At 42.3% G+C, this 288,358-nt stretch overlaps 2 protein-coding genes and 2 pseudogenes across 6 annotated transcripts; 2 read left to right on the top strand and 2 right to left on the bottom strand.

The window, feature by feature from the left end:
* The first annotated feature begins 69,989 nt into the window (after nucleotides 1-69,989).
* On the top strand, nucleotides 69,990-256,406 carry ABI3BP (ABI family member 3 binding protein). The gene is made up of 47 exons (XM_066621268.1): nucleotides 69,990-70,037; nucleotides 77,976-78,069; nucleotides 125,075-125,254; nucleotides 131,705-131,773; nucleotides 134,434-134,566; nucleotides 138,255-138,436; nucleotides 143,263-143,324; nucleotides 154,191-154,242; nucleotides 156,156-156,227; nucleotides 157,192-157,278; nucleotides 159,652-159,735; nucleotides 160,334-160,408; nucleotides 160,981-161,055; nucleotides 166,524-166,601; nucleotides 166,907-166,978; nucleotides 176,889-176,966; nucleotides 177,434-177,508; nucleotides 179,130-179,204; nucleotides 180,346-180,420; nucleotides 181,222-181,290; nucleotides 182,435-182,503; nucleotides 187,759-187,839; nucleotides 189,766-189,834; nucleotides 191,097-191,168; nucleotides 192,327-192,374; nucleotides 193,357-193,422; nucleotides 196,050-196,094; nucleotides 198,780-198,854; nucleotides 202,688-202,762; nucleotides 210,938-211,012; nucleotides 212,582-212,653; nucleotides 213,067-213,138; nucleotides 216,194-216,265; nucleotides 218,085-218,141; nucleotides 220,297-220,344; nucleotides 221,613-221,684; nucleotides 222,235-222,330; nucleotides 226,384-226,498; nucleotides 227,530-227,657; nucleotides 233,503-233,571; nucleotides 234,767-234,979; nucleotides 237,137-237,245; nucleotides 243,732-243,811; nucleotides 244,350-244,379; nucleotides 246,765-246,926; nucleotides 254,633-254,755; nucleotides 256,220-256,406. The coding sequence occupies exons 1-47, from the start codon at nucleotides 69,990-69,992 to the stop codon at nucleotides 256,333-256,335; spliced, it is 4,044 nt and encodes a 1,347-aa protein (XP_066477365.1). The 3' UTR covers nucleotides 256,336-256,406.
* Nucleotides 148,253-148,372, top strand: LOC136646975 (5S ribosomal RNA; annotated as a pseudogene).
* Nucleotides 191,832-191,948, bottom strand: LOC136646552 (5S ribosomal RNA; annotated as a pseudogene).
* Nucleotides 256,407-260,900: 4,494 nt separating the features above from the next.
* TFG (trafficking from ER to golgi regulator) lies at nucleotides 260,901-279,631 on the bottom strand. Of its 5 annotated transcripts, none has more exons than XM_066621809.1 (9): nucleotides 279,477-279,631; nucleotides 276,948-277,065; nucleotides 275,351-275,558; nucleotides 272,311-272,394; nucleotides 271,852-271,998; nucleotides 268,969-269,136; nucleotides 265,206-265,346; nucleotides 263,820-263,912; nucleotides 260,901-261,688 (listed from the first exon to the last, which is right to left on the bottom strand). In XM_066621809.1, the coding sequence occupies exons 3-9, from the start codon at nucleotides 275,532-275,534 to the stop codon at nucleotides 261,312-261,314; spliced, it is 1,194 nt and encodes a 397-aa protein (XP_066477906.1). In that variant the 5' UTR covers nucleotides 275,535-275,558; nucleotides 276,948-277,065; nucleotides 279,477-279,631; the 3' UTR covers nucleotides 260,901-261,311. The 5 variants fall into 5 exon arrangements, with proteins under 5 accessions (XP_066477906.1, XP_066477909.1, XP_066477910.1 ...); XM_066621812.1 differs by having other exon boundaries at nucleotides 260,901-261,685; XM_066621813.1 differs by having other exon boundaries at nucleotides 269,059-269,136.
* Nucleotides 279,632-288,358: the final 8,727 nt, after the last annotated feature.

Below are 288,358 nucleotides of genomic sequence, written 5' to 3'. Positions count from 1 at the left end.
TAAACAATGATTTAAGATGCCAGACTTCTTCATAGGGAGGTGGATTTAAGATGCCTAACCACAGGGAGGTGGAGGTTGTGTAAGCTTGTGACTTGACCTGATTGTGGCCTGTATGAGAAGTTTGGCCTGCATGATATTTTAGTCCATAGTACATAACCAGATAGAGAGAAAATCACATCTAAAAGGCAAAACGGGATTTTCACGTAACAGGCAAAGCCTTTCAACTCTGAAAAGTTTTGTTTCTCAAGCTGCAGACAGGTGCCAAGTTTCTCAAGCAGCAGACAGGCACAGCTCCTTAGAAGCAATCTGTTAACCTTTTATTCTCCTTCCTTCTGCTACAGCCTGGTTCTGCTTTGCAAATGCTTGCAAAGCAGGTCTGTTTTTTGAAACACCAGGATGGCAATCCTCCTTTCCATTTGAAGCAGGCTACAATTCAATGCACCCTTACTTAAGAATAACACCCATGGAAAGCAGTGGGTCTATTTCTCAGTAAAAAGGGTTGCAAATATATGCAGCTCCATCTCTCTGCTGTGAATTGAATTGCACTCCCAATTATGTGTTATGGGTTGTATGTTGTACGTAGAGCTTCTGGCTTAACACACCAGACACCTTAAAGGTGGATTTGATTCATGGTTCTCCTGCAGTGGTTCCCAACCTTTTTCACTTGCATAGTGAAGTGGCAGCCCTTGGCAACCCATTTCCATAAATTGTACTCTTCATATTAGCAAAATGTTTGTAATGAATAATATAAGCCCTCATCTCCTCTATATGAAAGCCCAGACCATGTATTTATCACAGTGTTTTCTCTTTTTATCTGTTTGAACAGAAGACTCTGCCTTTGCACTGTTTTGCACCAGAAGTGTGCTGAGAAATTCTGGGTGATGGATCACTTTCCATATTATGTTTCAGCTTTTTTACTGTGCTGGTTTTCAATCACTGGTTCATACATGGATTGATGACCAAAAACTAGCTATTGGTGGGGCTTTCACAGCCAACTAGCTACCTCCCTTCCTGCCTTGCTGGTCCTTGCAAGGCATTCCTGTCTTGCAAGGCATTCTGGAGCATGACCTGCCATTTTCTACCATTATTCCATTCTTTTCCAAGTATCCCTAAAGGTCATGTTGAGTGTCCCTGGGAGTACATGAATACCAGGTTGGGAACCACTGTTTTACTGGTATGTTGTTTACAGCGCACGTACTGATAGTGCTTACAAAAAGGTGATGAAGACCAGAATTTAAAAAAAATAAAAATGTATCTTATGATCTTTTACTATGTTTTTAATAAATTAGAGACTACAGTTCTCAGGTAACAATTAGTGGTGGGTTATTTTTCAGGATCTGGCCTGGGGTAAAATCAGACAAAACTATAGTCAGACACCCCTCTAAGTTTAACCCCCGACTTATCTGAGGGTCATGGAGAATTCCACGATTGTTGGCTCAAAACCTGCCCTCGACTTATCTGTGGGGTTGACTTATAGGCAAGTGTCTTCAGTATGTCTGAACTAGATGCATCATGCAAGGAAGAAGAACCGCCAACTGGTTAGGAAGCAGGACTGTTGCACACACTGAGATTTACAGTTCTTTTAGAGGAGAAAAAGAGACAGCTTTATCCCTTACAATTGCTCATGTATATATGAAAGTTAATTTAAATGAGTACAGATTTAAAACAGAAATTTCAATTATGCATTGAAAATTAATATAGCTTTGCCTCCATTCTCAAAACATCAAGTAGTTGAAAAAGATAATTATTTTAATAGTACCTGGATAGCCAAATGAAAAATATGCTTCACCCAAGTCTGCAGAGGATGCCAAATTATTTAGGCTAGCTAGTTTGATCTCAGTGAGAATTCCGTAAAGATACCTGTAGATTAGAGACATGGGCAACAGAATGACAAATTAGTTTCTGGTGGTCATATTGTTGAACTAACAAATATTTGTTCAGCTCAACCTCAGCTGCGGGTATCTAGTGGCGTCATCCACTTTGCTTAGTGGATGCTGCCCTGGCCTTCTGGTGAACACTCAAATGGCAGGGGTTTACCAGGGATGATATCAACTCATTATCATGATGGCAAAGATACCCTCACTCACTACACAAGAGGGAGAAACATTGTGAAAGGCTTGTGCCTCCTGTGTATGTGTAGTGTAGCTTGTCATGCCTTTAAAGAGGGGTGGGAAGGTTTTAATGAAGAGGCAGAAACCTGATACAATTAACCCCCTTGCCTCCAATATCAGAGAGGCTGGTACATTCAAGGGGGATAAGTTGTGGAGGCTGCCCAAGCAGGTCATAAAACTTGCACTAGGAAACAGATCATTCAAAATACACATGCTCTAAAATATGCAAATACTTAAAGGGGGCTCTCTTTTTCTGTGTGAGAAGTGGAGACACCATAAGCTGCCTGAGCAATGCATCAGGCTCTGCTTACCACAAAACAAGCTCTGAATGGTTCATTGAGAAGATATCTGGGAGGAGCATCCCTTCATGCCAAACTTGTAGTGGAGAATCCAGATTGGGTCTCTGAGGACTGCTGAAAATATAACATGAGCGGAGTCAAACACAGCTTTTGAAGAAACAAAACATACACTCATGTAAAAGATTTGAATATACTCCAGGTGAGCAGCAATGACTGAATCTTGAAGAACGTATTGCTGTCTCATGGAATGTGTTGCCTCACATTTGAATAGAAATAGCTTCTTGTCCATTATTAGCATCGCTGAGGCTTGTTGTATGGCTCCTCTACAGGTTTTTTACCATTTGACAAAGGTTTTGCTGTTCATCCTCGCTGGGTTTGATTGTAGTAGTCCTAAAAAAAGTAATTATTGTAATTTACCTATTTATTTGAAGAACATTGTATGAATTTATTGCCGAAAATAAAAAAGTTGGATAAAAAGCAAGGAGCATATTCTTATTAAAAGTTCATTCAAATTTTGAAGCAAGAACAGCTGAGGCCTATTTTCAGTGGGATTTAGAGGGTTGTAGGCATAATAATAGAGAAAAATGGATCAGAAAACATCACATTAAAGGACTCACAGAGAAATTGGACAGTTCAGTAAATCTTCTATTGCCCATTCTGGACACTATTGCCGGTACTGCATATCTTTATAATATTTCTGTCCAACACTTAGCAGTCTGATTAAGTAGAAAAAGACAAAGTGTGTTGCCTTTTGGTAAGTCCATACCAGCTGTAATGCTCGTTTATAGACTTGGCTCATAGCTGGTGACATTTACTGTAAGACAGTTTTCCAAATACCAGTATGGTGGCCAACTTTTCCCCCCTTTCTTTTGTAACTCAGTAAAGCTCAGTCTTTCATGACCCATTTTTTACATAAGCAGCTGATTGTTAAACCATCTCCTTCATATTGGTATGCTAAACAATGTCACCATACTGAAAAGATTGGAAATGAAGAGCTTTTGTTTTTTCTGATAAAACTCCAGAGGCATTTTTTAATAGGGGACTTTTTAATGCTCTGTACTGTACTTCCATCAAACTTCCACTGGCATCCTTAGTGCAGTCCAACACACACATACTCAGGACATCTAAGTGAGCATAGGTAGGAATGCAGACTAAAAGTAATGATCAAAGGATGTTTTCTTTCTACACAGACCCGTAACATAGCAAATGTTTATTTGATCTATTTGCAGAGGCTAAGTAATACTGGTCTTCCTAACTTGGGTTTAGCTGACATTAGCTGTAAGAGAATCCTACAAGATGTTATGCTCTACTCACATCTCAAAATAAATCCAGGGATTTGGCAACATCAGATAGCCCTTTTGTAAAGGCTGCTTGGTGGTTATCACTTCAGGCACTGACCATTATCTGGTAACTTGCATAAGTAAAATACAGAGAAATGGACTGAACTCCATGAATAGATTTTTCAGTTATTTCAGCTGAAAGGACAGTAACAGCTGAAACAATCCTATCCTGCACCGGAACAGGCAAGCCTAGAGGCTTGCGCTGTATCCACCACAGGATGGGGCCCAAAGTGGCTCAGCCAGAGAGAAGGGGAAACTTTTTCCCCTGACCTCCGAGTAATGGGTCGGACCTAGCCCCTATGGGTCTCCTCAGATTTGCGCCAAACCCAGCCCCACCTCCCGCTCCCCACCCACCTACCCACCCCTCGGGGCCGCCCAATGCCACTCTCCCCCGCCCCAGATGCCTCCCTCCCATCCCCTCCCTGTCTCCTCTCTACCCACCCCAGAGCCAGCTGGGCCGACGCAAGGCTCAGTTCCTCCGTCAGCAAAGAGGCTTGTGAGCCTTATGGCACTTTCACAACCCTCCTGGAACCAGAAACCTGATAGCCACCCTACTTCACTTTCATTGAGATGTTTCTGAATAAACAGCTGTGTCCATCCAATGCTACAATTTAATTCATGCTAAGTTTATTTTTAATTACGTATTAACTGAATAGAATACCTTATGTTATTCCTTGTATTGCTACTTCTGCCAAACATTTGTTGTCTTGGAATTGTGCACATTGGTATATGGTTTCTGTAACATTCTGTGATATAACATTAAGTTTTTAGTTGTTTCTTCTTTTGGTACTTGATAGGAAGCATTTTTTAAAAATCCCAGTAATTTGAATTGCAAAAAGGTATCATCAGCTGTATGATCATCAGACATTTAGCAAGTTTGTTTGTGCAACAGTTTGTGAAACTGTCCTCTGGATGCAGTTTCTCAGAGATGGGGTACTAGCAATTAATAGTTCCCCACAACCAGGAAAATACAAGGGAACCTTTATAAAGTACTGAACAAGAAGCAGAATAGGCCTAATCTTTAGAATTAGGTACTCTCAGGATCAAAGAAATATCCAAGTTTCAAAAAAAACAACTGTAATACACTGTAGTAGTCATTTTTTTAGCCACAAATAGTTTATAAGAGAGCCTGATTGGAACTGGAACTGCAGTATGAGAGAGGGGGCTTTGTCCCTGCCATGGTCCTGATTTGGGTCAAGCCCCTACTCTTGCTGTCATATGCTCCAGGATGGAAGCTTCCATTGGCACCAATAGGACATTCTTTCCCAGTTACTACCGCACAAGGTGAAGATCTGTATTGGGACAGAGGCTGGGGCAAATGCTTAAACCACTTCTGCCCAGCCCACATTTGATCCCTGTTGCAACACTGGGAAGAAATGACTGAAAGCCACTTTCCCTCCCATGATCCCACCCCGGGCTGAACACCATGCAGCAATTATTTATGAGAGTGGCATGAGAATCAGAAGCTCAGTCCATGGCAACGAGACCTAAAGTAGGTATGTACTATCCTCAGAAACGTGGAAAGCAAGATTTGGTTAACTATGCTGCCCATTATTATAAATTCATTATACATTCATTTCAATCATATCTACCTGGTAGTAGATAATGAACTCCGCAGTACTTATTTCTTAGTATACATACATAGGATTGGGCTACAAGTCATTTAATAGTTATTGAAATTCACATCAACACATCTGGATAAAGTCATTAATACTCTGAAGCCTAAAGAACGCAGGTCTGAGCTACATTACATTTGAGTTTTGAAGTTGCATTTTTGTGTTCACTGTTCTCCATATGCTACAACTTACCTATTTCAAAAGGAAGATTTGGAGTTTCTAATGGAGATTCAGAAGCTGACAAGTTGAACACTGTCTTTAGCCTGTGAGATGTTTACCAGATGAGGCATGTTCCAATTTTTTTCTTATTCTTAATAAGCCTGCTGTTGTCAGGGCTTATCCCTGGGGGCTGGGGATAAGAATAGGCCCTCAGTTTGGCTGTACTTGTCGTAAGAGGCAACTGAACAGCCACCGGGTAGATAGGACTCGTCAGCCTGGGAAGGCAGCTCATCTGAGAGAAGGAAAACTCTGATCCCAAACCTCCACTGCCTTGTGGCTACATCCAGTTATGGAAAAGGCTTCAGGAGTCAACCTGGAGGCAAAATCCGGAGCCGGAGTCCCTGAGGCAGTTCATGGCTGAACACAGTCACGTTCTGGCAACTCCTGCGACGCCGCTGGAACCAACCGTATTGGCCTCTGCCTTTCCATTGGACCATTTCAGCAACGTGGAGAGGGGGGATTTGCTGCGTGGGTAACAGCCTATCCTCCATACCTACTTTACCCAGGCTTTGCGCACTGGAGAGGACACTCTGTTCCAGAACCACCATTCAGAGGGTGACACCATAGTCTTCCGAGACTGAAGGATGCCAACAAGGTGTTGTCATCAGCACTCATGTTTATGATAATGACATCTATATCTCATAAAGAACACTGAAATAACTTACAGAGAAAAAAAGGTGATGCAAAAGTGCAAGTGAATGCACATAAAACTGCGGGAGTACATAAAATCCTACTGGAGAGGATCTGGAGCAGGGTTTCTATTATATAAGACCCCATGTGCCAAAATTTGGGGACACTGTTTAACAGACTGTTATTGCATCTTACTTTTTGTGATTTTCAACTTCAGTAAAAAGTAATCTTTGAATAAGTAATCTGGAAATTTATCTTTTCTAAAAACATAGGCTATACCTCAAACTGATTTTTTTTGATGTATTGTAAACCAAAATTTCATTGTAACTCTGCTAAAAGATTAATAACTTTGGAAAATAATAATAGGGAAGGAGAATAATAATTTGAGAAGGAGCACCTCTCAAAAATCCTAAACATTAAAAATGTCTATCTTGAAAGAGAAAATAAAAATTACTGATATTACACACACACACACACACACACACACACAGAGAGAGAGAGAGAGAGAGAGAGAGAGAGAGAGAGAGAGAGAGAGCTTTTTGAGTTACCTAAGCTTTGAAATGCCGCCTTGTGAATGGGGAAAAAATTAATTTAGTTTAGTCTGACAGGAAAAGGTATGTAACTTGCAATAATGATTAGAGATACTAAGAGAGAAGAGTCCAAATGAAGCAGCTGAAAAAAACACTGACTGGGGAAAGTTTGAAAGATGGCACTGTTATAAATGGTTTACCTATGAGACACCCTAACAGAAATCTGTTGCTAAGACAAGTTCCTTCAACCACCATATTTTCAGCAAGTTATTCAAGACTTGTTTTGCTTAAAAAAAAAATAATTTTTTTTAAGGACAACTGCCTTATGGGATTGTTGAGAAAGATTAAAAGCTCAAATACTTCAGTAATCAGTAAAAGATTTTCCCACCAAAACCCATTTACCTGAATTAAGTGAGACCTTAAAGCCTCAGCTTTTTTTTTAGCAAAATGTTTTATTTCAGTGGGTTAGGGGAAATTTTTACCTCAGAAATAGGTGTTAAATTCACAAATTCACCTCATAAGAAAAGACAGAAGGGTTAAAGCAGGAATGGAAGCTGCCAGTGGACCTGAGTGAGAACTTTCAGCCATTTGAGCAGTGGTTCCCAGCCTTTTGGAGCCTGTGGGCTACTGAGGCAAAAATTGGAATCGCCGTGGACCTGAGTAAGAAACACGTCCCACCCCCTGCACATTAAAAATACAACTAAGAGCCCAATCCTATGCATGTCTACTCAGAAGTAAGCCCCATTATAATCTGTGGAGTTTATTCCCAGGAATAGGTGGATAGGATTGCTGCCTACATTTGGTAGTCTATGGGGGAGCACACAGTGAGACACTGGAAATGCCAGCTGCAGTTAAGGGTGGTCCGTTCTCCACCCTCTCTGATGGTCTGTGCCTGAGCATATCCTGAGCAAGCACTTCCCATGAACTCCCCATGGAGAGGGCAGAGGACCACTCTCTGACAAATGCCACAGCTGACATTTCAGTGGTCCTTGGGGGAGTGCTCATTCAGCAAGGAGCTGGAAGTGATGGAAGGTGATAACCTTCTTTTCCCTGAGACCTCGTGGACCACTTCTCAGGGTCTTGAGGACCACCTGTGGGAACCACTGCATTAGAGTGTTTCTGATGCTCTTCCAGCCCACCACTCTCATCTCCTCTACATCTTTCATTTCACTTTTCTTTTTCACATCTAGAATGTGGGAGAAGGAGCAGCAGAGGCAGGTGGAGGCCAACAGGTGAGCAGATGGAGGGGGATTGTTGGTGCTTCCTCCCACCAATTCAGTGTTTAAAGTGACTGCCACGGGAGGTCTCATGACTGGGCCAGTTCTGTGTAAGAGGAACCTTGACTACTCTGCATCGACTAAAATTAGCACATACATGTTAGTAAGATTCAAACAGAGGTTTCCATATACCAGTGGTTCTCAAACGTTAAGGGAGATTTACTCCCTAAGTAAGTTGGTGCGGGAGAGGGGCCATGGCAGTGAGGTGATCCCCAGAATTTTTTAAGAATTAGTTTGAATTTTTGTTTTAAGAAATGACACAAGTTCCTCAAACTTATTATGGTATACGGCAATGGTTCTCGCTGCATCGCAAAGAGGAAGTCCTTTGAATGCGATTATGTATCAACATTCCAAACACTGGGGAGCCCTGTGGAGGGCTGCGCAGGGCTGCGCAGGGCTCTCCACGCCTCCTGGAGGCTGCAGCAGCCATACATGAGTAAAAGTAAGTAAAAAGCACTCCCTCGCCCCCCTTAGCGACGTGATCCTGGGAATTGCCTTGCTGCCCTCTCCTCTTCCCCTGCCCCTTAAAAGGATGGGGGAACCTTTAAACGAACTGGTGGGTCGCGACCCACCAGTTTGAGAACCAATGCCGTAATAAGTTTGAGGAACATGTGTCATTTCGTAAAACAAAAATTCAAACTAATTAAAAAAATACAATAAACGCAAAGAGAAAATTAAAAAAAATTCTGAAAATTAAAAAAAAAACATGCAGCTAAGGAACATGAATGCAACTCAGAGATTTTATAAGAAAGATTGAAATTTCTATGGGTGTTATCTGTTGACTTAAAGAGTTGTTCTGTCAATGACCTGGTCAATCTCTGGAATAAGAGACTGTCTACTGAAACTCTGACTACTGGGTACCTCTGCGTTTATCCTGCTGAAGGACTTTTTGTATTTAGGAGAGCTGAAGTGAGAGGGAAGACAACTAGAGTGCAGATGGTTGAAATCAAATCAAACCAACCACATTGTGTGCTGCAGAAGTACGTAATATCAGCAATCACTTCTTTTCTCTGCCACCATTGCAGCTGTTCAATAGCATCTGTATGGATGAGTTATTATTTCCTTACATTGGACTCCCGCCTGGAGTGGGAATCTATGGATCTACTGTGACATGTTTGTAAGATGCTGTGGATAAATTTGGGCTTATTCAGTTCAACTTCACTGCTGTAGCCAGAGCAGAATCTTAAGCCAGAAGCAGCTTAGAAGCAACTGCAGCCTCTTGTTGCCTTAGTTTGAATCAGTTTCAGCCAGTTTAATAGAGTGTTGATTGACAGCTTGGAAAAGTGCAAGAGAGCATACAGCAGGGGTGACCAAACTTGCTTAATGTAAGAGCCACATACAATAAATTTCTGATGTTTGAGAGCAGCAAGAGAGATGTTTGAAAGCTGCAATATGTAAGAAGCATTTAAATTTTTAAATATATTTACTCACCATGGACATTGAACATGTTTTAATCCAGTGGACTCTCATTTCAAACCTGATAAATAATAAAGCTTGAAAAAATTTTATTTGCCTTTTATATTCATTGTGAGGCAAAAAAAAAGAGCCCAGTAACCATATTTCTGAGAGCCACACATTATATGTTAAAGAGCCACATGTGGCTCATGAGCCACAGTTTGGCCACCCCTGGCATGCAGTATCTGGAACCATGTTCAATAAGGAAGGTTAAGCTTTTTAGAAAGATTCCTTGATTCCCTACATTTTGAGTGCTACTTATTATTTTGAATCCTTATAAATGATCCTTGTGTAGTAAAGCAAAGAGTTCTTTGCTGAACCCCAAATAACATATGATCTGACTTTAATTAAAACATTAGAATTTTTGAAAGAACAGAATAAACTTCAAAACAAATTAATCTTCTCCAATTGATGGATGGAATCCACTTCCCCGGGAATGGGTAATCAAGGGTTGGAGTGCGGCCTGCTTGGAACTGGGTTGTGATGTTCCGTATTCTTGCCTCATCCCAAACACCAGTGCCCAACTGGAATATCGCCTGGGACTGAGAGAATCAATAAACAGCTGCTGGAGCTGCATTCAGAAGCTTAGTTGGGTCTATAGCTGGAGTTTGTGAAGTCTCAGATTTCTCACTTCTACAGATTAAAGTTGTCATGGATCAAATTGATAAAAGGTTATTTGAACTGAGATGGCTAAAGGACTTCATTTTAAAAGCTGAAATTTATTTTTAAGTTTTCATCATTTCACATTTATTCAAAACATACCAAATTATGATTTGGAGAACCAAGAACCTTTAGTTCTGTGCTATGCCGCCCCTTGTGGTGATACATTAAGGGATTCAGGTAATAGGGTAATATCACTCTTCCAGGCAGTCCATTGCTTTCCTGTCACTCAGTACAAGTCATTCCTGATTGTGAGCCTAATCTTGTGGTCTGCAGCACGGCTCCGTGCCACGGACCACAGTCGCAAATGTTTGCGGGCCTCACTGCCAGGCTCCTGCTGGAGCTAGCCCAGCGCAAGCCAGCGCTGGGCTAGTGTGCTGCGGTTGCCCAGGTTCCGCGGCTCGGCGGTCTCTCGGACCGCCGGGCTGCAGAATGGGAGGCGGGGGCGTGGCCGGGGGCATGGGGGAGGCATTCCGGGGAGGGGGGAGGTGTGCCAGGGGGCGGACAGGAGGTGTGTCAGGGGAGGGGGAAAGGCAGATCTGCGGAGCTGAGCTCCGCAGGATCCAAGGTGCTCATGGCGTACTGCACGCCCTACACAAGTGCCTTTACTTTAGAGCTGACCTTTTGGTCAGCGCTAAAGAGAGTAGCCCCATTGCAGGGCTGCTTCCCTTACTTGGGGGAAGGGGACCCTTCCCCTGAGGTGCCTCCCATGGTAGCACAGACGGTGAAGGATCTGGCGGCAGCCCTCCACGGAGCCGCCAAGCCTGGGCGCTGCGGGCAGCTCAGGATTGGGCTGCCCTTCTGCCTGACCAACATGTGAAGTCTTGCTTTACTACACATTGGATTCCTCTCAGGCCCTGAACCCAAAGACTCATGTCTCCTGCTTCCCATCTACTGGCATAGCAGGACTGGAACGTACATGGTCCTGGGCACTACACCTTGAACAGGTGTCAACCTGCACCCTCAGTGGCAGATTCAGAGGCAGAATAAGCCACAGCAAGGAAGGAGTAGGAAGAGGCCATAGCCAGTGGCATGCCTGTGCACAGGGAGAGTTGAGATATTGTGTGGCACAGGGAGCGTTCATACTGTATGAGAAAAAGGGGGCCCAACAATAGGATAACAAAACACAGCCATCTTTTACCACTACCAAACAAGAAAGAGAGGGAGGGTTAAAGCTGAGTTTGACTACGGCCTCCTATAGCTGCCATCTACTCTCTTTAAAAAGCAACACATAAAAAATCTTAGGGCGCAATCCTAACCAACTTTCCAGCACTGGCATAGCAGTGGCCATGGTGTATGTGCTGCATCCTGAAGTTGGGGGGCAGTCACAGAGGCCTCCTCAAGGTAAGGCAATGTTTGTTCCCATACCTAGGAGCTACATTGCCCTTATGTCAGTGCTGGAAAGTTGGGTTAGGATTGCAGCCTTACAGTCTTAAGTCTTATAATTTAATGATAATTAATGTGACAAAAAATTGAGACCAAAAGAACATTCTTACAACATCACTGTTTTGTGGTGTAATTGCCTTGGCCCAGAGCACACCCATGAGCTGTATTTTTGCACACAGGCAAGTCTTTGGAATTACGCTGGCTCCCTAACTTTCAGATGTATGAGTTACTGGGCTAGCAGGAACCAGATATTTCAACTTAATATCCTACAGACCTGTACATTCGTAGATGATTAACAGCCCAATCCTAACCGGAGATGGAATAGGCAGGCCAAGTGGTCTGTGCCGTATCCAGCACAGGTTAGGAGGTGACTAGAGCACAACTCAGAGCAGAGGAATATTCATCCCCTTACCCCATGTCACGTACTGGCCACTCCTATGGAGCTATTTTGGACTGGTGGCAGCAAAATTGCTGGTGTAAATCCAAGCAGTCAGGTGTAACACTGAGCTGGCTGTGAGGGGTGATAGGATGTGGCCCAAGGTGCTGAGGCTGGTCCCAAGCCCCCTCCCAGGCCAGTTCACCCACTGGCCCACCATTCCCACCCCAAACTCCCCTGTCCTACAATCCCACCACCCTCTCCACCTCTCTGCACTGGCTTCCCTTAGCCAGTGCTTACCTACCTCCTCTGCCGCTGGATCTAGTGCTGGGAGGCTGGCACGTGTCCTCTCTGAGGGGCTGGTGTACATATTATGACTGACAAAACTCTGTCTCCTGTCTCTAGCAGCAGTCTGTCAGCGGTAATGCCCATATAATGTATACATTTTATCAGATATTCCACCAGTTCAGATTTCATCTGAGGTTCTGTTACAAATAAAGTTACCTCTGCGAATAATGTAACTACTATTTCTTTATTGAGTCATCTTGGGATATAAATGGAATCTATATACTGATATGGTTTGGACTCACTTCATATACTTCATTCCCATATGGCTAGAGAAAGGATGTTTAAGTGGTATGAGGGCCACAAATCTTTCTTAAGGTATTTAAAAATAATGCTTTGTGGTTTTGGTATAGAGTTAAATGCAAATAAACAGTAGTTCCTCTACCATTCTGGAGAGAAGCCAACTTTTTTTGGTGGCATTCCAGTTTTGCATAGCTCAATGCTATCACAAAATTTTTAAGCAAAAATATTTCCATATAGGTTCTCAGTTCTCAAAAATATTTCCCTTTGCAGGTGGGTTAGAAGAGGAGGAACGGAATTTGTTTGCTTGTTTGTATGTTGACATATGCATGCATTTTAGATTCTGGATTGCTTGTTTATGCTCTTCTTGTACCAGTAGTAGCATGTACAGTTTAATTGAAAACATGTCCATAAGGCCACATCAGGATAGCACTGCTTCCCTGGAAGGGTTCTTGAATGTAAAACTCTGTGGGTGAGTTCTGTGTCTCTATGAATGCAGGAAGTAGCATCTATGCAAGTAGATGAGAGCCATTTAAGAACACAGATGTTGGAAGAATTTACAACCATAACATTGGTTGTTTAAAGAGAAATATGTTAACATTTTTTATCTTAATTTTCAGTAATGAAGGATTATATGAACTCAGTTGTTTTCCTCCCTGTGAAGTTAATCTCTTCATGATGGCAGCTTTCATGTGCGCTACTTTGTGAGAGGACAACACTCTCTCGCTTTTTATTAACGTGTACTTAAGTTTGTGATAAAAGCCAGGGCATTCTCAAAATTTCACTCATCCATGCCCTAGTTACTGCAACACTGAATGTCCTTTACAAAAGAGAACAAACAGATCAGAGACCTTGTTGTTGCCTTGGCAAGAGAAATATACTGTTTCAGATGCAAAATTATACCATCTCCTTTGTCTTTGAGGGAATCATAAAGTTGAATCATAAAGCTAAGATTTATACCATCAACCAGCTAAAAATTCCACCATTAAAAATAATGCAGTCATTTAAAATGGAACAAGTCTGTCTGGGGGATGAACTTTCTGAAAAAGACAGATTTTCACCTGTAAATGAAAAAAAATTGACAGCATGGAATGCTGATGCATGTCACTACATATATTCTATAATGTTGGTACTGCTACAAAAGAAGTCCAGCCTCATACCATTGCAATTCTGTAAAATGTAGTATATGGATCATGATCTCCCCCAACAGGGTTTGTGGAGGAACACATGGAAGAATGACTTTTCAAGGTGCAGTGGACCTAGACCTAAAGTGTAGTCCCTGTACACCCATTGCTTCATACCAGAGAGAGACTTTCCCACTGCCTAGATTGATCATGATCTTCTCTCTTCTTTGTGCATTTATTTCTTTTATTAGAATATTTATATGCCTCCATTCCATAGGACATGCTCAAGGCAGTTTACAGTGACATGCCATGGCCTTGGGTCCACCACCTCTGCAGAGTTACAACAAGTAGCTGCTTACCATGATCCATGTGCAGTCCCATCGCAAAAATGCAGGACTTCTAGTTTGACTTAAATGGGCCACAAGAATGAAGGAGTGCCTTTGTTCACCCAGTCCCTGTCAATCAAAACAGAAGCCCTGCACATTTGTGTTTGGAGAAACAGCACAAGGAGCAAGGTAAGTTGACAGAGGATCCACTTTCTACTCACTTTTAGTGGGCAGAACGTGACCTGCCAAAAAGGCAGCGTTTGGTGTTTTTATATGTTTTTAGCAAACAAACAAATAAAACCAACCCTAGTAATGGAATAATCCAGCTTTTTCTTCTGAGTCGGTGATATTCAGGGCATCAGTTAGAAATATTATATAAAAAGGGACTACTTCTCATCTGAACTGACTACTGCTAAATAGATTGATTCAAGCAGAACCCATCCATTGGCGCTGAACAAAGAATAAAAACTAAAGACAGTAAATTTTACAGGACTTGAAAAGTTGTGGAATGTTTCAATATGAAGTATTAAAATGATTTTTAAACATACTCCAAAACCAAGTAAGGCACAAGTCTCTCAGTTTCTCCATCCGGGTTCTTCCAAAGCATTGTGGAATGTTATTCAGAAAATTCTGAGGGAGGTCATTCCATGGTCTCAGAGCAATTGTGATATAAAGGATATGCTTCTATTCAGGGAAGTTCTCTCCTGTCAAAGAGTGGAACACCGAAGCATAGCCGAATTAGACTGTTATGTCTAACAAGGGTCTGAAAGGTTGTCTCTGAGCTAGATGGGTCCCAGGTCATGAAGGATGATTGTCATTGGTGCAGATAATTTTTAATACTCCATGTTGTATTTTGGAAACATATGCAGAGGAAAATGCATTAATTTACAGTCATTTTCTATTTGCTATCCCACCAGAGGCTTCACATTTTACCTACCTTCTTTAAAACAAAAATTAAGATGCTGTAAACAGCAGGTGATTAACATGCATGTCTGGCAGGTTTGTCTATGTTTGGAACAGTCTGGTGAAAACCTTTGTTTGTATGCAATGGAATATTTTAAGAGCCTTTTTATTATTATTATGGAGCAGAATTCTTCATATCATCCCACGTGCTTCAAATTTATTGTTGATTATTCCATGCTTGGCTATGAAAGTGCTGAATATGGCAAAACCACAACTATGTAAAGAGGCACACACAAAAAGGAGATTTATTTCTAGTTCACAGATCCAGACATTTATATGATGTTTTTATTTAAATATGTGTCACAAGATGTGATCCTAAAATCCTAAGATCCTTGACTTCAAGGTGATGAAAAACCACAGGCTTCCATACAAGTTGGCTAGCCTTAATAGCAAGCTGTTGTCTGGGGTCACCTTCTCTCTCCTGGCTCTTCTGATACATGCAGAGGATTTGGGAGGAGGACCGTATCAGGCTCTCACATTAGACAAGGCTTTGGAAATAGAAACAGCAAGATTTGGGCCATTTCTAAGGATCCAACTACATGTAACATGGAAAGTCTGTGATTGTAACTGTATGGTTTTTAGTCCTTTCCTAAAAGCTGCAGGATAGGCAATATAGATCAGGGCTGCAACACAGGGGAAATGGGATAATCTTCCCCCATATAAGGTAAATTGGTAACCAAGGTAAATTGGTAACCAATTGGTAACCAACCAAGGTAAATTGGTCTGCCAGAGTGGTTAGTAGCTACAGAAGGGATGAATATAAAAATATTTATAAATCAATAGTATCTTGTTATTTTAAAAAAATGAAAAGAAAAAACCCCTGCAAACTAGTAAATACCTCCCCCCCCCCCCAAAAGCACACAAGAACAGTAACTGAAACTGGGACAATGAAGAGGCTTTTCTTCAGTAATCCCTGAGCCATGGCCTGCAAGAAGGAATAAAATGGGCAGGACCTAGAAATGAAATACTTTTAATTAACATTGAAAGGAGGGGAGTTCCTAAATGTTTCATGTACAGTTTATTAATTACAAATAAACAAATTCAGAATCTTGGATCTTGGTCATGGATAATATAGTGCTTTATCTTGCTGTGTGGAACTTTCATTTTAATTCCATTTACAGGTAATTATGGAAAAGCAATTGTCAGAAATACTAAAGGGCACTAGCATGCCTGGGTGGGCTGGAGGGTACAGCTATAATTTATTCACAGCGCAATCCTATTTGTGCCATCGCTGGCCCAGTGGCTTCTGTGCCAGCCTAGAGTGTGGCAGATGTGCTGTAAAGCACATTTGCAATTGCTTTAATAATAATAATAATAATAATAATAATAATAATAATAATAATAATAATAATAATAATAATAATAGTACAGGTATTTATATATCGCTTTTCTTGGTCTTTATTCAAGGTGGTTTACATAGGCAGGCTATTTAAATCCCCATAGGGATTTTTACAATTGAAAGAAGGTTCTATCTTTCAAGAACCACAACATTCAGATGTTTCTTTCTGATCTGGTTTCACATTCTGGCCTCCATTCTCCCACGCTCAGAGCAGATGGAATAACTCCGCTCAGCTTGTCAGCTGCTTCAAGGTCGCACAGTGCCGGTGGCCTCGAACTGGCGACCTGTGGATGTTATCTTCAGGCAAATGGAGGCTCTACCCTCTAGACCAGACCTTCTGCCTAGACCTTTACAGCAACCCATGCTGGTGGGAAGGCCTGCACCAGCCACTGGCAGAGGTAAGAAAAGCACCAAAAGGCACAGAGGGTGGAGGAGGGCAGGGGGAAGGATGAAACAGAGGTAAGGAGGGGTGTAACTGGGGGGGCAGAACGATGGGTTGGTCAGGCCTAGGAGGAGGTGGAATCAGTGGAGGAGGCCTTTATTGTATCCTAACCACTGTCCTGGGCTTGCAGGTTTTACGCAGGGCTTTCCAGATTTTCGACAGCGATTTAGCTGGCACAGATCTGAGAAAGCCCATTGGGAGGTTGGGAGTTTACCCAGCATAAGTGTAAATTTCCCCTTACCCTGAGATCTTCCCTCAGAAGCTCATAAGAGTGGTGATCCTGGCCCCTGAGCTGTCTGGGGCCAGACTGCCCCCCCCCCCGCACCGAAGAAGACACCTGGTTGTGTCTGGAGAACTTCTGAGGGCCAGAGAGGGCATGTCAACCTCTCTGGCCCTAAAATGTCAGATCTGGTTTTTTGGAAAACATTGGAAGTGACTATTTACGGGCCTCTGGAGGAGGCACTGCACAACCTCTCTGGCCCTCAGAAGGCATCCAGATAGGGAGACAGTGGGCAGAGGTGGCATCACCCAGCTGTGCCACCTGGGAGCACTTGCACCTGTGGATACTTCCTAGGTATGCCACTGAGCTCATAACCTTGATGACTTTTAGAAAGGCTTCTAAATTTGGCTTTTGGTTCTGTTGCCTAGCATTTTTGCTTTTTAGAAAGGGACGCCACATCATCTGTTATGATTTTAGGTGGTGTTTTAATTTGTGGTCCTTTGGGCTCATCAGTTTGATTCTGTCGTGCTGCTGCTACATTGACTGTATTGCCTGCCCATTCAATTCAGAACCCAGTACAAGGTGCTGGTGATTATCTTCAAATGCAGTATGGGACGAGGATATTTGAAGGGCCACCTTCTCCCACATAATCGTGCCTGAACCCTAAAATTTTCTGAGAAGGCTCTGCATAGGATACTGTCACCACCCAAGGCTAATGGGTGGTGGCGTGGTCCAGGGTCTTCTTAGATGTGGCACCACAAGGAACAAGCTTCCAGAAAATCTTTGGACAGTCCCCTATTTGTTTCTGGCTGGGTTTAAAAATACAGTAGAACCTCTTTAAGTTGACCACCCAAGAGACTGGAAAAATTGGTCAACATAGGGAGGTGGTCAACATACGGGAAAAAAGGGCATTTAAATATTATCATGTTTAGCTCCCAGGACAACAATGCAAGGCCAAGTTGTTATTTAGATGGATTTTTAAAAAGTTTTATTGCAAATATTAATGAGAATTGATCCTCTTATGATGCTTACTATTTATATCATCTATATCTATATCAAGAGACAGAGAATAAACAACCCACAATCAGTGTTTAAAAAAAAACCCTGAAAATTCGTAAGCTTAAAAAAAATTGTAAGTTAAAAAAAAGTACTTGGTTTCATAGTAGACAGGCAGACCAATGCTATCCCTTGCCAGCCCATAGCATGTAGCATGTTACATAGCCCCAACAGCTAAAAAAAACAAAACACTTTTTTACTTAGGCTACCTGGCCTCCACTGGGTCTCCTCAGATTCACTAAATGCCAGAAGGTGTTTGATATGGTCCCTCACTAAAAGCTGTTGAGAAAACTCCACAGTCAGGGAATAAGAGGACAGGTCCTCTCGTGGATTGGGAACTGGATTGGGAACTAGGAACCAGGAAACAGAGAGTGGGTGTCAATGGGCAATTGACAAAAAAAAGTGGAGAGAGGTGGAAAGTGGAGTGCCTCAAGGATCTGTCCTGGGACTGGTGCTTTTCAACATCTGCATAAATGACCTGGAAACAGGGAGGTGGACAAGTTTGTGGATGACACTAAACTTTTCTGAGTGGTGAAGACCAGAAGGGATTGTGAAGTGCTCCAGAAGGATCTCTCCAAACCAGGAGAATAGGCAGCAAAAAAGCAGTTGTGTTTCAATATAAGTGTAAAGTAATGCACTGGTGATGGGAACCAAAGTGAAAGGACAGTGGCTTCACTATGCACAAGCAACCTCATGTCCCTCACAACTTGGTACATGTCCAGATACAATCGGCAACCGGCACAGGTCTGTCGGCTACCTGCAGTGTGCCCACCTATAAAAACCCTTTCACACACGCACTAGCAGGCGTAGGGGAGGGATTGTCAAGTGGCTTCTTGCTTTTCCAGGATGGGACAAACCAGACAAAACACAGGCCCACAGTATCGCATTCAGTGGGCAACTTACAGAAGGTAAATTAATACTCTGTATAATGGTTGAAGTGGTCAAGATACAACATACGGAGGTGGTCAATTTAGAGAGGTTGGTCTCCCATAGTGTATATGCAGTGTCTGTCCATACTGTGAAAATTAGGCTCAATGGTAAGGCCACATCTGGAGTATTGCGTCCAGTTCTGGTTGCCACATCTCAAAAAGGACATAGTAGAAATGGAAAAGGTGCAAAAGAGAGCGACTAAGATGATTACTGGGCTGGGGCACCTTCCTTATGAGGAAAGGCTACAGCGTTTGGGCCTCTTCAGCCTAGAAAAGAGACGCCTGAGGGGGGACATGACTGAGACATACAAAATTATGCAGGGGAAGGATAAAGTGGATAGGGAGATGCTCTTTACACTCTCACATAACACCAAAACCAGGGGACATCCACTAAAATTGAGTGTTGGGAGGGTTAGGACAGACAAAAGAAAATATTTCTTTACTCAGCGTGTGGTCGGTCTGTGGAACTCCTTGCCGCAGGATGTGGTGACAGCATCTGGCCTGAATGCCTTTAAAAGGGGATTGAACAAGTTTCTGGAGGAAAAATCCATTATGGGTTGGTTACAAGCCATGATGTGTATGTGCAACCTCCTGGTTTTATAAATGGGCTGTGTCAGAATGCCAGATGCAAGGGAGGGCATCAGGATGCAGGTCTCTTGTTATGTGGCGTGCTCCCTGGGGCATTTGGTGGGCCTCTGTGAGATACAGGAAGCTGGACTAGATGGGCCTATGGCCTGATCCAGTGGGGCATGTTCTTATGTTCTTAGTTAGGTCAACTTAAGGAGGTGGTCAATATAGAGAGGTGGTCAACTTGGAAGTTCTACTGTACATCTACTTTTGCTTAGCCTGGAAGAATGAATGATGCCTCCGGGTCACTCTTTAAGTCACTGTGGGCCCAATCCTATCCAGCTTTTCAACACAGATGCAGACAAAATGCAGCTCCAAGATAACAGAACAAACAGTCCCTTACTTTGAGGAGTCATCTGTGACTGCACTCTCCCACTATAGGATGTGGCATGTGCCCCATTGGCATGGTTCCATCCGTGCTGGAAAGTTGGATACAATTGGTACCTGCATTTAGGGCACAATCCTAACCCCTTATGTCAGTACTTTCCAGTACTGGCATACCGGTGCCAATGGGACATGTGATGCATCCTGCAGTTGGGTGTCACTCACAGAGGTCTCCTCAAAGTGAGGGAATGTTTGTTCCCTTACCTCAGAGCTGCATTGCCCTTATGTGCCGCCGACCACAGGATTGGTCTCATAGTTATTTTAAATTATTTTTTATATTATATTATAAGCAGCTTTGGGCCATGGAAAAACAGTATAAAAAAAAATCTTTTAAATAAATAAATAAATTTCTTTTTTTGTTTCATAAACAACTGTGAGCCATGGCTGTGAGCCATGTTTTAAAGCAATATTTTCAGATAAGATTTTTCAGTCAGATATTCTGTTAGTTAGTAACATACTACTACGAAATAGACCTGTGCATGCTAATTGTAATGCTAATCAAGGCAGCCAATCTCTGTGGTTTCACCTGACATACTAGAGATGTGACCAGGGACTTAGCAAAAGAGTGAACTGTTCCTTGATGGCTCTAGCCTTTGAAGTGTAACACTCATTAGGGTTTGGGGAGAGATGGAGAGACAACTAGAAAGATGTTTTGCAGTTTGAATTTGGGCAGAGGCAGACGGAATGGGAAAGAGCTCTGATTTGGCTGAGAGTGAAGCATCTTGGATACAGCCCTGATCCTTGGGAGCCTGATGCAGGATTTGTGATTGCTCTGCCTATTATAGGAGTCTAGTATTTCTAGTATTCTCTATTATAGGAGTCTATTATTTCTAGTATTCTCTATCTGCTTGTATTTTTGTAAATACATCTCATAAAGACAGTGTCAGTTTCCAGTGCTTTCTCTCATCTTAAGAAAATCAAACCCCAAGGCACTGCCCCTAGACTCTCATTACTTGGAGAAATAAGGAGTATGTAGAAGGAATGTTGTCAGAAGTTGGTCATTGTTTTCTTGGAAAGAAATGATTCGGTGTGATAGTGCCAGAATGGAGGTAGCAGCAGCAACAGTATTAGCTGCAATTAAAGCAACTGTGAAGGAAAGTCTGAACACCAAGAGACTTCCCTCTTCAGCAGTTACTAAGTGTTAAGACTGACTTGAAAGCTCAGCTGCAGAGAACGCATCTGAAGAGCTCCTTGGGGAAGATGGGCAGCTGACTCTGTTGGACTGGAGTACTGCAGTCAATTAATAAGGATCAACAGGGTGGGTTCATCTTGAAGTTTGCCAGCAGTGATAGGAGTAAAAAGTTGGAGGAAAAAGTCCAGGAACCAGAGAGGCTGGAAGTGCCTGGGCCAGAAGTACAACAGCTGAAACCTGCATCCAAGAAAGAAAGAACAAACATTACAGACTATTTTTAACCCCATGTGCAACTACGGAAGAAGGGGTTTGGTTAGGAGGAAATATGACTGGCAGCCCACACTGGAAGTGGGTGCTTTGGATAGGGGGCAGCTGTTGGCTGGAGGCACTGGTAACAGAAAAAAATATAAATTGAGCTTTTTTTTAATACCATGTAAATCCCTAAAGGCCTCTGTGGGTAGGATCAGGTCTTACAGCTGGCACATTCAGACGCAGGTCCCTACCAAGGGAGTAATGCAGAAGTCCACATGCTACGGAGCCAAAACAAACTGAGAAGTCTGTCTTCATTTGAGATCATGTCCAGTATAAGTTATTGCAACGCTGGAAAGAAAGGAGGTTTCCTGGCTTCTGTAGGAGTGAAGGGATCAGCAGTGTTGGCCTAACAAGATATACCCTCAAATGAAGACTTATCAAAGCCTTGGATTTTGTTGTTGGCAACCTTCAGTCTCGAAAGACTATGGTATCACGCTCTGAATGGTGGTTCTGGAACAGCATCTAGTGTGGCTGAAAAGGCCGATTCGGGAGTGACAATCCCTTCCACAACGGGAGCAAGAGCAGTCTGTCCCTGGTCTGTCTCCCTGGCTATGGGCCTTCCTTCTTTGCCTCTTTGCCTCAGACTGTTGGCCAAGTGTCTCTTCAAATTGGGAAAGGCCATGCTGCACAGCCTGCCTCCAAGCGGGCTGCTCAGAGGCCAGGGTTTCCCACCTGTTGAGGTCCACTCCTAAGGCCTTCAGATCCCTCTTGCAGATGTCCTTGTATCGCAGCTGTGGTCTACCTGTAGGGTGCTTTCCTTGCACGAGTTCTCCATAGAGGAGATCCTTTGGGATTCGGCCATCATCCATTCTCACAACATGACCGAGCCAATGCAGGCGTCTCTGTTTCAGCAGTGCATACATGCTAGGGATTCCAGCTTGTTCCAGGACTGTGTTGTTTGGAACTTTGTCCTGCCAGGTGATGCCGAGAATGCATCGGAGGCAGCGCATGTTGAAAGCGTTCAGTTTCCTCTCCTGTTGTGAACGAAGAGTCCATGACTCGCTGCAGTACAGAAGTGTACTCAGGACGCAAGCTCTGTAGACCTGTTAGATAACTTCAGGAGAAATGCAGGGAACGACAGCCACTCTTTATAGCCTTCATAGATCTCATGAAGGCTTTCGACCTGGTCAGCAAAGACGGCCTCTTCAAGAAGCCTTGAATACGGGTATATAATTTGGGCCAAAGCACAAGTTGCGTTGGACAACCCTTAATGGTCCTGTAGATGTTATCATGATTCAGCTAGCCTCCACACACCTTGTTAGTAGTTTTCTAACAAGTTATAAACAGCTTCCTGGTAGGGATCTTCCAAGAGAGGAAAAGTCTAGGACAGGGCTATATGTAAAGGGGCACTATGCAGTTAATTCACTATGCCTGAATGCATCACATGTGAAGAGGTATATCAGCTGACATACTGAGATGCCTGCAAGACAAGGCAGGAGTATTTATAATCATAATAACAATTTTATTGATAATTTTTAATGATATTTTATTGTAATTTTGTTAAAATTTTTAAGCTCTTGGGTAGAGTTCAAACTAGTAAGTACCCCAAAAATCCCAATCTAATCAGGTAGTGGGCTGTTAAGATCACTGATCATCATCATTATCATCATCATCCAAAGAAAATGGTTTGGATTATAGATGTGGCAACACCTGAGGATGTACAAATTGAAGACAAAGAACATGAAAAAGTAACCTAGTACAAAGATCTTTAGATTGAGGTAGAATAACTCTGGCAAAGAAAGGTGAGAATTGTACTTATAGTATTGGGTCCTTTAGCTGCTATACCAAAAAAAATGGGAGAACACCTGCACACCATAAGTGTAAATGAAATTAGGACGTATGAGCTGCAAAAGGCAGCTCTACTTGGAACTGCATGTATTCTTAATTGCTACCAGTCAACGCAGACAATACTAACCTAGATGGACCAATGCACAGTTCAGTATAAGAGAACATCATAGATTGGAATCAGCCATTGCCTGGCTTCAATCCCCCGTCATGGACTTGCGCCAGCAATATAGCTGGCCCATGTCTTAGTAGACCCAGCAGACCAGCACAGGCTTACTCTCTGGGGCAAGGAAACAAAGGAGGTTTCATGAAACCCCAAGGAGGTTTCACAAGGCTAAAACTTCCCCATGGGATACATTGCACACCATGCTGGCACAGCTTCATCACCACACAGGGAGTTGAGCAGGATTGGGCTGTGAGAGTGGGAGAGAGCTCTGAGTTGGCTGAAGGAAGCATCTTGGAATGCAGTTGCTGTCTTTGACACCCAGATGCAGGAGCGTTTTATTTTATTACTTTATTTATTAAAAATATTTTATACTTCCTCAATGGTCAAAACAGTTTATCATATCAACAAAAGAACTATATGATCAATAACAAGTTTTATTTTGATCAAAGCAGCCTAAGATCAGGGCTAAAATGCTGCCTTGAGATGCTTCTACTGAAAGGCTGGATATAAATATTGATAATAAACAAACAAAATGAGGTGGCAGTAGTCCAGTCTACCTATGGAACACATCTCCTATTTTGGAAACCACAATCCCAGAAGTGTAAAGATGTGAAAACTAATTGTATGTACTTACGGCAAAACTAGACATTACACAAAACATGTAAAGTGGTCTCATGTAAAATGGTAAAGTGGTAAAGTGGTAAAGTGGTAAAGTGGTAAACCCAAGTAGTTTCTTTGTTTAGGACTTTGCTTCCATTTCACTCTCTGTTGCACCCCATATGGGCTATTTCAAATAGAAAAATGCTTCCTTTGGCTTTTAGTGGAAGCATTTACTCTATTTAAAATAGCACAGAGTGTGTGTGTGATCAAGCGTGGAATTGTGGCAGGGCAGAGTCCTCAAGCTTCCCAACCTCTCTGCTATTGTTCCACTCATTTTGCAGCCTCTCCCATGACATTTTAAAGCAAACAAACCCATCAGACCACAGAATGCATTTCACATAACTTGCAGTTTCACCTAGGGGTAAGGGTAAAGCATTGAGCACATGATCATTGTTATGACTTCATTTTTTCCAGTTCCAGGGCTAAGCGTTGGTCAGACCCAGCTCAAATTAAGCTATTAAAGAAACTCCAATAAACTCCTTGATTTAGCTACCATGACAGAATACGTATTCTGTCCACAGCGGATTCTGATTGACAGACATTAGGCAGCTGGTTGACTTGTCGTGGCTTTGCTTGAACATGCATTTGTCATGTTGCTTCTGCTTTGACTCCCAGTGGACTTGTGCCATTTTATAACCTGGCACCACTGCTGTGCCCAGCCCTTTTGGGTATAATATAGTACTGAGAAGCAGCCAACAGTTGCCTCCTTAGTGCTATGGAAAAATCTCTAAAATGTTGACATTGGTAGTTTATAAATGGTGTTTGCTTCTTAGGTAGTACAAGGCAGCACATGGCGGTCTTTCAGTTTCCTTAATTATCTTTCCACATGTTATCATTTTCTTAAATTCTGTTTTTAAATTTGTTCAGGACCAGGGCCAGTTATTTAGCTCTGTTTGTAGGTTAGACCTATTATTAATAGGCAAGGAGCCTTTTTAGCATCCCTTGGGTCAATTCTGACATTAGTGGAATGTCAGAAGACATTTACAAGAGAGGCATAATCCACTGGAGACCCTCCAAGGAAATCAGTATGTGACTTGTCAGAATCCTGAGCATTTCAATGTTCCCATGTTTTAGGCAGTAACCATACATAAGATCCCTGTATTTACTGAATGCGCATGTGAGTGAGTGAGTGAGTGAGTGAGTGAAAGAGAGGGAGACATGCATTTGTTTAGGCCTTATGATGTATTTCTGAAGTGGATTTCAAGACCCATGACATTATCTGATTTGTCTGTAAAGGCATAAATGGTGGAGGAGCCATAGCTAGGTGAAGAGATATCGTTCTGTTGGAGCACATATGATTTGCTTGAGGAGGGGCCCAGATTCAGTTCCCTGTGTTTCCATCGATAAGGGTAGCAGGGCTGAAAATACTTCTTTCTTAATTGTTGAAGAGTTACTGCCAGTCAGCATAGATAATACTTGTACTTGACTACATGGGCCACTTGACTGGGCAATTTCAAGTGTACAGACAGGGTCTCTGAGAGGAATGTTATCAGGGGGTGCAAAGTTTCTTTTGGGTCCCTATGCAAAGGGGGAGGAGTGAAACAGAGTGGGGAAGGGCAGTGACAGGCAAGCAGAATGGGGGCAAGGGGTGAAGCAGCAGGGGAAGAGGGTGGAGACAGCTGGAAAGGTCTTTGGAGCCCAGGTCATAAGAACATAAGAACAGCCCCACTGGATCAGGCCATAGGCCCATCTAGTCCAGCTTCCTGTATCTCACAGCGGCCCACCAAATGCCCCAGGGAGCACACCAGATAACAAGAGACCTCATCCTGGTGCCCTCCCCTGCATCTGGCATTCTGACATAACCCATTTCTAAAATCAGGAGGTTGCACATACACATCGTGGCTTGTACCCCATAATGGATTTTTCCTCCAGAAACTCGTCCAATCCCCTTTTAAAGGCGTCTAGGCTAGACACCAGCACCACATCCTGTGGCAAGGAGTTCCACAGACCGACCACACGCTGAGTAAAGAAATATTTCCTTTTGTCTGTCCTAACCTGCCCAACACTCAATTTTAGTGGATGTCCCCTGGTTCTGGTATTATGTGAGAGTGTAAAGAGCATCTCCCTATCCACTCTGTCCATTCCCTGCATAATTTTGTATGTCTCAATCATGTCCCCCCTCAAGCGTCTCTGTTCTAGGCTGAAGAGGCCCAAACGCCGTAGCCTTTCCTTATAAGGAAGGTGCCCCAGCCCCGTAATCATCTTAGTCGCTCTCTTTTGCACCTTTTCCATTTCCACTATGTCTTTTTTGAGATGCGGCGACCAGAACTGGACACAATACTCCAGGTGTGGCCTTACCATCGATTTGTACAACGGCATTATAATACTAACCGTTTTGTTCTCAATACCCTTCCTAATGATCCCAAGCATAGAATTGGCCTTCTTCACTGCCGCCACACATTGGGTCGACACTTTCATCGACCTGTCCACCACCACCCCAAGATCTCTCTCCTGATCTGTCACAGACAGCTCAGAACCCATCGGCCTATATCTAAAGTTTTGATTTTTTGCCCCAATGTGCATGACTTTACACTTACTGACATTGAAGCGCATCTGCCATTTTGCTGCCCATTCTGCCAGTCTGGAGAGATCCTTCTGGAGCTCCTCACAATCAGTTCTGGTCTTTACCACATGGAAAAGTTTGGTGTCGTCTGCAAACTTAGCCACTTCACTGCTCAACCCTGTCTCCAGGTCATTTATGAAGAGGTTGAAAAGCACCGGTCCCAGGACAGATCCTTGGGGCACACCGCTTTTCACCTCTCTCCATTGTGAAAATTGCCCATTGACACCCACTCTCGGCTTCCTGGCCTCCAACCAGTTCTCAATCCACGAGAGGACCTGTCCTCTAATTCCCTGACTGTGGAGTTTTTCAGTAGCCTTTGGTGAGGGACCGTGTCAAGCGCCTTCTGAAAGTCCAGATATATAATGTCCACGGGTTCTCCCGCATCCACATGCCTGTTGACCTTTTCAAAGAATTCTATAAGGTTCGTGAGGCAAGACTTACCCTTACAGAAGCCATGCTGACTCTCCCTCAGCAAGGCCTGTTCGTCTATGTGTTTTGAGATCCTATCTTTGATGAGGCATTCCACCATCTTACCCGGTATGGATGTTAGGCTGACCGGCCTATAGTTTCCCGGGTCCCCCCTCTTTCCCTTTTTAAAAATAGGTGTGACATTTGCTATCCTCCAATCTTCTGGCACCGTGGCCATTTTGAGGGACAAGTTGCATACCTTAGTCAAGAGATCTGCAACTTCATTCTTCAATTCCTTAATAACCCTTGGGTGGATGCCATCAGGGCCCGGTGACTTATTGATCTTTAATTTATCAATGAGGTCTGAAACATCTTCTCTTTTAACCTCTATCTGACTTAACTCCTCGGTTAGGAGGGGCCGTTTGGGCAGCGGTATCTGCCCGAGGTCTTCTGCCGTGAAGACAGATGCAAAGAACTCATTTAATTTCTCTGCCATCTCTAAGTCTCCTTTTATCTCCCCTTTCCCTCCCTCACCATCCAGAGGGCCAACCGCTTCTCTGGCGGGTTTCCTGCTTCTAACATATTTGAAGAAGCTTTTATTATTCCCCTTAATGTTGCCGGCCATGCGTTCCTCATAGTCTCTCTTGGCCTCCCATATCACCTTCTTACATTTCTTTTGCCACAGTTTATGTTCCTTTTTATTCTCCTCATTAGGGCAAGACTTCCATTTACGGAAGGAAGCTTCCTTGCCCTTCACAGCCTCTCTAACTTGGCTGGTTAGCCATGCGGGCACCCTCCTGGATTTAGTGGAACCCTTCTTTCTTTGCGGTATACACCTCTGCTGGGCCTCTATTACTGTTGTTTTAAGCAGCCTCCATGCACTCTGGAGAGATTGGACTCTTTTTACCCTCCCTTTCAACCTCCTTCTAACCAGCCTCCTCATTTGAGGGAAGTCCGCCCGTCGGAAGTCAAGGGTTTTTGTTAGAGATTTGCCTGGTATTCTTCCCCCAACGTGCACGTCAAAACGGATCGCAGCATGATCACTGTTCCCCAATGGCTCAGTAACGTTTACATCTCTAACCAGGTCCTGCGTACCGCACAATATTAAATCCAGAGTCACCTGTCCTCTGGTGGGCTCCGTGACTAGCTGATCTAAGCCACAGTTATTTAGCACGTCAAGAAATCCGGTTTCCTTAGCATGACCAGAACACAAATTGACCCAGTCAATATGAGGATAATTGAAGTCCCCCATGATTACAACCCTGTCCCTCCTTGTCACCTCCCTGATCTGTTTCCTCATTTCAAGGTCCCCATCCGATTTCTGGTCTGGAGGACGATAGCACGCCCCCAGTATTACATCGCTGCACAAGCCTGGTAATTTAACCCACAGAGATTCTACGGTGGAGTCGGACCCACCTTCAGTCTTTACTTTGCTGGATTCTATCCCTTCCTTAACATAGACGGCCACCCACCTCCAACACGCCCCTGCCTGTCCCTCCTGTAGAGTTTATAGCCTGGGATTGCGGTATCCCTCTGATTCTCCGCATTCCACCAGGTTTCCGTTATGCCCACTATGTCAATATTTTCCCTTGTCACCAGACATTCCAGTTCTCCCACCTTTGCTTGTAGACTTCGCATAAAAGCATTTATACATGGAATGCCCCAGGATGCGCTGCTTATTCGCTCCTTTGTCCCCGCATCCTCTCATTGTGCCAAACCGTCTATCACATCCCATCACGATACCTTTCCCAACCCACCCATGTGGCATTGGCAGCTAGATACAGTAATACGGAAAACCAAACACACTCCTAAGACTCTCTAAAATCATTTAAATATAGAAAATCATGCAGAAAATTAGCATCATCATATTTAGGTTCACACGAGAATGGAAAGAGTGCATCAAAAAGTCCTTCTGAAGTCCCACAGCTGTGTCCTGGAGCTCTTATACGCTCCTTCATGCTAAGCGGATCCACAAGCCAAAGTGCTTCTGTAGCAGGCCAGTTGCCTTTGATTTAACACTGTTTTTGGGAGTGTCTTGTATGCATTCCTCAGTCCATCATATATGACTTGACAGCAGCAGCGGTAGCTGCAGCTGCATCTTGTAGTAGTGTACTCAGTATCCTGTGCAGGCAACAAGTCTGAGTAGATAAGAAAATGTAAGATCCCATGAAATTTCTGGGCCCCCTCCTTTAGCTTCTGGGCCCCCTTTTTGACCCTGGGCCAGGGTACAAATTATCCCCTTTACCCCCCTCTCCTAGGCCCTGTGTTCAGATACCACGACTCATGATTTGGGACCATTAATTCTATCATAATTTCATTTATTTCCCTCTCAACTTCCTGCTATTTCAGTTTTGTAAAGTACTTAGGGCCCAACCCTATCCACTTTTCCAGCTCCAGTGTACTCGCACTGCAACCCCTAGGTAAGGGAATAAATGTTCCCATATTTTAAGGAGGCCTCTGGGACTATCTCCCCATCATAGGATGCAGTGCATGCCCCATTGGCATGGCTGCATCGGCACTGAAAAATTGGATAGGATTGGGCCCTCGGGCTACTATCCTATACACACTTAACAAGGAGTATGTCCTATTAAATCCAGTCGGGTTTATTTCTGAGTAGAAGTACATAGGATTGTGCTGGAAGACTTCTTGGTATGTCATAATGAATCCAAAGGTTTTGGGAACTTTTGCAGTATTAATAATTGAAAATTACCACAGACACTCGCCTATAAGTTGACCCCACAGATAAGTCGAGGGCAGGTCTTGAGCCAACAATCATGGAATTTTCTATGACCCTTGGATAAGTCGAGGGTTAAAGTTAGAGGGGTGTCTGACTATAGTTTTGTCTGATTTTACCCCAGGCCAGATCCTGAAAAATAACCTACCACTAATTGTTACCTAAGAACTGTAGCCTCTAATTTATTAAAAACATAGTAAAAGATCATAAGATACATTTTTATTCTTTTTAAATTCTGGTCTTCACCACCTTTTTGTAAACACTATCAGAGTAAGTGCACTGTAAACTACATACCAGTAAATCAGTGGTCCCAACCTGGTATTCATGTACTCCCAGGGACACTCAACAGGACCTTTAGGGGTACTTGAAAAAGAATGGAATAATGGTAGAAAAAGGCAGGTCATGCTCCAGAACGCCTTGCAAGGACCAGCAAGGCAGGAAGGGAGGTAGCTAGTTGGCTTTGAAAGCCCCACCAACAGCTAGTTTTTGGTCATCAATTCATGTATGAACCAGTGATTGAAAACCAGCACAGTAAAAAAGCTGAAACATAATATGGAAAGTGATCAATCACCTAGAATTTCTCAGCACACTTCTGGTGCAAAACAGTGCAAAGGCAGAGTCTTCTGTTCAAACAGATAAAAAGAGAAAACACTGTGATGAATACATGAAGTCTGGGTTTTCATAGAGAGGAGATGAGGGCTTGTATTATTACAAACATTTTGCTAATATGAAGGGTACAATTTATTATTGCCAAGGGATATGCAAGTGAAAAAGGTTGGGAACCACTGCAGGAGAACCATGAATCAAATCCACCTTTAAGGTGTCTGGTGTGTTAAGCCAGAAGCTCTACATACAACATACAACCCATAACACATAACTGAAAGTGTGCAATTCAATTCACAGCAGAGAGATGCAGCTGCATATATTTGCAATCCTTTTTACTTGGAAGTAGACCCACTTCTTTCCATGGGTGTTATTCTTAAGTAATGCTGCATTGAATTGTAGCCTGGGAATAGTTGCTTCAAATGGAAAGGGGATCCCATCCTGGTGTTGGAAAAAAAAAAGACCTCTGCCAAATGCAAAACCTTTGCAAAAGGGAATCAGGTTGCAGCAGAAAAAGGGAACGGAGGGGAATAAAAGGTTAACTTTGGCTGAAACGTCCCAGGAAAGTAACTATAGCAGCTAACCAGCTGCCTGCCTAAACTTAGCGGAGAAACTAACCTGTTCAGAGTTGAAAGGCTCTGCCCTCTGATTGACCGGGAGATAAGGCGAAGTGAGAATTGGAGCTTGATTACCTGGCAAAAATTTCACCTACTATACCTGAGTATCTACAGTATACAAGAAGCAGACACCTGCAGTTGAATGTTTTTGTGGATTTTGGTAGACCCCGCACAAGCTTCAAGAAACAGAACCCTGCATGAAATGTGTGGATCACATTCAGAATTACAGACATTGTAAATGTAGTTCATGCACACAGAGTCTGGGGTGCACACACATTATCCCAGATAATTGGAATTGTCCTTTCTGATAGCATCCATCAACTGTCTAGGGACGAGAGGTGGGAGTAGTTCCAGAATCCAGCTCTCTCCCTTTCCCATAGGTGAACAAAACAACACCAGCCATCTGATCAAGCTGGCCAGATCCTCTCACAAAGCTGTGTGTACACAAATCCCTGCAGCACCTGACAGCCCATACTTCAAAGCTAGAATCTTGATTTTAAATCTCTCTGTTCCATTGAGTTTACCAGGTCCCCTGAGACGAATTCTAGTCTTTAATTACCATTACTGCTACAGAGCTGTGTTTTATTTTGAGGCTGAATTAATCTCGGATTAACTTCCAGCTGCTGAATTCTGTTATGTCTATGTCTGCAAGCGTGAGAGAGCTGTTCCAGTCAGATGACTAGTCTATGTTAAGAGCAATGCATAATGCAGCAAGATACCTGTCAGCCTCATTTTTTATAGATTCAGTAAGCCAAATTATTTTAACTTTTCAACTGGAAGCTTTTATCTAGACCAGCCATTTTCGACCAGTGTGCCGCGGCACATTGGTGTGCCCTGAATGGTCCCCAGGTGTGCCACGGGAATTTGGGAGAGCGTCATTTATTAGTTGGGCTACTGGAGGATGTGAGCCCCCCACTGGCAGCATGGTGTGCCTTGTCAAAAAACAAATGGTGTGCCTTGACCATTTTAGTGCCTTTAGTGCCTAGAGATGAAAAAGGTTGAAAATCACTGATCTAGACTTTAGATCTCTTAGGCAGCCCTCATTTGATTTCCATTCTTTCCTTGTATTTTTTGTAGTTTAGGTACTAGAACTAAGCTTGGAATCCAAAGAGGAGTCTTATCAATGTTATATAAAAACACCCATTTCCAAACCTGATAGTCCTGATAGTCTTACACTCACAAGAACAGCACTATAGAATTAACACAGAGTCTATCATCTGCGAACACCTTAAAGATGTTTTCGCTTCCAAAAAAACACTTTTAAAGCTATACATGATTTCATGTAAATTCCACAATTTAGAAGATGATGCATTATTTTGACCATATTAATATTAGGCCTCAATTCTGTTGGGACTTTGCGCTGCTGGAACTAGCCTAGCAGCACAAGGTCCTTTACAGCAGTGTGAAAGCTGAGCTATTGTTTTATGCTTCATGGCTTGTGCTGCAAACAGGCAGTGGTGTGACACGCACAGGGGTGGCTCCAGAGGCCTTGGTGCTGGTAAGTTGGCAGGAGCATGAAGTGAGCAGGGAATGGGGTTTGGAGGAAATTGGAGGAGGGGGGCTCGGAGGGAGGGATATATCTTGGTGGCACCAGTATGTACCAGATCTTATCCCCTCTTTGGGAAACTCCTCACCATTTTTCTCTCCAATCAAAATTTCTGGTGTATGTGTATGTATATGTCTGGTGTATGGGACCCATAGGAAACCAGGCAGCATATCAGGGAAGTAAACAAAAATATTTTACATACCCCCTTCAGGCTCTCCAATCACCCTCCCTACAACATAGCATGCAACTTGTGCTCCATTAGCATGCTGCATGCTATAATGCGGTAGGGAATAGGATCGGGAAGTTGCATCCTCTCCAGTTCATATTTTTATTTACTAAACTCTGCATCTCCCAAAGACTTTATCTGCAAAAATGTGTCGAATTAAGGTGAATCATGTAAAACAACATCATCTACTTTCTATGACAGAAATAATCTTAAGACTGCAATTATATGCACACATTCTTAGGAGTGAGTCCTGAGTCCTTCTGAACTTACAGCACAATCATATATCATTACTCAGAAGTAAGTTCCATTGCATTCATTGGGGTTTGCTGTCATGCAACAGCCCAATCCTGAGCTGCCCAGGCTTGGCAGCACCAAGAATGGCTGCCACAGGATCCTGCGTGCCCTGGGCTATCGCGGGAGGCGCCTCGGGAGAAGGGGACTTTTGTTCCCTTCCCCTGGGTAAAGTAAGCAGCCCTACAATGGGGTTACTCACTGTACCACCAGCCAAAAGGTCGGCAGTAAGGTAAAGGTGCTCATGTAGGGTGCAGAGCCCTCCATGAGTGCCTTGGATCCTGCGGAGCAGAGCTCCGTGAACCCGCCTCTCTCCCCCTGGCACGCCTCTAGCCCGTCTCCCTCTCCGCGTAATGCCTCCATGTCATGCCTTCCCCCGCCCTCTCTCTGCCCCCCGCTGGCCTCCCCCCTCCCTGGAACACCTCCACCCCGCCCCCACTTACTGTGCTGCGGCTCGGCGGTCCAGGAGACCACCAAGCTACGGAGGCTGCGCGACCAGCTGGTACTGGCCTTGCATGGGTGGGAGCCTGGCTGAGAGGCTCGCAAACGTGCCTTACGACACATTTGCAACAGTGCGACACGAAGCCCATTTGCAAATGGGACACGAAGCCGTGCCTGCAAGCAAGGGATTGGGCTCGAAGTCTACATAGTAGTTTTGTTCCATGTAATCATGCATGAGATTGGGTTATTAGAGTCTGCTTTTTTATTTTATAGCTCATCTTTAAAAATATAGGTTCTGAAGGCAGCATAAATTTAAAAGTGGCAATGGATCAAAACACTATAGACAATATTAAAACGGTACAATACAAAACACAATAAAACAAACAGCACTATAGCAACAAGACTAGAAGCATAAAAAATGAATGCTTGAATGCCTTATGAAATAAGAACATTTCAAAGCCTGTGCCTCTACTAAAGAACCCTGCTTCTGGTATCTGTCAATCAGAGTTTGTAGCCAGACAGTAGAGTCCATGACACCAATTGAGTGATGTTTTGATATAGTGGAAATGCTCAAAAATTGTGAGTTTTGTGCTTTGGTTAAAGTCTAAAATAGTATTTCCTGCAATTATAACGCTCTAAAGCATTTTAGGTGAGACTGAAGTGAGAATTGTTGTTTACAAAATGGGGACAAGGGCATTTCTGGATACCTAGGTTGGTATGGCAAATCTATTGTTATCCAAATCACCAGTTATGTAGCATTTAACATATACTCTTCATAGACATTTTTCTCCAAAGCAGGCAAGGAATGTTCCAAGAAAACCATGTTATGTGAGCACGGTGTTTGTTGCACTTCGTGCCAGGAAGATTTAAGAGTTCTAAATTGGAAAACTAGAAAAACAGAGAGCTGCATGATTTCATGTTCTTTAATCACTCTGATTGACATGATGTGAGCTAGTTCCAGAGCATGGTGACATAATTTTCCTGCTCTCTAAAATGAGACATTAGATATTTCATATTTAGATTTAGTAGCCTAATATGCCCTTTGCACTTCCTCCCTGAGAGCGTCTGAGACTATATTCTATATGTACTGCTCTACACAGGTTTCATCTTGTTGCTGGTCACCTCTCTCTATTGGCCATTCTCTCCTTCCATGTTTCAAAATGTTTGCCAAGTCTCTGTGGCTTTGGGTGTATATGAGCGTGTTCAAATTCAAGTTCCTTGAATTCTCCGATTGGGGAAGTCCATGTATTATTTGTGAGTGGATGTAAATTTTTAGTAAGTTGAATGTTCTTCCAAATAAGCTTGACTTCACTCTCACTTTTAATACATAAACTTCAGTGGCTCATCATATCCTCTCAAGCATCTTATAAATTAATACCTTGTAGGTATTAATTATTAATTAATGACACGAGGGTGTCATTAACAGTTTCTCAACAATGTGAATTCCTATTGGATTCGGTTAATGTCTCTTTTTGATGTATGCATAAACTATTTTGTTGGCACACTTTCTTGAAAGCTAGCTGGAACCTTAAAACTGGCAGTGCAATATATATGTGTTGGAAAGTAGCTTGAATTACTGGCATCAAATAAACTTTGGTTAAACAAATAAACTTTGGTTAAACAAATAAACCAAATAAACCAAACTTTCTTTGGCTTATCATAATCAATATGTGTCACAAGAGGTAGTGTTGATGAATAATGGTACAATTTTGCTGCTGCTTAAAGCTTTCCCCTGAGTCTTTAAGATGATATTTGCCTGGACAGTCACTGAGAGCAAATTTTAGAGCACAGCCTTGCAGAATGAAGACGTCATGCAAAAGGCCAGTCATTCAAGTGCATTTGAGTAAACATTTGTATGGCAGCTGCTCTCTTGGCTGACATATAAAGGGATTGAAATATGGACCACCCGACTTTCAGTCTCTGTAGAAGCTTAAATAGAAAAAAAGCCACCTTTCTATCAAAAGCACTAGAGACTCTCTCAGGATCGGGTCATATAGCGCACTCATGGAAAGCCCAGTTGGGCACTACTTCTTTTCAGCATGGGCATGGTATATCATAAGCACTGGCACACACTTGACTTTGTACACCACTCAGCAGCTGCACAACGTGGAACTCCGCCTCTGGTCTGCCACCTCTACACAATTAAAAAAGTCACAACTACTTACCACACTGCTCACGCAGTTTCAGTTGTGGAAGTGTTGTAATTAATATTAATAAACTCTAATTTTATAAAATTTCAGGATTGAGACTTAGTGCTTGTCAGTTATTCTAGGACTGTTGCAATAATTTGCCTGAGCACTGGAAGGTTGGAGCAAGTTTACCTCTTAGAGAACAACTGGTAGAATGTTGTCTGGATGCTTTTCCTTATATCTTCATGACTATTGACGATAAAGACTACTAGAGACTTACATTTTCAAATGAAAGCCATACATATAGGGAAGGGCCTGTATTATCTCTGACAGCAAGGATTTCAAAGTCCTTTCCATCTCTGTGACTCCATCATGATAGATCTTTACATGCATATAGCTTGGAATTAACTAGATTGGGCACCAGCAGAGAGCCTAGCCAGCTAGGCTGGCCCCTAAACTCCCAGTACCACAGGCAGTAGTGGCACATGACATCGAAGAGACTTTCACTATCACCCTGTTGCAAATGGGAACATCACCCAGAGACCCCCCTGCATCATTGCTGCCACTGTCCATGCCAACAATCTTGGGGGTGTAAAGACTGAACACACTGTGGGGACCCCCAGTGTAGAGCTTTCCCCCAGGACCTCTAGCAAGCTGGTGTGGGCACTATATACACTGTAAGGCAAGCCCTTGGCTTTTCTCTGGAGACGAAGGCTGTGATGGCTGTTGTGGCTGTTATGGCAAATGAACTTTAGTATGCAGAAAGGATTCTTTCCCTAGCTGGGAAAATGGGGTCCCATTATACACAGATAGACCTTGCCTGCTGTTCACAGCAGCAGCTTCCACTGCCAAAGAGGCAAGCCACTGTTCTGTTTAAAAAGCAACTGGTCAATCTCTAGCGGGAGCTGCTAGGACAAAAACATCCTCATGTCAGAATTAAAATAACCTAGTTTGTTCCTTTCATTGAAATGCAATGAAGTCACATTTAAATTTAATTGGTTTTTGACTGTTTGATTTATGCACAAACTTGACTATTTCAGAAAGCAGGCAAATTTTAGATACTATGTGTGAGTATTTATTGGCACAAAGCAATGTTGCATTATGTAAATATTTGTCCTAAAAATGTCTGTGTCCTCCTCCCACAGAGGAACAGAAACAATGCCATGTGTTTACCAGATTAACCACAGATAAGCAGTTCAAGATTGTTTTCAGGAGTGCCTGATCCTCTGCTGAGTAAAACAACAGCAATGTGGTTTGTAAAACTAATTTGAATGGTGCATATTGTCAGGGATGTTGCAAACATGATGCTGGCCGCTCCCCAAGAGAAAAATAGTGAAAAAGGATATTGCATTTCATACTTTTTGCTGAGATATCATGAGCCAACTGCCCCTGAAAGCTCTGAATTTTATGAATGGAAATAATGGTATTTCTATGTTAGAAAATTCAGAGCCATTCTTGGCCCAGAGGCCTGGTGTGAGCACTGAAAACACTGGATATTCTTCCAGAACCCTGGAACTCCATTTGCCTCCCTAATCAGTATGAAATTATCAGAAGGACATACTGTGAAATTTCCAGTGTGTTCTCCTTCTCGCCTCAGCAGGAATTGAATGGGAACAGCCTTTCAAACGACATGTTAGGGATCCCAATTGTGGCTTCAGCTGAATTCCAGAAAGCAATGCTAAACAAACATACAAAACATTGTATAAGGTGGCCACACAAACAGTTCTATACTGGAGTCCCCTTAAGATGTATAGCAGTACTAGAGGATTTTGTATAACTTTGTTTAACCTTAAGTTCTAAGTTTAAATACTGAATGCCCACACTTGAATCATTATCTTCTTGCCTTTCAGGCCATTGTCAAATTCATGGTGTGTATGTTTGACATTCTAGAAAATAAATGCTCTGAATGTATTACAACTGTACAACATTGGAAACAATGACAATGATGCAGGCAAAGATCACAACACAAGGATCCTGAATCAGTGTCTGAGAAAGGACTTAGACGTGGGCTAACAAACTGAGATTTAGCTCATACAACTTTAACAGTTGATGGTGATAAAGCTGATCCAGGTTTAAGTGTTCAACCAGTTCCAGACGGAGTGGAACTTCCTACAAAGGAGCAGGTTCACAGCTTGTGAATGCTTCTGGATCCAGCTGTACTTCTGGAGACCCAGGAGGCAGGACCAGCAGTGCTTTTTATCAGCTTGTATGCTGACATGCCAAACCTCCTTCTTCTTGTGAGATCTGACCTGGCCACAGCCATGCATGCTTTGGTAACATCTAGCTATATTTCTGTAACTTGTTCTACATGAAATTGCCTCTGGAAAGTGTTTGGAAGCTGCAGCTGATTCATGTTGCTGTGGTGAGTGTTTTAATTGGAACGTGTTGCAGGGAGCATATTCATTGACTCCCTTTTTGCTTACAGGTGCAATTCAAAGTGTTAGTATTAACCTTAAAGCCCAAAATGGTTTGGGACCAAGACATCCTGAAGACTGCCTCTTCCCACACAAACCTACATACCCTCTTACAGCCCAATTCAAAAGACAGTACGTGCTGGTGCAGTCCCCCTGCGCCGGCTCCCAAGTGTTGCAAACGTACCATCAAGCTTTTAGTTATGCTTTCAGATTTTTTTTATTGTATTTGGTTGCTTTTATGCATACTTTGACATTTCTTTTCTTAGTCACTTTGGGTGTTTCTTTCAAAGAGGAAAGCAGAGTATCAGAGTTTTAAAATAAATAATATGTGTATTGCTATGTTGATTCCCTGAAAATGTAGGAAGCATACAAGACCTCTAAGAGTGGGAAGACACAGAGTAACCAGAGGCCAAGGAATGTGTGGCTTCGCTAAGTGAAGCATGCTTTTGACTTAACCACTGAAAATAACAACTGAAAACTTTTTTTCTGTTTTTCTCAAAAATTGGCACTAAGTTTTTAGGTTTTTCTTTTGTTCCTATCTGCCACTATGTAATGTGTCTACTAGCTGAACACAAAATAAAATAGGAAGAAACTAGGCTCTCTGGAAACTTCCTGGAATTTGTTTTCACACAAAAATCTGCATTGGTCCATCCAAAACAGTGAAGGCCCAATCCTATCCAACTTTCCAGGGCCAGTGCAGCCACAATGCAGTCCTCCTTACTTTGAGGAAGTGTCCATGACTGCCCCCCCCACTATAGGTTGCAGTGCACGCCCCATTGGCCCCGCTGCATTGGTGTTGGAAAGTTGGAAAGGACTGAGCTGTCAACTGTGGTGATGGTAGGAAAATTCATATTGAAGAAAACAGGAAAAATGGTGCCTGGCTGGGTTTTGTGGTAATTAATTTAAACTTCCTTGATGGGATTAGTCATATTTGACAAGATGGCCTTAATCGAGTTAACAAAGATGATGAGCTGGCCAACAAGAATAATTTTTTTTTTCCCAAATGAAAAGGTGCTTATACTTTTCAATATGTAACGTTTACGTAACAAGATCAACCCCAAACGGTATTTCTTAGAACATTCTTAATGACATTTGGCTTATCTTCTAGTCAGAAAAGAGCTGGCCTTCCTAGGAGGAGTTTTGCTGCTCCTGCTGTGAAAACAAAACAGCCAAGGCTTCAGCCTGTCAACACTAACTGAGTATGCTGTCATGTATAATCCAACGTAACAGCTGTTGGTGTGTGGAGGGGAAAATATCCACACAACCCAAACATAGGGACTACAGTCCAGAACTGCACAGGTGGTTGTATGCCTGGGATTCTTGGCTTTATTTTATTTATTTATTTTTTTTTGGTGAATCGCATTCAAACCAGGTTTGATGCTTCAAAAGTAATTGGGGGTATATAGGCCATTGGTCATACCTAAAACAGCTCTCCGGATTGTGGCCAATAGCTTCAATACTCAGAAAGCTGAACGCAGTATGTGTCAAGAAGATGAAGATCTAAATATTTCTATAATCTACTCATTTTACCTAGTTAGTTTAAAATTTTGAATTGGTTTGAAATTGGGATATCTAGCTAATCACAACAAAGCTAGCTGATGTTTCCCTTCTCATTTTGGCAGCCAAGAAAAGAAACGAGTGATATTTGAATTTTAAAATGTTTATTTTGGCAACTGAAACATAAATCATGAAAACATGAGTTTTAATACATCCCCAGCCAGAGCCAAAAATTGCTGCACGTGCCTAGTTATGCATCAGCAAAACTAGCTTGGGGCCATTATATTCAAACTTGTCGCGGTGCCTACCAGTTGATCATAAATAGTTAACCAGAATTGGTGTTAGAAATAATAGTTTGACATCATTTTTGCTGGTCTAATAATCAACAATATAGGATGTGCCACAAGGTGTTGTTAGAGATATGTCATGATCAATAAACCAAGGTGCGCTTTATTAAGTAAAACTGGTGAAGGTTTGTATTGCTCAAACATAGGTTATTCATACTTCTCCTTTCAGAGCAACCTGGATATGCTGTTCCTGTAAACTGCTCTGCATGAGTTGTAAAAGCAGAACTTGACCTTCAAAATGTTGAACAGAATGTAACAGTACATGGTCTATATTTAGAAGCACTACTTTTCAAGAAGTATAAACATTTAAGAAGGGGATAAATGTGTTTATCCTTACATACACTTTCAACTTTCCTCCTTTAATGAAAGAATGAAGTGCTTATAAGGAAACTTAACAAAAGATCATCATACAGTTCCTGTACATGTAGGCAAAGATAAAAATTAGCCTGAAATAGGATTTTCAGAAAGGTTGCCAATGACTAACTGTGGCTGTTGTCTAAATTAGGGAGGGCACCGGGATGCAGGTCTCTTTTATCTGGTGTGCTCCCTGGGGTATTTGGTGGGCTGCTGTGAGATACAGGAAGCTGGACTAGCTGGGCCTATGGCCTGATCCAGCGGGGCTGTTCGTATGTTCTTAAATTAGTGATGGCGACCTCCCCTCTGCTCAATTCAGAATCAGCACTGAATTTATGAGCGTTGCGAAAAAAGGTTTTGCGAGTTCTTTCCCAGCTATTAATATAAGTTATTAATTATAGTGAGCCCTCATCCACAGGCTTGGCATCTGTGGATTAGAATATCTGCGGATGCCGAACCAGCTGCTGGAGGAACTCAGAAGGCCTTCCAGACACAACTTGGAGGCACTGTTTACTGGCGCAAACTGGAAGTGCCTTCCAGTTGCGTCCAGGAGGCTTTTGAGGAGGCCAGGAGGAGGTTGTTCTCAGCCCCCAGGTAATTGCTGGCATGAATCCGAGTAGACCCATAGCAGCTGCAGGGGCTTGACACCAGGTAAGGGAACAAATTTTTCCGTACTCTAAGACCTCCAGGTGCCTCCCTGCATACAGGGGATATAGCAGAAGCTGTTCTGGCACTGCTATATCGCAGCACAAGCAGTCTTGTTAGGACTGGGCTATTACATTTCCATGGCTATTTGAAAAGATGGCCCTGGATCAGGCTGTCAGGTTCATATTTAATTGGGCAGAACATGAATTCTGCCATATGAGGCTATTTTCCAAAGCAGAAGTACCTTTTTATTACTGATTGATGATGAATTTTTTGCGCTAACACGTGTTGGCTGCCTGTCTGTAATGAGAAGTGTAGAGTACACTTAAAATGGATTTGATAGATTTCAGATGGTGGAAGGAAAGTTATTAGTGTTCAAAATGGACTAGCAATATCCTTTCCTGGCAAGAAGCTACATCAGGGGCTACCGCAGCTAAAATGTGGAAGGGATGACTATTAAACTTTAATTTATGGGTGGAGGCATGAAAACCTCTCAAGTACATAAGGCTTGTGTAAGATTTGAATGGAACCAGATATTTGAAATGCAGAAAATGTGACAGTTTTGAGAGTCAAAATGTTTGAATAAGAAATTTTAAAGCAAAAAAAATTCAAATTTGCATTTTAAATAAGAAATAGTAGCCTGTTAAAGTACAGATGTGTAACATTTCCCCAAATGTGGTCACATGGTGGCATCAAGTCCGATATATTAAAAAATAAAATATTGAAATGAATGGGGACCCACCTGAAAGTGGCTTGTGACTCACCTAGTGGGTCCCGAACCACAGTTTGAGAAACACTGGTCTAAATAATCTGCTTCCTTCAGGATGTCCTGTACTTGAGATGCTACCATCTCCTCACACCATGCATAATTAGTCTATAGAATTCATTGTCATAAGAAAGGTGGCTTTAAAAGGATGGGCTTTAAAAGGAGATTGGTCAAATTCATGAGGCGATGGCTATGCACTACTTCTGATTCAGGGGCAATATGTCTCTGAATACCAGTTGCAGAGGAGTAATGGCAAGAGACAAATATGCCTTTCTCTCTGGCTCTTAGGCACATAGGCACAGATAGGTGGGCCACTGTGAAAAACAGGTTGCTGGACTAGATGGGCATTTGGCCTTATCTTGTAGGGATTTTCTTCTGTTCTTAAGGCTGTGGTGTGCCTCACCACTCAAATAGGTTGAGAATTATTAGCCTTAGAGCAAATGCTTATTCTTTATTACACAATAATTAACCAAAGCATCCAAAATAAATTTGACTCTACTTAACCCATTTCTACCCGACCCACAGGTGTACACATTTGATCCCTGTTGCAACGTTGGGTAGAAATAATAATAATAATAATAACTTTATTTTTACCCCGCCTTTCTCCCCGAAGGGACTCAAGGCGGCTTACAACAGATTAAAACAATTAAAAACATAATTTAAAAACAAATAAAAGCATATTAACACATATCATAAAAACAGTAGTCAGATAAAAAGTAGTAAAAAGGTAAAAAGAGCACAGAGCAGCAAGTCATAAAAAAATCAGGCCTGTAAAAAATTAAAAGATGTTGAAAAGATGTTAAAAAGGCTGAAAACTCAGAAGTTGGCTTAATGGCTTAACTCTGTTGATCAGTGCCTAAGATCACGATGTTTTTAAGGAGGGAGGGAACCCTATAGCTCTAACCTCAGTGATGAATGTGGTTGAAATGCTTTAACACAAGGATGTGCTTGCATTCCTGCCTCTTCCTGTCCACTTTTCTTATACACTTCAAACAGGACATGAAATCTGACTTCCACCAGGTCTGGCTCTGACATGACTTCTGATTTGCTCCAATAAAAATCTACAAGTGGGTTGTAGCTGTCTAATATAATGGTACTAGCCATAATATGCTGTCAATAGTTGACAACCCATACCTACAAGAAGTTAATGAGAAAGCAGGTTTTCCTGCTTTTCTTTCAGAATCCTTTCTACAACTGTCAGAATTCTCTGGGTCTGAGCACATACTAATGTGTATGAACAGAGTGCATGCTATTTATCATTCAAAGCTCTTTATCTGTCAGAGGTAAACATCTCAAATAAGGAGAGCATTAGAACTTGCATTTAGCATTTTTACATGTATGGGGTTTGACATTTTGGAGACAGGCCAGTGGGAAAAGCAAGCCAAATGTAATTTGAAACCTCTTTCCAGTCCTCATTAAACATGTTTTCCAGATGAGGATCAACAAGTGAAAAACAAAGTGTAACACTGTTAAAATGATTAGACACATTTTTAGAGGATAAAACCACTCTGGATAGTCCAGAGTTTTTGCGTCTTCTTCCCACCCTTCTCTATTTCTCTGTTGCCTCACTACACCGCTTCTACTTGGCAAGCTATCATCAGCTGCCATGACTTCCCTTTGTGCTTTGTAAAAAGAGCATCAGAGATGGAGTTGCACATCTAGAATGTGGAATGCTTTTCCTTCAGCATGGAGAGAAGCACACCACATACTGTGGTGATGGGGAAAGTGGCAGGTGGGAATTTGATTACATTCAGCACATGAGCACATGGTAGCTGCTGTGGCTGTGGTTGCTGGAATAAAATGGTAGAGCAGGGGTGTCAAACTCGTTTCATACCGAGGACCAAATGGCATTCATGATGCCTGCTGAGGGCCAGAAGTGATGTCATTAGGCAGGTCATAACCAAAAATAAGCACTTTTCTCACTTAGGAATTCATTAATTACAAATGACAGAAGAGAAAACACGAAAATCTTGATCATATTTTAAGATATGGGAGAGCCCAATTTTCATGGCGGCTGCCCTTTTAGCAGTAACACCTCAGCACTGCTCAGCAGCTGAGAGCCTGAGGATGGGATAAAAAGCTTCCGCAGGCCACATCCAGCCCCCGCGCCTTATGTTTGACACCCCTGCGGTAGAGGGACAAGCAGCAATAGTGCAGTATGATACCAAAAGAGTGAGGGAAAGTGGAAAGGGTCCCTAAGTAGCTAGGGATGCTCTACAGTTGGAGAATGAGGGATGAATAAGAAGAGGGAAAAGCTAAGGCATTTGAGGGAGGAAGAGAGGAAGGGACACCCTGAGAGATGAAATGAGGACAGAGTAGAGACCCTGGGCAGACCGGCCAGGTGGGGGAGAGACTTTAGACTGGAAGGGCATGAGAAGATCCAGAAAAACTGGGGAAATAAAGAAAGTCTGGTTCCCATTATGAGAGTTCACACAAGCCTTGCAGTGTTCACGAGCATATACAGGCCCTTCCTCACACACAAAATGATGGGCATTTTGCTACTAATATATTCTGCCAAGTTTGTTTTCTTGAGAAGGAAACAAACCTGGCAAAATATATTAGTAGCAAAATTTGCTATGTTTTAAAAAGAAAATATTTTCTAGCAGAAACATGGAATTTGCCACAATATATATCTATTTTAACATCTGCTTTGGAGCAGCAACTTTCAGCCATTCAAAACCTTAAGGGCAAACAAAAATCTAGAAATAAACACGCGCTTTATGATGCAGTCCTAACCACAGGGATACTGTCGCAACCTTGCCATAAAGCACACTGTGACCGAGCAGACTATTGTGGTGCCTGCACCGGCCTACAAGTGCCAGCAGAAGACCAACATTGACAGAGCAGGTAAGCTCAGTGTATGCCAGTGGAGGATGGGGTGGGAAAGGGGAAGGAGCAGAGAGGTGTAACAGGGCAGGGGGAGGGCAGCAAGGGAGTGAATCAGGTCCAGGAGGGAGATGGGATCAGCAAGGCTGGCTGCCACCATATTCTTCTCAGGACTGACTTCCCAACAGAAGGCTGCTTGGACGAGCACCAGCGATTTTGCTGGTGGAGCTGGAGTAATTCCACTGCAGCTCCAACGGCCTCTTTTTCTGTTCTGGATACAGCAGAGGCCTTTCCGGTACAGCTGCATCACTGCACTATAAGTTCAGTAGGACTGGGCTGCCAGTTCATTGCAGATCTCAATAATATTTTATATGTCAGTGTATATCTGTGTTGTTAGACAAAAATCTACTTGTGTTTTTAGAAATGGGAGAAACTGATACACAGGTGTTAAGTGGAAATTACAATACTGTAGTGAATTGTAATTGTTGAATTAAGCAGCCAAATTCAACCCCCACTCTTACCCCTTCCAAGAACTGGACTCCTTCATCTCTCAGTCCAATGAGAGTTTGATGCCATCAATCATAAGGCTGCTAGCTGTGTTGATTACTCTGTTTGCTGCACCTCTGACATATCCCATTTCTCACATAGCCTTTATGTGCTCCCTCTTCATACATTTGGTGCCAGTTAAGCAAGATTCACTTCAGTAACAGGGTCATTATTATCTAACAAGAAATAACACAGCAGAAGCAGGTATCAGCCCCCCCCCCCCCGCTGTAAGTCTATAGGGCTTGACAGAAAAGTTCTGAGAAGAGGAAATCATGATCTGAATAACTGCACATAAAACAGGACTCAAAGAGGAGATGTCATTTTATTTAGAAAATAAACTATCACTATGGTATCAAAATTGGATCTGGGTGAGCTTGGAACTGACCCACACTTGTGTCCTGCTGAGCAAATCACTGGGAATACCTCCAAGCACAACATGTGGGATAATTCAGTTTAGAACTTATGTCAAGGGTAAAAAGAAAATCCCCAGAATCACATAATGAAACCTCTACTTTGGAAAGCCCCTAGCCTTGCCCAGAAGATTCCCTGTTGCTTCTCTGCAGTGCAGTACAACAGTGTTATTATGCTATCAGTGCAGCTGTGATGATGCTGGTTATTGTCCACAAAAATCCTCTCAGTCATCATCAGTGACACTGAATATTTTTATGAGAAATTTTGCTTTTCTGGTGGTGTAAAAGCCTGATGCAGGGCCCATGCCCCAGCCTCAGTGGGGGCAGGGGGTTGATTCCTCCTAGTCTTCCTTCCCTCTGCTCCAACCTACCATAGTTTGTGTGCAAGGAGCCACAGAGCCTCAGCTTTATCTTCCTGAGTGCAATCACAAACTGTACAGTTGATTCTCTACTTCCTAGGTACTGAGGATGGAACCAATAATATCCTGCAGCCATTGTTGGGGTGGGATCTTACATGGCTGCTGTGGTGTCTCAATATGTAGCATTTGCTGAGAAGTTCGGTTGTGTCATACCACAGTTGCCTTACAGCTCATCACAGGCATAAGATTGGGATGTATTCATATGAAACAGATTTGCAAGCAATAGTTGCTCAAAGCTTTCAAGAGACAATACTCCTATTTCATAAGCTTCATTAATTTTCACCATAGCTTTCCGGAAAATTGCCACTATTGTTTTTTGAGGGGTGTTCTTTCTTGAATGTACCCCCCTCTCCTCTCTTGAATGTGCCAAATACACAACAGTTAATTATGGCAAAGTACAGACTGTTCTTGTCCTAGAGTTATACAAAGCAAAATGGTTGCTCTCTTCAATATGATACTTTCCCTTTCGAAGCCAGCAATTCCTTTGGTTTTTAGCTTTCCATTACACTGTTCCACCACTCCCACAGTAGGTGTCTGCTAATTGTTCTTTATATCATTTCTTCTTTGTATCTTTGCTCATGTAGGTGTTTCTACAGTCAAAAAATGAAAAAAAGCAGCAGGTGAGTAGAACTGTATTGTCTTCTTCATTAACTGAGAAACCACAGAGGAACTTGCAGAAGCAACCACATTAAGCTTCAATGAACTTTACAGTCTGACTGGAAAGAAGAAGTAAATGCAAAGTAAGGTAGAGTTTAAAGGAACAGTACATCACAATCTTCAATATATGTTGCTAGTTCCACTGACTGCAGAAATTCTGGATTGGTAAATGCACATTGCAGGTACTAACAGCCATTGGCTTGGCTTGGTTCTGGCTAGAAGATCTGGTATAATTACCAGATTTGCCTCTGGCTCTCACTCCTTCCCTGCAATTCTGTTCTCAGTTCAGTGGTACTCTTTTTGTTGAGCATCAGAGTCACTGTGAACACTATTGCTGGGAACACTATATGACCCAAACCTATTCAGGTGCAACAGCAAAGATGCACAGACACTGGTGAGATGTCCATAATATCCTAAGCCTGTCTTAGCCATGTTGCACACCAATGCCAGCACAACAAGGGCCAAATCCTGACCCCATTCTAACAAAGCAACTCTGGCACAGCTCTTCCCAGTAACACTCTCAGCATCAAGGTCTAGGAGAGGGGGGTTAAGAGGGTAATTTGTACTAGGGCCCAGGGTCAAAAAGAGGGCCTAGGAGACTAAAGAGGGGGCCCAGAAATTTCCTGGGATCTTATATTTTCCTGTCTACTCAGACTTATTGCCCACACGGGATGCTAGGGACACTACCACAAGCGCTGCAGCTACTGGCAAGCCATATATGCTGGGCCAAGGAATGCATACATGACACTTCTTAACACAGTGTCAAATCTGGGAGGAAACTGACCTGCTATAGTAGCTCTTTGACTTATGGATCTCTTTGCCATGAAGGAGTGCATAGGTCGGAGCTCAGGGACGCAGCTGTGGGGCTACACTTTGAAACACGTTGAATTCTTGTGTGAGCCTAAATATGATGATGCTAATTTTCTGCATGATTTTCTATATCTAAAAGCTTTTAGAGAGGAGTGGTTTTCTGTATTTCTGTAGCTGCCAATGCCACATGGGTGGGTAGACCAGGGCTCCAAAGACTTTTCCAGCTGTCCCTCCCCTCCACCCTGTTTTGCCCCTCCCTGCCCTCATTCTGCTCACTTATCACCACCCTCCCCTGCTCTGTTTCACCCTTTGCAATGGGGTTCAAAAGAAACTTTGTATCCCCTGATAAAATTCCTTTCAGGACCCCTGCTCAGCATCCATGGTGTGCATGCGCAACAGCCTGAGTAGACCTGCCTCTGGCCCCTTAAAGGCCAGGGCAAGAAGGAATGCAGTGACGCAATCTCCAGGCTCGCGCTGCTGCTGGAGATAGGAAGGTTTTTTTACTTACCTACAGCCAGTGCTGGAGTACTGGGGAGTTCAAGGAGCCTGCAGAACCCTCCACAATCTCCCTGCTCCTCCAAATAGCTAAGATAGCAAAAAATGGGTTTCACAATGGAAAAACATGGGCACTCCTGAACTCCCTAGGAATCTGGTGCTAACTCACCTGGCTGGCTGAACCTCTGGCCTTTAGTGTTACATCTTCACTAACACCAATCATAGTTAATGCCAACCAAGGTACTAGATCAATGTTTAAGTTCAATCAGTTCCAACCCTAAAACCCATCCATCTTTCCACACATCGCTTGGACCTGTTTCTCCCCGAACAGTTATATCATTTCTCAGTTAGACTACTAGGTAATGATTGTCAATCCTCATCTCTTGCACATTCCAGAACCAGGTTTTGGAACAAATATCCTGCGGTCCTGAATTCAGCAATCCTGAATTGCTACTATTCGTTAAAGGATGACACTCTAATCTGAGCTCCAAGAGAGGCCCCATTCCTAAAATTATAAATTGGGCTACATATGAGATCAATTATGTGATTGGTCTTTCCTAAACTTACAGAAAACTGCCCAAATGCATCTAGATTTGCATCCACATGTTTCTTATATATAATCAGCATATTTTGTATGCTAGTAAAATCAGTTCCACAATTTGTTTGGTGCTATATGTTTTGAAGTAGCACATATATTACGGAAACCATGCACACGACATTTACAACAATGGCACATATACTACATTATGCACATGGCACTTGTTATACATTTCTGGTTTTGTTTCTTTGTTTTTGGGTTTCAGCTAATATATTCATTGTCATCATCATGATTAGAGGTTGCGGCACTTCAAGAAGCACACCCAGCAGTGCTGCAGTCATTCATACCATAGTTTTTAAAAAGGAAAGAGAAAAGTTGTAAATTTCTGCATATTTTTATTGGAAAGTTTGCTTTCTATGCAAAATATTACACTGTAAATACTGGAGGTAAATTAATAGCAGATCACGTTCCAAGAGTATCACATTCCAATCCCATTTCACATACAAAAATATGTTTACTACCCCCAGAGATGCTTTCAAAGTGTAATCAGTATTCAATTTTACAACCAAAAATAATTATGGGTGGTAGATTATAGGGTGAAGTGCTCAAGTATTTTGTAAACATAGAATAACAGATGGCATTATTTAACATTCAGCTGTTATGTTCAATAGCCAAATAAGCTGAAAGCAAAGGTGAGAACTCACAACCCAAGCCTGAGCTTTCCAGTGCCCACAGCTAAAGTGGCACCAAAATAGCTACTGCTGCATCCCATGGGATGCTTATGCTCCCTTATCCCCTGTAGCAACCAGGCAGCCCTGATGGGTCTCCTTGGATCTGCTATTGAGCAGGCACAGATTTGAAGAGACCCATGTTGGGTCTTCTGGGCCGGCAGGGCCTGCTGCCACGTCCACCGCTGTCCCACCCCCGCTCCCTCCCCGTCACACCTCTCCCGCTCCCGAACGCCTGCCTCCTTGTCCCGACGTACCGTTCCACCACCCAGTGCTCATGCTGAGTGCCAGACGGCATCAGGCCAGCCTCCAACAAGGCACTGGTCCAGTACTGGCTCACACTGAGCCAATTCTGGAGTTGGGCGAGCGCTGACTGTCGCAGGCGTGCCTTAGGCATGTTTGTGACAGTGCACACTGGCAGTGGGCCGCTGCAAGCCCTTCAGGATCAGGCTCCCAAGCTCTTCAATGGACTAATTTGAACATCTCTAATGTTCAGCTTCATTTATCATCTATATAAAATGGAAACTACCACTGTAATCAAGCTCATAACTGTTTGTGAAATTGAATCAAATAACAGTTATAAAGTTATTTGCGTATTTTTAAAAAACTGCTTTCCATAGCAAACTTCATTGTAAAAATGTGAGTTGAGCATTTAATGAGACAGTTAATAGATCGGTCAAGTATTGTTATTTCTGCCTTTGCTTATCAAATAGTATCATGATGCAATAAAAAAATATCCATGACGTCATAGAATAAATGAAAATATTAGACCATGACAGCAGTGGTTTTCAAACTCTCTAGGAGAGTTTGGACCACTGTAAGTCCTTGCGGGGGTGGAGGGGGAGGCAGCAGGGGAAGGCAGCAATGCGATCCCCAGGATTGCACCACTCAGGAGGGCTGCAGGGACTGGGTTGCACTCACCAGTCCTTGCAGCAGCCTGTCAGGGGTGTGGAGAGCTCTGGGCAAGCATCTGCAGGGTTCCCCAGCTAGTTAGAAGTAAAAGTGGAGCAATCGCACTCCACTTCCAGTTTTGCGGAAGTGGAGCGCAATCACTCCATTTCACTTCTGATAACATGGGGAGCCCTGCAGACGCTCGTGCAACGCTCTCCACACCTCTGACAGGCTTCTGCAGGGACGGGTGAGTGCAACCCAGTCCCTGCAGCCCCCCTGAGCGTCACAATCCTGGGGATAGCATTGCTGCCTCCTCCCTGCCTCCCCCCTGCCCCCACCCCTTAAGGGGAAAGAGGCCAGGGCCCTAAGGCTGGGGCGTCACAACACCCCAGTCTGAAAACCACTGCACTACAGAATAATAAGCAGACAATGGAGATGTTTCCTAACACTCAGAATCAGTGTCAGACACATAATTACATCAGATGTATATTCTATAAAGGGAGATTTATGTGTTTGCTCACTTATGAATTTTTTAACCTATTTGTCTGCCCCGTAGACAATCAAGTCAAGCAACCATGGGCACTGTATAGCAGCTGACATGTGGCTGTATGCTGAATCCTCCCTCCACCCCCTTTGCCATCAAGGCACAGGGTTGACTGCTCCTCGCAGGATGAGGGCCTCCCTACTCTGGGGCAATGTTGACCCGTTAACCACATGGGTTGGACCTGGTAAAGAGGGTGGGGATGAGAGACAGCCCAAGAAGGGGAGAGCCTAAGGGGTGCCAATGATAAGAAGCTTCTGGATGTGTTATGTCTTCTCCCCTGGGGTGGGGGCAAGTCTAGGGAGCTAGAAAGAAGGGTGAAACAACCCCTCCCCACTGCTGAACTTTGAGGCCTGGTTGGGGGATTGGGGTTGTGAGCCCAGAAACCCCCCATTGTTTCTATTACTCTTTCCCTGGGGCCAAGAAGGACTTGGACATCAAGTGTGCAGTGCACCCCTTTTGTGACAACCCTGCTGGGGGTGGTCGTTGGTGAAACTTACAAAAGGGAAGGTGCACATGTGCAGACCTAATTTTTTTCATACATTGATATGAAACTTATTATTGAATTTATACCGTTACAGTTTCTGAGGTCACAAAAATTCTAAAACTATTTTAAATTTATAATGAGACAATTGCAGCACAATCCTGTGCACATCTACTCAGAAGTAAGATCCATTGTGTTTAATGCGGCTTACTCGCAGGAAAGTGTATAGGATTGCAGCTTTAGTTTATGTTGGAAGCATAGCACATGTTATGCTGGATGTCTGGAAGGGATCACTAGCATTTCATTAATACTGACCTTGATTAAATTGAACTATAATATGTAGCTTTGACATATTTAATTTTTGGTGTTTTAAAGCAAAGTCTGTCTGGTATGGTAATTGTGGGTTCAGCCTACATGAGTTAATTAAATGATTAGTAGGCTGTGATAGAACCACAAATTGTAATTTTACAGCTGATACTCATTTAAAAGATGGAAGGATGGGACAAGTTTGAAAACTGTTGCATGATGGCAAATGAATTCTAATTTCAGAGCTGTACACCCTTTAATTATTAAAGTTTAATAACTTACACCTGTGTAGCTGTCGTCAATATTTCTGAATGATTTTTCTGAAGTAATTATGTGTTAGTACAGGATGTCTTCACTACCCAAGCATAGATTCTCTCAACCTTGTATAAACTTGTACTATGGGCTCCCCTCTTCCTCCCATTTATGAAAGGGCTTGTCTGTTTTGAGAAACTGGAGGATTGATAGGTATCCTTTAGCATCTTGAGTTCCCTTTGTTTAAAGTCTTTACATTTCAGGCTTCCTTATTTATATTTTCTTATCTCTATATAGCCTGGATAATCTGAAAGTCCTGCAAGATGACATGGGTTCTGGAAGGTACAAGGATTGTTGGGTGGGTTCCTTCAAAATATTTTCTTTTTTTATTTGCAAACTTAACTTCTATGTACTTCAGGAGTTTCCCAAGCAGGTAGAAACCACTGCCTTATTTTGGGATTAACCAATTTTGCTTCTAAATGGGTAGGCACTCAACCATCCAAGTTCTCTATTTCAGGGAATAAGTAAGACCTGCAACAAAGTCTTACTTGGCCCCATCCCTAATGCCCACCTCTTCCAGGGTTTTAAAGCAGATTAAGGTTCAAGCCAAGCCATTCCTTCCCCACATCCGATTTTGCACTTGTAATATTTCCAGCTGACACCTTCAATATCCCTTGGCTTTTCAGGGCTTTGAGCATGCAGTGTCTTCATCAGGGTGTGTCTGCTTTTTTCCTGTTTTTCATTTCATTTGCAAACCCAACAGGGCTCTTATGTTCTCATAAAGGGAAGTCCCTACAGTCTATCATAAATGTGCATATGAAGGAAGTATTTGAAGACATTTGTCGCTGAAGTTTAAATAATGACAAAACATGTACAAAACAATTATCTATTGTACTAGAAGGAACTAAAAGAAATAGGCACAGATTTGGCAATCTGAAATTTTATATTTAGGATTATTTCATGTTAATCTGAAGTACAGAGAGAAAGGGATTCCTCAAATAGAATGCTGGCAAATGATGATGGTCCAATCCTAATTTTCAGACCTGTCGCCAGAACTACCGTTCAGAACCTGTGCTTTACAGTGTCACTAATGCTGTTTTAGAACCATGTGCTTCCAGACTGCCACTCAGGGAAGTCCAGACTTCCCCTGGGGGGCTGGGGATAAGAATAGGCCCTCAGTTTGGCTGTACTTGTCCTAAGAGGCGACTAAACAGCCACCGGGTAGATGGGACTCGTCAGCCTGGGAAGGCAGCTCATCTGAGAGAAGGAAAACTCTGATCCCAAACCTTCACTGCCTTGTGGCTACATCCAGTTATGGAAAAAGCTTCAGGAGTCAACCTCGAGGCAAAATCCGGAGCCAGAGTCCCTGAGGCAGTTCATGACTGAACACAGTCACATTCTGGCAACTCCTGTGATGCCGCTGGAACCAACCGTATTGGCCTCTGCCTTTCCATTGGACCATTTCAGCAACGTGGAGAGGGGGGATTTGCTGCATGGGTAACAGCCTATCCTCCATACCTACTTTATCCAGGCTTCATGCACTGGAGAGGACACTCTGTTCCAGAACCACCATTCAGAGCATGACACCATAGTCTTCCGAGACTGAAGGATGCCAACAAGGCTTCCAGACTGCCACTCAGGATGCCAAGGAGTACTATGCACTTGGTGATGGAATCCCTCCCAACATCGATAACTTGGCAGGGTGAATGGAATGGGGTGGATTGGATTGGGGGAAGGGCAGGCACATAGGGGGCAGCGCTGGTGCAGGCTCAAGGAGACCCATTGGAGATTGAGGGGCTTATGGAGGGCTAAGTGAAAATATTTTCCCTTGCTTCTCTCAAGCCTTCCAATCAGCCACTCCTCACCATAGCCTGCTGTGCAGCCTGTTTGAGCACAGCTGTATAGTACTGTGGGTCGGGACTCATTAGGTAGGCTGCAAGCCAATTTCAGGTGAGTCCCCATTCATTCAATATTTTATTTTTAATATATTAGGCTTGATGCTACAATGGTCTGTGACTGCATTTGGGGAAATGTTACAGGCCTGTACAAGCTACTATGTATATTTTAACAATGATAGTTAATGGGACTTACTCCGGGGTAAGTGTGTGTAGAATTGCATCCTAGGATTGTTAAAAATGTTCCTGCTTGATGATGTCACTTCCAGTCCTGACAGATTCTCATTCTAAAAAGTGGGTCCCAGTACTAAATGTGTGAGAACCACTGATGTAGACAGTACCAGGGCCACCGAGAGCTGGCATTGGGCCTGGCGCAATATGCCTGATTGCCCCCCTTCCTAAATTTTCCTACAAACCAGATGCTAGTACCTTTTTAAAAACAAGCTTTTAACTGACAGTTTTAACTTGGCATGAGCAAGATTAAAACTAAATAAAAACACTGATAAGAATGGGATAATTTCCTTACTTTGAGTAGTGCTACTACATTTCTTTTACCCCAGCAAAGTCCTCACTTGCTTTTTCTTCTAATAATGTAGAGGCATTCAAGAAATGGCTTTCACTATGTGATGATTACTATGCTATGATTTTGAAACCAAAATGAGGTAAAATAAGCTTGCCTGACCTTTTTTTTTTCTTTGTCTTTCCTGTATGCCAGACTTATATTTGTACCTCATGCTGCTAATTTCACTTTCAAACAATGCCAAAATGCATGCAGACTTGATCCAATGCTGTGTGTTCTAGATAACACACAGGCAGCCCAATCCTGAGCTGCCCGGGGCATGCGGCTGAGAACGACTGCTGCCACATCCTACATGCCTCAGCCTGCTGCAGGTGGCGCCTCGGGAGAAGGGGACTTTCATCCCCTTCTCTCGGGTAAGGGAAGCAGCCCTGCAATGGGGCTACTCACTTTACGTCGGCAGTAAAGTAAAGGCATTCATGTTGGGCACCGGGCCCTGCATGGACGGCCCTGTCTCCTGCCTCCCCGCTCCCTCCCCCATCATGCCTCATGCCCACCCTCTCTCTGCCCTCCCCATGCCTCTCCCCCCCAGAATGCCTCCTCCCCATCTACCTCCCTGCCCCCGCTTACCATGCCACAGCTCGGTGGTCCATGAGAACACCGAGCAGCAGAGAATGGGTGCCTGCCCAACGCTAGCCCAGTGCTGGTCAGTGCTGGGCTAGCACAGGCGCTGGCCCAGTGGTAAGCCTCGCAGACGTGCCTTATGGCATGTTTGCGATAGTGTGCTCTGGTGAAATGCCGGAGCACCGAGCTCAGGATTGGGATCTGTAATGGAAGATCAGAAGATCATCAGGTGGATGATGTGGTGTTGCCAGCGATTCCATGTTTTGACAGCTGGTTGACATAAGAACATAAGAACATAAGAACATAAGAACAGCCCCACTGGATCAGGCCATAGGCCCATCTAGTCCAGCTTCCTGTATCTCACAGCGGCCCACCAAATGCCCCAGGGAGCACACCAGATAACAAGAGACCTCATCCTGGTGCTCTCCCCTACATCTGGCATTCTGACTTAACCCATTCCTAAAATCAGGAGGTTGCGCATACACATCATGGCTTGTACCCCATAATGGATTTTTCCTCCAGAAACTCATCCAATCCACTTTTAAAGGCGTCTAGGCTAGACGCCAGCACCACATCCTGTGGCAAGGAGTTCCACAGACTGACCACGCGCTGAGTAAAGAAATATTTTCTTTTGTCTGTCCTAACCCGCCCAACACTCAATTTTAGTGGATGTCCCCTGGTTCTGGTATTATGTGAGAGTGTAAAGAGCATCTCCCTATCCACTCTGTCCATCCCCTGCATAATTTTGTATGTCTCAATCATGTCCCCCCTCAAGCGTCTCTTTTCTAGGCTGAAGAGGCCCAAACGCCGTAGCCTTTCCTCATAAGGACAGCTCTGGGAAGGGCAGGGCTGGCTCCACAGCTGTAATCAATCAAGGCCAATGGAGACTCTGATGGACACCTGAGCTTCATTTGACCTTGATGAGACTTTGAATGGACGTGGACTCATGGACTGAAGAGATGGCTCAGCTGAGCCTAACTTGGACTTAACAAGGCAGCTCACAGCTGAGCTGAATTTGGACTTAACAAGGGGCTGCATGATAAAAGTCAGCTTCAGAAGGAGCAAAGGGCTGACTAGAGCAGGACGCTGAGCTGGCCGGAAGCAGGACGTTGATGGACCCGGACCCAGAGGGAGAGCAGGACACTGACCAAGAGGACTACCTGATCCAGACCTACAGGAAGAGAGGATTGCCAGGACCCTGCTGGAGGAGACACTCTGCTGGAGAGAACACTGCTGGAGAGGAGGAACTCTACTGCAGAAGATGACTGTGCTTTGGAGACCGGATTGGATTTGGACTGGAGGTGTCAGACCTTCATCCACGGAGTTAAGTGGAGTTTTGGGGAGGGAAAGCCTCTGGACAAGAGGACTTGCAGGGAGTGTCTGTGTTTGTAGCAATAAATTCTTGTTAATTGCTATAGATAAGGAGTTCTGTGTTCATTCCTTTGCACACCACAGCTGTTGTTTTTTGGAAAAGAAGGGTGTTAATTAGCCCAAAAGCAGGCATTAGAAGGGAGTTGGGATATTTGAACGGGACAAATTGGCGTGGTTGGCAGGAGTCGAAAATTGGGACAAGACAGGATCTAAATTAGAAGAACTGATGGAACTGACTATTGGGGTCTGGGAAATCTGTGAACTGAACTGGGGATGACCAACTTCTGGGGCCTAGTTGTTTTGGTCTAAAGGTGTGAGTTTCACTTTCCCATTTTTGAATTGTACTAATACATTTTGGTTCTTGTGGGGAAGACCTGGGCTGCATTTCCACTACTGTTTTAATCCATTTTCAGGCTGCATTCTTTTTTCAAAGAGGAGAATTGGTGGAAGTGACGTTCCCAGCATGCTACTAGCATGCTTCCAGCACGATTAATTTAAAAATGACAATGGTGTCCCCTAATTGTATGGAGGTCGCCATGTTGTAACCATACTCTGCACACACTATGGAGGCTGCCCTGTTCCTGACAGGTTCCTCCATTCATTTTAATAGAAAATAGGCGGAAGTGATGTCAACATGGTGGCAGTCATGTTTTCTAGCTCTGAGCTCGCTTGGAGAAATTGTAGCATGCCTAGCACACTAGAACCTAAAAAAAGAATGCAACCCAAGCATGCTGGAAGTTAAAATATACCCCGTCTCTTCTATGCGGTAGAAGAGCTGGGATTTTTTTCGCTTCCAGTGTGCTCGGGTCACGTTCCTTTTTTTAGGTTGCTAGGACATGCTAGAATTTCTCTGAGCGAGCTTTAGCAAACAAGCTTTAGCGCTAGAAGCTAAAAAAAAAAACACTGCCTCAGTGCACTTCTATTCCCCAATGCATCTTGGGGTTGGGGACTATTGTTTCTTAAGGAATTGGAGAGCTGTTAGAGCAAACTACAGTCTCAGAATACATTGGGAGTATAGAAATGGATTGAAGCTGTAGTGGAAACTGGATAAGCTGAGATACCCAAATTTTTATTTTGTAATTTGTTTTGTACTGTTTAGTTTTGTCATGGCATGGGCCCCTAGAAGCCCAGCCCTGGGGATTTTGCCTCCTCTCCTCAGGCCTGGACAGTCCAGAAACATTTAAACTTGTGTGGACTGATGTGATATAATAAAATAATTTGTCTGTAATTCCCCCAACTGATTACAGAGATTCCTATGCTGGCCTCCCCTACAATGATGGTAGGGGGGAGAAAGAGGGATTACAAGAGCAAGTTCATTCCTGGGGGCTTTTGGGGTAAGTGGATATAGGAATGTGTGTACTGTTAGATGACATTCCAGTGAGAGCTAATAAAAATCATTGATTTTCCCCCCAGTTTCCTTTGAATATTTACCAAGAACAATAATACCACAATCAGAAAAAAACATTCCCAGAAGAGCTTGTAAAACTTCAGTAAACCCAGTTAACACTTTTTTCCCATCGTGTGATGTGCAAGTTTTGGCTGTCACAAGCAATAATTCATGTTGGTGTCTGATTATAATGAGCATATGTTCTTCTTCTAGCTTAGTTTTGATTTGATTTTATTAAGAAAGTGGTGGTGGTCATCTTGAGAAAATGGATGATTCTTGAATAGTATTTATATTAAACCTGGTTTGTCCTATGCATTGGGTCCAATCCAGAGAAAGATAGTTGTGCTGAAATTCTGCTGAAATCAACTAGATAAGTTTGTTGTGACAAATAACGCCCCACTCAATTCAGTAGGATTTAAATGTGACTAACCTCTTCTAGACTAGAACCATTTTGCATGGATGTCATTCATTTATTTAATCTGCTTTTGTAGGAAAAGTTACCATAGCAGGTCATGAATGTTGTGTTAAATTTATTGGCAATGTAAAAGCATTTGAGGGGATGAGGATGATATTTCATAGTAATTGAGATTTGTTTTCATTTTTTACCATATTTGGGATTTATAGAAAGGTGCTTTACCTTAATATATCAGACCACCAATACAGAATAACTTGCTGTCAATAAAAAATAATTATCTTCATTTAGATAACTTATTTCAGGCCCAGTCCTATCCAACTTTCTAGCACAGATGCAACCATGCCAATTAGATGCATGATGCATCCTGTGATGGGGGGGGGGGAGCAGTCATGGAGGCCTCTTCAAGATACAGGAACATTTGTTTTCTTATGTTGGGGCTGCATTGGTGCTAGAAAGTTGAATAGGATTGGGCGGTTCAATTCATAAGCTCAAGGAAACATTAGGAAGAAAGCTTTTTAAAGTTGGAATGAGAAGTCTTCCCAATAATTAATTGAAATTGCTGCTTTTTAGCTTGCATGTCATAAGCTTTTGGCTGATATGGTCTATTAGGAATATTTGGAGGAAAAAAACGGTCTCTGGCTAGAAGAACCAGTACCTTTTCTAAATTGGTCTTCTGCTTTGAATCATTTGGTCACTGCAGACTTGGGGTGTGAATGTTGAGTGTACAAGTGTTCATGCAGTGCAAAACATAAAACAATTTTAAAGACCAGTTATCCATCCTTAATTCTTGTTCGTATTCTTAGCTCTGCTTGTCATTAGTACTGTCATGCAATGTTACACTGGAAAACTAGGATAGGTTCAGTATAGTTAACTGTATAGATATGATGTTATAGATATGTTATAGAAAATAAAACTGAACTGTAGATGAAAAAAGGACAAAACACACCCAGAGCCTAAATACTTGGGAGCAGAGAACTGAACATGAAGCTTTTCCTGTGGGAACAGATTGTTCCAGGAACAGGTCTGATCACCCCAGTCCCACCCCATGCACTACTTGTGCTGTTATGTCTACAAGGACCCCTTGTGATCAGGGCCTAGGAGAGGGGGGTAAAGGGGGTAATTTGTACCCGGACCCAGGGCCAAAAGTGGGGCCCAGGAGCCAAAGGAGGGGGCCCAGAAATTCCTGAGATTTTACATTTTGCTATCTAGACTTGTTGTCAGCATGGGATGCTGGGGACACTACCACAACTGAGGATGCTGGGGAGACTACTGATGCCACATGGGTTGGTAGACCTGGGCTCCAAAGACTTTTCCAGCTGTCTCCACCCTCCCCCCCACCCTGGTTTGCCCCTCCCTGCTCCTATTCTGTTCTCCCATCACCACCTTCCCCAGCTCTTTTTCACCCTTTCCACTAAGAACATAAGAACAGCCCCACTGGATCAGGCCATAGGCCCATCTAGTCCAGCTTCCTGTATCTCACAGCGGCCCACCAAATGCTCCAGGGAGCACACACTTTGCATAGGGGCCCAAAAGAAACTTTGTACCTCCTGATAGAATTCTTCTCAGAGGCCCGGCTTGTGATCCATTCATAATGCTCTAGGACAGTGTTTCTCAAACTATGGGTCGGGACCCTCTAGGTGGGTTGCGAGCCAATTTGAGGTGCGTCCCCATTCATTTCAAAATTTTATTTTTAATATATTACTTGAAGCTACTATGGTATTGATAGCCTTGGAGAAATGTAACAGATTTGTACTTTTAACAAGCTACTCTGTACATGCTTTTAACAATGATAGTACATGGGACTTACTCCTGGGTAAGTGTGCGTAGTTTGCAGCCTAGGATTGTTAAAAATGTTCCTGCTTGATTATATCACTTCTGGTCATGACATCACTTCTGGTGGGTTCCGACAGATTCTTATTCTAAAAAGTGGGTCTCTGCGTTAAACATGTGAGAACCACTGCTCTAGGAATGCAGTGCAAATGTCAAGCTATGAGTGTGGGAGTAGCAAACTTGGTTTGAGATACAAGATAATGTACTTCTCTCAGTTCAAACAATAAGGGCCCAATCCTATCCAACTTTCCAATGCCTATGCAGCTGCAGTGCAGCCATGAGGTAAGGGAGCAAATGTCCTCTTATTTGGAGGAGGCCTCTATGACTGCCCCCCCACCACCACATGATGCGGTACATGCCCCATTGTCACAGTTGCACCAGTGCTGGAAAGTTAGATAGGATTGGAACCTTTATGATCATGTGAGAAAATTGGAAACATAGTCCAAGGATAACTCTACCACACATATGGCGATACTGCAGCACTAGGAAGATATCTGAGAAGAGAAGTTTCTTGAATGGTACCAATCAGACTAAAAGCTGCCAATCGCTTTGCACAAAATCCTTATTATCCTTCCCAGCAATTAAGGATTACAGATTTGTGCCATGATGAGAGTTAATGATGCTGAGAGCTAATACTGCACCCTGTCAGACTCACACAGCCTACAGTTCTGATACTCCTTTAGACCATTAGTTAATGGGTGACAGGACCTGACACAAGCAATCCTGTTCTTTTACAGCTGAATGATCACAGCCCCTTGCAACACACTTGGAATTTAATGAATTTTTAGTCTGCCTTCTCCCCTATGAAGGCACTCAGAGGCTTACTTCATTTAAATATTGTAAATATATCAACAAAACATTAAAAACAGTAAAACACAATAAAAACAGAAACCTAGTGGATCATAGTATTCCACATGAGATTCTTTCCCGTCACATTAGAAGAGAGTAAAAGGTTTTTCTTCCCCTTTAAAACAAACAGCCGTTCCACATTGTGGCTTTTGCATGAACTCTGGTAACTGTGGTTTGTTAACTATACTAAGTATAGTATAGTAAGCCAGGATATCAAACCAGGATGTTTGATATCCTGGCTTATAATAACTACCATTAGTTACCAACCCATAGTTCTGAGTTTGTACATAATGGGAAGCTGTGGTCTGTTCTTAAAGCAGGAGCATTTACTCTCCTTGTGTGCAGGAGAGGGGAGGGGGAGTACTCTAGCTTTCTCACAGCCTACCTGATTGGGCTGGAATGCTAACAGAATGATGGCATTCCATAAGTAGCAACTATCATATGGCAATCGCAACAGAGCTTCTGGCAGCATGTGGAGACATGCGCTTCCGCCCCACCACCAGAGAGGCTAGAGTGGCCCCAAATCTGGTGGCAGGGTGCTAGAGATCAGTTGACCAAGGTAGGCCTTTGGGGATGGGGGGGGGGAGGGCAGAAAGGGCAAGGAGGAAAGTGGATTGGTTCAAGGAAGGGGGTGGGTTTGGCAGCAGTGGCTGCAGAATCGTAACGTCCTTCCTAGACCTGATCCTGGGGAAGGGGTCCACATGGATCTATGCCAGTTACTTTGCTGGTGCTCCATGCTGTAGAAGCTTAGCCCTGGGTAAGAGAAAAAATATTTTTTTACTCAGAGGAGACCTCTGGGGACCCCCCCCCCCAAACAGGATACAGCGCAAAGCATTTTGGCTTTCCTGCATTGACAGGAAAAAGCATAGGACTGGGCCGTTGGGCTTGTTTATGACCACAGCTAGAGCACGGTTTAGCATTGCATTTAAAATAGGCCAGTGCTTGTAGCCAGCAGGCATGAGCCTTAGTACTTCCCTTATTAGGAATTATTTTAACTACTGGGAATATGCCAACCTCTTTAACTTCTATTGCACCTCAATTCTCACTTCTAGATCTTTGAATGAGAGTTTTTTGGCAAAAGACTCTGAGAGTCTTTTGGCAAAACAAATGCCAGGACACTTGAAGCACAACCAGATAACAGAATATGGTGAGTTGCTGCTGGAACTGTTTGAAAATCGCTCATTTGTTCACTTGATCTAACATTGATCTTATTTTTTGTTAGAGGTCAGAGAGCAACTATTTATAACAAAATATAAAGGCGTAGTGACTAACGTAATGGTAGGTATATTTTGTTCCTTGGTTAATGTTCCTGTATCTCCTTCTCAGAATTTATGACTATATCAACATGTGTTTCTTACAATAATATCTTGTTAGCACTAGTAGACTGGATAATATTTCTTTGTACTTATGCACCAAGCCATGTGTTACTGTAAGAAATCTGGCGGTTATATTTGAACACGCGCACAGCTCAGTGAGTGAAGTGATGTTATGAAAAATGTGTATTGTAGTAAAACGCTATGAAATTTGTTTGGATAAAAACTATTTGAAAATTTTTACCAGCAAATTATTTCTATATTTTTTTCCTTTGCTCAGATGGACAATCACTAGTGCAAGTCAAATGGGAAGCATGGCATTCTAGGTCAGAGTTTAATGGTAGATCTCCAAGAATACTAAAATTGCAAGGATGGCACCAATATATTATTCTTAAGTAATATAAACTCTAAACTCCCTTTTAAGTGATTCCATCACCCATTTCATCACATTGAGGAAAAATGACTTTATGAACTCCTGAAAGTCCAGTATAAGCATCTTACTCTATTTACGTCTAATGTAACCTACTTCATAGTGGGAAAAATAATATGAAACAGAATTGATGGGCGTCTGAAATAACTTTTATAAAATCTAAACAAAACATATTTACATAAAATGGTGGTTCTTCACCATACTGACTTTTTTCTTCTATTCCTTCTCACAAGGCCATTGATAGATGATGTGATCATTTTATCTTCATAAGGAGCTGCTAATATTTTATTCATTTGTGGACATTGTGGTCTCAGTAGAGCTAAAGTTGGTCATGACTCATTTCTTTATTACAGTATTTATACTGCATTTCTCATAGATTCGGGGTGGTTTACATAGGCTAGTCAATGGGGTTCTTGCTATTGTTCCATAAGAGAGATTGTAGAGTCCACCATTTCTCCAAATGTTTCCCTTCATAATGCAGTCCCATCCTGGCTTGCCCTTGCACTGCCAAGCTTTTGCAGGCAGCTGCAAATCAAGCCTCAGGTGTTATCATGCTAGCTGTCTCCCCTGTAGAGGAGAAGGAATGCAGAGATCTGTCAGTGGCTTTGGTCTTCAGCTTTTGGTCTTCCATCTAAGGCTGCTGATCCTGCTTAGCTTTTACAAGTAAGGTGGCAGCTGAACTTCCAGCCTGCACCTCCTGCCCATTTCTCACCCAAACTAGTTGAAATTTAATTACAAATTAGTAGTTCCCATTGCTTTCAGTGGGACACAAGCTCAAGCTAGATCAGCCATTTTCAGCCACTGTGCTGTAGCACACTGGTGTGCTGTGAATGGTCTACAGGTGTGCCTCAGGAGTTTGGGGAGGGTCATTAATTAGTATGGACAGTGGGGGATTTGAGCCCCCTACCAGCAGCATGGTGTGCCTTGTCAAAATACTGATGGTATGCCTTGGCAATTCTAGTGCCTTGTCAGTGTGCCATGAGATGAAAAAGGTTGAAAATTACTGAGCTTGATGTTCACCTTAATACATTTTAGAGAAGTTTACAAATAGAAGTACTTATTTCAGAAAAAACAGCAGCAGGAAGCCTGATCCTGATCGAAACTATGGTGTGCAGGGAGGTTAGCCCTTGCCTCTTGTGTATCACTTTTAAACCAGAACTCTCTCTCAAAGCTGCTATTTACTGCCAAAGTGGCTATTGGCATCTGCTATCATTCCTCCCAAGCAGCAGTTGCTCTAGCTCAGCAGCTTGATCTAGAGTGGAAACAGAGCCAGTAACCTGAGCCAAGGACATAAACATCACATATTGCATATGATCACATACTGCTTTCTTTCTATATGAGAATTGCCTTGCTTAACTATGTCCCACCACAGAGGGTTTACTCCAGAACTTATGGAATGTAAACTGGAGCACAGGAGTAGCATCTTTATTGTAAAATTAGTCAAAACACACACAGTGCCATCTAGACCAGGGGTGTCAAACTCATTTCATATAGAGGGCCAAAGTTAGCATTCAGGACTCTAGCTGAGGGCCGGAAGTGATGTCATTAAGCAGAAAGTGATATCATTAAGCAGCTAATGGCCAGAAATCAGAACCTGTTCTCATATAGAAACTCATTAACTGCAAATGACAGAAGAGAAAGTATGCAAATCTTGATCATATTTCAAGATTTGGGAAAGCCCAATTTTCATGTAGGCTGCCATTTCAGCTGTAACACCTCAGCAGCTGAGAGCCTGAGAGCCGGATAAAAAGCTTCCGGGGGCCGCATCTGGCGCCCGGGCCTTATGTTTGACACCCCTGATCTAGACAGAGAGCACACATGCTCACAAAGAGCAACATGCTTGTAAGATTTGAGTGGAATTGGCATGGGAATCCAAGTTTGACACCTGCATGAAATTTGAAATTGATCCTACATCTCATTTTATTTCTTCAAATATGACTTAGTTTAGGGGAGCATATATTAGACTGAGGTATAAGGTTCATACTATCCCTCCAACCTTATCCCCATCTCTAGAAATGCCTTTTTCCTCCATTTCCTCCCAGAACCATGAGAACCATTGTTTCCCCAGAACAAAGAAGGCACCAGATGGTAGCAGCTGGGGATGCATGAGCCAAGAGAAAAACATTTCACAGGGTGGATATGCCTGCCTTTTGTTTTTGTTGCCTATCCTTTGCCAACAATAGCATAACTGAATGTGGAATCATTCTTTAAGTACTACCAACACTTAAAAGATGGCTTCCAGGGGGGTTGTAATTTTGGATATAATGGACTATAAATGTCAAAACTATATTAGTCATCTTTTACAATGTTAATTTACCATGATCTCCAGAGATACAGTAGCATGTTCATTATGTATACTGCTTAGCTCTCAAGCAGACCCATAAGTCAATTCTAACTCACATGTAAATGTTAAGAATGGCGTAGAAAAGTTTACATAAAATATTTTGGATTTGGATTTTATGCAATTTATTTTTATTCAGGCACTCAATGCATGAGCTGTTAAACATGTGTGGTGTGAAACATTTGTGGCAGTCCCTTGAGGAAAAGAAGATGGGAAAGAAAACTGAAAGATGGTTAAGTATAGCTGCAAAAGAAATTTTGAAAGTATCTGCTGCATATTTTGGGGATAAAGTAACTTTTTTCCTTTGGATGAAAGTCCAGAATTGCTGCTTGAAGAGAAGAGTATATAGTGGTTTCCTCTCTTTTTTGCATATGGTTATTGGCCCCACTTAAAAAAAACTGCACATATTATTCTTTCTATTAAAAAACCTTATCTTGGTGAGATGTCTGCAGAAGACATTTTCTAAGCCATGACAATTGCAGGAGGGAGGAGAGTACATATGAATAATCTATCTCTTATCCATGCACAGATCCATTATGTCCACATAGCATTGCCAAGAAAATAATTTGTTTGCAGACAGAAGATTATCCAATTGTCATGGCAGAAAATGAGAACTGTTTGTAGAATGGACATCTTCCCTCCCCCCACAACTCTTCCTTTCTTACATGACTGATAGCTCCTTAATGATTCAATAAGCATTACACAAATTGCATTTTATGAAGTTCACTCCTTATGTTGTCCTCAGCTTTTGCGATGCCTTTGTTAGAATATAGAATATTCCTGATGTGGAATAATGTATATATGTTTAAAAAACAACAACACTTTGGTTCACCTTTTTCTGAGACTGTTGGTTTGATCCTACACTCTACAGCACAACAATTTGGGTCAGAGAAGAGACTAGACCAAGTCTAAGAAGAGCATTTTCTTTCCTTTGTGCAAAGCAATTTTCAGTCCAGCGGAAAACCAGAGTGCAGCGCTTTCTGGGCACTCTACAAACAAGGACTATGACGTGAGTCTCATAGGTAATGTATGAATACCTTCTCAAGCATTTGTCCCCTCTTTTCCACCAAGAGCCATTTCTTACAACATTTCAAAGAAGGAAATAAGGACACTTGTATACAGTATTTAGAATATACTCATGCCAAAGATTTCATACCTAAGCATGCTCCTTCTGTTGCACATTGCTGAAGCCTCTTCTTGAATGGCCACTGTATAATAGTGTAGTCAATAACTGTACAGTAGCTCGTCCCACCCTGGCTTTTGACACAGCATCTGACTAACACTTTCCCTTTTTAAAAGAATCTTTAATGGACTGTCTAATCTCATAGTGGAGCTATTTGTATTTTTTATTGAATAGTTGCAATTCAAACACATTCAGTAACATTTATTTTGCATGATAGGCTATCTGGGTAGGAAGCTGGATGTGAGCAAACAAACAAATTAAATCCAGGCAAGGCATAGGCCTTTCCGATCAGATCTGTTGATTGGCTGGTGGTGAGTGTACCTATTCTGGAGAGGGTTGCATTTCCTTGAAGGATTAGGTTTGTAGCCTGGAGGTTCTCCTGGACCCAGCTTTGCAAATGGATGCCCAGGTGTTGGGTGTAGCTCTGGGGTCTTTTGCCAAGGTTTGGCTGGTGATCCTGTTGTGCCTGTTCCTGACTAACAGCCCAGTCCCAACCAACTTTCCAGCACTGGTGCAGCTGCAATGCAGTCCCAAGGTAAGGGAACAAATATTCCCATACCTATAGGAGGTTTCTGTGACTGCCTTCCCACCACAGGATGCAGCACACACCACATTGGCACAGCTGCACTGGAAAATTAGATAGGATTTAGCTTCAAGTCAGACCTGGCTTTGGCTGCCCAAGCCTTATTTGGATTGCTGGGATGCACTCTATGTTGGATTATCCCTGAAGATCATCCAGAGCTACAGCTGGTGTACAATTCAGCCACAAGAATATCAACAGGGGCAAGATACTACAGTCAAGTCATTCCTCTGTTGTTCGAGCATCAGTGACTGCCAGTCTTCTTCTGAGCCGGTGCTTTTCAACCTTTTCCATCTCCCAGCATACTGACAAGGTACTAAAATTGTCAAGGCATACCATCAGTTTTTTTGACAATTGCCAAAGCACACCATGCTGTTGGTGAAGAGCTCACATCACCATTGGCCCTACTAACAAATGACGCTCCCTCAAACTCTCGAGGCACACCTGCAGACCATTCGCAGCACACCAGTGTGTCACGGCACAATGATTGAAAATGGCTGTTCTGAACAGTGTTCCCTTTAAACTATGTGATTGTGCTCAGAGGCATATTGCCTCTGGGGCAAAATATGGCACGTGCCTTGGGCACCAACTCGAGGGGGGCTCCAGAGCATTTGCTTCGATTGCTTCCCCACTTGGGAAGCAATTGAAGTACATGCGCCATCTCAGCAGCCGATTGGGTGAAATCATGACATGCATGGCATCAGGACATTGTCATGGCATTATTCTGGGTACCAAAAGCCCTGGGTATGACTCTGGCTATACTGCAATGTTTTCTTGTTTTTGTTTTGATTTTTGCCTGTTTTAATTATGCGGCATGTTTTAGCCACCTTGGGTCCTTTGGGAAAGAGATGGGTTAAAAATCTTATGGTTTAAATAGTTTACTCAAACGTACGTTCCCTTAACTTCAATGGGCTTTGCTCCCAGGGAAGTGTGTATAGCAATGGTTTCCAGAGCCCTCCTTAGGAGGAGGAAACCACTTGTCTTTGTGGGGACAGGGGTGGCAGCAGTGTGACCCCTAGAATTGAACTGCTGCCAGGGAAAGGAAGGGGTTTTCTGGCTTACTCGAAGCTAGTGTCGGCCTGTGGGGGAGTGTATGTGCAGGGAACCCCACAGATTCCTTAGCAGGGCTCCCCAAACCTCAAAATGAGTAAAAATTGCTCACTTTCCCACAGTGAGAAAGTTAGCACAGTCCTGGTGATCACAATGCTGCTATTTGCCTTCCCCCACTCCTTTAGGAGCCAGAGCTTAGTGCTTTCTTGGCTGGTGAGTCGCAACCCACCAGTGTGGGAACCACTGGTTTATAGGATTTCAATCTCAATATCTTTGTTTTCTTTTAATATATGATGGCCTGCATGCAGGTTAATGCATATACTCAAACTATTCCTATTCAACAAGGACAGACCCTATTTTCTAGTTCTAGTACTTGGCCCTGGAAAAACACTGTTCCATTTTTGCCTTTATTTTGTCTTACTAATGTGTTGGCATTCCTGTGTGTGCAGAACAATCCATTTCATTGTTTTCTTTTATGTGACTGACTTTTATAGGAAGCATTAAGATGTAATGCCATGACCAATATTTTGGAATTCTTAGTTCCAAAAGTGCCTGGTGCCTAAAGATTACTTTGAGGTTGTCCCCTAGTGTCAGGATAAACTTGTGTAGAAAAAGTTAAAACCAAAAAGTTTTAGGTATTTTGATTGGAATGTATTGCCCATTAGAAGCAAAACTGATGACCTACCTAAGGAATTTGCACACAATATTTGCAATAAGACTGAAACAATGAAGTGGGAAAACACTGGTTACTATGACTGAGAAGCGAATGTATAACTCGAAGTAAAACTGAATGTGGACCAGAATGCATAATGTACCCCTTAGTTTTGCTTTTGGTAAATGGCATGCTGGTGGGACAAAATGGGGTAAAACTGGGGGGGGGGGGTAGCAGGCCTTAAGAATTTAGCTCCTGCCACCATTCCCTCCATATGCTGTTTCAATTGGGGTAAAAACCTTCCACTGAAAGCCAACTGAAGGGTTTATTCCATTTTAAATAGCATGCCCCCTTGTTACTATGTAACAAGTAACAACAAAGGAGCATTGTATGCATGTCTAGTTTGACTCCCAGTTAGCACATGCATCCTCTGAAATCTCATCACAGCTTGGTCTGGCACATTCCTTTCTGCACTTGCTCTGATATGGTTTGGGTTGAATTTTTTCCACCATTATTAATGTCTATTAGCCATGGCTGTTGAAATATCAGCAATACCATTTGGACAGTATTTCATATTATTAATTGATTCTTAAAACATCTTTTATTGCCTAGTCCTATCAGGCTTGCAGTGTAATCCTGTGCCTGTCTATTCAGAACTAAATTCCGTTATGGTCAATGGGAGTTACTTACAGGAAAGTGTGTATAGAATTGCATCCTGAATAAGTCTTTCATATCTATGATTGACATTCACACAGACATAGCCAGTGCCTCGTGCCTTGGCCATGAATCCTGCCAGGAATCTAATCACACTTGACTCATTTGTTAATAGCAGGCTGTGTCAGGGAATCACTATGTAATTTGCTTTGTTCATACTGAACAAAGCAGTGCTAACTGTTGCCTTCTATTGTAGGGAAGGGGAGATAGAGAATGATGGTGGAAGGAACAGTGTGCTGGTGAGTCACCATGCCTGCATGGCTAGGGGAGCCACACCCAGATTTCCAGCTGTAGGACTAGGCAAGACTTCTCTTTAGTCCAGCTGAAATGGACAACTGATGATTTTATTGCACATCTCCAGAGACACTAGATTTCTCTTTAAAATCCATTTGTCACAGCAGGAAGTTTGCAGAGAAGTTTACTCTAATAATAATAAACTACAATGCAACTCACTAAATCAACTCACGCCACCATCCTCCAAACCTCATGAATCATCTATGTTACCTCGCCCCATAGGAGAAGACTGTGTATATCTCATTTATGGCATTTCAAGCACAAGTATGAAAATGAAACATTTTCCTATTCCAGTGTTTTGACTTCTGATCTTCTTATCTTTTTATACAGCTGAATAGCTTAAGATGCTTGTTTAATAGACAGCTGATATTTCTAGAGCTAGAAATGCAGGTCAAACCTACCCACAGCATGTTTTTTTTATACAACAGAACAGTGGCATTCTTGGAGAAATGTGTAGCATTGGCAGTTATGGGCAGCTTTTGGGGGGGGGGTTAATTTTGCTGTTATTTGCTCAGCAGCAGGGAAACAATGCCAAGGAGGTTGGGCAAAGGGTTACTCATGACTTATTAATAAAGTATAATTTTCCTCTTCCACAGACAGATGAACACTATGTTGAGGTGCCACTGATATGCACTATTGTTATTCTGTTTAAATATCTCCCTAGGATTAGTGTGATGTATTATAGCCTTGATAATTTTGGCCGAGGAAGTATTTTTACTTATTGAGTGGTTATTTTGCCCTGCCTTTCATCCTTCAAATACACCCCAAAAGCTGTTCACAACAAAACATGATCATGAAAACTCATTAAAACAAATTTTAACACTAAGATAATTCATAAGACAGTGGAGAGAAGGAATAAACTCAGCAGGGTGATCTTAAATAACTGGCATACCTGATGAAACACAAACAATTTGCCAGGCATAAAAGAATGAATAGCAGCAGGGAGGCAAATGAGTCCTTAGGGGCAGGGTGTTCCAAAGCTTCTGGGCTGCAGCTGAAAAGTCTGTATCCCATCTAAGTTCCAATGAAAGTCCTTTGTGGAGGAGGGAGGAAAGATGGAGCAGAGGCTCAGATGATGAACAGAAGCAAAAGAGATGATTGATCAGATAACATGGTCCCAACAGTTCAGGGCTTTGAAGCTCAAAATCAGCACCTGGAAGTGAGTTCAAAACTGAACTGGTAACCAGCAATAAAATGAGAGACACGTGCTCCCAAGTGCAGACCTCAACCAGAACACACACTTCCACATTCTGGACCACATGACCAATCCTAAAACTGTTCAAGGGTAGCTCCATAAAGAATACATTATGATTGTCCAGTTTTAATGTGACTAGGTCATGTGCTACGCAAGTCAGATCTGCTTTGGTGAGAAAGAGGCAGAATTGGTACACTAGCCAAAGCTATGCAAAGATACTATTGGGCATGCCTCCACCTACCCATCCAGGAGCTATGTCAGATCCAAGAACACTCCCAAGCTGTGATTCTTCAAGGAAGTACTACCCCATTTAGAATTGGTTGTACTCCTAATTCTGCTTCAGCTGATTTATTCTATGAACTAGATATTTTTTGGGAATGTTTGTCAGATCTTGTCTGAGGAGAGAAAGCTGTGTTGTTTTCTTTCAGTAGTGGAGTTATTCATATTTGGAAGGATATTCAGATATTAAGACTGAAATCCTATACACATTTTCATGGGAGTAAGTCCAGTTGAATACAGTGGAACTTGCTTCTGAGTAGATATGCATAGGATTGCGCTGTAAGCCTTCTCTTACTATGAGCTATTTAGCCATTTGATTTTTCTCTGTAAACCGCTTTGTGAACTTTTAGTTGAAAAGCGGTATATAAATACTGTTCATAATAATAATAATAATGATGATGAAGAGTTTAGAATTGTAGAAATCAAATTCTGAGCACATGCCTTAGACTTTTCAGTGTAGTCCCATTCTACTGTGCCAATGAAATGTATGAATATCCTGCTAAATGTCTTGTTTTGTTTAGCACAAATTAAAGGAAATGTTTTATACTATGTTGAAAGCCAATGGAATTTACTGCAGTGGGAGGTCATGGAATGCTCTGTTGGATAGGGTTGGACACTTTTAATTGTGGCAGCAGTGCCAAGTCTCAACAAACTTGTTTTGGAGAATAAGAACATTGCCATATATGAATTAACATAACATCTCTTCCACCAGTTTATGCTCTCAATGTCCTATAGCCACTCTTCAGACTTCTTACATATGCCATAATAGTCTCTAATGGTATGCACATTTTTTAAAGGCAGGGCAAGGAAAATAAAATCACATAAAGCAGACAAGATTGGTGAGAAGGAACTAGAAGAACAATTGCAAAGGAGAAAATTCAGTGATTGCTACCATTTTATTTGGTATAGAAGGTTTAACTATATGGTCTTTAGGTCTTTCCTATCCCTGTGATGTTAGAAGTGGGAGGCTTGTGTGAGAACAGACATGTCTATATGAAGTTCTCTGGTACATTGGAGGCTACTTCCAATCTCAAATTGAAAGATGAATAAGAAAAAGGAATACAGATAACTGTGCTGCATACAATGCTAGTGTAATTCTGTATGAGAATATGATGAGAATGTTTGGGTAAATAAGCCATTATTAGAGATCAAGCTGCCAAAAGAGAAAGAGATGGTAGTCTACCAAGATCATTAAGGGTCCAGTCCTATCTAATTTTCCACTGCCAGTGCAGCTATGCCTGTGGGGTGTACACTGCATCTTGTGGTGGGGAGGCAGTGACAGAGGCCTCCTCAAGGTATGGGAACACCTGTTCCCTTATCTCAGGGATGCATTGCAGCTGCATCGGTACTGGAAAGTTGGATAGGATTGGGCCCTTCGACAAGTGTATGATGAACCATCAGGATCAGAAAACATGGTCTCCAAGCTTTCATAATGTAAGCAGCTTAATAAACTGGTTTAAAAAGTTGGATTCAAGTCAAAATTAAAGAGCTTATAAAATTACTCATCATAGAAACTGTTTCATCTTTTAAAACCATGTCTATTTGGCCTTCAGCTGTCAATGCCTATGACAATCTTCTCTTTTATGATAACTTTCACATTCCTTGTCTAGTTTTTATGGCCCAGTCCTATGGTGCCACTTCATTGTTGGAACTCGTGTTCTGGCAGCCCAGCGTGCTTTACAACTGCTGCAAAACTGCTATGAACTACAGAGCAAAACCTGGCCATTATTGCAAATGGTGAATGGCAATGGCCAAGTGTCAGCAGCCTTTGCAAAAGCCTCCGCATTGGTTGGGGGGCAGAGGATGGGCAGAATGGGGCAGCAACTAGGGTGGGGATGGGGATGTCAAGGGTGAAAGGGGTGGTTATTGGTGGGAACAGCTCTGCCTATAACCTATTTTCCTTCCCGGCCTTGATCCACCTACCCAGGTTGACTCAAAATTGCTGGTGTAGATCTGAGTAGACCCATTGGTGCAGTGGAGGCTTACTCCAAGGCAAGGGAACAAATGTTTGTGACTACCCCCCCCCCCCCCCCCGCAGGATGATGTGCACACTCCAATGGTGTAGCTGCATTGGTAGGAGGGGCTTGGATAGAATTGGTCTGTTAGTGTCCATCTCTCTTCTTACTGGGCTGGTCCAAATGATACTTCAGCATCTGAACTGGCCCCACACAATTAGGAATTTGTGTACTCCATGAGTACACATGTCCTGCCCCTTTCCTCCCATTGGATCTCTGTTGCACAATTGCATTTGGAGAAAGCACTACCACCATCACCCCCTGCAATTAAGTAGCAGTGCCTAGTCACAAGGAGATGGGGCAGGATGTGCATGTTTATGGCATACTCGTATCCTTGGGGTGCAATCCTATGCACATTTTCCTGGAAGTAAGTCCCATTGACTACAGAGAGACTTAGTTCTGAGTAGACATGCATAAGATAGGGCTAGTCTGGAGAGTAAATATTTTACATAAGAGCGGCCCTGCTGGATCAGGCCCAGGACCCATCTAGGCCAACTTTCTGTATCTCATAGTGGCCCACCAGACGCCTCAGGTTGCACACAAGATAACAAGAGACTTGCGTCCTGGTGCCCTCCCTTGCATCTGGCATTCTGAGATTTTGCCTCTTTCTTTCTGTATGTGAAATGGGGGTCAGCTTGTGGCTTAAAAAATAGCTTATGGCCATCTTTGTATTTGCATATGAGAGTGCAAAAGGTTTCAAGCTTCCTAGTGATCTTTGATGCTCAGAGATATACAAGAATTCTGGCACATGTAGACATACTAATTGTGGTGTGGTGTGGTTTTCTTCTTTACGAAGAATAATATATTTATACTGTAGAGCCCTGGATTGAGTGGATTTGGGGATAAAGCTGTTGTGAAAGCCTAACAAAAATCCTTGAGTTCTACACCAATTCTGTTTCCATGAGTACTAAATGTAGCTATACTTAGAAAATAATTTATGGATTCCATTGTAGAAATTCACAAAGTTTGTTTGCGTTTTCTATTGGTAACAGATCTGAGGCAACTTTCTTTGCCATATATATTTTCTTGAATCCTTTCAACACATCCTATGACAGATTTATGGCAAAGATAAGAAGTCCATTAAATGAGTCACATACTATAGAAGCCTTTAACAATTGGACTGAATGTTTGTTTAAACAGAAAGAACCCTAACATATGGTAGTATTTGTAATATGAAGGGCATTGTAGTTTTTGATGGCTCCACATCAGACCCCTTTGACATCCGAAGCAGAGTGAAGCAGAGCTGTGTTCTCGCGCCGACCTTGTTTGGGATTTTCTTCGCTGTCCTGCTGAAGTAGGCCTTTGGAACTGCAACAGAAGGCATCTATCTCCAGACCAGATCAGACGGAAAGCTCTTCAACCACTCCAGACTGAGAGCAAAGTCCAAAGTCCAGCTGAAATGTCTGTGTGACTTCCTCTTTGCCGACGATGCAGCTGTCACCACCCACTCTGCCAAAGATCTCCAGCAGCTCATGAACTGTTTTAGCAAGGCCTGCCAAGACTTTGGACTGACAGTCAACCTGAAGAAAACACAGGTCATGGTTCAGGATGTGGACTCACCTCCCTGCATTGCAATCTCTGCGCATAAGCTGGAGGTTGTCCATGACTACATGGCTCAACGATCTCTAACACTCTTTCTCTGGATACCAAGCTAAACAAACGCATCGGCAAAGCAGCTACCACATTTTCCAGACTCACAAAGAGAGTCTGGTCCAACAAGAAGCTGACAGAACATACCAAGATCCAGGTCTACAGAGCTTGCATCTTGAGTACACTTCTGTACTACAGAGAGCCATGGACTCTTCGCACACAACAGGAGAAGCAGCTGAATGCTTTCCACATAAGCTGCCTCCAACGCATCCTCGGTATCACCTGGCAGGACAAAGTTCCAAACAACACAGTCCTGGAATGAGCTGGAATTCCCAGCATGTATACACTGCTGAAACAGAGACGCCTTCATTGACTTTGTCATGTTGTGAGAATGGGCGATGGTCGGATTCCAAATGATCTCCTCTATGGAGAACTTGTGCAGGGAAAGCGCCCTATCGGTAGACCACAGCTGCGCTACAAGGATATCTGCAAGAGGGATCTGAAAGCCTTAGGAATGAACCTCAACAGATGGGAAACCTTGGCCTCTGACCGTTCTGCTTGGAGGCAGGCTGTGCAGCATGGCCTTTCCCAGTTTGAAGAGACACTTTGCCAACAGACTGAGGCAAAGAGGCAAAGAAGGAAGGCCCATAGTCAGGGAGGCAGACCAGGGACACACTACACTTGCTCCCAGTGTGGAAGGGATTGTCACTCCTGGATTGGCCTTTTCAGCCACACTAGACGCTGTTCCAGAACCACCATTCAGAGCACGATACCATAGTCTTTCAAGACTGAAGGTTGCCAACAACATTTGTAGTATACATAGAGCAGGAAGTACAGTCAATTCTATTTTGGAAGGACACTGACAACCAGCTGATAAACATCGTGGTCAGGAAACATGGAAAGGGGAAAGAAATTGGACATGGAGAACCTCTGTGATATCCAGAATAGATTGAATACCACAGTTTGTTTACCTACTGAGTAAAATATACTTCCTAAAGTCTTGGTAGGGGAGGGGGGAATGCTTCTGCCATATCCTAACCCCCTCCCATCCCTGGAGTCCCAACATGGGTCTCCTCAATTCTGCACTTGCTCAATAGCAGCCCCACTGGGGCTGTCTGACCACTGCACAGGGTAAGGTAGCGTAAGTTCCCTTACCCTGAGGAGACCTGGTGCTGCTTCCCTACCTCACTGGATGCAGCAGTCACCATTTCAGTGCCGCTGCAGCCTTGGGCGCTGGGAAGCATAGGATTGAGCTGCTTGATCGGTATAGGTGTGATGTGTTTTGAACACTTGGAAGTGCTATACAAGTCTTACCTACTATTAACAACTATTAATAAACTACTTCTTTAATCACCTTTTTTAAACTATTGGCTACTACTACAGATCTCATCAATGAATTATGCCAGTGTTTCTCAAACGGTGGGTCGCAAGCCAATTTCAAGTGGGTTCCCAGTCATTTCAATATTTTATTTTTAATATATTACACTTGATGCTACCCTGGTATGTGACTGCATTTGGGGAAATGTTACAGACCTGTACATTTAATAAACTACTATGTACCGTATATTCTTTTAACAATGATAGTAAATGGGACTTACTCCTGGGTGTTGGTAGGATTGCAGCCTAGGATTGTTAAACATTTTTCTGCTTGATGATGTCACTTACGGTCATGACATCACTTCTGGTGGGTCCAGACAGATTCTCATGTGGGGCCCGGTGGTAAATGTGTGAGAACCACTGAACTATGCATTGTGTGAGGAAAAACTTTGCTTTGTCTGTCCTAACTCTTCTGTGTTATTTTAGTGTCTTGTTGTTGTTGCTACTGGTGGTTTCTTTTGCTTTGAATGGTTCTGTTTTTGTCAGTGAGGTCTCACTGGGTGATAAGCAATAGTTGCTGCCTATCTGTTATGGGGATGCTTCCAAAATTCTCCTCATCTACATTTTTCTGCTGATTCTGGAGTTCCATTGCTTGTTTTCAAAAAGGAACTGATATATTTGGAATTCTCCTCTGCTCCATTTTTTATTTCAAAAATTTGTACAGAATGGTGTGCATTTGCAACCTGCCACAGCTTTTAGTTCCTTTAGTGAGTTTTTACTTTTTCCATCCTTACATCCCCAAAATATGTGCGAGCATTGATAAAACATTCAAAAAAGCAGATTTGATGGACTGTATGCATGATTACATTAAGATTTTTGTGTGTGCAGTGTTTCACTAGTGCATATGTGCCAGTGCACCTGTGTGCATTGGGAAAGCACTGCAAAAAGGCAAACTTTGATTATGCCAAGTATTGTGTCAGGATTCTTTTTGTGTATGGTGTTCTACCTATGTGCTAAAGTACACTTGTGCATCAGTAAAACAATGAAGTTCCTGGTGGTATTTGACAAAGGATGGTGTGTGAATATGCAAGTATATGCTTTGCATTCATAGCTCCTTTGCACCTGGTCACTTTTTCCAGGTTTGCTACAGGTGGAACCTCAGTATCCATTGATTTGGTATCTACTGATTTGACTCACCACTGATACCAAGGTCCACCTTTAAATGCCTTGTGACAAGGAAAAAAAGCACCAAAATCCAATTTCCTACCTTTGCACAGTTAAATACGTAGTTATAATTTCATTCTATTACATTCCATTATTCACCCCATCTAATGGCTGAATGTGGTATAGCTTCTATACTAATGTGTTCTGGGGTGACAGTAGAGCAGGGTTGGGCAAACATGTTGGCAAGAGGGCTACATCATCTCTCTGATGCTGTGTTGGGGGCCAGGGAAAAAAAGAATTAATTTACATTTCAAATTTGAATAAATTTACATAAATGAATATATTAGAGACAGAACTTATATGAATGAATGAATTTTACTGAGCTTATTTATAATACACATGAAAACTATAATACAGGCATGTAGAACAGCCATTTTCAACCACTGTGCTGTGGCACACTGGTGTGCCATGAGTGGTCCACAGGTGTGCCACAGAAATTTGGTGGAAGGTCATTTATTAATAGGGCCAATGGGAGATGTGAGCCCCCACTGGCAGCATGGTGTGATTTGTCAATTGTCAAAAACTCAGTGGTGTGCCTTGACCATTTTAGTGCCTTGTCAGTGTGCCGTGAGATGAAAAAGGTTGAAAATCACTGATGTAGAGCCACATGAGAAGTATGAACCATTGCCACACACCTCTTGCACTGTGAAAACATACAGACCAAGCCAGAAACACATGGAGACATAAGTTGTTCAGGAGTAGTAGGGGGTGGGATTTAAAATAATGCCCAGGGAGAAGCAGAAAACACATGGAGACTTATAGTCTCGAAGTTGTGAGCCGCGTTAGAGCAAGGCCTTTTATATTCCAACTCAGTCCGCAGCTTGCATCTGGCAGTCATGGGCCAGCGTGAGCTCCAACAGTCTTCAACAGCCCAGAGGCTCTTTGGACTGGGAGCTCCCTGTGGGCCATATTGGGAGTCCCTGAGGGCTGCAAATGGTCTTTGGGTTGGGGTTTTACACATCCCTGCAATAGAGGAACAAGAAACCTGGAAGTGGCTCTTTAAAGTTATTTTTCCACTGATTTGGTATCCACTGATTTTTTTTTATCCATTGGGGGTTCAGGATGGAACCCCTGTGGATAACTAGGCATAACCTGTATAGCAGTTTTTTTAAATGTGTTCCTGAAGTCTGTTTCCATTCTGATCTACTTAGATAACATAATTTCTTTCTAGTACAATTATTTATATCAACTTTTTTATACTTAGGCAGTGCAGTTGATTGTAATTTCAAATTCTATACAAGGTGGAATATGCTATAATAGTGACTACAGATCTATTACAGACAAGAGATGGTAATATTATTTATATTTTAATCCCCTTCTCCTTTCCAGTGAGATGGTGTGATGTCATACAGTCTCCTCCCACAGTGTAAACTAAACTCCTGTCAAAGTTTTGCTGCCTCTGTGACAGAGAGAACAGCTCACTTTTACTGCAGCTGCATTACCTTGTGTGACACCCCTCAGCATCTAACTGGGCAAGTGTGGGTTTGAAAGCATGGTATCAAGGCTGGTCTTTCTACTTTTCTGTGGAAATATTGCACTAAACCTTGGAAATGCTCAGAAATTGCCAAGAGGCAAGTAGATATGATATTTTTATACTTTATTTTTGGGAAAATGTTTGGTCTTGGTGAGACAATCTTGTTTTCAGCATGTATGAAAGAATTAAGGACATATTAAGAGGGAAATGTAACAGGGGAAAGGATAAAAACCACATATGAGAGGGAGAGAAAGAGAATAGTTTTAAAGCTCTTTGTATAAACAAAGCAAAGGATTAAAATAGCCGTTGTGTTTCATGATTCCAACCAGGACATCCATGTTGCAAACAAAATAAATTTTCTGCTTAATGTGTGATATGACCATTAGGAAATGTGGGTGAGCTGCACCTCAATCTTCAGAGTACTTTTTAAGCATGCCTTGAGTTACAAATCCTGTTTTTCAAAGAACTTCTCCTGAAGTCCATGTTTATGTGCTTGTAAGAGGCAAGGAAATTATTTACAAGACACTGTACTTGATCCCCTTCACTACAGCTTGAAAGAGAACATATAAAACCTGAAGGGACCTTCCTCTCCCACCTCAGTCTCCTGTTAATTTGATCTGTGGTGTTCTGGCTTGTTGTCAGTATTCTGTTGCAGAAAGAGCAGCTGTAATGTAAAATTAATACCATATTTCTAAATCTAGATCAAGAGCCACTTTGTAACACCTTGGCACTAAGCACTGCTTGACAACTGTTTATATACTGCTCGTTCTGCTGTTGTCTTTGCAGAAATGCTTTTTTTTTTTTTTGAAAGTGCAATGGAGTGTTTTGCAGAAGCACACAATGTGCACAGACAGCTTCAGATAGAAAATTTATGGGAGACCAAACTCACTTTAAAAACATGCAGTTGCTGAGGGAAATGCTGAGACACAGAACAGCATCCTCGAAGATCCTCAAAGGTCAAGTCAGCAGCCAATACAGGATGCATTGATGGAAAAGATTTATCACCCACCTGTAAAATACTGAATGCATCTCCAGCTCAATTTTCCCTCTGAAATGCATTTTGGAATGTTTTTCCCTATTCATTCCAAAATGGAAATTGTGGTTGCTACCCTTTAAAATGATATCAATAAATTGCATGAACTACAGTTTTCCATTGCTGATGTGAAAGTATTCCATTGGTGTGTGACTATACCTCAGATTCTGAAACCTCAACAGATTAATAAATGAACATGAGTTAGCAGTTAGTAGTGTCATGACACTCTGGGGTTAAAAAGGATGTATTGTCTGCCTTGGAACATGGCCCTTTTCCAAAACACAAACCTTGCAGATGGTTTTATTTGTCTTTCCTATCCATTTCGTGGGACAATCGCCATAACTACCCTTAACTGTAGAATTCTGGCAAGGACAAACGCTTTAAACTTTATGTGGCAGTCAATGCATTGGGAGAATTCCACAGCACAGTAAAACCGCAATTCTACTTCTCAAATTAAGTTGCAGCCCCAAATCCAAAGCTCTGGGTTTCAGATTATACTCCCTTTCGCAAATAAACAGCTATTCCAGCATATTCAGTTGTAACATGAACTTATTTTTGTTGGTTTGGACATACTACACATTTGTTTCTATGTTGTTAATTTGGAGATATTCTGAAAGGACCGTGTGTTTAGGTAAGTGTTTCCATGTTGGTAGAGTAAGATGTGTCTCTTTTATCCACTTGACGCTGTCTTGTCAATGAAGTGAAGTAAGCAGCTATTTTAGTCTTCTTTAATCCCATACATAAACATTGCATATTAAAATGGTGGGTTGGATCCTAAAAATATTCTGAAATATTTTAGCACCATGACCCAATTTTTAAAATGGCAATCTATCATGACCCACATAGCTTTAGTAGACAAAAAAAGATTGGGGGGGGGGGGGCAGACAAAAACCTAAACCAGCTTCTTATTTATTATTCATATATATATATATATATATATATATATATATATATATATATATATATATATATATATATATATATATATATATATATATATATATAAATGAATGAATAACAATGCAAATGCTACCTCCACATGGTTCCAGATGGAAATGCTGCAGAGTGGGTTGGAAAGGCTGTCCAGCGGGGTGGGATAAAACCTGGAAGGCACGTGACCACAGGTCCCCAATGTTTGGCGCTCTTGAAGCTTTGTTATGATCAAAAAAAAAACTTTTTTGTTTTTAGCTGGGTTTTTTTTTTTGTTGGTTTTTCTTCCAGGTTTTTTTTTCTTTTTTCTTTTTTTCTTTTTTTGCATGGTGGTGCATAGCAGAGGGCCAGAGGATCATTGGAGATGGGGGACTCCATGCAGGCTGGATTGGGGGTCCCCGAGGGCCTCAAGTGACCCCCAGGCTGGGTTTTGGGCACCCCTGCCCTACTTGAATGGAAATGCTGGCCATCAGAAATCAAATTGGTGCGAGAAGTGCTGGGGTTGAAGAGAGTACTGTAAAGTAACTTGAGAATCCCTTGATATTCACTTCCCAGTTTTATTTTGGGTAGACTAACAATTTCAGTATATGAAATTTCTCATTCTTACTATCACCCTAGGATCCCAGTACTCTGTTTTCAATTCGAGGGTGTGAAACCTACTTACTTCTAGTCTTATGCCATTAAATTGGATTTCCTTTCCCTGGTACAAGGGAAAGAGAGCCAGTAAGACTTTTGGATGTCAATTCTTTGCAGAGCCATTGGAGAGAAGAGCGTGTTCACACAAACATGCTGTTATTGAAGTGCTCGCATAAAGGTTTTGCTTTTTTGAGGTGCTGCCACTTCCACAGGCATTTGATGGGAAACATCTGCTCTAAAATGTCATTTTTGGAATTGTCAGCAAGGAAATGCTGTTTTTCTGTAAGGGTTCTTCTTGGAAAGTTTGTGAAGTGTTGTGGAAACATAATTAATACAGTCAAGGCACTACATGAAAAACAAATTATATCACTGCAAAAGCAAGTGTGCAAAAGTTGGGTTATTATGTATGCACACACATGATTTTGATTGCCCGCCTTAATTCTATGTATGTGGTTTGTGAACCTGAAATATTACAGAAATGTTCCTTTTCTATCTCTATTAAATAAATTGTTTGCAATGTATGCAATGTGCAGCACAATCCTATTCATGTCTCCTCAAAAGTCAGCCCCGTTTTTTTCAGTGGGAGGCCTCAGTCCTATCAGAGCCTTGTGCTCTAGTATTCTGTCAGTGCAAGACCCTTTATGGTGGTGTGAAAGCCAGGCTGCTCTCATGCACGCACGAGGTAACGACAGCGCTAACGAGCAGCGACATGTGCAGCATTGACTTGTGGAGACTCTGCCAGTGCTAGTACGTTGGCAGCAGGAGTGTGTTGTGTGCGGGGGGGGGGGGGGGGCGGGTGAATCCTGGCAGCACTGACGTACAGGTATCCTATAGTCTCTTTCCAACCCACCCTACCTCTTGTCTCTCCTTGAACGTCCTGCAGCTCTATAGCTGGTGAAAGTCCAAGGAGGGGCATGAGCCACCAGGAGGCCTACACACAGGTAAGCAGAAAATATTTTTACTTACCTCTGGCAGGCCTCCTGATGGACCTTTCACCATTGAATGCAGCATGCGTTCTGCCAGCAGTTCATCGTCAATGATGGGAGTTGGGATTGCGAAGTTACTCTCAAGTAAGTGCATATAGGGTTGCAGGCTTAAATACGTTATGCATGGGCAAAGATTTTAAACTGAAGTTATACACAATTTGGATCTTACAAATGACTTGTAAGCTGTGATTCCGCTGGCTAAATCAGCAGTCTCCAGACTGGAAATGACTGTGTCCCTAAGAAATCCTTCTCCATCCCCAGCAGTGCTTACCGTTCTGCCACGGCACTGTGTTATGTTCTATCTGATTTGGGCACAGGAATGCAGAACAGTAAACACCACTCACAGGGAGGGGGGCTTTTTCCTAACCCTGGATCCAGCCCACGGGCCAAGGTTTGGAGAGTCTTGGGCTAGATTATACCATTTCTGTAATCCCTTTTACTGTGGGAAAATATCAATTCTGCAGCATTTAAATCACTAGATTGCAGGGTGTCATATGGTTGGGAAAGGCCATAGGAGAAAAGTCATGGAGTAGAGTGTCAAGAATCAGAAGGTGACCTGAAGGCCAGGCTGGGGTAAAGCACTAGGTAAATCAACTAAACGGAGGACTGGAGATGGTAGTATAGTCAGGGCTGAACAGAGTTGAATTGCCAAGGGAATCAATCCAGTAGCAGGCCACGGATAGGGCAAGGCAGTGTGCAGCAGAAAAGTGAGGCAAGGCAGGATGAGGTGAGGCAAAATAGGGTGATGGTAGACAAGGAGAAGTAGGATGAGGCAAGACAAGGCAGGACAACCAGGCTGACTGGAGGAGAGGCAGGAAGGGGAGTCTATGTTGCTACTTCAACAAACTATTCATACTATGGAGCTGGTTTGGTGATGTGGATTTTATAAAGCCTAGGCTTTAGTTGACTACAGTGAGCTGACTGCATCTAGGTCAGCACTGCTTCTTCAAGAGTGCCCTTACTCTAGGATGTTTATTTGGCCTGACTTCCTGAAGCGAGGGATGGTGGGTGGTGCAGGAGGAAAGGTGCCAGAGACTGCCTTCAGAGAGACTTGGTTTGAGACACACAGAGACATCCGGTGTCCTACACTGGGGCTTTAGCTGTCCATCAAGTGGTTCTATCAGCATTGGAGTTGAGCAGGCAGGAGGTCTCCTTAGCAAGGGAACATTTGCTCTCTTATCCCATTTAGCACCCCAGTCGGGATTCAGTGTCCATGGGACAACGCAGGCCTTCCTGCTGGTGCCACTTACACACTAGACGTCATAAAGCACTTTATAGTGCTTTTATGACACCTAGCGCCTGTGCTGCAGCCACAGTGCTGGCATTTCCAAGCCATAGGATCATGCTGTTAGTGTCATGGTTGCCAGGGTCTTTGAGAGGAATTTTATCAGCGATTGCAAAGGGCCCCTTCCCGAAAAGGGAGGGGGCAAAACAGAGTGGGGGATTGTGACCGTGGGAGCAGGGAGAATGGGTGCAAAACAGGGCAGGGAGAGGGTGGTAACAGCCAGAATAGTCTTTGGAGCCCAAGTCTACTGGGCTTCCAGATGTGGAGCCCAGGTCTACCTACCTGGATGCAAGGGAGTGGCTACAAGTATCTTGTTGTCTTGTGTCTCCATCACACAAGTTGTCTTGTGATCACAGTGCACAGTCTCTGGGGTATTTGGTGGGCCACTGTGAGATACAGGAAGCTGGACTAGATGGGCATATGGCCTGATCCAGTGGGGGGCGTTCTTATGTGTGCTCTGAGAGGCATCTGGTGGGCCACTGTGAGATGCAGGAAGCTGGACTCAATGGGCCTTTGATCCAGTGGGATTCTTCTTATGTTATGGTGCTAGTAGTGCAACATCCACTGTCAGGGTATGCAGGTGCTAGGATGTTGTAAAAGGCAACTGCCATGCTTTGGGGAGGAATCAGTCATACATTTTTTTTTATTTAAAATGTTAGATGTGTACTCTACTGTTCACAGGTCAATGAGATCACACTCTATAGAACAAACTTAAGAAGAAAAGAAATAAAACAAGAAAAATGAGAAGGGGAATGCTATAAGAGGGGGAGGGGAGGGAAAGGGGGGGTGTATCATAGGTCAACAGCGATATCATGTGCCTCAGCCAGTAATTGCTCACGATACTTATACAATCACAGTGCCCCAGGGAGTAGTAGCTAAGGAGAATGTTGTTTCTGAGAAAACGCAGTTATGGGAAACTGGTTTTCCCACAATAAATATGCAACTTGGAGAAGTACATTCGGATTTCCCTTCAAGGGATGTGCTAACTTGAACATCATGCAGATTTTCTCCCAGTTGCATCAGCAGTGTGCATCAAAGTATCCCCTTTCATATGGAAAGACTCTAATATGCCATAGGCATTGGAAATAGTGGTTTGTGTATATAAGGCTGCAGTCCTAACCCACTTTCCAGCACCAGCATAAGGGCAATCCAGCCCTAAGGTAAGGGAACAAACATTCCCTTACTTTGAGGAGGCCACCCAATTGCAGGATGCAGCTCACATCTCACTGGCACAGCTATGCCAGTGCTGGAAAGTTGGTTAGGATTTGGGCCTAAGTTATTTATTTTTCACATTTTTATACCACCTTTCCTCCAAGGAGCTTAGGGTGGTGGCCTTACAACAACTCTGTGAGGTCGGTAAGGCTGAGAAATAGTACTGGATAACCCAAAATCACCCAGGAAGCTTCATGGTTTCAGTGGCGATTTGAACCTGGATCTTCCAGGTCTAAGTCCAACTCTCAAGCCACTGCACCATCCTGACATTATATACGCATATAAATGTATGTAAACATATTACACATATATGTATAAGTGTAGCTTTGTTGATTGTGAAAGCTTGTAGGAAAGTACATTGTTTGACACTCAGAAAACAGGTGAAAGGAACAGCTGGTGTCACAAAGGTGGATCCTTTCATTTGTAGTATTCCTTTTTAATAATCTGTAAAACGTTGACTGAAGTGTGGCAATTGTTTAACGTCTAGATATGCAGTGGGGCTGGTTATGCTCACCAGTTGCGCATCATTCATGCTGAGCTCACTATCAGCAGTTTCTACCATTCTTACCATCTGCTTCAAAGGTTATGTAAATATGTTTTTCTCCTCAATATTAGTAAATAAAAGACAATAAAAAATAAGAAAAAAGGAGTATTCATAATATAAATGAAGAGATTATGTGATGGATACTGTTCAATTGTAACTCCTTGTTTTTCTCATAGTCTGCACTATAGAGTCCAGCATACAAATAAATTTACAGCCCAATCCTATCCAGGCTTACACCAGTGTTTCCCAAACTGTGCACTGAACATAAGAACATAAGAATAGCCCCACTGGATCAGGCCATAGGCCCATCTAGTCCAGCTTCCTGTATCTCACAGCGGCCCACCAAATGCCCCAGGAAGCACACCAGATAACAAAAGACCTCATTCTGGTGCCTCCCTTGCATCTGGCATTCTGACGTAGCCCATTTCTAAAATCAGGAGGTTGCACACAAGGCCTGTAACCCGTAATGGATTTTTCCTCCAGAAACTTGTCCAATCCCCTTTTAAAGGCATCCAGGCCAGATGCCGTCACCACATCTTGCTGCAAGGAGTTCCACAGACCAACCACACGCTGAGTAAAGAAATATTTTCTTTTGTCTGTCCTAACTCTCCCAACACTCAACTTTAGTGGATGTCCCCTGGTTCTGGTGTTATGTGAGAGTGTAAAGAGCATCTCTATCCACTCTATACTTCCCGTGCATAATTTTGTATGCGTCAATCATGTCCCCAGTCAAGGCATCTCTTTTCCAGACTGAAGAGGCCCAAGTGCCGCAGCCTTTCCTCATAAGGAAGATGCCCCAGCCCCGTAATCATCTTAGTCGCTCTCTTTTGCACCTTTTCCATTTCCGCTATATCCTTTTTGAGATGTGGCAACCAGAACGGGACACAATATTCCAGGTGTGGCCTTACCATAGATTTGTACAACGGCATTATAATATTAGCTGTTTTGTTCTCAGTACCCTTCCTAATGATCCCAAGCATAGAATTGATCTTCTTTACTGCCGCTGCACATTGGATCGACACTTTCATCGACCTGTCCACCACCACCCCAAGATCTCTCTCCTGATCTGTCACAGACAGCTCAGAACCCATCGGCCTTTATGTGAAGTTTTGATCTTTTTGTCCCAATGTGCATGACTTTACACTTACTTACATTGAAACGTATCTGCCATTTTGCTGCCATGATATATCCCCAGCAACCTAGCTGTCTTCTCCAGCCGCTGCCATCTTGGCTGGGCTGGGATCTTGTGGTTCCCAAACTTACTGTGGCCACTGGGTCCTTCCTTCATGGTGCTCTGTTGCAGCAGCAATTGCATGATTCTCATGTGAATATCATACAATTGCTGGCAGAACAGGGCATTGTGAAGGAAGGGCACTGAGGCCATGTAAAGCTGGGGAACCAAACTCCTGATCTGTCAGTGTAAGTCCTGGAACAGTGGCACAAAAGCCACTTCATTGTTTCATGAGTCGCAGCTGCCAGAGCAAATGGCTGGATGCTGCACATGGGCAACAGTAACCCACTGAATCTTCTCCATCCTGTGCTACCATCAGTAAGTTGGAGGGATAGGGTGACGGGAAAGGATTGTGGAGAATTTTGGATGAGGAGTGGGCCAAGCTGGGGATGGGAGGCGGAAGATCTCAGCAGCAGTGGCACACCCTATCCTATCCCCTCTTTCCCAGCCCAGCACTCCACCCCTCCGACTAACCTTGGACTCATAGCAGATAGCTGGTATAGGTTTGAGGTTGGAGGCCACATGGCCTCCAGGAAGGTATGTAAAAAAGATTTTTACCTACCTCTCCCAGGCTGTCTAGTCAGCCCCCCCTCCCCACTATGCAGCACACATCCCATTAGCAGTTCTACATGTTATGGGCTGGCAAGGCATTGAATTGGGCTGTCAGAGGTATATCAAGAAAAATGAAACAGGGACTTGCACTGTCATTCTCCTCACAACCCACCTGAGCAAAGCCATACAGTTCAGACAATAACAAAAAGTTATTGTGTGGTTTTGCTACATTTTGCAACATCTTAGTGCTGTTTTAAAAAGCAAGAACAAAACCTCTGCCAGCCCACATTTTAAACCAACGTAGGCATTGGTCCTTGGCATCAGGGGTCACATACACCCTTCAAAGTGACATAGTGTTTGTGTTTCCAGCTGGTTAAGTTGTCTGAAAAGACTCATCTTCAGTTTCAACTGCCACACAGATAAATTGTAACCATCCATTTCTTCAAATCATTCTGGATGGGAGTAACAGAAAATTGGCAGACTTTTTTTCCAAGGCTGTTTTGGGTATGAGACAATGAACTTGCTGTTATCTGTCATAAATCAAGGTGATGATTTCCAAACTGATGGAAGAATGATTGTAGGCTTGTCCCTTTATCCATGGGGGTTCCATTCCAGAACACACCCACCCACCCCCACAGATACCTGAACCAGAAGATATGAGGGGACACTTTCCTCCACCTCCACATGGAGGGCGTCCCTGGGCCTCATAATACCTTTTAAAGGCATAAAAACATCATTTCCGTTTTTTTCAGCAAAACTGGAAGTTACTTTTTCCTTTGCAAGGGTCATTCTGAGCCCGGCAGAGACTGAGGGCAGACGCTTGTTACCTCTGCAGAGCTCCCCTCCCCTCTGGAGGAGGTTCGTGGATGCTCAATCCACAGATAAGTGAAACTGCGGATATGGGATCCGTGAATATGGGGGGGGGCTCCCCATACAATAACTGTGTGTGTGTGTTGGTAGGTAGGTATATGTTTTCATCCTTACCAGTAGGGGGAGCAGTTACCTATTTAGTCTCTAGTTTAAATACTTGTGGATTGCTGTCTCCTGCTTTGATTAGAATTCTCACTAGTTTCTTTGTCCTGCCACTATTTCTATGCAGTCCTCTGTAGTCCTGTGGCACCTTTATCCATGTCCTAAAGACCAAACTAGAGTCCGACCTGACAATGGTTTGTATTAAAAGTAGTCTGGTGGATAAGTTTGGGGCAGAAAGAAAATTCAAGGGAGTGAAAAATCGGAGACAGCCCTTAAGGCAGATGAGATCACAAGGCAGAACAGGGAAACCAGATTATGTTTTAGATTCAAGAAAACCGGACATCTGAAAAAGACTGCTCAAGTTAAGACTAAGTTGAACAGAGGAAACAAACACCAAAAGTGCCAAGAGAAACAGTTAAAGCAGCCACAGGCAAGTCTGTAGATGATGGTTGCTTGAAAGCCACCCAACGCAACACAGCGCATGGTACATCAATTCAGGGGCAATGAACCACATGACCAGCAACCTGGAGTTTTTCACAGTGATTGACCTTGATGTAAAGTTCAGATTTTCCTAGCAGATGGAAAGAGCATCATTGTGAAGGGAATTGACTACAGATTCTTAAGCTGCAGAGTTCACTGAAAGGACGTATGGAACATCATCATGCACATCCCAGGCCTAGATGGAAGACTTTTCTCAGTGAAGCACCTCACTAGTAAAAGCTTCACAGTGCAATTCCAAGGGAGACAATTTGAGATTAGGAAGAGGGCAGAGATTATAGCCAGAGGAATTGTGGGTGATGATCACCTCTATAGAATCATTCACCAAAGTGAACAAGCTAAACTCAGCACTCAGGGGCAACACAAAAACTGCATCTATCTGTGGTACAGAGACCATGGTGCTATAAAAGAGCTTGTGAAATGGAACCTGATTGAAGATCTCATCATGTCACACAAGCATGAAGTACACGTGTTGCATAAAGGTGAAAGGCATATATGTAGTAGCCTGTTAAAAGTTTCCCCAAATGCAGTCATGTATCACGGGAGCATCAAGTCTAAAATATTCAAAATAAAATGCACATTGAAATGAATGGGGACCCACATGTAATTGGCTCATGACCCGCCTAGTGAGTCCCAATCCACAATTTGAGAAATGCTGCATTATGTTAACCTCCTTCAGAATCTTGCAGTTGCATTAAAGTTTCATACAAGGTGGGATGTCATGTCAGAACACCAACTCTGCATTGAACTGCTATTGGAGAACTCTTATTTTTGTCATTTTTATTTGACAGTGCCAAATTCTAATGAAAAGGTTAATCATATCTTTGGTTTAACTTGTCTACAAGTGCAGGCAGATCGTACTTCATTGATTAGGCTGATTCTATACTAGTGGTAAGTCAATATTACTCTCTAAACCAGGCTCAAATGGTTGGGAATGGATTAGGCCAAGCTGTCTGTGCTGCCAGAGTGCAATAGGAAACATTTGTTGTTACATGTTCCCCAATGTACTGAAACATTACCATAAGCAATTTTGAAATGAAAAGCAAATGTTCTCATTTTTCCATAGTGCCTCATATTCTTGTGAGTCCTCAGGCTATCCTTACAAGGGTACCTCCCAGTATTGTATTCAATAATAACGAAATCTAGCCCATCAGATCAAAAATAGTTTTGGTCTGTTGGGGCCAGGCAAACAAAACAGGTAAGATGACAGATTTATCTGACTAAAGTGACGAGTTCAAGGCCACTTGAATCAAATTTGGAACCATATGCAACTTACATGTCTCTTATGTTTGTTCATTTTGTGACAGAAATATAATGCAAGGCTTGGTAACAAAGCTTGGTAAACATTTCAGAATAAATATTGTGCAGCTGAAAAAAAATCTGCACTACCGAAACAAGACTAAACAGGTTGAGTCTCGGAGAATACCTTAAAATGCTTCATTGCGTGGCCGATTATCATTCCACTTTCCTTAGGTCTGATTTTGTAATGCTGGAAACATAATCCTTGGCTTTTGTGGATGGCATTACGAGGTACCAGATATTCATTCCTTCACGTATTGTGGATGTTGTTTCTAATGGACTAGGCCAAGATGCTGTTTGAAAGTGCAGTGTAGGACAGTCATGTTAAACTGGAACCAATAGGCAGCAAAATGTAGGTCAGCTTTTCCTTACACTTTCCCAAATGACTGTAATCAGCCAGCAATTTTTTAATTTATACCAGATGACCATCATATTTATTCTCGTCCTTTTTTTTTTGTTTCCCATAATCTTTGGTTTTTCTGACCTTTTCGTGCACTGCTTTGAAGTAAGTAAAAAAAAAAAATCAAAGGGAACCTTCTTTAATGTTAATAAATTCTGTTATATAAATTTGCGCTACTGTAGCTCTTTTCAGGTGTTTTCTGCATGCACAATGAATGTTTGTTGGACGGAAATCAGCTTTCAGTCCTGGTATATGCACATTTATGCACATTTACAATCTAAAAAAAAATGCATGTTACTGTACACATAAAGGACTCTTTTCTGTCCATTTGGGAATCCTGGAGAAGCAGAGTTTCTAAACATGCAGAAAAAAACTTCAGGTGTACATGCAGGGGTATTTTCAGACAGTATAATAAACATCTGCATGTGGGAGGAGCATAGTGTGCCTATCATGTATGGATGAAAAGAGCAGTTATGTATGGCTAAACAAATTAAACCAAGCTGGCTGGCACCAAAAATAACTATTGTTTAGCACAGCAATTTTCAACCACTATGTCGTGGCACATTGGTGTGCTTTGAATGGTGTGCCACGGGCATTTGGGGGAGGGTCATTTATTAGTAGGGCCATTGAGGGATGTGAGCCCTCCACCAACAGTGTGATGTGCCTTGTCAATTGTAAAAAAAAAAAAGGATGGTGTGCCTTGACCATGTTAGTACTTTGTTAGTGTGCTATGAGATGAAAAAGGTTGAAAATAGGTGGTTTAGCAAAAGGCGCTTGGGTGAGCTCTGTCTAATGGTCATGATTAAAAGAGAAAATACTGTTTATGGGGCTGCCCCTGAAGACCCTCCAGAAGTTTCAGCCTGGTACAAAATGCAGTTGCCTTGGTTTTGACTCGTACAAGGCTTTATGATTATATTTCCTCTTTATTGTTTCAGCTGCATTGGCTGCAACATGTTTCCTGATGCAATTCACGGTGCTGGTTATTATCTTTAAATCTCTATGCAGTTTAGGATCAAGATACCTAAAAGATTTCCTCCCTCCATATGAACCTGACCTTTAAGATTTGGAATGGAGGTTCCAGTGCATGTCCTGCTGCTTTCCGAGTCCGTCAGTGACATATGAGAGGGCCTGCTCAGTGGTGACCCCCACCTTGTGGAATTTTCTACTGTTTAATGTGCATCTGTCTCTCTCCTAGCCAGTGTTTTGCCACAGTTTGAAATTCTTACATTTTCAACAGGCTTTTTCTGGCCTGTCCCAATTTCTCTTGGCCCCTCTGAACATTTAGCTCATTACTTTGCTGAGCTGATTTTGCTGCTTGATGGACTTTATTTTGTGACTGTATTGATGGTTTTTAATGATTTTTGAAAGATTGGGACCTTGGGTCTCTTAAAGGATGACTGAGGCAGGGTATAATAAATAAATATGGGGGAAAAAACCACATTATGCATCGCTGTAAATATGGGAAAACTTGATTAACCCAGTATTTCCATGGTGGGCAGAGATCCCAGTTAAATCAGTGGATTGCTTAATGAAAAGTCAATTAACCACCCCCTCACCCCTACCAGCAGGTTGACCAGATACAGTGGAGGACAGAGTGCCTATACCTTTAACCATTTAATAGAAGAGGGAATTTTGGCATGTGTAGCTCAACATGGAAGGATATACCATGGTTCAAGGTATAGGCCAGTGGGTCACAAACTGTGAGTCATGGCTCCCTAGGGAGCCATGGGAACCAGCCAGGGGAGCCACAGAAAACCCTGCTGCCAAATACAATGTATGGGATTGTGGTCCTAATGGGAAGCCTTGCCCAATTGCCCAGTAGGTTAAGGGAACCACCAGTTTAAAAAGTTTGGGAACCACTGGTATAAGCACTCTGTACTCCATTGTATCTGGTCACGCAGCCCTGCAAGATCCCTCCCACTCTTACCTACCTTCTAGGGCTCTCTCTGTGCTATTGCTCTGTCCTCCACTGGGAATGGAGATGATCCTCTGTTTCTTCCTGGAGATGGAGGAACAATTCCATTTCTATAGCACTCTGATGGAGGGTGGAGCAGCGGTGCAGAGGGAGCTAAGGTAAGTCAGTGTAGGAAGGAGCTCAGAAAGGGTGGGGTGAAAAGGCACATTCAGGTAATCAGTAACCCCCGTTCTCTGTGTATGCTGGATATCACAGCTTTTACTAATAAATATCAGTTATACTGCTTGTGGCTTCCTTATTGAAACATTTAATTACTATATTCCACCTTTCTATTTGAAAAACCAAAGAGTCAAGGAGCTTAACAGTCAATAAAACCACCATCAAGTACAGTATAAAATAGACATAATAAAAAAACAAAACAGAACCATAAAAGTGGCTGATTTAGTAATTTTTAAAGAGAGAAAGCAAACTGGAATGTTAAAAAAGTCTTAAGCTGCTGTTGAAGGCCAATAGCAAGGGTTCTGTTCAGTGAGGAAGGAGCTCCATAATTCAAGTGCTGGTATAGGCAAGGCTCCCCTTTTGAAATTGCTGGTTGAGATGGTTGCACTTGGTATATAAATAACCATAATGATGTTCAGTGTTCATAACTGGGATATTGAGGTGGTTAGGAAATATTGTAAATGTCAGGGTGAGCTTTTTCATTTGGAGTTGTAAAATGGGCTGGCTTTTGGGGACCCAGGTCTAGTTCACCAACACAGCCTTTGTTTCAGTCACAAATCCTGAAAGATGCATATCTCTGCCAATGTCTGCCAGCTCTGTGCCACCCAGTTTTCTCTGTATTTTACAAATCACTTGCTTGTTTGGCTGTTTCAAAGAGTGTGGTTAGCTTTAATCAGTTCTACATTTATCATCTGTGTTGCATTAGGTAACACTTGCCCTTAACCTCAACATGTGGTTTCACTTATTTTTGTCAAACAATTCAAATGGTAATGGTAATTTACTATAGTGTATTCTTCGATGACAGTTGTTTCATTTCAACTTTTAAAATTTGTTTCTAAAAGGCTTTTGGCTCCCAATCACTTGTATATAATTGGTGGCTATAGGGCTTTTATTGTATAAAATCAAAACATAACCACCATGTTCTAAACACCACCCCCAAACCGTTCAGCAGTGATTTGGAATTCCTGTTTCACCTATAATTAGTCTCTAGTCCAGCACATATGGGTAACAACTTTGAAAGTTGCATAATTGACTTCCTTAGCATATAGACATGTAAGGCATTCTTTGATAATTAAGTCACAAAGTTAGATCTGCAACCTTGAAAATGAATTCATTGTTCATTTCTGAGCTATCTAGTTTCCATGTTTATTTTTCACATTCTGCTGATGAACTGTAAATGCTTTTTGATGTGGCCTTTACACTTTATTAATGCTGCAGTGTATATAGTGTTGAAAACCTTGTTACGTTCATGTATATGGTATATTATTTCATCTTGTTGGAATGGGTTCATCAAACAGAGGATTTTCTTTTTGGCTCAGGATAGCACTGGATGTTTCAGAATAATCACATGATGATGAAGGAATGATTTATTCCCTCTTGTATGTGCTCCGTAAAGTGTTTATTTTAACTTATCTTTGGACTGAATGCTGAACTTGTGAAAATGACCAAAAGCACAAGCAGAAACCTTTTCTCAAAAGCTTTCAGTAAGCAAATGTTAAGCAAACTTCTCCTGTATGTTTGGGAGGGGGAAGGCAGGGTAGAAATGTTTCAAAGTAAAATAATATTTCAAAGCAGCAATTTAATTTTTAGTATTTCAGAACATGCACGTTCACATCAAAGGTCTAGCTAATTCTGTGTCCTAGACTGGCCAGCCAGATGCCTCTTTTATTGCCATAAAGCAATAGCTCTTTCCTGCTGCCATGCTCTAGCAGCTGGTATTTACAATCCAGCATTGAAATTGACTGATCTTATAACCACCTTTTAGAGACATTTGAGAAGCTAGTGACCCTCACTACATGTTGTGGTATTGAATTCCATATGTTAATTATGTATTATTGACCCCTGCTGATTGGGTAAGAGGCACTTTTTCAAGTGGGTGCTCCTTTTTTTTTTTTTTTTTTAGCAGGGGGAGTGTAACTGGCCCATCTCACCCCAGCAGTGTCTGTTCTGGTGGCTGTCTGCTGGTATTCTTTAGCATCTTTTTAGATTGTGAGCCCTTTTGGGACAGGGAGCCATTTAGTTATTTGATTTTTCTCTGTAAACCGCTTTGTGAACTTTTAGTTGAAAGGTGGTATATATTGTATTGTATTGGCAACCTTCAGTCTCGAAAGACTATGGTATCGCGCTCTGAAAGGTGGTTCTGGCACAGCGTCTAGTGTGGCTGAAAAGGCCAATCCGGGAGTGACAATCCCTTCCACACCGGGAGCAAGTGCAGTCTGTCCCTGGTCTGTCTCCCTGGCTATGGGCCTTCCTTCTTTGCCTCTTAGCCTCAGACTGTTGGCAAAGTGTCTCTTCAAACTGGGAAAGGCCATGCTGCACAGCCTGCCTCCAAGCAGGCCGCTCAGAGGCCAGGGTTTCCCACTTGTTGAGGTCCATCCCTAAGGCCTTCAGATCCCTCTTGCAGATGTCCTTGTATCGCAGCTGTGGTCTACCTGTAGGGCGCTTTCCTTGCACGAGTTCTCCATAGAGGAGATCCTTTGGGATCTGGCCATCATCCATTCTCACGACATGACCAAGCCAACGCAGGCGTCTCTGTTTCAGCAGTGAATACATGCTAGGGATTCCAGCACGTTCCAGGACTGTGTTGTTTGGAACTTTGTCCTGCCAGGTGATGCCGAGGATGCGTCGGAGGCAGCGCATGTGGTTGGTCCAGGGTATATAAATACTGTTAATAATAATAATGTTAATATGTGAAAAAGTTGACTGCTGTTTTGACTACTCTGAATCTGTGGCTAATTCTGTTGGTTGACACTGAATTCTAATATTATGAAAGGGAGAAAAATGTCTTTTTATCCTCTTAGCACAGATCATTTTGTGTCTCTACAATGTCAAATTCTCACACAAAATTACCACAAAGGGACAAATATAGCACCATTACTGACACCAGAGCTTCCTACAGGTCATATTAAACACAGCTGTACCATGTAGTGGCTTTGCTTAGATGATTGTGTAGAACCCAGGACTCCATTTGAGGGGTTAGATTCCATCTTGTGTGAGAAGCCTATATCTTCCAGTGCTAGGAGAGAATCCTGTTAAGTGAGATGATTCTTATGATACACACTTGTGTTATCAAGGATGGTTTTAGCCTTTACAGGCCAGAGTACTGTGTTATTTAACTTGGAATTAACTATAGCTGTGTGTAATTGTTGCAGTATGCAGCCGACACCGCAGCTCCAGAGACTCAAGGTCAGGCAGATACTCCTGCCTGAGTGTTACTCGTAAATAAGGAGGCACAGACACGGCAGTGCTCCACCACCAAATGTCCTTTACTTGAAGTATGTACAATATTTACAGTGCAAAGGCAGCTCAGCAAGCAAACAACAAAGATAGCACTTTTCTCAAGTCTTTGATCACCAACTCCACCGACATAGCTTCCAGCAGACACGCCACATAACATCTCCCACACAGCAGCTTGCAAAGGCTGCAATATATATTTGCACTGGCCAATGAGAGGCGGGCTACGATCTGGTGATCGAATGACTCATTGTCTGGTGACATGGTATTGCATCATCCCTGCTGTGCCCTGTTGCATCAGCCAATCCCATGATGCATCAGTGCTACACTGCATGTATGCGGGCCAAGACATTAGGGCCTAGCCTTGCTCTGTCCAGCCTGTAAATTGACTATAGGCCTGGGGCATATATCATAACAGTAATGGAAATATGCAAGATACCTTGAGGAGATAGGATGTGGTGTCAGTAGTGACCTCTTTAAGGGTTGAAGCCTGGGCATTCAGTAGAGGGTGTGCTGCACAGCTGCAGTCACTTGAAGGCAATAGGGCTCTCAGGCATAAAAGCACCTGGTGAAGGGCAAGTTTAGTGTGGGTAGCAGGAGGAGGAAAGCTTGAGAAAGGGGGAGATTGAATTGGGGAAGCTGATGGAACTGCTGATGGACTGATGTGTGAATGGACTTTGAAGACTGCTGGAGACACTAAGATTGGTGTTTGGCTGTCACGCTTAAGACCTGTGGAGGACCAAGGGGCTGCTGTAGTGGTGGGAGGCTGCTGGCAGGAGAGAGGACCTCTGCAGATTGAACAGGAGAGCTACCCCAGTGGTGGGGTCTAGCAAGACTGCAAGGCAGAACTAGTGTCATTGTTGGGTAAAAAAAAGGGGAGCTAATTAGCTAAAAGTGGGTATTAATTCTACAGGCAGAGCTTGGACTGGGAATTTGGCAAAACACTGTGTTTACAGGTTGGGAAGGGATGAGCATATTCTGGACCATCCTTCCTATGACTTTTGGAGGTCTCAAGCCTCTAATTGTCCAGAACCTTCAAGAAGGTGGAGGTAAGGTATAAGAAGCCTGGGGTGCTCTTGGCCTCCAATTGCCAGACTTGGGGCCCAATCCTATTCAACTTTACAGCACCGGTGCAGCCCCGAGGAAAGGGAAGAAATGTTCCCATATCTTGAGGAAGCCTCTATGACTGCCTTCCCAGCACACGATGCAGTGCACGCCCCATTGACACAATTGCACCGGCACTGGAGAATTGGATAGGATTGGGCCCTTAGCATGGTAGTCAGCTGCACTGACGGATGATGTCCCTTTCTGACCGCTAAGGGCCAAATCCTATCCAACTTTGCAGTGCTGATGAAGGTTGCCTGCCACCATGCAGCCAAAGGTAACAAATGTTCCTTACCTTGATGAAGCACACCATGTCTGCCCTGCCACACACATGCAGAGCAGTGCATGCATTGCTGGCAGAGCTGTATCAGCATGAGAAAGTTGAATAAGATTGGACCCTTAGGGTACAATCCCAACCAGGTCTACTCAGATACAAGTCCTATTTTGTTCGGTGGGGCTTACTCTCAGGAAAGTGTGGTTAGGATTGCAGCCTTATTCACATTACTGTGTTTTGTCAGTGCTTAGGAGGGAAGGGACTCTGGGGTGTAAGAGTCTCTGTCCTCTCTAAGTAGCTGGGACACCTATAGGCCACTGGTTCCCCTGGCTGGAGGACTGACAGAGAGGAGTGAGGGTAGTCAATCTATTAACAGTGGGTTTAGCCTTGGAGTGTGGTCCCTTTCAAGCCAACTCCTGACTGATAGAATGATGTGGAACCATGGTTTGAGGTTGCAGGGAGCAGGTTCAGTGATTCAGGTAAAACAGTGACAATGATTCAGGGAAAAGGGTACTTGCAGTCTTTTGCAAGGAATTGTAAAAGCTGCTGGAGAAGGCCTGGGCTCCTTGCCTGTAGAATTCTGCATTCTGTTTGGGCAGTGGTGATGTTCTTGTTATTACTTTAAATGGTTGGCAACCTTCAGTCTCGAAAGACTATGGTATAAGCCTACACCACCTGGTATTACCAAGCGGTCTCCCATCCAAGTACTAACCAGTCCTGACCCTGCTTAGCTTCCGAGATCAGGCATGTGCAGGGTAACAGTTGCTGCTGTTAATTGTTTAAATGCTACTTTAAATGGTTAAGGCCCAAATCCTAATTCACTTTTCAGCTCTGACATAGCTGTGCTAATGGGGCATGTGCAGCAACCTGCAGTTGGGGGGCAGTCACAGAGGCCTCCTCAAGGTATGGGAATGTTTGTTTCCGTACCTGGGAGCTGCATTGCCCTTAAGTCAGTGCTGGAAAGTTGGTTAGGATTGTGGCCTAAGCCTACAATCCTATCCACATTTTCCTGGGAGTAAGTCCCATTGATTATAGTAGGATTTACTTCTGAGTAGACATGGATAGGATTGGGCTGTCAGTGGAGAGCAAGTCCCAGTCCAGCAAGTTCTGAATCACTGGTCACACTTAGAATGCCACTTCAGCTACTGTGGTGCCAGCCTGTGTTTGCTGCACTGGAGTTTCAATGATGTCTTGGTATCAGGCTGTAATTCAGTTTTTTACAATATTACTTAAACAACCACAAGTTACAATTTGAGATTGAAGCTATTGCTAGTGTGTTGAATTTGGCAGTTGATGTGGAAAAATGTAGTTTCTGAGTTGCCTTAGGAAATCTCGCTTGTTGAGTATATTCAATGTGTTCTATTGTTCAAATTCCTGCTATTATGTACAAGACTGTGCACATTTTGGAAGAAGGAAAATTGTGGTTAGTGCCCAAATACAAATGCGAAGAAAAGAGAATTCCCAGCAATGTTTGTCTTTTCCTTTGGAACCCATGTTCAGGCAAGACTGTTTGATTCCATGTCTCAGTTTAAGTCCGAACATGAGCAACTAATAAATTAATCAATTTTATAAAGCAAACAAACTAGTAAATGTTCAGGAAAAATATCCATATCAGCAATTTTTAATTACTTCTGCTTTTTCTGATCAGTTATGTTTAATCTACAGACTACAGTGTGATTGTATATGTTTACTCATAAGTAAGTTTCAATGTGTTTTGTGGGAGATTGTCAGGTAAGTGTGCTTAGGATGGCAGCCGGGCAGCCCAATCCGGAGCTGCTTGGGGCTCCCAGGCTTGGCGGCACCAAGAAGGGCTGCTGCCAGATCCTGTGTCTCCTGGGCTACTGCAGGAGGCACCTCGGGAGAAGGGGACTTTCATCTCCTTCCCCTGAGTAAGGTAAGCAGCCCTGCAATGGGGCTACTCACTTTACCAAAAGGCCGGTGGTAAAGTAAAGGCACTTGTGTAGGGCGCGGAGCCTGTGTAGTACCTTGGATCCTGCAGAACAGAGCTCCACGGACCCTCGCCCCCCCGCCTCCCCCTCCCTGGAATGCCTCCTCCCCATTCCCGCTTACCGTGCTGCTTCTCGGTGGTCCGGGAGACCGCCAAGCTGCGAAAGCTGGGTAACTGCCCAGCACTGGCCGGCGCTGGGCTAGCATGGGCGGGAGCCCGCCGTTGAGCCTTGCAAACGTGCCTTGCAGCACGTTTGCAACAGTGCTTGGTGGCACGGAGCCATGACGCTGAGCACGGGGTTGGGCTCTGAGCACGGGGTTGGGTACAGGGTTGAGTTGCTGTGATATGAAATGTTCACTAATATGCCAACTACTAAGGCTTCATGATCTCTGTGTAGTCATACATAGTGAAGTTCTGCACATGCACAGATTTGACCTCATAAGCTTCCAGAGCTTTTTCAAGCATTGTACCCCTACACGCAGTTGTGCTTCAAGCATGAGAAGAATGCCTAATCTCTTGGTTCTTTTTTGACCACCACTGAGGGCCCAATCCTATCCAACTGTTCCACGCGCAGGGCCAGCTAGGCAGGCGGAGATCAGGGGTCTCAATGCGTGGATGAGACGGTGGTGTAGGGAGGAGGGGTTTAGATTCGTTAGGCACTGGGGAACTTTTTGGGATAAGGGGCCTGTACAAGAGGGACGGGCTCCACTTGAACCAGAATGGAACCAGACTGCTGGCACATAACATTAAAAAGGTGGCAGAGCAGCTTTTAAACTGATCTCTGGGGGAAGGCCGACAGGAGCTGAGGGGCATCCGGTTCGGGACTCCTCATCCCTATGGGATGAGGATGGGGAGGTTAGAGAACAATAAGACAAAAGCAGAGTAGGAGAAGAAATTGGCAAAGGTAGGGTGATGGGATGTGATAGACGGTTTGGCACAATGAGAGGATGCGGGGACAAAGGAGCGAATAAGCAGCGCATCCTGGGGCATTCCGTGTATAAATGCTTTTATGCGAATGCCCGAAGTCTACGAGCAAAGGTGGGAGAACTGGAATGTCTGGTGACAAGGGAAAATATTGACATAGTGGGCATAACGGAAACCTGGTGGAATGCGGAGAATCAGTGGGATACCGCAATCCCGGGCTATAAACTCTACAGGAGGGACAGGCAGGGGCGTGTTGGAGGTGGGGTGGCCCTTTATGTTAAGGAAGGGATAGAATCCAGCAAAGTAGAGACTGAAGGTGGATCCGACTCCACCGTAGAATCTCTGTGGGTTAAATTACCAGGCTTGTGCAGCGATGTAATACTGGGGGCGTGCTATCGTCCTCCAGACCAGAAATCTGATGAGGACCTTGAAATGAGGAAACAGATCAGGGAGGTGACAAGGAGGGACAGGGTTGTAATCATGGGGGACTTCAATTATCCTCATATTGACTGGGTCAATTTGTGTTCTGGTCACGATAAGGAAACCAGATTTCTTGACGTGCTGAATGACTGTGGCTTAGATCAGCTAGTCACGGAGCCCACCAGAGGACAGGTGACTCTGGATTTAATATTGTGCGGTACGCAGGACCTGGTTAGAGATGTAAACGTTACTGAGCCATTGGGGAACAGTGATCATGCTGCGATCCGTTTTGACGTGCACGTTGGGGGAAGAATACCAGGCAAATCTCTAACAAAAACCCTTGACTTCCGACGGGCGTACTTCCCTCAAATGAGGAGGCTGGTTAGAAGGAGGTTGAAAGGGAGGGTAAAAAGAGTCCAATCTCTCCAGAGTGCATGGAGGCTGCTTAAAACAACAGTAATAGAGGCCCAGCAGAGGTGTATACCGCAAAGAAAGAAGGGTTCCACTAAATCCAGGAGGGTGCCCACATGGCTAACCTGCCAAGTTAGAGAGGCTGTGAAGGGCAAGGAAGCTTCCTTCCGTAAATGGAAGTCTTGCCCTAATGAAGAGAATAAAAAGGAACATAAACTGTGGCAAAAGAAAAGTAAGAAGGTGATACGGGAGGCCAAGCGAGACTATGAGGAACGCATGGCCAGCAACATTAAGGGGAATAATAAAAGCTTCTTCAAATATGTTAGAAGCAGGAAACCCGCCAGAGAAGCGGTTGGCCCTCTGGATGGCGAGGGAGGGAAAGGGGAGATAAAAGGAGACTTAGAGATGGCAGAGAAATTAAATGAGTTCTTTGCATCTGTCTTCATGGCAGAAGACCTCGGGCAGATACCGCTGCCCGAACGGCCCCTCCTGACCGAGGAGTTAAGTCAGATAGAGGTTAAAAGAGAAGATGTTTCAGACCTCATTGATAAATTAAAGATCAATAAGTCACCGGGCCCTGATGGCATCCACCCAAGAGTTATTAAGGAATTGAAGAATGAAGTTGCAGACCTCTTGACTAAGGTATGCAACTTGTCCCTCAAAACGGCCACGGTGCCAGAAGATTGGAGGATAGCAAATGTCACGCCTATTTTTAAAAAGGGAAAGAGGGGGGACCCGGAAACTATAGGCCGGTCAGCCTAACATCCATACCGGGTAAGATGGTGGAATACCTCATCAAAGATAGGATCTCAAAACACATAGACGAACAGGCCTTGCTGAGGGAGAGTCAGCATGGCTTCTGTAAGGGTAAGTCTTGCCTCACGAACCTTATAGAATTCTTTGAAAAGGTCAACAAGCATGTGGATGCGGGAGAACCTGTGGACATTATATAACTGGACTTTCAGAAGGCGTTTGACACGGTCCCTCACCAAAGACTACTGAAAAAGTTCCACAATCAGGGAATTAGAGGACAGGTCCTCTCATGGATTGAGAACTGGTTGGAGGCCAGGAAGCAGAGAGTGGGTGTCAATGGGCAATTTTCACAATGGAGAGAGGTGAAAAGCGGTGTGCCCCAAGGATCTGTCCTGGGACCGGTGCTTTTCAACCTCTTCATAAATGACCTGGAGACAGGGTTGAGCAGTGAAGTGGCTAAGTTTGCAGACGACACCAAACTTTTCCATGTGGTAAAGACCAGAAGTGATTGTGTGGAGCTCCAGAAGGATCTCTCCAGACTGGCAGAATGGGCAGCAAAATGGCAGATGCGCTTCAATGTCAGTAAGTGTAAAGTCATGCACATTGGGGCAAAAAATCAAAACTTTAGATATAGGCTGATGGGTTCTGAGCTGTCTGTGACAGATCAGGAGAGAGATCTTGGGGTGGTGGTGGACAGGTCGATGAAAGTGTCGATCCAATGTGCGGCAGCAGTGAAGAAGGCCAATTCTATGCTTGGGATCATTAGGAAGGGTATTGAGAACAAAACGGCTAGTATTATAATGCCATTATACAAATCGATGGTAAGGCCACACCTGGAGTATTGTGTCCAGTTCTGGTCGCTGCATCTCAAAAAAGACATAGTGGAAATGGAAAAGGTGCAAAAGAGAGCGACTAAGATGATTACGGGGCTGGGGCACCTTCCTTATGAGGAAAGGCTACGGCGTTTGGGCCTCTTCAGCCTAGAAAAGAGACGCTTGAGGGTATGATTGAGACATACAAAATTATGCAGGGGATGGACAGAGTGGATAGGGAGATGCTCTTTACACTCTCACATAATACCAGAACCAGGGGACATCCACTAAAATTGAGTGTTGGGCAGGTTAGGACACACAAAAGAAAATATTTCTTTACTCAGCGTGTGGTCGGTCTGTAGAACTCCTTGCCACAGGATGTGGTGATGGCATCTAGCCTGGATGCCTTTAAAAGGGGATTGGACAAGTTTCTGGAGGAAAAATCCATTACGGGGTACAAGCCATGATGTGTATGCGCAACCTCCTGATTTTAGAAATGGGTTATGTCAGAATGCCAGATGCAAGGGAGGGCACCAGGATGAGGTCTCTTGTTATCTGGTGTGCTCCCTGGGGCATTTGGTGGGCCGCTGTGAGATACAGGAAGCTGGACTAGATGGCCCTATGGCCTGATCCAGTGGGGCTGTTCTTATGTTCTTAACTTTCCAGTGCCCATGCAACTGCAATGCACACCCAAGGTTAGGAAACACATGTTTCTTTTGTCTTGAGGAGGATTTCGTGACTGCTGCTACCACATGATGTAGCGCACTTGCCCTGTTAGCACAACTGCATCAGCACTGGATATTTGGATAGGCTTGGGCCTTGAGTATTGTTAGAAACAATGCAGATTTATTTTTGTGTATTAGTTCTTTTTATATCATGTAATACAGTTAGCTGGTACAGTTTTTAAGTTCTTAGTAAAATAGGTTGCTTGGCCCTGTCTTATCATATAGCAGGCAGGTTCACATTTAAAAAGTGTCACCACAATGGACAAAATTTCTCCACTAATGGGCTCCACAACTCTCTTCTCTGCCTATGGAAGACTCATCTTGTGATCACCAATGTGCAGCATAAAAAGTTTTTCAAACATCTGGAGGTGGTGATAATGAAATAAAAACACATAACACCACTTTCTGCACTTCTCATTTTTGTAAAAAAAAAAACACCATTTTATTTGGTTTTTATTTATTAATGGGGATGCATGGGTAATGACTTTGGCTGCATCTGCTGACACTATTCCATCTATATCACCTACCTAGTACATTTTTAAAGCAATTATAATTTATAGTGCAAATTCTGAATAAAAACACACAACACCGCTTTCTGCACAACTAACTGTTGGAAAACACCAAAATTTGGGAAAAATAAAACCGTTTTCTCCTACCCCTATTCATATGCTATGAGGCACCATAGAGAAGATTCTGATTATTATTATTATTGATATATAGTCATCCATCTGTGTGCATTGTGCTTTACAAAGAATTAAAAAGCAGGACCCTGTTTCAAGGGATCCACAATCTAAAATTAACATGGGAAGCAACAGAAGAAGGGTGAGGGAAATGAAGGCAGGGATAACTTGGGTTTGAAATGCTTCCCAAATTCTAGACAGCTTTAAATTGAGAGTTAAATATGCTTTTCTTTCATCATTCAAACCAGATGCACTGATCAAATAAGGATGCTGGATAGTCTTGGTATAATTTGTTCTCAAATAATTTGGTGGCTGCTAGCAATTAATTATTCCTCTTAATGCTTAATGCTTTTTCCTGCTTAGAGCAGTGCTCCTGCAGTAATGACAAGCAGTACTGACACAGTTTAACAGTTTCAGTTTGAGAACCTTTATTGGCATATCACACACATACATAGACAAACAATTCACATGCTTGAAAAGTGATACTAATTCCTTACATGTCAAGAAGTATTGGCACTGTCTAGCTTCACCAACATTTTAGAGATGGCTTGCAACAGTTTTCTTTGAATCTCTGGATAACCCCTTGGGGGTAATTTTTAACTAAGCCTTGATGTGTTTAATGATGATCAACATCTTATGACCTGTCATTCTTTAGGCTAACAGACTTGTCAGTTACTGATTTTTTACCTACCCTGTTAAAGGCAGAGCTCCATCTTTTGCTGCTGTAGTTTCATCATGGCAAGAAGACAGAGAAAGAGTTCTTTCCTCACTGAAACAGTGTGATGTGGGAATCCCATGCCAACATGTTTTTGGACTGGTGCATATAGTAGCTGCACAGTTTCAATTTTATGAAACAGATTTCAGGGCCAGTGTCAGGGGTCAGACGAGGCAAAGCATGGGTCTGAGAGCCCACCTGGCTGATCCCTGAAGCTCCCCCCCCCCCACATGCTTCAGTCTCCAGGGAGCAGTAGTATAATGTACTCAGCTGAACAAGTCACTTTGCCCTGCCTTCTTCTGTCCTCCCTGTCTGCAAGTGGACTACCACAGGGGCCTTTAGAAAGCCTGTTAGCATATGCAGATGACAGGGAAGGACATTACAACAGAATGACTAATTCATCTGAGTGAGTCATGTTATCATCTCTGGCCTCTCTTTCCTCAGTGTCCAAGCAGCTGGGAAAGGCAAAAGGGAGACAGGCTGTACACGATTAGTACCATTGGGGAACGGCTACCCAGGGCACATTGGATGCTGTGGCAGTCATTTTGGTGCCACGGCAGCCCCATGCTCTGTGTAGCTCAGGATTGGGCCAGCAGGACCTCTATCTTGATGATAATTAATATAAACTCCTGCCACTAGATGTGCATGTTATATGTGAATCAGAAAATAAATTTCCTCTCAAACTCTGGAGACAAATCTTAACACTAAAATCATTAACAGCCCAGTCTTATCTTCCACCATGTTAATAGCATGCAGCTATGCCAGAAAGTTTGGCAATTTGAAGAGACACTTTGCCAACAGCCTGAGGCCCATAGCCAGGGCCCATAGCCAGGGAAGGCCCATAGCCAGGGAGACAGACTAGGGACACACTACACTTGCTCCCAGTGTGGAAGGGACTGTCACTCCCAAATCAGCCTTTTCAGCCACACTAGATGCTGTGCCAGAACCACCATTCAGAGCTCGATACCATAGTCTTCGAGACTGAAGGTTGCCAACATGCCAAAAAGGCATGCACTGCATGCTGTGATGGTGGGGATATGACAGCCCGTAGGAGGTAATTAAAATATTTACTAAAAACATTCCCCCCAGCCCAGTAAGCTGCCTCATAGCCTATGGGTCTTGGGCCAGCCATTTTGCTGTGTAGGTTCATGAGAGCCAAAGAGTGTTCTGAGGTAGGGTTTCAGCAATAGGATTCTGGTGCAAGTCTCTGCTGCTGAGATCCACTTCTTACCTTCTCTGAATTGCCCCCTGCACTCCTCCTGATTCCTCCTGAAACTCCCCTTGCCCTCCTCCTCCCTGCCCACGACACACCCCTTCTGCGGACTTAAGGAGGCTGATGCAGCCCAGGGTCTACAGCAGCCCAGGGTGACGCAGCCCATGGCGCTGCTGCTGCTGATTTGCAGCTTGGACAGGCCTGAGGACAATGATCATTGCTGGGCATTCTGTAATAGCAGAACGTTCCTCCTTTTGTCACAGATGGCCCAAAGTATTGTACCATATGTTTGTCCACAACCATTGTTTTTTCCTTCCATTATAGGATTATACTTATTCAAGATTAATTACTTCTTTATACAATAATTTCCAGTGATTATAGTGTTTTGATGTGTGAATTTTTCAAGATCAGATCACATACTAAAGCTGGGCAGAGAAAATAGTCAACTCTGATTGTCTTACCTGCAGCTCATGTTAGAGGCCAGGTCATCAGTATCTTGGAACTTATTTTCTCTAGTGATACAAGATGAGATGAATTTTTCCAGCTGTTAGACTCATATGCATTTCAAGCCAGCACTTATAGGACTCAAATGGATGTAGCATCTGTGGTTCATGTGTGAGTATATCCAGTTTAATGGGGAGATAGATTAAGTAAAACTGCTTTTTGTAGTTATTTTTTTGGAACTATGGACTGAAAAAGGAAATTTATATTAATATGTGACTGAGAAAATTTATGACCATCAATGTATAATCATTTTGCCAGTGTACTGTAACTTGGAAAGATAGAAATAGAAAATGGATTGTTTTCATTTGAAGCATAATATTATTTCATTTGTGGGTTATTATAACGTTACTGATTGGCAAAGGAAAAGTAACTCTATTTTGCCAAATACTATAAGCTTTCTAGATATTAACCAGGACATAGTACACATTATGAAAGAAGCTCTTTCACGTATATTTAGGAGATGTAATTGTTTTATCAGCTGAGATATGATTTAAATGCAGGACTTTTTTTTCAAGCTAGCCAGCTGATTCCCCTTAGTTCCCCAGGCAACACAGCTCCCTCTGCCTTTGGGCAAGCACAGTGATTTAAAGGTACCTGCAGGAAGTGACTATGAAACAAGTCAACCAACTATTAGAATAATAATAAAGAAAAGCAAAAATGAAAAATACTTGTAAATTATATGGATAGTGTTTTAAAAAATTTTTAATACGTATTAGCAAATCAAGTTAAAGGATTCTAATTTTTAAATTTATGCATGCATTTTCACACCTGCTGTAATTTTACAGCAAGTTATTCAGAATTCTTTGTGTTGTCTGTGCATTTACACAGTGGAGTTCTGCACATTTGCAAAGCACATCCCTCACTCAGCTGAGGGTATTTGGCAAGTTGCTGAATATTCTGGGTAGACAGACACTCTTAGGGGTGATAAGATGTGTTCTTCACAATGCTGCTTCGACAGTGGTAAAAAAACATCCAAAAGATTGGGAGTCAGGACCAACCCCAGGAATGGTGGGGCCCAGTGCATACTTGCATGCACCCCCGCAGCCCCCCCTCACCAAGCAGCCACTGTGACCCAATCAGTGATGGTGCTGTATGTGAAGCATGGCACCCAGAAATGTCACTACCAACTGCTTCTGGGAAGCCCATTTGGGGCCATATGGACACAATGGTGGACGAGAGGGCTGACCTAGTGCTCCACTTGCTATGGCTCAGTATGAATGATTCATTATTGAGATGGTGGCAGCACCATGGGGCCCCTCTGATGCACAGGGCCTGATTCGGCTGAATCAGTCAAATTGCTTTAAGGCTGGTCCTGTTGGGGGTTTTACCTGTGTATGAGGCACACAACAATGCATACATTCCCCACCTCTCCAGAGTGGAGAGAGAAAATGCTTAACAAAGCTTGGAAAGCTTGCAAGGTTGATTCTATGCATGTCCAGAACTCCACTGTGTGTCTGCATAGAGAACCATTTGAAGAACCATAGCCATAGGTCAGTAACCTGTCCTTTTTAAGTCAATAGACCCATTAAGAACAAGGTGGTAATCTGGAGAAGATCGATTTGTTACATAAACAAGGTCATGCAATTGCATATAGAACTCTCATCAGAGTTTGAGGTTTGCACATTTATGAAACTTCAGTAGGATTATACAATGTGGAACTGCATTTACTGGAAGGGGAGAAATTTAGCATTATACATAGTTCCGCAGTGGGAATTTTGCTATCTGTATCCATCCTGTCTTTGGAAAAAAGCAGACACAGATAACCATCACCATCGTAGCAGATGTTCCAAACCTGGACAGTTCCTGCAACTATAAGTCCTCCTGCTAGCCAACTGCACAGACTGCTGAATAGACTTGTCACTGCTGCACAGTTGGTTCACAGCAGGATTCCTGTGGATTTAATGGCTAGTAGGATCACCACTATTGTAACTTACCTGCTGCACCTTGAGAACATGTCTCAGGATAAGTGGCTCATGGCAATGATGGCAAAGACCATGGAACCTGTCTGCCCATTAGTTCAAAGGCTGGCAGATGGATGATGAACCTGCAGAGAGAAAGAATTATGAAGAGGGAGGAGGATAGTCTTCTTCATTCCTCTGTTCCATCCCATTCACCCACTATGAACGATTGCAGGACTCTAGTTTTTATTACTATATTACACCAATATTCAAAGTAACTGACAAATTTTAGTGCTGTCAATCAATCTGAAAACATGCTCTGCAGTTTAAGAAGTAGCAAATTCCTAGAATTGATATGGCTCAAATAACTGTTTCCATATATTATTTGCAAGTGTATAATTACACTGAAATTGTAAGTCATGTAATTTTTCCCACAACCACCTTTGTTTTTCCACACTAGTTATCATTCATCCTATTTCCATAATACCTCAGCATCACATTTTTCAGTTTACTGGTAGGTCAAGTAGACATTAAATGATCATATTTATGATCCAGACGTTGAGAAATATTTAGATGTCCTTTTCTGATTCTGTTTTAGGTACAAATAACTCTTTGTAAAAGTTGATAAAAAGAATAAAATGCAAATTGTTGCTGAGCTTTGTCCCTGGGCCATTAAACGTGCAAGCTGTGCTTGTAGTTAGAACAGTGGAGAATTCCTAGACATTGTAGTAGACAATAAATTTTCATAATCACAGCTTCTTTGCTTTTCTCTGATCTAGCAGCTACTGTATACATTTCCAAAGACTGGATTTATGCTGTCTCTTGAACCTAGACCTTGCTAAAGAGGGTTGGAGCAGTGATGAAAGAAAGGGGCATATGGAAGCAAGCACTGTTTATTACCTGTCAGTAAATGAATTCTTGAAGAAGGATCTCTGGTGAAAAAAAATTGAGAGTGAAATGCTATAAACCCAGAAAAGATAAATTAAGAAATATCTCATTTATACTGACAGTCAGAAATAAGTACTATACTATAGTTATCATAATGTTTTCCAAAGACTATTTCCAATAAGAACAACCAGCCATCAATCTTTTCATTAAATAGTTGTTAGATGACTATCTTTCATTTTTTATTGCAATTTTACTTGCTGTGTCATATTAACTAATATCTTTATGGCTGAAATCCTAAGCTCATTTACTAGAGAGTAAATCCCAGTGAGCACATTAGGATTTACTTCTGAGTAAAGCTGCATAGGATTGCATTGTAAATGACCTTGAGAGAAAAGACAGGTCTCATAGTAGCAGTGCAATTGTATCATGATTAATTGTAAGGGACCCTGTGGTGACTAATAAAGTGAAAATGTACAAAGGGGTGAATAAACTAGGTTATAAAAAGAAGAGATATGGTTATAAACTGCCTAAAAAACATTAAGGGTCATTTAGGGCACATTATTTTGATCATCTTTATCCTTTGTATGTGTATCCAGATGTAAAGATGCTAATCACATAGACCCTTCCCCAAGTTTTTCAGCTCATTTATGCATTGCTATGTGAACCTGGTTTTCTGAGATAATAGGCGAGTGCAGTAGTCTGTTCTTGACTTAGGCATTTTCTTAGCTTAAAGCACTCATGGGTGAAGTTAAAGGATCCTAAATTCACATCAAGCCATAATCCTGGGGATATACAGTGATCTGTTCAGTTCCTTAAGGGCCACTTTCTCCCATATAAACCCCTTTAAGCACTTCATTCAACTCTTCTGCATGGGTGAAGACATGAGATGAAGTTAAGCTCTTCCGGGGGGGGGGGGGCTGCTAGGCTTGGACTGCCTTTAAGAGAACTTTCAGATTAATTGTGGCTTGATTGTTGGATGGCATTAAAGTATCTTTAGGTCAGACCAGACATAACATTTAACACATTAGGACTTATTTCTTCCTTAAAATAGCATTTGCAAGTGAACTGACCAGGATTGGATCTGCAGCCTGTGGGGAGGGGTCTTTTAACTCTTTCCTTAGTGTTGCTGACAGAAACCGTCCCCCAAAGCTGTTGTAAGCCCTAGGAGGGAAACTTTCACTGGTGCTCAATGACACTTTCCTCACAAAATTTACAGCATCTCTTGGGGATCCCTTTTCATCAGGGCCACAGCACTGGGAGAAATGTCTATTTCCCCCCCCCCCTTCCCATATCACATTAATCTGATTGCTCATCTACTGCTGTTATTTGAATTAAGAAAAAAACCACAATGGAGTTAAAAAGAAGTTTTACTTACCTCTCCTGAGCCATCTGGTTGCTTCTGCATGTAATGTAGTATGTGCTTCATCAATGGCACTGTATTCTATGGGCTGGTGGGGGATAGGATTGGGCCTAAGTTGTGTTGCTAACTTCCGTGTTTTTTAAAATCTTTGTTTAACATTGTGTTTCTAATGGGTTATTTCATGATCCATATTGTATGCCAAGTTGATAGAAAAGCATGGGTATCAATTATTTAAATAAATAAATAAATAAATTCCTTGGATAGCTATTTTAACGAACAATGTTGAAATGTGCATCCATATAGAAACTGTAGTGTGACACAGCTCACACTAACACTTTTAAAAGATGATAGAACTGGAAAACACTAGGGCTGTCTAGAAAATGTTTAACTAGAGCAGTTTCAAGTTAAATATGCTGTCATTGCAAATTATGGTAAGGCCATGAGGCACAGACAGGCTTAAAACACTTTTTTCACACACACACATGGCCCAATCCTATTGAAGGCAGTAGTGGCTGAATGCATGTTCCACTGGTCCAAGTTGCTCCAAAAGCACCATAAAATGCTTTGTGGTGGTGCAGGGAGCCTTTTCACACATGCTGGCAGAGCGACAGAAGGCATTTGGAACAAGTAAGGCACAGGGGGCAGAATGGGATGGGAAGGGCAGGGAGGGGGTTGAATGGTGTTGGGGAGGGCTGAATGGGGAGATGGTGGGGTGAGCAGATTGGGCTTGGGAGGAGTGGGATGGGCCAAATCGCAGGCCCCACCCATGGCTGATCTGCCTGCATGGATCAATGTGGACTTGCACCAGTCATACAAATGTCCCTTTACCCCAAGGAGACATCCAGCAGCCCAAAATCCCCTTCGGGATGCAGCATAGCCAGTGCTGCTGCATTGCCACGTAGGGATTTAGGTTAAATTGAACTGAAAAACAACTACTTGGCCCCCAGTGCAGATCAGGAGCATGATGCATGGGGTAAAAAAATCACCTCTTGCCAGCAATTTGCTGCAAGTATTGAACAGTAATGACAGGGTCTTACTTTTTGAAATTTGCAAACTTACTTGAATATATACAAAAGAATTTAAGAACAAGATCTTAGGAAACTGCCTCATATTGGGTCAAGTCATTGGTCTATGTTTGTATTATTGGTGCTGACTGATCGCAGCTCTTCAGCGTTTCAGACTGGGGTCTATCCTTCTCCTTTCTGGAAATACCTGGGATTAAATCTGGGATCTTCTACATGCAAAGCATGTGCTATAGTACTGAGCTGCAGCCCCTCCCTAGCATGATCACCCATCATATGATCTGTTCAAAAACCCTACACACCATAGACTCGGAAAACTGAGTTGAAATTGAACTAATGCAAATGAGGTGGGTGAAAATGGATTTAGTGAATTCCAATGAGGAGATTTCCAGGATTGCTGTTGGTTTGTTTTATTTTTTAATAAGTCCAAGTATTATAGTTTCTAGTGTAAAGTCTGTTAAATCCTAATTCTATATTGTGCATGGCTTTAATCCCTTGTGCCAAGAATTAGGATTTTCAGGTACATTGTTCATTAGTGCAAAATGCATTGACTCATCAGAGAAACTGTACCAATGGCTCCCTAGAGGGTCACATGGTGCTACTAAGTTTATTATCCTATTATCGGATGACCACCATGTGCCAAGACATTGTGCCAAAAACAGATGTTTAAGGATGGGGCCATTAGAAAGGAGAGTAACTCAGTTGTTTGTGGATGAATTTTAACCTGGACACCCCAAAAGAAACCCTTCTGATTTTTTTTTTAAAGAGCAATACTAGCTTATTCAGAAATGCAGCTTATAGCTTGTGTTGTGAATGCACGGTATGTCAGGAATTTGCCTGCCACAAACTGGCTGGTTTTTTGCCCACTTTTTAAGCCCTGGCTGCTCTTCAGTCCCAGAAGGAAAGTCCAGAATTTGGGGGAAAATTGAACTGGCTCAGGAATCCTTAAAGCCTAGACTGGTTGACTGCTATTCCTCTTATGTATATTGTGCTGGTATCCAATGAGGTGCCAAAAGAATCCAGGATGACCATACTAGTCTCTTATTTGAAAAGAGCTCATTGTAGTAATCTCTTCCTTGTTGGGATAGCAAATGCAGCTCTGGCTGTCTGCCCAGCATGCGTTACTTGTGTTATTCTGATCTTGCTTTCTTTTGAAAAATCAAAATTGTAACAGTCGCTGATCCTGTATGTTACCCTTTGGGTACCAAGTTACTTGCTAGTCCTTGGTTATTGATGAGGGGAAGTATTGGTTTGATTTTATCAAGACCAGATCACTTGCCTGTTTTGACTGTTAATAACAGTTTTATTTAAAGATTTGTGGGGGGTTTTGTTGTTGTTTTTTTTGGTCACCCTGTAAAATATGAAAGAACAGCTTGAAGGAATAATTGCCAACAAAGGTCTCAGGAGACTGGTCTGATACAGTGAGGCAAAGGAATGTACATTTTTTCCCCTCATATTTAACTCTTGGCTTAGGGTCGTTTGATTTAAGCAATTCTCAAAAAAAAAAAAAAAATCCTGACATGTAATGTGGGTAGTATAAAATTGTTTGCCAGTTGAAGATTAAATTGCTTGCCAAGTAGATCCTTCCTAGAAAATACCGGCCTTCTACCACACAGAGTACTTTTCTTTATACATTTAATCTTCAGGTCTACATGATAGTGGGCCTTTTTGAAGGTACAAATGAGTGAGATCTTTCACCTCTGTCTTTTCCTAGCATCTGATTAGATGCCAACAAGCTGTACCCTAGTTGGCTCCTGACTCTTCAGGTGGAGCAGCAAAATTGCCACACATACACACAAGTTGGTAAGCAGCAACTCCTGCACCAGTTGTAACCTCCTGCACCAGTTGTAACAATTCTTGGTTCACCACACCGGGACTCACCATGAGGATCCCTAGAATGGACACACCAGCTCCGAATTCAGTCATTTTCAACCACTATGCCATGGCACATGGTGTACAATGAGTGGTCCACAGGAATTTGGGGGAAGGTAATTTATTAATAGGGCCAATGGGAGATGTGAGCCCCCACTGGCAGCATGGTGTGCCTTGTCAATTGTCAAAAACCTGGTGGTGTGCCTTGACCATTTTAGTGCCTTGTCAGTGTGCAGTGAGATGAAAAAGGTTGAAAATCACTGTCCTAATTCCTAGTGCTTTTAGCAAGCCCTGTATACCTATAGCTTTTCATATATTGAGAATAGAACTGTGTATGGCATGGCCATGTATAAAGACAGAATACACTGAGTACCTTTCAGTCTTAAACTGTGTACAGATGATCACTTTTCAGAGACAAAGGAAAGTTCTCATTACCTGTGATGCACACATTCATTTTGGGTCTCTGATCAAACTGGCATTGAGGTTTTCACAGTGCTTCAGGGTTTACCCTGGAAAATTCTAAAGGAGCCCCTAGAAAAATGGCCCAGCACCTTTTCTATAAAAGTGTGTGTATTTTGTTGTGAATATCCTGGATGGCTTTTGAATACACATGGATACGACTTTGTGTACCTTGGCTCAACGATCTCCGACACTTTCTCTCGATACCGAGCTAAACAAGCGCATCGGTAAAGCAGCTACCACGTTTTCCAGACTCACAAAGAGAGTCTGGTCCAACAAGAAGCTGATGGAACATACCAAGATCCAGGTCTACCGAGCTTGCATCCTGAGTACACTTCTGTACTGCAGCGAGTCATGGACTCTTCACTCATAACAGGAGAGGAAACTGAACACTTTCCACATCCGCTGCCTCCGATGCATCCTCGGCATCACCTGGCAGGACAAAGTTCCAAACAACACAGTCCTGGAACGTGCTGGAATCCCTAGCATGTATGCACTACTGAAACAGAGATGCCTGCGTTGGCTCGGTCATGTTGTGAGAATGGATGATGGCCGGATCCCAAAGGATCTCCTCTATGGTGAACTCTTGCAAGGAAAGCGCCCTACAGGTAGACCACAGCTGCGATACAAGGACATCTGCAAGAGGGATCTGAAGGCCTTAGGAGTGGACCTCAACAGGTGGGAAACCCTGGCCTCTGAGCGGCCCGCTTGGAGGCAGGCTGTGCAGCATGGCCTTTCCCAGTTTGAAGAGACACTTGGCCAGCAGTGTGAGGCAAAGAGGCAAAGAAGGAAGGCCCATAGCCAGGGAGACAGACCAGGGACAGACTGCACTTGCTCCCGGTGTGGAAGGGATTGTCACTCCCGAATCGGCCTTTTCAGCCACACTATATGCTGTTCCAGAACCACCATTCAGAGCGCGATACCATAGTCTTTCAAGACTGAAGGTTGCCAACAGACTTGTACATACGTGACAAGTAACAACCACCTTCTCCCCATGCATGGAGAAGTTCTTGTATTTAAGTATCTGATGATATGGGTGCATATCTGCATATTACCTTATGTGAGCTTTATAAAATAAAAAAGTGAAGTTTTCCCTCTAGGAGAATGATCTAGATTAGACTAGATCACCATTTGGTATAATCATTTTCCTCATTCAGTTCACTTTGAGGGCATGAGGAAGCAGCTTCAATTAGGAAAATGGAAAACAGGCTTCTCCCCTCTTGCTAGCTTCTTCCTCCAGTCATGTTTGAACAGTTACCAGGTTGCATCAGAGCTAATAACAGTAGTGATAGGATGCCACTCCACTTGCTCTGCAGGAATAATTTCAATGTATGAAAAGAATTGCCCATACTCAGTCAAAGTCAGGATAGGAAAGAAGCACTCAAAGAAGAAGCATTTTCCTATTCCATACTTAACCTGTTTGTATACTGCAGTTTAAGGTCATGGATAATGTGACCCATTTACATGGTTATTATTGCATTCTAGTATTCTGAAATCTGCCAAGACTATGACTACATGTTTTATTGCTAGGATTAGCTATACTGAAGTTTTAAGTAACTGAAATTTACTAGAGCACATTCAATTGAATCCAGATTTGTAAAATGCCCTATGTTATAAACTATGTATAAACAAACAAAAATTGCATACATTGGAGTGTTTGCATCCATAACTGGGTAACCATTTGTCATCCACGTTTCAGTGAAAAGCTCTCATCTAATTACAGTGAATAAGATGCAGCAGTTATGGACATTTATTTAAATAGCAAGGTCACAATACATCCAATGGAACTGACTCTTTCTGGGCTTCTTGCACATCCCATATTGAGATATCTATATTCAGCTTTGAATCTCAAAGAAAGATCTGTTCTGTCTGCCTATTCTCACAATAACTGTCCAGCTACCCCTCCTTCAATCTCGCTTCCTCTTACTGTCACATCTCATGAAGCTCTCTCTTTCTTCCTCCTTTCACTCTTCCCTCTCCCCTAATTTTTTTGGAAATGGATCTGCCATTGCCTTTTTGCTTGGAGTTAATAACTTTCTCCTCAGTTCTGTCTCTGCTGCTTTTTCCTTTTATCTCAAGCACAGGTTAAGCACAAGTAGCTGCACCAGTCTGTTTTTGAACCTTGGACATAGAATTATGTTATGAATGTGCATTTAATTCCATTAACTCAATGTACAATAGAGATCAACATTTCTCCTCTTTCATGTATGAATAGGTGAGTGAACTGGACTCTTTTTATCTTAAAAAGTTTTAAGATAAAACTTTTTATCTTAAAAACTTTTTATCTTAAACTTTTTATCTTAAAAAATTGCATTATGTCTTGAATGTCATGCCAGATTTCATTCTTATATTTCAGTGTACAAGACACTGGCGTACCTGGGAGGGGCAAGCGGGGCAAATACCCCAGGCTCCGCCCCTCCAGGGGCGCCTCGGAGCCTTGCCCCCGCCCCTGCCAGGAGGAGCGTCCAGGAGCGCTGCGGAGAGGCAGCTTGCTGCCTCTGTCAGCCCCTGGGCGCCGACTGAGCCGCCCCTCCCCTTCCCTCCTCCTTTATAAGAGGATAGGAGACAGGCTCCCTAGAGAGGCACTTACACTCTAGGGCTCCCATCTCGTCTCCTCCTATAAGGAGCAGGAGGTATGGTCTAGAGGGTAGAGCCTCTGTCTGCCTGAAGATAACATCCACAAGGTCGCCAGTTCGAGGCCACCGGCACCGTGCGACCTTGGAGCAGCTGACAAGCTGAAGCCGAGCAATTCCATCTGCTCTGAGCATGGGAGGATGGAGGCCAGAATGTGAAGCCAGATCGGAATGAAACACCTTGAATGTAGTCGTTCTTGAAAGAAAGAACCTTCTTTGAAATTGTAAATATCCCTATTTAATAAGGGATTTAATAAAGCCTGCCTATGTAAACCGCCTTGAATAAAGCCTTGAATAAAGACCAAGAAAGGCGGTATATAAATACCTGTTGTTGTTGTTGTTGTTATTATAAAGGAGGAGGGGAGAGAGGGGCAGTCCAGTTGGTGCTGAGACACTGCCTGGGAGGTAGCGTCCGGCTGCCTCCCAGGAGTGCTCCTGGGTGCCCCTGCTCCGCTTCTGAGGGTGTCCCTCAGGGGCAGAGCAGTAGCAGCACGCGCCCCCTCTGACTTCGGAGGGAACGCATGCTGCTTCTCGGCTGGGTCACCCTGCTCCACTGCTGAGGGCGTCCCTCAGAGGCGGAGCGGAAGTGGCACGCACCCCCTCCAACTTCAGAGGGGATGTGCACCGCTTCCCAGCTGGTTACCCTGCTCTGCCTCTGAGGGCGTGCCTCAGGGCGGAGCGGAAGCGGCGCGCATCCCCTCCGAAGTCGGAAGGGACGTGCGCTGTTTCCCGCCCCCCACGGAGCCTACTGCGCAGCTTACAGCATCCCTTCCGACTTCGGAGGGGATGCGCGCCGCTTCCGCTCCGCCCCTGAAGGACGCCCTCAGAGGCAGAGCAGGCTGCGCAGATGTCTCCACTGCAGTGCTCTGGGGCCACTGGGAGCAGCCCCAGACTGCTGCCATGGAGATCCCCGCGGCGCGGACGGCTCCGAGGAGCCAGCTGCGCAGAAGTAATTGCGGTGACGATGACGTCACCACAATTACTTCCGGGTCAAGTGCGCGGGGGGGGGGGCGGAGAAGGGGATGAAACAGGATTTGGGGGGCAGAATTCTGGGGGTTGCCCCAGGCACGGGGACTCCCAGGAACACCACTGGTACAAGAGAGATATGGTATTATTAACAAACTGAATTAAACTAGAAGTCTCACTTTTCTCAACCTGTTACTGTAAATTAATTGTATCATTAACAGCCCAATCCTAACCTGTTCTGGAACAGCCAGGCCATAGTGACCTGCGCTGTATCCAGGAGGTCACCTTGGGTAAGGGAATATTTTCCCCCTTACCCTGTGTTGAGCCCCAGCCTGCCCTATGGGGCTACTCAGATTTGTGCCAGCTGTTTAGCTGGCACAAATCCAAGCTGCCTGTGTAAGGCAGGTCTGTGTACTACCAGTCTGTGTACTACCAGGTCTGGGAGTGAGGACCCATGCTACTACCGCCAGTTCCACCCCCTTCTATGCCATCTGGGACAAACTTCCCCTGTCTGGCTGGTGCATGGGCTGGATCTGGGTTGGGCCTCTACACCAGCCCAGCCAACTCCCGAGTTGGTGCAGATGTGACTTACAGTATGTTTGTGACACTCAGGAATTGGCACAGGGGGCTTGCACCAGCTCAAAACCTTCTTTGGATTGCGCGCTAAGATGGCTAGACATAAGGTGTTAATTTCTTTCATCCCCAGCTGTGCAATAGAACTTTTGGAGACAAGACAGAAGAGATGAAATACAAAGTGCAGAGAGCTCCCAGTTCTTAACAACACATGACCTTTAGCATTTTAGCAGCTGTCACTGTACAGATGACTAACAAAACACACACTGTACAGATGTCCCTCTTGTTGACCTGATTTTGTTTTCTAGCTAGATTGTCCCAGCAAGTTTTGGAATGGGAAAGATAAAATTCTGCAACAATTTCTTCTCTCTGTGTGTAGGCCAGTTCTGTTAAAATGAACAAGATGCTTGCTGCTGACCTCAGTAACATGAGGACTGAATTTTGCATGTTCTTTAACCATGCATCTTGGCAACAATATGTTTTCTCCAGTGGATAATCGGCTACTTCATTTACATTCAGGTGCAAAGGCAATGAAGGCCACAAAATTTTGGGCTGCATATGCAGTCAACTCCACTTATTTAGGACTTGGGTAGTTTAGACTCCAATCAAGTACACATTTACCTGACAATAAGTCCCACTGAACTCAATGGGACTTACTTAGGAAGAGGCATGCTTAGGATTGTTCTGGGGCAACCCAATCCTAAGCGCCACAGTGCCACTAGGTGCAGTGGTGTCAACAGGGCTACTGTTGCATCCAGTGACCCCGCAGAAGCTGCCAGAGGTTGTCTTGCACAGTAAGTAAGTGCACAGGCCCTACAATGAGATTCCTCAAGTCTGTGCTGACTGTTTTGCCAGTGGAGACTGGAGAAGCTCCATGTTGGGCTTTTCAACCCAACACAGAGGATAGGATTCAGCAGAGGAGGCCTCCGCCAGTCCCACTGCCTTCCTGGATCAGTTCTCCCTGCCCCACCCTCTCAATGCCCTGGAACTCCCTCTCCCAAAAGGCGCCACCAGTGCAGTGGCAGGGCCCATGGGAGGTGGTAAAAGGGGTAATTTGTACCCAGGCTCAGGGTCATAAAGGGGGCCCAGGACCCAAAGGAGGATGCCCAGAAATTTCCTGGGATCTGACATTTTTCAAACTTACCCAGACTCACTGCCCATGTGGGATGCTGGGGGCACTACTGTGGGCATGGTAGTGGCTTCTGCTGCAAGCCATATGCATCCAGCTGAGGGATGCATTCGTGACACTCCTCAACACAGTGTCAAATCTAGGAGGAAACCAGCCTGCTGCAATAGGTCTTTGGCATGTAGATCCACCTCCCATGAAGGAGTGTATAGGAACTCGGGGACACAGCTGTGGGAGTAAGTTTTGGTACACACGGGACACTTTGCATTCTGTTGTGAGCCTAAGTACAATGATGCTAATTTTCTTCAATGATTTTCTGTATTTAAAATATTTTAGAGAGATTGAGAAGTGTGTTTTGGTTTTCCGTATTACTGTAGTTAGCTGTTGATGCTACGTCCTACTCTACCCTGTTCTGCTCCCTCATTTGGGAAGGGGCCCAAAAGAAACTTTGTTCTCCCAATAAAATTCTTCTCAGAGGCCCTGCCCAGTTGTCTCACCTTTGGCGGCCACACAGCACCCTCTTCCTGTTGCAGGGCCCAGCGCCAGCACTCCTTGCTCCAAGAGTGTCGAAAACATGCTTTACGGCACATTTACAACACCTAGCACCAGCGCTGAGTTCCAGCAGTATTGGCCCATCGGATTGGTCCCTAAGACACCTTAGAAGCATTGTAGGTTGAGTGTGCTTAATAAGGTATTATATATACAAACTACACCTCAATCACGTATTGTAACTCGTGATCTGTAACTTGTTAAAGTTGCATCTGAAATCTAAAGCTACCAGTTAGTACTTTAAAGAGAAAGGATGATGGGCTCATAGAACATGTATGCATTTTTTTAAGTATCTTGTGTTTTAAAAAAGTGAATGCAGATTGCCAATTTGAGTGCTAATACTCAATTAGGCTGCTTTCACACCATCGATTTACTTGGGAATTATCACCCTTCGTTCACTCACTTTTTAAGAACACTCAAGACATTCCCAACATGTGGAATTCCAGTCATTCTATCTCTTTCTGACCATATTGCTGGTTATTCTAATTTTTTTAAAATGCACTCACAGTATAAGCATGTCCTGTGTGGACCAGCACAGTATATGGAGGGTTTTCAGGGCAACGTTGCCTATAATTAAATGTATCCTGCTTGCAGTTTCTTCTCCTCTTTATTGATTGCTGTTGAGCATGGCAGCAGTATTACCAATGCCTCAAGGGACATGGGTAATGCCTCAGAGTGGAAGCAACCAGGAACAGACTCTGATACATATCACTGCACCTTGCCTTAGATGTCTGTTCTGTGGTACACCTTTCTTTTCACTGTTTTTTGGTAGTGGTATCAAGACAGAAAGAATGAGGCTATTAACCAGCAATTCTACTGCCACAGAAAGCAAAAAAATGGGCAGCAGCTGTAGACAGGAAGTTGCAAAGGACTTTATAGGACTGATTTCTGTGTTAACACAGAAGGAACTTGGCCTTTGGGACAGGCATTGCTGAATAATATAGTAGTATATTAAGTGGCATTTGGAAGCACCATTTTCATTCCATTTCCACCTGACTGGAAAATCAATGCCTCAAGGGCCCCCGGGGTGGAATCAACCAGGATCAGTTGAGGGCTAGGCAGTGAAATACAATGGAACAGACTGATAAATCTTCAAAAGGACAGGGTTCTATAGCTGAAGTCCAGTCAGCAAGAATACCTTTATGAGCACACTTGCTGCCTGAAGCTGGTACTGCTCAAAGAAAGCCTTTGTTCAGCAATAAAGACTGCAGTGAAACATAGGACAAGATGCAGTCTCTAAAGCAGCAATTCTCAAACTTTTCAATCTCTGGAGTCCTTTACACTTTTAGAGGTAGTTTTGGGGAGCCCCAGAGTGCTGATGAGTGCATGGTGGCCACTTATGGTGTGTTCTTGGAGCCCCTGGAAGGATCTCAAAGAGCCCTAGGGGTCCTAGGAGCATACTTTGAGAAACACTGCTCTAAAGCAGGGGTGCTCAAACTTTCAACTTTAGGGATGCTGGACCTTTAACAAGTGTATAGAAGAGAGAATTTCAGCAGGTGCAACTTGTCATCCCACAGATGACAAGCTGCACCTGCTGAAATTATCTCTCCTGCACAATTTTAAAGGTCCAGCATCCCTAAAGTTGAAAGTTTGAGCACCCCTGCTCTAAAGTATGCTAGTGAGGCAGCTAGGCTGCAGCCCAAGGATCTGTCTGTCCCTTTAAATATTTGGAGGCACCTGGACCATATACAGTTTCTACAGTTTTTTCCCCCATTTTCCAATCTCCTGCTCTTTTCCATCTGCTACAAATGCACACCTGTTGTAGGGTGAAAATAAAAGTCCTGCTTGTTACAGCAAGCAGGAGTGGAAGGTGAAGAAGTGTGAGGAAGTTTAGTGGTGGCATATTCTCACATCGCTTTGGAACAAATAAAGAGATAAATGGGATTTCTGGGTTGTGATCTGGCAATCCTACATATTGGGCTTAGGTAGTCCATTTATGATAAACTTTTAAAAATCATATATTCATTCTGAAATAACACAAACATCTACCTTTTTATAAGCTGCTTCTTCATTGAGAATCATTATATGGCATTTTAAGTCTGAGATTGAAAATGTATGATTTAGCAAAAGATCTGCTTAAGCTTGATGTGCAACTTGAGTTAAATTAATTCAGTTAAGTGTTAACTTATACTTGTGCCAGACTTGTCCACTGGGGTCAATTTTCTTTTAACAGTGAACACGAATTAATCCCTTCTCTCTGGGTCAAGCACTTCTTTAGAACTTTACAATTATGTCAAGCTAAAGTAGAGGTTTGACAAAAGAAAGCAGCCTGAAATAATTTAAGACCCAATGTTTGGTGACATGCCAGGACTGAAACCAGATGCCTTATACAGTATCCTCAGAAAACACTAAGTACTCTGTGCATGTGTGTGCAGCTGAAAACTGAGCAGGTGCCAATAAAAGCCATAGTTTCACAAAAGAATAGTTATCTCCTACTGTGTCATTTTAAAGTTATCACCTTTTAAAAGTGGCTATTCTAAACCTAAAACTATTGCTTGCCTATTTGGAAACACAGTTTTAGTCTATTATAGCAGGTTATTCTAGAGTTAACTGATGTATATAGCTGGTTACAGTTTATTTAAGTGTTCATAAAAGTTTTATCTCAGTGTGATTAGAATAAACAACATAAAATGTTAATTGTATTTAAGATAACAGCAATATAGTGTTATACAATAATATATTTCCTCCTTTTCTATTACTGACCAGACACTCTTGATAAAAATGCTACTGTGCTTTCCTGTTAATTCTCCACATTGTATACACTCTAACACCAGATTGCCTGTTTCATTACTGCATCTCCTAGACTTCTACTTTGGCCATAGATCAATGGACAAACTTTGCAAGCGGAAGGTCCAAGCTTCAACTGCTTAGCGCATTTCTCCACCAGTGGTACTTGAGGTGGTGTCTGCTGGTGCGTGTGGGACCCCCAGATCCCTGCCACCTGGCAGCAAGACCAGCAATCTAATGTGACAAGCAGCAGTAGAGGGCTTGGTTTGTTGGGCAGAGCTCCAGCGTGTGATTTTACATGTTCAGAAAAGTGCTCCCATCCACCCTGAGCCTCTTACTGGTGTTTGTCACATTGCATCTGGCCTCCTAATCTGGAAGAACTAGTGATGATGTCACCACCAGTTACTTCTGGTGGTACTTCCAATAGTTGGACCATGTGAAGTGGTATAGCAGGGTACAAATATTGAGAAATGTTGGCTTAGTGCATTTCCTGTGGCAGTGGCACAGGATAATGCAGGAACAGGGGAAGAGTCCAATTCCTGCCATTCTGACCACTATAGTGCACAGTTTTCCCAAGACAGGCAGGAAAATGCAAGTGGGCTAGAAGAAATGCAAGTGGTTAAATTGAACTCGCCATTGTCTGAGATAATTCATTCCAAATCTGCCAACTCAGTATTTCTCTTCATTCTGCACAATGTGTAAAACAACTCAAAGTTGCCTCTTTGTGTTGAATAGGAGCATCATAAGAAGGATCTACCTGGGTAACGTTCACATGATAGTTCACATATAGGGTTATTTAAAGAGGAGTAAATCACTTTAACACTGCCATCGGAGATGAGAGATGGCATTGATCAACATTTTCTGCAGATGTCCCATTAAATACTTTTAATAATACTGTTAATAAATGTGAATTCTATCATGGTGATACCTAGGACATGTGACAATATGGATTACTTAACTAAGGCCCAAATCCTAACCCGCTTTCCAGCACTGGCATAATTGTGCCAATGGGACGTATGCCGCATCCTGCAGTTGGGGGACACTCACAGAGGCTTCCTCAAGGTAAGGGAATGTTTGTTTTCTTACCTAGGAGCTGCATTGCCCGTATGTCAGTGCTGGAAAATGGATTAGGATTGCGCCCTAAGGCTGTTATCCTATTTCTACACACTTTCCTGGGAGTAAGTCCTGTTGAATACAATTGGACTTACTTCTGAGTAAACATGTATAGGATTGTGCTGCACTGTTAGTTCTTAGAACCATTTTCAACCAGTATGCCACAGCACATTGGTGTGCCGCCATTGGTCCTCAGGTGTGTCGCGGGAATTTGGGAGAGGGTCATTTATTAGTAGGGCCGTTGGAGGATGTGAGCCCCCCACTGGCAGCTTCATGTGCCTTGTCGATTGTCAAAAAACAAATGGTGTGCCTTGACCATTTTAGTGCCTTGGTAGTGTGCCATGAGATGAAAAAGGCTGAAAATCGCTGTCGTAGAATATTCTTCAGTGTACAGCGCATACACACTTGGGTGTTTTTAAATGCAAGTCTTTGTAATGCTCATTTTATGTACTATGTAGACTACAGAAATGTTGAATTAGTGAGTGCACTTTGGCTTGAATTCAGGGCCTACGTTATTTGACTTTAGTGCTTTTGGCCAATGCAATGACATTTAGTAAAAGATTTAATCATACCTGTATCATGACAAGAGTGTTGCCCTGAAGAGTAATTGACTATCTTTCACTTGAAAATAGCAAGCAAGCTTCAATCACTTGTACTGTGTATGCAACAGTATAGTTTAATTTGTATGAATGTTTATGTAAGTGTTTGCCAAGATGGGATAATGTTGCTGAGAATTAGAATGTTGGCTTTGGATAGGGAAATGTGTCAGAGTGATACATTATACAAATTGCATAACAGTGACCAGATTTCTCAATCAGAGTTTGATGCCTTGAAGCCTCTTTTGCAAGAGTGAGAATGTTGTCTTTTGATTCTGGTTGATAATCTGTTGTCTTTTTTGATTCAGTTTTTTGCTAGTTTCATGGTAATGTTCAAATTTTCAGTTTTTCAGTTGTATTTTGTTGATTGTATATCACTTTGAGCACTGAAAGGATCAATAACTAATGGGGTATGTAAACTAAATATATAGCAAAGTGCCTCAAATTCTTTCTAAAGCTGACATGAGAAAGTGACAGATTGTGGACTATATGACCCTTCTTAGGTACATTTCTTATGGATGTCTGAATGATAGCTATCATTTATGAAGAAGTGAGATTGAATTAAGCCTGGAGTGAACCCTACTTAAAATAAAATGCAAGTCACTGAGTTTAACCTGAAGAACCAGCTTAAAGTGTGATCGAGATCACACTGTGACTAAAGAACATAAGAACATAAGAAAGTAACAGTCCCAATCCTATATATGTTTACTTCCATGTAAATGTGCATAGCACAGAAGTGCAGTCTAAAGTAGTGTTAATGGAATAGCCACTCTGACAAATGTAATTTGAGAACTTCAGGTTCTTTTAACTCATTTGCTGTTCACACTGAGTTAAAGAATATGGTGTAATTCCTATTTTAAGTGCAGGGATATTTTAGCTTCTATGCTGTTTGTTCATATTGACATTACAAGAATGTGATCTGTCACTTCTCAAAGTGCCTCTGTCCATTAGAGTGTGATGTAATACATACAAATGAGGAGTGCAGTAGCAGCTATTTTAAATATACAATAACTACACAAAGATAGTTCCACTCATTTTTTGTGTGCTGTGGGTCATTGTTTAGCATAGATGCATCATTTTTTTTTTAAGGCTCCATAACCACCAAATAATTGAGGAGTATTGTTGTATGGTCAAAATTACTGAATCCATGTGGTAAGTCATTGTATACAAACAGGTTCCTAGGTGGACCATCCTTCATGTGCTTGGATTTAAAGGCCCAAACCAGCCAGTTACCACTCTGCTATCTGATAATACATAACAGGTGTTTAAGTACTTGTAAAGCAGGAAAAAGAGTTCAGGCTAACATCAATAAATGTGATCACGGGGGTGGTGGTGGTGGTGAGAGTTAGTCCTAAATTGATTTTTGTGTGTGTGTAATATATGTATGTATTATAGGTATAGTATTTCTTAAAAGGCCATTTGCTACCACTCATCTATTGATTTGTTCAATGTTTATGCTACTGAACATGAGGTCTGGGCTACTGGGCAAGAGGTCTGGTCTAGAGGGTAGAGCCTCCATTTGCCTGAAGATAACATCCACAAGGTCGCCAGTTCGAGCCGTGCGACCTTGAAGCAGCTGACAAGCTGAGACAAGTAATTGCATCTGCTCTGAGCATGGGAGGATGGAGGCCAGAACGTGAAACCAGATCAAGAAAGAAATATCTTGAATGTTGTGGTTCTTGAAAGATAGAACCTTCTTTCAATTGTAAAAATCCCTATGGGGATTTAAATCGCCTGCCTATATAAACCGCCTTGAATAAAGTCTTGAACAAAGACCAAGAAAGGCGGTATATAAATACCTGTAAAAACAAAAAACAAAAAAAACATGTTATCTGTTTATACCCATAACCTCATCCTACTTGAGATGGTGAAATATATTTTTCCCCCCTAGTTAAGAGACAAAGCCTGAAAGTTCAGATCAATGCAACTAGTGATGCTGTGTGCATGAGGTACATTCGACCAAGTCCAAGCACCAAACTTGAAGGTTTCATCCTGGGATATGGAAGCAGCTTCTTCTCTAACCAGTATATTCTTCTGCCGTCCGATGGAAAATCTTATATAACTGAAGTTGGTAAGTCAACATATAATACTGTATTTTGGACAGATGGTTGTAAGATTTGAAATCATGCTTACATATGGTCTGGGGGGTGGATGGCACATTTCGAAGCAAAAGAATCCAGAATTAAGAAGCACTTCTGTATGTTTTGAAGTATTCATTATTTTGCTTTTTGTTTGGTATATTTCCCATTATTGGTGTTCTACAGAGAGAGTTGGTATAGTAAATGTAAGTGGCTAACTCTTGATAAATGAAAGAGCCTAATCTAATCCTAATGCAATCAAAATGTACAACAGTAATCCAAATAGCTCTTCAATATAAAACAAAGTATGTTCACCAGTTACTTGTTAACTTGTAACTGAATTTATGACTCTGAAATACTCTTTAGACCAGGAGTGTCAAACTCATTTCACACAGAGGGCCGAATAGCATTCAAGATGCCTGTTGAGGGTTGTGAGTGATGTCATTAGGCAGGAAGTGATGTCATTAAACAGGTCATGACCAGAAATAAGCACCTTTTTTCTCATTTAGGAACATTGGCTACAAGTGACAGAAGAGAGAGAGTGTGCAAACCTTGATCGTATTTCAAGATATGGGAGAGCCCAATTATCATGAGGACTGCCCTTTCAGCAGATACAGCTCAGCAGCTGAGAGCCCAACGGCTGAATTAAAAGCTTCTGTGGGCCACATCCGGCCCCCAGGTCTTATGTTTGACACCCTTGCCTTAGATCTTGAATCTAAGCTTTTAGATAAAGCAAATAATATGACTTCATCACTTGTAATTTTGCTTTATTTCAATATTGTTCAAGCCTAGAAATTCCACAGATTTAAACATAAGAACATAAGAAGAGCCCCCCTGGATCAGGCCAAAGAATAGAATATAGAAGCAGCTGCTGAATTTGCTAAATGCTGTTGGTGTTTATAGTTCATGGTCAAAATGAATCTTTCTGCATTTGAAGATAATTGTTATCACTTGCCAGCAGATGCAGCCACAATCATTACCCGTGCACCCCTCTTAAATAATAAATAAAAACCAAATAAAACAAGGTTTTTTTGCAGATTTTTTTTAAAGAGAAGTGCAGAAAGCACTTTTGTTTTTTCAAGTCATGTCACTTTTTTTATTTGGATATCCTCTTTCTGACAGGATCATATTTGAAAGATCAGCACAACTCTTTTCTTTTGGCATCAGCTTCGACCTGCTGCTGTCCAACATAACATGTAAACATAGGAGGATCTGAAAGCTTGTTTTGCACTCCTGTTTTCCTCCTGTTCTGTTACAACTGACTAGCCTTTTTTCTGTTTCTGCAATGTCAGCCCACATCTTAGTTTTCTTCACTGGGTTGTTTCTCGACTTGCACAAGGGAACTTGCTGCCTCCCCCTATTCCTGGCAGCAACACTTTGTGGCCCCTGAACAACCCATCCTAAAGAACATATTGCTCATATTGTAGCAAGAGGGGAAATCTGTCAACATTGGGTAGCTGCACTTTCTGAGAGGAGAGCTTCCCTGCCCAACTTTCACAATTTCCCTTTTCCTCTGCCCCTTTGACTTATTCTTTAATCAGGAGAGGCTGTTAGAGGCACAGGGGACTAATGCAGTGAGGAAGGGAGGGTGAAGTCCATTTATACAAACTTCCTTTCAATTACATGTCAGGATATAGCCTATTATGTCATGTTAAATTACCAAGGTAGAAGTCTTTCTCTTACAGAAATTCCTGCTCCACTTACAGGTTGCAACTGGCAAAATCTAGATTCTTTATGAGAGTTCTATGCTTGTTTTGGTCTCCTTTCAACTTTTTTAAAAAGACATTTCATAGATCTGTCTGCCAAAAATAGTTTATTTTTGTACTGGGGGAACAAAATTTAATGACTAGTTACCAATGCATGGAGTGATAGACAGGAATTGTTTTTAGATGCAAAAAGATATATTTGATCGTTCTGATATGAAACATGGTTAGGTCACATGCAGTGTGTACTTTATTCTAACTCCCTCAGTTAAATGGGACTTAATCCCCATTGGACTGTAGCTTCAGAAGGCCACCCCAGGAGAACAAAAGTTTGAAGTTGACCCAAACAGCCACAGGGTACTCTAAAGCTCCAAACCAGATGCTCTTTTCACCAATGAAAATTTGTCAAATTTTGCTTCACAGGCAACTATTCAAACTAGTAACATCCTTGTAGCTGTTTGAATGTGCTCCAGCAGCTGACTTTGGAATTCAGGAGCTTTCATGCGATTTACTACATCATGGAGTATCAATGATAGAACCCTTAAGGAAATAAACAACTTTAAGCAGATGTGCTTTCTGCACTTCTCATTTTTGTTTAAAAAATGCAAAAAAAACCCATGATTTTTTATAATTTAATGGGGTGCATGGGTAATGACTGTGGCTTCATCTGCTGACAACAGACTACCTATATAATCTACCTAGTACATCCCTCCTTACCAGCATATTAGGAGTGTGATAGCTTAGCAAGACTTAATTCTGAATCTGCTTGGGATGCAGTAGGGTGAGAAGTGCCACTATCTTCTGTCAGTTCTCTTTAGGAAATGGAGGGCAGAGAAATGTTTAGGATCTGTTTTCAGAACATACAGAATCTAAACCAGGGGTGTCAAACTCGTTTCATACAGTGGACCAAATAGCATTCATGATGCCTGCTGAAGGCCAGGTGTGATGTCATAAAGCAGAAAGTGATGTCATTAGGAAGATCATGACCAGAAATAGGCACTTTGTTCTCACCTAGGAACTCATTAGCTGCAAATGAGTCGACAGAAGATAAAATACACAAATCTTAATCATATTTTCAAGATATGGGAGAGCCTGATTATCATGCACGCTGCCCTTTCAACAGTGGTATCTCAGAACAAGACAGCAGCTCATAGTGGTGCTGCAAAAGCCTAAAGTGCTTCCAAAGGCCATATCTGGCCTCCAGGCCTTATGTTTGAAACCCCTGATCTAAACTATGCCTCTGCCCCACCTATTATGATTTTTCCAAGAAAACAATGGGCCTTGTAGCATCTTAAAGACTAATGCTCTACACACGAACCTGGGAATAAGCCCTATTGAACTGATTGGGACTCAGAAGTAAACATGCAGGGATTGTGTTGTAACACTTATTTTAGCATTAACCAAGGAAGTTTATGCTGGAATAAATATATTAAAGTGCTACAAGACTCTGGGCACAATCCTAACTAGGTCTACTTAGAAGTAAGTCCTATTTTGTTCAATGGGGCTTACTCTCAGGAAAGTGTGGTTAAGATTGCAGCAATCCTAAAATATCTAAGGGCCAAGCTCCACATTGCATGAATTGTGTAATGTGACCAGAGTTTTCTGGAGTCTTTTTTTCTTCAAATAGCATGTGAGATGGCAAAATTGCAGTGGGGGATTTCACCACATTAGAACTTTGTTCCCATCACAACACCAGTTGTGGGTGCCTGCATACTATTTTAAATGGAATTGCAGTAAATTCCTTTGGTGTTCAATGATTTTTTTTCCTGTTTTAAATAGCACACAGAGGCTCTATTGGGATTGGAACCATAGCAGGGACAAAGTGCTAAGGTCCCCCTAACCCTCCACTGCAGTTTTGCCCAGCTTTGCCTCCCTGAGCACATCATTAAAAGAAAAAGAAAAAAACAGGCCATGTTATGCATTTAATGTAACATCTAGTCTGGCCCTTAATTGTGACCTGTAACATCATGAAGATTATATCTCTGTATATATTGTTCTTATTAACTCTTTTGGAACAGTGTGAATGATTACAGAGTAAAAATTGCACCCTAACCAGCTCAGTGTTTGAAAACACTGGTGCTTGATTAATGAAGAAAATGCATATATTCATAAAGCAAAACAAAGCAAAAAACAAAGAGAAAAAATCACCATCTCTGATTCATTACAACTACAACCAGTTTATTGTGATGAACTCCTGCATGGTTTTTCACTAGAAGCATTACATGAACATGTGGCCTTTAACCACATAAGCATGTGTTCTTCCAGATCATATCTAATGTATGAAGAATTTGTTAGCTTGTGAGTAAAAAAAAATACCAGCAAGTTTGGCTTTCGTTTACTTCAATTCATTATTTCCAACAAAAAAGAACATTCCCGACGAACTTGCAAACTCGTTCTCACTTAGGACTGCCGGCCTGACGCCAGGGAATAACACTTTTAAACCCCCCACTGAACTGAGAGAGAAAGCAGCTGCAAGAGCTCCTGGCCATTTCTTCTCTGGCCCTTTTAGCCACCTGTTTTGTGCCCTTTCCAAAGAATTGCAAGGGAAGTATTCATTAAAAGGTCATGTTTAAGGCAAAATGACCATCTTTATTCAGGCTGTCCTTCACAATTCATGAATAGCTAAACAATTTCCATATTCAGAGGCTTATTTTCCTTTGAATCAAATATTCCTGTCTGATTTCATGCATCAGATCGTTTCAAGGCAATAGTATTTTCAAGATTATATTGCTTATACAGCTGGCCATTGGTTTCTGTGGGGATCCGTTCCTGGACCCCCTATGGATACAGAAACCAACGGATAAGCAAACATGCAGTTCACGGCCATCACAGGACCTCCAGACACAACTGGAAGTGCCTTCCAGCTGCATTCAGAGGTGTTCAGAGGCATGGGGAGGCCGTGCATGGCCTCCCTACATCTCAGACAGCCTGCTGGAGTCTTATGAGGTGCACTCCTGGTTTTTTGCTAAATCTAACATGTCTTTTAGAAGACTCCAGCAGACCTTCTGAGGTCACATGCAACCTCCCCATATTTCAGAATGCCTCCATCTCAATGCAGCAGGAAGATTCTTCTGGTTGTGTTTGGAAGTAAAGTGAGGCCCTCCTCACCCACGTTCCAAACCTACAGATAAGGAGGTCTGACCTGTATTTTCTAATTACCATGACTAATTTTAATTGTATGTCTTGCCTCCCAGAACACCTATTTTGCAGCAAGCTTTAGCAAAGAAAATACAGTGGGTCGGCTGTATGCACAGATTGAGGACCCACAGGTTTCACTATCTGCAAGTCCCAAACCTATGGGGTCGGCCCAACATGGATCCTCCAGAGACGACCAGAGCTGTACTCCAATTGCCTCTAGAGCAGTGATTTTCAACCTTTTTCATCTCATGGCACACTGACAAGGCACTAAAATTGTCAAGGCACACCATCAGGTTTTTGACAATTGACAAGATACACCATGCTGCCAGTGGGGGGCTCACATCCCCCTTGGCCCTACTAATAAATGACCTTCTCCCAAATTCCTGTGGCACACCAGTGTGTCACAGCACAGTGGTTGAAAATGGCTGCTCTAGAGGGTGTTCTGAGGCCCATGGAGGCCATGAGAACCCCCACAGGCCTCAGAAGGCCTTTATGATAAACAAAGTGACCTTCTAAGGGCCCAATCCTGAAGAATGCGCGCCAGCTCGCTGCTGCTGCAAACTGTCACAAACGTGCTGTAAGGCGCACCTGTGACTGTTAGCACTGGCCCAGCACCAGAACTGGCCCAGCGCAAGCCCAGCTGGCCCAGCGCACGCCAGTGCTGGTCAGTGGCTGGCAGACCTCACCTGGAACTCACCCTGGAGGTCAGGGCAGCGGAGGAGGCGTTCTGGGACAGGGGAATACTGGGGGAAGGGGGGGAGGTGCAGAGTGGGATGGGGCGGGACCAGCGGAGCTCAGCTCTGCCAGATCCATACTGAGGCGTCTACTCTGCGCCAGCTAAATGGCTTCCACAGAGTCAAACCGTCCATTGCGGGGCCTCTTACATTACTTGGGAGAAGGAAACGAATGTCCTCTTCTCCCATGGAGGTGTTGGGAGCTGCCAGCAGCTGCCCAATGCGCTCAGGATGCTGCAGCAGCCATTTTGATGCTGCGGCAGCCATTTTAGCACTGCCAGCTCAGGATTGGGCTGCCCAGGCTTCTGAAGGCCTTAGAAGGCCTCCAGGCCCTCAGAAATCTTCCAAAGGTGACAGAAACACAATTCCCATCACCTCCGGAGCTTTAGAGGTCCTGAGACCCACAGATTTCATCATCTACAGGTTTTGGTATCCATGAGGACGGCCTGGGATGAATCCCTTGTGGATTCCAAGGGCCCACCTATAGATCCTGCAAGCTATCAATCTGTCCCCCCTCTATTCTAACTCATAGACTCATCTTTTAATATCTATAGACAAAGGCCCTTGGGCTCCTCTTTCCTTTTCTCTTGTTCTTTATCGGTAAACAAATGCTATCTATCACTAACCGATCCATTCTGTTAGTTTATATTTGTATCCTATTTTTACTCCAATTGCAACCTTGTATAGGTTTTATATTTAAATATTTGTAGGGAGATTTGCATTAGTATGATGATATGTAAATGTGGTTCTTAATGTATTTTGAAAACTCATTGAAATAATTAGTGACACCAGATAGTGAAAAAGGATGCGGTATACCTTGTTAAAAATTGCTCTTCACTTGTTAAATGTTCATACTAATATTTTCCAGAGGCAGAGCCAAGATACTTGATTGCAGTGAGGCCAGCACGTGTTTCAAATTACAAGAAGTCTTGCTCAGGTACTGAAACATTAGTGTACATTTTTCCATAAACACTCCAAAGAAGACAGAAACATTTTTCTGTAGGATGACAGATCTGGTATTTGGAAATGGCTAAATATTTATATAATAATTAGTCCGTAATAAGTCTATATTTATATAATAATAATTCCATAATTTTTGTTTGTTTATGCCAAAATTTCTCACAAACTGGGTGAATCCATTTTGTAAATCCAAATTAACCCATTTTGTGATGAGCAGGAAGAAGAGGTTAACTGTGATGTCTTCAGATATTCAAAACCTTCTAGCTGCTCAATAACAGAAGCTCAAAACAGTACCTTGCAGCTTCTTATGAAGGAACTGAAGGTCTTTTTGGTGAGGGAAAACCATCACATAGGTATTCGGGGCAACAGGAGCTAAAAAACAGGGACATAGGTATTCAGGACAACAGGAGCCAAGAGTCTTGGATGCTGAAGGAAGGGGAGCAGAACAGAGACATACAGGACCTTCAGTTAATAGTAGGTGGTGAAGACTGAGATCTAAGGTTGGGGGAGGACAGAATAAACATGAAGTTGAGGAATTGAGTGACAGTGACAGCCTGGGTCATGTAAAATATCAGAATATCTGAGGTCAGGGTTCATCTATATTATTTATCAGAGAAAGACTGTAAGGGAGACCAGCACTTGGCAGGTGCAATTCTGTAGTGAATATGGAATTTTATCAAATATTCTGTCGCCCTATTCTGAAATGATATGAGAATCACCCCTTTGTTGTTGATATGACAAAGGTGTGTTTAAACTATTTTGTTTCACCAAGAGTGATTTATAGCCCATTGCCTATACATGTGTACAGTTTACTTCCCTTGTTCCTGTGGCCAATGCCTCCACTTGTTTTTGCAGTCCATTGGTAGTTGGAACCAAGTTCTTTGCAAGCTGGAAGGATTGCTCCTTGCAGCAGCTCCATTCTGTGGCTGGTGTTGGGGACCACAGTAATCATTGCCCTGGTATTCATTCAGGAGACAGGGAAAGCAACCTTCCAGGGGACCTTAGTCCTCAGACCAGGGGTACCCAAACCCCGGCCCTGGGGCCACTTGCAGCCCTTGAGGACTCCCAATCTGGCCCTCAGGGAGCCCCCAGTCTCCAGTGAGCCTCTGGCCCTCCAGAGACTTACTGGAGCCCATGCTGACTAGATGCAACTGCTCTCAACATGACAACCAACTTTTCAACCTCTTGCATGAGCTGTGGGATGAGGTCTCCCTCCACTGCTTGCTGTTTCACATCTGTGATGCAGCAGCGGCAGCAAAGGAAAGGCTGGCCTTGCTTCGTGCAAGGCCTTTTATAGGCCTTGAGCTATTGCAAGACCTTCATTCATTCACATAAGTTCCATCTCTAATATATTCATTTATATAAATTAATTCAAACTTGAAATGTAAATTAATTCTTTTCCCCCCAGCCCCCGACACAGTGTCAGAGAGATGATGTGGCCTTCCTGCCAAAAAGTTTGGACACCCCTGCCTCAGACCAATGGCAGGGGCCTGGCCTTCACTACCTTCTTCAGCCCATAGGCCGTACTCTGTTGGATGGGTTTGTTTGTTTTTGTCAAACTGTGTTTTGGTTTTTTTGGTTTTTTAAAATTGCAACTTAGTATAAAGTGTTCAGTAAAAGTTGAGTGAAGTTTATTCTTTCTATATATTTACCTTGGCTATGGAGTAACTTTTTCCTCACACCTAAAAGTTCCCACCCTACACCTAAAAGTCAATGGTATCAATATCTTGTATTCTTTACTCCGGCTACAAGGCGTGCCTCCCATGCATGTTGGTTTTGAGCTCTGCATAAGCTCTGAAGCCAGGTAAGTGGTGTTGGCAGTAGGGGAGAGCATCAGCTGCCTGCTACTGGGCAGGCCTTGCTGTGGGGCCTCAAGAGTGTCCTTCTCCTTTTTCCCAAGAATGGACTGCAGGCAGGCAATTGAAGTCCCAGCCTAAATGTGCAGTCTCTCCAGTTCTCCTTCTCATGAGTGTCTTATTTTCAAAATGACTGAATAGGTAGATGAGAACGCTGTTCTTCCTTTCTAGTACATCATCTTATCCTCTTCTCCCCCAACCTTATTCCAGTCTTCTCTCGACTGCCCACTTTACTTCCTATGTTATGTTTTCCCCACTCTTTCTCCTCCTCCCATACTCCCAACATTGTAGATTTACATTGTTGGGAGTATCCCATACTCCCATACAACCTCTAATGTTTTCCTCCATTTGCCTTCTGCCCACAGTTTGTTCCAACATTGCCCATTCTCCCCTCATTCCCAGTTTGCTCCCATTTTGTATGACTATTAAAAGTGAAATCCTTTTTGAACTATGGATATTTCTTCTTGTGGACCAATACATTCATTTGCAATTTTATGTTGCTTTTGTACCCAAAGGAAGGAGGATGCCATCTCATTCTTTGCTTCAGGTAGCAGAATGTCTTGCTTTCAGAATCTGGGCATTTGGATCATATCTCATCTGTTTTGAAAAAACAACATTGGCTTCTTGTATGTTTCAGAATGTAGTTCAGAGTGCTGGCTCTTGCTTTAAAACCCTTATATGGATATGAAATTCCATTCTATACTGGAATTACAACTTTTCATATCCTCCCAGTCTCACCACATACATTCCATTGACACATGCATTTACTTTTCTTACACAGGTAAAACGAAGACTCCAAAGCCTCTTCAGTTGGTAATAGGCACTTTATCTCCAACTTCTGTCTTCTTGTCCTGGGGAATCTTAGTCAACCCAAAGCATGATTGGACCACAATGAAAAACTGTGCAAATGACAGGTAATTAGCTGTCTTAAATATGCATACTTAAAGATTATGAATTTTTTACTCTTTAAAATTAAAACAGAGGTATTGGTAACAGTACTATCATTTCAGTTTGGACTAGGGCTAAATCAAAACAACTGCAGATGGTGACTTAGTTTCCATGGGGTTCCATTCTTGAACCCCTGCAGATACCAAAATTTACAGATAATCAGATCTGCAGATTGCAGCACCTATCATCTAATCGTGACCGGAGCTGTGCTCCAATCATATTCGCCCCAGAGGCCTTACTAAAATTATATGGTAGGAGCAAAAAAAGTCACTTATTAACTGTGTTTTTTTAATTATATGTGTTCTAAATAGAAACAAAATAAGGAAATTAGAAAAGTAGGTCATATTTTTAAGGGTGAATTTGTTGAGGACAGGTAGAAAATACGTTTTCATTAGACATGGCAATTTGCTTCATCTATTATCCTGAAGAGCTGAGTGTTTGAGGGCTGATGAAGTGCAGTAAGTAGCTAAGGATCAAGCTCGATATTTAGCCCTTTGCTGCATCACAGTCCTGATCTGAATCTTCCTTCCCTTTACAGCTACAATTTGTCATGGGAAGGAAGCTCCCATTGAGACTAATGAAATCTTCCCTCCTGGGGCACAGTCATAGGTGGAGCCCAATGCAAATTGGGGGCATGTTAGAGGCAAGGGTTAAAGGGTTAAAACCCTCTCCCCCCCCCCATCCTTATCTGAATCAGATCTCCACTGCTGCTATCTAGGGAAGAAATATCAAGTACCACCAATTACTATTTGTCCCAAGAGGGAAGCTTCAGTTAGTGCTAATGGGAGCTCCCCCCCCCCCAATAGCATATAGCAGAGAGGCAAGTAAGAAAAAATTTTACTTACCTCTCCAGGTCCATCTTGTTGCCCCCCCCCCCCCCCGCCAGCATTGCATGTAGCACTTGCTCTGTGAGCTCAGCTGCATGGTGGAATATGGTGGGAGACAGGATTGCACTTAAACATGATTTAACAATCTAGCAGTTTCTATTTATAAGGCAACATAAAACACCAGGATATTGAAATTGGTTTATTAAAGAGCATACTGTAACTTATATTAACTATTTTCTACACTAACTGCTTTTATTGCTTTAACTGCCTTAATTGCCAGATCCTACTCTTCTCACCAACAAACTTCCCCTCTCCCTTTTATCTGAACGTTCTACCCTTCAAGAACTCTCCCCCTCATCCAGATGTTGCAAGGCAAATCAACAACTCAGATAAGCAACTCAGAACGACTCGGTACACAGGGATGAAGGTTCACAGGCTTTTATTGAATTGTATACAATTGGTCCATGGGACTCATGTTCAAAGCATGGACCCCTTCTGAACACTGGTCCTTAACCTTTATACCACACAATGCTTTGTCTGAAAATCTAGACTTCTCATTTGCTGAAAGTTTGACATCATAAATGGGGCTAACTCTTAATAGGATATAGATAAAATACCATTTACATACAAGATGGAAAATAGGTGGGCAACAAACGAACAAAACCATTGATTGGCTCTTATTTACATACAGGTGGGGTTTCATCTTAAAACTGTGCCAAAATTACACAATTTCCAAAAGGTTTCAAAACCAGTAGGGTTCGCTGTAACATCATTCCATCCAGCACTGACCCCCCCACTCACATTTATCAATCTAACTAGGAACTTCTCTGAAAAAAATAGGTTTTTGTACTATCTTCATTAAAGAGAACACACAAACACTTAAACACGGGTGTGAAGACCTTAATTTGGCAGAACCTCTAACCTATTTTATTGACATATATTTCTTTCAAACCCTTCTTAATTAGGATGGCCTTACTTGAGCCACCCGTCTTATCTCTTCTGCATCTCTTCTCCTGATTTTAGATATTCCCTGTGGGCCCTCTGCGAACTTTTGCGAACCAAAGTCTTTTAAACTTCTTTTAAACAGTTTTACTATATGTCTTAATTCTGTATAACTATTATGACTAGTTACCTTGAGTACATTGGTATTGAGGGCTCTATAGTGGTGTATATAAGTGACCTCTTCCCTTTTGTGGCTGGCTAAGGCTTCAAACCAGCTTCTTGTGACTTTTCATATATTTTAACATAAAACAAGCCAAACTTTCACTGCATCACATTTTCTTTTTAACAAATCTTTCTCCTATTTACCTTCAAACAAGTTATTCAGATATTACATACCAGGCAAACTGCGCTCTCTCTCTCTCTCTCTCTCTCTCTCTCTCTCTCTCTCTCTCTCTCTCTCTCTCTCTCTCTCTCTCTCTCTGTGCCTTCCTAATCAATCCTGCACCAACCCCCTTTGACATTCATTTCTTTCTCCATTTCAGTTACAATTCAAACAAAGACTAATTGTTAAGGATGCTCCTGGTTATCTAGTTAATTGTATTCTTTTTCTAAATTTGTCTCCTGCAGCTGTCTGCCAAGAACATCCTTGCCATCCGATAAGGATGTCTGCAATGTTAAACTCTTTGTCTAGTTTTCTTAAAGCTTTTCTAAAATCAAGCATGTTGGTTCTTCTATAATTACCATGTCTCTATATGTCTCCATATATGTTGGTTACACTTTAAGGCAAAGACTATATATTCTGTGTCCCCATATGTGTTTTTCCTTCTTTTGAAAACTTGGAAGAATAAACAAGTGAGCCTTGGCACCTGGCATCGTAATGTACTTCCGCCAAGGAAAAGTCTTATCTTCCTTGTTGCCCTAGTTGCTACTCCCTTTCCAAACTCTAAAGTGTATCACGCAAGACTCTGAAGCCCCAAGGTCTCAGCTAGCAAAACAGCTTTCTAAGCAGCTTTTCTGTGAAACTAACTTTTCACTATTCTATGTGCCTTTATGCATTAGCAGTGTGGCTTTTAAGTTGTTAAGCATTTGTTTCTAAAATCAAGCAGCTCTCTTCCATTGTGTATATGCTATAGTATTAAACTAATTCTTAGTATTCTGCTTATACTTTACTGGCTGGGCTATCCAGTGACTTATGGTCTAGGGTCAAAGGTCACTGTGCCTCACAGACAGTGAACCTGGGCTGAATACTTTCTATTGCCCAGTATCTTCCTCATATTGACAGCTCACTATCTTTCACTGTCTCACAGTAGTCAGAACTGTGTTCTTAGTTCTCCACTCAAGATGTACCTTACAGAATGACACTTTATCAAAGCATCTCTTTGCTCAGAAGCAAGATCTGTATATATTTTCATTCCCTGGCACCTCAGGGCTCACCCAAATTCCTGAGGTGGCTCAACCTTCTCTTGCCTACAAGCAAGCAAAATAGACCTGTATCACTCAAATGTAGCCATGGGCTACAGAGGCCTATTAAGCAGCCACTAAGAGCATCCACCAACTATCCATAATTCTACCACACCTCAGAGTTTAACCCCAAATAAGCCTTTCCCCTGTAGGAGAAACCTCAGAAATGTTGTTTACTTCCTTTGTCCAGCCACTCACCCCAGCTGCCATCTCAAACTTTCTAATCAGTCACCCCAGGTTAGATCCTTGCCATTGTAGGGAGAGATGTTAAAAACTAGTGACTACTTGAGCAACGGCTCCTCCTTGCCACCCAGCTTCTAAGCCCCATCATAATAATGCAGACTTAATAACCAGCCATTCAGAAGAGTTTGTTTTGTTACTTATTATTATTGTTTTTTAAATATATACTTTTGTAATGGACTAGATTTTATACAGTTCGCTACAGAGAAAAAGACAAGAATAAGAAGTGGATTCTCCAGCTTTGTCCAACTACAGAAACTGTGGTGGATAATTTGAAACCCAACACAATTTATGAATTTGGTGTGAAAGACAATACAGATAATGGAATCTGGAGCAAGATTTTCAGTCACAAGGTAGCTGTATCTAGTAAGTAACTTTCATTTTTTAAAGTACCAAATAGACATGATGGGGTAGCCACCTGTATTTTATGCTCATGTAATGGCTGCTCCATTCACATAAAAAGTTGTGGTGAGGAGTTTACTCATTACACAAAAAGTAGGTAGGAGAGAAGAAAACATTCCCTCACTTTACTGCACTCCATTGCTTTAAGCTGTTTTTAGTGACCTAGTTCATTCCTATCAGAGGAAGGGCACAACCCTAACCCACTTTTCACCACTGGCATAGCTGGGCCAGTGGGGCATGTGCTATATCCTGCAACTGGAGGGACAGTCACGGAGGCCTCCTAAAGGTATGGCAATCTTTGTTCCCTTACCTCAAAGTTGCATTGCCCTTTTGTCAGTGCTGGAAACTGAGTTAGGATTGAGCCCTAAGTCTGGCAAATATTGGAAAACTACTTAATGCAGCAAAGCCTAGCAAGGTCAGATGGGAGAGCTGTTGGATTTCACTGGCTTCCCCGCACACTCTTTTCATATAAAGAGTTCTTCTGGCCTTACGTGTGAACTGGGCATAGGCATGTGTGAACCTGCCCCAATGCATCTAGTTTGATTCTGTATTTGGGGGGAGTCATGTTGGACTATTGTGCAGTCATTTAAATTATAAATCCCAGTATATGTACCTGATCATATTATGTGTTAGGAATCAACTAAACATAGAACTGGATTATCAAAAGTTTTCCATAAATCTAACATCCCAGCATTCCCCAAAAGGCACTTCATCAATTCCCAGTGAACCAACCTTTTCTAAGGCTGTATTCATCAGTGTTGGGAAAACCCAAAGGGGCTTGACTTGAGTCACCGCCCCCCATGACTCAACTCGAAAAAGAGTCATAATGGCAGCAGTTTCCGAGTCTCCAAGTCACCCTTTAGTGACTCCAATGGACTCGGGACAAGTTGCCCCCCCCCAAAAAAGTCTGTCGTGGAAAAAACAGGGCTGCTGCCAGGCTGTGTGTGTGTGTTGGAGTTCTCTTTGAGCACTCCCCTGCTGTCCCTGCCCATCTGTAAAGAGGGCTGGAGGGGTGGGAGGTACTTGAGTGAGAGCTGGGACAGAAGTTGCAAGAGGAAGGAGGAGGGTCAGGAGCAGCAGCTGGGAGGCTTTCTAGGACAACCTGATCCATTCAACTTTACTCAGAAGTAGTCTCACTCTAGCTGGTCATTCAGTGGGGCTTCCTCCCCCAAGTAGCAACAGAGCCAAGAGAAGCCATAAGGTTGGAAAGCAGCACCAGGCAAGAGTTTTCTCCTGCCTCCCTGGGCTTTCCCCTTGCTCTCCCTCAGCCCATAGTTTGTCCAATGATCATTGGTTCCTCCCTTCCTGTCAGAGATGGAGAAAAAGAGCTCACTCCCCCTCCCACCTGATTAATTAACCCTTTCCTGCCTCCTGGCTGGAACTCTGGTCAGAATTACTGCTCACTGGTCAGAATTATAGCCCCAAAAGGTTTTCCACGTGGCAAAAGCAGTAAGCAAGCACACCCAGACACAGGCAGACTCTAGTTAGCATGTGTCGGAACAAGTGTTAAGTCAGGGGACACCTGACTCAAGATTTTTCAGAGTCTTCCATGTGTGTGACTCAAAAGTCACTGAGTCACTGAAAAACGTGCATTTTCATGACTCGAGTCCAAGTCACCTGACTTGAGTTCCCAACAGTGGTATTCATTTATGCTCATAAAGCTCCAGTGAACTCACAGACTCCAAAGTGACAACCAGTGTCACATAGTTGATTATATATTTGCTATGGACTGGGCAATGTTGCTCAGTTGTGAAGTTCATGGGCAGTTCAACAGTCTTTGGGAACTGTTGTCTCTTGGCCCAATCTAATTCAGGGTGAATCCACAGAGTTGTTGGGAGAATAAAATATTATTATTAAGAATATTATGTATGTCTTCGTAACGAAAGCAGTTCACAAAGTAGCTTATGAAGATAAATAAATGGTTCTCTGTCCCCCTCGCAGTCTTTAAAAAAATGAGATAAAATGCTTTGCTTTATGCAATGGAAAATTCTTATGCCTGTGTGGAATGTTTCCCCATTGTAAAAGAAAATAGGTGTTCCTTATGTATGCAGACCTTCAGCGTGTAGCTTATTTTATGTATTAAATGTTTAAGCTTTGAATAGGTTACAATAACAAAATAAATTGATTTTAGTAGATATTTTCTAAGTTACATGTACTAAATGAAAAGCAGATTGTGGGCTTTACTCCAGCTAGAAAAATCAGTCAAAAGATGCTGAGGCTTGAATTTTATAGGGCCTCCTCAAAGATTCAGTAATACCTCCCATAGCAGGGTCTCTCTGAGCACTGATTGGTTATAGCACTCTTTGTCCTGATTGATAGCAGTCTAGGCAATGGGAATAGTGCATCCTGGGACAACCAGCTCCTGTTTCCTGCCTATGAGATTAACAATGCATTTGATAATGCTCTTTCATGCAGCATTCAACTTGCTAGAATGAATTGCCCATGTTAGGAGAAGTATTACTATAGAGGTAGTGCTTCTGATTGCTGCAGGATTGCATGCTGTCTCTCCCAGTCATTCTTTTATGTGCAAATATTTAAACTAGTTTCAAGCTATAGCTTCAAATCCTAGTTGTTATTATTATTATTATTATTATTATTATTATTATTATTATTATTATTATTATTATTATTAACAACAGTATTTAGTTATAGTTACTATTTATAACTATTTATAATAGTAACTACTATAGTTACTATTACAATGTGTTATTTGGTACCTGGCAACATTGGGTACCTTGGGACCTTGTGAATCCTGCAGTTTGAAAAGCTTCCTGGGCTAGAATCAGGAACCTGTAGATCTATATGCTGCTATCTTGTCTGATGGTGCCACTGGAACTGCAGACTGAAGTTGTGTTTGGGGTATGAAATGTCCTAAAAATCTGGAGTGACTTCATCCAAGCTGATAATTAGCTCCTTTTGACCAAGAAAGTCTATAAAACTTTGCAGGTCAGACTGGGACTTAGTTTGGACACAACAGTATCTACTGAGACTGACTCCTGGCTCCTTCCTCCCGGGTCTCAATCTGCAGTTACCGAAGGCCAATATAGCTGAACTCAGCTGATCCAATTCATTGTCGTTTGCTAGTGCACAACAGCCCACAACTTAGCATGGATTCTGAATGAGTGTCTATATAGCTATATATAGTCTATATAGCACAGATATAAATACATAACATTGGTAAAATCTGTTGGCGGAATGTAATAAATTTCTAGCTTCAACCCATCTCCAAGGGCCAAGGGGCAGTTCTTTCAACACTGGGAAAAAAACAACTTATCTCACAAGGTTGTGAAGACACTGAAAATGTTTTTGAAAGGGTTAGATGCTATTAGCAGTAAAATTAAAACAACAATAAAGTACAATCTCTATTATTCTGGTAGTGATGGATTGCCCAGAGCCCAAACTTTTTAGCACCAGGACCCATTTTTTTAAACAACACTCTGTCAGAACCCATCAGACTTTTAAAAGAGGAGATCTAGAAGGAAATCATATTTTATTTATTATAATAATCAGAAAAAACCAGAAAAAAAGAAAAAATAACCAGAAAAAGGAAAAAAGATAGATGTTTGTTTATCTCCCTATATTTACACATGTTTGTAACCTGCAGGTTCAGAGCACTTTGCAGGATAATTAGCTGCCACAGTATCTGATTTGTTGAATATCTTCAGAGCTTGAGGCAATTAGTTATGTGATCTTTCCATCACCCTTTGGCAACCCACCAAAAATCAGGTCACAATCCACCAGTGGGTCCTGACCCACAGTTTGGGAACCACTGCATTAATTCATTTGTTTATATAATGTCAACAGTGTATATGGCACTTTACATAGTGTGAAAAAGTGCCCCCAAAGTGAACCAAGCAGCCAGTGGCAGCCAGTATGGGTCCACTGAGTGAACCACTGCTGAGCCAAAGCCCCCAGAAATCATAGAATCATACACTTTGAAGGTACCTGTATGGTACCTGGGCAGGAGGTCTGGTCTAGAGGGTTGAGCCTCCATTTGCCTAAAGATAACATCTAAAGGTCGCCATTTCGAGGCCACCAGCACCGTGCGACCTTGATTGGTTCATTGGGAATTGATGAAGTGACTTTTGGGGAATGCTGGGATGTTAGATTTATGGAAAACTTTTTATATTCCAGTTGTATGTTTAGTTGATTCCTAACACATAATATGATCAGGTACATATCAGGTACATGGGCAGGAGGTCTGGTCTAGAGGGTAGAGCCTCCATTTGCCTGATGATAACATCCACAAGGTCGCCAGTTCGAGGCCACTGGCACCGTGTGACCTTGAAGCAGCTGACAAGCTGAGCCGAGCTATTCCATCTGCTCTGAGCGTGGGAGGATGGAGGCCAGAATGTGCAACCAGATCAAGAAAGAAACATCTTGAATGTTGTGGTTTCTTGAAAGATAGAAACCTTCTTTCAAATTGTAAAAATCCCTACTGGGATTTAAATTGCCTGCCTGTGTAAACCGCCTTGAATAAAGTCTGAGGAGAAATCTGAGGTCCAAGAAAGGCGGTATAGAAATACCTGCATTATTATTATTACCTAAAAGGTCATCTAGTCCAACCCCTGCCTGTACCACAGTGGCAGTCATCAGCTTCTCTACAGATTGGTTAGCTGTTATGCCTCAGATTGAACAATATAAGAGATTTTCAAAGGGATATTTTGTCACTCAATTGAGTATACCTGCTTCAAAACAGTTGGGAAGAAGTGTTACAGAGCAGAAGGACAGAAAACTAGTTTTTTTGTTAAAAAGCACAGTGTAACTTTGTCACTTTATCTTTATATTAGGTAAAGACAAAGAAAATGGAGAACTTCAGAACAACTACAAGTTACCAAAAACCCATACACAGGTTTGAAATTCAGTTTATCTGGATTGCTTCTTATAATTTATTGATAACCAGTACATCAAATGAGTTGATTTTTTTTAATTACAAAAAGCAACTTTAAAAAAATTAAGCAACAAATAAAATATGGTAAGAGTACTGTACATTGTTTACATATATCTAAGAAACCCACAAATAACCCTTATCCCTCAGCTTCAGAAGAGTGCTGCATCCCATAACACACACAAACTTGTGTTAAAGACAGAGGATGCAAAATTAATGCTAATGGTTTATTAGCACCATTAGCATAATGGTATAAACTAGCAAAATGGTATAAATCAGCATAATTAGCATTAACCATTAGCAGAGTCTCTGTGTTCCTGTACCAAGCACAGTTACTAAGAGCACATTCCTAAATATCACTAGTGCTGGCACAGTAGCTACTATGCTGGTGCTAATAAGTGCAAATGTGCACTGTGGGAACTATTTCGTTGGCATTGCATTCAGACCCCTGGCTGTCAGCAGAGGAAAATGAGCACCAAGCAGTGCAGGGGCTGGGAGAGGATGGAACAGAGGCAGGGAGGGGGAATTTCTGGTTGGGGGAAGAGCAGAATAGGGGTGGGACAGGCCTGGGAAGAGCGGGATCAGTGGAGGAAGCCTTTACCATATTCTAACCCCCATCCTGGGTCTGCAAGCCCTGTATAAGGCTTCTTGGACTTGTGTTGGCAAATTAGCTAGTGCAAATCCAAGTAGCCCCATTGAGCAGGCTGGGGCTCAACACAGGGTAAGGGAACAAATGTTCCCTTACCCCAGTATTATTCAAACTATAATGGCTCTTTAGGGAGGCGACAGGAACTCAAAGGGGAGGAACTCAAAGGGGATGTCCTCTTGCAGTGATACAGTCACACCCCTGGGCAGAATACGAGCCCGTTTTCTGCCCATCATCTGTGCTTTTTTTTAAAAGCAGAAGAAATGGGAGTTGCTCAGCTGCAAGAGTGGCTGCTGCCACCCTGCCCTCTTCTCCCTCCACTTTGAGGCTGCTGCCTTCTGTGTTCACTGCATGTTGTTTCCAAAGCTCTTCAACTCCAACCCCCATCTGGCAAGTACTGAGCATGCTCAGCTTGCAGTCCTTAACCCTCGCTGATCCTTGTCTGGTTGGTTCCTAATTCCCAGCCTGGGATCACTTCTCATCAAAGTGAAATCTCTCTTTTCAACCCCCTCCCCCTTCCACTCCCCCCTTTCAATCTCCAAACCTTCCCGCTTTCTTCCCCCTCCCCAAATAAAATGCTTCCTATTTTACCAGTCATGGGGACTCTTAAAGTTGCTTCCATGCAGTTGGCAAAGGGGAAGGGTTGAGACAAGCACACACTTTACTTGGCCAGGAGCAGAAAAAGGGTACTGTTTTTAAAGTGATTTATTGTTGTTTGACTGAAGAGGAAAGGCTGTATTTTTAAATTGATGAATCTTGCTATTTGAAGGGAATACTTATCAGCCATTGATGAAGTGATTGCCAGCCCAATCCTATCCACACTTTCCTGGGAGTAAGCCCCATTGACTCTAATGGGACTTATTTCTGAGTAGACATGCATGGGCTTGAGCTGTGCATCTCCTAGTATAGGAGACAAATCAGCTTCCTAACCAAACCCTTATCAGCTCTGATATATTTTCATGGTCTATTTTTGTTTTCCCCACCAGCTACTGGAAAAATTTAATTTCATTAAATTAATAAAGGGTTGAATCCTATCCAAGGAGAATGGGAGAAATGACTAGTTGGATTGGGGTCCACAGGGGTGTGTGTAATGTTGGTCAGACTGGTTGTTCACAAAGTTCATTTGATAAAACAATTCTATTGGTATGCTTACAAAGTTTAAAAGAATGAGTCCTCCTGAACCAGACAAAATCTACCTACTCCAGCATTCTGTCTCCAACAGTGATCAGCAGCTGAGCATTTATAAAGCATGTATATTGCTATGTATTAATAATATATTTTTAAGATCTGCATTTAATTAATGATATGATTAATATTAATATAGTTAATATATATGTAATATTTAATATTATATTATAATAAATATAATATTATAATATTATATTTAATATAGTTAATATTTCTGGCCACTTCCTATTTAATGATGTCACTTCCAACCCTCAGGAACATGATGGGGAGTCATGGCCAACAACCATGGGGGTCAAGGGAGCCACTAGCCGGAAAAGTTTGAGTACCACTGCCTTACCCTGAGGAGACTTCCAGCCTGCTCCTAACCTGTGCTGGATACGGCATAGGCCACCATGCCGCTGTACCAGTGAAGGTTAGGACTGGGCTGTAAATAACTTTTAAATAAAAATACGGATGTTGATTACAGTGTGAAAATTAACTGAAATTGTTAACTGTTTTGCTTTCTTTGGAGATGGGGTTGGATATCCTATATTCCGCACTGATTTCTGTTCTTCCTTGTGTCCACTGATACATTGTATATAACTAAAACTCAAAACTTAGTCTACCCTGTTATTGTACACTAGACAACACACCAGAAGGTTCCTTGCTTAAAGCTCTTCCCTTTGATTCATTTTCCTGTAAAGAGTTGATTGGGAAAAGCAGACAAAATCAACAGTAATAACAAGTTTAATGAACAAAATTTAGTTCTGAAATAACATTTGATAACGCAAAAAAACCACGTTTGAGTAACTAGTGGTCACTAAGCCAATTCTCATTATATATCTTGACAAAGAGGATACTGAAGATGCCCCTTCTTAAAGCTTGCCCCAATAGTACTTTGGGGAATTTTTATATCAACAGTGCTCTAAAATACATCTGGAGGCTCTTGGACCAAGCAGCCAGCAGCTGGAGATTAATGAAAGGCAGATACCCTGGCTCTGTGTTGTGGAATGGTTTACAAAGGCAATAACTGCTTAACAACATGCCATGTTGTGGCTCTAACCATGTCAAGAATTGGACATCTGTAGCCCTGTTGTATGGCAAGTGGTTTTGTCATGTAAACAGCAAAGGATCCTATGGCATTTTGAAGATTAACAAATCAATTATGGTATGAGCTCCTTCACCAAAGGAATGTGTTGTAAAAGTTGCTTCACTGTGCAACTGAAGACAACAGGCTCACCTTCAAGGTAAAGCCATCATACAGTGTCTTTTTAAATAGCCAGAACACTACAAATGTTTGTATGAAGCTAACTGCAAAATCCTATTGAGATTCCTGCAATGCAGTGCAGTGGCACTGAAATGATCTCCACTGTATCTAGCATGGGAACAGATGCTGCTGAAGGTCTCTCTGAGGTAAAATTACTTTTTTCCCATGGTAAGCCCCAGCAGCTCTATGGGGTTACTTGCACCAGTTATTATTATTATTATTATTATTATTATTATTATTATTATTATTATTATTATTATTTATTTTATTGATTTATATCCTGCCTTTTTGCCCCATGGGCACACAAGGTGGCCTACAACAATTAAAAATACACAATTAACAATTAAAAACAATAACTAAAACAGTATACAATAATTAAAAATCTAAAACAAACCCTGTGGATTCTAATATAAAAAAGAAGGAAAGCCAGCCAGCCTGTCAACAGTTAAAAGCTTTTTGAAATAAAAAGGTCTTCAGTCCACGCTGAAATATTAGCAACGAGGCAGCAGTTCTCAATTCTAAGGGGAGGGTATTCCAAAGTTTGGGGGCCACCACCGAGAAGGCCCTCTTCCTGGCCGCCGCCCCTCTCACATCTCTTGGTGGCAGCACAGTCAAAAGGGCCCCCCCAGATGATCCAAGAGTACGGGCAGGATTGTAGGGAAGGAGGCGGTCCCTCAAATACCCCGGACTCGAGCCATAAAGGGCTTTAAAAGTCAAAACTAGCACCTTGAGTTGGGCCCAGAACAGAACCGGCAGTCAGTGTAGCTGCCGAAGTAATGGCCCGACAGAGTCAAACCGACGTGCCCCAGCAACCACATGAGCAGCCGTGTTCTGTACTAGTTGTAATTTCTTGACCGTCTTCAAAGGCAGCCCCACATAGAGCGCATTACAATAATCTAATCTAGATGTCACTAGGACATGGGTTACTGTGGCCAGGTCCGCGCAGCTCAGATATGGTTGCAGCTGGCGAATCAGCTGAAGCTGAGCAAAGGCTCCCCTGGCCACCAATGCCACCTGGGCCTCCAGGTGCAGCTGTGGATCCAGGAGAACCCCCAAGCTGCGGACCTGCTCCTTCAGAGGGAGTGCAACCCCATTCAGTGCAGGACAGTAGTCCAATACCCGAGCTGTGGATTTCCGAACCAAGAGCACCTCTGTCTTATCCAGATTTAATTTCAGCTTGTTCGCTCACATCCAGCCCCTAACCGCCTCCAGACAGCGATCCAGGACCCCAACCGCCTCCTCAGAATCAGAGGGAAAGGAGAAATAAAGCTGGGTTTCATCAGCATACTGATGGCACCCCACTCCAAATCCCCGGATGACCTTTCCCAGTGGCTTCATGTAGATGTTAAAGAGCATGGGGGATAAGATGGAACCTTGCAGGACCCCAAACCTAAAAGGTCGGAGTGCCGAACAAGTGTCCCCCAGCACCACCACCTGGGATCTGTCAGCCAGGAAGGAGCGGAACCACTTCAAAACAGTGCCTCCAAGCCCCAACCCAGCCAGCTGACCCAGAAGAACACCATGGTCGATGGTGTTGAAAGCCGCCAAGAGGACCAGCAGGACTAACCGGGTCGCACTCCCCCTGTCCATTCCCCAGCGAAGGTCATCCACCAAGGCGACCAAGGCAGTCTCCGTCCTGAACTCCAGCCTGAAGCCAGATTGGAATGGGTCCAGATAATCTGTTCAGGCCCGGGAGGAGTGATAAAATTGGCAGAATGCCACAGATCCTGCTTCCTCCTGGGCCTGGTCTGCCCTCTCCTTGCACTCCTTCTGCCCCAGTACTCCCTCTCTCTGCCCCTGTTCTGTCTTCCCCTTAGCAGCAACTGTTACCCTGCACATACCTGATCTCATCTGATCTCAGAAGCTAAGCAGGGTCAGGCCTGGTTAATACTTGGATGGGAGACCACCAGGGAATACCAGGTGCTGTAGGCTTATACCATAGTCTTTCGAGACTGAAGGTTGCCAACCAACAACCCACCCAGGCAGAGCTTACCTGCTTCAGCATGCACTGGTCTCCCACTGGCACTGGAAGGGTGGCACAGTCCTTCCTGCTGGTGCCCTGAGCCTCCCCACTGAATGACAATTGGGTAAGAGGCACTTTTTCAAGTGGGTGCTCCTTTTTTAGCAGGGGGAGAGTAACTGGCCCATCTCACCCCAGCACTGTCTGTTCTAGTGGCTGTCTGCTGGTATTCCTTTGCATCTTTTTAGATTGTGAGCCCTTTTGGGACAGGGAGCCATTTAGTTATTTGATTTTTCTCTGTAAACCGCTTTGTGAACTTTTAGTTGAAAAGCGGTATATAAATACTGTTAATAATAATTGCTCATTCTACCAGTTAGGCCAGTTAGGATTGGGCTGTAAGTGCTGAAAATGAGGGTTTCTCATCATGCTAGAGACATGAACTGCTCTAACCTGGCACCAAAGCTAGCAAGGGATTCCCCTTTATATTACAAATGTTTGTTATAACACTTTCCCAGCAATTTTACCAGGGTTTAGGGAAATGTAATTAGTCATCCTTTTATTAAAGCCAGATGCTGAAGCCTTGCACACCAGTCACACTGCAATGATAGTCAGTTAATTTATAATATCTAAATAGATAAAAGTTTTTATTTTGATTGCATGAATAGAGATTTGTGTCTCTTATGGTAAATTTCCCTCCTTCAATCCACACCTAATACAAGTGTGTAAAGAAGCCTGGCAGGAGAGAGGAGGGCAGGAAGGGGCTAAACTAGGTGAGGAGCTAGAGAAAGGGGGATGGGGAGGCTGTAGAGGCCCATATTAATGGGCCAAGCCACACATATGGTGGAATGATGGGCTATACCTCTTACGGCCCAATCCTATCTCCCCTCCACACCCACTGGTACAGCCACACCAAAACATGTTTACTTCTGGAATGAGTGAGAGACAATAAATAAGCCAGTCATTCTGTTGCTACCAAGTGTTTTATATCATGTTGTCAACTCCATCACCCACTTTATAGTGGCATAAAATCTCTTGATGGTTAGAGGTTTATCACACTCTTACTCTAGCCAGCCAGATATAGGACAGTAGAAAAGCAGCAAAAACATGTGTTGCATTAATGAGAGTTCCTTTTTCCCCTGTGTGCATTGCAGCTTTGCACCAATAGCAGCTTTTTTCCAGGTAAATAGCAGCTAAATTGAGGGCCCCATGGATTCAGACTGCAATAGGGTTCGAGTTAAATCCACCCTACCCCATGTAGTGTGCCCAATCAGGGTTGTATCACATGTCATTTGGCTTTCTTCTTCCTCAAAGATGTTGGCCAAGAAACGAACATTGTGCACATCCTCAGTTTCACTCCTACATTATTTACATCGTTAATTTTAGTTTCCTTAGCTAAAACTGTTTTGAGGGAGAGAACAAATTATTTTGGTAATTTCATTTATTTTATAGATTTAATTTTATGCAAGGAATCTTTCTAAAGCAATTAGTATTCTTATTGTACTGAATAAAAAATAACTGCATTTACCCTCTTGTCCTAAAAGGTCAGACTTAGCACTCTAGGAAAGCCACAAAAAACATGTATCAGCATTGGTGACTGTTCCTTTTTCCCCTTTACAAGCCAGAAATAGGGTGGAGAAAACTCTGTTGAAAGATATATTCCATTTCCATTTTATTCTGATGCAATAGTTTTATAATGCCAGGCTATAAGGTGGAGTCTTTTTCAGTCTTTGACCAAGAGATCTTTAGTTTCTTGTGTGTGTTTTTCTCAAAAATGATATTTTTGAAAGATGTGTCCAGTCAAATGGAGTCCAGCACTGCTGCAAAGAAATGTTTTGCTTCTTTAAAAGGTCTATATTACTTTGCCAAAAGCTGTGTGGTTGTTTGAAACTCCTTCATATCTTTGCCAAACCAGATGAAATGTACAGCATACTTTGTGAAGTGAATTAGGCATACAACTGCGAGTCGGTGTGTCTGGTTTCTGGCGCTAGTTGTCATTGATCTTAGTGTACTCACTTCTATCTAGTTGTCATTTGTCACATATATTTTGCTCCACAGTGTCTGCATATACAGTATCTAAGAGCTGAGTTTCTTATACTTGTTCTTTGAGGGGGGAAAAAAGTTCAAGAAACCTTTGCCTTAAAAAATGAACCTATCATTAAAAATTGCGCAATTGCAAAACATATCAAGTTAAGCAATCAGCACGTTTGTTTAATTTTTAGTGCTTTTGGAACATCCGGTTAGGTCATTACGCCATATATTGTAGTTCGTTTCATTTATACGACTTATAGCTTGAGGATGAGTGAGGCAACTTTTTTTTATAGCTAACACATCTAGGGCCAGGCTGCTGTACAATTCTTGGAACTGGCAAATTTGACTTTAGATTATGTCAGAAGAACTGACTTATCCCTTGGGAAGAAATTAAATAAGTAAACTAAAAAGGGGAGCAGTTTCCAGCCTATTTAAACAAGGAATCCTGAAAGATATATTTAACAACAACTGGAACTCATAGATGAGAGGGGAAAACTGTGGAGACTTTTGATTGAAATAGAATCTGGATTAAAGCAGATACATTTATTTTCTCTTTCAGCTACACATGTGTAGTCATTGGCCTTTTTCCTAGCATTCATCTTTGTTTCCTATAGCCATTTTCTAATCAATTAAAGAACTTAGGGCCCAATCCTATCCAACTTTCCAGCTCTGGTGTAGCCACAATGCAGCCCCATGGTAAGGGAACACATGTTCCCATACCTTGAGGAAGCCCAAGTGACTGCCCATCCACCACAGGATGCAGCACACACCCCACTGGCACAGCTGCACCAGCACTGGGAAATTGGATAGGATTTGGCCCTTACTCTTTAATACCATGATTATTTAGCTTTATTGAAAGCCCCTGCTAAATTTGAGAAAGATGTCTGGAAATCCAAAAGCAGCTAAACTGTACCACCACTATGCATATGCTTGTTGACATCCAAACCATTCTATGCAGTGGTGTCACTGGGGGGGGGGGTGCCAGCCGCACCAAGTGATGCACACAGAGGTGATACTACTACTAGCTAAAAAATTTTAAATCTTGGTACTTTTGAATAATACCATCTTGTACATCATTCAATGCATAATTTCATGCAGAATGCAGTGAAACAAATTGCACTGAAATATCTCTATCAAAAGTTATGGCCAAAAAACCAGTGGGGGTGGGGAGATGGTGCATCACCACGCCCATCTCCCAGAGCATTGTCCCTCCCACTGCATGGGAGGAGGTCCATCATAGTGTGATGCACTGACCTCCCGCTCTGGGTGACACAAACCCTAATGATGCCACTAATTCTGTGCAATTCCTGTGAACTGCCATCAAATTCTGCTACAGTGGAAACAGTGGCAAAATCAGTTCCACCCATGGCAGAGCCACTCACGTGGTTGCTGGAGTGCAGTGTGGATCTCTCAGAGTACTGAAGTTTCTCAACTATACTAAGCCTAGCTGCATGTGTACAGAAAGTCCTCTGTGCTGAACTAACATAATTATGTGTGCAGCACCCTGTTTAGAGTTTTGCTCCAGTACACGTAGGAGTTTTGAGGAAAAGTTGAGTTTTTTCCTGAGACCCTGTGGACCACTTCTCAGAGTGTCACATACCATATGTGGTCCGTTGACCATAGGTTGGGAACCACTGATTTAAAGCAGGGGTCTCAAACCCCGGTCCGGGGGCCAGATGTGGATCGCAGCGAGCCTCTATCCGGCCCGCAGCCAGCCTCTTGTCCCCAGAAAGCTCCTGGTCCACTTTGCTGAACATGACCGGAACTATGCTCTGGTTGCATGCCAGAGAGGTTGAACGAATGAGCCCATTCATTTATTCATACATCTAAGTTCCATCTCTAATTTATTTATATAAATTTTACATTTAAATTTTTTTTCTGGCCCTCAAAACCATGCCAGACATTTGATGTAGCCCTCTGACCAAAAAGTTTGGAGACTCCTGATTTAAAGAATGAGAACCTGCTTTAGGATCAAGAGCAATGATGGTAATTGTAGTGATAATGATTGCCTATTCGTATATTTGAAGTCCCACCTAGAAATGTGGCTACCCACCTAGCATGGCTGGCTGACTGTGGGTTGGCATTGTACAAATAAGAAGTGGACTTTGACTTTGAAGTCCACAAAGAATTTTGATTATCCAGTGGCGTCACTAGGTTTTGCGTCACCCGGTGTGGGATGCCAGCATGTCACCACTCATGCAGTGGGTGGTGGTGGGCATGATGATGTACCATCACTCCACCCCTACTGGTTTTTTGGCTGTGCCTTTTGATAGAACAAAGATAGAATACATTCTGCAAGAAATTATGCATTGATGGTATTCTTCCAAATTGTGATTTTAGTTATTTTGGTCACTAGTGGTGTCACACACACCCCCAGGGTGTCTACTTACTAATACCTTATTTCAGCAGTTCTCAGAAGTTTAGCACTGGGACCCATTCTTTAGAATGACAATCTGTCCAAGACCCACCAGAAGTGATGTCATGGTGGAAGTGACATCATCAGGCAAATTAAAATAAATAAGTATAAATAATTAAAGTAAAACAAATAAATAAGCAGAAGCCAGCCCTGGTCCACCAAGTGAATTTCCTCTGTAGCCTGCCTGCAATAACACCCCCCCCCCTCCAAAATCAGTAAGGTTTTCAACCCTACCCAGTGCCCAGTTCAATTTAAGAACTTCTGTTAAACCAGATCACTGCCAGGATCCACCTGGCTTCGCAAGTCTCAAAAAAGTTCACCTTATCAGCTGAAGCCTCTGTTTTGATCCTTTTTAGTGGGGGGGGGGGCTGCCTTCTGGAGCATTTGTTGAGCTCTGTTTCCATCAGATCAGGAACATTTTGGTGGCATTACATTTCCCTTTGCCTGACCTGACCACCAACCATGGCACGTTTGCTTACTTGTGTGTAAACGTGGCCATGAGGCTTAGTTTCGCTTTCCATAGGGCTCAATACATTCGTCTGCTTGGAGGGAGGGACTTCCTTCTCAGTTGTTTTTGGGGGCTGTGTTCATTGGATCAGGACCATTCTGGTATCGTTGGATTCCTCTCAGCCTGCCCTTTCCAAAGGACTAAGGCAAGCTTGCCTACTCACAAGTAAACGCGTGATGCAGCTTAGTTTCACTTTCCATAGGGCTCCATGCATTTTTGTTCTCTGGTTTTTTGGCCATACCTTTTGGTAGAAAGGATATATTTCACTCTGGCTTTTTGCATTACACTATGCTGGAAATTCCGCATCCAACGGTATGTTGCATGATGGTATTACTCCTAACCACTGCGATTTTAGCGTATCACCCTGCAGTGTGCGTCACACACACACCCCGCGCACATCACCCGGTGTGGCCCGCACCACCCGCACCCCTCTAGCAACGCCACTGTGATTATCAAACAAGGTATGACCAACTGCTCTTTTATCGCTACTCAGCATTTGGACAAGATGTGCTGACCGCCTCAGCCGTCAACAACCCAAATTTTTCTTGATAGGCCTTCAGCAGTCAGGATGGGCATGTCTAACATTTGTTTATGAAGTAGACCATGTACAAACAAAAGAGATAAAATGCTTTGCTTTGGTATAGCTAGCAAAAATGGAAGCAGGAATGTTGTTTTTCTATGCATCAGAAAGATATTTATATTCTTGGGACAACTGAATTTTGGGGGTGGGGGTGCAGGGTAGTAAACAACCCTAAATTTATTGGCTCACTGAGGTGAAAAAACGCAAGTAGCATGACACTGATCCACATTCTTACAAAGCTTTTCTTTCTTTCTTCAGCTGACAGCAGGAGATCCAAAAGTTCTTGTTCCAATTACAATAATCAAACAAGGTAATTTATGTGACTTATGCTGATATCTATAAAACAGAAAGCATATTTGTAGAACAAAAAGTTGGGGTCTGTTGGAGAGGGAGAAATGAAGAAAGAAATCTAGGAATGGTGGAAAATTTCTCAATTGTTCCCTAAGCAAATGTAGTCATTTCATTGAATTTCCCTGAGTTGTGAGAACAAAATAGTTCAGAAGAAATCTTACTAAAGGCATCTTACCTTTGTAGAAGATGAAATAATAAATCTTGGACTGAATTAATCTTCTTTTGCCAGTAGTTTGGTAACAAGAAATGTTCCTACCATGTTTTTTTTTTACATAGAAACAGTCCACATTCTCTGTTCTCTTCTTTGGCTGCACAAAAGAGTTTGAAGGGGCATGCAGAACAGTCCTGTTCTTTGTATAGCAACTGTTTCACACAGATGCATCAACATAAACTGGTAATCTCAGAGCAATCACCACACACTTGGGGATGATCTATATCAACTCGCAGAATTCGTGATCCTCTGGAAAAACAGAATTGTTTTTAAAGACTCTGAGAACCGTTGATTATGAACAATGCTTTTTAAGCAGATAAGCAAACGGTGCTTTCTTCTCTCTCAGTAGCGAAGTTGTTTTCCATTTGAACAAAAAGAGAACTTTTCTGAAGAGCAGTGCAGCATTTCAGTTTGAGTCCAAAAACAGTTATGTATGCCTATCAATATATCAGGGGCCTGAAAATCTCTTGTGGAAAGCTTGTTAAAAGAATCTGGATATGTTATTCATTCATTATTTGCAGTGGGTCTCAACTAACCAGCACTAGTCATAAGCATAGAAATGTCCTGTGTTCATTCTTTATGAACGGCATTTAGGTTGTTGTTGAATCTGACCTGCCCCACTAATCCCAGTCTTGGTTTAGCTACTATTCAAGATCTCTGTTACTGGTCTCATGTTGGTAAATGCCTCTCAAGGAAATCGAAGGACTTGGCTGGCTTTTAAATAAATGCTGTTCATCACCTCTGCCATCCTCCTAGCCAATGAACATTATTTAACCACCTTGAGTCATGCCACATCTGTGTAACCTCCCGTTCTTCTCTGCTCTACAGGATCTACTAAGGATTGTTCCTCACTTTCTAATCTTATTTCTTCCTTCAGTGAAAAAATGAAGTTAGCTTTAATTTCTTCGTCTCCTCCTATGTCTCCATTCCATGACTCCTCCACATCTATTCATCTTTTATTCCTCCTCTACCTTATATACCCTGTTTAATTTTTGTTTTCATTTTTGTTTTCATTTAATCCAGCCACATGCTATCCCCTACTGACTCCTGGTTGCAGTCTTCCTCATCCTTATCTCAATCACATAATCAGCCTGACATTCTCCTCTGATCCCTTCCCCACTGTATTCAAATGCACCACCTTTTTTCCATTCTTAGAATCTCCCTTGGCCCATTCTCTTTTACAGGTCCATTCTCTTTTACACGTAGTAGTTGGAGGGGCAGAATGGACCAAAATAAATGTTTTTAAATCTTATTTCTTCCAGCACATGCTGCTTACCTCTGCTGGTTTGACTTCAAACCCCTCTTTTGATGCCTACAGTCTGGCTTCAGCCTTCCACGCTCGACTGAAACTACTTTCTCTAAAATCACCTGTGATTGCTCCTTGGATCAGAAATCTGTCTTTTTGTTTGTTTAGCACTGTAAAGAGCTGTGTGCGTGGCACTAGAATGCTGATAACATCTTAGCAGTCTTTATAAAAATGTTGGCACTGATGGAAGTTGGCCAAAGTACCAGCCAAGAAAGAAAACAAAATTTGTAATTTAGCCGCAACTTGAAGAATTTATAGATGAAAATATTCAAGAGGCAATCATTTTAAACACAGCTACTTTCAAGCATATATTTATCACATGATTTCTCAATGTTCCATTCTTGTGTTTTTGCAGTAATTCAAAATATCACACATCGGACACAGCCTAAAATACCAGAGAAGTCTCCATTAGCAGGACCAATACTAGGTGACTAAAATGTTGTTTATTTCTGATAGGTACTCTGTGGTTCACTTTAACACTTTCCATTTGAAGTTTTCTTTCCTTTGAACAGTTGCTTTGAATGAGCTGCTATGAATCTTGCTTCCTAGTATATTACCTAAGCACAGATAAAGATGTGATACAGGTGCATTCTGCCAGTTAAAAAAGTCAGGAAATGGATACAGTCTTGCTGATAAAAGTTGTAAAAGTTGATATAATACTTGTGGAAAAATTGAGATAAACTTTTAGTCTGAGATCTTGAGGTATCAAGTACCTCAATGAAAGAAATTCATAAAGTTGAAATAAATGTAAACCAATTGCCAGAAACCTGTTTGGTGATGTTGAGGAGCCCCGTTTTTCAAACAATTATTTACACATAAGTACTCTCATGTAAGCAGGGAATTTTCTTTTCTAGTCTGTTTTTCTTTTTATATTTATTAATTTATAAATCAATAAAAAGAATAACAAATGAACAAAATCAATAAACAGTACAAACAACTAAACACACAACCATATCTACATACATAAATACTTATTATAATGCAAATATAGACCCTGTCCTAATTAGCTATGGCTTCACTACCATCTAATTGAAATATCAAAATATATAATACATGTCTCTGTCCATCCTTCTTATACATTTCTTCTTCACTTATCAGTTAGACTCTTCTTAATAGTTTGTTTCATTTCTCTCTAATCCACAAATCCAGAAATCATTATATCATTTTTTCTCTCATATGCAGAAAGTCAATGAGTGGTTTCTAATTATTCATATATGTAGTTACTGAATTCTCTTTACGTAGAATTGTAAGTTTATCCATTTCTGCTAAGTTGAAGACATTTATCCACCGGTCTTCCTCCGATACTATTTCTGTCGTTTTCCAATATTATGCGTAAAGTATTCTTGCTGAAGTTGTCATGTATAAAGTGGTTCATTTACCTTTGTGTGTAGTGCACCTTCTTGTTCCAGACTTCAATAGAACTCAACAGAAACTGCCAACACCTTTGACATTGGATATATCTGAAAGACCAAAGGAAACACTGGGTAAGGAAAAATAAGAAGATATTGTAAGTAGTAGGATTGTGGGTTGAGGATGTAGTTTAGGCCCAACCACATTCTGACTTGCCAAAACTGAACATAGTCTACCAGCAATATTTAATGACCTGCTAGCTAAGAGCAGACCAATATCTCTCAGCCAGGGGGCTGCATGATGCTGGCATCACCCCCAGGTGCACAGATGTGGACATAGTTGGCAGTGATGTGAAGTCACTTGACAGGCTCAGTCAAAGGATGAGAAGGCAGTGGTGGGTGCAGTTGACTTTTTGATCTCCCTGCTGTGCCATTCCAGCTTCTCCTTCTCCAGAGATCAAAAAGTCCACTGATGCAGGAGGGGGAGGTAGGTGGTGGCTGTGGTGGGGCTTTCGAGGGCTGCCAAAAAGGGTTTTATGGGCCATGTGTGGCCTTATGCTAGTTTCTTGATAATGCCCATGATTTGCAGTGCCTAATAGGTAGGCAGCAAATATAGGAGGAATATTGAGCACCTGACAGGCTAACATGCATGGTTAGTGGACTAGGTTCGATTTGTTGGGGCACAACTTGGGCTGGACTGTTGTAAGCTGTGACCCACATGTCTGTTTTGATATTTTTTAAAAATAAAAAAACTGACTCTGTGCATCGGTGTAAAAGCTTCAGGGGGTCTTGATCCTCATGTCTTTCATTCAGTAAGGCTAAGTAAGGAGTCCAGAAAGTCTTTCATCCAGTAAGGCCCACCACACAACACTTCAGGGCATCCCGATCCTATGCCAGGGTAGCACCAGCAGCCCACACACTGCCCTGGTGATGGCTGCTGCAAATGTGTCATAAGGTACATTGCAGCAGCTGCAAGGGGAGTGGTGCAGTGGTGGAAAGGCCAGCGCCCATCAGCTGGACCTCTGTGCCTGCGAAATGTGCTGCAGGAGTCCATGGTAGTGAGTATACTGCCAAGTATGACAGGGAGGCATTCTTGTGTGGGGAGAGAGTGAGGGAAGGTGGGAAGGGAGCAAAACAGAGTGGGGGAGGGTGGGCCTGGGAGAGGGCAAGGACTACAGCAGCTTGACACTGAATTCTATCCCTGTGCCTTGAAGCCCTACGTGGATCTCCTTGGTTCTGTGCCAGCTAAATAGCTGGTGCAGCTTCAAGTAGACCTGCTGGGGCTCTACACTGTCTAATGGAACTGAAGTTCCCTTACCCCAAGGAGATTTCCTTCTGCTTCTCCGGCCCCACAGAATATAGTAGTGCCTATATCGTGGCACAGCAACTGGGGGTAGGATCGGGCCCTTAGTGCTCCTTCTTGATGGATTCGTGCAAGAACCAGGCTTAGACAGTTCCTATCTAAATGTTTTTCACATGCCTGAGGGAGACAGCATTTGGCCAAGGGTTACCTGCTGGAAGAGAGGATTCCTTCTCTACTCTGAATGGTAGCTACTGGCAGGCTTGAGCATGCCTAAATTCTGTTTCGAAATCAAATCTTGCTGTAGAGGGGCAGCTCCTCCTCAGACCACTCAGGTCTCTCCTTAATGTATTCAGGCCTCTCCTGAGGCTCACATTTTTGTTAGATTTCTGAGGGCTCTGTTCCCCCTCTTATTTCTGTTTAGAGTTATCTGAATTGCTTTAATAACCCCTACTCCATATGTGCTCCACATATTCTACTCATGGAGTCTTGATCTCTCTCTTGCCCACCCAGGATATGCATGCTTATCCCTTTGTTTTAGGAACTGTTACTAGAAATATTTCAATGTTTAAGGTTGTTCATCTCTCATGATTACTTACAAAACCTCACCTTAGAAAATTGTGAAGACATTGAACATGAAACAGAGGTGGATGTAATTATTTAATTATGCTTTGAAAACTTATGCAAAGAAACATCTTCCACATGAGCTCCTAAGCAGATGGAAAATGTGTCATGCATTATTAGCATTTAATGAAAAATTAAGAAGTAACCATTTGCAGGTGAAGTTCCAATTGTTGGTGGTTGCTTATGGTGCCCCAACTCCACCTGCTAATGTTTACATTTGGCAAAATAAAAATCACATGTTTTAAATTTTTCCCCTTACTTCCTATTTCTTATGCCAAAGTCTATCTTTCGCGCTTGTGTGGAACATGGTTATGATTTGGGTATACCATCATTATGAAAATAGTGAAAACATTATGAAAATAATCTATTTCATGTCCAGCCATCTCTAGTTCTGTGGCCAGTTGCCACCTAGGAGGAGACAGGGTGTATGGTATTCATTATAAGTTTTTCGTTATCAGGAAAAAAAGAGAGTCATAGGAAGATAAAGAAGTTTCCTACAATTCCCACCATTGCTTGAGGTACAGAATTGGTTGTGTTTTATCTCACAACACAGAGATCTTATGTTTATTAAATGCAACTTTTTGTTTTGAATGAAACTTCAGAATGGCCTGCAGAATCCAAGACACCGGAAGTACAAAAACTCCCACCACAACCCCAGCCTGGTAATTAGTTTTTCTGTTTATTTCTCTGTGGTAGCTCAATGAAACAGAATTTCACATATTTTACTCAGTTCTACAGATTTTTCCATTAACCTTAAATAAAGACCTTTTTCTATTTGTTCCCATTAGCTAATCTTTTGTATATACAGGTCAACCCTTCTTATCCGTGGGTTCGGGATCCATGGATTCAACCTAACATGGATCAAGAGGGTGTCAATATATCTTCCAATCATATTAAGAGGAAGTCTTCCAGTCATGTCTGGAAGGAGGCCTTCTGAGGCACAGAGAGCCCAAGCACAACTTTCTTATACCTCAGAAGACCTGCTAGAGCCTTCTGAAAGGCAGTTCTGATTTTTCCCTAAATTGGAAGCGTATCTTTAGGATAGTGTTTAAATTATTTTCAAAAACTAGCTCAAGGTATTCTGTTTTATAAAGAGTTATACACAGTGATCTCGTTTGCGCCTTCAAGAGGTTTTTAATGTCGAACAATGATCTGAAACCAGGTTTGTTCTGTTGCATGCAGCTAGAGGAAGCTGCATGATCGAAATTACTAATACCAAGATATTCCATATTAAAAATTATAGCAATTTTTATTTTGCAGCCAGGACTGATCTTGACCAGGAAAGCAATAAACCTACAGTTTCCAGTGTCTCCGAAGAAGAGGAAGTCTTTACAGGTAACACATAAGCCTTCTTGGCTTTAATTTTAAGCCTTCAAGCTGTAGCTAGTGCTGCTGTCTTGAACAGCAAATAACTAGTTTCTGAAGGAATGCCATTGTTATATATTGCAATGTATTTAGCTGCTATGGCACAAAGCAATTACTAATTGCTGTAAAGAGGTATAGCCCAATTCTGCTTTGCAATATAAGTACTTAGGAAGGGGCATGTCAGCACAATATTACTCATCCCGTTTTATGATTTTAATAAAAGTTATTTTGGAAGTGATCTTGAAATGTATTGCTTATAGTCCTTTTCTGTGTCTTTTTAGTTTTGTTCTGATTGTTTTTTTCCAAAGTTTTTGAAAAGGATGCTTGCTTGCTGGGAAAAATCTAGTGCATTTCTCTGTAATTGTTAACTAAACCATTTGCTTCAGAAAAATACACTATGGCTGTTGGAATAGCAAGACCAGAAAACCAAATATAACCTTCTTGAATTTGTCCTCATCACTGTACCCTGAAATTTGGTTTGCATAATATGGTAATATAATCATAATATGTAATGAATATCTAAAGAAACTCTCTTTTTGTAGCTCACACTGACAATGAACTGGAATCTTCAAAGCCTAACATAATCCCTATGGCTGAATTGCCACTTGACACGCTGAGTAAATACTATGTTCATAGTACTTTCATTGCAGACAGTGTAACCATATACCACCACTGAGATATATGTGAGGGTGTATATGCCTGCATATTGTCAAAAAAACAGCAGTTTTCTTATATTCGTGATAGTACAATTGCAAAAGGTTCTATCCACTGATGAGCAAATAGTCAAGCCATACAGAAGAATAGGTGGACTCCTTTTATGCAAATCAGATCAATGCATGTTTCCTCACTGAGTCCAAGATAGCTTTCCTAATATATCTAAGGAATAAATGGGCCAGAACATCTGAGTTGAATGTGAGCAGCAATGGGGAGTAATGAATTGTTTCACAAATGGTCCCTGAGAAGTTAATTCAAAAGTGTATTACTACAGTATAAATAGAAGAGCTTTGGATATACTAAGTGAATCTTTGCTTCTTTACATCAGAAGTATATTAATTTTAGAACATTAAAAATAGCCATATATAGATTTGGAATGTGTTATATCCATCCATTTTAGCATAATATCTCTTGTTTTTACTGTTCATCATATTGATTCGGACATGGTGTCGTATAATTATTTTGAGATCTGCCAGCCATAAGGCAGATTTTAAAAATAATATATTCCCATCATCCATATAGCAAAAATAAGTGCAGTTATTATTATTATTATTATCTATATTACTATCCACATAGTGCCATAGGTCTAAAAACAATGAAAGCAACAGCAAGACTTGAGCTCTGCCATTTTTAGTATATGTTGCTACAGCTGTTAAAAATAGTAAACTACTCTGAGTGTAAACAGAAAGTACAAGGTATTAAATATGAACCTCTGCTTCATTTTCCTGCTGACAATGGGAAAGGCAGTGACCTCCAAGGAAATAAATTGTCTCCTAAGACTGAACAGACAAAAATTCAAAACACACTAAATAACTAATTTGGTTGTTTCTTAGTTTCCGTGGATGGTTTGGCCTTTAGTGTTTAAAAAAGTAGAAAAGAAAATCCTGCAATATCTAACAAACCTTTTTATACACATTATTTCACAGACAATACGAATTCATTATTTAGATTTCCTTTTATTTATAGATATAGGGTTGCGTTCAGTCCTAAGCTATTGTTCACCCCCTTTCCGCTGTCTGAGTGATTTTCAGCACTAAAATAGTCAAGGCACACCATCGGTTTTTTTACCATTAACAAGGCACACGATATGCTGCTAGTACGGGGCTAAAATCCCCCAATTGCCCTACTAATAAATTACCCTCCCCAAACTCCCACACCACACCTGTGGACCATCTGCGGCACACCAGTGTGCCATGCACAGTGGTTAAAAATGACTGGTCTAACTGCTTTTACTGCCCCCTGCTGCTACAGGTACAACAATTGCTATATATTCCATATGTAGCATTGCTACATGCTATTGGCAACCTTCAGTCTCGAAAGACTATGGTATCGCGTTCTGAAAGGTGGTTCTGGCACAGCGTCTAGTGTGGCTGAAAAGGCCAATCCGGGAGTGACAATCCCTTCCACACCAGGAGCAAGTGCAGTCTGTCCCTGGTCTGTCTCCCTGGCTATGGGCCTTCCTTCTTTGCCTCTTTGCCTCAGACTGTTGGCCAAGTGTCTCTTCAAACTGGGAAAGGCCATGCTGCACAGCCTGCCTTCAAGCAGACCGCTCAGAGGCCAGAGTTTCCCACTTGTTGAGGTCCATTCCTAAGGCCTTCAGATCCCTCTTGCAGATGTCCTTGTATCGCAGCTGTGGTCTTCCTGTAGGGCGCTTTCCTTGCACAAGTTCTCCATAGAGGAGATCCTTTGGGATCCGTCCATCATCCATTCTCACGACATGACCGAGCCAACGCAGGCGTCTCTGTTTCAGCAGTACATACATGCTAGGGATTCCAGCACGTTCCAGGACTGTGTTGTTAGGAACTTTGTCCTGCCAGGTGATGCCGAGAATGCGTCGGAGGCAGCACATGTGGAAAGCGTTCAGTTTCCTCTCCTGTTGTGAGCGGAGAGTCCATGACTCGCTGCAGTACAGAAGTGTACTCAGGACGCAAGCTCTGTAGACCTGGATCTTGGTATGTTCCATCAGCTTCTTGTTGGACCAGACTCTCTTTGTGAGTCTGGAAAACATGGTAGCTGCTTTACCGACGCGTTTGTTTAGCTCGGTATCGAGAGAAAGAGTGTTGGAGATCGTTGAGCCAAGGTACACAAAGTCATGGACAACCTCCAGTTCATGAGCAGAGATTGTAATGCTGGGAGGTGAGTCCACATCCTGAACCATGACCTGTGTTTTCTTTAAGCTGATCGTCAGTCCAAAATCTTGGCAGGCCTTGCTAAAACGATCCATGAGCTGCTGGAGATCTTTGGCAGAGTGGGTAGTGACAGCTGCATCGCCGGCAAAGAAGAAGTCACGCAGACATTTCAGCTGGACTTTGGACTTTGCTCTCAGTCTGGAGAGGTTGAAGAGCTTTCCGTCAGATCTGCTCCGGAGATAGATGCCTTCTGTTGCAGTTCCAAAGGCCTGTTTCAGCATGACAGCGAAGAAAATCCCAAACAAGGTTGGTGCAAGAACACAGCCCTGCTTCACGCCACTTCGGATGTCAAAGGGGTCTGATGTGGAGCCATCGAAGACAACAGTGCCCTTCATGTCCTTGTGGAAGGATCTGATGATGCTGAGGAGCCTGGGTGGACATCCGATCTTGGGGAGAATCTTGAAGAGGCTGTCCCTGCTGACCAGGTCGAAAGCCTTCGTGAGATCTATGAAGGCTATAAAGAGTGGCTGTCATTGTTCCCTGCATTTCTCCTGCAGTTGTCTAAGGGAGAATACCATATCAGTGGTGGACCTGTTGGCTCGGAATCCGCACTGCGATTCTGGATAGACGCTCTCTGCAAGTACCTGGAGCCTCTTTAGTGCAACTCGGGCAAACAGCTTTCCTACAACGCTAAGGAGAGAGATGCCGCGGTAGTTATTGCAGTCACCCCTGTCACCTTTGTTCTTGTACAGCGTGATGATGTTTGCATCCCTCATGTCTTGAGGTACTCCACCTTCTCTCCAGCAGAGACAGAGGATTTCATGCAGCTCAGTGACGATGATCTCTTTGCAGCATTTTAGGACTTCAGCAGGGATGCTGTCTTTTCCAGGTGCCTTGCCAAAGGCAAGGGAGTCCAGGGCCACGTGAAGTTCTTCTAGGGTTGGTTCACTGTCAAGCTCCTCCAACACAGGCAGACACTCAATTTTGTTCAGCGCTTCTTCAGTGACTACATTTTCTCTGGAATATAGCTCAGAGTAGTGCTGCACCCAGCGTTCCATCTGCTGCGCCCGATCCTGGATGACCTCGCCTGTTGCAGACTTCAGAGGGGCAATTTTCTTCTGTGTTGGACCTAGGGCCTGCTTGATACCATCATACATCCCCTTGATGTTGCCGGTGTCAGCTGCTATCTGTATCTGGGAACAGAGCTGGAGCCAGTAGTCGTTAGCACATCTCCTGGCAGCCTGCTGGACTTTGCTGCGAGCAGCTTGGAGGACCTGCAGGTTGCGCTCACTGGGACAGGCCTTGTATGCTGCTTGAGCTCTCCTCTTTTCCTCAATGACTGGTGTCAACTCCTCAGAGTGGGCTTCAAACCAGTCTGTCTTCTTGTTGGTCCTCTTGCCAAATATGGACAAGGCAGTGTTGTAAACGGTATTCTTGAAATGTTCCCATCTGTTGGATGCGTTTGCATCGGCCGGGCCTGGAAGAGATTCCTCAAGTGCTTGTGCAAATTCCTCCACTTTTCTCTGATCCCGATCTTGCTGGTATCAATGCGAGGTCTTCCTTCCTTTTTCATGTGATACAGTCACTTTGCTTGCAGTTTCACTCTGCTGCACACCAGGGAGTGGTCAGTGTCACAGGCAGCACCGTGATAACTGCGTGTGATCTTGATGCTGGGAAGGCTGGAGCGTCTGGAGAGAATCAGGTCGAGCTGGTGCCAGTGCTTTGATCTTGGGTGTCTCCAAGAGACTCTATGTTGGGGCTTCGTGTTGAAGAATGTGTTGCTGAAACAGAGACCGTGATGATAGCAAAACTCTAGCAGGCATTGGCCATTTTCGTTCATCTTCCCAGTGCCGAACTGACCTAAGCAAGTGGGCCACGAGCTGTTATCAGCACCAACTCTAGCATTGAAATCGCTGAGGATGAACAATAGCTCTTTTACAGGGATCTTCTTGATAGTGGTGCTATCTTGCTTCTTGATAGCATTGCTACATATTCCAACATAAAGTACAGGTACATGTGCAGTACAGGTACATGGGGCTATAAAACCAAACTGCGAGTCTTCCCACAGTCTACTTGAAGGCTTCCACATTAATGAATGCTGTAGTTCTATATCCTAGCAGGCTGTGAGATTATTCATTTCCATGAACTATTTTTATAAGTAGTATGACACTGCATAATATAGTTTTGGTGATGCCACTATGCAAGCATTAAGCAAAATTCACCCTTATTTTCCATTTATGGCAGTTTTTAATCACTATCGTTGGCATGCCTGTGCTTCCAAGGAACGATGGCTGTGTTTTCCTATATGAATTAAAGCGCAATGGCCACAATCCAACAGAGTTAAGCACACTTAATCTTATTGAAATAAATTGCTTTAATCATGATTCATTCTGTTGGATTGTAGCCCTTCTGCTTTTTGAATTGTGCTTAAAATTAATGTTGGAATTTTTTAAAGCCACTTAGAATTTGTCTTCTGCTTTTCAGCCCAGTGCACCATGCAAAGCTTTCCCTTTGCTACCTAAAGGGGATGGGAAGAACTGTTCCATATAGGCACTGGGCAAGTTCTGGTTTTACCTTGCGAAAGCACCTAATTTCGTTGTACTTGTGTGCACGGGTACAATGACAAATTTTCTATTCTATTCTGGTTAGGGAGGCTAGCAAAGAACTTCGTTTCTTATCAGTGGTGTACCTAGAGAGGCAAGGGGGCAAACACCCCATGCCTGTGGGGATGGTGCCACCAGCCTCGCCCCCCCCACCGCCGCCCCTTCCTCTCAAAGGGGGCAGTCCTGATGGAGCAGCGCAGAATTGTGCGGAGTAGCTGCAAGTCTCCTTTACAGGAGGAGATATAGCCCAGAGCACCATCATGGCGGGAGTGGCAGCCACTTCTGCGCCAATCAGGGCAGCCTCTTTCCTCTACTTGGAAGCCTAGAGCATCATGGAGTCATGCTGGGAGAGACTTCAACTCCTTGTGTGATTCTGAAAGTGATTGAGGTGTTGTGAAGACGTTACCACAATTACTTCTGGGTTGGGGTGGAGGGGCAGCAAACTGGGAGGCGGCCCCAGGCAGAGAAAAACCAGAGAAAGGCTGCCTCTGCATCTCATAAGTATGCATGTGTCTACTTTCATTTGTATATAGAGATTAATTAGACTTTATTGCACCTAATCAGTAAGTTGTGTACATATTTATTTTTCAGAATTTGGGGTACTCACATGTTGGGCTTTTTCTTTTTTCCAACATATAGCTCCACACAAGTTTCCAGAACTTCCTAAAGCTAAAACATCTCCCACACTCCAAATGCCCATGGAAACATTGGATAATGGTGATTCTTTTATATCATCTTTTAATTTCATTTTTCTTTAACATTCTTTAAAAAGGTTAGTGTTCTTGGAGGTTGTTTATGAGAACGTAAGAGCAACTTTATGCTGGTAATGTTTGCTTCATCTCTGGTTCTTGATATGATTCAGATAATTTATGATATAGCTCTTTCTATTGTTTTTCCATTATTTGCAAAATTATGTCCCAGAAATCCTGCTATATCACTTTGGCCTTAGGAATACACTTCTTGTAAGATGAATCTTTGCATCAGTGATCTCTATAAAGACTTGGTTATTTCTTTTACTATAGCTTCAAGTGAAATTCTGCCAGTTCCTTCACAATCCCAAATGCCTACTCCAAAAACCACACAGTCAAAACCGGGTAATTATTTTTATTCCCTAATGCTGCATGCTTCAGGACGTATGTTATTCTTATAATGTCTTTTGCTGCTCTGGACACAAAACAGTTTGCAACTATGACTTAAACTTCCCCCAATATACAGGCATTTAGAAAAATATGCCTACATGATGAGGCCACATGTGTTTCATCATCATAAACACAGTCTGCTGAACAGCCTTATAGGCTTGGTAGGGATGTCCGTGTGGCATAACAGCACTCATGCTATCTTTTCGCAGATAGTTATTGGGTACTTGCCTGTGTCAAAAGGTGGGATTTCAGTAGGCTCCACTTCAACCTGCTTCTGGTGGCTGTGTACTGTTGAGTGCTGTTGAACAGGAGTGGCCTGTGCCTCCCCACCACCTGAATACCCCTCCCCAATTTTGCCACTCACATGTGTATGCCCTCCTGGGCCCCAGGGGATAAGGAGAGGGGGCAAGTGTACAAGCAAGGGGGAGGGTGAGCAAGTGAGCAGCAGAGAATGGGTAAGCAAGCAGTCACTCCCTTGATAATGGGAAGAGAGGCACCCAGTCTCCCGTTCCTTTACCTGGAGCTCAGCATGTAGTTTCCTGTGCCTCTCTTGTGTCAAATGAACATGCTAGGAAGCCAGCGTACTTCAGACTTCTTTATACAGAAGCAGCACAGAGGAAGGAGGCTGTATGCCAAGTACCAGAAAAGGGAAGGGTGTTGCAAACATTGCTGTCATGCATATGCATATGCATACGTGTTTACCAATACACACACACACACACCTATAATACAGGTCCAGGTTTGCCTGGCCCAGAATTACACTCGGAATTTATAACACAAGAAGTCAAAATGTAGTGTGTGGCTGTTTTGAGGCAATTGACTAGATAGCAGAGCAAACAATTGCAAGTGCTTCCAATTAGGCTATCAAAGAAAACAGTTTTCCAAAAGAATATAGATTTTATTAGTAGATATAGAAAATCAAGGAAAAAGCATTGTTTGCTTGTAAATTAAGTTGCATAGAGATTTAAGTAGTTGTAGGTAAGTGATATTGGTAAATAACTTGTACCCATCCAAATGGAGTTAAGTGAAGAAAGGAAATAGTTGGGTTGAGTTTCTTCCATCAGAGATGGCTCAATGTGAAAAAAGGAAAAAATTAGCAGGAGGTTTAAAATAGATACTGAGGAATGAAAGACTTAAGAAGGTGTTTTGCCAGATCCCCAGTCCAAACTTTGCTTAGAGAACCTATGCCCACTTTAAGCTAATTAGCTCTCCTTCCTTTCCCAACAATAGCTGTATTTCTGCCCTGCAGCATTGCTAGACCCCATCACCAAGGTAGCTCACCTGTTCAACCTCCAGAGGTCCTCCTTCCTTCCCTCTCCTGCCAGCAGCTCCTCCCACCACTACAGCAGCACCTTGGTCCTCAGCAGGTCTTGGGCATGGCAACCACACACCAGTCTCCCAAGTCCATTCATCCATTAGTTCCACAGTCCTTCAATCCAGTCTCAAACTTTTCTACTACCCACAAACCCTTCCTGCATCAAGTGCTGCTTATATCCCTAGAGACCTCATTGCCTCTAGTGGCTGCAGCTTTGCGGCACACCTATGCTGAAATCCCAGGCCTTAACCCTTAAAGGGGCCACTGCTGACACCACATCCTATCTCCTTGAGGGATCTTGCGCATTTCCATTACAGAAGGGAAGAGGGGGAGTTATGAGGGTTAGAGAGAGAAATTGCCTATCCTTAAGTCATTTCTGCCCAACATTGCATATAGGCAACAGGGACCTGTGGGTTGGGCAAAAACGAGTTACCCATTTTTGCCCAGCCCACAGGTGAACATATTTGGTCCCTGCTGCCTATATGCAATGTTGGGCAGAAATGGCTTAAGGTGAATTTTAGTTATATTAAACTGAAACACTCTTCCAAATACATTCTTTATTTTCTCAAGTTTCTTTAGTATTTAATTTTGGGACCCACCAGTGCCTTTATACTATCTAGAAGCAGATTCATCAGATTTCACATTTTACCTGGTATTTCAATTAACATTTTAAGTAAAATTTCTTGGCTTCATCACAATTTTTTCCACTTGTCCTTTGCAATATTTTCTTTGAATTTCAAGTATACCAGAGGGAGAGATTTCTTTTCATTTAGAAACACTATGGGTGGCCAATTTATGGCAAGTTTTACATTTCTAAAAAGGTGTCTTTGTTAAAATATATTTTTCACAGAACCCTGATAGCTTTAGCTATAAATAAATAGGATGAATGCAGTGTCTTCAGCCAAAAGCTATGAATCATGCAAATTTTTCCTTGTAAAACCTCCAAGGTTGCTTGTGTACTTTCCGTTGCAATAGACCATTGTTCCAAGCCATATTTGCAAACAAGCCCTTTCATTAGCACTGTAAATAGCTGTTAATCATTGGGAAAAGAATTTTGGTTAGCTCTAGTAGTTGCAGACTGGAGGATGGAGGGCAAGGAAGAGAGGGTGAAAGGGAGGTTCATGTTTATCACTGTTTTGTTCTGCATTACCCCAGAAGTTATCTCAACATATTTTTCTGTGCCTTCTGTACTCTTGATGGTTGGGTTTTTCGCTTTCAATCTGTATTTACCTTATTGTGAATTGAAACTTAAGTCTATAGTATATAGTAAAAGTTTAAACTGGTTCCAAACTTGGCTTTGGAATTATTTTCTTTCCTTGTAGAGTCCCACCCCATGCCTATCAGCCCATTCCACTCTACCAGACAGGTTGCTGGATAATAAGGCAAAAAGAATATTTGCCATGTAAAAAGCTAGTGAGTGGAAGCAGCTTTACAACACAAAAAATCTCCACTTGGCTGGGAGGGTTCAGAATTCTTTCACATCATCTCAGTGATGAAAACTGTTGGAAGGATTAATAGTCATGCCTGCTTGTGAGTCAGGCACAAATATGGTTATCCTTGGGTTATTAATACAAATGGGTATACATCTTCTGATACAATAGTTTTAGTTATGAGAGTAGTTTACAGTTGATTTCCATGAGTGAAAATGATAGTACTAGAAGTGGCTGATGTCTATTCCTACAATTTATTAGGCATGTTGCAGCAGAGGCTTCCCATGTTCTTCCATAAAAAGAAAATGATACTATATGTGCAGCAGAAGTCTGCCTACAACATTTCCCTCTAGCAGAATATAATAGGAAGCCAGAACAACTTCAAATACTGAATACTCTCCAGTGCATAATGTTTGCACTAAATATTTCAAAACCTGATACTACTCCTGAAGTTATTAAACAGATTGTGATATCTTCTGATTTCCTGTTTTTGTTTTTGATTTTTTTTTAATGCCACAACATTCAGATCAGGGGTGCCTTTTTTAATCTCTCAATCTCTTGTCAGAATGTGTTCCTTTGTTGTCTTTATGGAACATAAAGTTTCACATTATGAAACTTCCTTTTCATTCATCTGTTCCAAGACACATGGGAAACACATGTATTGAGTGACTCTAATGCTGCACATGATTCTGGTGTTCTACATCTCTATTGTCTTGTCCCTGTCTTGTTCTATTTTCTTATTTTGACTGGGGGGGGGGGGGGACTCAAAAACAAACATTTGACCATTCCATCCAGTTCAGGTGATGCTTTTTGCTAGTTTCAAAATTTTGTGTCCTGGGGAGCTATTAACCTTGTACATGCCCTGAGCTTGATGGTTTCAAGTTAAAGGCAAGAGGATGTAAGCAGAGCAGGTATTACCATAAGCAGAAGTGTTTGTTTCCTGTGAGTAAGATGGATATACAGCCTAAGTCTTACTGAACACAATGGGCTTCCTTCTGAGTAAAATAAAGAACACCATTTTCAAACCCCTCTAACCATAAGAAATCTAGCAACATTCAAAAAGTAAGTTTTGCCCACATGCAGAAGACGGTTCATAAAATAAACTTTTTGAATGTTACAGTTAAAGCTGTCTACTTCCAGACTTGCTCCACCATCTTGGGGACTCCAGTGGTCCCATTACAGCCCTAGCAGAGGAGCAGCTGCTGGCCCCGGATGGCCGATGCATGTCTGTATATATGGTCCTCCCATTGTCTCCCAAGTCATCAAGACACAGGTTTCACTGCTTCTCACAGGATAAGGGCCTCCCTACACTGGGGCAATGCTGACCCTTTAACCCCAAGACTGAACCAGGTAGAGCTGATGGTGGGGTTGTTGGGGCAAAAGATGGTGGGGATGGGAGAGACAACCCAAGAAGAGATTCATAAGGGACTCAGGACCTGTGATGAGAGGTCTCTGCACAGGCTACCTGAGGGCTGTTCTGTGTCTACTCCCCTGGGACTGTGGCAAGCCCAGGAAAGGAGCCTGGAGACAGGTGGAAGAGGAAGAAGAAGAAGGGTGAAGTAACATCCTCCCCATGAGTTGAAATTTGAAAAATCCTGAACTGAAAGATCCTGGCTGTAGTGGCAGCACCACCCTCTTTGGTTTCTACTCTGTTCCCTGGGGCCAGGAAGAATTTGGACACCTAGTGGAGTGCACCTTCTTGCAGCAATCCTACTGGGGCAGAGGATAGAGAAACTTACAAAACATTTTATTCCAAGGCCAAAAGGGATGGGGGGGGGAGAAACAGAAAAAGCTAGCAATCAAGACCTTTAACATAAGGACCGCAAAGAAAAAAGCAATTAGGAAGCAAAGACTTCTGTATGCTTCTGTAAGCAAAGACCCCCTTCCCCCCCCCTCCTCCACACTCATGACTCGCCTCCCTTGGTTTGCAAATGCTTTGTAAAAGGCAACTTTTTCTTCTTTTGCTTTGGAACACTTTGAAAAGGAAACTGACAGCAAGAACCCAGACTGCTAGAGGGGAGAATAATACTAATAATACTGGTATTTATACTGCCTTTCTGATCATCGGATTACTCCTCTGACTTTATTCAAGGTGAGGAGGCAACAGTGAGAACAGGATTGGACCGCAGATGAAGCTAGACTCCACTTCCTATTAGCTTTCTCACTGTCGCTTCCTCTAGCAGCTATAAGTCTAGGTTCTCACTGTTTGCCTCCTTTTCCAAAGTGTTCCAAAGCAAAAGGAAGAAAAAGTCTTTTGCAAAATGCTTGCAAACAAAGGGCACAATCCTAACCAACTTTCCAGTACCAAGGTAAGGGCAGTGCAGATCCAAGGTAAGGAAACAAAAATTCCCTTACTTTGAGGAAGCCACAATGACTGCCCCCCAACTGCAGGATGCAGCACACCTCCCATTGGCACAGCTGTGTCAGTGCAGGAAAGTTCGTTAGGATTTGGACCCAAGAGACAGTGGGTCATTAGCATGACAGGGCATTTGAGAACAGTGGATAAATAAAACCAGGGATATGGAACCCACAGATATAGGGGAATGCCTGCATTTGATTGCATACATTCTCTCTTTATCCCTTTTTCTTCTGTGATATGATCTTATTAGCAGTAATTAATCTGCTTGTGCATCTGGCTTTTCAGTAAACACTGTATAATAATGCAACAGTCCTTAACTTCTATATACCATATCAATTAAAAATCCTGTCTATGATGAGGGTAGTGACTGGCTGTTGTCTCTGATATACAGTACCAATGATCCTTGGATAATCAACACCGGCTTCTCATTTTGCTCTGACTTTGAACAAATGAAACTTATTTATAAAATACATTTTCCTGTATTAAACCTTATTATTTTTATCCTTTCATTTAATAAACCACTTCCAGCATTGCCCTTGAATTAAACCTCTTGATTTGGGGGTGGTTTTACAACCCAGTGTTTACACATCTGGCTAGTTTGTGCGCTTCCTTAATAAGCCTAGCCAATGAATTGCAAAAACATCTGTATATAATAAAGAGTAGAAATTATTTTTGAACCTATGAAAGTTAGTGAACCTATTTAGGTGGCTTAAATTTTTCTAAAGATTAAGAAATGAGGAATGCTTCAAGATTCGAACCGTTGGCATTTGAGGTGAAAAATTGTATCTACCTTAAATAAATGGTGCATAATAGAAGATCACTTTGTATCAATACATCAGTTTTGGAAAAATGTACTGCTTGAAATAGGAAAACATAGATGTATTTACTTTTTAATACATAGTGGATTTCTTATCTAGAGTTATGACACACAACTAAATTGAAAATAGGTATTTAAACTAATTCAATGATAACCATAAAATTATGAAAATGCGCATCATTTTAAAGTACTGAAAGTACTGTGGACATGTACAGTAGGCCCTCCTTATCCGCAGATTTGCCATCCACAGATTTCACTCAACATGGGTGCCATGCCCATGTATGGAGGGCTTCATGGACCTCCCAGAGATGACTGGAAATGGCTTCCGGTTGCGTCTGGGAGGCATTCTGAGGCATGTCTCAGAAGGCGCCCTAGTCACTTCGGAAAAGCTTTGAAATTCAGTATCTGTGGGGCAGGGTCTGGGATACCAAGGACCCACTGAACACACATAATATTTTAATAGTAATATTGGAAAAAGGAATTGAAATAAATGTTTCTTTTTCTTGTCCTTTTAATCCTGTACAAAGAAAAAAATATGGCGTAGTATATGATCCTTCCTCATACAGATGCAATTTCTCATGTATGAAAGAATCCTCATAGTACTTGAGAGTAACATTTTTTTTTTTTTTTGCTTCCTTCTTTTGGAGCACAGACACAAGTAGTGCACTGTGGCAGGTTAGGGAATGGGAGGTCTGTGTATTCATCCTGTACTTCAATAAACAGGTTGTGTAACTTGGCCATGCTTGCCATACTTGATAGGCATATGAAGGATGTGATTAGATACCTTGCCATTATATTGTGGCTAGAATCCAAAGAACTGCACAACTAGCTCTGTGTATTTTGGGGGCTTTGGGCTTGTGTTTCTCAAAGAGCAAACCTCCATGCCAAATAACAAACTACTTTTGGAAGCAAAGTACTTTCAAAGGTAGTTTGTGATATAGCATACAAAGCTGCTTTTAAAAAAAGTCAAAATACTCAATGGCTAAAATCTCTCTTTTGATCCCAGCCTGTGTGTTATGCTAGGTGAAAAGTGCAGAACTGAATTCCAGCAGCTTGGCTAAGTTTTCATACTTGCAGAGTGATATGTGCAATTAATTAATGACAATGTAGATCTCAACAATACAGAGTGGACTTGAATCTGTTCATTTGTTGAAGCTGTGGAATGAAGAATATCCTACTTTACAAAGTTTGATTTTTAAAAAGGACATCTTAAAATGTCCTTTCCTATCAGTGTTGTGGTTTCCTACAGAAACATTGTTCCCTTCATTTGGGATGCTCAAAGACATCTTTATTGAGATTTTGCTGTTTGTGAATTTATTTACATTGCATCAATTAACTGAGTGATCAGTTGAAGGACAGTTTAATAATGAAAAGAATATTTTTAAAAAACTAACTATCTCTGTTATTGCTGCAGATTTCAGGGGAAAAAAACACTAATTACCTCAGAGAAAAAACATCATAATTGCAGTTGCTATCAATTTATTATTTTTAGCTTTCAGCAAAGCACAACCTGATCTTTCAAGCCCCAGAACATCTGACAAGATTGACGTATCAGACTCCAAACCAGGTATACAATTGTCATCCTATACTTATTCAGATTATAAGACTGCAGCCTTCCAACTTTCAGAATACTTTCACTGAATGCATTGTTCTTAATTAAGGGTCTTGAGGTGCATGTACTTAGATCCCAATACTTAACACACTCCAGGAGGCACTAATGTAGGAGAACCTTCTGAGAATGGGTAGCCCAATCCTGAGCTGCCCAGCACCAGTGCTACAGCCCCACCACATTGCTGGGCATTGTAGAAGTGCTATAAGGCACTCTGGTACCAGCGGTAAGCCCACTGCACTGATGGAGAGGCCAGTGCCAGTGGGCACTGGGCCTCAACACCAGAAGGACGTTGCTGGAGTGCTAGGTGGTAAGTTTTCTCCACTGCTTGGCAGAGAGGCCTTTCAGGGCTGGGGGAGGGCAGGCCAGAGAGTAGATCAGGCCCAGGAGGGGGCGGGAACTGTGGTAGAGACTGCCGCTGAGCCACCCTTGATTCTGCATCAACTAAAGGGCTGGCGCAGATCAGAGTAATCCTATGAGGTCCAACTGCTCTCGATATGGGATAAGGGAACCAATGTTTCCTTACCCCACGGAGACCTTTGGTACCTTCCTTGGCCCTACTGGATACAGCAGTGATCATTTTGGTACCACTGTATTGCTGGGCACCAGGGAGGAATAGGATTGGGCTCTAAGTCAAATCCCAGTTGATAGGTTGAATCTCTAGATCGAAATCAACAGATAATAATTCTAGATAAATCCGTTCTTACCCTTTTCTTGCAATATACGAAAAAGCTTAGCATATGAGTTTTGTTTTCTTCTTAGTGTTTTGGATAATAATAATAATAATAATAATAATAATAATAATAATAATAATAATAATGTTAATAACAACAACAACAACAACAAGAACAACAACAACAACAACAACTTTATTTTTACCCCGCCTTTCTCCCCGAAGGGACTCAAGGCGACTTACAACATATTAAACACATAATTTAAAAACAAATAAAAACATATTAACACATCATAAAAAAGAGCAGTCAGAGTAAAAAAGAGGTAAAAAGAGCATAGAGCAGCAGCAAGTCATAAAAGAATCAGGCCTGTAAAAAAATATTAAAAGATGTTAAAAAGATGTTAAAAGGCCGAGAACTCAGAAGGCTTGTTTAAACAGAAGGGTCTTCAGGCCTCGCCGAAAGGTCTCAAGAGAGGGAGCCATTCTTAAGTCAAGGGGAAGGGAGTTCCATAGCGTTGGTGCCACTACTGAGAAGGCCCTATTTCTTGCCACCGCCCCACGTACCTCCTTAGGCGGCGGCACTTGTAAAAAGGCCTTCTCTGATGACCTAAGAGGACGAGCCAGATTGTACGGGAGTAGGCGATCGTTATTAAAAACAGCTTTTAGAATAATTTTGCTGTTCATTTGAAATGGTTTAAAGGTGATGTAACCTAGCATAGTAAATATGTGATTTTTAGATGAAGGGAAGGCAAACATTTGATTTGCTTCTCTGGGAAGTAATAGCAACTTGGATCTGCCACTAGCTTTCTGGCGAAAGATTCTGGACATGATTCAGCCAATGTGAAAAATTTAAACCCATGATGATGATGTTGTGAACATGTGTATAACTTCAACGCTTCTCAATGGCCCGCCCAAACCCACCTTCCCCTCTCCATAGTTTTTGTTTTATCCTCTTAATCCTCATTCCCAATGCTAATTAAGCTTTTAAGCCTAAGTAAGTGTATTTGTCTACATGGTTTTCTCCCTATTTCTGTGTCTGCCCTGCATTCCCTCTGTTGTTTCCTTATTTCTGTTTTGTACTGGAAACTCCTTGGAAGCAGGAACCTTGCTATGCTGCCTGTGTAACTCTAGAAGGTACGATACACACTAATGGAGTGGTTAATCATCACCATCAATCATTAATCATCACCATCATCAATTAACATTTTAATGGTTAAACAATTAAACACTTGTTTAACTCTTACACTGAAATCCATGAAATATAAAAATGTCATATTTGTTCTCCGACTTACAGTACAAGATACTTGTTACCCAATGCCTCCTTTTCTGAGTCATGGAGTTTTAGTGGAGTTGTGAAACAACCTGAAATTGTATGTTTGGAAATGGATCAGGACTTAATCCAAAACTATGACGGTACTGGAAGGAAGGAACTAAATAGATGGCCACCCAACACTGATTTGAATCCACATATGCTGTGCTGAAGGAAATACTTCATAGTGTGTGATTTAAATAGATTACTTCATTCATAACACCTACTAAACTGGTAAACTGAAAACAATGGAAACATTTTGGTTTTTCTTACAGAAAAAATAGTTTCTTCATGCAAAAACATTTGGGGGGGGTAGCGTTTTGGTTTCTTATACTTGTCAACATTCCTTCCAGCAGTAACATATGAACCCACTCTGGAATTTCTCCTGCCCAAAGCATCTAAACCTCTTGACTGGCCAAGGTCAACACTGGGTAATGTTGTTTTTCACTGTGAATAGTCATTCTATATTTGTTTCATCAGAAACATTTCCATTCCACTTCTTCCAGAATATAATCACCATTCTTTCACTACTGACCTTCAGTGTACTCCCAGCTTCTCCACAATCTTTAAAAGTTTTTTTTCTATAGGAACATGGTTCGTACTTATTTTTACTTTTATTTTCAGTTTTGAAATGTGCATGAATTGCCAGATCATCTATCTCTTTTTACCAATGTACATTCACTACTGCCTTTTCGGAAATCACCATTTCTCTTTAGAATGCTGTCTTGTCCATGCAACATGGTTTGATACCATCTTCATCACGTTCATCCCTTGGCTCTTTCATTCCATTTTAAACGCTTTCTTCATCATGGCAAGTTTGTTGCATGTACTGTTTTTAAAAGACAAAATTTTAAGTGATCTCTGAAGAATTTAAAAATAACATTGATGTTCTTTTCAGCTCCATCTGAAATACCACATATTTCTTTTAATTGGGAACTCAATGCCATCCCTGAAGGATGGCATAAGAAACTTGGTAATTAAATATTCAACTATTCAATGGCATCCTCTGTGTTAAGTTATGACATGACTACTTTGTATGATAAACCCGAACATAGGGGCTTGACATACATTTCTTCTTTTTGTTTTTCCTCACAAGCGGCACAAATCAAGTTAATTGAAAGATTGGATGTGCATGTGGTGTGAACAATCTTTGCATTTTATCAAGTCTATATCAGATTGAATGAATTTACATTTCTGCTTGATTTGTGTTGACTATGAATGGGAAGTAGATATATGTACCTTATTTATGATTAATAGATTCCATTTGTTTCTAGCAATTTCTCCTTTCAGGAGATCTTTGAACAAAAGCCTTTTTCTCACTGGATAGTAGGCTTTTTGTGGAACTGCATTCTTGGGTCATTATTGGGTTCCATCATGTAATTACAGGTGGACACTTGCTATTCTTGAGGGTTCTGTTCCTGGCACCGTCATGAATACCGAATTTTGAAACCAAGTCATGCGAATTTCAGGGTCCACTGAGCTCCAAACACAACCAGAGCCTTGCTTCAGTCACATCTGGAGCTGTTCTGATGCCCATGGAGGCTCCATGCAGTCTGCACAGGCCACCGAGTGGCCTAGAGGTCCACCAGGAGGTCCTAGAAGGGTACTTCTGGTTTTCCAGAAGTACCCTTCTAGGACCTCTGGAGACTTCCTGAGGCCTGTGGAGGCTGCGCACAGCCTCCAGAGGCCTCAGAAGAGCCTCCAGAAGGGACTGGAGCACAGCTCCAGTCCCCTCCAGAGACTCCAGGTTGGGCCAAATGTGGCTCAATGAGGGTCAGGAGGACCCATGTTGAGCCAAATCTGCAGACGGAAAACCCTAAGATAAGTAGGCTCAATCTGTATAATGGGAAGGGCATGTATTCACTCACTTTCCTACTAGTATCTTTTATCAGAAGGAAAGGATACTGATATCAATGCTTGGAAAATTAGCCAATCTTTCTATTTTTCATGTTATGTATTGGGCAGTCCAATCCTGTGTGAACCTTAAGTAAAGTGTATGGCTGTGGCAAAACACAGTACACCATTTGAAGTAGCCGGGCTGCCTCCACAAGTGGTGGTGGCGGCACACCAGAAATCCCTGGGTGTCCCCTGGCACCAGTAACTCAATGGGGGGGGGCAGGCAAAGAGGGTCAGAATGGCTTGAGGAGGGAGAGTACCAGGAAGGAGATGGGGTGGAATGGGGGCAGATCACTGCCTGAAAGGAAACAGTATCTGTGGCAGTGCCACTGCTGATATCCTATCACCTTTCCATGCCTCGTTTCACCTTACCTGGTCTACTTGGATTTGTGCCAGCAAAATCACTGGCACAGGTCTTAAACTTGTACTGGTGCTGGAGGTTTACCCTCAGGTATGGGAACAAATGTTCCCTTACCTGAAGGAAACCTCCAGGACCGCCCTCCCACAGGATACAGTGTGCATTCTGTTGGAATAGCTGCTTGAGCAGGGGAGGGAAAGGATAGGATTCAACTGTAGGTTTAATTGGTGAATGGTAACTATTTCAGATATGGCAACTGTTTCATGATATCTCAGAATGATAATTTTGAAATTATATTTTTCTTTTTCTGTTCACTGTTTGAAATCTTTTATTTTTCTAGCCCCTAATAAACCACCTTTGGAACAGAATACACCTAAAATGCCCAGGATTACTGAACAATTTAAAACTACTCCAGGTAATCTGCATTTCCTGGAAAAGCTATATAACTTTCGTTGCCTTGGTACCGCACAGTACAGCAGTGCTGAAATGGCTGTTACTGTATCCTGTGGGGACAGAGCAGCCACCGGAGGACTCCATAGGGTGAGAGTACATGGGGTTCCCTTACCCCATGTAGAACTCAGGTGGCCCCGATGGGTATACTCCAATCTGTGCCAGCTACTCAGGTGGCACAGAGCTGAAATCTGTGTCAGGCTCTGCAACTCAGGACAAAGGATAGGAGAACCATCCCTGCCTCCCTCCCAGGCCCGATCCACCCTCTGCCCAGTTTCACCCCCTTCCTGCCTTCCCTTGCCCCCAAAAGCCTTCCTGCCACCTGGCAGGAAGATTTACTTCCAGGTGTTCGTGTTCAGCATTCTGCCAGCGCAGAGGCCCAGTGCCAACTGATGCGGGCCTCTCCCCTGGAGCTGTGTGCCTCTTGCCAACAAAGTGCCTTACGGCACTTTTGTGACACCCAGCGCCGGTGTTGCTAGTGAGTGCTCGTATCAGGGCTCATAGAATTGGGCTGTTAACATGTTATAGCAATAATCTCTTAGTAGAATTAGAAATCTTTATTATGCGTCAGTGTGTTTTTGATAGCTATCTTTTCTTTTGCCTATGCTCCAACATCTCATTGTTCTTGCACAATAATCTCTAGAAACTTACATTGCCATTCATATTTACCTTCCTCAACCCCATTTGATCTATGGTTTGCTACATTTGCTTTCCAGAAAGTTTTGCCAAAATGATTGCAAGATATTTTATCCATGAATATGAATTAGTATGTACATTCTATAACTTATATACTAATTTTGCATATTCAGCCTGTTCATATTTTTTTATTGGAGGAAAGAATATTTCAGTGAGATCTACAATATGATTTATAGTCAGTCCGTTCGTAACACAAGTCAGATCATTTCCAAGCCACCCTGATGTGAGCTGCGCAGGGCGGGAGCCTTGCTGTGACTGGAGACTTTAAAAGTTTATATTTGCAGCTGATTTACAATTTTTGTAAAACATCATATTACAACTCCACTTTAGTTCATATGGTTCTATTCCTAGGAAGAAAAAAATAAAGACAATAAGAAGCAAAAATCTATAATACAGCCTGTGTCTTTCAGCTCTGCCAGAAACAAAATTTGTTCCTTCTACACCGAAACCTTCCATCCGACTCAAAATACCAGAGACTAAACCTGGTAATTATGTTTCATGCGGAAGATGATGATAGTATTTATATTAATGTTTTTTTCTTAAATTAGCGTATATAAAAAAAATTATGCTGGATCCTTTAGAGAAAATACAAAGCCTTTGTCTAATCCAGTGTAATAATAATTTCTTTGTCTAATCCAGGAGTGTCAAACATAAGACCTGTAGGCTGAATTCAGCCTCCAGAAGCAATTTAAACAGCCCCCATTATAACTGGGCTCTCCCAGCTTGATAATTGGGCTCTCTCATATCTTGAAAAAGTGACTATGGCTGCAATCCTAACCACACTTTCCTGAGAGTAAGCCCCATTGAACAAAATAGGACTTACTTCTGGGTAGACCTGGTTAGAATTGTGCCCTAAGACTTGCACATTTTCTCTTCTTTCATTTGCAGCTAATGAGATTCTATGTGAGAAAAAGTGCTTATTTCTGGCCAACCATCTTATTGATGTCACTTCCAGCCCTCAGCAGGTGCCATGAATGCTAACGTTGGCCGTCTGTATGAAATGGGTTTGACATCCCTCATCTAGTCAATCCAATGTGGCTTGGAATCCTTTGTTTTACCTCATACATTAATACAATCTTTTCATCCAACCAATGCTAATATAACAAGATCATGCTGGGAATCAGAAAGATACCAAAAAGAAACCAGTTTTTTAAATAGCATTTCCACTTGTAACTATTTATGGATACTGAGTAATGTGTAGTAATTACTCAGGGTAATAATACTTTCTTTAGACTATCTACTTCCTACATGATTCACTGCTGATTTTTTTTTTCCTTTTTCATCAGAAAAAGAACATCAGGAAAGCCCTGCACCTAAAATTGATAAAAAACCTGAATTACCAAGATCTACACTAGGTAAATTAGGTTTTCCCATAGGGGAACAGCTATGGTTGTTCAGTATCTGTGTTCATGGTGTCATTAGTGGCCAATCTGTGGCAATTGGGGTTTGTGGCATGTCTGGATAGTAGCCATGGGTCTGGCTACAGAATAGAGTCATTCCTGCATTCCTGTCTGATTCGCCTTTGCTGCAGTGTTGTCTAGTCTCCAATTTAGAATGCCAGCAGCAAACACTGCATGCATAATTCTTCTATATATGCTTTAGAGAACATTAGTGTTCTCAAAGCTCTCATACTTGAACTTTGATTTATAATACTTAGCTAATTGGATTTGACAATGCAACAGTGTCACCAAGCCAATTTAGAGTGAGGGCTGGAAGCATTTCCCTCCCTTGAATGGGTGTTGGAGATGGAATGGTTGGGTTGCTTCTTGTACCTGTAAGATGAGCTGGATGAACACTTTCCCCTGTTTTCATCACTCATGACTTTATATGTGGTTCCCAATCCTGCGTTAGCGACCATGCACAGCTCAAAACACATGACCGGTGCTGTCAGTTTTCATTATACTGGTGTCTGGAGGCCTAGGCCCTCAACACTGCAAGGGCAGGTGATCAGTACTGTAAGCTGTTAATAAAGGACCATAACAACCATCTGTTGGGCAGATAGGCGCTGAAAAAGATGCATGTACAACAGTGCTCAGGCACTGTGTTCATATCTCTGAAATGATTTCCTACCTTTTGGAGCAGTTCTGAATCATTAAAAATAATGCTTTACCACTAAATTCAAGTAAGATCATGATTATAGTTTTGGTTTTAACCTGTATAAAATGTCAGAAAGGAAATTATTTATATCACAGCATCAGATTGGAAAGTAGAAGGAGATGGAAGCAAAAATATGTCAGAAATAAAAATCTATAGGGCTAACATAATGCCCTTATGAAAGTCTAAATTTGAATCTTGATCCTGGTCTCTTCATATGCAATTCTGGAATTAAAAAATTATGATTCTATGAACTAGGTGTGTTCAAAAGAAACCTGTCTGTGAAGAATTCCAAGGCTTCTACAGCAGCAGTTCCCAGTAGATTGTGCTATTTCTGTCTTTTTGGTACCAACTAATGTTTTTGCAGACACGTATTAATAACATTTTCATTTTTATTCATTGCAGCTCCCAGTAAAACAAAAATCCCTGTTTCCCAAATGCCTCCCCATCTGGAAGAGCCAAAGAATGTCCCGGGTAATTTCTATGCACTTTCCTATAACTGTTTTGTTCCAGAGTGTGGACGAGGCTTTCTTCTGACTTTAGACAAATGTACCATAAAAAACAGAACACATTCATGTAGATTTCTTTTCTTACATAACCTTAGGACACATGATATTATACATAACCAAAGTATACTGTAACCTATTGGGGATGGAGGCAATTTCCAGTGAGAAAATAGCAAAGGCAGAAGGTTAATCTCCTCCCCACCTGTACAATGGCACTTATCTGGATTAGAAATCCTTATAGTGCGTGTGTGAGTGTGTGTGTTTTCAAAGAGAGAAGTCAAACTTAAGTATACCTCATGCAGTCCAGTCCAGTGCTAGGGTTACACTGATCAGTCCCATGATTGGTCAGCATAAAGTCTGTTCTGCTGGCATGAAAGCCACACCGCTGCCATGCACTTCAGAGCTGTCAATACACATGGCAAGAGGCTTGACATTCATGACAGTGCCTCCCAGATGCTTACTGGAGTCAGTAAAGTGGCAGGGAGTGGGCTGAAAGAGGGGCCGATTATCTCAGCAGCTGGGGAACATGCCAAGATCCTATCCCCCTTTTCCCTAACCAACATGCTCCCTGAGACTCCTCAGACCTATACCAGCTAAATAGCTAATGTAGGTCTGAGGAGACCCATTGGATGCCAAGCAGCCTATAGAGAGTTAAGTAAAAAATGTTTTACTTTAAGTCACCTCCCACCACCATAGCATACAGTGCATGCTCCATCTGCTGCGCTGAGCTGGTGGGGGATAAGATTGAGCCATTAATGACCCAGTATTTAAGGTAAAATGTAATTTTACCTTGAGAGGTGCAAAATATAGTTTCAAACTGATCATATACCCCGCTAGTGGGCTTTCGCTTGGTTTGAATTCCAACTGTGCTATGTAGCATTTCTTCAGAGGCATCCTATAGAACTTAATTAAAGGATTTACATGAGAAGCTCCAATGTGTCTTCTGCAATGTAAGCTGATATTTTAATAATACAGGTCCATCCTCCTTACCCACAGATTTGACCAAAGGTGGGTCAAATCCATGGGTCGCAACCCATGTTGGGAGGACTGACCTGTAGGTGGTCTGAGGCCCAGAGAGACTGTGTGTGGCCTCTCCAAGCTTCAGTAGACCTCCCGAGAACCTTATTAATGATCTTCCAGTTCTTGAGAAAACTGGAAGTTCATTTCTAGGGCCTTTTCAGGGATGCTGAGGATGCTACGTTCACAGGGATGCTACGTGCGGACTCCCCGGGTCTCAGACCACTGCCTGGATGCAGGAGATGGCCCAAAAATCACGAACTGATTATCTGCAATTTTCAGTATCCGAGGGGGTTCTGGGAATGAAACTCCTGCGAATGCCAAGGACTGACTGTAGTTTATTCTCTGCATACTTTTCTAGAGTTGGGGAAGGTTATAGAATTTCAGTAAGAATGCCTGGGAAGAATAAGCATAAGAATGATAAGACACATTTCACTTGATGCCATGTGTCTATTTTTGTTTTGTTTGTTTTTCTAATTATTTATAACCTGTCCTTGGCTCTATTAAGGGTCTCCAAGGGGCTTACAATCCACAATAAAATAATATTAAAAAACCATAAAACAATCAAATAAAAACAACAGTTATCTGGAACAGAACAAACATACAAGAAAGAAAACGTTTTTGTCAGCTAGTGAAAAGCCAACAGAGAAGGGGCCAAACAAGCCTACAAGGAAGGGAGTTTCAAAGGCTAATAGTTGTTATGGGTGAGAAATGGAATAGAATTTGTGTCACTTGATTTGTGTCCCAGCACTTGACGTCATAGAGGGCATCTACCCTGCAATCTACCCCTCTATTAATATAAATCCGATATATTAGCTTGAGAGACTCAGAAGTATTTTGTATTGTGTTCAGGAGAGGCCCTTTATTGGTGTATCCAGTATCTACAGATTCACTTATCCGCAGATCTGGTCTGCAGTCGAGGTGAGGGGAGCTTCCCTGAGGGCTTCCCTAGGCCTCCTAATGTCTTATAATGCATTAAAAAATGTCACTTTTGGTTTTACAAAGAAAACAGAAGTGACTTTTTTTTGTTTTGTTTACTGTAAGGCTCAATCTAAGCCTGGCAAAGGCCACAGATGGACATGAGCAGCCTCTGCTGAGCTTAAAAGGCAAGGGGAGGCAAGGGGAAGCCGAGGGTGGGTGGGGGGTGTTCCCTGGTATCTGCGGTTATAGTTAACTGCAGGAGGTTCCAAAACAGAACCCCCGCAGATACCAGGGCACACCTGTACTATAAATATTAAACGTTGTAAAGGTTTATTTGTAACAGATTTTGACAAATGGTATGTATTATATTCACTTCCTTCATGTACTTAATAAATTCTGTATGCAATGCCAAGTATATTGCGTACATATTTCTATTTAACCTCAAGTTCATTTTTCCAATTTTAAGCAGGATTCTGAAGAGTTAGCCATTATCTTTTTCTCATTAAAATCTTTTGAAAGATTTTTGAATGAAGCATTTTTATTTCATGGATTGTAGCCTTTGGTTTTTATCTTTAAGGTGGTCAACTGGTGGTTTTTGTACTCTGCTAATTGTTGCATTGTCTTGTTGCCTCCAGTGGTGGTTAACCTGTTATAATTTTTTTTAAGATTGCTATAAGATTGCCACCTTGGTTCTTCATTGTTTACCATGTAATTCAACCACATGATAGATCTGGATGATGTTTCAGAGAAGTACAAATTCCACTTCTGATGCATCTAATTAGTAGTCAGAAAATATACGTATGCTTTAATGTTATAAGATTTTCTTTAGAAGCAAGTTCTGCTCTTTTTGTTATCATATTTGTATTCCACCTTGATCAGGCTGATGTACATGTGGCGAACATATTTTATGCTCACAACAACCCAGTGAAGTAGGTTAGGCTGTTAGATACTAACCTAACAACCAATCCTATGCATTTTTACTCTGAAGCTAGTCCACTGTTTTCTATATTACTTAATCTGAGGAAAGTGTGCATCGAATTGCAGCCTTAAGGCACTGCTCCATGTCTAGAAAAACATTTGAACCTAAGTCTCACCAGATCCAACATACACCAAAATGGCACTCTCTGAACCAATTATCTTACTTATGATTGAGCAGAATGCCTAAAAATGATAGAACATGCTATGTTGTTAAAATACTAGCTCTAAAATTCTGAACACTCAGATTTTCCTTCCACTGTCTCAAGATAATATCCTTTACCTCAGCAGTTACCAGCAGATTTGTTCCAGCTCCTGTTACTACTAAGATTTCTCAAACTGCTGAACTTCCATTGGCAACTATGGGTAATACATTTTACTTAACTATTACCAAATTGATGGTTCTTTTAATTTCTTCTTATTTTCTACAAGGTGCAGTTTATGCCATCATAAGCATCATCAGAATTTTACTGGCCTTTTAATCCTGTTTTCCCTAGATTTTTTTTGTGGGCATATCTTATGGCTAGTCAAATATAAACCATACAAGAAATTATGCTATCTTACCGATATTATCTGAATAATATGTTCAAAAATTTTTAATGTGTCAAATTATGAGTGAAATTTTAGGACCACTAAAGCATGTATGTTTCCACAAGATGAGGAGGGCCCATGGACTGAGTTTTGGTAGAGAGCCGGATGTATAATCCTGTCCGTCTCTTTCTCTTCACAATTCCACTTTTGCCCTTTACCTCAGTTGATTGGAGACAAAACTGTATGAAGATACAGAAAGCCTGTATAATGTAGTCTAGTGATGCTGTCTCATGCATTGGACTAGAAGTGTGGCACACTTGCCAAAAGGTTTGACCACATTTATTTTAAAACCAGTGGTAAAACTGGTATAGAGTTCAAAGTAATTCAAACCTATGCATTTGAAGAAGAGTGCCTCATCTTATTAAGCCCAGTTTGACAGTTTAACTTGGTTTTAGTGCTATAAATTACTATAGACACATCTAGTTAGCATCCAAATCCCACAGTTTCAGCCTTCCTCATACAATGTTCCACTGCCAAACCTTCAGTCTGTCTGCTTCTATAATACTTTCTGTCATTGCCAGCAAAAGTATTCAGAGAACCAGCTGTGAAAATGTGTAAGCTCCATACATTAAATTTACTCTCAAAATAAACAACACAAGAGTGTGCTGTCTAATTGTGTTTGTGCTGTTATACTGAATTCATAAGCAATCTCCTTTTAAATATTTCACTGATAAGTCTCTTGTAGAACAAGGCTCCCAACTCTAGGAATCTTTTGTAATTAGGTTAAAATGCTGATGGTTTGAATCAGCTGGTGATACAAACCAGACTGGCACAGAAATATCTGTGACCTGGAGATGAAACAGAAGATTTCTCTGAGAAAGGGCAAGTTGGGCTCTGTAGTATATTCTCTCTTTAAAATCAGTCATTCCAGAACAGAAGACGGAGAACTTCCTTTAGTGGAAGGAGAAGCTCAACTCAGGGAAGAGAGCTTATAAGTAGGAATATTTTCAGTTCTCAGATAAAGACAGTATAAAAGTCTCAGGTGAAGGCAGACTTCATAAATGAAGATGCTTCTTTCTCAGCATGAACAGGAGGAGCTCTTGTGAAACAAGAGTTTTGAGGCAGGGAAAGGCAAAAGGGGTTGAATTGCAGCTTGGGAAAAGTTGATGAAGTTAGCCCTACCCTTCACTGAAGGTGCTGAAAAAGAGGTCTCAGAAACTGCAGGGTGGGATCAGCCTTCGGAAAAAGTTTTGTCTTATCTCATGAGCAAGCTGTTGAGATCTTCAGAACTTTTCTTAGACTTTATGTGAAGCAAAGTAATGGAGCCAGGGAATCAACATGATGCAAAGGACCCCAGGTCCGCAGTTTGTAACAGCTTTAATATTGTTTTATGCAGATTTACTTAGTTTAACTCAGCCAAACTGATTGGAATTATACTGGTGTAGTCCCATTGATTTCAGCAGGACTGCATCACTTAAAACTGGTACTTCACCTTTGCTGAGGATCAGTTGCTAATTTTATAGGATCAATATTTAGCTCATCCCTGACATATTTTAAACGTTTCAGTAGTGGGCATTCTAATTTATATTTTTGCAAAGAGTGCACTGAAGTTGTTTCCCTGAAATTTAAACCCATTGCCTAATGTACTATATAAGAATGGATATTTTATTTCCTGCTTTCAGATTATTAAAGCATTACTAGCATGCAGGATTTGGGGTATATGCTTTTTGCTCTCAACAGAATATCAGTTAATTCTGGACTGGGCTTTTTTTTTTCCAGCATCTTATGAACCAACTTCTATCCCTTCTAAATCTAAAGAATTCGACATTACCATGCCAGAAGTGCCAGATAGTAAACCTGGTAGAGTAACTTTTAAAAACATATTTTGGTTATTTATACTACAATATGGAATTCATGTTGCTTTGATATGCCTTGTTTGGAACAATCGCATCTAAACTTCAACACACATGCATGCACAGAACTTTCCTTTGCACTGAAGGTAATTGGGAACCCTGCTTATGTGGGATTGCTATGTGTGTTTTAGAGTATCCACAAGGCTCTGGGTCAGAGCAGTTAATATAATGAAAAAATATATGAGTTTTGCAGTCCATTTTTAATTTAATTAGAGAGAATATGGATGCATATATTTTCCAGTGCATTATATTGGAAAGTAATAAGATTGTAAATGCAGTGAAAGTCTATATAAATTAAAGCTTCTGTGTCCTTACATAGTTGCATTAATTAAAAACTTTACCGCATAATTGGTATTGTAATATTCTGATCAGTGGAATTGAGGCTGAAGGAGAAAAAAAAATTTGAAGCCATTTTAATTCAGATATGCAACTCTTCATGAAAAAATAAAATATGAAATATGACACATATAAAATATAATAGGCAGACTGTATGAATAATGAATTTGAACACATTTATAAAAATATTTTTACTAATACTGGCTGGTTACTGCTTTAGGTCACAATCCTGAAAATGAACTGAGCTGGTGCAAGTCCCTTGTGTCCGCCCAGGAGGGTCGCAAATGTGCCATAAAGCACATTTGCACCTCCTCAGGTGTAAGCCGTGTTGGTGCATAGAGGTGTGCTGACACACGGAGGCTGAATCCAGCCTCCATGGCTGCTTCCTTGCAAGACTTGTGTTGGCCTGGTGGATGGCCCTGGGGACGGGCAGGTGGGGAGTGGGTGGTGGGGCTGGAATCTGGCAGTTATGCCAGATCCCAACCCCTGTTCCTGGGGAGATCAGAACGACTTGAAGCCTTTCCACTCTCCTTGAACTTGCACCATCTCCTAAGGTGGTGCAAGTCCAAGGAAACCCATAGGGGCAAGAGCGCCTTACCCAGGGGTAAGGGGAACAGTTTCCCCTTGCCTCTGACTGAGCCACCTTGAGCCCCTATCCTGTGCTGGATACAATGCAAGCCTCTTGGCTTGTCTGTTCCAGCGCAAGATAGGATTATGCCCTTAGTGGCTTGAAAAATCGGTTCTGAATATACGAAGATTGACCATTAAGAAATAGATTCCATAAGTATAGCTGTGTTTGTCTGTTATAGCAAAAAAGACAAGGGTGTTGTGGAACCATAAAGAGAAATAAAGTTTTCTTTTACAATGCAGTCCTTTGGGGACATTCCTGTATAAGCCGTACTAACATAAACAAAAACTGTGTGAGATCACTGTAGCATGTGCAGCTCTTATTATTTTGAAAGTGGTTCAGTCAAAAGTTTCTCTAGATTGTGCTCTTCAGCAGGGATCCAAATACCTCCTTTTGACATGTTCACAGTGCCCAATGAGACTTCTGATTTTTTTTCTTTTTAAATAGCATGCTGTCGTGTCTTATCACTCAGTTTTTAAAAAAGATTGCTATGTGATGTGGGCAGCTGCTGTTTAAGAAACAGAAGTTCAGAATCAATTTTGGCATGCAGAAACCGTTTGTGCAATTGTTTGTATCCAGGCCTTAATCTATAACAGCGATTTTCAACCTTTTCATCTCACAACAAGGCACTAAAATTATCAAAGCACAACCAGTATTTTGACAATTGACAAGGCACACCACACTGCCGATGGGGGGCTCACATTCCCCAATGACCCTACGAATAAATGACCCTTCCCTAAACTCCCACAGCACACCTGTGGACCATTCATGGTACACCAATGTGCAGCAGCACAGTGGCTGAAAATCGCTGGTCTATAAGGTGAATAGCATTTGAGGCATGGTACATAGAGATGGGAATGAGTATGTCCTTCAAACAAAACTTGAATAATTTACTGATTTTTTTTCCAGCTATAACTGAAGCAGATAATTTTTCTTCTAAAACATCCTCAACACCAGAACTCCCATTTACTACATCTGGTAATTAAATGTTTTTACAATTGGCACTAATAAAACCCTATATGATTAGAGGTCATATCAGTGGTGGGGTACCAGTAAACAGCCAGAGAGGCAAACTAGAGGAAAGGGAGCCCCATAGTCCCCATTCCAACGGAAAGATAGGAAAACAACACAGGAGACCTTTTGCACAGCACTAAGCAGTTACACTACATTCATTTAGTGGGTAATGGCCAGTTATGTCATTGGTGAACACTGTATGTTGGTGCAAGGATTTGGCTAACAGGATTTGGCTATCAATCATTTCAATATTTTCAGATGTATATGGAAGTCGAGAATGGAAGATTTGATTGAATAACCGGGCAAGATGTTGTATTAGGCAGTGGATGTCTCCCAAGGAAATTATATTCACAATAATTTTAGAGAAGGCCTTCAAATTTATTCATTTATGTAAAATATTTCTAATACTCTTTTACAATGTTCAAAGCACCATGCAACATAATTTTAAAACAATTACATAGATACTCCATAAAAATACAATTCAGAACCTCTAATAACAAATCAGAATGACGACAGAAACAAAGATCAGTCAGTATAATAGCCAGACCGCTATAAGATCTTACATCCAACTAAGCCAATTAATACAGTCGTTACATTCATTCCGAAATGTTTTATTCAATTTAATAATTCCCATATTTTTGTTTTATATTTTTTTGGTGCAGTCTTGGAACATGTTACGTTTAATAATGAACTTCCGATAGTAGGTATGGTGTTTTCTTAATGAACTGACTAGGTCTTATTTTACTGTCTTGTCTCAGAAACCCATTTACATCTTCTCTTTCTGCAAGGCCATCTAACATTACATTTTTTAAAATTCATGCTTTTCTCTAGGTATGTTGATCATTTTCCACTGAAGACTTTTAACTATTTTGAATTGTTTTCACAGCATTGCTTTTTCTTTCCTTGCACAGTGATTGTGGCACCTTTTGAAACAGCTGAAAGCAGTCATATTGCACTGCAGTCGCATCTTCTGTGTTTGTCACTCACATAACCTTTTTTTAAGCTAGGCTCCAGATATTGCCATGAATCACATAATTCACCTACACTAATCTTTCTACACGCATCATGACAACTCTTCCTTCTAAAGACTTTTTTTGTGTCTCTTTTTATATATCTTGTTACCCACAGCATGATTTTGTTCGTCAGCTTCCAATCTGAAAAAAACAATGTTAAATACCCACTTACAGGTCTCAATTTATAACTACTGTATTATTTTGCTCTTTCAGCTCCAAAAGTCAAGCATCCTCTTTCCAGCCCTAAAACAACTGAAAGTCCTCATGTGCTACATATGGAACCTGGTAATTACCAAATTTAAAATACTATTCTGAGTTATTTTTCTTTTAATCTTCAGTGTATGTAATTGACAGTAAAGTCGTACAGGTGCAATTTTGTCCTCAGTGATGCTTGAATGCCAGTAAGTCCCATTCAGTTTAAGGGGGCTTGAAGGATTTAGGTCCAGGATTGAACTCTTAACATATAATGGCCTGAATCACTCAGTGCCAGCTGCATACAAAAGTTAGTTTTGTTCACTTAAGAGGGGGGCTCTAATTCCTGCAATTTCCCTGCTGCAATTCCCCTCCTTCCCAGAGCTATAGTCCCTGCTACAACAAACTCTTTTATGAAAGGTCCTCTGTCCATCAAGAGTGGCATTTTGGAGGGACATAGAGGAAGAAAAACTTAGTTCCAGAATCAGAACTATTCTGATTCTGATTTAATGCATGTTGGCAGTGCATGCATTGGAATGAAAGTATCAATGGAAGGAAGCGTAAAATTTGGCCTAATTTGATTTTTAATTACCAGAGATGTTATTACCATAAAACATTACAGTTTTTGTAATGTAATGGTTTATGGTAATAGCATCTCTGGTAATCATAATGGTTTATGGTAATAATGGTTTGTGGTAATAGTATCTGGTTTATGTATGTGGTTGGCAACCTTCAGTCTTGAAAGACTATGGTAGAAGCCTACAGCACCCGGTATTCCTAGGCAGTCTCCCATCCAAGTACTAACCAGGCCTGACCCTGCTTAGCTTCTGAGATCAGATGAGATCGGGCATGTGCAGTGTAACAGTTGTAAGTTTATTTAATAAACAATATGTTTATGTTATAGCCTTATGTATGATGGTTTATGGTAAGAACATCTCTGGTAATTAAAAGTCAAGCATAGCCAAATTTTATGCATCTTTTTTCCATTGACACTTCCATTCCTTCTTATTGCTGCCAATGTGCATTAAAAGTGCATTAAAATTCCTGCATCCACAACTATTTTTCGATAAGATCTAAGAAAATTTCAAAGAAGATTGTTTTAAAAATGCACTTAACTTATTATGCCTGATTTAGCTTTAGTGAACTTATAATTCTTCTAAGCTTCCAGCCAAAAGTAAATTACATTGATTTCAAAGAAAATTATTTTTTCCTTGTATTTTCATTATATTTTAATGTTCTGTTTCTGCGCAGTATTGAAACCTATTCTACTTAGAACTGAGCCACCAAAGACAGAAATAGGTAATGTTTCATAATGTTGTTATATAGGCTTGTTTAGTTGCCCTGGGCCACTTTCATGGGTGAGATCCTATGCAGGCTTTAATTGGAAGTAACCATCAGCAAAATCAATGTGATTTACAAAACATCTGTAGCATTTATGTACCCACTATGAAAATGAGATTTATAAATACAGGTTATACTGATTGTTCTAATCAGGTTAAATATTCTCCTCCAGTTCCTTCAAAGAAAATGCACTTATTTGTTGTGTGTACCCCCTTCTTTCTACAAATTAAATTGTGCAATATTTTAAAGTTGACACCTTATACACACTTGCCTGGGAATACAAGTCCTGTTCATCTCAGTGGTCTTATTTCTGAGTAGACATTCATAGGATTGCATGGTAAGAAACCAGTTGCCCAAGATATAAATTTATTTATTGATTAAACTAAATAAATTGCTTAGTTTAAAATTAAATGATTACTCATGCCTCTAAAGTTAAACTCATGCTGTGTTTGAATTAGAGAGTTGGGGTTGCTGTGTTAAGAGCTTTACTAGCTTTTCATCATGAACATTTTTATTTTCCTTATTTTTCTCTAAAGTGCAAAATAAGAACCACCACAAGTAGGGCCTCCTGAATCTTGCTCTCCAATTTAACTCCAGTCTTGCCTATTACTAGAACTCTAGTTATGGGACTCAGCAAGAATAACAAAATGCAAAGGAATAACTTGCTGGAGCAATCTTTGTTTTCAACTGCTTTTATCCCTACTCTGGGTCAGCCAACCCATTGTGTACATTCTTGTGATCTCCCTTTAAGGGTAAACACAATTTGTTTATTTTAAATTCCTCTGCACACCTCTCATTCTTTTTTGTAACCTAAAATAGGGATTCATTTGTTTCTCTTTATATAGCTAGAGGCATGAGTTCTCTGTTCATTTCATCTGATGTCAGACCCAAATTTCTGAACAATTTCCCCATTTATAACTCTTTATTTCACTTCCAAAAGGGAAAGATGGTGTGCCTTCCAAACCTAAAACTTTTCTCACACCTGATGTGCCCCAGACCAAACCTGGTAAATTAATCTTTGTTTTGTATATATTCATTCAGCAATTTTGCTTTTTATCTGTTCTGGCATAGCTTGGAACACACTGTTCTTTTTCCTAAAAATATGGTGCAGTTTTCAAAGTAGTGTAAAATAAGTAATCTGCATCTTGTAGTCCACACAATTGCAATATGGGAGCCCCCCATCCATGGATCCCGTATCTGTGGATTCGCATATCCGTGGATGTGGATGAATTCCCCACCCTCACCCCCCCCCCCAGAGGCGAGGGGACATGCACTCCCTTTGTCTCCAGAAGTCTTCTGAGCCTGGCAAAGGCCACACGTGTTCTCCTGTGGCCTCTGCCAGGCTCAGAATGACTGAAAATAGCAAAAAACAAACAAACAACACGCCTCTTCAAGTTTCTCTGTGAAAATCAGGCGTGACTTTTTAATGCCTTATAAGGCATTATAAGCACTTGTGGTTTTTTGATGTTTCTCTAGCAAGATATATTTGCTCCTTGATATTTGCTCAGTGACGTTTGTTAACTGAGAGATATTTCTTCATTGAGAATTGATGGATGGTGATACAACTAGAACACACTTCACATGGTGTGAGCTGGAAATGCTTAAAAAGCATTAACAATGTCAGTTCCGGTTTTCAGGGAGAAACAGGAAGTAGCTTTTTTTGCTCTTTTCAGTCATTCTAAGCCTGGCAGAGGCCGCCAGCTGGCAGAAGTGGGGGGTGTCCACCGTATTCATGGATTCACATAACTGTGGGGGGTTCCGTAATGGAACACCTGCAGATACGGGGGCATGCTTGTATATCTTTATTATTTATGTTCAGTAACTGAAATGAGAAGACAAACCAGCACTTTTCAGACATTTTTAATTAACTCATAATTGTTTATTATTAGTTTCTTATATATGTTACTACTTCTAAAATTGACTACATAAAATTGAATTGTCGAAATAAGCTAGACATAGAGGACACACATGGTTTAATCATTGTTCTACATGATGCAGGCTAACACTTCCGCCTGCTACTTTGTGTGTGAGTAGAAGTTTTATATTTTGGTCCTTGTTGCAACAAGACAGGATATGAAAATGGGATTCATCACAGCAAATTCTAGCTTGTCCTAAACAAGGGGCGAGACATTTAAAACTTCCCCTACTTGTGCATGAATTGAAGAAAGGAAACATGTGAATCTGAGCCTTGTGAATGTCACAACAAATCATAATTGAACTGTGGTTCTCTGTGATATTTGAATTGAATAGTTTATCTGTTTGACCACATTTTTAAACCAATTATTTATTTTATCATATTATGATGGAAAATGCCAGCCTACAACCCAATCCTATCCACGCGTTCCTGGGAGTAAGCCCCATGGACTCAAATGGGACTTACTTCTGAGTAGACATGCATAGGATTGGGCTGCTAGTGTGTCAGCCAGTTCAAGAGATTGGTCTTTTTTCTAACTTGAGCACTTAGGGTCTGTTGATGTTTCTATAATTAGCTGAAGATGTTTGCTCAGTGGCTGTTGTTAGCTGAGATATGTTTCTTCATTGAGTACTGATGGATAGTGATACTAAACTGGAACACATGCCACATGATGTGGGCTGGAAAAGCAACTAAATTACTGTACAATCAGCAAAAAGTATGAGTTTTACAGCTTATTGGAAGAAGGAGCTTTGGCAGAAGCTTCACGTAGATGCAGTTTGTTTTGCTTATTGTGGGAGGTGCTCCTTTATAGACTTGCATTGACTGTCTGGGGTGCTGGCAAGCTTCCTTGTGTTCGGTGTGCATATTTGTAAATACACAGATATTAAAAGAAATATAATATGTTTTCAACACTCATAAGGAAGTGGATCATGTAGTTGCTTTCCTTAGACCAGAGTTTCTCAAACTTTGAGGGAGCTTTACTCCCTCAGTAAGTTCTTGCGGGGGAGGGGCTTGGGCAGCGACGCGATCCCCAGGATCGTGCCGCTAAGGGGGCCGAGGGGGGTGCTTCGCACTCACGTTATGCAGACAGGGCTGCAGCAGGCTGCAGGAGGTGCAGGGAGCCCCATGCAGCCCTCCGCAGCCCTCCCTAAGGCTTGAAACCTGCAATTGAAGCGGGCACAAAGCACTTCCGTTTTGCGCCCACTTCTATTGCAGGTTCCAAGCCTTGGGGAGCGCTGTGGAGGGCTGCGTAGGGCTTCCCGCACCTCCTGTAGCCTGATGCAGCCCTACACCATGCCAAGTAAGTCACAAGCACCCCCCCTCACCCCCCCTTAGTGGTGCGATCCTGGGGATCACGATGCTGCCCCCTTCCCCTGCCCCTTAAAGGGACGGGGGAAGAGTTACATGAACTGGTGGGTCATGACCCACCAGTTTGAGAACCACAGACTGTCTTCTTGAATTTCCCCCATTTTCTTAAGCATGAAATAATATTGTATATTCATCCCTTTATGCAGGCACCACTTCATAATTTTTTGCACTAAAGCAGTTGGTGAACCTTCTTGTGCCTTGAATATAACTTGTGCTCATTACTTGAAGGTAGTCAAATAAAGTTAGCATGTTGAAAACCAATAACAGATGCAGAAAATTCATTTTATGCTTCATTATTATTTATAAGATTGTTACTTCGTATTTGTGTTTTTTTCATATTATTGTTGCAGATACAGACATGGTTACCTTTAGCACTGAACAACCAAGGACAATAGGTAAAAAGAATTAATCCTAGATTACCATACTTTTCCCCTTTCAACTTGCAAATAATCAAAATTAAAAATCCTTTCTCTATTATGCCTTCATATTTTATAATCTATTTTCTTTCCTTATTCTTTGCGTAATTTTAGCTTGGCATTCAGGATTCTTGGCTGTTGATGTCTCTACTGAAGGGCAACAGAATCACTAAAATCGTTCTGATACCGTTTGGTCTGAAAAAGGGCTACACGAGACATAAATGCAAAATAAAACTGACATAAGAATTAAGGAGGTTTGTGGAGCACTGAAAATCATAGCTCAGGAATCATTGGGTTACATCCTGAGGTTTCCTTACTATGGAGGAAAGAGTCCCTCCTCCAGAAAAGGAAGCAGCTTCTTCCTCTGAAGGAAGAAACCCTTTGTGAAAAGAAGTGCTTTTAGAAACAGGACTGCGTTTTTTATAATATTTGACATTTTTACTCATTATATATTGTTTCTTAGTTTAAGTATGGCATTGTTTCTTTGTAATTGTTACATTTCTCTTTTGTTGTGAATCATATCCTGCTGATTACAAAAAAGATACAAGTCAAATTTATTCATTCATTTAAATTTCATTCATTCATAAAACCGATTTTTTTGGGCCCCTGAAAATGTGTAAAATATACAAAGTAGCCCTCATATTGAAGTTTGGAAACGCCTATTTTAACCCTATGGGCAGTTCTTCCTGGAGGGTTTTGTCTCTTGTGTAGGCTCCTCTGTGCACATCACTCACCCTTTTTTCTCTTGGGCTGGAAAATTCCATCTTGGCTTGCTTCTTTCAGGGGAGGTACACAGAGACCCTCTCATCTGTTTGGGCTCTGCTGCTTCTCTTTTTCCACAGCCTTGAATTCTGATAAGATTGTTGCTTACCAGAGTCATCTAATTTGTTCCTTTGCTCAGTCAAACCCCTTGTTAAAAAAATAAGTCTGTTTCTGTTAGACTTTTCCTTCAGCATTTAATACTTTTTCTAGCTAGCCAGCCTGCAGTTCACACTCCTTTCATACCATATTGGTCCAACATGCGGCCTGTGGACCATGTGCAGCCTATGAGGCTCTTTTTGGCAGCCCCCAAAAGCCCAGCCACAGCCTCCCGCACCGCCTCCTCTGCTTCAGAAGCTTTTCTTTCTCCCTGCCACACAGTTCCAGCTTCTCCTTTGCAGAAGGAGATGCAGGAATGGTGCAGCAAGGAGATTGAAAAGGCCCGCTACAGCCACCACCACAGCTTGCGTTCTGAGATTGCAGAATGCAGAAGTAATTGGCGGTGATGTCGTCATGTCACTGCCAGTTACTGCCAGGTCAGCACAGCCAGGGGTTAAGCAAGGGTAATGTGCCACCCAACCCCAGGCTGCAGAAAGTTGGACTGTTTCATACCCTTTTGTTTCATCTAATTCCTATGTTGTAAATATAGCAGCATTCCGAAATAGGAGATAGGAAAAGGGAAGTAAGAAGGAGGTATTGATACTCACTAACAGCCCAATCCTTTCCTTTCCTCCAACCTAGCATGCAGCCATGCCAAAACAGGCTGTTCTGCATGCTATAGTGGGGGCCCAATCAGGAGGCTTGGGAGGGGAAAGGGGAAAGTATTTCTTCCCAGTTGCCAGTGGGAACCTCTCAATTGCCAATGGGTCTCCTCAGACCTGCACCATCTCTTTAGCTGGCACAAGTCTGAGGACACAAAGGGACATGTTGGCTGGCTCCGGAGAGGATAGCTTCCAGAGCAAGTCACCCAGTGGCATCAGGTGCCACTACCTCCACCATGCCACTGGACCTCCCGCAATCCACCCCAATCTTCCCAACCCCCACCAGTCCGTACCACCCTGTGGACTTATTGACATCTGCAGGGCTCCTCTTCACCATCACCATGCTCCCCACCATCTGTGGCAGTGCCCAGAAGTGCTGCTTCATGCACTTCCAGAGCAAATTTCATGATGCCATGAAGTGTCAACCACTGCATGTTTGGATTGCTCTGTAAGTCTAGCAGTCAGCAGTCAATAGATATTGCATTAGAGTAGTGGTTCCCAAACTGTGGGTCAGGACCCACTGGTGGTTCACGGCCTGATTCTGTGTGGGTTGCCAAAGGGTGATGGAACTGATTGTGTCAACTGATTGCCTCAAGCCCTGAGGCCGTTCAAAAATCAGATACTGTAGCTGCTAATTACCCTGCAAAGTGCTCAGCTCCTGCAGTTTGCAAGCATGTGTAAATATAAAGGAGATAAATATTTGAGAGCCCTGTTTCTGGTTATTACTTATAAACAATTAAAATATTATTTCTTTCTAGATCCCCTTTTTAAAAAGTCAAGTAAACCTAAATGATAGAGTGTTGTATAAAAAAAGTGGTTCCTGGTGCTAAAAGGTTTAGGAACCACTACATTAGAGCATAATAAAAATATGTGTATCATAGCAAAGCATCGTGACAACCCCAAGTTCCTTCCTGATATTGTAATAGGTTAAGAAAAGTCACTTATAAAAGCTGCCAGGCTTGAAATTAGCAGTTTAAAATGGTATCTGGAAGTTGCCTTTCAAAATGGCAGCAGTCTGGCTCTGACACTATTGGCTTCTCATTTATAATAGTTTTTTGCATTTCTGTTGTAGAAGTGATGGTGGCTGGTATCTTCTCTGAGTTAAAATACCATAATAAAGTGACTCATGTTCAATTTCTTTCAGCAACTAAAGGAGCACGCCGGGTGCCTGCCAAGCCAAAAACATCTCCAATTCCTGGTATGACGACGACCAAACCTAGTAAGTGGTTCGGTATTTTCAGTTTCTGCACAATACTGAAGAATTGAATATTGAATAATTGAATAATAACCTCCTTCACTGAATTATTTCAAATACGTAGGCACATCTTACATATATTTGGATGAAAGTCTTCAGTAATATATTAATAGATGGAAAACAGAGCAAAGATTTCTCCTTTTTTAATTTATAGCTTTACATGGGGCTAACACAGTCAGGAAATTAGAGGGCAGGTCCTCTCATGGATTGAGACCTGGTTGAAGACCAGGAAATAGAGAGTGGGTGTCAATGGGCAATTTTCACAATGGAGAGAGGTGAAAAGCGGTGTGCCCCAAGGATCTGTCCTGGGACCAGTGCTCTTCAACCTCTTCATAAATGACTTGGAGACAGGGGTGAGCAGTGAGGTGGCAAAGTTTGCAGATGACACCAAACTTTTCCGAGTGGTGAAGACCAGAAGTGATTGTGAGGAGCTCCAGAAGGATCTCTCCAGACTGGCAGAATGGGCAGCAAAATGGCAGGTGCGCTTCAATGTCAGTAATGTAAGGTCATGCACATTGGGGCAAAAAATCAAAACTTTAGATATAGGCTGATGGGTTCTGAGCTATCTGTGACAGATCAGGAGAGAGATCTTGGGGTGGTGGTGGACAGGTCGATGAAAGTGTCGACCCAATGTGTGGCGGCAGTGAAGAAGGCCAATTCTATGCTTGGGATCATTAGAAAAGCAATCATTAGAAAAGTAACCCCTGCTAATTGGGTAAGAGGCACTTTTTCAAGTGGGTGCTCCTTTTTTTAGCAGGGGGAGAGTAACTGGCCCACCTCACCCCAGCATTGTCTGTTCTAGTGGCTGTCTGCTGGTATTCCTTGGCATCTTTTTAGATTGTGAGCCCTTTTGGGACAGGGAGCCATTTAGTTATTTGATTTTTCTCTGTAAACCGCTTTGTGAACGTTCAGTTGAAAAGCGGTATATAAATACTATTAATTAATTATTAATTAGTATTATTAATTAGTATTAATTAATTAGTATTAATTAATTGGAAAAGGTATTGAGAACAAAACGGCTAATATTATAATGCCGTTGTACAAATCTATGGTAAGGCCACACCTGGAGTATTGTGTCAGTTCTGGTTGCCACATCTCAAAAAGGACATGGTGGAAATGGAAAAGGTGCAAAAGAGGGCGACTAAGATAATTACTGGGCTGGGGCACCTTCCTTATGAGGAAAGGCTATGGCGTTTGGGCCTCTTCAGCCTAGAAAAGAGACACCTAAGGGGAGACATGATTGAGACATAAAAAATTATGCATGGGAAGGATAAAGTGGATAGAAAGATGCTCTTTACACTCTTGCATAACACCAGAACCAGGAGACGTCCACTAAAATTGAGTGTTGGGAGGGTTAGGACAGACAAAAGAAAATATTTCTTTATTCAGCATATGGTCAGTCTGTGGAAATCCTTGCCGCAGGATGTGGTGACGGCATCTGACCTGGATGCCTTTAAAAGGGGTTTGGACAAGTTTCTGGAGGAAAAATCCATTACGGGTTACAAGCCATGATGTGTATGTGCAACCTCCTGATTTTAGAAATGGGCTATGTCAGAATGCCAGATGCAATGGAGGACACCAGGATGTACGTCTCTTGTTATCTAGTGTGCTCTCTGGGGCATTTGGTGGGCTGCTGTGAGATACAGGAAGCTGGACTAGATGGGCCTATGGCCTGATCCAGTGGGGCTGTTCTTATGTTCTTAAACAAACCCCTTCCTGAATACAAATAAAACATATGCACTTATGTATTTAAAATTTCTTTCTAAAATTCCTGTTTGATATACTTGACTAGTAAAAAATAAAAGCAAGTTGTATCTTTGCTGATTCACACTGTTATTTAGCATATAAAACAAACATACTAGTTGAATATACAAGAAAATTATGAATCACTGCTTAACTACCAGAAGAATGTTTTCCTTTTCTTATCATATATTTGCATGTGTCAAAGGCATTTTTTTCTTAATGCCATATGTAAAATATATTTTTATGTGTAATGCGTTGTACCTTTCCCTTTTTTGAATTCACATAGCAATGTTTATTTTTATTTATTATTCATATTTTTATACTACCCTTTCTCCAAGGAGCTCAGGGTTCATGTACTCCAAGGAGTACATGACCTTTCTCCTTCTTTTCTCCTCACAACAACCCTGTGAGGTAGGTGAGGCTGAAAGATAGTGACTAGCTCAAGGTCACCCAGGGAGCATCAGGGCTAAGCAGGGATTCCAACCTGAATCTGCAGGTCTAAGTGCAACTCCCAGACAACTACATGTTGGCTCTCATGTTCTACTTCTAAGAGGTAGACTTTGCCATTAACCCAACATTACAAGCTTTCATATGACTAAAAGCCCAATCCTGGGCCACCTTGGGTGCAGGGCTGCAGCATCGCCAAAAATGGCTGCTGCCGCGTCCTGCACACCCCAGGCAGCCATCAGCGGCTCCACAGGAGAAGGGGACTTTCGTCCCCTTCCCCCAGGTAAATGGAGTAGCCCTGCAATGGGCCTACTCGATTCAGCACTCCACTGGTCCCACCTCCCTTCCTGCCCCTGGCATGCTTCCCGCCTCCCTGTAACACCTCCTCCCTGCCCTCTCCCCACCTGCCTCCCCAGAACGCCTCCTCCCTGCCTCCTCATGCCTTCACTTACCTCTCTGCTGTTTGGCGGTCCACACGACTGCCAAGTGGCGGAGCTCAAGCACTGGCTGGTGCTGGGCTACCACTGGTGCTCGCCCGGCGCTAGGGCCCGCAAACATGCCTTACAGCACGTTTGCAACAGTGTGCACTGGTGGTAAGCCGAGCTCAGGACTGGGCTCTACAACATGTAATCTGTTCATATGCATGTTTACAGGTGTGCTCAAATTACAGCCATTGGGAAGTAGCTAGTTCTCTTATCTTGAATTCCTGAACAATTGTTTAGTAATATCCCATTGTAAAAGAATACTTAAAGACCACCTCCAGCTTGTGTTTTTATTAATATTAAACAGTTTGGGAAAGGTATGTTTGCTCACTGATTCCTTCATGGAGTTTTCCCAAAATGTTGAAAATGCAAGGAAATAAATCACAGGCAATGTGTTAGGGAATGTCTGCGCAACCGTTCTGAGGAATATTAAACATAACTAGATCTGTTGCTTGCAATTTGATTGTATTCGCCAATCACGTGGCAACTGGAGACCATCTCCTCATGAGCAGATGCACTGGAGAGGATGCAGCCAGGTACACCACCCTGAGCTTCTTGGAGTAAGCACGGTATATACAAGTGAACACAACAAAATAGTTTGCCGTTTCATACAAAAGGCTGTAATTCTTATTTCAAAGCTATGGAGAGGAAGAGGCAGTTCCTGAAATTGCTCATTGCAGAGAATGGGTTACCGTGTTTCATGTGAAGCAGCATATCTGAGCTGGTCTTTTCTCATATGAATTCTTGGCAGGGAAGTTCACATGCTGATCTTACTTTATGTGGCCAGCTGCAGCCCTCCTTTTCAAGCAGGGCCACTTAAGAGGAAAGGTACAGCCTTCCCCATTTCTCCAGTGGATTCTTAGGCTGCTCCTGGCCACATGAAGTGGCAGCAGGCCAAAGACTTTCCCTACACACAAGCAAAAGTAGCGCAAGAACTTACTGAGATAAGGAGGGACAAACACAAAAGAGATTGTACCTTGTCCCAGGAAAAATAGACTCTTGTAAACACAGTTTAGGACTATAATTTGATGCACACCTGGGAGTGAGTTCCATTGAACTCCGTGGGGTTTGCTTCTGAGCAGAAATAAATAGGATTGTGCTGCAAGTCTTGTTGCTTCCTTTCAGGTCCAAAAGGCAGCCGTCGTGTTCCATCCAAGCCTAAAACATCACCAAGTCCACATATACCACAAACAAAACCAGGTAAATACTTCTACTAATTATTTCTTTTATATTGGGATACATAATCTGTATTGCTCAACTTCCTTTCTTACTAATCAGTAGGTTGTTTACATAGCAATATGCATTGTTTTTTCTCCTCTATCAAAGAATAGCTAAACTTGCTGCTTGGAGTTTTAACCTAGTCTGAATGTCATCAAGGTCATTCCCAGCCCAAGGCCATCTTTTTTCCTTCCAGTTACAGTTGGACCTTGATATCCCTGGGGGATTCATTCCATGACCCTCTCCCCCAAGGATACAGAAACCCACAGCTAAGCAATTCCACGGATTGGGTCTAGTAGGACCTCCGGACTTGACCAGGGGTGTTCTGAGACCTGAAGAGGCCACGTGCAGTCTTTGTTTTACTTAGAAGGAAGCCCATTGTGTTAATTAAGACCTAGGCTGTAATCCTATCATACTCGCCAGAAACAAGCACCTCTATTCATAATTCAGAGTCTGAATTCCAGATCAAGAGTATGCAATAGGGTTAAGAATATTCTCCAGTTTCTTAAATTTAATCAGATCCTATAGTACTTAATTTTCTAAATTGCAGCTTAAATATCTATTAAGATAGCAAATTTGCACTATGTGTAAATGTGGTTTCACTTATAGAGATGATCAGCACATCAGCACTTATCAAGAGATCAGCACATATAGAGATTGCAGGCAAACATTTCAGCAAACCTAATTTACAGGCTTACTGACTAACAATTCACCCGTATATGTTTGATTGTTTTTGCAATCATTCTGATGTTTTGTCATCCAGGGCTTAATTTGATTTAAAGCTCAGCTCTAAAACATGTTTTCTGTGAGCGAATTTAGAGTTTGTGGGGTCTAGGAGCTCTGGAACCTTTCAAAAATTAAATATTGTTAAACAGATGACATGGGAAGCAGATCTTTATGGGACTATCTAATACTGAAGAGTTGAGTTGTTATAATTCTCCTTTTCTACTGATAGATTACTTGGAGCCCAATCCTATGCAGGTCTACTCAGAAGAAAGTCCCATTAGAATCAATGAGGCTTATTCCCCAGGAAAGTATGGATAAGATTGGGCTGTCAAATGGGATGTGACAGAGTGCTGTATTTATACCTACTGGTATATTAAAACATTTCTTTTTCAACATATTTGTCTTTTAAAAGATCATTTTAGAAATGATTTTTTGCCGAGGGTTGAAGTATAATAGAACTGATTTACATTCTGTGACAACTGGAATTCTAAATAGTGTCACTTTTTTGCACTATATAGTAGTCAAAAGAAGACAGCTCATGAGAGTTCTTAAAAAGAAACATTTGTTTAATAGACCAATCCTAACCTGCACTGGCACAGCAGGGCCGCATGGCGTCTACTGTATCCAGTGCAGCTTAGGAACAGGCTGGAGGACTCCTCGGGTAAGGAGATTTTTCTCCCCTTATCCTTACACCCAGCCTGCCCGATAGGGCTACTTGGATCAGCTTCAGTTATTTAACTAGGTGAAAGACCCAGCAGCTCTATGTAGGGCATTCAGGCCCTGGAGGGAGGATAGGGTACAGCAGAGGCATGCTTTGTCAATCCCGCCCTCCTCCTGGGCCTGAGCTGTTCCTGTTCCACCCTTCCCTGCCAGAAATGCCCGCTCCCTGCCTCCGTTCCACCCTCCTGCCTCCTCTCCACCATCCAGCGCTTCTTACCTCCATCAGCAGTCAATCTTCTGAATGCAGCATTGACAGGCTGGCACTATTCCCTGCTCTCCGGGTGCCACAAATATGCTCTCTGGCATGTTTGCAACACCCTTGGCTGGTGCTGGGTCAAAGACAAGCTTAGGATTTCGCAGTCAATTCATTAAACATATGAGAGTGTTTATTCACTGTGGCTATTGGCTGTCTAAAAAGCAATGCTAACAAGCAACAGCTATCAAAATACAATTGTGGGAATAAACTGTGACCTCTAGAACTAAACTCTCCCCTCTATGTGAACAACTAATGTGATCCCCATTGACATGAGGGCGTAGGATGTAGTGCAATCTTGCATTCATAGTGTGGTAAAGGTTCCAAGGATATAGATCTTAAAACTAAGCATATCAGAGCATTGTTCATGTATTGTTGTGGACCTTCAAGCAGCATATCATGACTTCAATACTCAGGTTTCCTAATCCCAACTGATCTTATTAAAACCAGTGAAACCTATCTAGAATACATAATTTGAAAATTTCAAGCTGTCAGCCCTATCCCATGATGGTGAACTCATTCATGGCTCTTCAGTGTTTATGAGCAAATACAATTTGAGTGCCAGTGTCCATTGTCATAAAGGGTCTGCTTTTTAAAGAAAAAAAAAAGTCAAAGATTCCCTTGTGCAAATGCAAACTGCTTTTGTAAGCCTAATGGCCCAATCTGTATCTGGAATTAGTTACATCAGTGTAAGGTCCTTTACTGCTGTTGCAAAAGGTGACATGCTGTATCACAGAGCCAGGCTGCTGCTGCGAGTTACCACAGCTCTTCGTCAGTGGATCCTCCATGTCCTTCAGTGCTGATATGTCAATGCAGGGAATGGGAGAGAGGCTGGGTTATGGCAAAATGGGGTGGGGAGGGAGAAGAACAGGGTGAAACGTGGCCTGGAGGGGGGTGGTATTGACAGCGGTTTCACCACCAATATCCTATCCCCTTTTCCAGGCCCAGATTCGCCTTCCCAGGTCCAGTTGAGCTTGTGTCAGCTAAATCATTGGCTCAGGTCCGACCCATTCAGGCAGCAGAGGTTTACCCCTAGGTAAGGGAACAAATGTTCCCTTACCCAGGGGAGACTGCTGGAACTGCCCCCCCCCCCCAGGATGCAGCATGCGCTCTGGTGGAACAACTGTATTGGTGGAGGAGGGAAAGGACAAGATTGGGCAGTGTTAACTTTGGGTAGCACCTTCACTCCTTATAGAATACTAATCATTCTGTCTATGTGTTTTCATATTTTTATGTCACAAAAGCATACTTGTTTCATAAGTAAATTTTAGGGCATGTGCTTCTTTTCCTTCACGCAGTTGTGAAGAATAGCTTGTTAGTCCCTCAATTAAAATCATTTTCTCAGATACATCATTTTGTTTTGCCTTCTGAGTTCTTTCTAAGGCTTGATTTTGGAGATATCATTTGGTCATTTCCTCATCCAGCTCCAGTCATCACAGGAAAACCTTGCTTCTATTTGCATTACTTATTCTCATTCACATTTGTTTTCATTATAAGATATATGTAATATACTGCCTCAATCAATTTACTTTCTTACAAATATATTTAAATTAGGGCTGCAATATTTAATTCATTAATTCAGCTGTTCTAAAACTCCTTGCAAGTTTGAGAACTGAAGCAAGTGTGTGCAGGGGGGAAGTGGAGAGGCTAAGGCAGTAACCCAATCCTCAGGATCATGCTGCTACCAGGGACAGGAGAAATTTTTTTACCTACCTACAGCTAGTATAGGAGTCCTGGGGAGTCTGGGGAGCCCTCTGTGGGGCTCCCTGCCAGAGGTGTCACCAGAGTTTGCATCACTTGGTGCAGGAGGCTAGCGTGTCACCCGCATGATGGACTTCCTCCCATGCTGTGGGTGGGGCAATGCCCTGGCTGGTGGACATGGTGATGCACCATTGCCCCACCCCCCTCTGGATTTTTTGCTATAACCTTTGATAGAATAGAGATATTTCAACATGGTTTGTTACATTGCATTCTGCATGAAATTGTGCATTGAATGATGCAGTATTATTTGACAGTATTTTATTTGACAGTATTATTTGAAAATAACAAAATTTAAAAAATTTGGACCAGTAGTGGTGTCATCCCCCCCCCCATGCACATCAGCCAGTGTGGCCCGTACCCTCCTAGCAACACCACTGCTCTCCACACCTCCAAATATCTAAGGAAAGCAAAAAAAACAGAACTTCCTTTTTTGTTGCAAAACCAGAACTGCCCGTTTTTCTCCTATTTATAGATGTTTGGAGGGGTGGTGGGTCCTGCAAAGGGCTCACCAGATCCCCCAGGCACCCCCTGGATTCCACTGCTGGCTACAAGTAGGTTTAAAAAAAACTTTCCACCCCGGCAGCAGTGCATTCTTGGAGATCACATCTTTCCCTTTCTCCCACCCCTTAAGGGGCCGGAGGCCAGGCTTCTCAGGCTGGGATGTCATGACCTCCAGTTTGAGAACTTATGCATTAATCAGTTAGATTTACTGGTTAAAAGCCTTTTGGTAAAAAGGTAACCCTGATTTATCAGGCAACTCATTTTTTAAAAAGCTAATTATTTTTATATAATTACTTAAAACCTAGCGAAGGCAAGTGACTGTAGCAGATTACGATCTCACAGATTGAAAAGAATCCTTCTAAAATGTTGTTTCCTGTGCTACATATGTACCTAATTTAAAAGGCATGTTTTCTCCAAGAGAATTGTTTTATTCAGATGCAAATGTGTGCAGATAATGAATTCAATTTTTTGATTAAAACTCGTATAATTAACAAATATTTGCTAATCACATGACAGCTCTAATATAAATGTATAGCTTCTTTTCCTTATCTGCATTGCAAAAATGTAGTTTTTTCCTCTCTGATCTCTTTCTTAATGCCATTACTGACAAAGCTGCCTTTCTGTTTATGTCTGAACACGCGTTTGTACTTATCCACATGTTTCTTTATTTGCTGATGACATGTTGTGCACTGTGTGTATTGTCCATTGGATGACAAATTCCTCTTCCAGGAAAATTTTGAAAATTATTATAATCTAGTTTTTTTCAGCTCCAAAGAAAACACAGTGTTCTTTCCAAATCTAAAACATCTTCTGAGCACAGACACATCACAGGCTGGTCCTGGTAAATGACGTTGTGTATCATCATCCTAATAGCCCTACTGCAGTATTGTTTGGAGACTTTTATTTTAATTACATCTTTATAAAGAAGCAAATATTTGCCCTAAAGGATAAACGTTGAACTGCTTGGGAGCAGTGATCCCAATACTATCAAATTCAACATATTGTTAGTGAAAAATTACCTAGCAAGTCCAATACACTAGCATTTAATGTCAGGGGAGGAGAATTCTGAAAAACGATGGGTAGAAGAAAGCAGAAATGAAGACTTGGGTGGACCAGTCCTTGCAAATCCTTGGGGATTATTTGGAAACATTTATTAATGGCTCAGATATTGGGTTCAAAGAAAACATATGCCTCGGATTAAAAAAACGAATCCCAAAAAAATGCCAATACTGTATAGTTAAATAGGAGGTTCCTGCAAGCTGTAAAATGCCAGAGGAGTTCCATTAAATAGGGAAAGTCTTGCCTAAATGAAGACACATTGGAAAACAAAATAAAAGTTGACAATAAGGCAATTATTGTTTTAAAAATCTTATAAGCAGGAACTAATGAGCAAAAGTTAGAAAGATTACCATTATATCTGCAGCTCATGAAATGGTTCACTGGTGGGAACTGCCAGCTGCTGCCAGGTGATTGAGGGCTAAAGGGAAAGTCCATCCTTTCCAGTAAACATTGAAATATGGCAGGGAGTAGTTCAGTTAACACCATGAAAGTATACAGTTATCAGCTATATTACAACTGCCTGGTGCAGGAGTGGACTGCTGTGGCTTAGCAATCTCATGCTTGCAAGTGCTCATTGAAACATCAGCTGCCTCTACCTCCTGATGGTTACTGGTAAAGAAAGACTTTTTTCACATTTTTCACATGTTTATACCACCCTCCCTCCAAGGAGCTCAGAGTTGTGAACATGGTTTCTCCCCTCCTTTTGTTCTCACAGCAACCCTGTGAGGTAGGTGAGGCTGAGAGATAGTGACTGGCCCAGGGTCACTCAGCTCATGGCTAAGAGGGAATTTGAATCAAGATCTTCTAGGTCTATCCAACTCCCAAACCACTACAGCATCCTGGCTTTCCTCCCTCCTATTACTGTCTTCTCACAGTAGTGGCAACAGATTCTCACCAGCAGACTACCTCCTCGACCACTGCTGGACCAACAGATGGCAGAGGTATTAAAGGTCTGCTGAAAGAAGGCAGGAAATAGCAAATGAGCCGCATTAAATTATTTGTATCAGCGTTCACTTCAGAAGGTGTGTAGGGGAGAAACTGACTCATATCATCTAGTCTAGCCCATTAGTATTGCCCAAAGCTGAAAGGGAAAAGGGTAGGGAAAGAATTCTCCTACCCTGATGTAACTGAAGAATTGATTCTCTTAAGTAAATTATTAACTTTTATGTATATGTCACTCCCTTTCAAATTATATATTTTTTAAAATGTAATAAAATGTAAATAAAATAAAAAGCTGAGCATATTTCACTTCCTTATATAAGTGACGGTAATATTAAGAGATCTTTTGAAACAATCTGTGCACACTGGTATAAAATGAATAGTTTTATTAATTTTCTCCAATTCTTTCTCTCCACTCTAGCAACTATCATTACCATGACACCTCGTGCTCCTAAAAGGGCAAAAGAAACACTGGTTAAATAATATTTACTAGTTGCCGTGCTTCTCTTGAAATTCTTGCAGGGGGAGGAATTCCCATGGGAAGCTTATGTCATACTATTACAACTAATGACTCGACTCTCTTTCCATCTACTCAGCTGCCCTTTGGCACAAAATATGCAGTGATTGTTGATCTTTGCGTGAATAAATTATTGATGCATCAACACTTTCACATCAGTTTCAGTCACTGAGTTCAAATGAAACAGTAAGATGAATTTTGCTTCAAAATCACTTCTGAATGAAAATATATTTAATTCTTTTCTTTTAAAGCTCACTTACCATGACTGGTTTTGAACATGTATTCAAATTGGCTTACTTGGATGCAATGTACTTTGTATAGCAGTATCTAGATGATGCTGCAAAAAAAGAAAAAGGGAAGTATCTTTTTGCACTATAAGGGCCTAGTCCTTACATGCACCATGCACTTACAGCCCAGTCCCAACTCTCCATGTGGCTATGTAGTAGTGCCAACACAATGTCTGCTGTACACAATGGGAGGTTAGCTTCTTGAGGCCTCTTCAGGGCAAGGGGACCCAGCAGCCACTATGGATCAACTTGGAACTGCACCAATTCATTAGCTTGTGCAAGTCCATGTTGAGCAAGCAGGTGGATCAGGCCTGAGAAGGGAGTTAGGATTTGGCACATTGCAGCCACCAACCCCCCCCCCCTTCTAAGGCCTGATCTGCCCAACCCGTCCTCACCTGTCTCCTGACCAGTAGTGTAGCAAGTGGGGAGTGGGCTGCCCCAGGTGCCAGCCACGAAGAGGGTGCCACATGGGGCCCACCCAAAATGGAAGTGGTGTCGGGAGAAGCAGCAGCAGCACCAGGTATGTAGAGGCCACTGCCCCCACCTCCTGTTTCTTTGGCTTTGCAGTGTCGCTGCCAGGTTCAAATCCCTGCTCAGCTATGAAACTTCCAGGGTAACCACTAGCTCTCAGCCTCATCTATCTCACAGGGTTATTATGAGGACAAAAGAAGGGAAGGAACTAAGTACACCACCTTGTGCTCCTTGGAAGAAGGGTGGTATAAACATGTTAAAAATAAGTAATATATATATAAATATATATATTTTATTTATAGAATTTATATCCTACCTTTCTGTCTCAGTAAAGGGCACTCAAGGCGTCTTACAAAAAAACATATCAAAACAGAAAATATATAAATATGTATAAAAATAAAACATTTAAAAACACAATAAAACTTGGAACCCAAAATTAAAATAAATAAAAATAAAATAATAATTAAAAGCCATGGCCCCTTGTGTCAGCATTAAAAGGCTTCTTTAAATAAAAAGGTCTTAAGCCCCCGCCGAAAGGACTCTAAAGAGGGAACTGTTCTCGGTTCCAGGGGGAGGGTGTTCCACAGACGGGGAGCCATCACCGAGAAGGCCCTCTTTCTTGCCGCCAACCCCCTCACCTCCACTGGTAGTGGCACGGTCAGAAGGTCCCCTTCTGATGATCTCAGAGGATGGGTTGGATTGTATGGAAGAGGGCGGTCCCTCAAATATCCCAGATTCTAACTAAAAATTATTGTCTTTGGAAAATTCATACACATCATTAGAACACTGATCTTTTTTGGCCTTTGTCTTGACCTTTATCTTTGTTGACTTTCACAATTGCTTTCACTTACTTTGCTTTTCTGCAGGTTGAGGGACAAATATGTTCTTGTGGGTTATAATCCAGGTTTAAATTTTTATTTCAGCTTCAACAGTGGAACAGTTCATTCCTAATAAATCAAAAACACCCACCAGGCCAAGAATATTAGAGACCAAACCTGGTAATTGAGTCACTTTTGTAATTCTATATACAGTATTCATATAATTATATTGTTAGCCAAACCTCACTTTTTGTATTTTTAGAGACAGTCAAATTCTTCCTAGTTATGCCTGAGCAGCTATAGTCATCAGGGGAAAATATTATATCCCTGTCCCTTGTCTACTGTGGAAACTATTATATTGTTGCCAGGTTTAGCGAAAAGTCCCAGGCTGAGAAGATGAGAGATGGAAATGTCAGTGGCAATGCTCAGATAGTAAGCAGTTTCTTCTTCTTGCAAGTATATCCTAAACAACTACTATCTAACTCTGAAAGTAAGTGAAAGGAAGTGGCCTACTGAACTAATACGTACTGCTGTGCAGTTACCATTTCCTTGACTGCACCCTATCTATTTAGCTACAATTTGGGACTGTAAAATGGGTCAACAGATCAGCATTACCATGGATCATTTACCATTTAATCATATTGTTATGTTTTTGTTTCATCATGACCATTGGGGGGAAAAAACATTAAATTTGTTGCATTTTAGAGGACACCTTCCAGTGAGCACCTGTAGTATGCATCTGTGAATGTGAAGGAGATTCCTTTTTTCTCTTTCCTTTTTTTAGTCATCAATCCTCATATGCTACAGTCAAGTGTTTTGTAAACTCTCAGGTTTTCTAAAAAGCTACATGGACAGATTTCCCTTCACACTTCCTTGAATCATAGGCAAAGACTGCAATCATGTACAAAGTTTTCAATGTGCTTAATATTTTAATGTGTATGTAGCTATGTGTGTGATTACAACAAAAGTTGCAGTTGTTTAAAAAAATGCCTGTTAACACAGCCCAATCCTAACCTGTGTTAGTGCAGCCAGGCCACATGGCCTGAACTGTATCCAACCCAGGTTAGGAGATGGTTAGAGGTCTCCTCGGGATAATGCAGCTACTCGGATCTCTGTCAGCTATATAGAAGGTGGAAGTCCAAGCAGCCTGGTGTAACAACAGCTGGGCCAAGAGGGAGAATAGGATACAGTGGTAGAAGCCTCCACCAATCCTGCCCCCCTTCCTGGGCCCATTCTGCCCACCATTTCACCCTCCACTGCCCAGAAATCCCCTCCTCCCTGCCTTCAAAATCCCCTCCTGCCACCTTCTCAGCCCCTGCACTGCTTGGTACAAAACAGACCTCTGCAAGTGGCCAGGGCCTCAGAAACAGTGCTGGTAGGCTGGCACAGGCCGTCCCACTAGTGCTGCCTCCTCACAAGTTGTCAAAAAGCACTTTATAATAGCCCTTTTATGATGTCTCATGCTGGCATAGCAACTGCACTGGGGCTGTGCCAGGATAGGATTGCGCTGTTGCTCTTTGTCAATTCTGTATAAAGTACTAAAAGTTACAACAAAATTCTTATCAGTTATCTTTTCCATTTCAATTTCAATGTGCTTTTTTATTTTTCAGCATTCTTCCTTGTTAGAAGCTTATTCTCTATGTAATACCCATACGGTATCTCTATGTCACTTAAGGTTTTTCCATTATGCCTTGAATTTCCTTATTTCAGCTTTGTAAAGCTGTTCACATTTTTTTTTTCCAACAGCAGTGCATCAAACAACCTCACAACCATTTATAATCAAACCTGCTATATCTTCTGAACAGCCAAAGGCAACTACTGGTAAAACTTCCTTTGTGAAGCCAATACAATGTTTATTCCCTCTTCAGTATCAAATGTTACTGTGTTGTTGTATGTCATGACATCTCATCATTTCATTTACTCCTTTTTCATTTTTCTTTGCTCTAATTTCTCTTAAGTACTTTAGAAATGGTTACTCCAGACCTCAAAACAATGACATCTTATTGCCTTTCAGACTTGAAGTGTTGATCTCCCCAGAGCTCAGTCATCCTTCATTATCAGCCATTGTTATCATTGTATTATTTTCTGATTTCCAAATCCTTTTAATCAACTATCAAAAACACATGGAATAATTGTCTTTGTAATGCTGTTAAGTCATGCACTTTCATTGAGCTAAACATGGCATGAATCTAATTTCTAAATAACGCAATAATAATCCTGCTTTTTTCTTCCAGTTTCAAAAGAAACACGGGTCATTCCTTCTAAACCCAAAACATCTGGCAAACCACAACCCCAGACTAAACCTGGTAATTGTGTTCTTTGTAATGTCAGTGTAGTAGATTTCAGGCTCTGAAAGCAGAGTAATAGAACTTTTAGATCAGTGGTTCCCAAACTTCTTACCCCCGGGACCCATATTATTTTAAAATGACACTCTATCAGGACCCACCTAGGTTTATCAGACCTTCTAAAAAGGAGATCAAGAAAGAAATAATACTTTATTTATAAGTAATAATAACCAGAAAAAAGACCCTCAAACATTTATCTCCCTATATTTTCACATGCTTGCAAACTGCAGGAACTGAGCTCTTTCCGGGTAATTAGCAGCTACAGTATCTGATTTTTGAATAGCCTCAGGGCTTGAGGCAAATAGTTATCTGATCTTTTCCTCACCTTTTGGTGACCACCAAAAAGCAGGCCATGTCATGACTCACAGTTTGGGAATCACTGACTAACATATGTGATATCTTGAAGTACCTTAGCAACATTTTTTTTTAGTTTACATAGTGGATAAAAATATACTGAAAGGGGAAATTTTTGAAGCAAGATATACACCTGTCATTTCTTAACAATGGGCAGCCCAATCCTGTGCTGCCCAGAGTGCCCAGGCTCAGCGGCACCGAGAATGCCGCTGCCGAATCCTGTTCATCCCCTTCTCCCAAGTAAGGTAAGCAGCCCCACAATGGAAAAGGAAATGGAAAGGAATGGTAAGGAAAAGGTGCTGGTGTAGTGCATGCAGCCCTCAACAAGCGCCCTGGATCCTGTGGAGCACAGCTCTGCGGATCCTCCTCCCGCCTGCCCCCAGCACGCCTCCCTCCGCCCTCTCTTCACCCTGCCTGCCTCCCCCCTCCCCAGAACACCAGCTCCCGTCCCCGCCTCCCGTTCGGCAGCTCTGCGGTCCGGAGGACTGCCGAGCCGCGGAACCTGGGTGTCCAGCTGGCGCTGGGCTAACACTGGCAGGAGCCCGGCAGTGAGCCCCGCAAATGTGCCTCACGGCACGTTTGTGACTGTGGTTGCCGGCACAGCTTCGTGCCACCGACCACAGGATTGGGCTCTAATGCATGTGACACTTCATGGGATTTTGAGAAACTATTTTACTATTCAAAAACAGATATCACAGCTTTATTATTGTATAGATCACTGTCTAACTTTCTGTGTCAAAAAATTAGAATGTATGACATGAATTTCAAGTGTTGATTCATGTGGTGGGCGGTGGTCTTCCATCTTTCTACGCCACTCCATGTGAAGTTGGTGGGTAGGAAAGGAACATATACAGTAGCAGGGAACATCTTTTCTCCTTCTGGACTTTTGTTTACTAAACTTTCTAATGTGCATAATATTCTGAAGACACAATGGGAGTTAAGAGAAAGAAGTTGGAGAGAGAAGAGCCCCCCCTTTCTTCCTCTAAGCATCTACTACTGCTCAAATACATGTCAAACCAGGCGACGTGGGCATGTCATCTCTATAGATACACAATTCAAAGCAGAAAGACCCAGCACAGCTTCTTTATGAATTGCGCTTATTAAAAAGCAGTGTATAAATATTCTTAATAATAATAACTGAACTTCCTGAAACAACAGCAGGAGCAGTTGGGTCACTTTGCCTCTTCTCCCCATTAGAGGAAGCAGGGAGAAGAATCCCACAAGAGATGGATTAACATAATCTGTCCTTCCATTTCCCTGCTGGATTGTTGCTAACATGCATGTACTAGATGTAGTCCATTTTAAAATAATGTATGAAATATTTTAAAATAGTTTACCTGTTTATATCCAATTTCTGTTTTTCACATTTAAGGAGCATTCAGTACAGAGTCAAATGACAAATATTTAAAATACACAGCAGAGTAGATTTGGGCAATAACTGTCATTTGCGCGTATTTATTCATTCATTTGTATATGCACTGTGAGTCCATGCAAGGTCAATGGGCTAATTATGAGAAGAGAGTGTGGCTCCACCCATCAGCTGAGTGGTGGCTCATGCAGCCCTACCAATTAACTGGGCAGTTGAGTAATAGCTGGCAATGTCCCCAGAGGTTGCCCATTCCTAGCCACTAGATAAATGGCTGAAGAAGCAGCAGCTGGTTGCTGTGTCTGGGCTAGGTCCATTAAAGGGCTTCTCCTGAGACAAGATGGAGAGGTGAAAGGGACAAGAGATGGAGGAGAGACAGAGAGAGCAGTGAGAGGAACACAAAGAGCTGAAGGGACAGAAGTGAGAACAGAGGAGGCAAGAGGCAGGAATAGGAGTAGGAGTTGGAGTAGGAGTTGGAGTAGGAATAGAAGTGAGAACAGAGGAGGCAAGAGGCAGGAGTAGGAGTTGGAGTAGGGCCCCATTTGGAAGGGTCAGGACTTTCCGGGCAAAGGCTCACCAGAAAGATATCTGCAACCCAACCCAGCCCAGCCCAGCTTGCATTCACCCAGGGGAGGGGCTGAAGGTGCCCCAAGCCCATCCTTAGTGTAGACTGGCTTGAACTTATAACTAGTTTGATAATGGTGTTATTTATATTACCCTGAAGTAAGCCCAGTAAGATTTAGACTGTTCAGTAAGATTTAGACTGTAATCCTATCTTATTCAATGGAAACAAACACCTCTGCTTATAATCCATCAGGCACTTGCCTGATCCAGTGGGGCTGTTCTTATGTTCAGTGTGAGGCGTGAGATACCTGGATCTACTCCTGTCTACATAACCAAAGGAGGGCTTTCACAGAGGGCGCCAGGCAAGCTGGGTCAAGGGGAGGGCTGAAGAGAAAGGGGTAACATTAACTTGGAGAGGAAGACCAACCCTTCCCCTTTCTCTGTCCTTTTTTCATGGGCCTCATAATAGGCCAGTGCACAGCGTATCTGCCCCCCCCCTCTCTCACACACACACACAAAATTAGGCATTTATAGTTACAAAGAACACAAGGGTGCTTCTCTAAAGGCTTGTAGTCTGAAGGATATCTAAGAAAGGGAAAATGGAAGAGATATTAGAAATTATATAATAGTAAGTTTTGTTATAGAAAATGTATTTTCTTTTATGAAATAGTCATGCATTTCTTATTTACCTTGACCTAATCCTAACTGCCATTCCCATTTTGTTTCTGATAGCACCAATTGCAACATACCCAGGATCAATTCACCTTCACATTCATGTCGTCAATGAGTCCAAAGATATTTGGGGTAATTTTGTTTCCTGAAGTTAACTGAAATGATCTTTAAACTACCATAGACACTCGCCTATAAGTTGATCCCACAGATAAGTCAAGTGCAGGTTTTGAGACAACAATCATGGAATTTTCTATGACCCTCAGATAAATCGGGGGTTAAACTTAGGGGGGTGTCTGACTATAGTTTTGTCTGATTTTACCCCAGGCCAGATCCTGAAAAATAACCTACCACTAATTGTTACCTAAGAACTGTAGTCTCTAATTTATTAAAAAACATAGTAAAAGATCATAAGATACATTTTTATTCTTTTTAAATTCTGGTCTTCACCAGCTTTTGTAAACACTATCAGAGTACGTGCACTGTAAACTACATACCAATAAAACAGTGGTTCCCAACCTGGTATTCATGTACTCCCAGGGACACTCAACAGGACCTTTAGGGGTACTTGAAAAAGAATGGAATAATCGCAGAAAAAGGCAGGTTGTGCTCCAGAATGCCTTGCAAGGCAGGAATGGCTTGCAAGGACCAGCAAGGCAGGAAGGGAGGTAGCTAGTTGGCTGTGAAAGCCCCACCAATAGCTAGTTTTTGGTCATCAATTCATGTATGAATCAGTGATTGAAAACCAGCACAGTAAAAAAGCTGAAACATAATATGGAAAGTGATCAATCACCCAGAATTTCTCAGGACACTTCTGGTGCAAAACAGTGCAAAGGCAGAGTCTTCTGTTCTTCAAACAAATAAAAAGAGAAAACACTGTGATAAATACATGAAGTCTGGGCTTTCATATAGAGGAGATGAGGGCTTGTATTATTACAAACATTTTGCTAATAGGAAGGGTACAATTTATGGAAATGGGCTGCCCAGGGATATGCAAGTGAAAAAGGTTGGGAACCACTGCAGGAGAACCATGAATCAAATCCACCTTTAAGGTGTCTGATGTGTTAAGCCAGAAGCTCTACGTTCAACATACAACCCATTACACATAACAGAGTGTGCAATTCAATTCACAGCAGAGAGATGAGATATTTGCAACCCTTTTTACTCAGAAGTAGACCCACTTCTTTCCATGGGTGTTATTCTTAAATAATGGTGCACTGAATTGTAGCCTGAGACTTTGTTTCAAATGGAAAGGAGGATCCCATCCTGGTGTTGAAAAAAACAGACCTGTTTTGCAAGCATTTGCAAAAGGGAATGAAGGAAGGAGAATAAAAGGTTAACTTTGGCTGGAATTTCCCAGGAAAGTTACTACAGAAACAAATGATCTCTGCATCTCTTCTATGAGCTGCCTGCCTGCTGCTTGAGAAAGAAAAGAAACTTTTCAGAGTTGAAAGGCTCTGCCCTCTGATTGACCTGGAGATAAGGCAAAGTGATAACTGGATCTTGATTACTTGACAAAAATTTTATGTACTATAGGTGACTATCTACAGTACTTAATTTTTCTTCCATGTTATGAATTTTTTTAAAAAACTGTATTTGTTAAAGTGCTTGATTTATTTTTTGCTATGCTGCAGGGTACTTTCACTGAGATTGTTTTCATATCGTTTCTTGGCTGTTCCATCTAGAAATCCCATCTCATGGCCAAGCTCTGATTGCCATTGAAACTCTACCTCAACATGCTGCTTCTCTGTTTGGGCTTGTTAATGCAGAATATCCTCCTGATCTCAAAGATTCCATCTTCCCTGAAAGTTTCATTCCCTGCCAGATTTCCAGCACTGGGCATTTAAACTTCTAGATTGCTTTGAAAGGGTCTTCCTTTTTCTTTGAACTTCGTAGCTTCTCCATTTAAAGAAGACACAGTGTACATTTAACAAGTTCTAATATTTTTTTTCAGTCTCATCCAAGCCCCAAAGTGATCTAATCTCAACTGAAAGTCCACATTTGAAAACTGGTAATAATTTGTTTTTGTTTCATTAGAGAATATAGTATTTTCAGCATTTGTTAAGCAGCCTCTCATTTTAAAGCATATATTTTGCATTTATGATCTAATGTACAGTACTTATGTTGTATTATGCCCCCCCATAACTTTACAATTGTATAATTTCAATACCTATTCCTCTGCCTTATACTGAATTAGAGCACTTGTCCATTTAGGGGGCGCAATCCATACAGTGTCCTAAGACAGCGTAAGTCCCTTGCACTGGCCTCCAAGTGTAGCAAAGTGCCATAAGGCACTTTTGCGCCACCCTAGGAGCCAGGAGTCCGAATCCAGCCCTGCTGTGCCAGTGGAAAGATGAGTTCATGCTGGCCGAGTCAAGCCAGTGTGGGTGTCTGAGGGGTGGAATGGGGGTGTTCTGGGGAGGGCAGGTGGTGGGCGGGCTGGGCCTGGAAAGTGGTGGTACCAGGATCCAGCAGGCACTTGGGCCTTCCTGGACAGCTCAGCCTAGCACCGGACTACTTGGATCTGTGCCACCTCTTTAGATGGTGCAGATCTAAGTAACCCCATTCAGGCCTCTGCTGCATTACCCAGGATAAGGGGAATTAATTCCCCTTGCCCTGGGTTGTGGTGCAGCCAGCCCCATCCCTGCACTGGATATCACGCAGGCCAGCCGGCTTGCCTGTTCCAGCATGGGATAGGATTGATCTGTAGGTCAGCATTTTCACTGTGCACTGGCAGTCTCTCTCCAGGGTTTCAGAGAAGAATTTTTCTCTGTCCTACTTGGAGATGCCTGGGACCTCCTGCTTGTGTAGCACTTGCTTTACCCCTGAGCCATATTCCTTAGAGGAGGAGGAGGTTAAGCACAGCAATTTTAATTGACTTACAGCAGAATTTTATGCATTTCTAGTCAGAAGTAAATTCCATTTATTTCAAGAGGACTTGCTCCCATGTAAGGGTGCTTAGGATTGCAGCCTTAGAATTGTGGGCAATGGATATACAGCTAAGGAGCTAATAGTATGTAGCTCAGACTGTGAAGATTTAACTTTAGAGGACAAAACTTTAATCCCTCCAGTGTGCCTTTAAATGGACACAATATGACCAGGAGGGTTTTTGCACAGTTTTGGGAGATGTACCAGCTTCAGCCTTTGCTGAAAAGGGTAAATCTTGCCACAGTTATACATAACCAAATAAAAACCACCAATAAGCAGCCAACCAGACACAACCAAGACCAAGTGTTGAATTAAAAAACAGAAACTAAGAAGTGAAGGCATATCCTGAAAGAAAAGTTTTCAAGCCGTTGCAGAACACTACACTGTGGGAACAATTCTCATCTCCCATAGAAAGACCCACAATGCAAGCCTAAATTTATCTGGGTATAAACCCCATTGAACTCAATGGGATTTACTGAGTGTGTATAGGATTGCAACTTCAGTCATTTTTAGTCCCAGCTATTGCTTGCCTGTCCAAAACAGCTGACACTTCACTATTGAACTTGAAGGTGTCCTGAACAATAGCACCTCTGTCCTGTCTGGATTTAATTTCAGCTTGTTAGCCTTCATTCAGTCAATTACTGCCACTGGATGGAGGTTCAGAACTTCCACAACTTTCTTAGTTTGAAAAGAGAGCCCCTTAGTACCACCTTCTGGAGTCTACCCTGCAGGATGAGCTGGGGCAACCAAAGAACTGTGCTTCTAACTTTCATCCCCACAAAGCATTACAAAAGGCCAGCATGGTGAATTTCCATCCCAAACCCAGGCTAGAAACCAGATTGAAATGGGTCCAGATAATCACTTTGATCCTGGAATTCCAGAATTGGGTCGCCACTACGTACTTAGCACCAAAAAAGGAAGATTGGTGACTGGCTGGTTATTGTCCTACACAGTAGGATCTTGGAAGGGCTTCAACAAGAGAAATGAAGTGTCAAATATTTTGATAATTACTGTTTTAGCTGAAACTGTGGTTTTGAATATATAAATGCTTAGTGAACTTGCATAAACTTTTAATTTAGGTCCTAATTAACACAAGAATTACCATGCTGGGGCATGCCTGTTTCACCTGCAATTGTAGTGCTTTGTCTCCCTCTGGACCAAATTATGCTGCATCTTATTTTAAGTGTTATTAACATTATTAACAAAATTAGAAATTAAATTTTTTTTCTTCCTATCAGCCCCACATAAAGTCTATCCCGTTACTGCGAAACCCAAGGCAAGGCCTGGTAATACTTGATTCTTTTTGTATATTAAGTTAGTCAAATATTCACAGCATGATATCTTTTATTATTGTTGGTATGCTAAGTCCCCAACATGTGTACAGGTTCTATTCCAGAGGTCTGTTCGTAAGTCAGAATGTATGTATCTTGAAACAGCTGGTCCTGACTTACGTAGGGCAAGACAGGTTCCTGACCCACAGGGCTTAGAATCTAGTTATAGCATTGTTTCCCATGGCTGTTTGCCTCCCCGCACCAATGTGAGACCCAGGGACAGGTGAGGTTGCGTTGACCGAGCTCTGCTGGCGCAGGGGTCTGGGGGAGCACGGGGAGGGTGGGGAGGAGGCAGGAGGGAGGCGTTTCAGGATTGAGGGGATGGTGGGCATTCCTGGGGGTGGGCAGGTGGGGAGAGGGAGGTGGACCAGGATCTGGCACTTATGCCAGATCCTAGCCCCGTTCCCGGGTAGCACAGGGCAGTCCTGAGCTGCTCGAATTTGCGCTACCTATTTAGGTGGTGCAGATCCAAGTAGACCCATTGGGGCTGCTGCAGCTCTTCCTGGGGTAAGGGGAAAAGTTTTCTTTTGCCTCGAGCCAAGCCTCAGATAGCCCAAAATTTGCGCTGGATACAATGCAGGCCCACTAGCCTGCCTGTTGCAGCACTTAGGATTGGGCTGCCCAGCTCCAGTTGAGTTTGCTGACATTTTCCCCACATGTTGTGCAATGTATTAGATGTTGTCCTACTTTCCCTTGCCTTATATACTGCTCATGGGGGGGGGGACACCTGAATGTAAGGCAGGGTAGGCTGTACACTCCAGTCCTACCTCTTTCTAAGAAAGTGCAGCTTAATGTGACCCTACACAATTATCTCTGCCCACTTTGGGGGATAATTGAAATGTGTTCCTGTATTTGAAAAAAAAAATCTTCCATTAAATGTAATGGAAAAATAGCATTCATTACCAGACCATTTGCAATTCTGGAGGGTATCCAGATATTGGTTAGAGCTCTTATTCAGCAGAAATACAGAACTTAATTCATTCATCACTTTTGTACATTTGTTTTCATTATTCACTGAAATTAAAAATTAGCCTGACATCCAAAAATTTCAGTTAATGCATGCTGTCAAATGACATAGTGCCACAGTGATTAACTGATCAAGGTTTTTTGTCCAAATATGAGTCTGTGTTCCCAGATTTTAGTTAGGGTTTTTTGTTTTTGAAATATCCTGCTTTATGTTAGTATTTCACTACCTTAGCAATGTTGCTTTTTTTCCTTTCCAGTTGTTAACAAAACAACAGCTGCCCCCAGTAGAACAAGAGCACCGGGACTGACTGGTAGTAAGGTATCAAGAGGTAATATTTATAGATCTTCCATTTACTATTAACATTTATTAATGGCATGCTATGGATGTGCAGAAGATTCTTTATTTTCTTTCACTTTGTTTCCCAGCCCCCCCCTCCCCCAATATCTAAGTGTTTTGAGCATGTGTTCCTAATTGTAACGCTTGCTGGACCTTCACTTACAGGGTTGTCTAAAGAATTAGGATAGATGCACAATCTCCTAACAAGCCCTCCTGAACCCCTTCCTAAACAAGCCCTCTCTACATTTGACTGTGCTGGATAATTTCAAACCTGTGCATAGCCTCTCCTCCATGCAACTTCTGTTTGAAATTAATAGGAGGAGCACATGCTTCCCAACATGCACTGTTCCTGTTTATTCCAAACAGAAGCAGAACAGAGGAAAGAGACAGGCTGCATCCAAAGCTCTGAGAAAGGAAGGATGTAAGCTCCAGGATGCTTCTTTTGGAACGTTCTCCAGGTTCATGTAGGACAGTTAACATTTCTGAGGGATTTGTTTGGAATTAATTCATAAAGTTTACATAATTTTATTTTTCCTATATAGGTGACAAATTAACAGACCAGGATTCTGCCAGGCTTCTTAGTACAAGCTCCAGCGCATCAGTGGATTCCACAGGTTCAAGGAAAAAGCCGGCCCCTGGTAAGAGTAGTTTCTGACAGTAGATTAATACTTTTTTGAGCAACAGTATTTAATGGAAACCTTTGTACATTTAAACCTTTACATTTTAAAACTATTAATCTGAAACCCATGAAAAGCCATGACTCCAGTACTGGTTTTCCCGTTTGTATTCATACGTTGACAAAAGTATGAAAGTCTTAAAAGTCAAGTGACCGTATCATAAAAACCCAACAAAATCAATACTTACGTAGAAGGAATGGATTGCCATCATTGTTGGCTCACCAAAGGTAGATAGAACAGGCAACAAATCTAAAGAAGCACATATTAACATCCCTTTCACTAGACATCCAATGTTAGGAAGGAACATATATACAGTAGGGCCCCCCCCCATATCTGTGGTTTAACTTGTCTGTGGTTCTCAAATTCTTCACGCTCATGACTGACAGTTTGCAAAAACAAGCTTTTTCTTCCTTTTGCTTTGAAAAGCTTTGGAAAAGGAAACAGATAGTGAGAACCTAGACTCATAGCTGCTAGAGGAATGCTAGAGGAGGCAACAGTGGAATGCTAGCAGGAAGCAGAGTCTAGCATTCTCGCTGTCCTGCTCCTGTTAGCTTTCTCAGTGTCGCCTTCTCTAGCATTCCTCTATCAGCTACAAGTCTAGGTCCTCGCTGTCTGCTTCCTTTTTCAAAGTGTTCCGAAGAAAAAGCTGCCTTTTGCAAAGTGTTTGCAAATGAAGAGAGTCATGAACACCACGGGGCAGAATTTGAATAGGGCTTGCTAATATCCATGGTTTCTGGTATCTGTGGTAGTAGCAGGAACATATCATCTGCAGATAAAGGGGCACACCTGTACTAATTTGTCCATTTTTTTATATGGACTATCTCTTCAAGCTGGAGTCCAGAACAGAAAAATGAGCACAACTTGTTTTTCTTTTCCTCTGCAAAATGTTCTTATTTAATGGATGAATTAACAAAAGACCCCAGTCTTTAAAGTCTGTAATGTTACTGTTGTCCTATATACGTTAACATTTTACATTTAAGCTTTTTTAAAGTATCAGACTGATTGATTGATTAGACTTGGCTTCAGTTCAGTGAAGCATTGCCATTAGAGGAAGGTACTTTCACAAAGGGAGAGTCTTGTGCAAGGGGAGGGACTTGGGTTCCTACCAATTCTTCCTTCCTATATTGCCATAGCCTGTCCTGTAGTGAATCAGATGCTGTTCAGAGGTTCCTCCCCCCAACCTTAGGAATGTTTTTGGAGAGCTGCAGAGAGCAGGATGCAAAAAAAATCTCTGTTCCACAGTACATCAGTTATGGTTCTTAGGATTCAAACCTCTGTAATGTAGCAGAACATTTTAGTTATTAAATTGGAAGTGTAGTCCTACTGTGTTTGATAGCATGTTTTCTGATAGATGCATGTAGAATTAAAGTTGCACTGATCATTTCTTTAGTGCAATGATTATCATCTTGTTGGGAATGCCTGTGCATCTATTGGAAAGAAAATGCATAATTTTAATTTGTATTCCTCACAACAGTCCATGCTACTCAATGCTACTTAGGTATTTCTATCTGCTGTCATTTTATTTGTGTAACTACAATTTCTCCAAAGCTATGCATGAGCTCATTGTTGTACTGGTGTTTTGAAAACTTTCCCTCTTAAATTCTGTCTAGTATTAAACCATGGAAAGAATAATGCATGGAAAGCAAACCTTTTTAATTATAAACTACAGAATATGCTTAATTCATAAAACCGGACAACTTCTGACAAGTGACAACTTCAGGCATCCCCTTAACCAAAAGAACAATTGTAGTATTATCAATAAGCAGTCACAGCGTTAATCAAAATCAGTCTTGAAATATATGAACTTATTCCTCAACCCATTTTTCATAATGTCTCTTACTGCACAGTTTGAATTCTTGAAATCAAAGGTGTCTGGCTAGTATTAAAAAATACAGTTCACTCACGCTATATTCCTAGGTACTTTTGGTAGTGTGTCTAGGGGTGTCAGTAGCAAAGACTGGCACCTTTTTATCCTTTTTAAAAAAACAATTATAGGCAGAAAGATAGAATTGGCTGGACTTTCCCCATACAAGGTACCCACATAGTTGAGAGAGGCCCTGTAAAGCAGTGGTTGTGCTTCTTCATTTCTGCAACTTTATAGAGTCTGGCTGGACAGATACGAAGTACTAAATGCAGTCACTTGTGGTTCTCAAACTGTGATGTGGGACTCCCCTTAGGAGAGTACATGACACATGGAAGGGAGCAGTTTTCCAGGGAGGTTGAGAACCCTACAACCTTCTTCCAAAACAGTGAACTGAATGCTCTGTAGCTGAAAATCCTCAAGTGATTCACATTAACCCATTTTTTTGCCTGACCCACAGGTGTACGCATTTGCTCCCAGTTGTGTTGGGCAGAAATGGCTTAATTATGCTGGGATGACTGCTCTGCTACTTGTTCCAACATCTCAATCCAGCTGTTACTGCCTGACTGGCTCTGAGGGCAAGTGGGAGGGGGCTTTCCAGCACTGACGTAAGGGCAATGCAGCTCTGGGGTAAGGGAACAGAGCTGCATTGCCCTTACTTTGAGGAGGCCTCAAAGGGAACAGAGCTCCTCCCCTTACTTTGAGGAGGCCTCCGTGACTGACACCAACTGCAGGATGCGGCACATGTCCCATTGGCACCGCTATGCCAGTGCTGGAAAGCACTGACATAAGGGGTTAGGATTGCACCCTAAGGAAAGCACACAATACTAGAAGCATTTGAGAAAATGATACTATGCTATGTCAAATTCTGTTTTCGTGATCTTCCCCAGCACAAGACAAAAGCATTCATTAGGCCTCCTCAGGATTCCACAGTGAGCCTTCAAGTCTTTCTGTCAAAAATGAGAAAATTTGGTTATCATTGCTTAATCTTTCCACAAGAAAAGGCAGTTTGTTCGCAATGCTTTCCCTGGCAAATCCCTATGACAGCTAGGGAATTCCATCACAGAGTTTAGGAAGAATGGCTGGGCTTCAAATAAATAACCACAGATTGTAGTTCTTGAAAGACTAAGCCATGCGTTTTCTTTTAGGAAGAAATGCATCAGCCTAAATTGGGTTGTCTTGGGTTTCTGATCCAAAATAGTTTAACTGGTTGATTTAGAACTCCACTGTCCCTGGTGCCTCCTGATGTTTCTATTGCCTGCCAATCTGCCTTCCACTACTTATGTTTTTTATGTGAATACATATATATTTAAACTGATATCAAAATGGCTGCTACATACATAGGCAAGACATGGCAACACACTTATGGACATGGCCATGTTTGTTTATGTAATGCACAAAGATAGTGGAAAGATCACAGCAGCACTTGTAGGCAGGGTCACACTGCCAACCTTTCAGTTGCTTCCTCACAAATAAATCTTGGGTTGAAAGTTGAATAAAGCAACAAAAGACTCTTCCAAATGCAGCAATGCCCACTAAAAGGGGTTTGTATCTCTGGAAAGCAGTGGTCACTGTGCTCACATTAACCTAACTCCCCTGCCTAGTGCTGGCCCAAGGTTCCTAGGGCTCATGGGGCAAAGTCTAGCACTGGGCCTCTATGGCGCCCCCACCTGCTGCCTGTTAGTACAGTCGGCACTACTGCTGCCACTAGTACTGGAGGGATCAGGGGCCAGTCCAGCTGGGCAGGGGACCTCTGATGTACATGCGTCCTCAGCCACTACCCATCTGATCCCTGCCAGTCACACTTCATGACAACTATTGTATATCAATATAAAACCATGCAAAAAGACTGTAAAGCTTCTTAACTGAATAAATAGCGTACGTTTTTGTGAAGCCGCTTAGCTGCCTTGCTGTGCTGTTTTTTGTGGTCTGATGCTACAGGCATGCACATTTTCATGCAAGAAATATAAAAGCTCAAAGTAACTCCTTTCAGCTCTTCCCTGTCTGTGTTTTGTGTTCTTTTGCAGTTCTTATCGCTGAAGCTCATACCTTAAAATTTTGCTTGAGAAGTGTAGCTAGTAGCCATTTTTCTCTTTCTGATTACGCGGTGTGTGGTTCCTCCGTTAACAGTGGTGTCTTGTAACGTTATACAGTAGCTACACCACCTGACTCTTCACGAGCTTCCTTAGCTCCTGCCAAGCCTACGCCAATGCGAAGAAAAACTCCTCCTCCAAAAACTGTGACCAGTAAACCTGGAAGTTCAGGTATGTCAACTTTTCAAGCAACCGTTTTTGTGTCTTTATTTTATTTCTAGTTTATGCATAGCACCCCAACTAGTGGTTCTGCCACTGCAAGCTCCTCTGTAAATGGAAGGAGCACCTCTTTCGCTTGCTCAAAGATATAACAAATTTAGGAAGCAGAACATTGGTCCATCTAGCTCAGTATTGTTGACACTGTCTAGCAATTTAAAAAATCTAAACTCTCAGGGAGGAATTTTTCTCCACCTTACTTGGAGATGCCAGGGATTAAACCTGAGAGCTTCTGCATGTAAAGCACATGCTCTTCTATTGAGCTATAGGTCTTTGTGCAGACAGAATGCCTCCTTCATTCTCAGAGAGAACTTCCAATGCCAGAAATGCTATTTGAGATGTGAGCCAAAGCTGTAATCCAGAGCTCTTTCTTTGGCAGCGGCTTTGAGGAGGTAGGTTATGAGAAGGGAAAGTGGAGGCAAACAAGAAGGCAATGCAGGGATGTTTTAATTTTTATTTTTTTACCTTTGACATTAATTCCTCCAGAATGGGCCCAGTCGTAGGCATTCATTAGTCTGTGCATTCCATTGAGAACCATGAAATAAATGTGAATAAATATAATCCATGTACAAGTATGTATTTGGATGCATAGTCCATTTTTACTCGTGGTCCTTGGTTTCAGATCTAGCAAGTGATATGGCGTGAAAACATGTGTATGTGCATGGATCATCTTAACCGGAACTAGATATGTATGTTTTTTCATTTCATCATGTGGTTTATAACAGAAATAAACTAAGAAGAAACTAGAATTATGCAAGGAGATCCAAAAAGCAGAAATCTCTAAGTAAATTTCTACCTTAACTTCTTTTTTATTTGATCACTTTATGCTTCACTGAGAACCTATATCAGCCTACATATCTCTAGAATTAATCCAGGAGGTCTCTTAAAAAACTGAATATTTTCTGTGAATAACAGCGTATATTCATTACAATGAAAGCTACGTTAATTCCAACTAGAAATTAAGATTCACTTTTATTTTCAAATAGAGAGTATCTTGATGCCACGAGCCCCTTCATTTCCCACAGCATCTTCCATTGCAAGGACTACTGGGCCAGCTCCTTTTGCAAAAACAAGCTCCCCCAAAAAACCACCTACAGCTTCTTCTTCTCCAGATTACAGTAAGAATTCTAGTTGCACATTTGTGGGTTTTGTTTTGCTTATTTGTTATTATGTCAAACTAGTCAATTCCAATAGCAACAGGGCTGTACCGGCAGTGTTACATTTGTTCTTAATATCGCTGATGTTCTTGTTCCTATGCCTTGCACAAGTGTCTAGAATCACATTCAGTAATAGTGCAGATTTAGGGAATAAGCAAATGGTGGATGGGAGAATGAGCGAGCAGGAAAAGATGAAGATGAATGGATAAGTCCAAGGAAGATATCCTATGGGCCCAAGAGTGTACATTAACTTGAGCAGAGAGCTCAAGCATTATTATAGCCCTAAACTATATTGACAGGGCTCCTGAGTTACAGGGACAAGACAGGAACAGGGTTGAAAGTTGTCTTGCCTGTTCAGTTATATCTACTCCTCTTCAAGGTTGCTCTCTGGAAGAAAAATTCTGCAATTTTGAAGCAGAAGCTGTGTACTGCACTGGTTGACTGGCTGTGTGATGTCTCTAACAGTGCAATCCTAATCCCTGGGTTAGGCTGGCACAAGTCACTTGTGCCAACCCAAGGGTGCTGTAAACGTGCCATAAGGCATGTTTGTGCCAACTTTAGAATTGAGGATGCAGACTGGGGGGGTGGGGGGTAAAGTTTGCATTGGCCAAGCTCAGCCAACGCAGGGGTCTGGGGGCATGGGGAGGGCAGGCAGGAAGTGTTTTGGGGCGTGGGGAGAGTGGGCGGTCCCAGGGGCAGGCGGTCCCAGTATATGGCAGTTAAGAACATAAGAAGATAAGAACAGCCCCACTGGATCAGGCCATAGGCCCATCTAGTCCAGCTTCCTGTATCTCACAGCGGCCCACCAAATGCCCCAGGTAGCACACCAGATAACAAGAGACCTCATGCTGGTGCCCTCCCTTGCATTTGGCATTCTGACATAGCCCATTTCTAAAATCAGGAGGTTGCACATGCACATCATGGCTTGTAACCGGTAATAGATTTTTCCTCCAGAAACTTGTCCAATCCCCTTTTAAAGGCGTCCAGGCCAGACACCATCACCACATCCTGTGCCAAGGAGTTCCACACACCAACCACACGTTGAGTAAAGAAATATTTTCTTTTGTCTGTTCTAACTCTCCCAACACTCAATATTAGTGGATGTCCCCTGGTTCTGGTGTTCTGTGAGAGTGTAAAGAGCATCCTTCTATCCACTCAGTCCATCCCCTGCATAATTTTGTATGTCTCAATCATGTCCCCCCTCAGGCGCCTCTTTTCTAGGCTGAAGAGGCCCAAACGCCGTAGCCTTTCCTCATAAGGAAGGTGCCCCAGCCCCGTAATCATCTTAGTTGCTCTCTTTTGCACCTTTTCCATTTCCACTATGTCTTTTTTTGAGATGCGGCGACCAGAACTGGACACAATACTCCAGGTGTGGCCTTACCATAGATTTGTACAATGGCATTATAATATTAGCTGTTTTGTTCTCAATACCCTTCCTAATGATCCCAAGCATAGAATTGGCCTTCTTCACTGCTGCCGCACATTGGGTCGACACTTTCATCGACCTGTCCACCACCACCCCAAGATCTCTCTCCTGATCTGTCACAGACAGCTCAGAACCCATCAGCCTATATCTAAAGTTTTGATTTTTTGCCCCAATGTGCATGACTTTACACTTACTGACATTGAAGCGCATCTGCCATTTTGCTGCCCATTCTGCCAGTCTGGGGAGATCCCTCTGGAGCTCCTCACAATCATTTCTGGTCTTCACCACTCGGAAAAGTTTGGTGTCGTCTGCAAACTTAGCCACCTCACTGCTCAACCCTGTCTCCAGGTCATTTATGAAGAGGTTGAAGAGCACCGGTCCCAGGACAGATCCTTGGGGCACACCGCTTTTCACCTCTCTGCATTGTGAAAATTGCCCATTGACACCCACTCTCTGTTTCCTGGTCTTCAACCAGTTCTCAATCCATGAGAGGACCTGTCCTCTAATTTCCTGACTGTGGAGTTTTTTTAGTACTTTGGTGAGGGACCATGTCAAACGCCTTCTGAAAGTCCAGGTATATAATGTCTTTGGGTTCTCCCGCATCCATTTGCCTGTTGACCTTTTCAAAGAATTCTATAAGGTTCGTGAGGCAAGACATACCCTTACAGAAGCCATGCTGATTCTCCAACAGCAAGGCCTGTTCGTCTATGTGCTTTGAGATTCTATCTTTGATGAGGCATTCCACCATCTTACCCGGTATAGATGTTAGGCTGACTGGCCTGCATCTTGGTATGTTCCGTCAGCTTCTTGTTGGACCAGACTCTCTTTGTGAGTCTGGAAAACGTGGTAGCTGCTTTATTATTTACCGATGCATTTGTTTAGCTCTGTATAGAGAGAAAGAGTGTCGGAGATCGTTGAGCCAAGGTACACAAAGTCATGGACAACCTCCAGTTCATGCGCAGAGATTGTAATGCAGGGAGGCAAGTCCACATCCTGAACCATAACCTGTGTTTTCTTAAGGCTGATCGTCAGTCCAAAATCTTGGCAGGCCTTGCTAAAACGATCCATGAACTGCTGGAGATCTTTGGCAGAGTGGGTAGTGACAGCTGCATTGTCAGTAAAGAGAAAGTCACGCAGACATTTCAGCTGGACTTTGGTCTTTGCTCTCAGTCTGGAGAGGTTGAAGAGGTTGAAGACATACCAAGATCCAGGTCTACAGAGCTTGCGTCCTGAGTACACTTCTGTACTGCAGCGAGTCATGGACTCTTCGCTCACAACAGGAGAGGAAACTGAATGCTTTCCACATGCGCTGCCTCCGACGCATCCTCAGCATCACCTGGCAGGACAAAGTTCCAAACAACACAGTCCTGGAACGAGCTTCCTGGCAAAGAAGGAAGGCCCATAGCCAGGGAGACAGACCAGGGACAGACTGCACTTGCTCCCAGTGTGGAAGGGATTGTCACTCCCGAATCGGCCTTTTCAGCCACACTAGACGCTGTTCCAGAACCACCATTCAGAGCGCGATACCATAGTCTTTCGAGACTGAAGGTTGCCAACTTGATTGGCCTATAGTTTCCCGGGTCCCCCCTCTCTCCCTTTTTTAAAGATAGGCATGACATTTGCTATCCTCCAATCCTCTGGCACCGTGGCCATTTTCAGGGACAAGTTGCATATCTTAGTCAAGAGATCAGCAACTTCATTCTTCAATTCCTTAATAACTCTTGGGTGGATGCCATCAGGGCCCGGTAACTTATTGATCTTTAATTTATCAGTGAGGTCTGAAACATCTTCTCTTTTAACCTCTATCTGACTTAATTCCTTGGTCAGGAGGGGCCATTCGAGCAGCGGTATCTGCCCAAGGTCTTCTGCCGTGAAGACAGATGCAAAGAACTCATTTAATTTCTCTGCCATCTCTAAGTCTCCTTTTATCTCCCCTTTCCCTCCCTCACCATCCAGAGGGCCAACCACTTCTCTGGCGGGTTTCCAGCTTCTAACATATTTGAAGAAGCTTTTATTATTCTCCTTAATGTTGCTGGCCATGCGTTCCTCATAGTCTCGCTTGGCCTCCCGTATCACCTTCTTACATTTCTTTTGCCACAGTTTATGTTCCCTTTTATTCTCCTCATTAGGGCAAGTCTTCCATTTACGGAAGGAAGCCTCCTTGCCCTTCACAGCCTCTCTAACTTGGCTGGTTAACCATGCGGGCACCCTCCTGGATTTAGTGGAACCCTTTGTGGTATACACCTCTGCTGGGCCTCTACTACTGTTGTTTTAAGCAGCCTCCATGCACTCTGGAGAGATTGGACTCTTTTTATCTTTCCTTTCAATCTCCTTCTAACCAGCCTCCTCATTTGAGGGAAGTCTGCCCGTCGAAGTTATGCCAGATCCTGACCCCATTCTGAAGTGGCGTGGAGCAGGCTCTGGCTGTTCTGGTCTTCTCGGATTTCCGCCACCTCGTGAGGTGGCTCAGATCTGAGTAGACACATTTAGGCCAGTGCTGCACAACACTGGGTATAGGGAGAGTTTTCCCTTTGCTTTGGGTTGTGCCAATTCTGGCCCCAAACTTGCGCTTGATGCAGCACAGGCCCGCTGGCCTGCCTGCTCCAGCACAAGTTAGGATTGAACCCTAAGGGCCGAATCCTATCCAAATTTCCAGCTCTGGTGCAATCGCAATACAGCCATGAGGTAAGGGAACAAGAGTTCCCATACATTAAGGAGGCCTCTGCGACTGCCTCCCCACCATAGCATACAGTGCGCACCCCATGGGCACAGCTGCACTGGCAGTGGAAAGTTGGATAGGATTGGGCCCTAAGTCATTTTCCTCACCAACCAAAAATGTACACTATTTTTAATTTAATAAATAATAACATAATAATAATAATAACAACAGGTATTTATATACCGCCTTTCTTGGTCTTTATTCAAGACTTTATTCAAGGCAGTTTACATAGGCAGGCTTTATTTAAATCCCTTATTAAATAGGGATTTTTACAATTGAAAGAAGGTTCTTTCTTTTAAGAACCACTACATTCAGGTGTTTCATTCCGATCTGGCTTTACATTCTGGCCTCCATCCTCCCACGCTCAGAGCAGATGGAATAGCTCGGCTTCAGCTTGTCAGCTGCTTCAAGGTCGCACGTTGCCGGTGGCCTCGAACTGGCAACCTTGTGGATGTTATCTTCAGGCAGACAGAGGCTCTACCCTCTAGACCAGACCTCCTGCCCTAAATGGTTGAATAAATAAATATGTGCCTGGCACTCAATATAAAAGGCAGAACCATGCATGAAATATGGGCGAGGGGCAAGGTTAATAGTGAAGTCAACTGGATATGTGCCCGTCATTTCATTTGTGAAGCCATGACAAACTGCTCTGATGCTGCAACTAAAATACATGCTATCATCTTTCTTTTTATATTATATCTGTCTTCCTACATGATAGATAGTACTCAGAATGGTGACTCTGAATCATTCAAATCCCCTGAGAGAACTTGTACAGGCTTTCCATTAGGACCCATTAGGACTAATCCATTAGGATTAGTGCAAGGAGTAAATTGTACCCAGGCCCAGGATCAAAATGACAGTTTCTCCTGGAAATACCTTCTCAGCTGAATAATAATGACAGGCTAAAAATAATTCTGATTCAATACTTCGTATCTGTATATGTATAAATAAAATATTTGTGCTGCTTTGAAGTTAAAAAAATATATATTAGCAAAACTCATATATTTTGTTCCTAGAAAATATCATGCATTCATCAAGGCATTGCAAACTTACATGGTTTTTTTTTAAAAAGCTTTCTGAATTCCTGGTTTAATTTCTGCTTACTTCAGAATTGTATTAGTTCAAAATCTGGCTCCTTACGTTTATTAATACTATTAATATTTACCAGCATAAAGTCACAGATAACTAATTTTGCTTGAAATATTTCCTGTGTATAACTTTCTCTGACTATCAAAGGACATGGTATACTACATAAAGGAGAATTGGCACAGATTTGCCTTCAACATTTTTCAAGTTTTGCTGCATACAAAACGAATGTACTCCCTGAGGAGACAGACAATGAATTGAATGACTGGAGTTTCAGTGAAACACAAAAATAATCCTTTTTTAACGTTCTAACAAGGATTTTTTTATATTATGCATGAAGTGGCTCCAACAGCAATAATGAGGTCAGTCATTTGGATTATTATTATCTTTGTTTTGGCAGTGCCAAAGACTTTTATTTTCCAGCACAGTCAAATTCAGCTCCTAAGAAAAGGCCTGCAGAACTCCAAGCATCCACCAAGGAGAGTCTGTTTGAGCTTGCAATGAGAGATGAAATATGAGGTGATTTCAACATTACAAAACAGGACTTTTATAAAAGTGTGTTTTCTTCTCCATAGGCAATACAACTTTGTTTAGCTCGCATCCCACAACAGAAACTGATATTGCAGGCAAACAAAGATTCACAGGTATGTTTAAAATAGCTGCAATAGTTTGGTACTGATAAAATCATATTGAAGCATTTGTATTATTGTCTGTCTTCCCAATAATGGATCCTTTTAATCATTCTCTACTACATTTTGTCATGCTTTATTTCCACCTTCTCAGAACTTACAGCCATTTTCACAGGTTTCCTCACTCCTCATCAGCACAGTTCTTACTGTTCAGCTTGCAGTTTATTTACTCAGATTGCTTTCTGGCCATATGTACAGCTGCACACCTAGTCCTAGCACAAGTACAGTCCAGGAGGTCATCTCAGTACAAAAAGACAGTGTCAGAGCTCTTACCAGGGGATTTACACTTACCAAGGATTGTGCTGTGAGACTGGATAGACCAGCATACAGGGCTTACCCTGGGTCCTGCAGCCAGTGCTTAGCTGTATGATGCAGAGTTCTGCACAGATTATCTACTTTGTCCCTTCCTACTGCACCCCCCAAATCCACTAGATAATGCTTCATAAGTGTTGAACTTGTGTTAGCACAGAAACAGGCACATAATTGTGTACTGTGCTTCCCAGCATCTTGTTCAGATGGTTTGAAACATGTATGCTATCAGTCAGTAAACATGAAGATATACACACCATACATTGTCCCAAGTTCATGTAATGTAGAATCTCAGAGACAGAGTATGAAACAGAATAATCTCTCAAGATTAGCTGACTTCTACTACTGTACCCGTTGCTCCTGGCTGATTGACTCTGCCATTCAAGATAGCATTCCACTAAAAGTAAATCAAAGCACACAGATTCATATAGTTTGTACAGAATGCAGCAGCCTGTGTGATTGTGGGAGATTAGCAATTTGCCTGTTAGACTTTTGCTCTGGTGGCTACATTGGTTGATGGTTTGTTTCTGAGGTCAATTTAATGTGTTGGTTTTAACCTTTAAAGTCCGTAATGGCTTGGGACCAGAGTATCTGAAGGCCTGCCTTCTCCCATATAGACTGACTTGTCCCTTAAGATTTTCAGAGAGGGTCCTTTTTATAAGCATGGGGGGCAGTGGTAAGACGAAGGGCCTTATCCATTGGCCCCCCCCCCAAAATGTGGAATTACACACGCATCATTGTGTGCAGCATTGTTACCTGTATACCCATAATGCTGCTTGAGGTTTACCACTTTAAGTGCTGTTTGTGAAAACTATACTAAATACTGATGCTGTTTTTCTAGGTGAACATGTGAAGTACATGAAAAAAGATGAAGATGTGCCATGCTCCATCACGAATACTCTTCAGCACTTCCCAACAGAGGACGGAGAAAACAGGGAGGTAGCCACTAGCCCTCCACAAAATCCTCCTACCAACCTCACTGTGGTGACTGTTGAAGGCTGCCCATCCTTTGTCATACTGGATTGGGAAAAACCCAAAAATGACACTGTTACAGGTTAGTTAAGACTTTTGAACTTTTAAAGTACTATCATACATTATGTGATATTCTCTTTCATTTGTGGAGATGATGGAGAATTTCATTGTAGTCCATTATTCCTGTGGGCAAAATTAACACCATACTAAACATCTGATTGATTGATTGATTGATTGATTGATTGATTGATTGATTGATTGATTGATTGATTGATTGCCTTACTTGAGTCTTGAGTCTCATAGAAAGTTCTTATACTATCCAAGCTTCCACGAGCAGCTGCAAAACATGTCTCAGGCTAGTTCTCAGGGTATTATCCATTTCTTGCCAGTCCACATTCCTTCATCTCTAGCCAGTGGCTTCCGGTCACCCATCCAAGGCAAGATTTGAGCTGATCCTGCTTATCTTTTTCAGGAATGTGAAGCTCAATCTCTAGATCACACCTTCTTTTTGCCACTTGCAGATGTTCACAGATTGGAGAGCTATCCAAGCCATTTCCTTTAACTTTCCTTAAAGGCAAATTCTCCGTCATCGACATCAGGGCAAAGCAGTTATCTGCATTATGTGAACACATGAAACTGACTTGTACTGAGTCAGACCATTAGCCCTTCTAGCCTAGTATGGTTTACTCTGACTAGCAGGATTGCAGGCATTGGACTTACAATCCACAGCACAACACTTACTGTCTGAAAGCCTTGAAGAACTGAACCTAAGGCCTTCTGTGTGCAAGGCATGTGTTCTGCCACTGATCTATGGCCTCTTTACTAAGCTGTGTTCTGTGGCTGTTTGTGGTATCCCTGTATTCATAATATGTGCTTTGGTAGTTAGTTACATGACTTACAACCCATCCTGCTTTTCTGAGAAGCTCAGAACAGCTTAATGGAACCTGAATGCAGTCTTCCTTCTAGACCAGGGCTCTTTAGACTCTGGCCTACAGGCCAGAACTGGCACCTTTCCAAAACCCTCCCCCATGTGAATAGTACTTACTGTTCCGCTGGGGAGCCTCCAAAAAGCACCTCCATGTGCCTTTCCTCACTTTGGAATAGAGGGGAGGCCATATCTGCGGATCCCATATCCGCAGATTCATTTATCCACTGATCAGGTCCGGCCCTCCCAGCACTTACTCCCCAGTGCGGGTTGCCTGGCTTCTGCCAGGCTCAGGCTCAGCTCAGCAGCTCAAATAAATGAGTTACGGTTTCATTGTGAAACCAGAAGTGACATTTTCAATGCCTTATAAGGCATTTTCTGCAATAAAATGCAATATTCTTTTTTGTTTTGTAAATTGTCATTTTCCACATAAGAGGTAAAATTTTTTTTTTTTTAAATTCTGTACAATGTATGTAAATTTCACGGATCATTTAGTATGTAAAGTAGGAAAACATCACAAAATCAGAAGGTCTGAGACACAATATATAATACTTCTTTGTCCCAGTCCTGTCCCGATTCACGGCTGCGGGACAGTGTCCCACTCTCATTAAAAGACCTCTAGCATTGCAAGGAGCATGCTGCCTCTGGCCATTTTCAAGCTGCCCCTGCAAAGCAGCATCAGCATTGGGGGCCCACTACTGCAGCTGGCAACCTGCTCTGGTGCAGGTAAGGTGGTGTGGCGGACAGTTTGTGGGTGGGTGGGGAGTAACAAGGCATGTTAGGGGGAAAGCAGGGCAGGGTGGGGATGGATCCAGTGGCAGTTGCACACCTCGGATCTTATCCCCTCTTTCCAAAACCTCCCCGCCTTTTTTCTCTCCTCAGACATACACCACCAAAATGGCTGGCATATGTCCACAGAGACCTGTAGGCAGCCTGTAAGCTTACGTGGAGTTAAGTAAAACTGTTTTTTATTTACCTCTCACTTTCCTTCAGGTTGCACATGCCCCCCCCCCCAGCATGCAGCATGCACCTTTTTGCCATAGCTGCACACTATAGCACAGTGAGGAATAAGCTTGGGCTCTTAGTATATAAGGCCCATCTTCATTGTTGCTCACAATGACCTAAAATTAACTATTATAACAGTGGTAGTTTTAGTTATGAAGCATGATTGGTTGGGGCCAGACCTTGCACAGATGATAGGAGGAGGTAATTGGCCACAGTTGAGGTGGAGTTTCCTTGTGCAAGCAAACTTAGCTGATTTTCCCCCACACAAAGCCCCCAGAGAACATTGAACAACATTCTTCTTCATTTCAGAATATAAAGTTGTATCAACTGAAAATGGAGCCCCTGATGGAAAGAACAAGTGTGTCACAACTACAAATCAAACCCATTCTACAGTGGAAAATCTGAAACCTAACACAAGGTAATGCTGAGGAGATATTTCAAAGGAATCTCACTGTGATGTTGAAGACAACTTCAGGAATCCCTTGTGTGCAAAAGTTATTATGTCTAATTCTCCCGCAACCATTAACTAAATTGTTACAGAATCAGTTGCAGCTGGACCCTGCCTGGGTGGGCCTCAGGAAAGACACCCTCTCCTATTCCTATTCCTATTGCCTACTGCCAGTCATTACCATCAACACCTTTCCTCAGTCACCATCACTGCTAATAAATAAAGCAGACATTATTCTTGAGTCTGTTCTGTGAGAAGACATAAAGCTGATGCTTAGCATTTTATCATTGCATCAGAGGGAAGGGGCAGGTGATGGCAGCAAGCTGGAAACCACCTCTTTTTGTACTACAAAAATATTTGGTAGAGATTCATCTTTTTATGTCAGGAAGACAGTATAGTGGCATTAAACCTTGTTTATTATGGACAAGGACTTTACATGGGGGGGGGGAGGAACCAAGAAGGTAGACACAATTGTGAGCCTTGTTAATGAATGACAAATCCACTAAGCGTGCAGTCCTAACCCACTTTCCAGGTCTGACATAAGGGCAAGGCAGCTCCAAGGTAAGGGAACATACATTCCCTTACTTTGAGGAGGCCTCCGTGATTGCCACTCAACTGCAGGGTGCAGCACATGTCTCATTGGCACTGCTGTGCCAGTACTGGGCCTAAGATGAATAAGAGGAATAACCAGGGGATGTTGGAAAATCCCCTGGTGGCTTCCTACGCATCTTGTATCACACCTGAACTGGAGAATGTAGTTGTGGACTAGAAGGCAATGACAAGGATCTAGCATCATGGGCTGATTCTTCTGCCTGACAGTGGTGCTTTAAGAGATATTCATGTTGGCCGTTGCCTTTTAACACTATAGCAGTCTTTTAAACTGCTGACAATTTCTTGCCTTTGATTTTGTTGGACAGCTGGATTCCTGGAAAATTTCATGTGCTTATTACAGATTCAGAGGATTCAGGTGTTCCATTTTCTCATAGCAGCACATGCCTAATAATATGTGTTTGTCATTTGTATTTCATTTTTTTTTAACTTAGGTGAAGAGTGTTTTGGCTTTTGAACCTGGAAAACTATCAAAAATAATGTTTGCAGTGTCTCAGAGTAAGGAAAAATATCATCTTGAGATTTGACAGAATGCAAGCAACTAGGAAAATACAAAACTCTTAACTCATAATTTGGTTCACTCGGCATTCTTAAAATTATTAAATGTTGCTGCAGTGAACAAAATTTGGCATGTTAATCAGTCAAAATAGCATTTATGTATTATGAATCTTCATACCTGCATGTCTTGGTCTCTTAACAGTTGCTTTAATCTGAGGAGCTTGAAGTAATTCACAAACAATAAATGCAAGTCTTCACAAAGGGGAATATATTTTTGACCTATTTAAAATAATAGTTGGCCCACCAAGTAGTTTTACATATTCTCAACGGGCCAATGCTAGTTGCATATCTTGGCTACAACCCACCACAAAGTTAAGCATTCTTTAGCCTGTGCTGAAATGTGGCTTTCACATACTGAATCATGCATGGTTGGACACAATGTAGGCTTAACTATCAGGCACAGGGCACAACCCTAACCAGGTCTACTCAGAAGTAAGTCCTGTTTTGTTCAATGGGACTTACTCTCAGGAAAGTGTGGTTAGGATTGCAGCCACAGTCTCCCCCAGATGAAGCTGGAGATAGTCTTTGTGGACATATAATGTTATCGTGGATTCTCTGGCTTAGAAGCAACCAAAGAATTATCTAGCTGGAAAAACTTATTTCTGCATCCTGGTAATGCTGCTCTATGAATTTCAGCAGAGCCATGACAGAAAATATCACACATACACCCCCTAATAGGGGCCAGTGAAGTGGGGTAGAGAGTGGTGATGGGCCAGCATCACTGAGCAGTGATCCAGGCAGAAGAAGCTGGTGTCTCAAGGTGGCAGTGAAAAGAGAGAGACTGAGAGCCCAACCCTGGGCTCGGCGTGCAGGCACACACTGTCACAAACGTGCCATAAGGCACGTTTGCAGGCCCTACTGCCGTGTAAGTGCCAGTAGTAGCCCAACGCTGGCCGGTGCTGGGCTACCGCTGGGCAGGCGCCCAACCTCCACTGCTCGGCAGTCGTGCAGACCGCCAAACAACAGAGGGGTAAGCAAGGGCATGGGAGGAGGCAGGGAGGAGGTATTCTGAGGAGGGGGAAGGCAGGCAGAAGGCGGGGAGAAGGGGGAGGAGGCATTATGGGGAGGTGGTAGAGGGCGGGGAGGAGCTGTTATGGGGAGGCGGGGATAGGGCAGGGGGAGGGAGCGGGGAGGGAGAGAAGCGGAACCGGTGGAGCGATGCTCCACCAGATCCAGAGCCTCCATGTTGGGCTCGCTGCCCTACACAGAGACTCTTGATTTTCCTCAGACCTTTCAGTTGACAGTAAATCGAGTAGCCCCATTGCAGGGCTACTCCTTTTACCCAGGGGAAGGGGACAAATGTCCCCTTCTTCTGAGGAGCCGCCAGCAGCTGCTCAAAGCATGCAGGATGCTGTGACAGCCATTTTTGGTGCCATCGCAGCCGTAGGCCCTGGGCAGCTCAGGATTGGTCTGTCGGTCCACACTGGGCAGGGCAGCAGAATCCAGTGTGAGCCTATGGTGTTAGCAGCACATGTCTGCACTACTGTCTATTCAGCTATGTACCTGCATGGTGCTGAGTCCTTTAATATTGCCAGAAAGAGGCTGAAGTCCCCGTGACCACTGTCGGTGATAAATACTGCCCTCTGCCCATTGAACTGGTCATGGGTGGTAATAATTCCATCATTGTCTTTCTTCCACAAAAAAAATGCCTTCTTATTTTCTGAAATTCACAACTACTTGCTTTTATATGTTGAATTCATTCTGAGTCAAATTCTGAGGTTCAAGCTCTTGTTCTTTTTTAAGCATAATTATTTTAATAGTGTATAATGTATGTATAACTCTCTTGGGGTACAATCCTAACCACTTTCCAGCTCCGACATAAGGGCATTGCAGCTCCGAGGTAAAGGAACAAACAGTCCCTTACTTTGAGGAGGCCTCCGTGAGTACCGCCCAACTGCAGGATGCAGCACATGCCCTACTGGCACCACTATGCCAGTGCTGGAAAGTGGGTTAGGATTTGGGTCTTTAGTTTACAGCTCTCTGCAGTGCCTTTTTTACAACTTAGAGCTCATGTTTTCTTTATGTTGATGAAAATGCAGTTTTTAGGCTTCAGTCCTATTCATACTTCCTGGGAGTTAGCCTCATTGAACATAGTGGGATTTACTTCTGAGAAGACATGTATAAAGTTGCACTGTTAATTTCTTCTTCAATCACCTTTTCAAGCTAATGCTAACCTTTGGTTTCTGAAGCAACAACATCTATCACATATGACTTCTTGATATATGAAATGCATGGATGATTTAAAACAGCAGAACAGGGCTTTTCCAAATTCAATTAAATCATAGACTTTTTTTGTTGTTCTCTGTCTTTTGTATGTTAAAAGAGGAAGGGAATGGAAACAGAATTGGTCTAACTGAATGCCTACTCAGTTGAGCTACTTTGATGTTGAATTGGAAAATTGGCAGCAAAGTTGTTTGGTTTGGGCCCAATTTAAAAGCTTTATGCTTTCACAATTCAGATTTATCAGTCTATAATCTGAATCCAAAGCTGCTAGCAGTAATAACACTGTCATTTCCCCAAATATATTTACAACTATGTGTGGGGTTGGGTATTTTTTTTTTAAAGTCTAGCCAACACCATGTTTTACTGAATAATTTTGTTTTGAGGGTAATCAAATTTACGTAGCACATTACTTTATTAAAATAAAAATTTTAATGAACTTTATCCTTGCCAGTGCATGTGTCAAGTTGTGGGCCACTATGCACACCTGTAACCCCCCCCCCTCCATGCCAGCATATTTGTACCATCCTCCTCCTTAACCATCTCATCCCCTACTGCTGCTACTGTTAAAGTGTTAGGAGGAGATGATCTTGGGACCAAACCATCTCCCTCACTGAATAAATTGAGAGTCAACTCAACACAACCTTTTCTCTACAGGTGTCCTGAAGAAGGGTGAGCCAGAGGGGTCCCTTCATGGGACCTCCTTACTTTTCCCTTGGATCGATACAAAGGAGGGCCAAGTTCCCTACCTACCCAGATTTAGCCTCCAGGTGGACAGGAAGGAGGTAGGCAGGGTTAATGGAATGACTATTCCTCAAAAGGCGAAGCCCCAACTGCACACCAAAAAAAAAAAAGGATCCTTCTTGCCTCTAACCATAGGAGGAAACTGATGCATATGTTAAAAAAAAAGTTTTAATAGTTCTCATGTTGGAAGTTGAAGTTGAAGGTGAATCTAGGTCTGAAGAAGTTAAAGACTACCATTCTTAGAGACTTGGTAAAACTATTTAAATTCAGGGGGTCTTAACCTTCGAGTTCACACAGGCACCATAACTCATTTCTATCTCAGCAAACATTTTAAAAACATGACAAGTAGTGTTCTCCAAGGAGTCAGTCTCATTATAACAGGGAAAATTTGAGTAAACTTTGTCCGGCCAATGCTAGCCCCTTTTAAGTCCCATTGGGAGACCACCAATGCCACCGATGAATTACACACATGCGTGCATGCACACACTTATACAAGTGTTTAGCTTTGGTCAGATCATGCCATGCGTGTTCAGGGTGCTTTCAACTTGGAAACAAACATATCTGGCAACATCCCCTTTGAATTTTCACAGATCAAGTATCAGTATTTCAATTTTAAATAAGATTTTGGTGTCCTGCTTCAGTTATTGTATCAAGTTAGTCACCATTTTCAATACAAATGCAATGTTAGTCACCATTTTCAGGCTGTGCGATAACAACCAGATCTGACAACACCATACAGGTAACAGTAAATAGATGGCAACTATTAGAATGTGATCAAATGATTTTTGAGTAGCCATAGCTAAACCATCCCTTTCTAATGAAGGAGATTTCAAGGCAGATGTACCTTTTTTGAGTTTTTAAGCCAGGAACTCAGTTGGAAACTGCATATGGAGAGGCTTTTTAATTCAACCTTTTCTATGCATTTACATTTTTGTCCTGTTGTGTGATGTGGAAAATAGTGGAATTCCTTTTGTTTGCCAAGATTCCATATGGGATAGTAATTTCCTGTGGAAAAAAACCCTGCTGCAACACAAAGAACACTCATTTAATTTGTGCAAGTATATTAATTATCCTATGCTGTGTGGGTTGACCTGGTAGACATATTTGGTCCTTAACCTTTTCCAGTAGCAGAAGGCAAAGGAGGCACTAAACTCTAAAAATATACTGAGTTGGCTTTTTGGCTAGCTCCTAAACCCTGGTTGCATTTCAGTGTCAAGAGTGTGCCCAAAGAACAGTATCACCTCATTGCACAGTCTGCTGCATAGGAAGTTGTTCACCTTGGGACTTAGTAGAACTGGATTCCTTTAAGCAGAAATTAATGAGGCTGAGAATCGTTTCTTGGCTTTGAATCTGCTAAATTCATAGAGGAGAACATGTTAAAGCAGATACATGGAAAGTGCTTCATTGTGTGTTTTTTTTTAAATTTTGCTTGTTGATTTGTGATTTGTATACATCATCCCATTTTGTACAATTCTTGGGCTTGTGTTTGTGTTTCTACATGTGGTGAAAAAAACTTGCATATAGTATACTACAAAACAGATGCAGGTACAAACTAAATCTTACACTATGTCTGTTGTAACACTCAAAGCAACCGTTAGTCCCCTTACAAAAACTTGTAAAGAAGCATTAGAGGCCCTCATGTGACTTTATCACGCAAGAAATTCCCTCTTAAGACAAAGGAGAAGAGCCTTTGCACCAACCCAAGTATATTTTTGTGAAACTTTCTATTTTCAGGGCTGCTTCATACAAGATAAACAACCAAGGCAGACATCACTTTGATGCAGGAATTTGTTTGTATCCTATAATGCATTTGACAAATGAATGCATATCTGTTTTGCTAGGTGTATGAGCAGCAGGAAGATCATACTTTCTGCTGCTTATGGGATCGAACTTTCTCTGATGTGTGCAAAATAGAAATGACATTTGTTGCATGTGACACTGTACATGCAATACACCTGCAATTTGTGACACAGAAATGATTGCCATAACAAAGCACTTTTCTCAAGTACTCAGAACAGTTTCACATGCTTTATCTTACTGTGGGCGCAATCCTAACCCACTTTCCAGCACCGGCATAAGGGCAATGCAGCTCCGAGACAAGGGAACAAACATTCCCTTACTTTGAGGAGGGCTTCATGAGTACCGCCGTACTGCAGAATGAAGCAAACGTCCCATTGGCACAGCTATGCCAGTGCTGGAAAGTTGGTTAGGATTTGGGCCTAATCCTTTTATCAGTCCTTTAGGATAGGCCACATTTATTTCTGTACATGAGATACTTGCTATTAGTAATCAGGACCATTCTTTTTTTTCTCATTTTTCTCCTAGTTATGAATTCTTTGTGATTCCTAGCAACCCCCTTGGTGAAGGTCCAAGCAGTGATTCAAAGCCATTTAAAACTGAGTCAGGTAAGTGTTTCAGTCGTTGTATAAATTGGCCATTAGTCTCTTTAGCTCTTTCAGTTTGTCAATAACTACCAATACAGGGACACCTGCAGGCAAAACAAGAACTATCCAGCAATTTGTGTCAAGGGACCATTTGCCCAATTTGGACATTTGCCCAAGTTTTCTGTAAGACTTATTTTCTTCATTCTCATGTACAGTGCTGCTGTGGAATTTCTTTTTAAAAATAACCCACCTACTTATTAAATACTACAGAATGTTTACATTATTAAATATTATTACATGTTTACATTTATGATTACTGTAAACTTCCTTTATTTGGCCTCGAACCATCCCATATCCCAATCATCCCAATCACCACGTTTTTTAATGTTCTGCCCTTTGGTATTCAGAGAAATAAATGAGCAGTTTGTATCCTGAATGTCAGTTCCCATTAATGCTCTGACTTCAAACAACATCACATTTGTACAAATTAGAAGTCTTTTCCGAAATGTTAGAAGTTATATTACAATCTGATCTGGTGCTTGTTTTTTTTCCCCCTCAGCGGACCCAAGAGTGAATGAGCCAATTTCAAGTAAGTCCTTTGTAGCATTCTCTGGTGAGAACATTTTTCTGAGGTGAGACAATGGCATGACAGAATGAATTTGGAACAGAAAGACATTTGCATACGATTTCACTTTTATAACCACTGCTTTTGCAAAGAATTCCTGCCAGTCTAAATGTTTACCTGTGAGATCTGCCCAACCAACGTGATGTGTTGCTCCAGTGGCTCAGAAGCAACAGACTGAAATGAGCCAGGCACAGCTCGTATTTTCTCAGCCCTGTCACGAAATTAAATGACAGGCCTGTGAAATGAATAGACTGTTCTCACTTAATAAGTGATTTAACAGAGCGCTGCACACAGCAATGTTTTGCCGCTATGCTATAGAAAATATGCCATCAGCTTCTGCTTCTGCAGAGCTCTTAAAACTTTGGACGACAGTGAAGAAACTGCCATCAACTGATATTAGGGGAATTCAAGTCCCTGTTTAGGTGCTTAAAAAGTAGGAGTGATCCAATATATTCAAGACAAATGAGTTTCTTAATTCATTTAAGTGGCTCATGTTTAATGCTATGTAGAAATACTCTTCCTTCTCATGGTATCTAATTACATTCATTATACTGAGCAGCTGACTCTGCCCTACAAGGTAAACCCCCTCAGCAAAATATTTTCCTCATCTCATGCCTCTAACTATATAATACAGTACACTGAACCTTTTTAGAGATTTGTGATGAATGCCTTGTTTTTTCCTAATTTTTTGACTATTTTTCCTTATTTTTGGAGACCTAACTCCCCAGAAGCTCCTAGGCAGGTTCAGCTGTCTATAAAGCTGCTAATACATTCTTCTGTTACCAAAAAGGCTGCTTTGTTTAGGGGAATTAATATATTAGCCTTTTGGAAACTTTTTGGGACCATAGGCTGGATAACAAGACAGCGTAGAGCAAAGAGATCCCTTGACTAGCTTAATGAGGAGACTGGGAGAAAGGTAACTTTCAATCAAAGGATTATATTTTTATTGCAAAAACACACAAAGGTAAACATAATACACATGGAGAATTGATAAGTATAGATTTCTAGTACTTGTGTATAGTGTACCTAGCTAGTGGTGGCTGCATGTGCCATGTATTTGGATGCATCCGAAAAGGAATCAGAAACGGATAGGGTGTAGGGAAGTATTTCAGGGGTTCCTTAATCTGCTAAACCCAGTTGCTGACTAAAGATGAGGAAGAAGGGAGGAATAGATAGGGAAGAAGGTAGGGTGTTTAGACGCAAGATATATTTACCTGTCGGGGGGGGCAGTTGGAGGACGAGTCCCGTGTAGGACCACTCCCGCAGGAGGGCAATCAGAGAGAGAGAGACATGTGCTCGGGGCTTCCTCTTAAGGGATTGTGTGTGACCTGGAAGCTGACCGGAAGTATCCCAGAGCTGTGCACATGCTCAGTATACTCACAATGGTACACGTGGAGTATGTGATGAACCGGAAGGAAATCAGCTTACCAGCCAGGCTGACCTTCTGGGGGAGGGAGGCAATTTGCATAAGGTGCTTAAGAGTGATAAAGCTACAACAAAAGAACAATAGACTTCTTCCTCCATAGGTGCATGCTTGTTTTGCATAATCAGGAGACATTCCTTGACTGGAGGAGGGGATGTAATCACCACTTTGCAAACTTGTGACTTCTACCAGGGCCTTGGACTGGGGGGAAGGGTGCCCTGTATTCTGAGGTTTGACCTGCATGAGTTTTTAATCCATAATACATACAAAATCACAACTTGGATGGGAAAAGGAGATTTTCACGTAACACTTCTACAACAGTTTTTGTCCTGTGTGAAACACCATTATCAACTAGCCATGTGTGTTTATGAATTCAGTTCAGCTTTCGCTGCCTGTAGTAGCTAAACTTGTTCATCTAGGTAAAGGGGTGAGATAGAATAGCCAGGTAGGTTTCACTTCACAAATCAGGCAACTGGATGAGATAATCAGGCTTAAGTAACTTAAGTTCAAGAACAGGGATACTTGTGTGTGTTTTCTGCCAGATCTACTGAGAAATCTAATGTTGGCTTGAGGAAAGTGCACCCACTTACTCTCCAGTAAGTATAGGAACTAGGTTAGTGTGAATAGCTAATGAGAGGGACTGTAATTCTAGCTAGACATGTCAAGAAATCAATTTTATTTTGTTTGTTCCTCTCTATTCCAAGCCCAGCCTACAAACTTCACTGGTTGATGGGAGGCTGGCGAAGAACATGGTGGCTTCTGTGCTTTGCACTTGAGAAGCATCCCAGCTCCCTATGGGACACATAACTTACTCTAATAGTGGTACTATGTTCTTAAACATTTCTCTTCCTTTCACAAGATTTCAGTATTTATGTCAAATATATGTTGTTGTCCATTAGACTGAATCACTTGTTGTTTCCTTCTAGTGGGAAAAGATGCAATTTGGACTGAAATCAAATTCAACTCTGATAGCTATTCTGAATGCAAGGGGAAACAGTTTGTGAAGCGGACCTGGTACAAGAAATTCGTTGGTGTACAATTGTGTAATTCCCTGAGATATAAAATTTACCTCAGTGATTCACTTACAGGTATGAAATCAAAAGCAGTCTCTGTAGACTGCCAACAGCTAATCATATTGGATGGCTGGTAATGAGAGCTGACAAAGGTCCTCTTGCCAGTGGAACAGCGTGCGACAGCACTAGTATGCCGAAAATGGTTTTCCTTAGCAGAAAGAGCATAGTGTTGCTGTGTGAAATCATGATATGATACAGAACTAGGCAGTGACAGGGTATGACTAGACAAACTTCTATGCTATCAGGAGACTATCAGCCAGACTATCAGACAGTCTCGCCCCAATTGCTTCACACAGGAGAGCACCCAATCGTCATCACTTATGCCACTCATGAGTGAAGTACGGAGAATGCTTTTTTGATTGTTGTTTTTATGAGAGTCCATAAGCATATAGTAAGGTGTTTCCCAAACTCCTACAAGGGAGTTGGGAGCACCGTGTGTGCAGGATGGGGCTATGGCAGCAACAGGAGCGCAATGCTGCTGGAGATGGGAGAGGTTTTTTTACTTACTGGCCACCAGCACTGGAATCCTGGGGGGTTTGGGGAGCCCTCTGCAGGGCTCTCCGCGCCTCCAAACATGTAAAAATAACCAAAAAAGGGTACTTCTGGTTTTGCGACAAAAACTGGAAGTGCCCTTCTTTTTTTAGATGTTTGGCGGCATGGGGAGCCCTGCCAAGGGCTCCTCAGACCCCCCAGAACTCCAGCACTAGCTGCCAGTAAGTAAAAAAAAAGTTCTCCCATCCCTGGCAGGAGCACGATCTTTCCTTCCTTTCCCCCTCCCTGCCCCTTAAAGGAGCAGGGACAAGTGCTTCCATGGCTGGTGGGTCTTGACCCACCAATTTGGGAATTACTGTTACAGTAGATATGTGTTGCATATGGGCAACATATGGGTGTAATCTGAGCTGACAGTGCCAGACATCTGATCAATGAAGGTCTTCACGGGTACATGCACCCATCTCTGCATCAGAGGGACAGTCACTACAAAGATGAAAACACTTTCATTTCTATAAACATTTCTATAAACTATCAAAATATAATTAATTTTGTGTGATTAAAATTTTTTATTAAAACTAAGGATATATAGATGATAATTATAGAATTTCAGGGCTGCAAGTGACTTATTTTGTCAAACCCTATGTTCAGGGACAGGCCACCTTAGTACTTACTTTGTTGCTCTCATTGAAAGCAAATGTTCATATATTAGTCAAACAACTATCTGGTTTATTTTAGTGTCTCCCCTCATATAAATATGCCAGCACTATTCCTATAAAACAGCAGTCACTATAGACCTCATATAGCAAGCCCTCAATGTAAGTATTTCTGAAAATAGCATCTAAAGGGAAAAAGAGGGGAAAGTTTAAATTTGGAGAGTTGTCTTCAGTGGTTCTGGAAAAGATTCTGACATTTTAAATTTCCTACTGTCAAACTAAAAACATAACTGTCTCTAGAAGCCATTTTCTACCCCAAAGCACATACAAAAGGATGAGGACAGGTGCAGCCCAAAGTGACTAAATGTGCTTATTGCTCTCAGAACATCTTGACCCATTCTTTACAATTAAAAATGAGACTAAGCGCCCAAACCTATCCAACTTTCCAGCACCAATGCAGCGGCAATGCACCCCTGAGGAAAGGGAACAAATGTAACTTTGAGGAGGCCTCCCTGACTGCCCTCCCCCCACTGCAGGATGCAGCACCTGCCATGTTGGCACAGCTGTATTAACACTGGAAAGTTGAATCGATTGGGCTCTGAAGCCAGAAGCTATTATTTTTCCACCACTTTCTTTAAAGGTGAATAAGAACATAACATAAGAACATAAGAACAGCCCCACTGGATCAGGCCACAGGCCCATCTAGTCCAGCTTCCTGTATCTCACAGCGGCCCACCAAATGCCCCAGGGAGCACACCAGATAACAAGAGACCTCATCCTGGTGCCCTCCCCTGCATCTGGCATTCTGACATAATCCATTTCTAAAATCAGGAGGTTCCGCATACACATCATGGCTTGTACCCCGTAATGGATTTTTCCTCCAGAAACTTGTCCAATCCCTTTTTAAAGGCGTCTAGGCTAGACGCCAGCACCACATCCTGTGGCAAGGAGTTCCACAGACCGACCACGCGCTGAGTAAAGAAATATTTTCTTCTGTCTGTCCTAACCCGCCCAACACTCAATTTTAGTGGATGTCCCCTGGTTCTGGTATTATGTGAGAGTGTAAAGAGCATCTCTCTATCCACTCTGTCCATTCCCTGCATAATTTTGTATGTCTCAATCATGTCCCCTCTCAGGCGTCTCTTTTTTAGGCTGAAGAGGCCCAAACGCCGTAGCCTTTCCTCATAAGGAAGGTGCCCCAGCCCCGTAATTATCTTAGTCGCTCTCTTTTGCACCTTTTCCATTTCCACTATGTCTTTTTTGAGATGCGGCGACCAGAACTGGACACAATACTCCAGGTGTGGCCTTACCATAGATTTGTACAACGGCATTATAATACTAGCCGTTTTGTTCTCAATACCCTTCCTAATGATCCCAAGCATAGAATTGGCCTTCTTCACTGCCGCCGCACATTGGGTCGACACTTTCATCGACCTGTCCACCACCACCCCAAGATCTCTCTCCTGATCTGTCACAGACAGCTCAGAACCCATCAGCCTATATCTAAAGTTTTGATTTTTTGCCCCAATGTGCATGACTTTACACTTACTGACATTGAAGCGCATCTGCCATTTTGCTGCGCATTCTGCCAGTCTGGAGAGATCCTTCTGGAGCTCCTCACAATCACTTCTGGTCTTCACCACTCGGAAAAGTTTGGTGTCGTCTGCAAACTTAGCCACTTCACTGCTCAACCCTGTCTCTAGGTCATTTATGAAGAGGTTGAAAAGCACCGGTCCCAGGACAGATCCTTGGGGCACACCACTTTTCACCTCTCTCCATTGTGAAAAAATTGCCTATTGACACCCACTCTCTGCTTCCTGGCCTCCAACCAGTTCTCAATCCACGAGAGGACCTGTCCTCTAATTCCCTGACTGTGGAGTTTTTTCAGTAGCCTTTGGTGAGGGACCGTGTCAAATGCCTTCTGAAAGTCCAGATATATAATGTCCACGGGTTCTCCCGCATCCACATGCCTGTTGACCTTTTCAAAGAATTCTATAAGGTTTGTGAGGCAAGACTTACCCTTACAGAAGCCATGCTGACTCTCCCTCAGCAAGGCCTGTTCGTCTATGTGTTTTGAGATCCTATCTTTGATGAGGCATTCCACCATCTTACCCGGTATGGATGTTAGGCTGACCGGCCTATAGTTTCCCGGGTCCCCCCTCTTTCCCTTTTTAAAAATAGGCGTGACATTTGCTATCCTCCAATCTTCTGGCACCATGGCCGTTTTGAGGGACAAGTTGCATACCTTAGTCAAGAGATCTGCAACTTCATTCTTCAGTTCCTTAATAACCCTTGGGTGGATGCCATCAGGGCCCGGTGACTTATTGATCTTTAATTTATCAATGAGGTCTGAAACATCTTCTCTTTTAACCTCTATCTGAGTTCTCATATTTGAAGAACTCCTCGGTCAGGAGGGGCCGTTCGGGCAGCGGTATCTGCCCGAGGTCTTCTGCCGTGAAGACAGATGCAAAGAACTCATTTAATTTCTTTGCCATCTCTAAGTCTCCTTTTATCTCCCCTTTCCCTCCCTCACCATCCAGAGGGCCAACCGCTTCTCTGGCGGGTTTCCTGCTTCTAAAATATTTGAAGAAGCTTTTATTGTTCCCCTTAATGTTGCTGGCCATGCATTCCTCATAGTCTCGCTTGGCCTCCCATATCACCTTCTTACATTTCTTTTGCCACAGTTTATGTTCCTTTTTATTCTCCTCATTAGGGCAAGACTTCCATTTACAGAAGGAAGCTTCCTTGCCCTTCACAGCCTCTCTAACTTGGCTGGTTAGCCATGTGGGCACCCTCCTGGATTTAGTGGAACCCTTCTTTCTTTGCGGTATACACCTCTGCTGGGCCTCTATTACTGTTGTTTTAAGCAGCCTCCATGCACTCTGGAGAGATTGGATTCTTTTTACCCTCCCTTTCAACCTCCTTCTAACCAGCCTCCTCATTTGAGGGAAGTCCGCCCGTCGGAAGTCAAGGGTTTTTGTTAGAGATTTGCCTGGTATTCTTCTCCCAACGTGCACGTCAAAATGGATCGCAGCATGATCACTGTTCCCCAATGGCTCAGTAACGTTTACATCTCTAACCAGGTCCTGCATACCGCACAATATTAAATCCAGAGTCACCTGTCCTCTGGTGGTCTCCGTGACTAGCTGATCTAAGCCACAGTCATTTAGCACGTCAAGAAATCCGGTTTCCTTATCGTGACCAGAATACAAATTGACCCAGTCAATATGAGGATAATTGAAGTCCCCCATGATTACAACCCTGTTCGTCCTTGTCACCTCCCTGATCTGTTTCCTCATTTCAAGGTCCCCATCAGATTTCTGGTCTGGAGGACGATAGCATGCCCCCAGTATTACATCGCTGCACAAGCCTGGTAATTTAACCCACAGAGATTCTACGGTGGAGTCGGACCCACCTTCAATCTCTACTTTGCTGAATTCTATCCCTTCCTTAACATAAAGGGCCACCCCACCTCCAACACGCCCCTGCCTGTCCCTCCTGTAGAGTTTATAGCCCGGGATTGCGGTATCCCACTGATTCTCCGCATTCCACCAGGTTTCCGTTATGCCCACTATGTCAATATTTTCCCTTGTCACCAGACATTCCAGTTCTCCCACCTTTGCTCGTAGACTTCGGGCATTCGCATAAAAGCATTTATACACAGAATGCCCCAGGATGCGCTGCTTATTCGCTCCTTTGTCCCCGCATCCTCTCATTGTGCCAAACCGTCTATCACATCCCATCACCCTACCTTTCCCAATTTCTTCTCCTACTCTGCCTTTGTCTTGTTGTTCTCTAACCTCCCCAGCCTCATCCCATAGGGATGAGGAGTCCCGAACCGGATGCCCCTCGGCTCCTGTCAGCCTTCCCCCAGGGATCAGTTTAAAAGCTGCTCTGCCACCTTTTTAATGTTATGCGCCAGCAGTCTGGTTCCATTCTGGTTCAAGTGGAGCCCGTCCCTCTTGTATAGGCCCCGCTTGTCCCAAAACGTTCCCCAGTGCCTAACGAATCTAAACCCCTCCTCCCTACACCACCGTCTCATCCACGCATTGAGACCCCTGATCTCCGCCTGCCTAGCTGGCCCTGCGCGTGGAACAGGTAGCACTTCAGAGAACGCTACCTTTGAGGTCCTGGCTTTCAGCTTCCTGCCTAAAAGCCTAAATTTGGCCTCCAGGACCTCCCAGCTACACTTGCCCACGTCGTTGGTGCCGACATGCACCACAGCCGCTACCTCTCCCCCAGCACTGTCTACTAGCCTGTCTAGACGAGAAGTGATGTCCGCAACCTTCGCACCAGGCAGGCAAGTCACCATGCGGTCCTCACATCTGTCGCAAACCCCCCTCTCTATGTTTCTAATAATCAAAACCCCCACTACAAGAAGCCCCCGACCCCCCTCCCACCGAGGAGTATCCCGAGTGCGCTCGGATACGGGCCCATCCCCTGGAGAGGGGGTCCCGCCTAGGGGATTGTTTCCCTGCTCTCCAGGATGACGTCCTCCAGTCCCGAGACTTCCCTCCCGGGCAGCCGAGGAGCTGCACGCCTGAGATTGGGACGAAGCCTGATCGTCCCCAGAAGTCTCCCCACAGTCCTCCTCTGCCTGCCTGCGCTTCTCCAGGTCAGCCACCAAGGCTTCAAGGGAGCGGACGCGTTCCCTGAGACCCTGGAGCTCCTTGCACTGAGGACACACCCATGACTTACGCCCCAGAGGCATATAATCATACATGTGGCACTCGATAGGACACTCGAATAGGACTTGCAGGGTTTTTGCTATCTCCTAATGTGAGTATGTGCAGGTGCCCTAATCCACCTAGAAACCGTTGGTCTGTGAAAGCAGGTTTCTATATGTATTTGTCGGGGTGAACCACACATATAAGATGGAACTCTGGATACAGTTCTCCTCTGTAGTTGTTTATCAGTGTTTGGGGAGCTGAACTTAGTCTCCTCTGAATAGCTAGTTGGCACAAATATTGCTTTTTGATAGGCTCCACACACAGTCCAAGCTGCATTGTGTGCATAGAGTTGGATAAAGGCCAGAATGTTTACTCTACGTATAAGCAGTTTTGTGACCTGCTTTGTGTCTTCCGTTAGTTATATCAAAAATTATTTAAGCAATGCTGTATGGTTCATTAACAACATGACACCAACCAAGGGTCAAATCCAGGCGTGTCAGGAGTGACTTATTTGGGAAAATACAATAACTTTAGACATTTCAAAAGAAACTTGAAATATTATAATAATAATAATAATAATAATAATAACAACTTTATTTTTACCCCGCCTTTCTCCCCAAAGGTACTCAAGGCGGCTTACAACAGGTTAAAACAGATTAAAAACATAATTTAAAAACAGATAAAAGCATATAACACATATCATAAAAACAGTAGTCAGATAAAAAGTAATCAGGTAAAAAGAGCATAGAGCAGCAAATAATAAAAGAATCAGGCCTTTACCAAGTATTTAAAAAATATTAAAAGGTGCTGAAAAGATGTTAAAAAGGCCAAGAACTCAAGAAGGCTTGTTTAAACAGAAGGGTCTTCAGGCCGAAAAGTCTCAAGAGAGGGAGACATTCTTAAGTCAAGTAGAAGGGAATTCCATAGCATTGGTGCCACTACTGAGAAGGCCCTATTTCTTGCTGCCGCCCCACATACTTCCCTAGGCGGTGGCACTTGTAAAAAGGCCTTCTCTGATGACCTAAGCGGTTGAGCCGGATTGTACGGGAATAGGCAATCTCTAAGATACCCTGGCCCAGAGCAGTATAGGGCTTTAAAGGTCAAAACCAGCATGAAATATGATTTTAACAGCTACTTTAGTTCTGCATTAAGGGTGAACTGACATACTAAATGCTCGTCTTAAAAAAATAGACACTGTAGTCACCATCCTAAAGTGTCAGAGGATGAAAAGACTGCTCTTTGCATGACAGACATTGTAGCAGGCAGATGTTTCCATGATGACTAGAAACAATTTATGGCTATAGAGTTCAATTCACATTACACACATGTTCATGTGAACAAGTTATGACCTCTAAAAACAGTATACGTTGTCATGCTAACATTTTTTCACCTAGTGTACCACCGTATGTTGTTTTTCTTGAATACTGAATTACAGTTGTATTTGACCCATTCAGATGCTTTAGTGGTTGCTGTGTTAGTCATATTTTAGAGGAATATTACTTTATGCACAGTTAATAACATATTGGAACAATTACCTCCCCAATTTGTTTGTACGAAGTGACTCCAATTCAACTAGGGACCGTACACTTGCAGAAGTAAACTTGCTGGATGGCTAATAGGGCATACAATTCCCCTGCCCAATCCTGCTGTTCCAGCTGCACATCACATGAACAATGTCATGCCAGGTAGCTATCTGAGATTGGGAGAAATGCTCTGAATTTAGCCTAACAGCTGATTGCTACTGTCGCAGCCTATTTAGCAGAGCACATGCATCAATTCTATTGGGGCCAATAGATGTTTAAAATCAGACACGTTGCCTTTTCTTTTTAGGTTAAAAATGTTTCTGTCATTTTTCATGAAATTTATAATGTATTTCATCTTTTAAAAGCGTTCTTAATGTTTTCAGGAAAATTTTATAATATTGGAGATCAGAGAGGACATGGAGAAGATCATTGCCAATTTGTGGACTCCTACTTAGATGGAAGGACAGGGCAACAGCTTCAGTCAGACCAACTACCCACCATAGATGGTATGTTCTAGAAATTAGAGTTACCCATGTACTTGCCCTCTGCAGTCAGCAATCTCATCCAATGAAACTAGCCACTTCCAGGGAAATAATGGTGGATTGAACTTTTGAGTGGTCCTGGTACACAAGTCCTGAAATGGCCCCAATGGAATATTCCCCTCCCTGCTTTGGAAAGGACATTAATATACCATGTACCCCCTCCCCCATAGGGACCAGGAACTGGGCAGCAGGTGGACAGAAATCTTCTCCTAGCTGTCACCTGCAGCTAAAAGTGCAGTGAAGAACTCTTACTCATCTAGACAGTGGTGGGAAGCAGCTGCAGCAGCAGACTGTCCTTTCTTCCCCCAGTGCCCTTTTATAATTCTCAGATGCCCCAACTCCTGATACTGTGTTGGGGATGGGAAATTTCTAAGATGGTGCCAGAAGAGGAGGTTCTCTGCTGTTGCTCCTTGTTGCCTTCTGGTAAGCCAATAAAAAGGCTTACTAGATGGCAGGGGGGGAAAAAAAACTTCAAGCGAGTATAAGGGGAGTGAATATAAACAGGGATAAACATATATCTATAAACCGCTTTGCAAACTTTTCGTTGAAAAGCAATATATAAATACTGTTAATAATAATAACAGAAAAAGCAATGGGGGGGGAAGCAACAGCCTGCCTTCAAGCCTCTCTTGCTAACTAACTTTCTCTTCTCCAAAGCTATATTGCTGCATGTGCATTCGCTTCATAGCTGACAGGTCCTGTCTTTTGTGCTCATGTATGCATATCCTAGAACACATAGTAAAGTGAGAAATGGCTTTCAGGCTTAGGGATGTTTCACACATGACATCACAGCAAATGCAGGCTTGCTACTGAAATTACACACAGCAGAGAACCCCAGCCAATCTTAGCTCTCCAGTGAGTGTACGTGTTACACATTTGCACACAGAAGTGTGTTCACCCTTTAAGCCACTGCTTCCCACCTTGTGGTCCACGAGACCCTAAAAAGTGGTCCGCGAGGTCTCCAAAAGAAAAAGATGACCTTTGATAACTTCCAGCATCTAGCCAAGCAAGTTCTACCCCATGCATCACCAGGGAGGGCAGAGAACAGTCCACTTGCAACGGAAGTCAACACTGAAGTGCTGGCTGCAGCTGTAGGCAGTTTGTTCTCCGCCCTCTCTGGTAGTCATTAGGGGAGCACTCACTTGGGAGGTACTTCCCCACAGACCACCAGAGAGGGTGGAGAACTGACTGCCCACAGCCAGCACTACATGTGGTCAACAATGATTCCAAGTTTTACCGTGGTGCTCTGCAGGTCCTAAAAGCTGGGAACCACTGCTTCAAATATTCTTAATATAAGTAAAAAAAAACAATTTATTCAGATATTTATCTTTTTCCCTCTGAAGAGGCCCCCCCAAAGCATCTAACTAGGAGGTGTCATTTACCCTTAGAAGTTTCACTTTAAGTTTTTTCTTCTCCATTTTTTACCAGGTTTTTTTAGAGCTGTTCGACAGGAGCCTGTCAAGTTTGGAAAAATAGGAGCAGAGACACACACTAATTATGTTCATTGGTATGAGTGTGGAACTACAGTACCTGGGAAATGGTAGAATAAAACATGAACTGAATACTGAGAAATTACATCCAGCAATGACGGAAACAGACAAGCTCAAAGACGGAAATTTGTCATAGTATTATACTTGTCATACTGAAAATACTGTGCTAACTGTTCAATAGCATTGGCTGCTTAATTATAGTCGCCCAGATTTACAGATCTGTTGTAGGAAGAATTAGAACACGTCATGAGCCTGTTCACCTGATCAACAAACTATGGTTAGTCTGAATCATGAATTACATTTGAAGCTGCCAAAAAACGTTTGCTCCTTCCTCCCCCATCCCATTCAGTGTAGAGCCATATTTGCAACCTTATTTGTTTAAAGCACAGCTCTGTGATGCCTGAGATGACAGAATCTGTGGCTTAAGTCTAGTTCGCAAATTGGAATGTGTAACTAGAATTTAATCCCTACTTCACAACCTACCTTGTGAACCAGAGCTAAATTACATTTCTGACTTTGCACAAACCAGAGCCACCGTTTAAACAAACTACAATGTCGGGCAGCATGCAACCAGGAAAGAGAAAATGCATGGTATCAGCAGGTTTCAGGCCACTTTCCTAATTCAAACTAGCCATATTTTCTTGTTGCGTGAATTGGTCCAATGTCTTGGGAAGCTGGCTCCCTATTGATCTCTTATGGTACCATCTACATATTTTGAAGATGTAGTTATTTATCATTGGTGCGACATTTTGAGGTACCTTTTTTTTTTAAGTTGATAAACAGGTATGTATTCTGAGTCGTATTGTTGTATACTGCCAAAGATCATGTTCTGGTTTTTCTTTCCCCCCCGAGCATACTTAAATTATTCAGTCAGGTAACCCTTGTAACTTTTCTGCCACTTCATGTGTCCAGTGAAAATATACAGTTCTCCAACTGAACTGAATACTCTAGCAAACCAATAGTGTATATGTATATCTGTACCCAAATAGTCTGCATCAGTCCAAGTGCTGCAAAAGTATCCCACTGTCAGGGTGACTGAACCCATCTGGATCACCATTCAGCCATGCATCTGTACCTCATATATAGTCAAATCCACCTTACCACTTTGCAGCCACCTTCGTTGTCCTTATAATTTTGCAAGCTCAGCAGGGTTTTGACTTATCAAAGCAGGACTTTACAATGCGGCAGTAGGGCAGTTCTTTGAGTCAAACCTCCTTTGACGGCAGAGCTCTTAAAAGGTTCATGCACACATATTGCTGTGGCATTGACTTTTGGGTAATTAGCTTTATCCTAAGATAGCCCACACTTTACAGTAACTAGCAGGAAACTATACATATATTCTTGCCTCCCTGCAGTGAATTAATTTTACCTACTGCCAAAGATAGAATCCAGCCAACTATAGGTGGTTCTTTGGTATAACAAAAGGTAAAATATTATGTGCAAGACTTACAATATGTGATCATAATGGAGTGTAGCATAAGGCCACTTCTCAAGATAGTTTTGTGCTCCAGTATGGGTTATCAGTTACAAACACACATGTAGCCTGTTGCTTCTGAAGAATGTGTGAATTTTATGTACAACTATTCTGCAATACACAGAAGCAAAGACTCAATTTACTTTCACTCACTGCTTCCAGGGAAAGTCATCTTCAAAACAGGTGTGCACCATTCATAACTGACTGTACACATGAGAAGCAGCCAAGACTGTCAAATCAAGAATAAACAGGTTTACACGTACCCTTAACAAACTAGTATGATCATTTAGTTTAGAGTGAAGCATAGATCGATACAGATGTTAGGGATATTGTATAAAATAATTACTGCCAAATCATACAAAACCTTCTCCATCTTCGCTATATTTAAAAAACATTTTTGTTTCTATAAAATTTAAAAGTAATGTGTTCTACTTTATAGGATGGAATATTGAAGACTGTTTTTGAGAATGGCTCAGTCCCTCCCCGCTAAACAAAGTGCTATATTTGTATTGCTTAAGCATTTAAACAGTATATATAAAGAGATGTAGGTTTTAAAGGTGTTTATTCAATGTATTAAAATATGAACAAGGAATATTGGATTGGTTTATAAAATTTTCTTCTAAGTACATTGCAGGTACACTGTACTCTTAATAAAATATTTTTAGTCATAATAGTATTTGGGTCATTGGTATTTTCAGCAGACACAGAATAAAGTATAAGTAAGTTGAAATGATCAGGTATAAAAGTCAGGGAATTAAGTCAAAGTTTTTCCTGAAATACGCTTAACATTCCTTCTGGTATGGTTTTAGGATAGTCAGAAGACCCTTTGGAAATTACAATTTAAGATGCAATATTTTGGTTGTGCCCTGGTAGCCCATCACTACCTAATTTGAACTTTTTGGTGGAGTGTTTTCTTCAGGCTGTGATTGAGGCTAGGACATTCTTGTACTCTGAAGGGTACAACAAGGATCTTTGAGGTCTTGTCTTTATAGCTGACTTCCTCTTCCTGTACTTACACTGATTTCTCACCCCCCCCATCCTTTAAAAAGGAGCACCCTTAACACTTGCAAACCAATGGATTGCTTTACCCTCCTGAACCATGCTTTCTCCCTTTTGCAAAATTTTCTGCAGCCCAGAGGCTCTACCACCTCACTGGATCACCAAGGAGCCAAATACTGGCAGCAGAGCTTTATGATTTTACAATTCCTAAGTTTTATTGGGAGAGAGTGGAGCTGTGAAGCAAAAGGCAATTTTTCCCCACAGTTTATTTGCCAATGTAATACACCTCTTTCCTTTACAAATTACTCCCACAATTTCCCTGGCAAGCAATCAGTTGTTTTCCTAACCCAAGGTTAATTAAAACTGAAACCATCCATACTTAGTATGAATAACATGACCATATATGAGTATTGGTTTTCAGTTTTATGCTTATCTTAGTTTTCTCTGCCTCTTTTGTCCCTTGCATGAATTCCCCCACCTCATAAACTGTTTGTTGTTCAATGTGAAGCCTTTTACTTTCCCCCTTTCTGGAAATGTCCAGCAGGGTTTTTGTACCACAACCAAAAGTACTGAATATATATGAACTGTGGTTGCACGTGTATGTATGCATATATGTGTTTCTGAAGCACCTAAAGTAATAGTATACAAAGCTATAGTCAGGAGTGAACTATACAAAAGCACAAACTGTCAACCTATATCTCTACAAGGGCCATATATACACAGCTAAATCAATCTGAGCATTCATGGCAACTTAAAGAAAGGGCAGCTGCACATATGCAAACTGGTGTGGCTACCTGCATAGCCCACATTAAGCAACTGCCTACAGCTGGCACCCAGGTTACAAACCTGCTGGTAGCCCCACACTTCCTCAAACAATTTCATTAGCATCACTGGGAGTCTGAACAAGGCTAAATATCAAATCAGATTGTGGTTTCATTATATTGATATGTCTTCTCTGGAGAGTAGTTAGTTTTCAAAGAGTAGGAAGATTTAATCTGATCAAAATGGTGAGGCTCAGCAGAGGTCAAGGGTGGATGGACATTTGCGATTTCTGCCCAGCTAAGACTGAACCCTAGACATAAAAAAGTCACTTCTTGTTTTGCCATGAAACCTAGTGACTTTTTTTTACCTCTAGGGCTCAGAGGACCCTCCGGAGGGGATCCCATGGACCCGATCCATGGATAGGGGCCCCCCTGTACTGCATGAGTATCTGACAAAGAATTTTCACTGTCCACCACACTGGGTTAGTGTGGTCCAATTTTGCTACAAACCATTAACTTAGCAGTCGCTCACCTGAGTCCAACTGATACAAGAGTACCAATGCTCAGCGAGTTCCCTACCTCAAAAGTTGTTTTCATTTTGGAACAGCAGATATGCACAAACTATGCAATCTGTCCTCTACACCGAATGAGGAAGTCCACAAATGACATGTATGCTACGGGCAGGGGACTTTAACAGTCTAATCATTTGATTTTACTTAACCTACTAAACTGCTTGTCAACATGCATGGCTTACAGTTAGGTGGTTACTAAAGAAGTGATCCTTTTCCTACTGAATCAATTTCAAGATTAAGCATACACACAATTCCCCTACACCACAGTCATGACCTCATTGGCCCATGTTAATGTGCACCAATATAATGTATGAACACAACCAAGAATAACATGGCCTTCAGTAATTCCGATACCATCACTGGCACTTTTAAGCTAGTGCAATCTTGGGAATTGTGATCATCCAGTTCCTATTACTTTGAAAAAGCCAGTGATTTCCAACTTTTTCCATCTCATGGCACACTGATAAGGCACTAAAATTTTCAAGGCATGCCATCAGATTTTTTTTACAATTTTGAAGGTACATTGCACTGCTGGTGGGGGGCTCACATCCACCAATGGCCCTACTAATAAATGACCCTCCCCCAAACTCTCATGGATCGTTTATGACACAACAAGAAGCCATGGCACAGTGGTAGAAAAATCACTGTTCTAAGTGAATGCATACCTTGGGATAGTAAGAACCATTTATGTGCAAAAGTATGTCAAGCAGCCTGTTGTTTTTTTTTTGGGGGGGGGGGGAATACTGTGTTTTGTTATAGCATGCTCATGTACATAGTAATGTAAACACACGGCTCAACAATTAAACAATCATATGATTGTTTGAATGTTTTATTCACCTTCTGTGTGCATGTTACAATTTAAGACATACCTAATTTTTAACAAGTGGATCTAATTTAGCACATCATTTTATTAGTAAAAACAAGCCAAATAAGTCAGCTAGATGTTCACCTAGCAGTTTAATATGGCAAGCTATAATATTACAAACATTTAGGCAGTGTTTCCAAAGGAACCAATATTAAACTAGAAAGCCAATACAATTTAAAGCAGGAAACAAGTTTCATTTGGTCATTTATCTCAGCAAATTAAACAGCAACAGTGATACCAAAGAATATTCTGCCTTTCATTAATTTTGTATTTCAATTAAGAACCCTGGAGTCTGTAAGGATGGAACAGCATCAGCAACTGCTTGGATTTACCTGGGGACTTTCAGTAGCACAGCTGCCTTATCGATAGCCAGGACCAGGTTGGGTGTAGCCCTGACTAAAGGCAGGACGATTACGTGCATAAGGATTAGGACCACTTGGAGGGGGTGTCATAGTTGTTCCAGGTGGTGGAGTGAAGCCTGGTCTTGGTTGATAAGCACCTGGCTGGCTTGGGGCCATTCCAGGTTGAGAAGCTGGGGGCACATTATAAGTGGCAGATTGGGAAGCCTGTGTTGTGTAGTTCTGAGGATAGGTGCCTGCAGGGTATGGTTGAGGGGGCTGAGCTGGAAGCTGCTGAGCCTGACCAGGAAAGCCAGGAGCTGGAGCCTGTGATGCCTGCTGCTTGTATCCTTGAAACTGCTGTGCTTGCTGAGGAGCTGTCTGCTGGCTGTAACCTGCTGAGAGAGGCAGAAGAACACATATTTAGGTGAAAGAAATGCAATATGCATTCATCTTGGCTGCACTGTTAAAGAGACATACATTCCAGCAAAGACTAAAAATTAAGCACTACACATATCTGGAGAAAAAAATAAACTGCAGTTTTGTTTTGTTGTTTAAACAACCTGACAACTAGATCTGGTGCACAAAGGAGGAAGCGTTCTCAAAAAGCTGTGGTCTGATAAGGTGATTCACCAAAGCATTTCTGGCTCGGTGCATATGTGACTGAGCCAGAAATCAGTTTCCATGTGAAGCTTTTCAAATGAGTCTGTTTGCTCATTCATTGCAAAACCAAATGACATACATGTATGAACCAAGTTTAAGATAAAGCTCTTGAAACAGGTTATCCAATTCAGTCAAAGAATGAGAAGGGGAATTTTTATTTTGATTTATGGAGTAAACTATTCACGAGTACTATTTTTTTAATCTTCATTTCATAAAATACACCACCCACTGAATGTACCTGTATAAATAAATGTCAATTCATGCATATTCAGGCTTTGCTTTATTCACAGTTTAAAGTGATAAAATCACATAGCTAATCATCTTTAGAACTGAACTCGTAATCCAGACACTGTTCTAAGGATGCTGACAGCACCTTAAGTGTTTGCTATCAACCTGATTAAAACAAGCTTCTAAAGACAATTTCAGATTGGTAATGTAAGAGATTAAACAAAAACCCCTGGAACGGACTGATAACTCTATGTATCACTAGCATGAAACACACCTGAAGCTACTTGCAATGCAACCTCTCCATTGACTGGAATCCTGTTAGCATTAAACACCAGATACACAACAATTATTAAAAAGGCAGAACCCTTAATAAAGAAAGCAAGGACTGAAGAATGCATTTGAGTAAATTTTGAACTCACCTGGAACTTGGGCTCAAAATTTACTATGGAAACAAACCTTTTTAAGACGGGAGTATCAGCAAACTTGCAGTTTAGATAAGGCTAGCCTGAGTCACTCCAAGAGCACCTGACAAATAGGGACTGTGATCATCAAAACCTACTACCTGGTACCAACATAAGCAGCCTTTAAGTGTTAAGGTGGTCATACATGAAGACCAAACTAATGAACACAGGACTGCTTGTCTGAAATAAGGCAAAACTCAGAAGGGGCACATTTTGCACAAACTTTACTCCTAATTTAAAAAAAAGTAAGATTGGTGGTACTTGATCAGAAGGCAGAACTATTAACATTTAGAAAAACTGCTGCAAACCATTGTGAAGCCATAGACCTGTCCCACGAAGAGTGGGACATTTAAAACACATACACCAATTGCTCAGGTGTTCTTTACTTAGGCATTGGTGAGAGGTGGGCCTCAGAAGTTCTCATAGGAGTACAAAGCTACACAGCTGTTTATATCAATGATTGCAACAGCTCAGTGTTTCAAGCCTAACGTAAACATAAGATGCAAATTTTCTTTAAGAAGAAAAATGTCCTAACTTTTCTAGAGATCACCTAATTTACTGAGTAATTTAATAGACTATTTGACTAGTTTAATCACAATTTAAGAGTTCCAATTGCTTTCTAGAGGCCAACTAGGGAGAGCAAGCAAAACCTCAAGCAGGCAATTTCTTTGGATGTTCTTCACATTAATGCAAAAAAAAAAAAAAGCAACTTTGTAACAATGCATTCTATTTGCCCATCAGTACCCTATTTTAAATCAGTAACCTTATACAGTATGTATGTTTGCTGACGTGCCCTTCAGACACAGAAATAGCCACGGGAAAGCCATTTTCTACAAGGCACTAGCACTTTAATCTGGGCTCAGAAACAGATTGGAATCCTGAATAAAGCAACCATTCGCAAGAGATTCAAACCATCAACACTGACCATGGTTGTATTATTTTTTAGACATTGCCCAGATCACCTCATGGAAATGTGGTTCTTGTTCAAATGCACCTGAGACACTAGGTAAAGCTTCAAGGTCACTTGTGCAGTGGTAATTTCACTGCAGTCGACAATGAGGTCTACTAAAAATGGGTTCATTTTGAAAACTGAACCACAAGAAAAAATTCACATGTTAAAATTGAGGTCAGGCCACTGTACTGAACAGCAATTCTTAAGTATCTACCACCTGCTTACCTGGATACTGCATACCATACTGTTGCTGAGGTTGAGCTTGTGGTTGCTGAGCAGGATATCCAGCCTGTTGTGGATACTGTTGATACATTTGGCCTACCAATTTAAATTTAAAAACTTTAAAAAATTAAAATATTAGCAGAACCTACTACATTTTCTTATGGTTAGGAATTTAAAGATCAAAACAAATAACATTACTAGATCCAGCTAAGTATTTTTTTCTGAGAGGAGGTAGGATTCTCACCTGAAGCAACCAAGATATTAGAAAAATCCCTCCTCCTTCCCTTTTAATAAACACATTTGTTATCCAAATATAGTTAGGCAGACAGTAGCTTAAAAGGCTTAAGAGAAAATTTTAGGTTGGAGTTTTTTGTGTATTTGCGAGGTAGGGCCAAACTGGAGAAATGGTCAGCCCTGCCCAGATGAGAAGCAGTTGTCAACCCTACCTCAGAACTGGCATAAGAGGCTTTCCCAGTCAGTTAGGAATGCCCTTCCTCTGCCAGGGAAGAGTATATTTCCCATAGACAGGAGTCTAGTACCAGATGAGAGGAAGCTTTTATCTCTGAAAGTTGCTCTTCTACATAGCTGATTATTCACAATGCAAGTCCTTAAGGCACAAAAGTTTAGCTTTACATTGTAAGGTGTATTATAAACTTTAGAGAGAGATTATTCATTTATATTATTGAGCCCATAGTAGGTGATATATAAACAAGTTCTAAGTGCACACCAACATAAGCCCGTCACAGTTTGAGTTCTAAGCCTTCTGTTTAATTTTTGCTAGCTAGAGGTTTCTAACGATATCAAAGTTTGCTAAACTATGTTAAAAAGCTCTTAAATGGCTCCCATAACACTGTAAAATAACTAATTTTTTCTTTGCAGTACTGCTTTGCAAGTAACTCTATAGCACCACCTAGCGTTTCAAAACTGAAGAAAAGGTGCCCTTCAAAAACGGAACTCAACCTCTATGATTAGTTTATTCAAGAACTATGATGCTAAACCAAACCAAAGAGACTTTCATACTAGTTATGATCTGGCACTTTACAGAGGAAACGGACAGCCCCTGTCCCCATGGGGCTTACAATCTAGATTTTGACAAGGGGGAAGGGACAAAGCCAGTAAAGGATGATTGTGAGCAAATGCAACCACATGAAACAGTTACAGTTGGGAATGGGGAGTATGGGATTAAACCAGACAGAAAAGGCAAGCTTTACAGAGGGATTTAATTGCGGAGAAGGACCATATATATGGTCAGAGAGAACAAGCAAGAGAGAAGAGGTAGAGTAGACAGAGTACAAGAGACTCAATAGTAAAATTGCAGGAGTGAAGTTTATAGGCAGAGTCAAATATATAACCTTGTCAGCAGGTTATGGCAGTGCGGGTATTGCTCACCTTCCATCTGACCAGTTTGTGGCTGAGCTCCTCCATACTGTGGCTGCTGTGATTGAACACCAGGTGGATGAGCTGCAGAAGATGAGGAAGCAATGCTATCAGGTGTTCCAGAACGTTCTTCTACAGGTGCACTAGGTGGTCCTAGGGAAGAAAAGAAAAGCTATTCTAAAAACAAAGGAAGACAAGAAAAATCTAGTACTGCAGTCGCTTTTTCCAACTTTCACTCAGGAAAGTCATCATAAATTTTAGTATTTAAAAAGCCTGATACAAGATAATCATGTATGCTACTTGGATTCCAAATTGTTCACATGGTTGCAAAATGTAGAGACATCTTATAGCCTGTGAGCTATATATTTAATTAAGAGATAAATGACTGGGGCAGAAATAACTTTGTTAACTATGCTTTTGAATTCAGTTCAAAAATACCTGCTTTAACTGCTTTGATGCTTTATATCTTAAGCCTGAAGGAAAAACACTGGATTTTTTACGCAAAATGTTCTGAAATTTCCATTACAAAGGCACAATATGAATTTATTTCATAACTGAAAACAATTCCCTTACTTACATAATGACTGATACTTGATGCAAGCATCTACAGCAATGACTTAAGATAAATTAGCTCTAATATATGAATCCAACAGATAATACACAAGCATATTTCAGTATTAGTCTGATAATGTGTTCAGTGTCTGCCACAGCACAAGCCAATGTCACACCATCTAACTTCCACAGTATCTTTCCTTTCCCTTCTTTTATCATTAGAAGATAAGGCATCCTCCCAGTTGCAAAAAACATACAAGTCCCGCATCCTTACCTGTTAATTTGGGATCCGTGGTTTAAACTAACCACGGGTTCCAAACCCACAAGGTCCAGACGGAGGTTAGACCTGTTCCAGATATGTACTGGAGACTGGACTTGCAACAGAATGTTGTGGTTTTCAGCCTTCTGGAGGTCTCAGAAGGGCTTCTGAGTGTCAGGGAGGCCTCTCCAGCCCTTAGAAAGCACTCTGGATACAACTGGAGCACAGCTCCAATCACGTTTGGAGGATTTAGCATGCCCTGACCTGCAGATTTGATTATCCATGGGTTCTAGGAATGGAAACCTTGCAGACACCAAGGCATGACTGTACTGTATTCTAATTAGCATGAATTATGATCAATGCAAAGAATCCCTAAAGTAGTGTGTTCAGAAGGACATCTAACTTCTGGACTAGTAGTTGTTATACTATAGGTTGCTTTTAGTTAAAATTTCAGAGACTTGGGAGGGATATCAGGGAGTTCTCATGGACACTTTTCTTTAGGCCTGCAATGGTCTCCGGTTCATAAAAGTTTTAAAGGGTTGTACAGCACAAGCAGCACCTAGGGAAAACTTCCAGGAGTGCAAACAAAACTGCTACATTCCATGTGCATATGGCTGTCACAAGCAAATTCTACAGCACTTCAAGCAGTGCCTCACATTCATAAATGTCAGTGGTGAGAAGCAATATAATCCTCCCACAAAGCAGCTTTTTAAGCTTGTGAAGTAGTATGAAGAATGTGAATACATTCATGTATAATTGTTTTTTTTAATAGTGCAAACCTCCAAAAACATTTTAGGGCTATATTAAGGAAACAGAAGAATTGTATAAAGAGAATTTTTCTCTTATAGGCAAGCTTCACCACTGCTGTAACATCTATATAGTTAAGCTGCCAGTACCAATGTTAGGCCTAGTATCATGTGCTAAATTTATTTTATTTTTCATATTTTTATACCACCCTTCCTCCAAAGAACTCAGGGTGGTGTACACAGCTGCTCCCCTCCTTTTGTCCTCACAACAACCCTGTGAGGTAACCGGTGAGGCTGAGAGAAAGTGACTGGCCCAAGGTCACCCAGGAAGCTTAATGGCTGAGGGGGGATTTGAACCTGGATCTTCCAGGTCTAAGTAAGTTACTCCTAGTGCTCTTCAGAAGTCATCATGATGACAACTGAAGTCAAGACACAGAATAACACCCCAACGTGTTTAGATTTCATGGGGTCTAAGGGTCAAATCTATACAACCCAATGTCAGGTCTGGGCAAGTGGCAAATACAAACCATGGGATAGCAGTGTGGTGAAATGCTCATCCAATTGCTTCATTTAACTATAAGATCAATTTTCATCACTCAAAGTATAACCAATTCATTGGGACAACCATAACTTGCTTCATGTGTATAGCACAAGGCTAAACCGGCATCAAATAAACAAGCCCAAACTAACTATGCAACTCTGACCAAAATTCCATGAGTCTCTGATAATTTGTGTGTCAGTTTGATTAACACACAGTGATTACAGCGAACTGAAGAGCAGAAGGTTGAATAACTTACTCTGCACTTTTGAAAAGATGCTGCAACTCTAGATATTTTCCTATACATTTATATGCATGCGTCAGCTGCTCATCATAGATCTTAAGTACATTCTATTTTGTCTGTGAGACATGTATTTTATCCTTGGGGGACTGCATCCTACCTTATACTCATGTAATTGCACAAGCAAAAGCCACATTCCCAATCCCACCCCTCCTGTCCAAAGCTCCCACGAAAGTAACTGCTAAGGTTCAGATGATCTGTGGGAGTGGGGGTACAGTGGAGTTTAAAGGAGGAAGGAATAACCAGAAACCTCAAGGGGCCTATGCATTTACAACAAAAATATGATACACAGGATTTAGATAAAGTAACTAAGCTGCATCTAGCCATGGGCTGAATATGCTTCACCCATGTAATTGTATATTCTAAAATCCACAAACATAAAAGGCAAACAAATTGAACTGGCAAATCTGTGCAAATCTTTATATAACTTTGTTGTCATCAGTGAGCGATGATCTAGTGCAGCAGTTCTCAAACTTTTAGGGAGCATTACTTCCTAAGTAAGTCTTTGTGGGGGAGGGGCAGTGACATGATCCCCAGGATCACGTCGCTAAGGGGGAGGGCGAGTGGGGTACTTTTATTTGCTGTGGTCAGAAGCAAGGAGCAGGGGATGCAGAGAGCCCAATGCAGCCTACCGCAGGACTCCACAAGTGTTAGAATGTTGAGAAATGGTTCGCGCAAATGATGCCCTAAAAACCAGAAGTGGTAAGCACATGCTGTTTATCAACATTCTAACACTTGGGGAGCTCTGCGGAGCTCCTGCTCCTTGCTTCTGCCCACAGCAAGAAAGAGCACCCCCACTCACCCCCTTAGTGATGCCATTCTGGGGATCATGTTACTGTCTTCCACCTTCCTCCGCCCCTTATGGGTACAGGGAACCATTACATGAACTGGTGGGTTGCGACCCACCAGTTTATATTAATTCAGACCTAGAGGAAATGTGAGCTGAAAAATTGTACAGACCAGTTATCCAGCTACACTATGCTAAACCAGTCACTTCTGTGGTTCACAGAAACCTAGTCAGAAGCAGAGTTGTGCAACTGATATGGATGCAATAACACCATACCATGTAAGAATGCCACAACCTATTTCATTCAGTCTAAAATAACAAACAGTCCTTGGTCTTATAGCAGGCTTCATTATGCCATAATACATATCTAGTTTGCTGTCAAATATATACTAGCAATATTTTGTTTTGGGGATTGACAAAAGCATCTTTAGTGTCAATATGGTAATGTGGCTTGTTAAAAATATTTTTAACTGTAATATAAACAACAATGTAGTATTATCCTCATCTTTGTTCTACAAGATCCTCCTGATGTATGGCCGATTCTGAAAGGTTCAAACTTCAACAAGGTTTTCAGTAAAATATATTTTCTTACCCGACACCTGATCATCTGCCAGCCCAAATGCTGACATGACATTTTTGTTGATTTCATCTTGATTTTTTAATGGATCAAAAGCAGACATACTTGCTGCTATAACTTGAGTAGAAGGCTTGACAGTGGATTCTGTAGCAGCAGGCTTGTCTTCCCTACCTTCTGCAACATCTGCAAGACACAAGGAAACATCGAGCTGCCTTCATTTGGCTAAAGAAGGGGTGCCCAAACCCCCGGCCCTGGGGCCACTTGCAGCCCTCAAGGCCACTCAATGTGGCCCTCAGGGAGCCCCCAGTCTCCAATGAGCCTCTGGCCCTCCGGAGATTTGTTGGAGCCCGCTCTGGCCCGACGCAACTGATCCCAGTGTGAGGGCGACTGTCTGACCTCTCACATGAGCTGTTGGATGAGGGCTCCCTACACTGCTTGCTGTTTCACGTCTGTGATGCAGCAGCGGCAGCAAAGGAAAGGCCAGCCTTGCTTTTTGCAAGGCCTTTTACAGGCCTTAAGCTATCACAAGACATTCATTCATTCATATAAGTTCATCTGTAATATATTCATTTATGTAAACTTATGTAAATTTATTCAAATTTTAAATGTAAATTAATTCTTTTTTCCCCCTGGCCCCTGACACAGTGTCAAAGAGCTGATGTGGCCCTCCTGCCAAAAACTTTGGACACCCCTGGGCTAAAGCAACACAGTTTATTTCAATGAGAGTTAGTACAGTTGACACCAAGGGCCAAATGAGAAATTCTGTCACTACCCCACATCCAGAAAAGCTGTATTTGTTTTAATCTGTCAGGAATCTTGCTACTCTGGCAAGTCAAAATCATATTTCACTACTTGCTTTTCACTATTACTAATACTTCCACAAAAAGTTTTAAAGTAGGACACTGACCAAATAGGAAGACAACAATATGGTACAAGCTACCAAATGTCATCATTTTTGTTCAACAATCTTATTTAATAGAGCAACAGAGTATGACAAATTTACTTGACTTGCAGACCACTAAAAGATCTTGTTATTCTTCAAGTTGTAAAACATACAAGCAAGCATAGATCAACTTCTCTCTCAGAGTGGGTGAAAAGATATGCACAAACAGGAAACAAGGCAGACTTTATATTTCATTTGGTAAACAGGAACAGAGATAAGAACAAGTATTCACCACTAGCATCTACCAAGATGACCGATAACTACAACAGACAAACTGCACTCATCATCTTCAGCAGACTTCTCTGCAAAAGATGTGAGATTTCCTAGGTAGATGCTTTCAAATTAGAAATAGCCAAGGACCTAAAGACTTCCAATTTAGCTACTTAAAAATGAACTGTTTGGTTATTTTATTTATTTTCAATTTTGATGCCAACTACAGAAAGCTTTCATTTAGGTCAAAACAGCCACAGAAATCTTTACTAAACCACATTAACATATTTTTCACTCAGGCATAGTTTAAGAACTAAATGGAGCTCAAAGTAATGTTTTCAGTATTTAAGCCTTGGCAATATACAGTAAAACTTACAATATCTGGCATCTGATGATGCAGAAAGTTCTATTAACCAGTTCTGTGAGCTCAACAGAGCAGCCCTGTCTTCCAGTCTGCAGCCAGTTGAGAACCACAGAAGGTGCTCAGGAGAAATTCCAGTGGCTCCACAACAAAACAGGTCACATTTTAAGTGAAGTTGACAGCAACCCAGTGAAACTGACAGTTACAGCAACAGAGACTTTCTAAAATTCTGGAAAATACAATATATGGCAACCCTTCAGTCCTGGAGATGGCATATATTGCAACTTTTATTCTATTATACAGTTGTCTGGTAAAGCAACTTCCAGCAAGTTTCAGTTATTAGCAATGACTGACATTTTACTAACTGAACATAACTATACCCACTTCAAACTTAAAGAGTCCCATTTCAGAGCCTAAGAAAATAATTGATCTTATTTTCTAGAATCTAAACCATCTAATGGTTGGATGGAACACAATGGCTCTGTATAACCTGATGAAATAGACAAGAAGTGAGAAAAATCTTGCCAGATTGAAATGAACCAAAAACAATAAAAGAATCATCAGGAGTATAGAAAGAACAGCAAAATCTTACCAACTGCACAACAAACTCTGGAGCAGCAATTTTCAACCAGTGTGCCATGGTACACTGGTATGCCGCCTATGGTCCACACGTGTGCAGTGGGAGTTTGGGAAGGTCACATTAATAGGGCCACTGGGGGACAGGAGTCCTTGACAGCAAGTGTGCCTTGTCAAATGTCCAAAAACTGCTGGTGAGCCTTGACAATTTTAGTGTCTTCCCAGTGTGCCATGAGATGAAAAGGCTGAAAATCGTTTTTCATGAAAACACTTTTTCATGCACCACTGACTGTATTTCGTATGCTAATCTATACTATACTCAGAATGTTTGATTTTTTTTAATTCCTAAATTTTTAACAATACAGATATCGCCTTTGTGGCTTTCTATTCTTTTCTACAAAAAAGGAATTTCTCTATGGATAGTGCCAACGTGCCTGTGATGACTTGAACAAGAACATCTCAGCACAGAACAAATTAGCATTACAGAATTTAATGATTCTGAAGAATCATTACTGTACAGCATGATAAGGTCCCAATTTTTCCCATATTTTATGTCAACTGGTCAGTCAGTATTTAGCCATTTTTATCCCAACACAAAGCAGAGACTACAGAAGTAGCCAACAGCAGTAATATATTTAAAGAACTGGTCCTCGGTTTCATGGCATCAAGGGGAAATAGGAACTCCAACCGTCAAGAGAACATACCGGATGGAAAAGGAGATTGTGGGTACATATGTGAGTAATAGCTACGTAAGTTCATATGCAACATAGGAAGGTTAATTGTTTAATGGTAACAGTATCAAATTTACCATTTTCAGGGAGGCTGGTAGAAAGCCCTGGCTCAGCAGGCGGCTCTAAGCAGTCCAGCAAACGATTCACTTTGTTGCGAAGCTCTATCAGTTCTCGGCGGAGGTATTTCACCTGATTGGATTCTAGAGGCCTTGGCTGCCCATTCACTGTAAAATGAATGAATCAAATAACTGATTTCATAAAACACTGTTCTCAGACTGCTTAAGTAGATCCTACAGTCTTATTCTAGTCAATTCTACCCACTGACATAACTTGGTCCATTAAACTTACACACACTTATCCAGAGCAACACAAAGAACTGTGCCACCTGTAACTTTCCTGAATAGCTTCAGGATTGAAAGGAGGGAAGGAAAGTGAAAAGTTCTTACCAGGGAGCACATTAGAGAAATGGCAGAACACTTGTTTGAGCAATTCCTTCAGTTCAAGAAGGAAACAACTTCAGAAACATTTGCACTTACCAAAAAGTGTCAGTTTCAGTATCCTACTGCACTGAATTGCAAAGGAAAGATCGGAGCTATCAAAAATTGTTATAAGGTCTCCATCTGTTAAATAAAAAAAATTAGTAATGAGAGCTATTGAATGTTACCAATCAAAAATGTGCATTAAAAGAAAGTCTCTTACGAGATAGTTTTAAATTCCATTTTGAACAAACCCAGAAATGCATAGAACAAAACCAAAAATTTAGTTTAAAAAAAGATTACAGACACATCCATATCAAGACTCTTGCTCATTTTGTATCTATCAGGACACTGATTAATGTCTGCATACACTTAAAACAAAACTGTGGACATTCCTGAGGAACAGTGGTTAAAAATAAATGTCCTATAATTCAATGTCCTTTTATCCTATAATTTAAAATTCATATTTTTAACTCATCACACCTATAACCCAGAAAATCTACTGTTACTTAAATGCCCACCAAGAGGGAGATGCCTAAAAGACTAAATTAATTGTATACTTACCATTAATTTAGTGTACTTGGGTATAAAAATCATATTTCACAGCTAGAAATTTTTTTAGCCCCTTCCAGTCAGAATAAAGAGCTAAATAACAGCAACATTTATAAGCAGATGAGAGCCATTAAAACAAACATAAAAATGCTGGCATCAGAGGGGAGTAAGCACTAATTGTTTCTAGTCTCCAAGGAACTCCCTATTGCACTCTTTTCAGAATCCAGGTTACACCAAAAGCTACTGGTGTATTATTGCTTGTAATATTGTATTGTAAAATCACCAATGATGTGCTGGCGATTATTAGCATTATCACCAACCTGCCACTTTCAGACTGCTATGGTGGCAAAAGTAACATGACTATACAGAAGGGAAGAAAAGATCATGCTGCATCAAGGTTTAGCAGAAATTATATCAGTGCTCCTTAATTCCATCTGCCTTGGATATTCTGAATGCATTAACAGTGCCATTCTCATATAGGTTTCAGTGTTACAAACTTGAAGAAAATTAGTCTACCAAATCTAGTGAAACCCAATTACTAAATCAATTTTAGAATGTACTATATGTGGTTGGTAGCTGAATTCCAGAGTTTGACCCCTGATGCTACCTCATCCACCACCCTGTGTGAGTGCACAGTACATTTGCTCAGTATGGAGGCTCTGAAAAGATCTAAAGTAATTTTCCAGTAGTACTTTATTCAGATATGATGTTTTGTTCAATTCCCCCTCCCACCATAAATTTCAGTGCAGCGAGGAGCAACAGGGTTGATTTTTCCTAAATGAAAAACCATAAGGAAGATGATCTCATGTGAAACAGAGCCAGAAGCTAAAGGGTCAAATCTAAAGATGACTTGGGGCTTCAAGAAAAGCTTCCAAGAAGTAGCAAAACATTCTGAGGTTGTTCAGATAGAAGGCAATTAGCAAATGAATAGCAACATGCACTCACATTTCAACTCTAGGGACAGGGTGCAAATGTAAAACTTGCCCTGCCCTGGCTAAGACTGCAGAAACAGGACAAACTTGTTCAACCTCCTATTCCGCCTAACACTAAAGTAAAACTTGTCCAGGATGAAGGAACACTCAGGCTAGAACAACATTTAATACAAGCAGAATCTTGAGATTATATGTGAAATATATTTGGATTATAAGAAAATCTCAAAGTTGAGCTAGAGAAGTCACTAGAAAAGAGTCTGCATTTTACCAAGGGATGTAATGAAGTTAACACTAATGCTGGGAAAACAAAAACACAAATAAGTTACATGTGGCTTATCTTAGAGAAGCTATTTACCATCTCAACACTGAGTATCATCAAATGACTACCTATACATGGCTCTTTGTAATTTCCTTCTACATTGAGAATTCTTATGAAAAACTGCACATGCACACAGGGAAGAGACAGCACTAATTGTTACAAACATGTGGCACCAGTGGTATAAAGTAGCACAGTTCCTGTTCAGTTTACTTTAGCTCTGCAGTACTAAGTTCTGAAAGAGGTCCCCAGAATCAATTACAGGATCCAACAACATAGCCAGTGTCAAAATGGCTAGCTTCCTACATTCTCCTTTTGATGCCAGGTTCTATCCAGCCTGAGGCGGTCCTTCCACCTACTGGTCTCTAAATGAAATCGATCCTTATGGTTTTTTAAAGTCTTGTGGAGACCCTAGCTCCACTTTCGCTCCACTTTCACTTTCTGCAGGCTGGGGAGCCCTGCAGATGCTCACACAGGGCTCCCTGCATCCTAGGAAGGCTGCTGCAAGGACTGGTGAGTACATCCCAGTCCCTGCAGCCCTATTAGCCCATCCCCCCCTGCCCCTGCCCATTAAGGGGGCAGAGGCCAGGGCCCACAGGCTGGCATTGTGATGCCCCAGTTTGAATACTACTGCCCTAGCCCCTCCACTTTTCCTTTTGTACTGCATCCATAAGACTATAAGTCTGTGGGCAGGCTCTGCACCACTTTTTAATCTATATACAGTGCCCAGAAAATTTTACACACTTTATAAATACAATGCAAGTTAAGATTTATATGCACAAAACCTTGCATGTTCTCATGCCAGTTTCCTACAATGTTTTGCTCCTTGCTGGAGCAGGAAGCATGCAGGAGCTCCAACTCTTTAGGGATCACAAAAAAAAGAAGACAGGATCATAGTAACACAAACTAAAGAACTCCAAGGACATTTCTATACTAGTGTTTCTCAACCAGAGGTGGGTACTACCAGTGGTACTTGAGGTGATGTTTGGTGGTACTCACAGGACCCCTGGACACCTGCTGCCAGGCAGCAAGACCAGCCACATGACACAGCAAACAGCTGCAGGAGTCTCCAAATCATGCTCTTCTGCACTAGAAAAAGTTTCCCATTCACCCTGACCCTCTTACTGGTGTTCACTGCATCATATCTGGCCAAGCCAGAAGTAACTGGCAATCATTATCAGTTACTTTCAGTGGTACTTCCAATAGGTAGACCATGTGAAGTGGTAAGAAGGAGGACAAACATTGAGAAACAGGGTTCTATACTGTTAGGCAATACTAAATGTCTTAAAAGAAATCCTACCTTCATCTTTGTATTTTATTGTGACTTCATCATTGCTCAGAAGTTTTCCCCTGAAAACTCTCTGCATCATCAACACTAACTCATCATATGTGATGTCCTCATTGTGAATGGGGATCCTCCTAATATCGTCACCCAGCTGAGCTTTAATTATAAGCTTTCCACTCAAATCCAGTTGACCATTCATGGTGACGTCTGACCTTCTACAGAGCTATTAAGAACAAAACAGACAATATTAATTTTTCTCATAAAATAATTAAGAAAGCTTGTTTCATCCAAAACTTAAGTTTAGATTAAGGACAGATGGGGGGAGAGGCAAGATGTTCTTCAATGACCAGGCATTATCTAAAATGACACAGTGAGGCATATTTATGAGGGCACACATACCAGGCACAAAACAGGTTTTTTAAACTTTACTATTTCAAAACTGCTGTAGGCATTAGGTATGTGAAATGACAGCTCTATGATGTCAGCTCCCTCGATCATCGGTAAACAGTCTAAGATAAAGACAGTATTATGTCTTATTAGCACCATTCCTATGCTAACTGGGCAAAGAGACTCCTCTTAAAGTGGTGTCCGCTTACATTTAGCAGGGGTAGACCAACTGTCTCTCTTCATCCCAGCATGGTACCTTTCCTGTGACCATTGCTGGTGCCTTCTACATCTCTTTGTAGACCGTGATCCCTTAGGGCAGTGGTATTCAAACTGAGTCATCGCGAGAGTTTGAAAACTGCAGCCTTTGGGGTTTAAATCCTTTATTGATTTATTTTGCTATGTAAACCACTTTGTGAACTACTTTTTGCTGAAAAATGCTACATATTCTTGTTTATTTTATTAATAATAACTGTATTAGCACAAACAATTACATGACTCCTTTACACCCTAGCACAAGGGTGCCCAAACCCCAGCCCAGGGGCCACTGGCAGCCCTCAGGGATTCCCAATTTGGCCCGTGGGGAGTCCTCAGTCTCCAATAAGCCTCTGGCCCTCCAGACACTTGCAGGAGCCTGTGCTGGCCTGACACAACTGCTCTCAGCACGAGGGTGACCGTTTGACCTCTGGTGTGAGCTGTGGGACAAGAGCTCCCTCCACTACTTGCTGTTTCACGTCTGTGATGCAGCAGCAAAGGAAAGGACAGCCTTGCTTTGTGCAAGGCCTTTTATAGGCCTTGAGCTATTGCAAGACCTTCATTCATTCATATAATATATTCATTTATGAAAATTTATTCAAGTTTGAAATTTAAATTAATTTTTTTCCTTGCCCCAAACACAGTGTCAGAAAGATGATGTGGCCCTTCTGCCAAAAAGTTTGGACAACCCTACTTTCTAGCAGGATGATGGCCCAGTGATTATTGGCTGTTCTGCTCCTATAATATATATGTCTCTTTGTGGTGATTTATATAATTTTAAATAGACTATTTTAACAAATGAAATTAAGAGGCCACTCAGAACTGTCACAATTACTTTTCAAAATTAGATGCTGAACAGAGAGTTAAAAGTAGTTTAACAGTTTCCCAATTAAAGAAACAACACTGTCAACTTTAGAACATCTTTCATATTTATCAATACTTTTTTTTAAATGGGAGTATCAAATATGATTACCTTTTGGAACCGTTTATTTTCTGCTGGCTAGATTACTCCTTTAATTTTCAGCTTGAGTTCAGGTGTCCCGCCATGCAGTGCTGATCAGGGAAAGCTAATAAGCAGTAGTGTGTAGAATCTGCATCAGAAATCAAGATAGCTTAACTCAATCTCTGCCTAGGTGAGATGTTGCATGCTTGTCAAAAACATACACACATATAATTAATTTGCCCAGATGTAGTTCCCAACTGCCTCCAGAGAGTGATCCAGGGCCTCAACGGCCCATTGGAATCAGGTGGGAAGGAGAGAAAGAGCTAGATGTCATCAGAATACTGATGACTCCTTACCCCAAATCTCCACATGACCTCTCCCAGCAGCTTACAAATTATGCAAATTCTAAACTGAACTGGCATTAACTCCAAACCTGCTTAGTCCTAGCAATTGAAGCCAACTTAAACAAGAGTATCTTTCAGTGATTCCAGAAGCAGTTGTTCAAACTTTGGATAAGTTAAGGAGTCTGAGGAAAGTCTTCTACAGTTGTAAGAAAACAACAACTCTACTGGTAGTACAGTCAAGAGGCCACCCACAACAGATATAAAGACCATCATAGAACACATAGAATAAGTGCCAAGTTGTTTAGAACTTTAGGGTCCTCTCTTTTGCTGGAAGCCAACTAGGGAAGACTGTAGCTGCTGAAACTCATAAAAAGGCAGACTGAGAGCAAAGGCAGGAAAGTTGGTCGCTGCCATACTGAATAACACAAGATCCAGCATGAATCAAGATGGTGGCACCCAGGAGAACTGAGTGATGGCACCACTACTGCATTAAGTTTGGGAACTGCTGATCTAAGAATAATTGAGCGTATGAAGTTGGCACATTGGGTCAGATCACTGGTCCCATTTAGCCCAGTACCAACTACTCAAACTGGCAGTAGTTCTCCAATAGCTCAGAAAAACAGAGGGCTTTTCCAAAATGCCAGGATTGAAGCTGAGGCTTTCTACATGCAAAGCATATGCTCTACTGCTAAGCAACAGGTTCCTTCCTTATAACAGAGTCAAGCAACCAATTCCTTGTAGTCACAAAAGATATCAAATACCTACAGTCTTGGCATTCCATCTACTAACGCTGGGTACGTATTCGAGTTACTTTCGCCAGCAGTGTCAATGTCAATTTTCACTAAATGCAAGCTAACACGTGCCTGCTTGCATCCAAAAGTATTAAATAATTAGCTATATCTCAACATGTATGAGATGTATGTATCTCAACTATATTTGAGCTTCTAGTGTACTTTTAAGTACTACAGAAATAAAAGTGAGCATCTAGCCAGTTTAAAAAGAAAATACTGTCTCAAATTTTAGACTTTGTGCACGTACTCCTTAATACTGTATCTGGGGGAGGGAGTAAGCATTTTCTCTTCTCTGCCTCTCATATTTACATCCTCCAAGTCTGTATCAGAACATCAAGAGAGTGATGCCATCATTGCCCAACTGCACTGGACTCACCACCACCGTACAAAGGAAAAACGGCACCTGTTCAGACCACTTCTTTCCATTCCGCTTTGGCACCATGCAAAGTCCCCCTCATTCGAGGACAGGGACACTCTGGGCAGTTGTGTTGTCTGCCCAGTGTCCCAGAAAGCTGCGTGACAGGATGTTTAGTCCCCATCACCCAAATGAGAGGGACTTCATGCGGTGCCAAAGCAGAACTGAAAGGTCTGCTCATGCCACGGGTGGATTTGGCCAAACCCCAATCAGCCCTGAACTATACGGTTAAAAATTCTAAGAGTGGAGAAGTTGAAGGGGACATGGATTGTAAGAATATTTTAGTTACAGGTAAGGATTGTCAGAACACGAGAAAAGGTACAAATTCTTTCCTCCCCATCTCCATTAATATAAATTAGGAGGATGAAGCCTTTACTTGGGTACTGTATATAAGTGAGGCCACTTCCAGTGTGACTCACCCGCTGGGCTCTTGAGTGACCTTGGACAACCCAAGGCCCTCATAGACCAAGAAGGTGAAGACTTTACTTGGGTACTGTAAGTAAGTGAGGCCATTTCCTTTCAAGTACACACACACATATGCACCCATACACATACACACACATATGCATAAATATACATGTACACCTACATGTGCGCATATACCCCTGTACACATCTACATACATGAATACTCATATACACACACATATACACAGACACACACGCAAAGGATGCGGTGAAGTCCAGCAAAGGGGAGAGCACCTCCCGAGGAGTGCTGGGCTCTGCCCCCAGAGCGGGCCGGCCTCCCAGGTCCAGGTCGCCCGTGCCCATTTCAGGGTCTGCGTGTCTCCAGCGGGCGCTGCCCGGGCCTCAGAGGCAGAGGGCCGCCCGCCCCCGGGGCTCCGCCTCCCACGGAGACTCCTTTCTTCCTCGCCCGGCCTGGAAAGGAGCTGTCGGCGGGGCCCGCGTCCTGTCCGGAGCAGGGGGCGCGGCTCAGGCCCTCGAGCCTCCTCGGGGGTGCGGGCAGCGACTCGGCCCTTCTCCGGCAGCGACCGCCCCCCCCCACTTACTCCAGTCCTCCGCCTCGCCGCGGCCCCGCCCGGCCCTTCCAACGCCGCCCGCCGCTGTGGCTGCCGTACGTGGCAAGGAGGGGAGAAGGGACCTGCCAAGGCGACTAGAACCGCTCCTGCCGGCCTGCCGCGCATGCGCACTCCGCCCAGCCGCTGACTGCGGGATCGCTGCCCCGAAGAGCTTCGTCAGAGGAAACCGGCACAGCGCACGCGCCGAGTGAGCAGGCGGCACGCATGCGCACAAGGGGCGGCTAGAAACCGTTCTATTCTACAAAGGCGAAGGAGTCTAGTGTATGCGCATGCAAGGAAGACTGTAGTCACCCACGTGAAGGTTCCCACTTTTCTGGAGAGTGCACTTAAAGTCTAGCCCTATGCATGTCTACTCAGAAGTAACTCCCATTCTAGTCAATGGGGCTTACTCCCAGGAAAGTGTGTAAGGGATTGCAGCCTCAGAGCCCCACCCTATGCATGTCTACTCAGAAGTAACTCCCATTCTAGTCAATGGGGCTTACTCCCAGGAAAGTGCAGAAAGGATTGCAGCCTTAATTGCTGGGGGAAATGGTTGTGGGTGCTGCTGCTGTGCAGTGCCAACTCTCCAGTCAGTCACTGCCATAAGTAGAGGGCCATTTCTGTATATGGGGAAGATGACCAGATTCCGACCTTGATACAAGAATCATCTGCCATCTTTGGGGAGTGTTTAGGAACATCTGGGTAAACTCATAAGCCCTGCTTCTTTTAGAGCTGTTGAGAAGGGAGGGGGTCGTGTAAGGTGGCCCCATCTCTGATCTCCACATGTTCAGTGGAAGATAAGAGGACCACAGTGGCCCCCCACTTTACAGTGGCAAACCCTTCTCGAACCAGTAGTGTAGCTAGAGGGGGTGCAAAGCACTAAGTTTTGCATGGCACCTCACCATGGTGTGCAAGCTGTCCCTCCCCTTCAGAGCCATTCCCGTGTTTTGAGGCAATTCTGGCTGTTGCCTCTGTTTTGCTCTAGTGGCCCAGAATGGCTCCAACAGGGAGGGGCAAGTTGCATGCCATGGTGAGGCACCTGCAAAATCTAGTGCTTTGCACCCACTCTAGCTAGTTCCAGAGATACCATTGCATTGTGAAAGTAGTGCAATTTGAACCCAATAATGCATTGGGGGGGATTCATTCCAAGACCTCAGAAGTTGACATTTCTGCCACAGAAGTAAGCTATTTCCCTCTTAAAAATTGTTTAAAAGGTGTCTGCTGTGCTCTTTAGGGGTCATAATTGTCTGTAATGTTGTAAATATAAAAATTAGAAGGCTATATCCTTCTCTTAGTACACCCAGGGATGTGCCTTAGGAATCACATTCAGTTTTATGGTTTTCATTTTGCTTCTAGGTTCAAGTGTCTGTTTTTGATCTTTTCCCAGTCTCTCTCTTTAAAAAAAAAAAAAAAAAAAAAAAACTTCTGTGTGCTTTAAATCTTATTTTTACAAGTTACTTGCCTGCTTTGTTCTGGCAACTATAAGGCTGCTGAGGGGGCTTGCAGGGGATGGGGAAGGCACTTTATGGTGCCTTCAAAACAAAGAACACAGTCTGCATACCTGACTTTCCCATGCTCCCTTGGGTACACTGTAGGTGATACAAGCAGTACAGAAACAGGTAGTTGGTGCTACATAGAAAGGAAAGGACCATAAAACAGGGTCTTTAAAACAGGTGCCCAGTTGCCAGGGCTTCTTCAGCATGGAAGCTGGTTGTTGCAGAAGCACTCCACAAGGTCACCTAGCATGGCCAACCACAACCTAGCACCCACCCTTAGTGTTAGTCCTTTGTAGCATTAGTCCTTGAGCAACCTGGCCAGAGGGAGCAATAGCTCCTAGCTCTGGTCAGAGCAAAACAGGCTACCAAGGCAAGATCCTCTGCAAGCATGAAAAACCTAATGAATATGGACAGAGTGCAAGTTTTAAATGAAGAGTGCTAAAATGGACAGAATAGATGCCCTCAGAGGAGAAGAAAAAAATGCCAAAATTCTGCTTCCAGAGCGGTTTTAGATAAAGAATACATTCCTGGGTAAATAATGGTATCCAGAACATCTTCTGGGTGTGCAGCCAGGGGTTTCCTCAAGGGGGACACAGTGGGGGACATTGTGGGGGACAATGGGGGACTTTCCTCAAGGGGGACACAATGGCTTAATGGCACCCCAGTCAAAGTGATTCCTGAAAGGACAAAAGGTATGGCAGGGTGTGGGCAGCACTTATACTTAGATCATTGGTGGGAAAGAATGACATCCTGGAGAAGGAACCTGAGAAGACTGTCCAAGTGGCCACTGCGCAGTTGAGCTTACAGCCTAATCCTCTCTAAGCACTCACCTGTGGAATGCATATTCTGTCAGCACACACTGTTTCAAAAGCACCATAAAGTGCTTTGTGATAGCAGTCAGCACATCAGCAGAAGGCCAGAGACTTCGCATGTGGATCCACACGTGGCATCAGGATGCCTGTCGGAGCAGGTAGGTTCAGTGCAGAGGAAAGCAGGGAATAGTGGAATGGGGAGATTGGTGGATTGGTCCCAGGATGTCCTAGTTGACTAGTTGCACCTGACCCTGGGGCAAGGGGACAAATGTTCCCTTATCCTGAGGAGACCTCCATCAGCCAAAAATCCCCAGAAGATACAGCAGTAGCTACAACTAACTGCATTGCCACAAAGGGGTTTAGATAGAAATGGGTTATTACAGTACATTACTATTCAGGAAGATGGGCTTTCAAATGAACGTATGATAACATAGAGAGCCGGAATGTGCAAAACCTTAGAATAAGGTAATACACAGATGCCCCATAGTGCTACAACCTTCCTCTCTGATCAATGGCTCTTTATTAGTGTGATCTTGATTAGACGGACAGCCATGCCTCACCCTATCCAGAGCAAAGTCCTGACTATTAGGAATGTCAGCTAAGGAACAAAGATGGGGTTAAGAAAGACCATGCACATTTGGAAAGTGAGGTTATTGGCAACAGTTTACATGTACACTGTGAGAAAACCGTGATTCACCCTGGCTTCCAGTCATACATCCAAAAATGTTAATTCAATTTTGTGTGAAACTGACCATTCATTTATAGATAATCCCTTTTCAGATCTTTGGTCAATAATTTATATTTTCCATGTTCTCCTGTACATTCAAAGTAGGATTCTTAGAATATGTACATTTGTCATCTACAGTCTAAAGTCCTCATTGCGTGGAATTTCAAAGTCCATGAACCAACACCTTGCTTTCCACACCTAGATAAGTATGCTCATACATTAAATAATCATATATTCTTCCTTTTCCCCTGCTTCTGTTGTCTCCCCTGTGACTTTTTTTAGACTGTGAACACTTTTGGAACAGGGAATTGTCTTCACATTACTTTGCTATGTAAACTGCTTTGCGAACTTTTTGTTTAAAGGGGCATATATATTATGTATTTGAAAAAATTATATCCTTTTCCACCTAAGCAATTGCCCAAAGTGGCTTACAAAGTTTCACAATAAATGTACAATATATAAAAACAACAAGGAAAATCATTTATTAAAACACACACACACACAGAGAGAGTAGAGTCATGGGGGGACTCCAGAAAGAATCAGCCAAGCCAAGAATCAGCCATCACTATTTTAGAGGTGAAGAGGACAGATATCAGTAAGGGATGCACACATTCTAAGTTAGTATATAAAAGATGAGACTGTTTGATTACAGTGTTCAATTTAATTACATTTTATTGAATACTGTTTATGTTCAAAGCTGACATAATTGTCTTTGAAACAAAATGCTAACTATATCAGGAAGGTGTCAAGCAGCCCAATCCTATCACTGGCGGGGCTGTCAGGTACAGCAGTGCCAAAATGGTGACCGCTGTATCCTGTGGCCCCTTAGAGGCTACTGAAGGTCTCCTTGGAGGAAGAGGATGTTCGTACCCTTCCCCTGAGTAATGGCTCCGCAATAGGGCTACTTGAGTCTGCGCCAGCTGTTTTGCAGGCACAGTCTGGAGAAGACTCTCATGGAAGACTCATCAGGGAAGCCTCCCTAGGCAAAAACACGGGTCAGAAAGAGGTAGAAAATAGGGCGAAATCAGGGATTTCTCTCACAACATATTCTGTACGAAGTTTAGTTAAGTGAAATAATATATAATGCATATAGCTGCATTTATTTTCTTCATAAAGGAAGGTCCCAAATCTTAACTAAAGTTATTAGGGAAGAAGTGAATATTATTTACAGCCCACCCTTCCTCAAAGGAGCTCAGATTGATATATGTGGTTTTCCTTACAACAACCCTGTGAGGTAGGTCGGATGGAGAGATAGGTCAAGGCCACCCAGTGAGCTTCATAGCTAAACAGTGATTTGAACTTGGGTGTCCCCACTTCTTTTCTCCCATGTTAACCACTTCCCCATTCTGGTTCTATACTTACAGACACTTGTGACACTGATTTTATTTTTTTATTTTTCACATTTTTTATACCGCCCTTCCTCCAAAGAGCTCAGGGCGGTGCTCTCCTCCTTATGTCCTCACAACAACCCTGTGAGGTTGGTGAGGCTGAGAGAAAGTGACTGGTGAGAATTTCTGTACTGACATCAATTTCAGGTCATTCATCTACTATGTTCATCTACTATAATTTGGTCTGGTTTCTCTTCAGATTGTATATATCTTTCACCTTTTACTAAAGATTTTTTGTGGAAAGAGAGATTTGGTCAGAAACTATACCATTGGTTGATCCTGCAAAGAATAGCCTCAAATGTATCGGATTAGGCAGTAATCTAATTATTGCCTGTACTGAGAAATCAATAGCTAGATAAATCCAAGTAGGAAAGTTAGGGCCCAGTCCTATCCAACTTTCCAGTGCTGGTGCAGCCGTAATGCAGCCCCAAGATAAGGGAACACACATTTCCTTACCTTAAGGAAATCCCTGTGTCTGCCTCCCTACTGCAGGATGCTGCGCACACCCTGTTGGCATGGCTGCATTGGTGCTGGAAAGTTGGATAGGATTGAGCCCTCACTCTTCAAGGCAGAAAAAAGTACCGTAAGCAGAGGATTCCTAGTAAGCAACTGTTCAGACTGCAATGCTGGGCTGTACCACTTCTCGAGTACAGCTGTCACTCACAGAGAAAGTTTGCATTGCCACTCTGAGGCTGCATTAAAGTGGCAATTACTAAGTTAACCGTAAAAAGGGAAAGATCCAGGTTCCTGGGAGATCTATGTTTTCAGGCAGGGACCAGCCCATCCATAAGACTACTTGATCCAATCACCAAGGGCTCCCACTTCCATTCACCCATTCACTTTCACTGCTTCTCTTCCTCTTCACACTCTTTGGTTAGAAAAGGAAGAGAAGGAGGGAGCAGAAGAGGAGGTGTCGAGGGGGTGGGAAACATAGTGGGCTAAATTCCACAGTCCTTATCTAAGGAGCTGTGACACTTTAGCCCACCATTCTCCCCTCCTGTACACTTCACCTTCTACTCTGAACTTTTGTTCCTTTTTCAGTCCAGTGAGAGGAACATCATCAGGTAAGGATGGACAATGTTTAGGATATTGTATGCTAAATACCAGGTATCAGGAGGTCCTGGGCTAACCCTGTCTTCAAGGTCCTTGAGTTGAAGGACAATATCAATCTATCAAGAACCACTGACCAAGTCAAAATCTACCACCACATCAGTGGATCTCGCTGGTGAAGCTATGGTAAGGAGATGTTGTGGAACCTTCCATAGATACAGCCATAACTATTTGGATGCAATTACTACAACTGTAAGCATGATGCTGTTATTGGGAATCCTTACTGGCAAACTGTGGACCACTATGGACTACTGTTGAGTGAACAGTTAGAACAAGTTGGAACAACTTGTTAGGTGTGGCAAGTGTGGTTCCTATGGTGGAGAAATAATGATCATGTGTTGATTCTGTGCATCTGATGAAGTGCATTGAAGCCCATGCAAGCTTTTGTTTCAGCTGGTTAGTCTTTAAGGGGCCCCAAAACTTCCTTTGTTTAAACAGTCCCCCTTCAGAAATGTTGACTCCCTGTGACTGAGCACCCCACCTTACATTTCTTTTAACCTATTTCAGTCCAGTTTTGTAGTTCATCTTCCTTCTGTGTAATTCAAAACAAATAACTTACAGTATTTTAAATTCAAATTGCTCTATCTGTATGCAGAAGCTGTCAGCTTGCATATATTTACATGAAAGCATCAAAGTGGTTGAGAGGAAAGTGATTGGATTGGAGAACATATTAACTGGCTGTGGAAAATTGAGTTTTAACCTCATACAGTACATTCATTCTGAGCTTGCTCCTTTGAATAGGGTCTGATTCCTATTATCATCAAAACTCATGGCTGGCAGAATACAGTTCATGTGAACAGGGATTGTTAACAGTTCCAGAAGTAGACAAAAACTAACTGTAACTTACAGCCTAATCTTATCCTTTCTACCACCATAGCATGTGGCTTCACCAAAATGGGTTGTGTTGTATGCTATGGGGGGGGAGGGCGGGAATCAGGAGGCTTGGTTGGGGAAATGGAAAATATTTTCCCCTCTCTCTCTATAAGCCTTCTGATCACCAGTGGGTATCTTGGACCTGCGCCAGCTCTTTAGCTGGCACAAATCTGAGGAAAGAGAAGGGGCATGCCAGCTGCTATTAAAGGGAACAGCAACTAGTGCAGGTTACTCATGCTAGGTGCCACCCCCTCCCACTTCCATCGCACCCCCAGTCCTCCCCCAGGCACTCTAGTGGTGTGTGCAGGGGGTTTCCAGGCAGCCCCATTGTGCATGTCATCACTGTGTCTGCAGTACCAAAGGAGGGGGCCTTCCTTTGATGGAAAACTAGATCCATCAGCAGAAGGCACCCATAAAACTGGGCTCTGAGACTTACAGCCTAATCCTATTGGATATTTGTGCTGGTGGAACACATATTCCACTGGCATAAACAGCTTTACAGCTGACAACCCGTCATCTTGGCTGGTGCCAGCTTGCAAGATCTTTTCCATCTATTCCTGTGGACCTGTTCTTTAAATCCCTAATTTAGATCAACTACTTTCTCTCAGTCGCCTATCTGCATTATGGCAATAATAATCAGAGATATCATCAGAAATCAGACAGGCTATTGATAAATTAAAAACACAAGGCTACATTAAGCATTTAACATTGCTAGTATTTTGGTCTTAAGCCTCTCTGTCACTATTTCTTGTAAATACTGGATAGAAGGCAAAACTCAGCCATTTGTTAACTGAATATTAAAATTACAAGGAACAGCATAAACTAATTTTAAGGCTGAATTCAAGGCAGACTTATTGGGGACAAGTCCCACTGAACTCAATTGCTTTATGCAGGAAGAAAAACAAATAGAATTGCAATTTCCAATGGTTACATTCTTTGTTTCGACACACAGGCAGAATGAATGGAGGCCAATTATATACAAAAGAACTGGGAAGAAAGTGGGATTGAAAACACCCAATAGAAAGTTCAAACTTACTCTTTTAAAAATGTATTGACCACATTTATACCCCTCTTTCCATGTAGGACACGCAAAGCAGATTACAAATATAAAGTATCACAACACAATCTTTTAAAAAATAATCATTTTAGAGTCTTCAAAATGCCACTGTTGGCTACATAATAGAATAGCATAGCCTTACAATAGCCATATAGCGTAGCACTGCTATTTCCCCCAGAAGCTATTGTGGGCCAGGGGATTAAAAAATTGGATTTGGAGCTTGGAGACTTGGATTTAACTCTGTTGCTGCCATGGCTGCATCATCTTTTGGCTAGTCATTATGTTTCCTTTTGACATTTTGGCCCTGTACATTACTGAGGCATTACTTCTCTATGGACAGTGGAAAGCAGGCTTAAAACAGAGGTTCCAGGCAGCAATTAATATTGTGTTAGCTTATGCAGCAATGCTCATCTCTAAAGACGAAGATATTGTCGGGTCGCCTCTTCAAGATCACTGGAAGCCCTGAAGAGGCAAGACCTTGACAAGCTGAGCAGAGGTCTTTTGGATGAGAGTCAAAAGACGCCTGCTCTGAAGTCTGTGTGGGAGGAGACGATAGCCAGAATTTGACCAGACTGTGAGAAGATCCACCTGGAATGTATTCAGTTCTTGAAAGACAGAACTTCTCTGTTCATTGTAAAAACTCCTTCAGGGGTTTAGAGAAAGCCTGCCCATGTAAACTGTCTTGAATAAAGTCAAAGGAGCAATCCAATGGCCAGAAAGGCAGTATATAAACACATACTATTATTATTAGTGGACCACTGAAGTTCATTTATTTATGGACCACTGAAGTCCTTGAAGAGTCAGTTATTTGGAGTATCTGATGGTGCTCATATAAGCAACTTGTTAAAGGCAAAATGTACTGGTTATAGAGATTGTGATACATCCCTTTACACGCGCAGGCAGATTTCATGGACAGGAGGTCTGGCTTAGTAGTAGAGCTGTGACCTGAAGAACACCTGGGAATGCAGTTCAAGATTGCCAGAAACATCTGAGAGCTGCTGCTGCTGACGAGATGAGTCATCCCAGCTGGTGAGAGGAGCAGAGGATGACCCCTTCAGCGAGAGTGAAGGAGTGCCATAACATGGAGGTGAATGCAATCAGAAAGATACCAGACTGTGAAGGATTCCACCTGGAATGAAGGTGTTCTATAAAATATAGAAGGACTGAAGGATTCCACCTGGAATGAAGGTGTTCTATAAAATATTAGAACTTGTAATTGTAAAAATCCTTACATGGGGATTTAGAAATTCTGCCTGTGTAAACCATCTTGGATTAAAGTCAGAGGAGAAATCCAATGACAAGAAAAGTAGTATATAAATACTGGTATTATCATCATTATTATGAAAATAGACTCCAAGAAGGTACATGAAGATGCTCCTTCTTCCAGTAGTTTTTGTCATTTTTGTAGTA

The sequence above is a fragment of the Tiliqua scincoides genome, chromosome 3 (assembly GCF_035046505.1).
Source record: "Tiliqua scincoides isolate rTilSci1 chromosome 3, rTilSci1.hap2, whole genome shotgun sequence".
NCBI lineage: Eukaryota > Metazoa > Chordata > Lepidosauria > Squamata > Scincidae > Tiliqua > Tiliqua scincoides.
The sequence above is the reverse complement of the archived record's forward strand: the minus strand, read 5'-3'. Positions and strand labels throughout refer to the sequence as shown.

What these genes read in the sequence shown, in the direction of transcription:
- ABI3BP (XM_066621268.1), top strand. Translation starts at nt 69,990, where the DNA reads ATGGTCCCAACAGTTCAGGGCTTTGAAGCTCAAAATCAGCACCTGGAA. An exon ending in AGGATGGCATAAGAAACTTG is followed by an intron (nt 177,509 to 179,129) that starts GTAATTAAATAT and finishes TTATTTTTCTAG; the next exon opens with CCCCTAATAAACCACCTTTG. An exon ending in AATATTAGAGACCAAACCTG is followed by an intron (nt 211,013 to 212,581) that starts GTAATTGAGTCA and finishes TTCCAACAGCAG; the next exon opens with TGCATCAAACAACCTCACAA.
- TFG (XM_066621809.1), bottom strand. Translation starts at nt 275,534, where the DNA reads ATGAATGGTCAACTGGATTTGAGTGGAAAGCTTATAATTAAAGCTCAG. An exon ending in ACTGAAACTGACACTTTTTG is followed by an intron (nt 271,999 to 272,310) that starts GTAAGTGCAAAT and finishes TTCATTTTACAG; the next exon opens with TGAATGGGCAGCCAAGGCCT. An exon ending in GGCAGATGATCAGGTGTCGG is followed by an intron (nt 265,347 to 268,968) that starts GTAAGAAAATAT and finishes TTTCTTCCCTAG; the next exon opens with GACCACCTAGTGCACCTGTA.